The sequence below is a fragment of the Microtus pennsylvanicus genome, chromosome 3 (genome assembly GCF_037038515.1).
Source record: "Microtus pennsylvanicus isolate mMicPen1 chromosome 3, mMicPen1.hap1, whole genome shotgun sequence".
NCBI classification, from domain to species: Eukaryota; Metazoa; Chordata; class Mammalia; order Rodentia; family Cricetidae; genus Microtus; species Microtus pennsylvanicus.
The window spans coordinates 66,451,096-66,739,453 of record NC_134581.1 but is presented as its reverse complement, the minus strand read 5'-3'; the positions used below and the strand labels follow the sequence as shown (position 1 = coordinate 66,739,453).

The window sequence follows — 288,358 nt, the reverse complement described above, 5'->3', positions numbered from 1 at the left end:
TCCTCAAGTGAGCCCCCCAAAAATATTAAACCCAAAGTCCTTCCTAGAGGATGGGAATGGCAGTGCTCAGGAAGCCCCAAGTCATGCCCAGTAAACACCGGGGAAAAGTTACAGCCCAGCGAGGCTGTGCACAGAGTGGCAGATGTTCTGCTGCTACCCCAGGAAACTAAATTACAGAACTGTTTTCTAGAACTTTCCTTGCTGCTGGTTCACAGTTCTTCAGAATATTGAGACATTTACTCAGAGTTTGCTTTTTCTCTTCCTTCTCCTCTCACCCGCCCTCCCCCTTCCATTTTAGAAGACTCCTGGGAGGTTTCATAGCTAGTGAATCATTTCAATGTTTGCAACTGGAACTATGCTGTTGCTTTTAACACTGGAAATAATCAGAAGTTACATGAGATGCACAAGGGAAATACCTCCATGATCTTTTTTTCATGATCTCTAAAGGCCCTAGGTCTTCACTGGTGGAGAAAAAAAAAAAAGAAACATTTTTAGTGTCAAACTTTATGAAAATTTGAAGTAGACTGAGCAATAAAATGCCGAGCACCCACTCTATGGGAGAAGGATAGCACGATATCACCGTCACGTCTACACATGGACACAAACTGCAGGCCCACAGATATGAGTACAGAAGAACATATATGGATGGAGCACCGAAAAAGACTGCAAAGTGTTACTGCTTCAGCGAATGAAAAATCCACTAATTCCAAGGTGGCCAGACTACAGCCTGAACCCTGCAGCAAGGGCGATCTTCCCAAGAGGTAAAGAGTGAGGCACAGTGGCAAGAAGAGGGAGGAACAGATTTAAGAATGCTGGAGGAGTCTGGGCATGTTTGTGTGGCGATAAGCCAGTTGAGGAAGAAATGGAAGAAATGTTTAGAAAAAGCCCCTAATGGGGAGGCTTTAACTGCCAAGTCCAGGCCCTGCCTGTAGCAAGGAAGCTGCTACGGGCCCGTGGGGGGTGAACAAAAGCGGAAGTTCCATGACTCACAGTATTTGGGATGTGTCATGGTGGAGACCTGATGGAGGCTAGGGACAAAAGTGATGCGGAAACTAGCAATGGAGGAGGAAACGGAGGGATCTACTGATGTCACCTGAGGCTCCAAAGGTGTGGGTGGGAACCACCAGCCCAGGCAACCTTCTTTCCTCTTTCCTCTATATGGCGAACTTATACTAAGATGTTCTTGCAGAACTCATGACTAACTGAGAAGTTCTGAAGTTGAACTCAGAGTCACCTCCAGAACCGAGCATTTCTACAGGGAGGAGCTATGTGTGCTGCAAACTTCAAGATGCTCCTTGGGTACCAACTGGCAGCACAATGTGCAGCTGTGGCCCTGCGATCCATAGGTTACCGCATGTCTACTGGCCCCCAGGTTAGCTGCCAGTTCCAGTGGGTGGCCTCAACGTCTCCTCGTGGGAATATCTCAAAAGAGGAGCATCCTCAGATGTGTTCAGCTTCAAAGCTAATCTTACTTCCACTCATATTTTTATATTGTTTTGGTCTTTTCTCTACAGACCCTGTGAACTGAAAACAATAACCTGACGCCAAGTACCTAGAAACTAGGGAAAGGGCAGTGGAAGCAACAAGGGTAACGATGGGCACCCACTGAGTTCCTCCGGGTAGCAGGACCTTCCCCACAAACCAAAGGGATGCATGTGATTACCAGACCTAAGCAAGGTCCACTCTATTGCCCTTGCTGTAACTTAGAAGATTGGCAGGAGGAGATATGAGGAAAGAAACTGAAAGCAGAAGGTAAGGAACCAGGCAGGAAGTAACCCTGGATGCTTTGCACTAAAACGAGCAGATTCAATCCCAGCCCTTGGGAGACAGAGACAGGCAGGTCTCTGCCCGTTCCAGGCCAGCCTGGTCTATGCAGTTAGTTCCAAGCTAACCAGAACTGCACAGTGAGAACCTGTCTCAAAACGAAATGTAATTCCCACCCCACCGCCAGAGGAGGAAGGAGAGATGCTGCTCCTCACCGTCTCCTCAGGAAGGAGAGGGACCTTCTGCACACACATGTAAGTGCTTCCAGCTCCGCTCTGAGCCACAGGCAGCACTGGTGGTCCGTGCGGAACAAGGCAAGAGGACGCTGCTCCCCTGAAGCTGTCTCTAATCCCCACGAGTCAGTCTCACACTCCTGACCCCCCAGTCCTGGTCAGAGGAGCATGCTCTGCAAGTGATCCCTGCCTCGCCTGGAGTCCAGGTGACAAGTCTGAGCCTGTGACAATTTTGAAGCAAGGGTGAGTGAGGGGATGGCGTTAGAGGGCTAAAAGGGGGCAGGCAAAATGTTGGGAGACTGGCAGGTTCTAGTCATGTTGTGCTGCTACAGCTAAACAACTCTCCAAGGCTGGACAAAGCACAGCAAGCAAGGCAAATGCCTGGGGAGAGTACCTAGTGATGCTAGGTCTCAATTTCTTAAGATAATGTGCTGGCTAGTTTTATAGCAACTTGACACAAGCTAGAGTCATAGGAGAGGAGCGAGCCTTGATTAAGAAAATGATTCCAAAGCTGGAGAGATGGCTCAGCGGTTAAGGGCATTGCCTGCTCTTCCAAAGGTCCTGAGTTCAATTCCTGGCAACCACATGGTGGCTCACAACCATCTGTAATGAGGTCTGGTGCCCTCTTCTGACCTGCAGGCATACATACAGACAGAATATTGTATACATTATATATGTGTGTGTGTGTGTGTGTGTGTGTGTGTGTGTGTGTGTGTGTATAATGATTCCATATGACCTGGTTGTAAGGCATTTTTCTTAGTTAGTGATGGCAGGGCAGGACCCAGCTCATCGAAGGTGGTGCCATTACTGGGCTGACAGTACTAGGTTCTGTAAGAAAGCAGGCTGAGCAAGCCAGTGGGGGGTGCAAGCCAGTAAGCAGCACTCCTCCATGGTCCCTGTATCAGCTCCTGTCTCCAGGTTCCTGCCCTGTTTGAGTTCCTGTCCTGACGTCCTTCCAGGATGAAAAGTGATGTGGAAATGTAAGCCGAATGAATCCATCCTTCACCCAAGTTCCTTTGGTCATGGCGCCCACCACAGAAGTAGAAACCCTAAGTAGGACAGAGAACCTGAATGTTTCAGTTTGGGGAGAAAGAATGAGCACGTACTTGAATCATGCTCCAAGTGCACATGCATGGGCGCGCGCGCGTGCGCACACACACACACACACACACACACACACGTGCAGAACTTGAGCCTAGCTTTCCAGCAGGCATCTTCCTGTCTTGTGAATCTCCAAGCAGGTTGCAGGCCCTCCCCCTGACACCAATACAACCAGTGTAAGACGTAGGAAAATACAGGCGTAAGGGTGGAACATAGATTCCAAAATCTTAAAGGCTGCGGAGTGAAGGAAACAGAACCCACACTCAGGAGACCTAGACCGTGGTCTGTAATCTACTGACCAATACCTTGAGAAAAACCAGGTGACCCCTGGGTGTCAGTCTCTTTATCTATCAAGAATGGCAACACTTTCTGCACAGGCCTACTGCGTTGCCCTGAGGGCGGTAGGATAACCAAGCTCAGAGCACTCTTGCTGGCTCATGGCAGTTTACCAGCGGTCACTAAGGCTACAATCGTATTCTCCCTACCTTCAACCTCTGTTCCAGGATCCGGTGTTCTTAAGGTTTCCTCGATGTAGAAAGAGAAAAGTGAGCACAGAAAAAGTAGGGAGAAGTGTCATAAGCTAGAAGCCTTCATGGCCCCCAAGTCCACCCATTGTGATGGTATTAGAAGGTGGCCAGTTTTGTAAGGAATTCAGTCATGCGGGAGGAGCCCTTCTAAATGAGATGAGTGCCCTTGCAAGAAGGTCCGAGAAATTTTTAGTTGTCTGTCCATCTTCCAAAAACATAAGTAGTCCACAATCTGGAGGAGTGTCCTCGCGAGAGCCCGGCCCTACTGGGAACTGACCCCAGACTCCTCATCTCCAAGACCATAATAAGTAAATGACTAAAGGCTAAGCCACCCAGTTTACAATTATTTGCACCATCAATCTGTCCGACTACAACAAGGATATACTTTTTTAAAGAACTGATTCCTGGGGCTCAGGGGCACAGCTACTGCTCTCTCAGAGGACCTGGCTCCGTTCCCCAGCACCCACATGGTTGGGATCACAACTGTTGCAACTTCCAGAGAAGTGGTTCTCGACCTGTGGGTGGCGACCCCATTTGGAGTCACATATCAGAAATTTACATTATGATGGATAAAAAAGCAAAAACTATAGTTATGAAGTGGCCATGAAATGATCTTATGTTGGGGGGGGGGGGTCAGCACAACATGAGGAACTGTATCAAAGGGTTGAAGCATTAGGAGGGTTGAGAACCACTGCTCTAGGGGATCCAATACCTCTTCTCACTTCCACAGGTTCCTCGGGCACACACATTAAATAAGGAACCTTTAAAACAAAAAAGAAGTCTCCTTAGCAAATGACCTCAAAATCCTCTACTCCTCTCAGCTTTAAATTGTTTTTGTATTATTTTATGTGTGTGCTGTGGATATGTGCACACGAGTGCAGGTGCCCTTGGAGGCCAGAGATGTCAGATCCCCCGGAGCTGGAGTTACATGCAGTTGTGAACCCCTCAACATGGTTGCTGAGACCCAAACTCAGGTCTTCTTCAAGAGTAATATGAGCTCTTAACTAATGACCCATACCTCCAACCATCTTACGGTGCTGGGGTTCCCAGCCTACTATACATGCTGAGGCCCTGCTTTGTAGCATGAGGTTGGGTGCCATTCCATAACATGTGGGTCTGCTTGTTGGAGTTTCTGTCCCACCCAGTCCCCCAGCCGTTTAGTCCCAGAGAAAATCATACAGAGATCTCCAATCACTTAAAAAAAATGATTGGCCCATTAGCTCAGCCTTCTTATTAGCTCTTATCACTTATATTAACCCATTATTCTTATCTATGTTAGCCATGTGGCTCAGTACCTTTCTCAGCCAGGCAGGTCACATGCTGCTTCTTAGGTGGTCTGTGCAGGAAAGAGGAAAGGGTTTCCTCCTTCGTAGAATTATCCTGTTCTCATCACTCTGCCTGTCTGGTTGACCCGCCTATACTTCCTGCTTGGCCAATCAGCATTTATTTAAAATATGATTGACAGAATACAATTCTCCCACACCACTTCCCCTTCTTTTTTTGTTTTTTTAAAAAGGAAAATATCCATAGTCCATTTTGGGGGAATGTGGGCATAGTTTTCCAGGCTACTTCCTGCTGGTTGGGGGTGCTGATAATCTTATGGGGACCTAAAGAAAATTTAGAATTATGATCAAGTCCTAACTGGAGTTTCCTGTGAGTCTTGATCTCCTGCCTCAGGCAGCAATCTTGAATCTGTTCTGGATGTAGAAGTCAGACATCCGGGCCATCTGTTCCTACTGGAGATTTCTCAGGTGGTCTTCCTTGATCGAACCTGATTTTTCTTAACTCAGAATGAATCCACAGCCTCTCATTTCCTGTGGAAACAAAAGCAAAATCTCTTCTCCAAAGTAACGTACTTTTTGACTTCAATTTTGAAGTCAAGGTATTTTCAAAATACCTATCTTGGATTAATTCAGCAGCATTTATAAGCAAATATCTTTTATCAGCTGTTGCTCCTTTCTCAGCATTCAAACAATTCAAAGAGAGCATAATAACATACAGTATCAAGATTCTCTGTGTATTTTTCATCTTTGTGTGGCTTTATTTTAACCTCTATTTTATTTTTACTTTTACTTTTTGAGACAGGTTCTCTGTATTATCTTTGTCCTGGAATAACTCTGTAGACCAGGCTGTCCTTGAACTTACAGAGGTCCATCTATCTCTGCCTCCCCAGTGCTGGGATTAAAGGTATGTGCCACCATACCCAACTACTCTCTTTTTTTTTAAAGGACTTTAACCTTTAGCCTACATATATTTTTTTAATTAATTTATTTATTTATTATGTACACAGTGTTTAGCCTCCATGCCTGCAGGCCAGGAGAGGGCACCAGATCTCATTACAGATGGTTGTGAGCCACCATGTGGTTGCTGGGAATTGAACTCAGGACCTCTGGAAGAGCAGTCAGTGCTCTTAGCCTCTTAGCCATCTCTCTAGCCCCAGCCTTCATATATTTTTGACACAGTGTAAACCATTTAGAGGTTTTCTTTGTCTTTGAATCTCTCTTTACTGTATATCTCTTTTTCTGACCACATGAGTCTTTAATTTACCAAGCAATATCGGTAGGACTAAAGTCGTGGCTTTGACAGTGGCCCTCATGTTACAGAATGGTGCCCACATGGATAACTGCATCCACAGAAAGCCTGAGAAAGCTTGGAAAAGAATAGAGGAAAGCATGTTTTTTTGGTAGCAGCAATTTCTCAGGTCTGCTCTGCTTGCTAGAAGCAAGCAAGAGCTCTTATCTAAGAGAGACTTCCTCACTCAGCTTAATTGCAAAACCTTGCAGCTCTTTTAAGAGGTCCTGCCACGAAACACTTAAACAGTGTTGATGAAAAGTTGAACGCATGCTTTTTGGTTTTCAGCTGTAGCAGGAAAAAAGCTGTGCCACTTTAAAATGTCGGCTTCCTGGGCCATCCTGCCAGTGCAAACTCTGACTCTTTGAGGCAGGAAGTGAGCTACCGAGAGCATTTGAGTGTTGCAGCTTGCTTGCTGGCAAGGACCTTGAAATGCCATAGAGTTGTGGCAATAAACAAGGCTCTGGCCAGTACCTCTGCCATGAGGCTGGAATTTCATAAAGCTAAGGAACAGGCTGGATTCAGACATTAAAGCCACGACTTTGAAAATACCTTGACTTGGGGGCTGGAGAGATGGCTCAGTGGTTAAGAGCATTGCCTGTTCTTCCAAAGGTCCTGAGTTCAATTCCCAGCAACCACATGGTGGCTCACAACCATCTGTAATGAGGTCTGGTGCCCTCTTCTGGCCTGCAGGCATATACAGACACAATATTGTATACATAATAAATAAATAAATATTTTTTTAAAAAAAAAGTAAATACCTTGACTTCAAAATTGAAGTCAAAGGTATGTTACTTTGGAGAAAAGATTTTGCTTTTGTTTCCACAGGAAATGAGAGGCTGTGGAGTCATTCTGAGTTGAGAAAAATCAGGTTTGATCAAGGAAGACCACATGAGAAATCTCCAGTAAGAACAGATGGCCCAGATGTCTGAGTTCTGTCAATCACGTTATAAATAAATGCTGATTGACCAGGTAGGAAGTATAGTCTGAGTCAGGACAGAGGGTTTTACTCTGGAAGACCATCCAGGATAGAACTAGAGAAAGAGCCAGTTTTTCTGGCTTCCAATTTTATCTTTTTTTTTTTCAGCACCCAGATTGGGTCCTTAGTCCTTAAGCCAAGCTGTGGGTTGCGATCAGGCCAACCATCTCACATCTAAAGAGCCAGCTGAGGTAGAGTGAGATCACCTCTGTTCCTTCCTCCGGAGGGCAGCATGATTTGAAGCCAGCTCTGAGAATTTTCCATCCTTTTCTAACTTATTTGTCCCCACTAGGGTACTTGAAGAGGTTCCCAAACACCAAAGTTCTGGATTCCCACGCCCTGCTAACGAAACCTCCTTTCCTCTTCTCTCTCTGACACTAGAGAATGTGCTGGGGATTGCGGGAGGTGGGAGAGGTCCCAGGACAGCTCTACAGGCTTGGCAGCCCTGAGGGGCTTTCACTATGCTTCCTCCCTGCCTACCAGCAGAGTCACTCGGTCCCACTCAGCTCTGCAAGAGGCCATCCCCCACTCCGTGAGCCATCCTCCACTCATTTATTTACAATGCCTTCTTTTCAAGGAAAACACAAAGACTGGGTGAGCTCTGAGTCACTATGCCATCCGTCATCTATTTAGAGCAAAAGGAAGTAAAAAGGTGACCGGTTCATTTTGTCTACTCTTCTTTGTTTTAGCCTTTGTGAGTCATTCAGCCCAGGCCAAAGTTTGGAGCAGGAAGAGGTGATGCATACCTGTAATCCTAGCACTTGGGGGAGGCCAGAGGACCTGAGCTCGGGGTCAGCCTCAGTTAGCCACACAGTGAATTGCAGGTCAGCCTAGAGTATGTGAGCTCCAGCCTGGGATACATGAGCTCTCAAAAACAATACTATTCCAGAGTGACTTTGCTTTCCTATTCAGGATTTGTAGCCTTCTACTTTCTTCTGGCTTAGGTAGCTGGAGAGAGAAAATCGGCAAGGTTGATGCTAGGTTTGGATATCACCTTGGCCACACGACCTTAGAATAATTAATTACTCTCTCAAACTTGTTTTCTCATTTTTGTGTTTATGTCTGTTTATTTAGTTTTACTTTTGGAGGGTTGGTTTTTTTGAGACAGGGTTTCACTGTGTAGTCTTGGCTGTCCTGGAACTCATTCCTTAGACCAGGCTCACCTCAAACTCATAGAGATCTGCCTGGCCCTGCCTCCCGAGTGCTTGGATTAAAGGCATGAGTCACCACTGCCCGACTTGTTTTCTCCTTCTTTAAGATGGAATAGTGGTGCCAATCATGATGAGAACACTATGAAGACACATCCTCTGTGAAGTAGCTAACACTGTGGTTGGCACGTCACCCTCCTGCCATTCATACCTAGGATTAGCAGGACAGTGGGCAGGTAATCCTAGGTATTTGGTGACACAGCCCTTGGCTCATAGCTGTATCATTAATAAAATCGAGACAGAAACATGATTTTTGCAAAAGGACTGAGTATCAGAGATTAACATGCTAAATAATTCATCACAGCGTCGGGTCATGGTAGACGGGTCATGCACGGTTATATTTACACATATCTTAGAGGTCTCCAGCAGGGGCCAGTATCTCTAGCAAATGGTCCCAGGGAGGTTGTAAAAATCCATACATCAGAAGCAGTGCTGAAGTATTTAGACTGGGGGACAAAATAAGAGACACCTGGATTTTTAGAACACTGGGTTCTAAGTCATCAGTGGTCAAGCAAAAAACCAGTACCAGATATAGAGCAAGATCCCTAGGCAGGACACGGGACCTGGCAGGAACTTGCCCTTGGAACTGCTACTGCATACACCCAGTCGTATGGTGTGTCTTCCACAGCCTTGTGACCATGTAGTCACCCTGATGGGTCTGATGGCTTCCCTTCTCCATGCAGGCTGCTAGGCAATGTTCTGCAGGAATGAGAGGTCATGAATCTGGACCCTGGAGGAGCCCATTAACTTATTCTTCTCACACTGGAAGTCAGTATCTCCAGGGTACCATCACAGGCTGAGTAGTGACCACAGACTCCTTAAGCTTCCCCCACAGGTGGTTGGGGAAGGACTCTGGACCCAAGCACCCTCAGAGAGCAACGAGATCCATCTTTCCAATCCTACTCTGCAACAAGACTTTTAGGAGCCTCCCTAAAGAAGCTACCTGCTCTCCCAAGACAACATCCCATCTCACACTGTGCTGCTTCAGCTCTGGATGTTAAGGTCTTCTTTGTCTCCTTTATGACTGCTGCTTTCCTCTCTCTGCCCCCCTTCTGTTGGGCAATCGATTCCCCAAAGCCTGCTGATCATATCTGTGCCTCTCTCTCAAAGACCCCGCAGACCCACGAACAACTCATGAACCATTCAGAGCCATCTCCAGCTGCAAACCACCATCACCACAGCAACCCCCACCTAAAAGGGACTCCTTGCATCTTGCCTGCCCCCTCCAACCCACTCTTCGCCCTGGGGCCCATGACCATGATTATACAGCACATTATTCTATAGAGTCATACCAAAATCCACTTTTCCTCTCTTCTATTTTTATTATTACTTAAAAAAACAGTACTGGAGAAAGAACTGAGGCAGGCTATTGTACTTATTAGGGTAGACCTACCCTTCCTAAATTTCCCCATGAGTTTTACCAGAAATAGTAATTGCAGAGTTTGAAAGATCCTCCACCATCTCCTTGAGGCTAGGTGTGAGCCAGTGGCTAAATTCCTGCCAATGAAGTGTAAGGGGAAATAGCACATGAGACATTTAAGAAGTCTACTTTGAGGAAGAGAACACGTCCTTGGCCCTCCTCGCCCTTCTTGATGGTTTAATGAGTGTGAGCTGTCTGAAGGCTCCCTTTCATAATGGATCGGAAGCTGAGATGCGAAGAATATTGCAACGTCAAGGCAGGAAACTGGGATTCTAAAAGCCATGGCTAGGACTTGCTTCTTGAGGGCTTCAATGACAAGAAAAACAACTCTTGTTTAAACTCTTCATCTTCCTGTCACCTATAACCAAGCCGAATTGAGAATGAAGGAAAAAGTGAGCAGGATTCAGACATCCCAAGATGTGGGAGTGCAGGGTTTTTCTGGGGGCGAAGGAAGCATCAAGAGGAGAAGGGAACACTGTGGGCGTGCGGGAGATGGGGCACGTGACCGTGTGTGTGAAACCAGGTTGAACACCAGGCTGGTGAGCTTTGACTTCATCCTGTGGCAGACATTCCGAGCAGAACTTCCTCTCAGACAGGCCTGCCCAAGGTCATTCAGCAATCCTGAATCATCCCACAGTTCTAGGCGGCCTCTGGCAGAACTTGGAACAGAAGTGGGATTGGAAGCTTTGCTCTTTTGACTCAGGCAAAGCATTGGGTTGTGCTGCCAGCTCCCATTCCCACCCTCACACCTCCAGGAGGAGACTGAAGGTCGGCCAGCAAGCAAAGAATCCAGGCCTACCATGAACTCAAAGGACCCCTTCTAGGTCCCTGCTTAGCCACACCTGGGAGGCTTTGTAGCCAGCGACTATTTAACTTGACTGTGAGTTCAGTATGTCAAGTGTCGTGTTGGCTGCTTTATGTTACCTAATACTCTGCTCTGTGAGGCAGAAATAGTAATATCACCCTGCTATATGGGTGAAGAAGTCAGGTCTCCCAGAAATGAAACCATTTACCCAGATCTACCCAGCTGATGGTAGAGTTGAGGCACAAAATCATGTTTGCTGTGTACCCTCTTCATACCCTACCCCAGCAACTTCTCAACCCCTGCCAAAGCACCAGACAGTCTTGTCACTATTCAAACTATCAATTAGGAAAGCATCTGAGATGAACAATTAGAATAGCTTATTATAACAACTTTCCCCATAGACTCCAGGTTCTGGGTGCTTACCTGAGTTGCTGTGCGGAGCAGAACAAAGGCCTCCTGCCAGGTTCCAGCTCTGTGTGCCCCCTACAGTCAAGACCAGCATCGCATCCTGAAATTGTAGGATCCCCACCCTGGCCTAGCATTAGCTAGTCATGGGGCTGGGCTGTCAGAGTCCTCCCAGTCTAGGTTCTAGAGGTCACAAATTCCAACAGGCTGTTCCACGAAATTAGAGACACTCCGTTCTTCATGTCCTGTTGTGGAAGGCAGGGAGGTCCTTGGGCTCACAGATAGGCACTAAGGGGAACCAGGAATGTTAAACACACAGGGTTTTTCCTTCAAAGGAAGGGATATATTACCTGTTATCCACCCTGAAGTCTGGGAGAAGACATGGTTAATGGCCTGGTGGCCTCTGTGCTGTCTGTGTGGGGAGACCACACCCAATCTTCCCCCAGACCCTGATTGTGAGCTTGTCAATCTATAGAAGCTATATTAATGGATGGTGTCCCATGTAGTCAATCTATAGAACCCATTTTTATGGAAGGGGCTGTGTATACTTTACAAAGAGCTCAGGAGTAACCATACCTTAAGCTTCATTTTGCTCATGAGATTGGGTTAATTATCACCAGTAAAGTTTGCACCACGTCATGGTTTGCTCAAATATACCTAAAATATGTAACTCAGGGGCAGAGTCCTGAGGTTTGAACCAACACTGGCTACTTAGTCATCATGAACCAAACTACCTTCCATGTTGGTCACAGAGACCCCAGTCTGTGGCTGTCACCACTAGGACGTATTTGCTATTTATTGTTTGAGCCAAAGGTCTCAGGAAACAAGTAGTCATTGGAAATGAAAATTTTCTTGTTACCACTGTTTGAAAAGTTGAGTTGCATTTTGTTAGGCTTCCAGGGGCAGCTTTCCAATAACGTGGTGCATCCAGTGTTATGAACCACATATTCCCCCAAGGTCATTTTCCTGCCTCATCCTGGAATGGTCACGGGAAAGACCCTGCAGAGCCAAAGGGAGTGGACGGAACCCTCTAGAACAAATGCCCTCTGCGTTCGCTGAGTATCAGCTGTGCACATCGTCCATGTCTGTCTCAGCCACCCTTTCCAGCCACTAAATTCTCCATGTTTCTTTCCAGCCTTACCTTAAGTGTCCAATATCCTCCCCCTGAATAGGGGTAGAATGTGTTCACATTTTATATTATGAACGTATTAGACTTAACCTAAGTTCTATCATATTTTAATTTGTTAATAGAATATTCATCCATTCTCATATAGTCAATATTTCCATTCTCAGAAGCAACTCTTCAAGCACCCAAAGAGCAGATGGGAAACAATAATTTAATTGTGTTTATAACGATGAGATAAGCAGACACTAGCAGATTTTGGTGCCTGCTCTGTCAGATGTGAAAGCGAAATCCCTATGAATGCTCTCAGTGCTCAGTGTGGCCAGAAGAGCTGACCACAGCTTTCCATTAACCATGTAGACAAGCTGCATGCTTCTCGCCCAATTTTTATAGCTTATTGGCTGTCACCATAAATGGCATCCAGTTAAACATCTGGATCTATACGATTGCCAAAGATGTCTTCATCAGCGGCCGCAGTCGCATGAAGCATGTAGGCCCTACATCCTTCAAGATGCAATGCTGCGTGTGGGCACATCCAGCAGGGGTGAGCAGCTGGCACTCATGAAGGGCCTTTGGGACCCTGATTATCACCATCCGTGTATACCCTCTGCTCTTAGGCAGGCCAAGGACAGTGGAAGCCAGCTTGGGCTGTAGACCCGGTTCTGTCCTAAATAGCCATGGGATCTCTATCAAGCAATTCTTAGAGGTCTTTTGCACTGTCTGCACCTCAGATTTTCCATCTGGAAAATGGGAATCATACTAACACCTGGCCTACAGTGGGGATCATATGAGAAAATGGACCTAAAAACACTAAGTCCCTGAAGCATCTGGAATCGCACCCATTATAACCTGGTCGTACAAAGCAGCTTTGTCACAGTGCCTCACCCTTAACAACCATGGAGAAACAACCAAGCAAGCCCTTGAGGGCTAGAAGCCCTGAGCGGAGAGAGCAAACTCTCCCAGTATCGGACACCCCCCCACTCCCCCACGCGCAAATTGCTTCCGTGATCACAGTACATGAGTTTCTCCCCAGACTCTCACAGGCCACTCTGGTGCATAAGGCACCAGCAGCGTGTTCCGTAATTCTGAAGCTGCCAGCTTGGAGGTACTGCCAGCAGTAGGTTCCACAGGTACTGGGTGGGCTCCCAAGACTGCCTCCACTTCCAATGCTGTCGCTGATCTGGGCTTTCAGAATTTCTGGTGAGCTGCTAAAAACTGGGGTTCCTGCATTCACCTCCTCAGGTTCAATTGGCCAGAGAGACTCATGGAAGTCAGGGAAATGCGAGGCGCATGACTCACCGGTGTATCGTAAAGGATGTTTTAAATGATGAATTAGCAGCCAAATGCATACCTAGCTGGAATCGGGATGAATGCCTGTGTTTCAAGCACTTGGGAGGCTGGAGTAGAAGTAGACTTGCCATGAGCTTCAAGCCAACCTTGGCTAAAACAGAGTAGGAACCTGTCTAAAGGAGAGATGAAACAAGGCTACCTAGAGCAAGTTCTAGAAGGGTCTGATCCCAGGGATGGTGTCCTGGCTTGTTTTGTGTCAACTTCAGCTATAATCACCTGGAAGAAGGGAACCTCATGGAGAAAAATGACTCCATAAGACAGGTCTATAGGCAAACCTGTAGAACACTTTCTTAGTGATTGATGGGGGAAGGCCCAATCCACTGTGGGAGGGGCCATCCCTGGACTGGTGACCCTGGGTTCTATTTTGAAAGTAGCCTGAGCAAGCCAGTGAGCAGCACCCCTCCATGGTCTCTGCATCAGCTCCTGCCTCTAGGTGCCTGCACTGTCTGAGTTCTTACCCAACTTCCTTCAGTGACGGCCTATAATGTGGAAGTGGAAGCCAAATAAACCCTTCCCTCCCAAGCTCGCTCTTGGCCATGGCGTTACATCACAGCAGAGCAATCCTGACTAGGACAGATGGGCATGGGTCCCCTAGTTTTTCAACAAGTGAGCTTTGTCCGCCTTCCTGCAAGCTACAGTATCCAGAAGCCTTCAGAGCCACTTTGCTGCGGGTTTTTACAGAGACTCTGTCACATATATGCACCCCTGAAAGCAGGGACACATGGTGTAAACGCCATAGACAAAAGGGTGTGATCGCGTGTGAATATCCAGAGTGGGGCCATGGCAAACCTGCCTAGGTACGTCAGCACTTCTTTCTCAGAGAGTGTGGAGTGTTATGGTCTCCCATGAGACAAACACAGAAGGCTGCTTGAAGGCCAGCTCCAGGACAGGGGCAAGAAAAGATGGGTGTTTTTGAGTTTCTATGAGACCCTGGAAAGGAGAAGTTCTACTTTCTATAACTTGCCTTGGGGAAAAAAGGGACCAGGGCAAAGCGAAGAAAGAGTCTGCCCTTTCTGGCACCCAAATTGGCTTTTGTAAAACAGCAAGGGCTGTGAGAGTTGCGAGCCAGGAATCTGGGTATATGTGGAGCATCATAATATAGTGGTTACTAAAACTCAAGAAACTAGACCGTAAAAGGCTAATCAACCCAACTATAAAATGGGGCACTGAGCTGAACAGAGAATTCTCAACAGAAGAAGTTCAAATGGCCAATCATGCTCAACTTCCTTAGCGATCAGGGAAATGCAAATCAAGAAAACTTTAAGATACCATCTTATACCTGTCAGAATGGCTAAAATCAAAAACACCAATGATAGCCTTTGCTGGAGAGGTTGTGGAGAAAGGGGTACACTCATCCATTGCTGGTGGGAATGCAAACTTGTGCAACCACTTTGGAAAGCAGTGTGGCGGTTTCTCAGGAAATTCGGGATCAACCTACCCCTGGACCCAGCAATACCACTCTTGGGAATATACCCAAGAGATGCCCTATCATACAACAAAAGTATATGCTCTACTATGTTCATAGCAGCATTGTTTGTAATAGCCAGAACCTGGAAGCAACCTAGATGCCCTTCAATGGAAGAATGGATTAAGAAAGTATGGAATATATACATATTAGAGTACTACTCAGCAGTAAAAAACAATGACTTCTTGAATTTTGCATGCAAATTGATGGAAATAGAAAACACTATCCTGAGTGAGGTAAGCCAGACCCAAAAAGAGGAAGATGGGATGTACTCACTCATAATTGGTTTCTAGCCATAAATAAAGGATATTGAGCCTATAACTCTTGATCCTAGAGAAGCTAAATAAGAAGGTGAACCCAAAGAAATACATATAGGCATCCTCCTGGATATTAACCTTCATCAGGCAATGAAAGGAGACAGAGACAGAGACCCACATTGGAGCACCGGACTGAAACCCCAAGGTCCAAATCAGGAGCAGAAGGAGAGAGAGCACGAGCAAGGAACTCAGGGCCACGAGGTGTGCACCCACACACTGAGGCAATGGGGATGTTCTATGGGGAACTCACCAAGGCCAGCTGGACTGGGTCTGAAAAAGCATGGGATAAAACCGGACTTGCTGAATATAGCGGACAATGAGCACTGCTGAAAAGTCAAGAACAATGGCACTGGGTTTTGATCCTACTGCACCTACTGGCTTTGTGGGAGCCTAGTCTGTTTGGATGTTCACCTTACTAGACCTGGAAGGAGGTGGGAGATCCTTGGACTCCCCACAGGGCAGGGAACCCTGACTACTCTTTGGGCTGATGAGGGAGGGGGAGTTGATTGGGGGAGGGGAGGAATGGGAGGTGGTGGTGGGGAGGAGGCAGAAATCTTTAATAAATAAATGAATAGTAATAAAAAAAATGTCCCTACTAATGATATTCACCTCTTCCAGCCCTGTCAGTGGCTGAGCATCATAACAGGGTGGGCCTTATTTTAGAATTAGACACACATAGAGGGGCTATTCCCAACACCTGCCCTCCAGCCCCCAAGGAGAGGATACATCCTGCTTAGGGCTGCAGGCATTTTGATCCTTTCCAAAGATTAATAAATCTATAACTTTCTAAAAAGTGGCCTAGATATTCTTAGTTACCATTAGGCTTATATAATAATTTATTCCTACATAAGTTCTAAAGCTAACAAAGACACAAGACCAAAGAAAACAGTCAATTTAGAGGCCACTGGGACTCTTCGAGGAGAGGGTCTGTCTAGTAGGCCTCATTTTGATGAATGAAATCACACAGCCTGCATGACAAGGGCTCATGCCAACCCAAGCTGGGTTAGACTCAGTTATTTGAATTCTTTCTTGCTAATAAACAACACAGTAGTAAAACTCAGGCCACGTGTACTTTGAAAGTTTGGGGGTTTTTTTTGTTTTGTTTTGTTTTGTTTTGGTGTATTGTTTATCTGAATCCAAGGTAGAGAATTACATGACAATAATATAAGCTCAAACATAAGTATGAGCCGGGCGTTGGTGCCGCATGCCTTTAATCCCAGCCCTTGGGAGGCAGAGGCAGGCAGATCTCTGTGAGTTCGAGGCCAGCCTGGTCTACAAGAGCTAGTTCCAGGACAGGAACCAAAAAAGCTACGGAGAAACCCTGTCTTGAAAATCAAAAAAAAAAAAAACAAAAAAACACATAATTATGGAGTCAAGAAAGCTGGTTATATATTAAACCCCCATTTAAATCCAACTAATGAACACAAGAATTAAATGATAAACACACACATACTCCCAAATTACTGACCAGGAGAGTGAGTGTCAAGTGAAAATACCTTCCAGCTGTCCACTCACATGTTCTGCCAGGTCTAAGGAGTCTAGACGACTCTAATTCTGAAATTGAAATGATGTGTTTTGAAAAGCGCCAAGTTGGAAATAAATAAATAACATTCTTTATGCCACAAAGGACAGAGAACAAAGGGAAGAGAGTTCTGCAAGGTGATTCCTTGTGCGAAAAGTTCAAGGAGACCTGGCGATGTGACCACACTAGACAGGAAATCCACTTGGTTTGCGTCACTAAGTAGGCCATGACTTCGTCTCCTTCCTATTGGCTGGAGTCAGACCTCACCATCTTCTCAAACTAGTTTAAAAATAATAATGGAACACTGGCCTTCAACAAAACAAAAATAAAACACTGCTCACACAAGTCAGAGGTGAACAGTAACAAAAGTCTCGGCTTGTGTTTGGCATCAGTTGAAGTAAAAAAAAAAAACAAAGCTATAGCCTCATTTTTGGTGAAAATTATCAAGAATAAATACAGAAAGAAGACATTTCCTTCTCCTCTCCTCACAAAATGAAATAAAAATGTCAGAGTCTCTCTCTATCATGCGTGCACACACACACATACACACACACACACAGAGGGGGGAATGGGTGATCCAGATGACGTGGGAGGGCACACCTATAATCCCAGCATTTAGGAGGCAGAGGTAGGACAGTGAATCTAAGGTCAGTCTGGGACCATTTTGAGATGGTGAGACTTTGTCTCAAACACAGGAAACAAGGTGGACACACAGAGCAGAGAAAGGGGGGAGGGGAATAGAGGGGAGGGAATAAGAGGACAAGAAGGGTGGGGGGAACTAAGAGAATTCCTGCCCAAACAGCACGTTCCACTTGATAAGGAAGCTGACCACGTAGGGCTTAGGTTCTGAGCTGCTATCTGAGAAGGGCTTCATTGCAGACCTCTCTCATGGATATATAGGTAACTCCTGGACCTCCCGAAGCAGGACTTCCAAGTGGCCAGAAGCAAAATTCTTTAAAAAAAATAAAGGAGCAGCATTCTGGTCAAACAAATAAACAAACAACAAAAAATGTTCCAGGACAAGGCTCAGAGCAGCCACGGCTGTCCTTGAATTCGGCTGGGTCCTGTCACCCGACAAAAGGAGGCACCGAAGATGCCCAGGCAAGAAGTCTGCGATGCCTGTGCTGGTTTCTCGATCAGTCTGCCACAAACATCTCCGCATCATTTTTTTAAACAGCTGTATGTTGCACTTCACTGACTTACAGACTTCAAAGTCTAAAAATATAGGCCAACGATGGCCACCCAGACAGAAAAATCAAGGGTAATGCCTAGTCTTCTGGACCCAGTGGTGGTTCTGTTTCCCCCGTAGCTCCAGTGTACCCAGCTGTTTACTATATACCACTAATCATCCAAGAGTGTCCAATTTTTGGCTTGCATAGCCAATAGAAAGTCTCAATTATCTAACATCTTATTTTAAAAATTACTTCTATCAAGGCCAGCCTGATCTACAAGATTTAATTCCAGGGCAAGGCTCCAAAGCTACAGAGAAACCCTGTCTTAAAAAACCAAAAAGAAAATAAATGCTTCTAGCATTTACAGCTCACCTGCCACTTAGTCCAGCCTAACTCAGAAGTCATGGGGGAATACGCAGCACCACGTGACAGTCTACAACTCCCCTGCCTAAGAGCTCATCAGGCATCAATCAAGTGCCAGGACTAATTAAACTTCTGATTAAAGTCCAAGGTACCACTAGGGGCTCAGCTGGCAAAGCTGCTAGGTGGAAAATAGGAAGCAGATAGGAATGGTGGCACTGGGCTGCGATTCCAGCATTTGGGAAGGAGAGGCTGGAGGATTGGGAGTTTAAGGGCATCCTACAGAGAGGGGTCTGTCTATATGTTTTCACTGATTCTGAGCTCTGAAGAGCCCTGGATGACACTCCCACGCGTGACTGAGCCACATTCTAACACAGGCCTGCTTTCTGATCTTCAACTCTAGAGAACCCTACCATCTCAGCTTTTAGTCCACCCCAAAATAACCTGAGCACCCATGAGAGTATTAATGGGGTACAACTTGGGTCCACCCCAGACACAGCAGGAACAGGGCAATAGCAAGTAGGATGTGGGAGGGGCACCAGCAGACATCCTCTGGGAGTCAGGAACTCCTGCCTCTTGCCAGGATTTCTTTGGACCATTGGCCTGGGCCTCTTGCAAAACAGAAAGGAACTTTTGAGTGAAGCCATTTCTCCAACAATGGTAATAGGAAGATGAACAAGGCCAAGTCCAATGGCTTAGAGGAAATCTTCCAAGGCAAGTAGCTGTGGAGACTCTCCTTCAAATCTACCCAAGACAGAGAGTTTCTTAAGGAAGCCCCAGCTCACCCTAAACAGTAGGAGCACTGGGTGTGAAACTAACTACTCCCGGTCCAGTGGGAAAATCCACAGTCAAGAAAAGTCTCAAAAGAAAGTGTGGCAAGGCTCTTTTTACCTCATCCCATATTCGCTTGTTCAAAACTGTGCTGAATCTCTGCTATATGCCGGGTGTGCTTCAGGCTCTGAAAGGATGAGAGAGACTCATCTTAGCAGGGGGCAGACAGGTAAACTATCCATTTCAAAGGGATGGGTTGTCAGCAGGGCTACAGAGTTGGGGCAGACTGCAGGAATATCCCCTAGAGAGGACAACAGGGGTGAGTTCTGAAGAAGGTTTGCCAGTCAAGAAAAATGAGAACAGAAGACAGGCAGAAGGATGCTCTGCAAGGGCGTGGAGCCAGGAAGGACCAGCATACCCCAGCGGCTGGCAGAACTGTGAAGCACACGTGACGAATGGTGGGAACCGGGCCAGAGACAGCAGGCAGTGGCAATGTCACAAAGAACCCAGTGTGGGACAAACAGAAAGGCTTAGCTTTTACTTTAAAGGACACGGGGCAATGGGAAGCTGCAGAAATACTGTAAGTCACAGAGCAGTGGTATCTAATCTAAGCAATAAACACAATGTGTGTACCAAAGACCAGATACAGCTGTACAAACTAGCAGACCAGAAGCAAGGAGGACACCAGAAAAAAAAAGTTACAGTGATCTGCTTGAGGGATGACCATGACCCAGATTAAGTCATGAGACAGGGAGGAAGGAACATCAAATAGGGAACACACATGCACATACGTGATTGATCAGTGAACTATCAAAAAGGATGTGCTATTACTAATAGAATGATAGCTGGATGGTGGTGCACGTCTTTAATCCCAGCACTCAAGAGGCAGAGGCGGGCGGATCTCTGTGAGTTCAAGGCCAGCCTGGTCTACAAGAATTAGTTCCAGGACAGGCTCCAAAGCTACAGAGAAACCCTGTCTTGAAGAACAAAACAAAAAACCAACCAAACCAAAAAAAAAATAATAGAATGATTAAAAAAAAAAGTAAACAGTACTTTCCACTGTCAACTCTCTCCCTCCCTTCTCCCCATCCAGACAAGAGGAACAGGAGCGTTGAGGGAAAATTTGGACACATCAAGTTTGAGGCCCCTGTAGCCTTCACCAGGAGTCAGGCATCAGTAGCTGACCTTGGGGTAGAGTTCAGACAAGGGCCCTGAAGCCAGACAGTGACTTTCTGAAGCTTGAGAGGCTGAGGGAGTCATTAGGGGACACCTGCAAAGAATGTCCCCTTCCACTGTCAGTAGGTGAGTGAAGGCTGGTAAGCAAAGGAGCCTGGGGAGGGAAAGACGACCGGGGAAATGGGAGAAATAAAAACCACAAGAGAAAGGAGCGTCACAAAGGTCAACATGAAAAGGACTATCAAGAAGAAACTTCTAGCACTCAGAAACTAAGGCAAAATTGTAAGTTCAAGGCTAGCCTGGACTGCATGGAGAGATTCTGTCTCAAAAGGTAGGACCGGGAAATGAGTAAGCAAACTATAAAGAGATCTATGCATGAAGATGCAATAATAGAACTTGCTTTGCAGGCCAACTTTAAAGTCAAGTTTGAAGGATATTCAAGGCAAGAAGGAAGTACTGGAGGGGTCTAAGGTTGCAGAGTGTCTAAGTAATGTCCTTCTGGCTAGAAGGTGTCCACTGTATTTAGCACAGAATCCCTCAGTGACTGGCAGGTGGTCTCAGTGCCTGGCTGGGATTAGAGAGACAAATGAAGATGAGGAAGTTGACACCAGAAGCGGAGCAACCATCAGGATGGATGCGAGCTGCTCACCCATCAGTGTTTAGAAGAATAGGTGGAATAAGGAAACCCTCAAGGTTCATCTTCTATGCTTTCACCAAAATTCTATACCAATTAAGTATGAGGGAAAAAAAGAGTGAGGCAGATGGAAATCCAGGCACCACCTTTACTAGAAGCAAAGCTAAGATTGCAGAAGGTGATATTCAATGGCTGCCAACAATTTTCTAAAATGAGAAGACCCATAGGTCCCTGTCAGCCCTGGACACAGCGTCCCTACACACAGAGATGGCCTTGGAAAGCACAGGAGAACAGACGTGGAAGGAGCTGACCAAGGCAGGCTGACTGACTGGCAAGAGGTAGGGAGAGAAAGACACGTGACATCTTTTTCCTGGTCATTTGGATCTGGTGGGAGGTGTCTAGGGAAAGGATGTCAGGCTATCGGGATTATGGCCTTGAATGGCACACTGGGTTGGGGCTCCTTCCCCACCCTGCCACCACGAGGCAAGCAGCTTTGCTCCGCCGTGCTCACCAGTAGAACTTAACACCTGTAGAAACCGAAAGGCCTTAGGGCAAGAGAGCTGAAATTATGCACCGAAATAAATCTTGACTCCATTTTTTATCTCAGGCATTTCACCACAGTGAAGGGAAACTGTCGGTAGAAGCAGGGCAGACAATGATCAAGAACACAACAGTATTTTAGGGAAATCCTACCTTCCTTGTAGGAATAAAGAATGCAGAATGCTGTGAGTTCAAGGCCAGCCTGGTCTACAGAGCTGGTTCTAGGACAGCCAGTATCACACAGAGAACCCTGTCTTGAAAAAACAAAAGGAAAAAGAACACAGAATGCCTCAATGGACAAACTGCTACGCACCGAGCCAGAAGGATAAAGGGGTCAGCGGAATCTTTGCAAGAGTCATCATACATGTGTGACCATGTGATACGCTACTTGTGGGGTCGAATTGGAGGAAACACGAGGAAGGATGCGGAGGGGACAGACCATTTTGTATGGAAAGGGGGAAAGTACTGGGACTAGTGACCGTTTTGCTGGGTTTTCAATTTGAATGTTAGCAGAAATAGCAGCGCTTCCTGGTAAATTATTATCATTACATAGCCCCATACTCTGCCTCCAGCTTTAGACTTTGCCTGGTTGGCAGTCAACATTATGATTCTCTCTGCTATATTTATCTGGTATCTTTATCCCCCGCCTTTACAAATCTAACTTTTATTTTGATTTTGTTTTTAGAAAAAGGGCCATGCTGTGCCGTCCTGGCTAGCTGGAAAAGTCACTGTCCAGACCAGACTGAACTCCAGCTTACAGAGATCCTCCTGCCTCTGCCTCCCAAGTGCTAACACTACAGACCTGCAGCACCACAGGGCAGCTATTTCTCCTGTGTTGAACTCGTTATCTCTCCTGTCCCTCGAGACTTTTGTGTTTGCTAGTTATATTACTCCACTTTTTTTTTAATGTTTGTCTGAGGTCTCAGCTCTATTTTTCAGTTCTATCAAGCTGCCTCTTTATCACTCATTATAAAACTTATAGAATGTGTTCAGTATGTGAAGAAAAGAAGTCATTGCCCACCCCCTCCCGCGCCTGTGGGAAGCCCCCAGTGCCCCTGTGGCATTTCTCGCTCCAGGCCATTGCTAGCGTTTCCCCAGAAATGGCTCTCTTGTACTTTTAGCACATATCCATCATCATCCATCAGAATCTAACTAACCAGGTCCTTCCTACCCCCGCCCCCCTCCCCCCATCTCTTCATCCTCCATCCTGAATCTTATAAGATGATTTATTGTTTGGCTAGCACTTACCTCAACATTTTCCCCCTCTGGTGGGAAATACGGTAGCTTATCCTTCCTTTTATTTCTTTTTGCTTTATTTAGCTTTTAGAGACTGGATCTCACGTAGCCCAGGACAGCTTCAAATTCCCCACATAGCCAAGGATGGCCTTGAACTCCTTGTCCTCCTGCTTCCGTCTCCCGGGTGCTGGGACTACAGGTCTGTGCCCCCACACCTGCTCTGTGGCTTGTCCTTTGTGAGCTTTCATGTCCTCAAACGTGTTCCTTTCAGCCTGAGAGAGATGGGGTCTTGGTACTGATTCTCGGGATGCAGCAGCCTCCACACAGTTGCGCAGTCTTCTCTGTTCTGAGTGTTATTTCAAAAACCAACACAAAAGTGACGTCCTGTGATCCTTCACCCTCTGATAGCAGTTTGTGTTTTGTCTCTGGAAGACTGAAGGATTTTTTATCTTTATGACTGACTTCAGGAACTGCCAACCTGTGAATCATCTGTCCTGCCCGGCGCATACCAAGACCTTTCAACTGGTGGCCAGGCCTCTCGTTAGCCTGAAGAATTGTTCATTGCCTCTTTTTCTTCCTTCTACAGAGTTTGTTTGCAGGTCTTATCTTTGGGGTCCAGAAAATAAAACAAAACAAAAATTTAGTATTCTGTAAGAAAGTAAGCACCGAACTCACTATTCACAAACCTTTGAAGTCACTATTTTCAGATTCAGTGCTTCTCTTTATTGTCTTGCTCACACACAGAGCGCTGCTGGGCCTGCAGGAAGGGCAGTGATGTTTTCTATTCTCTCATAGCCAGTGCCTGGGGTAGAGACTCACAAGAGTGTACTCTCCTGCTCTCTGTCATCGCTCGGCCTCAGCATCTGCTTCTACGAGGCCACCCTCATCTAACTGGGTTCCTTTGCCAGTATCCAGAGCCTTGGGGGTCAAACCTGGGCTCCAGAAGCCCCATCAAGCTAGGCTCAGCCCCCTGCCCTGTATATCAATTACAGAATAAAAGTAAAAAGTGGGACAAAAGAAGATTTGTTCAATGGGCCACAGAGCTGAAGGAACCCCATGGAAGAGAAGGCAAAAGAAGCTGACGAAAGAGAGAGATGGAGGACAGCAGGGAGAACAAGGCCCCTCTAAAACAGCTGAGTAAAGCTCACAGGACCTCACAGGGACTGAAGTAGCAAACCAATGACACGGGTGTAAATGGGCTTTCTTTGTAGCCTCTGGCTCCAGATAACACCACTGAGACTTATTTTTAATTATGAAAACTTGGCCTTAGTGCAGGCTTGTCTTACTAGTTCTTACAACTTAAATTAACCCATATTTTTATTAATCTGTGTTCTACACAATGACTTTTACCTCTGTCCCATCCTGTGGGTCTGAATCCTTCTGCATCTCCACAGCCTCTTCTGCCCACCTAGAGTCTTCTGTTCCTTCCCCTCTCTGTCCAGAAGTCCCACCTATACCTCCTGCCGAGCTGCTGGTCATGCTGCTTCTTATTGTGCCAATCACAAGCAATGTATTTACCCACAGTACACAAAAATTCCACAACAGTTCCACTTTTTAGTCTGAATAAAAAGGAAAGGTTTTAAACTCTAACACAGTAAAACTATATACAGCAAGAACCGTTATCAGGTAAGAGTTACATTCACAATGTTCAGTCCATTTGTATTTGGCAAATTTGGAGAAAATACTCTATTATCTATCTTATCTTGATAAATTTAAAGTTTTATATTTAAGCTATTTTTATCATAACTTGGATTGCCATCCTAAAACTATCTTTTTACACCTCAAAACATTTTCTTAGATAAACAATTTAAGCTTTTATGCCTTATACACTTTATACCTCTTTGGTGAGTTTATTTTCCAAATTTGGTAACAAGGAAAACTATAACTATCTCATCTTCAACTCCATCAGAGATCTGAAAAGGCTATAATATTACCTGAATAAATAGGAAGTTCAGAGGAACAACTTCCAAAACTATAGAAATTACAGAAACAGTTAGCTGCCTGGACAGTCATCCAAGTTTCCTCTGCAATATTGGGGCATCCATCTTTGACCTACAAAACTAGAGTATCTGACAGACTTTTTTGTGAAGCAAGAAATTTTAAAGTACTGTCCTACTTTGCCATGGCAAAGTTTGCCCATTGCTTTCTTTTGTGTCTTGCTTTTCCAATTAGGACAGCAAACTATCAGCAGTCGAGGCAAGGGCAGTTTTTTGCCCAGTGTTTAACTTTGCAATAATAAAAGCAAACTCCATAAGGAGGTTCTTCAATGCCCATCATCCTTTTATCTTTTTTTTTTTTAAGTAAATTGGTGCTGCCAGGAACAGACATGTCTTACTATCATGAAGTCTTACATTATTGAAACATTTTAAATGCTATATTCTGTGGGTCTTTGAAGTGTCTGAAGACCATCTATCTATTTAAAATATATCTGTGTTTGACCTTGAAAACATATCTAACATGGCCACAAATTTGACTGTTAGATGACTAGCTACTAACCTGTAGTTCTTAATTATCCTAAATAGTTTGTAATAATAACTTTCAAGGATTAGAAACTTATATTACATTTTAAATGAACTGCTAGGTACAATATCTTGTTTAAAAAATGGAAACATATATACACATACATATACATATATATATATAGTATCCTTAAAGTTGTATCAATATATAAAAATTCATACCAGTGTAAAATATTTGAGAGTAGTGGTTGTTCAAAAGTAGACTCAATAATCCACCCTTTTATTCCATCATTTCTATGTTACACATGGGTTTGCACCAGGCCCCTGCATACATACTGTTGCTTTCAGTTAACTATTTTTATGGGACTCCTGAATGTATAAACAAGTGGGCCTCTGATTCTTGTGCCTTCTCTTGGCCCAACTTTGACATGATGGTTTTCATTTTATCTTATTATATTTTATTTTGGTAAAAATAAAATGTTTTTTTTTAAAAAGAAGCCCCTTTCCTACTTATTGTGGATAGAACAGCAATGACCACATTTATGTGCAAACCTCTCTATAGTAATACATGAAGTCTACAGATTATATACCCAGAAGTGGTATAGGTAGACTCTACCTGACACTCCCAGCCACAGCACATAAAGATTTCTTCTTCCCACGTCCATGTTAGGATGCGTGGTCATTTGTATGTCTGGAAATGTCCATTCTGGCTGGAGCAGATGGAACTATAGAGAGGTTTTGATTTGCATTTCCCTGATGCTGTGGGTGCTGAGCAGTCCAGGTGTTTACTAAGCATTTGATTTCCTCTTTTGAGAACATTCTTTTAAGTTCTATAGCCCATTTTCAAACTGGATTGTTTGGGTTCCTAATGTTTAGATTTTTTTCCCAGTTGATTGTTAGTCTGGATACCAATTCCCTGTCAGATGTATAACTGGCAAAGTTTTTATTTCCACATCCTGTGGATACCTTTCCCTAGGTTGGCAGTTTCTCTTACCATACAAAGGCTTTTTTGGACTCATGAGTTCCCATTTGTCAACTGTTGGTCTTATTTCCTATAGCACCAGAGTCCTATTCAGAAAGCTCTTATTGTAGCTATAACCTAACTGCCACACTATGTTTTCCTCTAGAAGTGTTCAGTACTAAGGTTTACACTGAGATCCATTAGGTCTCCATCAACTGATAAATGGACAAGGAAAATGGATCTTAGCTTCAAATCTTTTGTTTCATGTGTTTAATTTGGAGTATATGTGGAATCCAGGAAATTAGAAGTGGGGGCCATGGTAGGGGGTTGTATCAAAGGCTGGGAGAATAATTAAATATAGGTGAAATGAAAGTGGAGAGGGAGATTACTGGGGACAGGGAGATTCAACCAGAAAGTGGGGTGGCATGGTGAAGAAATGAGTTGGTTAACCAAGATGAAGTGAAAAAGCCGTGTGGAAGCCTGTGATTTTGCAACCTAAATAATATATATCAGGAGGAGGAGGAGGAGTGAACACCTGTGTTATGAAAGAACAGGGCAAGAATACTGGAGATTGAAGATTTAAGCAGGAGTCAGGGCAGGGAGATAGGGGAAAGTAGAGGGTAGGGATGAGCTAATCAAAACTAAGGATGAATGAAAGAAAAGCAAACACTTTATGAAACCCCGCTAGCTTGTGAGCTAATTAAAAAAATATAATTTAAGCAAAGGAAGTTGAACAGGGGTATCCTACATGGGTAGACACTGCTTTCCCAGAAGACATGATTCTAAAATGAAATTTTCAGTGCCAGTCAGAGGAGACTCATGATGCTGGAAGACATTGTGCAGATCTCTGGGGAGAAAGAACATCAATGGTCTAACTCAGTACCAGACCCTGCATGCTACATTATCAACCTGGTAGACAAGATGCCTCGAAGAGGAAAGGTACTTGGCACCACTTCTGACAAGTTGAGTTTGGTTCCAGGAACCTACATGTTGAAAGAACCAACTCCTGCAATTGCTGTGCCTTGCACCCCTCCAATAAATGCAAATTAAACACAATTAAAAGAGGCAGACACAAAGTGAAGGCAGGGCTTCTAACCTTAAGGCACAAGTCAGGAGTTGATGCTTTCCAGCAATAGCAGCTTTTATGTAGCTTCATAATTTCAGAATTGAGGGGACTTGGGAACAGGTGTTCACCCTCACAGCTTTCAGACAGCGTCAGGGCATCTCAGTCCATCTCAGGTCAGGGCACCATTGGAGCTGAGCCTTCTCTGGGTAGGGTTTTCCTTCCAAGCTGCAGTCTCCAGGCTCAGCAGGTTCCCTCCTCTAAAGACTTAACCTTGCTGGGAACTCCTGGGTGCTTCCACCCAGACTCTGGAGGGTCTAGCTTGCCCCTCCGGCTTCTGAAGTCAAAGAGGAAAGGCCTTCCCCTTTTACAGGTCTCCAGGGATCTTTCCCCCAGGACCCATATTCATCTTTGAGCTACAGTGATGGCAGCTTCTTCACTTGGTAAATCATGCCCATATATCATCCATCTTTCCACACTCTTCACAAAATGCCAGGCCAGTACCAGAATGTTTCTCTTGTCTGGTTTTACATGCAGCATTCAGTGTTTGACTGGCTTTGAACTTCAAGTTTTGGAGCCAAGCACCACTCTGAGCCCTTTTCCAACTCACCAATCTGACCCCCCAAGACCCTTTCTCTTACTTTCTCTTTGTTGCCTTGAACTCCAGCTTTGGACCTACACTGTTCTTATCTCCAATGAGCAGGGGTGTGTGAATGTTTTTAACAGCTTAACTGTGGACACTTGGGCTTCCTTGAGTGCTGAATTCTTCATCTGTGCAAATGTATAAGTTGTGCCCTCGAGGCTAGGTGCATTGCTCAGTGATAGCACATGATTAGTCTGCACAAGGCCCTAGGTTCCTCCCCAATATCACATTTACTCCAGGACAGGCTCCAAAGCCACAGAGAAACCCTGTCTCAAAAAACCAAAAAAAAAAAAAAAAAAAAAAAAAAAAAAAAAAAAAAAAAAAAAAAAAAAAAACCTTTTAAAGGCCTGCCCACTTCACAAGCCCATTATGGGACTCAAATGACATAAGAAAGACCTTTGAAAATGGAAGCACCCTATCCATGTGAGGCTTTGTTTCAATTTTGTTGTTGTCATCGTTGTTTTAAATTTTATTTCATTTTCTATATATGTATATGCCCGAGTGTATGTCTGTGCATCACTTGTGTGCATGAGCCCACAGAGGTCAGAGGAGAGTGTCAGCTCCCCTGCAACTGGAGTGCCAGGTATCAGTGAGCCTGCAACTCTGAGCACCTTTTCGGGCTAGGCAGGGCTTTGTTTTGTCCTTTCAAAAACAATAGCTCAGGTTTGGGAAGTGGAGAGCTTTGCAGTATTAACTCACACCCATGGATTTAGCAGTTTCAAATTCATGAGTAATCCTCAAACCTCACAGAGCACAAATCTGAAGCTTCTTATTCTGGTTGCTTCTGAACACAACTTTTTTTTTTAATTTATTTGTTTATTAAAGATTTCTGTCTCTTCCCCGCCACCGCCTCCCATTTCCCTCCCCCTCCCCCAATCAAGTCCTCCTCCCTCCTCAACCCAAAGAGCAATCAGGGTTCCCTGCCCTGTGGGAAGTCCAAGGACCACCCACCTCCATTTAGGTCTAGTAAGGTGAGCATCCAAACTGCCTAGGCTCCCACAAAGCCAGTACGTGCATCAGGAGCAGAAGGAGAGAGAGCACGAGCAAGGAACTCAGGACCGCAAGGGGTGCACCCACACACTGAGACAATGGGGATGTTCTATGGGGAACTCACCAAGGCCAGCTGGCCTGGGTCTGAAAAAGCCTGGGATAAAACCCGACTCGCTGAACATAGCGGACAATGAGGACTACTGAGAACTCAAGAACAATAGCACAACTTTTGTTACTCGCCCAAAAGCTGCATGTGCACGTGAGAAAGGGAAAAACTGCTCACTAACCCTGACCTGGGCAGAGTTCAAAGTCCCCAATAGAACTGGCAGCCCTGTGTCCAACACAGATTGGGTGGTTGATACAATAGATACAGGGATGCCCCAGATTCCCCTTCAGGAAAAGTCACACTTCCTGGTTTTGGTGTTGAGGTTAAGACCTACCTGGGCAGCAGGAAGCTTCCTAACCTAAGGTCTCACCCATCTGAGGACAGCCTGCATCTGCCCTGTGATCAAGTGGGACAGGGTTGAGAACCCAGCCAGTCATTCGAGCCTGATGTTCAGGGTCTTACACAATAGTCCAGGCTGGCCTGAAGCTCATTACATAGGCCTGACAAATTTGATGACAGTCATCCTGCATCAGCCTCCTCAGTGTTGGCACTATAGATGTGAACTACCATGCCAGGTATAGGACAAGATATTTTGATGGGCAGTCCACAGCTCCCAGTACCCTGGTGGGTTGGCCAGGTTTTGCAGGGTTTAATCGAGTCAGACTTAAGAGCTTACTAGTTCCCCCACTCTTTGCTTCACAGGTGCTGATCTCAGAGAAGCACCTTGTACCTCGAATTCCATCTCTGCGTTGCTTTTGGAGAACTCAGCCTGTGACAACTGGCTGCAATGAGCTATGTCGGGATTTGGGGGAGAGGCTATGTCTATTGCAAAAAAGGAAAGAGCCAAATAGGTGACCATAGGGAGGTTGAAATGGCCACTGCTATAACCATGGGCAACTTTGCACCTAACAATACACAGGTGACTCAAAGATCTAAGCTACTGAACCGAATGGTAGGTAGAAATCTGTGGGTCCCTGCCCAACTTGGACCCAAATCTTCAAAAGGAAGTAAAATCACCAATTCTTACTCCTAACTCTAGACATACCCTGATTTAATGCTGTCCCCTTGACGTTCCAAAGCTGATTTCTAAGAAAGTGGAAAGGTATGCTACATATTGTGGAAAAACTCCACTAGAAAACAGGGTGTGGTACTTCATGCCCAGAATCCCAGCACTTGGGAGACTGGGGCAGGAGAATTGCAATGCGTTTGAGGCTAAACCTGGGTTATGTAACAAATACCAGACCAGCCAGAGGTATATAGCAGAAAAAATAAGCAGAAAAGGCCAGAAGTGGTGGTACCTGCCTGTGATCCCAACACTGGGAATATGAAGGCAGGAGGATCAAGACCTCAAGACCATGCCCAGCTATGTTGTGAGATCTGGGATACATGCGATCCTGTCTCAAACCATCAATAGCAAGCTAGGCTTACACCAGCTAACAAATACCTAAATATCAGTCACAGGTCTGCTTTTCAGTTATCTTTATACATGCCGATGGCGTTGTTACATTCCAGAATTCAGCACTCCTGGCTCGTTTGGAAGGATGGATAGAGAAGCCAATGTTAACCCTGGGGAAGGGAGGGATCACCCATAGTTTCTCTAGTGCCTGACGACAGCGCTGGTCGTGAAAGGTTACCTTTCAGCATGCAGACCTGCCGTCTACCAACCCCTCCCGCTCTGCTCCCTACCCTTGAAACTCCTGGAGGCCTCCCATTGCTTTTACAATAAGGGCCCCAGTCCAAAAGGCTCCACCCACATAGTCCGGTCTCCATTCAGCTCCTGCCGCTTCCCTCTGGGCTCCCTGCTCTGAATACTATCCAGGCTGCTTCTGTCCTTCATGTCTTTCCTCAGATAAACCATAACTTCTACTACTATGGAGCCCTGAACATGACTGCCCGAAACTCCAGGCCTGCCCTTGTTTGACTGGCAACTGCTTAGGTCTGGAACAGGGTCCACAGCCATATGATTCTACAGAACTCCATCCCTTCCATCATAGCATTCTCTTGTTTATACATCCTTGGAGCCAGTTCCTGGCACACGCCTGGAATCCCAACAGTCAAGATGCTGAGGCAGGAAAACAAGAGTTTGAAAACAACTTTGGTTGCATAATGAAACATACATCTCCGTTTGGAATATTAAAAAAAAATCAAGGGTAGAGACGCATGTCTATAATCTAGCATCTGGAAAAGGCAAGAGAATCAGGAGTTCAAGATCATCCTCAGCAACACAGTGAGTTTGAGTCCAGCCTGGACTTCATGAGATACTGTCTCTAAAATTCGAGTGTTAAACTGAGATTGAGCAAAGGTTACGCATAATGTCAGCTTCCAAAGAGACTCCCCAGTCACTGATGCAGGCGTATGTATGGAGATGGAGAGACAGCAAAGCACCGACATCCCGGCATAGCACTGGTCCTTACCAAAGATCGAAACACCCACGTGTCAGGCTTTATACCCAAAATTGCTGACTTCATACTCAGAGAAACCAGCTATGGGATGAGCTGGAGTCCTCAGTTTGAATTTATTCTCCAGAGCCCTAATGTTAGCTAGGTAGAACTCATTTTAGGGACTACTATTTAACTGCTGGGAGGAAAAAGAATCTGCTCTTTAATGGAAGAAACTGTTCCTCATTATGAAGGCAGCACATCGTCTTCTTGGCTTCTTTGGTCTCGAGTAGAGGGAATTCATGTATCTCTCTGTACCTCTACCGTGTCTTGCCTGCCCTGTGTCAACAAAGAAAGCCAGACTGATAGCTAACTTCTTTAAAAGTTAATAAGTAGAATGTACCAGGCCATCAAGAAGAGCAGCAGGCAGATGACATTGTGTAAATACATCTGCTCTCAAGTAACCTCAGGAGGCTTAGGGATCAACAGATGAAGGGCCCCACAGAACCGACCTCAAAGTCAGAAGAACTCAGACAAAGCCTCCAAGTTTCGAAGTACAAGGCGGTTCAGTTTTAGGACAGTGGGGCAGCTCAGGGCAAAGGTACTGACCACCAGGCCTGATGACCAGCGTTCCATTCCTGGGACCACGTACTGGAAAGAAAAAACCAAGTCTGGCTAGCTGTCCTCTGACTTCCATATGTATGCTTTAACACAAACATACGCGTGCGCATGCACACGATAAATACTATAATAATGATGAGAAATTTAAAAGTGCAATTCTCAGAAAGCGTCAGCACATTCCTACTTAGCCCAAATCTAAGGTGCCAGGCGCGACGGTGCTCCCTACCTTGGCACACTGTAATGCAGCTAGAAGACTATGACACTGTTGTCCCCCAGTCACAGAGCCCACAGCAGCAGCACTGAGCAGAATTGGCCATAGGTCAAGGGTTTTCCAAGCATTTTCTCATTAAATCGCAACAGTTACAGGCTCTTTAAACAGGTTTGGTTAAGATTCCTACAGTCTCCATCCAAAGGTAGTTCCAGGGTTATTTCAGTCAGTTTCCAAAGCCCATGTTCATGATCACTGAACCAGCGAGGCTTGCTGAGGCCAGGGAGAGGAGACACTTGGGGCTAGCTCAGAACACTAGGCTGGAATAGGTCGGTGAAGGGGTAAGGTGTTTGTATAGCATTCTGGTGGTAGGGGGGTCACAGACAAGAGACAGAGGGCAAACAGGAATGAAAACAGGGAAAGGCAATTGGTGACCAACACCATGAGATGCCATATGATTGGGCCTCGTCCCCTGACAGGGGACATTAACATGTCCACTCTTCCTTTTGCCAAGTGCCTGCATGGAAAGACTTAAAATGGGCGCTGAGAAAGTGTCTTAGTTAGGTTTCTATTGTGTGAAGAGACACCATGACCCTGGAGACTCTCATAAAGGAAAACGTTTTATTGGGTGGCTCACTAACCACCGCGATCACCATGGCAGGGAACATGATGGCATGCAGGCAGATATGGTGCTAAAGAAGTAGCTAAAAGGTCTACATTTTGCAGGCAACAGGAAATGGTCTGAGACACTGGCTGGTGGTATTCCAAGCATGGGAGACATCAAAGTCCACCCCATCAGTCACACACTTCTGCTAACAAGGCCACACCCACTACAACAAAGCCACACCTACCAATAGTACCACTCTTATAAGATTGTGAGGGCCGATTACACTCAAACTACCCCAGAAAGTGTCTCACGGGAAGCCTTCCTTTATCCTTCTCCTGCCTCTCTCTCTCTCTGTGTCTCTCTGTCTCTCTGTCTCTCTCTCTCTCTCTGTCTCTCTCTGTCTCTCTCTCTGTCTCTCTCTCTGTCTCTCTCTCTGTCTCTCTCTGTCTCTCTCTCTGTCTCTCTCTCTGTCTCTCTCTCTCTGTCTCTCTCTGTGTCTCTCTCTCTCTCTCTCTCTCTCTCTGTCTCTCTCTCTCCCAGGCACCCCGCCCACTAGTCCTCTTAGGTGGCCATGCCACAGCCCTTTGAGCTCCATGTGCTGAGAGAGTCAGTTTCTTGGCTTAAGGATTCTAATGGTTCCTAATCTCCATTCTGTCTTGATCTGTAGTCCTGACTTAAAAGGAAAAAGAAAATACATTTCAGGAGACCACCACACTTCCAAACATTGGACACCAGCCTGGCACGGAAGCTAAGAGGCCAGCTCCATGGCAGACGAGCAGCTAGTAAGCACCACCAGCCTCACATATGCCTGTTCTCCTTAGAAATGTCGTTCACAAACCTTTCACTCACTCACTCGGTCAGTCGCTCATCCGTTCTGTCTTACTTGATGGGAATGACAAGGTCAAACAAATATGTCGCCTGACCTCGGGAGCCCTACTTTGTGTTGCTGATGGCGCTGGTGACAGGTGGTGTACAATAGCTGTAGTGAATGTTGGGTTAAAGGAATGCTCAAAGTCTCCATGGTGTGCCCAGGGCTCACACTGCTTGCCCCGCTCACTCCTGTATCTTCAGTGCCCATCCCAGAGACTGCCCCACACAGAAAGGGCTCAATACATGGTTGCTGAATTGATTAGAGTCTGAATGCTGAGCCCCAAGACACTTTCTGTAACCCAACCCTAGCACGGATTAGAAAAGAAAGGATACACAACTGATGTGGGAAATCCTTCTGTCTACGTGTTGCTTTTATTGGTTAATGAATAAAGAAACTGCTTTGGCCTGAGATAGGGCAGAGTAGAACTAGGCGGGAAAACTAAACTGAATGCTGGGAGAAAGAAGGGAGAGTCAGGGAGAAGCCATGTAGCCTCCGCCAGAGACAGACGTACCAGAGCCTAAAATAATAGAAATGGGTTAATTTAAAACATAAGAGGTAGCCAGCAATACACTTCAGCTATTGGCCAAGCAGTGTTTTAATTAATACAGTTTTGTGTAATTATTTTGGGGCTGAGCAGCTGGGAAACAAATGAGCAGCCTCCCCCAACACACAACAATTCCTCCAACAGGTTATAGTATGTTCAAGTCGGGAAGTTATTGAAGCATTCCCATCCCCTCCCAGGTATCACTTCCGGGCCCTTCCTGCTTTCTCAATTCCATCTTGTGTAGCTGCTCAATACTCAAGTTGGTCAGAGTCCTATTGAAGCCCAGGTATCTAAAGCTGGACTCAGGGCCGTGGTAAAGATGGAACTTCAGCTGCCTTGTGCTTTTCCAGAAGCTTTGTGCTAGCTCACCCTAAAAATAAGTCTGACCCCACCTGCATATCTCCTGTGGCAGGGAGACTACCAGCAAGAACTGGATTGCAAGGACTGTAGGCACCATTGTTCCCTTGTCCCCCTGCCTCACCTCCTCTATCTGTGCTCCTACTATTCTTCCCTCGGGAGTTCACAACCAGCCTGACCTATGGAGTGGAATCCCCGGTGCCTCAGAAGTAGGGCTCTTGCCTTGCAATTGCAAAACCCTGGCTTTGATCTCCAGTAGTGGGGGGGGGTGTAGTGGGGGTGAGGAAACCACATCACTCCCAGATGTCTGGCATTGGCTGCTGGCTTTAGAACCAGGTCTCCAAAATGTGTTGGGTTTTTTCCTTTTTTCCTCATCACTCTGCTGCCTTCCAGGTTTGGGTCTCCTGGGAGGGTTCTTAGTCCTGAAAGCCATCTTTGGTGTGATCCTTGCTTCCTAAGCGTACCTGGGCTTTTCTGCTTCTGGCAGGTGGCCTTTAACCCTTTGAGCACCAACCATTTACCCTGTCTCTCACTTTTTTGGGAGAAATCTCTTAGGGTCTTCTGTGGCCACATAGTGGCCTTGAGAATTGGTAATGGGCAGCCTGGACCAGGGCCCAAGCAGCAGACCTCCCAAGAACAGTGACACATGCGTTTGGGCATGCTTATGATTTTCTCCAAAGAGGACTGACTGGAAGGAGAAGCGGGTGGAATCTAGAAACTTCTCAGGCTTTAAGAATTCCTGCCCTCCTCCTCAGTCTGACCCTGACTATGCCTGTCTGGGTCCTGGCAATGCCCACGGGCAGGACAGCAAGAGAAAGAGGGGAGGCCTGTTTGTTATTTGCTTGGTCGCCCCTCCTCCGCACTTGTCTCCACAGGCGGCTGCTCACCCCCTTGCTGCCTGCCTGTCCCTCTGGGCTGCTGGGGCGCCACTACTACTGTCCCCAACCCGCTTTGTCAGACGGGTCTAAAGGCAGCTTGACTCAGGGCTCTGCCAACAGCCCACGGCTTGCGCTAGGCTATAAAACCTGCCACTGACAAAGGAGGCCCAGTGCTGCCCTGCGTTGGCCAGCCAAGCGTGCAGGCATGACCCGAGCCGCAGAGCGGGGCCAAGGGGCTACAGGCTGGGGGTTGCGGGGAGCCCTAGTGGCCGTAGCGCTGCTGTCGGCGCTTAATGCCGCGGGCACCGTGTTTGTGCTGTGCCAGTGGCGCGAGCTGAGCGCGGCGCTGCGGGCGCTGGAGGCTGAACGCGGCCGGGAGCAGCGCGAAGACAGCGCCTTACGCGCCTTTCTGGCGGAATTGAGTCGAGCACCGGGCCGGGTCCCAGAGTCACCCCAGGACTCGGCGAGCGCAGCGCGCAACAAGCGCAGCCACAGCGGAGAGCCTGCGCCACACATCCGCGCCGAGAGCCAGGATATGATGATGATGATGACCTACTCCATGGTGCCGGTAGGCAGGGGCTCGTCTCGGTGGCGCCCCCGTCGGTCTGGGCAGCAGGAGGTGATGGGAACTAGGATTCCATGGCCAGGGACAAGGTCCTGGAGAGAATCCCCGGTGTAGATGTGGCTAGGGAGGTCATCCTGGCAAGCTGCTTAACTCTTGAGACCAGTCGCTTCATCTTCTAGGACTGGGCAGGGCGAGTCTTCTCTTTTGACATCTTTTGAGTCTGCAGGTCAATGAAGGGCGTAGGCAGTATTAGCCTTTCCCAACTTTTGACAGAACTGGGTGTGAACTGAAGCAGCTCCCTGTAGCAGAGTCTCAGAAAACAAAGACGTGACTTTTGTTCAACGAGGATTCCTTTGCCTGGCACAACCTAGTGGGTAGGCTTTTAGTATGGCCTGGGCTCATCCCCGTGAAATCGCAACCAAACTGCCACCTAGATGCTGAAAGTCGTTCCTGTCTCTCAAGCTGTCAAATGGGAGAAATTGATGTAGTGGAACATTTATTAGCCTGCGGGTATACAGTGGCATAGCCAGAGTTCTTAACGTGGGGTCTGTGGGCAGCTTTCCACACAAAGCTCAGAAGAGAGGAAAGCCAGAGCTGCTGCCACAGACCTGTACATCCAATGAAGGTTCCAGCATTAGTCCTTTTTTATAAAATCACCTTTCTTCCCTTCCTCCCTCCTTCCTTCCTTCCTTCCTTCCTTCCTTCCTTCCTTCCTTCCTTCCTTCCTTCCTTCCTTCTAAAACAGTTTCAGGTAACCCAGGATGGCCTTCACCTGGCCGTGTAGCCACGGAAGACCTTGGACTTCAGATCTTCCACCACCTAGCTGCCAGGACTGCAGGCATGTGCCATGGGACAGCCCTGGGCCTCTTTGCATTTTCTTAGCTATCCTATTGCATACTCACTTCCTGAGATTTAGGAGACACCATTCTAAGGGAACTACTTAAAGGAAAGGAAACCCAGTGTTTGTTCCAGTTTTTAGGTGTTTTACTCTGGTTGATCCGAATCCAATGTTCTCTAACAGGTGCATCAAGATCCCATCCCCACCCCCCTTCCCGTTTTTCTTTCCTCTCTCCTACAGCAGCTGTGGTCTCACTGCACTTTATAATTAGAGACTTTTCAATTGTCCCTCCACGTCCAGTGAGCCACACTTTGGAATCCTACATATTTGGCGCAAAATCTCCTTAAAACGTCTGCTGTTGGGCAGAAGCTTTCCAATATTGTGCATGAGCCTAAATGCTTTTAAAACTACAGACACTGCACTCTTCAAATACAGAGTCTGAGGAAGGTCAAGCTTTCCATTTCTGGCTTCACTTTTTTTTTTTAACTCACGTAAATATTTAAAAATCTGTGCATAAGCAAAAACTTTAAAAAAATACAACCTCTGTGAGGTGGAGAGGACTAACTAGGGAATTCTGAAGCATTCTCTTGGCTCTCCACTCTGCATTTTAAGAGCTTTAAAAAAAATTCAAAGAGAAATCCACCTGAGCACCAACACTTTATCTCTTTAATCCTGCTTTTAAGGTAGATGGGTTGGATCCAAATCACAGCCTGCTCAATCTCTAGAGAATGAGCTCATTCCCATGTCGGTCAGAGAGCCAGCTTCCAGCACAGGTGCCCTGGCTGTGCAGCCACCTACTGATGTTACAGCCCTAGTGCAGAAACTGCAGCTACGAGCATTTTGAAGGAGGTGCAGCAAGACCAGAAGGCAATGATCTCATTGATGCGTGTCCTCACGCAAGCGTCCAGGTGCCATCCCCCTAAGAACCTGCCACTTTGTCCTGTGTCAGGTCTCAGATCCGGCTGTGGTGCACACCAGCACATCAAAGCCAAGCCTGGCTGCCAGGTTATCCCTGCATCCTTCAGTCCCTACCTTCCCGACTGGCATACCCAACCCCCTACCCTGGACCCTCCAGCCCTGCCCCCAGCTACTCTTCATTGTATGATCCAGCCATTTTAGTTACCTGGCTATTTTGGTCTCCCCTCTACTCTCCTGGCCAGTTTCTTGGCCCAGGCCACCCTTCTTGGTCAGCTGCTCCTTTCCCCTCTTTCTGTGGGCCAGCTCCTCACATGACCCAGCTCAGTCTGGTCATGCCACTCTGGACTCTCCCGACTGTGTCTGCCTCTGGCTATGTATGCTCTCTCTTTTATCCACAATAAACCTCCTCCACCATGCCCTAGCAGCAGCCATGGCCTTCCTTTTTTAAACTTCTTTTTCTCCTTCACCATACACATAAGTATCCAGGTGCCACACTCTAAGAACACCACAACCCTATGGTGCCTATAAGTATCTGGGGGAATGTGGTACAGTGCAGATTCTGATTCAGATAGTCTGAGGATGAGATTCTGCATGGCTAACAAGTGCCCACCGATGCCAGTGCTGCAGGTCTGAAGGCCACATTTTGAGTAAGGCGATCCTAGAACACTGCAGTCAGCAGAGAAACCGGAAAACTTAGAGATGCCAGAGTCCACCCTAAGTATCATTATTCCAAGCAGATCAGTCTGAGGTGTGGCCTGGGATAGAGGGCTTGCTCACCAGCAGACAGAAGATGCTCAGCTGGGGGGGGGGGAGCTCATCCAGTCCCCATGAGGCCTTGCTTTAAGCAAAGGAGCCGATTTCACTGCTGAATCCCTCCTTATCTTTTCTTTAGTAGAACAATAAATTTCTCATCCTCACAAATTTTTTTCTTTACTCTTCTTAGAACAGAAAATGAACGACCTAAGAAACCAATTTATTTTTTTAGAAAGCCATCACTGGGCACCTCAAGTAGAAGCATTAAGAGAGAAATCTAGAGTAAATTGTGGAGGAAGGCTCATCTACCCACCCACCCCCGGGCCTTTTTCTATAGCATCAGATCTGAAATGAGTGTAAGATCCATGGGCCACCTCAGGGCCTCACTCTGAGACTCTACATCAGAGATCTAAGAACAAGAAGCAAGCTCTATGCAGGTTAACGTCAGCATTTCAAAACACCTTCCAGAATGGCCTCTTTATCCAAGATGAACTTCCCTGTGGCTTGTTTCTGTGCTTTCGGCTAAAACAAAAAGTACATCATTTGGCATGGGCGTTCTGACCAGTACATTCTGGATGGTAGTTCTAAATGATTTCATTGGGGGGAAAAAAAGAAACCAGCAATTATTACTGAAGTGCCGGTAATTTGGCACAGACAAGCATGTTAACAAAATTAAAAGCGAGTGAATGTTTTGGAGGAAAAGTGTTGAGTGGAAAAGGAGGCAAAGCTTGGGAGCTCGGATCTGGCCAGAAAAGGGACTAGGAATCTGGAAGCCATGGGAAGAAGGGAAGCTTTAACTTCCTGCAGGGTACACTGCTCTTGTTTCTCTGCCTCACAACCTTTTGTAATCGTCTTCTCTCCTAGTAGAATCGATCTGACTCCCCCTCACCCCCTCTCTCCACATCTCTCTCCACCTGCTCTTCCCTGCCTCCTCTTTCCATTTCTTACCTTTACTGATGCTCTGGTAAATAGAAAAAGTGATTTTCTTGTTAGACAGATGCCCAGACTTTTGAATGCTCTCTGGGGTGTGGGAGTGTGCTTGGTCCCAGGGCTAACAGTTCCTATGGAGATATATTCTCCAGCGTTAGTGCATCACAGGTTTTCTACCCTACTTGAATTATTTTTATAAACGTTCCTTCGGATGCTCTCGATTTGGGGTCAGAAAAGATAGCAGAGCAAAGCTACCGTGGGAATTCCTTCTACCTAAGCCTCTATTCTACCTTCTCCCCTGGACACAGCCAGCACCTCCCACCCTCCCCTTCATGTCTTCTCCTGTTTTTCCTTCCCAGCCCACTGAGTCCCATGTCGACCGGTCCTGATCTTATTCAGGTAAACCCTAGCTGCAGAGAGCGCCTGAGTCAAAGGACTGGTCAGATCCAGAAGGCAGCATTCACAGAACCATTTAAGGTATCAAAGAGAACTCCAGAGCCAGGTTCTCCCAGCATCCCTCAGTCTCTACTTGTTACAGGGTCCTCTTTGATAGCATACCCCACCTTCTACCCTGAACTCTAGCACAGGGGCTGGGTGCCTTTAGCCCAGCTGCTCTTCCCTATATAATCCAGCCATTTTGGCTACAGCAGTCCTTTTATGCCCTTTTACCTTTTGGTCTCTGTCTCCTGGTCCTAGGCTCGTCCATTGCCCCTTCCCCTTTGCCTCCCTCCCCAGTCTGAACTCTTCCAGACTCCCCTGGCTGTGCTCTCCCTCATGTCTACAATAAACCTTTTCCTCCACACACCGGTCATGCCTTCCCTTTCTTTCTGTTTTTCTTTTTTCCATTCATCTGGTGTGAGACCTAACACTTCCTATCCTCTGCCTCTTGCATTCTTCCCCTTCCCTCTTCTTCCATGTTCTCTGAGCCTTGATGAGATCGATATTTATGTCCCCTTTAGGGACACTCAAATATCACTTATTCTCAAGACTTCGAACATTTGGGAGTTTCTTCATCATCCACTGCAGAAAGAAAGTTCTCTGGGGCTAGAGAGATGGCTCAGCGGATAAAGGCACAGACTCTACGTCCAGAGGACCAAGATTCTATTCCCAGCCCCCACAGGGTAGCTCACAACTGTCTGTAACTCTGGGTCCAGGGGATCCAATGACATTTCTGGACTCTATGAGCAGGCACTATATGTACATGATACATAGACATATACACAGAAAAAATGCCTATACATATAAAATAATTTTTTATTTAAAAAAAAAAAGAAACTTATCTGACCAGGACTGAAAGCAGTACTACACTATGGACATGAAACGAAAACTTAGAAGGCAGTTTGACATGTGCAGTTAGCAAAACAAGCAGTAGCGGGTTAATAACCCCCCAGTCATGGGCTTCTGGCCAAGTTTACAATATTAGGCAAGAATCCCCCTTTTCGGAGCAGGTCTCAAATTCAATGAGAAAGAAGTTGGTCATCCCCATGGCACTCCGGTGGGCACATCTGGCCTGGCAGGTGGATACTGAAGCTCGCAGGTCTAGTGCTGGGTAAAACAGCTAACTCACGTCTTCTCCCTCCAGAGTCCAGTACCGTCCAGTGCTGGGAACACTAGCCAACAGATAGGAAGCTGCCAGGTCAGCTCAAAACTGATTTCTCTTGTCCTGTAATCAAAGCATACGAAATCTCCATTGATAAGGTCTTGCCATCTAGTTATGGGGGGGGAGGGAACTAAGAGGAATAACAATGGCTGTGTTGCTCTGGGTGCCTCTGGGGCCTCCTCCACTAATAAATAGAAGATCCCATGACCAACACAGATTTTCATCTAATAACCCATGTCATGGGGAAAGCATCGTCCGCCAGGCATGACACTCCTAATTAAACTTTTTTTTAACTATATTTTTGATTAGCTTATGAAATACTGTGTTTGCATAAGACTTTTTCATACATCCTTAAATTTGGTCACCCCCACCTCAGCCATTTGTCTCCTCTTTCTCTTTTTCTTCTGTCTCTGCTTAAACCATTTACCTCCAGTTTTCTCTCACAAATATCTCTTAAACGTGTAGGAAGAAACCATTCATTTTTTTTAAAGACGTATTTATTTTGTTTAATATGTATGAGTGTCTCATTATATGGGTATCTATTTACCATATGCATGCCTGGTACCCAGAAGGTCAGGAGAGGGCTCTGGATTCCCGAGAACTGGAATTATGGGTGGCTGTATGTTGCCACACGAGTGCTGGGACTCAGATCTGGGTCCTCTGCACAAACAATTGGTGCTCTTAACCTAAGCCAGCTTTCCGAGCCTAGATATTTTAATGTCAAAATGCAAATTGCAACTCCCCTAAAATATAGTTTCATCATTCGCCGTGATTGAATGATGAAAGCTTGACGCCACCCGAGCCCGGGACGCTGAGGGGAAATTGCCAGGCTCTTGCTCCGCTGCTGGAGCGCAGATGGTCTGGCGTGAGGAGACGGCAAATCCAGAAAAACTGAGAAGGTGTCTCCCCCTTTACCGTGTAGTCTCACCCATGGGCGTTTGTCTTGTGAAATAAACTGTCACGCCACGAGTGATGTGTTCTTCATCACTTATTGCAGAATCTGTGGTAACAAAAGGCTGTGAAGATTGTGTTCAATTAGTCCAACTTATGTAAGTCAAGTAACTGATCCTATACCACTGGGAAGCGGGGAGAACAAGAATGAGGATATTCTGTGTGCTTGCACTAATCCCCAGGATACATTCACAGTGAAGAAAATAAGGTGGGGGACAGTATGTATTCTACCTAAGAAGGTAAAATAAATAGAAAAAAAAAACAAAACAAAATCAAAAACAGCTAAAGAGGGGAGACATAATCTTTTCACTATGATTATTATTATTATTATTATTTAGCTCATTGTTTTTGAGGTCTTAACTGAATTACTCTGGGGTTTTTTGTTTGTTTTGTTTTTTCATTTTTTTGAAACAGTTTCTCTATGTAGCCATGACTAACCTAGAACTTTCTTTGTAGACTAGGCTGGCCTCGAATTCACAGAGATCCGCCTGTCTTTGCCTCCAAAGTACTGGGATTAAAGGAGTAGGCCACCACCACCCAGCAAAATTATTCTCTTCTTAATGTGACTTAGAATGATCCTTCTACCACAGGTGACATGGCTGCTAACCCTGAGCCCAGCAGGAGTCCTGACAACCCGGGGTTCTTAGTTCAACAAAAAAACAAAACCTGGTATCAGGCAGTTTGTAGATATCAGAAGTTAATTAGACTCATAGTTCTGAAAGCTGAGCAGTCCAAGAACATGGTACTGGACCCAGAGGACTTTCCTGATGCACATACCATGGCAGGGCACCTCAAGGCCTACACAAGTGTATCAGCTCAGCGCTCTCTCTCTCTCTCTCTCTCTCTCTCTCTCTCTCTCTCTCTCTCTCTCTCTCACACACACACACACACACACACACACACACAATCAATGCAGTCACTGGACATGTCTCCTCATTATTTCATTTAACCCAAACCCCTCCTGAAGACCCTACACTGAAACACAAGTAACATATGGATTGAAGGTTAGGTCTCCAATACGTGATCCTGGGGAGCTCATTCACACGCGTATAGCATATGTCCTCACTGATGATAGCCACACAGGAACCAGAGTCCACCCTTAGTTTTTTTCAGAGGAAGTAAAAGCATCTGACTTTTCATATGAAATATCTCAGCTTTCAAATATTGGCATCAGAGAGGAAAAAAGAAGAAAGAAAGAAATTAGTTGCTTGGCACAATTTTGACTTAACAACATTCACATTGCTTGAGGCCATCTTAGGACATCCAGCCGGGAACGTGTAACAGTCGTGGTTTTGAACAAACTGTTTTATTTAGCTCGGTTGCAGACTTGTTATTTGAGAGCCTGACTCTGAACACTTCGGAGTAACCACTAATATGGTTGCTGTTATGGTTGAGGTAGAAGTGATTTTTGGCATTTTGTTTGGTTTGAGTTGTATTTCTACTTGATCTATTTTTATTTGTGTGTGTGTGTGTGTGTGTGTGTGTGTGTGTGTGTGTGTGTGTAGGTTTTATCTGCAAGTTCCCACAGAGGTCATCAGAAGGTGTCAGACTCCCTGGAGCCTAACTTCTCCTGTATAGCTTTCCTGAAGTTTGCTGACCCCATGCATACTGCCATCCCTGGAGAAGTGCTGGGATTGGTAAACCCAAGCTGCTAAATCAGCATTGTTCCCTGAATGCAAGAACCACTGTGCGGGTGTGGCCACACTCTGGAGGGGGAGCCTGTGGGCTAAGCCAAGCTACTGGCTTCCCAAATCAAGAGCAGCTAAGGTTGAGCCAGAGCCTAACCACTCACTAACTCCAATTGTAAGATCTCTTCCAATTCTGTCCTGTTCAGTTAGAGGGGGTGGCAGATACCTCAGGAGCTGCTGTCCTATGGAATGGACCCTGATAGGAGATTAGTCTCTTACAGACGGGCACAAAAAAAGAGAGTAGCCACAATAGACAGCCATTTGCAGACCTGAGAGGTGGATTTCTGTATTCTTGTGGCATCGGGAGCTCATTCGTGCTTGGAGTTCCAGGGCACACCTGGCACTAAGTGGGTATTCAGATGTCAGAAGTCGTCCTAGGTGGTAATGATGGAGTGAGAACTTGAAATTTCATCTCTGCTAGGATCTTGTCTGGTGGGCGTGGCACTTTGAACACCCCCGGAAATCTGGCTGTGTCTCAGGCAATGCTGGCATGTTGAGGAAAACAGGAGAGAGCTGACCCCTTCGCTCCAGTTTAGACTCTGCTTCACGAGCACCCAAGTTTGCATACACACTAAGAAAACACTTCATGTCGGTACACTTGACTCTTATATATCCACTAACTCCACATCTTCAGATTCAATCCACCACACATTAAAAATAATCAAGGATGTGCTCCCCCCCCCCCGCGCCTCAGTTGCTCTCCAGTTTATTGTGTTTCTGCATGAATGTGTGTGCTTGTGTATGTATTGCATGCACATATTGTGTAAATGCATAAACAAATCTGTGGAAAGCCAGAGGAGGCTGGCAGGTACATTTATTTCTCTGCGACGACCCCACTCCCCGTCCCTTTTAAGACAGGGTCTCTCCCTGAACCAGAAGTTTGATGTTTTGACTAAATGGGCTGACCAGCAAGCCTCAGGGATCTTTTTACCTCCACTACCCCTGCTCCACACCATGCCGGGATTACAGGCACACTGCTATGTCCAGCCGCACCATGCCGGGATTACAGGCACACTGCTATGTCCAGCCGCACCATGCCGGGATTACAGGCACACTGCTATGTCCAGCCACACCATGCCAGGATTACAGGCACACTGCTATGTCCAGCCACACCATGCCGGGATTACAGGCACACTGCTATGTCCAGCCGCACCATGCCGGGATTACAGGCACACTGCTATGTCCAGCCGCACCATGCTGGGATTACAGGCACACCGCTACATCCAGTCTTTGTTTGGTTGGTTGGTTGGTTTTGTTTTTTTGAGACAGGGTTTCTCGGTAGCTGTGGAGTCTGTCCTGGAACTAGCTCTTGTAGACCAGGCTGGCCTCAAACTTAAGAGATCCATCTGCCTCTGCTGGGATTAAAGGCGTGTGCCATCACCGCCCGGTGAGAACAACTTCTTTATTGGGGGTTTTGTGTACCCCAGGATATGGTTGGTTGCCAAGGTGGGAGCCGCTAAAACAAGTCACCAAAAGAATACATTTACATGGTTTTAAAAAAAATTTTTAAGTCTAAGACATATTTTCCTTCTACATTCTTCATGCCCTATTCCCCCTTCCCCCTCCGCCCCACCACCATCAAAAAAGAATTCTTGGCTAAATCTAGCTGACATTCAAGTTTAATTTACATGCATTTTATCGGCGGACCAAAGGTCATGTCGTGTGAAACAAGCTGAAGCTTTTAGGTTGTAATTCTTCCACAAAAAGAGCGATTTCTTTTCAAGCTCATTAGTTGCTTTTATGTAGATCTTTGAGTTTTAACAGCTCTCTCTGTCTTAAATAGATATAATTTGCTTCTAGTTTAACTAAAGTTCAGGACACAATTTTCTTTACTGAAAGGCAGAGTTAAAACAAAAAGACCAGCTGAAGAACATTCAAGATGCAATTTGTGAAGTTTGTTCTGAATGTAATACAGTAACCTCTTCATTTGCCACTCAGAAAGTTTCCTGTGTTTTGTCAAACTGTTGAGAAGTTTGGGAGCTCTTCCTTGGCTCTAGCGAAGAACTGTAGAGGACTAGGAGCTATGGAGAACTGTGCCCCGCGTACAATGTTGAGCCGGGCTACAAAATACATGTGGAGCTTGCTTGCTTGTTGGTCTGTTTTCAGTAACTCAGCAGGTGATGGGTACAGTCTAGAATCTTACTAACGAGAATAAGGAAAAAAAAAATATCTTCTCCCTTTTGAAGACATCGGTATCAAAATCTCTGAACGAGAAAATCTTTGAAAGGAAATCTTAGTCATGTAATGGGGATGGGGACCACCAGGAAGAGAGGCGCTCTGAGGCGTGAAGCTGGTGTCAGAACAATCACTAGCATGTGCGGAACTCTGGATTTAGTCCCTGGTACTGAAGACATCACGGCTGCGATGAAAGGGCAGTTTTATGGACCTGGGCAAGCAAGGAGGGCGATGTTCTTTAAGTAGATACGTTTCTGTCTTATATTGTTTTTCTTAACAGTTCCTTTTTCTTCATTTTACAAAACTGCTCTGAGTAAGAATCTAGGTTGAAATCTGTGAGGGGCGCGTGTGTATGTGTGCACGCACACACACGTGTACGGGGCGGGGATATAGCTTGGTGGCGGAGGACTTGGATTCAGTCCCCAGTACAGCAGTAACAACAACAATAACAACAAAATAAAAAACAAAACGGAGCACAGGAAAACGGTTTTCTTTTGGTCCTCTAGTGAGGTGACCCCCATTGGATGCTCACTTGCGTTTTCCGACGAGAAATCATCTTCAGCTTTCTCCTCCATATGAAATGTGTCCTTTCCCTCCATCTTGCTTAAGAGTTCATTGCCTGTTTTAAGGAATTCATTTATCTATTATGACTCACCTTGGTGTTCTCTTCTTCGTGATTTTTGTATTTGGTGTTTATTAATCGTGTTGGATGTACAAATTTATAGTTTATGTTTATTTTGGAACTTTTTGCTATTTCTACCCAAATTACTTTTTTCTTATTTCCATGCCAGAGAAGGCCCCCGATTAGTGAGCTTCTTGATGTCTCACAGTCAAGGACGCTCTAGGGTTTTTAGGTGTGGGGAGAGATTGTGTTGTTCTAGAACTTGGGCTTGAACCAGGCCTTGCCCACACCGGCAAATGTTCTGCCACTGAGATTTTGAACACATGGAATGCAATTAAAATAACTGCTTTATCTTCTTCCTATATAGCTCCCTTTCACTGTTACTTCCGGTTAGAGAAGTCTTAGTTCAGAGGCAGCGTCTAACAGCTTCCGAGTTTTCCTGCTTCTGAGCACTCAAGCCGGCGTGGTGGCATGGCACCTGGAGGCTGAGACAGGACGATTGCGAATTCAAGACCAGCCTGGGCACTAGACCAAGACCCTGCCATTCATAAAGAAATAATGTACTCAATTTTCATAAAAAACAAAAAAAACATGCTTTTGAGTGTGACTTCCTGAGCCCCAGTAATACCAATATCCCTGCCAGGAAGGAAAACATGGTGTAAGGGGATGAGGAACATGTTCCTTCCCCAGCTGAGCAAGTATTTCCTGAGTTCCTAATAACACGCTGCTTTCCCATCCTGGTCATGGGAACACCATGGATTAGACAAACAATCCCTACCAGTAAGGAACTAAGTAAGCTAAGAGCTCTCTACAGTGACGTCATTAGTTCAGAAGAAGGATTCGTCTGGGCCCTTGAGGATCCCGAGCAGAAAGAATGACAAGAGCAGCTGATTCCCCCCCACCCCCGGGCTTGCAGAAGATGGCGAGGAGAGGCTTCCTTGAGCTGACTAATGTCTAGTGCCTGGGTCCCATGATGTCCTTACAGGGCTAGGATTTGGCACCAGCTGGGACCCAGACCCCAGAGTTGCTCTGTTGAGCCTCAGGCAAGCTCCATCAGATCAAATGAAAATTAATATGAATATGAAATGAGCTTATTATGAATATGAAAAACAGTTGACAAGCTAAGAGATTTTATACCCCAAAAACTACACCAAGTCTCAATTGTACAGCAGTTCTACCATAGTTTTAAAACAGGAAAAAAGTATTCTGACTTTTTTAGTGTCTATCCGTCTATCTTTTTCTATATATCTCTCTATCTCTGTCTCGTGTGTGTGTGTGTGTGTGTGTGTGTGTGTGTGTTTTCCCCCTATGCTGTCCTGGAACTCACCTGGCAATCTTTTAACCTCCACCCCCACATGCTGGGATTACAGGTGTGGACCACCACACACAGCTACGAACTCTCTTTGAAAGCCAGGAGCTCTGTAAGCTGGTGTATCTATAATTGCTTTCAACTGCTTTGTTTAATTTCATCATCTGCTGCTGCCAAGGACAGAGTACTTGGTATTTATGTTTAAAGTTAGGTTGCAGGGGGAGACTTAAGTTTCAGTTAGGCGGCTGCAGGTGCTTGGCCTTGCGTATCTTTAAATTTGTTTTTCTTTTTTTTCTTAATTTTGTTTTGTTTTTAACAAAGGCAAGCTGTGTGTTCCCATTAGAATTGCAAACTTTCTTCACACAGTGGCCATGCGGAGGAGCTTGCCTTTCTTGGCTGCGTCCAGAGTTCTAGGTAGTCTTTCAACATCTGTGGTCTGAGCCTCCAGTAAGAAACCCTGAGTGCACACAGCCTTTTGTCTCCTGCCCCAGAATCTGAGTTAACTGCAGGCTAAGGATTCAAAAGCTGGGAGCTTTTCTAGTAGGGTCATTTACTGCTTATAGCATTTACACAATTAAGGACAGTTATAAAGAGTGTTCATTGTCTAAAAAGCATAGAACTAAATTATGTTTATTGGCTTTTTATTTTGGGAATTGAACGGAATGCAGCATCGTGCAGGCTGTTGGGATTAGGAGCCTGCTCCAGTCTGGTTCTGCACAGTTCTGGGGATGGAAGCCAGGGCTCCCGCACGGTGGGCAAGCACTCCACCAGCTGAGCTAATCTCCAGCCCCTCCACTGGCATTTAAACAATATTCCACTGAGCGAACAGAAGGCATGCATGGGAGGACTTCAGAGATACCCTGATAGGGCCCATTGTTGTGGAGCATGACTTGGGCTATTCTTTGCTTTTCTTACTTAATAGTATCCCAAAGCCCCTTTTCCAGAAAATACATGCCGATCCAACGCATTGTTTTTTAATATAGCAGGTCTCGTATTGATGACCTGTTTTATTAAGGTCGTTTGCCTCGGTTTACTACAAACCCAAGTTGCAATGACGTTCCAATTCAGAAATCCTTGTATGCTTTCCTGCCGGGAGCGCCGCCAAGATAAACCAAAAGCCTGGTAAGGCCACAGGAGCGGCTGGGCGGGTCCCTTCTCCTAGGAGCTAGGGAAAGGCTGACAGAGCCTTCGGTGGGGCCAACCAAAAGTTGTGGTAAGACAGTATGGCACAGAGCAATGAGTGTGGCAGTGGCAGGCAGGGGACGGGGACGGACTGTGGACAGAGCCTGCCTAACACCCCCAGGATAGCGGCTTCAAAGACTGCTTCCATTTCAAACCCCTCAAGTCCCAAATCAAAATCCAAGAAACCCTCCTTGCCAATGTGACTCTTTCATTTGACTATCTACGTTTTGTGACTTTGGATTCTTAATTCTTAAATCTTCATCCAAATTCATAATCATTGCAATGGGAGGGGGAATCACTTCGGAATTTATAACCGCACATTTTTACGAAGAATGTGTCACTTAAAAACAATCTTTTATGGTGCCTAAGTTTATTAAAAGACTATTTCTGAGAAGATTGGGATAATTTCCTATAAAACATGCAAATTGACACTCAGCCTATAAATGAAGCTCACAGGTCAGGAAATGAAAATGCTCTCCCACCGTCTCTAGCTGTGCCTGTCCCAGGCCCTTAATGAACATCAGGAAGAAAGGCTCATTTTCTCTATTGATGCTCCTGTCCTTGCAAACCACGCCTGCCACTCTGATCCCCCAGGCAACAAATGAATCATTGTGAAGTCTTTTTTGGCCCTCTCAATGGGCAATTACATATTTTTTAAAGACAATAAATTTTGTCGCGGTGCAGCTGATTACATTCATTTATGAAAATAACTAAAATAAAGTGAATCCACCTTTTTTCTTTGGTCTGGTCATGTTAAGATAATTATCAAAGCCATCATAGAGTACAGTGGGCCAGGAGGTGAGCCTCATTCTTCCCCTCCCCCAGCAGGCTGTGTGCCCTTGAGTAGACAGTGGCACCATTGGAAACAAACATGGCCCCAGATGCTTCTGTTCAGAGAGCTGTTGGGGGGAAGAGGTACCTGAGACATTTACAAGGTATTGGTTAGTTTCCAGACCTTAACCTATGGTGAAACATGTCATCCACACAGATGCACACACGTACACACATACACACACACACACTATCCACACACACCACACACACACACACACACACACCACACACACACCACCACCACCACCACCACCACCATCCACAGGGGATTCATTCTAGGACCCTTCTTAGATATCAAATTCCTAAGGTACTCAAATTCCTTATATGAAATTGTGTAGTGTTTTAATTTAAGTTATGCACATCTTCTTGTCTGCTTTAAATCACCTTTTGGTTGCTTATAATGCCCAGCATAGAGCAAGTGCTGTGCACAGTTGTGGTGAGATGCTCGGAGAATGACAAAGGAAGTTGGCACATGCTCAGTACAAATGTGATTCTTTTCAGTTTGCAGTTGGTTAATTCTATGGGTGCAGAATCTCAGATAAAGAAGACCCACTACTTGTATGTCTTGTATTGTTCACTTTTTCTACATGTGTGATGTGCATTTGATAGCTCACAAACCTCTATCCTCAGCAGTCAACAGCCGTTGTTGGCACAAAACAATTCAGGATGAATTTTCCTCTGGCTCCCCTAACGACCAAACCCATCCAACACTAGAAACTAAATCACCTTTTCTTCAAGCCAGAACATGATCCTTTTTGTTATTTTGCTTTTCGAGACAGTGTTTCTTTGTGTAACCTTGCCTATCCTAGAACTTACTCTGTAAACCAGGCTGGCCTTAAACTCAAAGAGATCCCTCTACTTCTGCCTCCCAAGTGCTGGGATTAAAGGAGTTTGCCACCACCGCCCAGTTAACGTGATCTTTTTTTTTTCAAGTTTTTTTTAAACTTTCATTTATGTGTATCTGTGTATGTCTGTGTGCATATGCGCACCTGAGTCCAGATGCCTGAAGAGCCAAACAAGGATTTTGGTTGCCCTGGAGCTGGACCGCAGGCAGTTGTAAGCCACTGGACATGGGTGTGGGGAACTGAACTCCAGCCTTTGGAAGAGCAGCAAATGCTCTTAACCACTGAAACTTCTCTCCAATCAAAAACATTATCTTTTTTTTAAAAGTCATTTAAATGAAAGAGCAACGAGAAAAAAAATTAAATGATATATGGAATTTAATGAAGTTTCTTCTACCCTGGTTCTCCAACTCCATTTCTTGAATTTTTTTATTGTTGTTCTGTGTCCAGGCACATTTTAGAAAGACAAAAGGAGCGTGTCTTAAACTCGCCAGCGGAGACTTACACTAAAGCTTTTGTCTGTGCTCCACTCTTTCCGCAAACAAAAGGATGCCTAACAGCATCCAGTCCTTGGCATTGTATCATTTCCCTCCCAGTAGATCAACTGTGGTTTTGGGGAGCAACGCAGAAAATTAGAGATGAGACAGGCAGACACACAGCTCATCCCTTGGGACAGTGACTGTGACACGGTAGGCAGTTGTCCTGTTAGTCCCCAGTGTCCAGTGGTCTGAGGAACACAGACAGCTGGGAGTATTTTCCATGTGCCAGGGACTAAATTGGTTCAGCCCTCAAGATGGGTCCTTTTGTGGGTTACCAGCTTGTTGAAAGGCTAAACACCTCCTCTGTGCTTACTGACCTGGTCACTGAGTACTTGCTCCTGACCACTATGTCCTCATAGCAAGCCTTTTAGATACTGGAGTCTGCTCGTTGCCATGGTGAGGACAGGTTGAAGGGAATCAAGGGGGTTCTCTAGATAAGCACTCATAACAAAGATACACAGGTCTTTTTAAAAAAAATAATTTATTTGTATATTTTGTACATTGGTGTTTTGCCTGCATGTATGTCCGTGTGAGGGAGTCAGATCTCCTGGAACAGGAGTTACAGACAGTTGTGAGCTACCATGTGGGTGCTGTGAATTGACCTGGGTCCTCTGGAAGAGCAGCTCTTAATCCCTGAGCTATCTCTCCAGCCCCTGCACATATATTCTTAGATGCATAAATATATCCTTCTCGGTCTGTATAATGTGACCTGTGTATATGTTTTTAGGGCTGACGATTTGGAGTTGGTGTGCTCTTCCCTGGGGGAGACTATTTCCTCTGCTCTTGGCATTCCTTAGTGAATTGTTTTCCTCACACAATCGCATTTTGGTCTGGAGTTGCTTGGTGGGTTCTTCCAGCTGCTGTCTGCTTGTCTGAATAGGAGACAACACCCAAGCCCACTGCCTACGGCTTGCCATTAATCACCTTCTCTCTTCTCAGATCCGAGTGATGGTGGACCTGTGTAACAGCACCAAGGGCATCTGCCTTACAGGTAGGTCCGTGCTGCTCACCAGAGAGCAATGCTGGGGGCTGCTAGCCAAAGAGCCAGGGGCAGAAAGCACACCTAGGGGCACTTTACTACAAAAATGCATCTTCTTTCTTTCAACAGATGTTTTTAATGGGAATAAAACCAGTTGTAATATGATTATGACAGTATTATTTTCTGGTATTGTCACAGAAATGTGGCCATGGAAAATAACTAAGGCTTGAGTAATCAGAAATGCGTGTGACCCTAAACTAGGGCCGAGGATGTTTTCTTCTTTCCCACTAGTCTTAAAGTGGAAAATAAAGAGGGGGTATGTCTTCCATGATAGAGTTCTCTTCTGTGAGAAGGCATGTGTGTCAGATGTAATTCTCCCTATCCTAGAGGTGCAGCACGGACAGACAGCTCTGGGGGAATTTGCTGGGCAGTCACGAAGTTTTCTGTTTTGAATTCATTATCCTTGTGTCTGTGTATGACGTGGAAGAGGGGCATGTGTGTACCATGACACATGTTGGTGGTCAGAAGACAACTATATAGAGTCGGTTCTCTCCTTCTGCCTTTATGTGGGTCCTAAGACTCAGACAAAGGGCCTCAGACTTGCCGAGCAGTGTGCTCTGTCTGCTGAGCCACTTTCACGCAGCTCTTCTTGTGCTACGTTTCCTGTGCTAGGTGGGCTGAGAGGCTGGCCATCTGCCTTATTCCCGCTCCTCAATAGCTCGGGACACCTGGAAAAGCACTAGCCAGGAGGTGTACCAAATCTTGAGTCAAGGAATGGCTAATGGAAGGATGGATGTATATTTTGCTTTTGGGGTTTTGGGGGTGTGAGAGGGGTGTTGGTTGAGTTTGTTGGTCTTTAAGATAGGATCATGCTTTGTAGACCAGTCTCCTCTCAAACACGTGACAAAGTTCCTTTCCCAGCCTCCCGGGTACTGGGGTTACAGATATATATACATGCCTGGTAATGGTGTGGTGTTTTTTTTTATTGAGCTCTACATTTTTCTATGCTCTCTTCCGTGCCTCTCCCCTCCCCTTCAACCCTCTCCCAAGGTCCCCATGCTCCCAATTTACTTAGGAGATCTTGTCTTTTTCTACTTCCCATGTAGATTAGATCCATGTAAGTTTCTCTTAGTGTCCTCATTGTTGTCTAGGTTCTCTGGGTCTGTGATTTGTGGGCTGGTTTTCTTTGATTTATGTTTAAAAACCACTTGTGAGTGAGTACATGTGATAATTGTCTTTCTGTGTCTGGGTTACCTCACTCAATATGATGTTTGCTAGCTCCATCCATTTGCCTGCAAAATTTAAGATGTCATTTTTTTTTTTGCTGTGTAGTACTCCATTGTGTAAATATACCACATTTTCCTTATCCATTCTTGGTTGAAGGGCATTTAGGTTGTTTCTAGGGTTGGCTATGACAAACAAAGCTGCTATGAACATAGTTGAGCACATGTCCTTGTGGTACAATTGAGCATCCTTTGGTATTGCTGGGTCTTGAGGAAGGTTGTTTCCCAATTTTCTGAGAAATGATGTGGTTTTCCGTATGTGAGCCTGACAGAAGCCGGCCTCTGACCTTACTGGCAGGTCCTGTGACAGCAACGTCAAAGGAGAACCAGGTTCAGAGCAACCATCCTCACTGTTCCCTAAGCCAGGTGACTCCCTGACCTGTCCTAGAGGGCCTGAATCTAGATAGTCTCTTCCCTGCCTCTCCAGGGAAGGGTGACATTCTGAGGAGAAAGGAAATTATGTTTCCATTAAAGCAGCACAAATAGAGTGAGCAAGAGTGCCGGTGGACTCTTCGTGTGACACGAGCTGAGGTTTATTGCTAGGATGCTGAGGTTGCATCCCTGCTTCAGCACCTCGCAGGCAAGGAGGTCCTGTGCAATCAATACCTGGATGTCAGGAACCCGGACAGTTTCTGCAGCATTTGCCTCAGTTTCTCTCCTCACTTGGGAGTTAGTTTGTCAAAAGGATGAATTTGTGGCTTCCATGAGTGAGTAAACAAGGGGGGGTGGGGCTCCATTTCAAGGCTAACTCTTGCTCCCTTGTTCTGGCCTCAGAGAGACAAGCTATAATCTTGTGGCTTCTTGAGAAATGCTAATTGGGTTGCGTAAGTGGCATTTGACCCTCACAGACAATGAAATATCTTCAGAAAGCCCGGCGCTCTGTCCAGACACTCTGAGTGGTGTACGCGTCTCCCTTCGCTCGGTGGGTGCCCCGCTTCAGCGCTCCCGCGTGTCACATAACGAATGCTACAGAAATGCTCAGATGGATTGAGTGACGGGCATAAAAGCCTGTTGAGAGGCGCGGAAAAAGCCTTTTTCTGGTTTTTATAGGGACCTGAGAGCCAGGCTCCCAGTGAATGCGCAGGATGGAGCTATTGAGACCACTTAGAGGGGAGCGACGGGGTGGGAGTGGTGGAAATGGCTCCAGTAGCTAATTCTTTCTCACCTCAGCACACACTTTCCAAAGCCAGCACATTCCTCTTTCGTCGGCTTGAAATTGGATCTCTTTTCACACAGAAGCTCTTCAGCTGGAAACTTAAGTAGAAAAGTGTGAGTTGCTAAGGCAAGTGGGTGCTTCGGGATGGACTATCCTGTCTCCATTGGGGGCAGGGACGGAAGGGGAACAACAGGATCCAGGACTGAACTGGGCAACTTTGGTAGCAGGCAGAGAGCCCTGGTCCACAGACTAGCGTGGATTCTGGGCAGGAGAGTGATCTAGGCAGAACTGGCCGTGGTTCCCAGAGAAAGGCCTAATTTTACAGTAGATTCATCTTGTAAAAAAAAACTTTTTTAAGAAGTATATGAAAGTTAAGGAGCCGTTCCATGAGTGAAAAAGCTGAGCCCAGGGAGCCCGTGCTGGGGAGGGGAGAGTCAGGGCTACAGACACCATCCCCTCCACCCACACACAGATTTCCTCAGGTCTGTGGGGCTGTCAGCCCTCAGTTCCCTCTAAAACAGCAGACCTGGGCCTTACCATCTGAGGTATTTCTGGTGTTTGGGAGGCCTGGTTTCTTCTACATCAGGCTCTGGGAAAAGTGTAGGAACCTCCTCTGTGGTCATGCTACGCTCCTGGCTGCCTCAGGTCAGAACAGGGAGATCGCTGGAGGGGAGTTCAGACCCTCAAGACCAGTTCTCTCCCCTCAATTTGAAATGGCCATTTTGGCTGGGGCCAGGTAGTACAGAAGCCTGAAGTGTTAGCCTTGACCAGTACCCAATCCTGCGTCTACACTTCCTCCTTATTGCCTCCCCTAACCGTAAAGCCCATATGTCTCGCCTCCATTAAGATTCTTGTGTGTCTATTGGTGGAAACCCACCCCTTGAGAAATAACACCAGTATGGCATTGCTGAATCACTATGCAGCTAGAGATATCTGCTTTCTAGTACAGGTTAGGTCATGCTTTGGTTAACAGACAGTAAAACCTCAATGACTTAAAACACACCCCAAGTTTTCACGTCACAAAGCCCAGCGATGCTTGGATGACCGCCTAGTACCCCAGAGTACCATGCTGCTGCTACCTCGACCCTCGTCATCTCAGCGCGTCCCGGAGACTCAAGATGGATGTATCTGGATGGTTCTGAGGTCTTGGGGGCCAAGCTAGATGTGCTTGGTGAATGTCCCACATTCACGGGGACCCTTTTAAGGGTGTGCTGATGGTGACTTAAATCCTTTTCTAGAAAGCTGACACCGTATGGTAGGGGACTATGACCATTCACCAGGAGTGCTTGGTGACCAGAGTGAATCAGGCACCCAGATATTTGATTTTAAGAAGCATGGTAGGCGAGTCTCTGAATTCAAACAGCACAGTAGCCAGGGTGTCAGTGGACGTGGAGAACTCCCGTAGAAACCCTCCGTTAGAAGCCTGAGAAGAATTAACAATCCTAAACGCCTAGCACCAGAACCCCTCGATGAAAGTTCATCCCTGACGTGATTGTCAGGTTCTCCCGGAAGCTGCTGACTCCCATTTGACATGCATGCAGCTTACAGAGTGTCCTCCCGTTATCCTGGGTCTCCTTGGCTCCATTCTGTATAGAAACTGATTGTGGACATCTCCCTAATGTCGGCCGTCAGCCTTTTCCAGTGTGAGTGTGCGAGCACCATCTGCTGGTAAAATCTCAATACTGAGCGACTCAAGTCTTTTCAGCAAGTCACAACATACTTATATACCTAAAAATCAATCTTTTAATCAATCTTTTTTTTTTTAAGACAGCGTCTCTTTGTAACCCTGGCTTTTCTGAAACTTGTTATGTAGACCAGGCTGAACTCGCACTCACAGAGATCCCCCTGCCTCTGTGCTGGGATTAAAAATGTGAGCTACAAAATAAATCCTTTTTTCTACAATATGTTCTGATGATGGTTTCCCATCTCTCTTATCCTCCCAGATCTTCCCCACCTCCCTATCCACACAACTGTAGCTCCACGTCTTCTTTCTCTGTCTCTTTATTTAGAAAACAAACAGGAAAAAAAACAGAATTTAAAAAGCAAACAAAATCACAAAAATACACATATACGCACACACACACACACCAAAACACATAAAAGGACTTAAAACTAAAAACCACGGTATAAATCAAAAAGCCAATAAGATTTTTTAAATGCCTACACAAAGCTTTATGAGACATAAACATCAGCAGCAACAACAATCCCCCCCGCCTTATTCATTTTGACACCTTCTAATCTTGGGCATGGGGCCTACCATTAATGTGCTTGTATAACCAATGGAAGTCCACTGGAGAAAATGAATTTTTCTTTTGTAATGTGTTGTCAGTTGGAGCTAGCTTCTTGGTTATGAGGTAGGAGCCTGGGTCCACTTCACACCCTCAGCACTGGTACCTATGTGGGCCCTATGCATGCTGCCACGGTCTCTGTGAGGCCATGGTGTACAGTCCTGTCGTGTCTGGAAGACACTCTTTGCTTGGACTCATGCAGCCCCTCTTTCCGCCTCCTCTTCCACATAGTTCCCGACATCCCACTAATAACCGAGTTTTCCCAGGTCTTCACTCTCTGCATACCCACAGCTGTGAGTCTCTGTATCTACTGCAGGCGGAAGCTTCTCTGACGAGGACCGAGCAAGACACTGATCTAATATGATGGAAATAGCAGAATGTTTCTAGGAGTCATTTTATGGCTGAGTTTCTTTAGCAGAACCGTGTTTGGTTTTCTCCTAGCGGAGCAACTGTCTTGAGTAGGATGCAGAGTCCTCTGGGTAGATGTGAAAGAGGTATAGCTGGATCTTCAGGTAGACCTCTTCCCAGCTTCCTGAAGAGTCTCCACATCGACTTCCACAGTGGCTGTACAAGTTTGCACTCCTACCAGCAATGACCAGGAGCTCCCCACCTGCATGGGCTGTCATTTGTTTCAGTGATCTTGGCCACTCGACAGGTATCAGATGAAATCTCAAAGTGGTTTTGATTTGCATGACCCTGGTGACTATGGATGCTGAACATTAAATATTTCTCAGCCATTTGTGTCTCATCTTCTGAGTTCTCACCGTCGCCGTGGCTTTCTCCAAACGACAGTGTCCTTTGCCAATGCAGGAGCTTTTTGGTTTCATAAGGTCTCACTTGTTACTTGTTGTTCTTAGTGCCTGTGTTATCGGTGGGTGAACTGATCAGAAAGTCTTTTCCTGTGCCAATGAGTTCAAATCTATCCCCCGCTTTCTCTTCTGTCAGATTCAGTGTATCTGGCCTTATACTGAGGTCCTTGATCCAGTTGGAGATGAGTTTTGGGCAGGGTAATAGATAAGGATCTCTTTGTATTCTTCTAACACACAGTCACCCAATCTGACCTGCGTTATTTATTGAAGACACTGCCCTTTTTTTGTCTTCCAGTGTGTGTTTCTGGCTTCTTTGTAAAATATCAGGTTGCCATAGGCATGTGGATTTATGTCTGGGCCTTCAATTCGATTCTACTGATTGATGTGTCTGTTCTCATGCTAATATCGTGCTATATTATTATAGCTCTGCAGTACAACTTGAAATCCAGAATATGGATCCCTCTACCACGTCTTTGATAATTCAGGATTGTTTTAGCTGTCCTGTTTGGGTTTTTGTGTGTGTTTCCATATGAAGCTGGAAATTTTCCTATCAAATTCTGTGAAGAACTGTGTTGGAATTTTGAAGGGGGTTGCATTGAGTCTGTAGACTGCCTTGGGTAGGATGCCCATTTTTCACTATATTAAACCTATATTAACTATCCATGAGCATGGGAGACATTCCCATCTTCTGATATCTTCTTCAATTCCTTAAAGTTTTTATTTTACAAGTCTTTCACTTCCTCAAAAAAGTTTTGAGGCCGTTGTGAAAGGTATTGTTTCCCTGCAGATCTCTGCGATTTGAAAGCTGTTCTCAGACACCGATTCTGCCAAGAATTCTATGTCCCTGACTCTATTCGTCAATGTTCTAGGATCCGTGTATCTAAGATACTCCCACCTCCTTCCAATTGGACACGAAAACTTCCTTATTCCAAGGAAATGCTTTTTGAATTTCTAGTTTTTTTTCTGCAACCCAGCAGTTCCATTTAGCCACAACTTTGCCCGGCTTTCATCTCAAAGGTCCCTCTGTATTTTCTCCCCACCACGTTTCTCTCAGTCTCTGTCTCTAGCTCAGTTTGCTCAGTTGTGTTCATCCTCCAGCCACAACGAGCACCTCAGACCTACAATGATGTCCCAGCAACACACTCTGCTTAAGGACCCACCTCTCAGAGTCTCTACATCTTATTTTGACACTCAAGTGCTTCTACCTGCCCAGCCTACCCACTGCCTTGTTCAACCACGTCTCTACCCACATAAGCACGGCCAATTTGTTTATTCTTTCTTCTATCCTGAACCTTAGTATCTCCCATTTCTGGACCTTGGCTTCTGTCTGTCCCCTGCATGAAATGTCAGGCCAATGTATGCTAACTCCTCAGTCCCATTGTTCCCTCAGGACCATAGCCCAAAGATTACCTTCTTGGGAGCTTTTCCTAGACTTTAGTGTGCCCAGAAATTTCCCCAGTAACCCAGGGATTATTTCTTTACTGAGTCTTCATATTGCCCTGTAGTTTCAAAGGATCTACCATCCTCATATAGACTATGAATACAGCAGATAGCAGAATTGATATTTCTTAGTGGAGTTTTGTGTGCATGATAAATGTTTAGAAATGCTTGCCTTCTGAATGGTCAAAAGCTCACATCAGGAATCATTTTTGCATGATCTAGAGAAACACAAGGAACTCAGTCCTCTCATGTTCCAGCCTTACCCAAGTGCTCAGTCTATAAGCCGACAATAAGACATGCCTATTTCTGGAAGTAGAGTCATTGCTCGGTGTGTAAATGATTCGTCCAAGCCGCTTAGGGCCTTGGATCATTTCACACTAAAGAAGGTATTTGTCACCTGACCTGAGCGCTCAGACTTTCTCAGGCTATTTCATGCAACAAAATCCAACTCCACAAGGCCAACCTGTGCTTGGGTTACTCCTCGGTGGCCCAGAGGAGACAAAATGGCTGGGGCAGCTCTTGGAAGTTCTGCTCTGAAGTGACAGACCCGCCATGTGCTGGCACCTCCTCTGCGCCAGGGCTGCACAGGGCCATTGTGCTTCTATTGATCCCGAAATAATTAGCTTGACCTCTTCTAAGATAATTGGTGTATGAATCTGTAATGAAATCAGCTCAAAAATTACTCTAGGTCTATTGAAATGGAAGCAAAATGGCTTGATTAGCAAATGAGTCTTCGCTGAGTTGTTTGTAAGGCCCTTTGGGAGCAACACAATAAGCCGTAAATAAACGATGTGGGATTGTTTCTTAGCAGGTACTTACCTTATTTTAAGGAGGGCAGGACTTTGTGGTTCTGGGTTCTTCCTACCTCATGTGACTTGTCATCTAAATTCCTTTTTTTCTGCTGTAGGACCACCTGGCCCACCAGGTAAGTACCCATTTTGTATTTTCTTAGTTCAAGGGCAGCTATGGGTGGCTGGAGCCCCAGGATCCAAGGACCACAGGTGGTAGAGGGGAGGAGTCTGGCAGCATCCTACCCATGTTCCCATCCTTTCCTATGGGCTGTCTCAGTGGCTAGCGGAAATCACATCACCTGCAGTGAAGCTGTTCTTAACTGTTCCTGTTCTTTGCACAGGACCTCCAGGAGTTGGTGGGTTACCAGGACACAACGGATCAGATGGACAGCCTGGTCTCCAGGGACCAAAAGGAGAAAAAGGAGCAAACGGGAAGAGAGGAAAAATGGGTAACTGGGCAGTTCTGCCAACTGATTGCTTTGTGTCTTGTCCCCGTGACTGTGTTCGGGTGGGCAGCACTGGGAAGTACCGGGCACAGAGGTGACAGGGCGCGTCATGCTCTGCAAGAGGCACTGATGCCCTCCCACCCAGAAGCTGTCATGTTGAGATGTCAGGAGTCTTCTTTGTGGACCAAACGTTTATGTCAGAACAGAGAGGACAGCTCCTTGGGGACTGACTTCTCTTTCTGCAGCTGGAGATGTATGAGAGCAGGCCGCATCTCCACCCCCACCCCCACCCGTGCTCACCCCACGTTCCTTCAAGGCTCCCCCTCTGCTCTGCTTCTATCGCCACTTCCTTCCCAGCTGCCCGTTGTGTTTGGTTAACCACCAAGGGACTAATGTCGGCCTTTGTGGAGGATTTCCCTGCCTAGAAAAACAGCTCCCACTGCTTGAGGAGAGAGACAACACTCAGGTCTCTCTCCCAAGGCTGGCTCCTAACGTAGGGTCCTCTCTCAAGGAAGCTTGCAAAGGAATTCTATTGTCCGGAGGCCCTTCCTCTGGGCTGCTGTGTGCAAGCACAGTAAAGGCCTAGCCACACCAGGTCTGTCATGCTCACAGGGAAGCCTGAGCTGCTGTGGGGCCTTAAGGAGGCCTGGTCAGGGTGAGATAGGCTCTGAAGACCTCTCAGGCCCATTGTGGGGGCTGTGGAAACGGACAAGACCTACATGTGGCACGGTGGGAACTCACAGACACTACAGGGCTTTTTTTTTTTTTTAACATTAGATAAGGCAACTAGTAAAAAGGCAGAGAGAGGTGAATCTTAGCCAGAGACTGTACTGGGTCCCCTATGTGCAACTTTTTAGCTCCATAACCCTAGACAGGTCCTGGGCTTCTTTCAAATCAGCTCCTCACCCCAGCACCTCTGTCAAACAGCTCCCACCAGCACCTGTGACAGACAGCACCCCCTCCCAGCACCTGTGACAGACAGCACCCCCTCCCAGCACCTCTGAAAGCTTCCCCCACTCCAGCGTCTCTGGCAGCTCCCCCAACTCCAGCACCTCTGACAGACAGCTCCCTGACTCCAGCACCTCTGGCAGCCCCCCCAGCACCTCTGACAGCTCCCCCTCTCCCGCTCCTCTGGCAGCTCCCCCCTCTCCAGCACCTCTGACAGCTCCCCTCCAGCACCTCTGACTACCCCATCAGCTGTCTAAGTGAGAGCGGTGGAGAGGGGAGGAGAACTGTTGAGCTCCTCTGCCCCTTGGCAAGCTCACCTGCTTGCCTTTCGGCAGCCATGCAGATGACAATGGGCAGACAGCACCCGAGTCTACTCAGACTTAACCCGGCCAGCAATTACCATGGGAATTACAGAGCAGAAGAGTAATTACAACTCCCAGTGCTCGTCGGCACGGAATAGCGATGTGCAACCATTCAGTGTATCCTGGGAAGACATTGAACTTACGGTGAAGGCTAGAAAATTAATATTCCAGGGGCAGGCTTGGGGTGGGGAGTACCATGTTGGAAGTGGATATGGGACAGATAGAGAAGGAGAGCTTTCTGAAAGATCTGGGACAGAGCCCTGAGCATGAGGACACGTGATTAAGTAGCCATGTCCTCATTAAACCACAAGAAGGACAGAAAATCTCGTTCACCTATGGGAAGCATGCTTATGTGGCAGGTGCTAGTCTAGACACTGGTCCAGAAGGGACGGAGCTGCTTAGCCTTTGGAGAGACAAAGGCAGTCCCTTCCTCCCTCTGAATGTTCACTGAAACACACTGACCAGGACACCTGACAGAAGAAAGGCATCAATATATTCACATGCAGGGAGTCGTGGCTCAGTCCCCTCCAGAAACCTGCACACACCCCTTTTCCTATAGGGAAGTATTGTCAGTGATGACTACGGAGAATGATTGGCTCTGAGATGGAAATTAGCCTGCATTGATAATGTTGCTATCTGGGGTTTGAATGAACCCAGTGGACAGCCATGATCTTATAAGGAGAGACTGGTCCTTAATCTTTTCTGAGATAGATAACCTATACCAGCCTCTAGTCAGGTGCGGGAGGACAACAAAGTCTTTTCTGATGCTATCTCGTCTTCATGCAGATGCTAGGGACTTCAGAAACCCTCTCCTTAAGTGTGAGTGGGTGGAGGACTTTGATTCTAAGCCTGAGCTGAAATTCAGTGTTAATTCACTTCTATCAAGTTGCTCATCCTGCAAAAATAGATCATACCAGAGGAGCTCGTTCTCCGAGCTGCAGCACATTCGTGAAGCTGGCATGGGGACTGGGAGAGGTGGGAACCAGTGTGTTCAAGCATAGACTGTTCTAGCTAGAGAAAGATCGAGGCCCTGTGGACAGAGATCACTGACTGGTTGTTCAGTTTTGAGCCAGCTGGGGTTCGAGAGCAAGGGAGACATTGTCTAGGTCACCTGGAAGCAGATCCTGAGACCTTCCTTCTTCAACCTTTCCCAAGTCGGAGGCGGTTTCAGAAGAGAACGGCAGGGCCACAGGGGGTCCAGCTGTGTCTGGAGAGCAGCGAGATACCCCTGAGGGGTCTCAGGGATCGGATCTACCTTTCCAAATATCATGTTGGCCGCTCCCTGGAGAACACTGTACCACCAACTCAGGAGTGAGAGGGGCCGAGGCAGGGATAGAGGAGGATGAAGAAAAAGGGATGGGCTGCAATAATGTTTGAGGGTGACGTTAGCAGTACTGATAAAGTATAGAAAGACTACCGTCAAAGGTAAGACCTCAGTGACCATTCCTCCAGCCCAGCCCTGCCCACCACACTCCCATGATGTCATCCCGTGCTGACTACATCAGTGTGCCAAACCACTGTGACAGCAGAACCCTTGTGGTCCAATCATTGCTCTGTGTGAGGGGGGCGGAGTGGAGCAAGCATTAACACACAAGCCTCTTGTGGATGCTTCGTGTCTAAGCCATAGTAGCTGCAGAGAAAAACCAACATGGTGAAGCAGAGCTTACGACTTTAATCCGAGTGTTTCCAGAAAAGTCAACATCCCTCATAGCTTTCAACCTCAGAAACAAGAACAAAACTGGGCTTGGAGCCTGGAGGCTTGGTGTGGGCCCTGGCTGCACACTGACCAGTTGTGAGCCCTTGAGCAGGCTGCACGATCACTGCATTCCAGTTTTCCTAGTGATCCTGTTAACTTCTCAGTGCTTTGGGGAAGGTGAGTTAGTATATATGAAGTGTTAGGGCCGGCCGGACACATAGCAAATTCTGTCTTAGTATTAGCCAGCATCATTTCTTTTTTTTTTTTCCTTTCCTTTAAGACACGGTCACTGGGCTAGAGAGATGCTCTTCCAGAGGTCCTGAGTTCAATTCCCAGCAACAGCAGGGTGGCTCACAACCATCTGTAATGAGATCTGGCGCCCTCTTCTGGCCATCAGGCATACATGCAGGCAGAACACATAACATAAATAAATCTTTTTTAAAACCCAAAAAGACAAGGTCTCTAGCTCAGACTAGTCACAACCTTCTTAAGTAGTTGAGGATGACCTTGAATTCCTCCTCCATCCCAGGAAATGGAATTGCAGAGATAAGTCACCAAGCATGCTATTGCTGGAGGTTGAACCCGGCCGGGGCTTTGTGCATGCCCAACAAACACCCTACCAACTGAGCTACATTCCTAACAGGCTAGTATTTTAGCTAAAAAAAAAAATCCTCCCTTCATTCTGTCATAACCATGTAATTTATAACTTATTCAAAACCAAGTAACTTATAATTTATAGTATATATTTTATAACATTTAAAAATAATATCTATATTTAAACTATATATACTATTAATATGCTTTTAATTGACATGGATAATTGTAATTATATTATGGAGATGTAGTGTGATATTTCAATACATTGAAACAAGATGTGATAGGCAGATCAGAGCAAATTGTCATACTAATTATAACACACACACACACACACACACACACAGCTTCCTGAAAGCAGAATTGGGGTTTCAAAGGCAGTCTCAGCCACACAGTGAGTTCAAGAACAGCCTGGACTACATGTGACCTGTCTCAAACAGACTACACAATTTCTTTATATTGGAAATATGCCAAGCCATCTCTGTTAGCTGTTTTTAAGAACTCAATGCGCCCCATCAACTATTGGTGCCCTATTTTGTTTCTGTAGGGTAGCCGTTCCTCTGTCCATTTCCCTCTACACAGATGAAACTCCATTTCCTGGCCCCCCACCCTGTCCAGGTTTGGCAAACACTGCTCTACGTCCTGCTCCTTTGGGATCAACCTTTCCTCCATATATAAGTGAGAGCCTGTCGTATTGTCTCTCTGCCTAATTTATTCTCCCTTCTGTGTTGTCCTGACCAACGGGAAGCTGGGTGGATGTTTCCTGCGTGAGGTTGGAAGCCTGTTAGCTTTGGAGTTGGGAATGAGAGACACGACTGTCGGTTATGTATCTGCATCTTCCATGAAGTCTGGAATCCCAGGGCCTCAGAACCGAGTATTTGCTTTCTTTCCATCTGCCTCACGTTTTCTCTCTTTTAAGACTTAGTTATGGTGTCTTCTCTAAAAATCAAATCTCCATTTTAAGAAAACCAAAAATATTGCTCTCCTTTTAATACCCGGCTTGAGATTGGGTTTTGCCCCTCTGCTTTGCCTTAGTTAGTAACAGATGGTACTGCCCAAAATAAATTGTCTTCCCTCACCCCCTGATGTGAAGACAGTGAAACTGACCCCAGCCTGGCGTCATCACAAGCTTCGTGGCACTGTTTCGAGTGGGCGACCCCAGAAGAAAACAGGAGAGCCGTTTCTCCCTCCGGCGTTAGGCAGGGATAATCTGACCCTTCTTCTCCATCAGATTGTAACTCAGAACCAGTGAGGAGTCACGGGACAAGTGATGCCAGGCTGTGGGTCATTCCATGTTACAGCGTCCCTGTGCAGGGTAGGCAGCTCTGACCTAACATGCATCAGGGTAGAAGATGTTGTGCACACAGTGAATGACAGTGAGAAGGCGGGTGAGATCGTGTATCCCTATAACCCCTGCTGGAGAGTGGCAGGGGTAGGCAGGCGGCTCCTTCCCTGGAGCTTGCTGGCCAGCTAACCCAGACTAAACATCAAGCTCCAAGTTCAGTAAAGAGACCGTATCTCAAAAATATGATGGGGCCAATGATATGGCTTAGCAGTAAAGTGCTTTCTGTACACGTCTGATGACCAGAGGTCAACTCCCAGGACCCTCGTGGGGGAGGAAAGAACTGATTGCTACAGTTGTCCTCCGACCTCCACATCTGCACGTCCCACCCCACACACAACCAATCTTCTGTTTTCTTTTTGATTTTTTGAGACAGGGTCTCTCTGCATAGTCATGACTGGCCTGGAGCTCACTATGTAGGCCAGGCTGGCTTCAAATGCACAAGAGAGTTGCCAGCTTCTGCTTTCTCAGTGCTAGGATTGAAGGCGTGGGCCATCATAGCCAGCTTTATTATTATTATTATCACAAACAATATGGTGAAGAGTGATGAAAGATAAATGATATCAATATCTGTCCTTCAAATAATGTGTGTGCACTAACACAAACATACACACACACACACACACACACACACATGGCAAAGACAGATTGCTTGTAGACAAAACATTCACCACTGTCTTTTACCAAAAGCTGAAAAATGGCCATGCACACCTCAGCTAGGAGGCAAAATGCACCGTCAAGCAAAGGCTCTGATAGCTCTAAATACTGCCTCTGTCAAGGCTACATTACAAAATGAACACTTTCCTAGTATCCATATGGCCTTTTTGAGAAAGGAAATGAAAGGCGTGTAAGAGAGGGGTGGGATAAAGGAAGGAAATCAGAGGGCAGTGCAGGTCTCAAGTTAGAATAAAGGGCTGGAAAGCCAAGATGTGAACATCTCACACCATTTCCCTGAGTGCTGCTGAATGTGGGCTGCACGGTCTTTAGGTGTCAGGAGCACTTGGCGCTTCGTGCAGGCGGAACTCTATAGCAACCACCCCGACTTTTGTCTCCTTTACATAATATACCAAACTGCTCATTTAAAATACTAACAAAGGGATGACTTCTCACGCAGAGGGCCCAGATAAGGACTTCTGTCACTTTTCAGCCAGAAGTCCCAGTGTCCCCTGAGCAGAAATGACCCAGAGCCATGAGCTCCCAGTACTGCTGTGAAGATTGACTCCTGATTCATGACTCCCTGCCCAACAATAGTGTTGAGCTTCTGACTGTAGATGCAGAGTAGGCAGAGCACATAGGTACTGGCGAGGGATACCTGTCTTTACCTCCTCCGGCACTGCGTCCCCTCCATGGCAGGTGGAATTCACGTGTTTCATTTAGACAGGATCCCAGGGAGCCAGGTTTGCCTTAGAGTCTCTAGGTAACCAATTAATAGCCTTAACCTCCCAATCTCTGCGTGGCACCAGGCTCAGCTCTAGATTATTCTTACAATTAGCTGGAATCTAGCCAGTAATATTTTCTTCCCTACGTCTTGATTTCATGCTTCTGTAACACTGGAGACTGAATCCAGGACCCTGTGCTAGGCGAGTAATCAACCACTGACCTAACCCAGCCCCTGTGATGCAATCCGAGGTGAAAAATCTCTGTCACTGAAAAGCCCTGAGATGAGTCAACTGTGGTGCACGTGTTTAATTCCAGCTCTCGGAAGGCAGAGGTGGGAAGATCTCTGTGAGTTCAAGGCCAGCCTGATTTACAGAGTGAGTTCCAGGGCAGCCAGGTCTACATAGACCAGGTTTCAAACAAACAGAGCCAAATGAATAGCTGGTAGCACAGACAAGGTTGAGGCTTGGATGGGAACGGATATAAATGAATTCTACAGTGCCTTCCAACCTAAGATTTTTTTGTATTTATTTAGAACAGTGGTTCTCAACTTTCCTAACGCTGAGACCCTTTAATACAGTTCCTCATGTTGTGGTGACCCCACCATAAAAATATTTTCATTGTTACTTCGTAACTATAATTTTTCTACTGTTATGAATCATAATGCAAATATCTGTACTTTCCGATGGTCTTAGGCAATCTCTGTGAAAGGGTCACTTGACACGCCTCCCCCAAGGGGTCATGACCCACAGGTTAATAAACACTGCTTTAGAACAACTATGATGGATTGCAACATGGTTGGCATAGGTAGAATGTTCCAGATAAGGGCTGGAGATGTGACTCAGTTGGTTGAGCACTCATCTAGCAAGGACAAAGCCCTGGGTTAGCCTGAAGCCTCGCATAAACCAGCTGTGATGAGCACACGGGGAATCCCAGAGGGAGGCAGAGGATTGCTGTGTGTCTGAGGCCAGCCTGGGCTATCTAGTGAGATCTAAGAACAAAACAAACAAGCTAGAGGCAAGATACTTGTGTACTTATGACTTCAAGCTACTCTTTTTAAAAGATTCCTTGAAATGTTCAAATTAAGATAGGTTTAATGCCCGCCCCCAATCAGTGAGCCTTGTGTCTCTTTTTCTCTGGAAGATCAAGCTCTCTGCCTCCAGAGGAACATTAGACAAAGAGGAGGCACGTGACTAACTTTGCCTTGTTCTGGATATTAATGTACGTAGCCTTTCAACTGAAACGGTGATGCCAACATTTCTCACAGACTCTTGCAGAATGAGGAAGTTCCTTTTTATTCCTAGTTTGATGAGGATATCTTTGAGACTATGCTGAATACCATCAATGCCTTTTGGCGCCCTTTGAGATAGGCCTTTCCTTGTTTGTCACTACACTGAACTACATTTACTGAACGACTCGAGTTCTGGAGTCTGTGGCATCTGGCTGTTAACTTCAGAACACATTTAGGGTAACTTAGAATGTGCTCATTTAGCTTTGGCTACAAATTAACATTTAGAAAAGTTCCCTGAACGCTGAATTCTAGTGTGTTGACCGGGCATTGGGTGGAGCCTTGAAAACGTCTTAGCCTAGCAGTGGAACTAGACTATTCCCAGGAAAGGCGGCTGTGGACGCACGGGGAAAACAATAACAGAGCAAAACAAGCTTGGATGGGCCAGGTTGATTCCCAGTCGATATTAACCTTCCGGCCTTGACCTTGCTCCCGTCCCACCTTGACCTTACTCCCATCCTGCCTTGACCTTACTCTTCCATGTTTTCTGATCGTCTCTTCTTGTTGTTGCAACCAAAAAGCTGACAGAAGCAACCTAAGGAGCCAAAAGTTTACTCTGGCTGGCAGTTGGAGGTTACATCTACCAAGGCAGGGAAGTAACCGCAAGAGGAGGCAGCTGGTCATCCGTCCTCCCGTGTGAGCTTAGCATCTCTTAACACCACCGTTTCAACTTTGCTAAGCTGTGGTGACGGCCCAGCCCACCACTCATTCTGCCGTAAGAAATAAAGAGCGTAGATAGCAGTGGCTGTGTGTAGTAATATGAACAGCGGGGCTGCGTCCCCAACACCCCAGCCGCCTGCTCGGCTAGCTTTTGCCCCGAAATAACAACACACAAACTGCATTCATTTAAACACTGCTTGGCTCATTTCTACCTAGCCTCTTCTAGGCTAACTCTCGCACCTGGACTAGCCCATTTCTTATCATCTGTATAGCACCGGTCTTACCAGGAAGATTCTAGCCTATGTCCATCCTGGGTTGGAGCTTCATTGCTTGCGTCTGCCTGGGAGCTGGGAGCATGGTGTCTCTCTGAGGCATCTGCTCCCGAGAGGAGAGCTGTCGAGTCTGACCTCACTTCCTCTTCCTCCCAGCGTTTTGTTCTGTTTACTCCTCCCACCTATCTCCTAACCAATGAGAGCCAAGCAGTTTCTTTTATTTTAACCAATGACCTTCCTCCATCAGCTGTGCCGATCCATGGTCCTCCTAATGACACGTTCACCTTCTGTGGGGACGGTGCCTTACTCAAACTGTCACTGCCTCCTCTCTAAAATGCTCTGAAAGTTGTCCCCCAGAGCCACTGGGAAATACCATCCCATAATGAGTGTGGAGCAGCATCGCTGGAAAGGTGGTGAAGGATTTTTGGTTTACAAAACTGCTCCACAAAAGTACAATCTTTACAAAGAGGGAACCAGAACTGTGTGCATGAGTTAGTATGTCATTTTCCCCCACAGGGTTACCTGGAGCCACGGGAAACCCAGGGGAAAAGGGAGAGAAGGGAGATGCTGGTGAACTGGGCTCTCCTGGAAATGAGGGCCCACCCGGGCAGAAAGGTGAAAAGGGAGACAAGGGAGATGTGTCCAACGATGTGCTTCTGACAGGTAGGTTCTCTGACGCCAGGGCACAGAGACCCGCTCTGTCCAACCCAGACACCAGGGCACAGAGACCCGCCCTGTGCAACCCAGACACCAGGGCACAGAGACCAGCCATGTCCAACCCAGACGCCAGGGCACAGAGACCCGCCCTGTGCAACCCAGACACCAGAGCGCAGAGACCCGCCCTGTGCAACCCAGACACCAGGGCACAGAGACCAGCCATGTCCAACCCAGACACTAGAGCGCAGAGACCTGCCCTTGTCAAACCCAGACACCAGGGCACAGAGACCCACCCTGTCAAACCCAGACACCAGGGCACAGAGACCCACCCTGTCCAATCAGTGGACCACTCTGGTAGCTTTGATCTTCTCTGGCCCTCTGCTCTGTAGCACGTTCCAAAATTCTTTCTTTCCTGATTTGTTTGAGATAAGGCCTTCTGTCTCCCAGGCTAGCCTGGAGCTCAAGGTGTAGCAGAGATTGACCTTGTCCTGTGCTCCTGCTCCACCTTCCAAGTGTTGGGACTCCAGTGTACCACGATGCTCAGCACCGGAATACGGTATTCCGTATTTTCAAAGCTGTGTACATTTGTCCATTCGGACAAGTCTGAGTCTGGTACCTAGCATGCGTAATTTACCTCATTACCCTGATCAATAGGGTGTGGAGGGTCCTGCCTGAAATCCCAGCATGGGGAGGCAGAGTAGCAGGGTCACTTCAAGTCTGACTGTGTGGTAAGACCAAAGCCACAATGTGAACAGAGGCAGTCTGACTAACTCGTGGCTGTCCCACTATACTTTGGGGTGCTTCTGCTACCTGACGACTGTCGAGTGTGAGGATTTCAGGTGCCCAGCGACTTGTCTCCTCACTGGCATTCTCATAGGCTCTAAGATTGGATGGTGATTAATCCTTAGGAGATGAGGGTGTAGCTCAGTAATAAAGTGCTTGCCCAGTTTGCAAGAGACCCTGGGTCAAATTCCCCAGCACAAGAAGAATGGGAAGGACGGGAGGAAGGGGAGCAAGGGAAAGGAGAGAGGTGAGGGATACATAGAGGAAGAAGAGGGAGAGGAGAGGAAGAAGAAAAGAGTTCCTTCAGGATTCTAAGCAGTCAGAACTGGGGTCCGCTAGCCCTGCACTAACAGAGGTCAGGTCTGCTGAGAGACACTGCAGCCCGGGACCCTGCCCTCGTTACTTGTGACCTTAAATTAACCACCACTTCCTAGCAAAATTCTCTGGAGAGGATCCCCACACTTCCTCACAGAGAGACTTGACACAGAATCCTGCACAGAATGGACCCCCAGGACCTACTCTGACAGTCGTCCCTAGGAAGGGGCGCACACAGGGGCACTCCGGAGCTGCTCTCTTCTCTTTTTCTAATGGGAAACTGTCTCTGTGGAAAACATTTTATCACTTTCTCCCCCCTCTTCTCTCTAGGTGCCAAAGGTGACCAAGGTCCTCCTGGCCCACCTGGACCCCCAGGGCCTCCAGGCCCACCTGGAAGCAGAAAATCCAAAGGCCCCCGGCAGCCAAATATGTTCAACAGTCAGTGTTCAGGTACCACGCTCTGCCCCCAAGGAGCCCACTCCTTACGCTGATGACACCTCTCTAGACTTTGTGACCAAATTTGGAAAGAGGGAGATTTTGTCCTAAATGAGATCCCTCCCACAATATGCTCACAGGGAAGTCTGAATCCGTGCCTCAGGCACGAGGACTGCGACAGGCCAGCGTCCGTGTCCCAGGCATGAGGACCGTGACAGGCCAGCGTCCATGTCCCGGGCATGAGGACCGTGACAGGCCAGCGTCCGTGTCCCGGGCATGAGGACCGTGACAGGCCAGTGTCCGTGTTCCTGGCACGAGGACCATGACAGGCCAGTGTCCACGCCCCGGGCACGAGGACCATGACAGGCCAGCGCTGAACCTCTCAGCCCTCCCCTCACGGCTCTCCCTGTACTTTTCCATTTCTCCTCCCCTCCCCCCAACTGCAGCAGAATTTTATCTGGTTTGTTTTTTAATTCCTGTTACAACCAAAGAACACAGTGTCACTAGGTCACCTGAGGGCATCTTGAGGGCTCAGCTGTTAACTGTAGCAACAAATTCCCGGGAGAGTGAAACATTGGGAGATAGTGGAACGGTCAGTTCGGCCAAACCTGGCAGAGAATGATTATTGCATTTCCATCAGGATCAGTCCTGTGTGTGCTGGGGGAGGTGAGCCCAGAGCCCCACGGCTACCATGTCTAAGCTACATCTGCGGTCCTCCGCCACCACTTAGCAGCAGATGATGTGGCCAGCCTCAGTGCTATGGACTTAGTTCTTCTGAATCCCTTGACTGTCCTAGGGTTTGTTATCCTTGTATCTGGCTTACAGACAGAAAACAGACACCCAAGGAACTACCTGTACCAGCTCAGTTTAAAAGTTCCCTAGAAACGAAGGGTCATAATAATGGAAACTATTTCAACTGTGGATTTAGAATTTGAGTGGTTACCCAGAATGCCTTGCCTGTCTTAAACCACAAGGGACAACGTGAGCTTCCATTTCTGCAGCAGGTGTGAAGGAGGATCCTCACCTGGGATTCTATCCTTCTCCAGACAACTGCATTGTTTGCAATAGTGTTCTTTCTAGATGTTTCCAGAGAACAAACCCAGCTATCAGAGTGAAACACTGTCGGGTAGCATATGGCTGGGGATTGCTAAAAAGTAAGCAACCGAGAAACATGGCAGAAAGGTTATAATGGATATATTCGGGTCTTATAGATATAAGGCTATATAACCCCATAGCATCTGTTTTGACTGTTGCCATTTTAGGTGAGACGTGTGCCATACCAAATGATGACACCTTGGTGGGGAAAGTCGATGAGAAAGTAAATGAGCGCCATTCTCCACAAACAGGTACACACCCTGGGCATCCTGGGCTCCCTGGGCACCCTGGGCATCCTAGACTCCCTGGGCATCCTGGACACCCTGGGTTCCCTGGGCACCCTGGGCTGAGCTGGGCCTCAGTGCCAGTGTGCTTCACCAGCCTGCACAGGCCCAAGATTCAATTCCCTGCACCACACACAAAACTTGTTTGGAAATTCACAACTGTCTGCCTTTCTTGTCATAACTGTCAGGCAAGTTATAACTTGGTTTTTCCTCTAACAGAATCCATGATCACCTCCATTGGAAACCCAGCCCAAGTACTGAAGGTGAGAGAGACCTTTGGGACTTGGATAAGAGAGTCTGCTAACAAGAGTGATGAGCGTATCTGGGTAACAGAACATTTTTCAGGTACCTCCCTCCAGAGACAGCCCATCCGGTGCTGTGATCCTATCCACTGCCTGTCTTCCTTCAGGTCTGAGGTCCCCACTAGTGCGGGCATAAGGCTCTTTATCTTAGAAAGTACAGCTAAACAGGAAGAACACTTTCCTATTTGGGATGGGTTGGCTACAAGCTTTGTAGTTCAGTCCTAGGGACCTGACGGCTGCCTCATAAGCTATCCAGTTTTAACACGCTAGCCCAAAGGAAATAAACAAAATGACAGGTTTTATCAACCAAATCATAATGAGGAAGTAATATGAGAGACAATTATGTCACACAAGTACTAACACACACACCAAATGACACACACACACACGTGTGTGTGTATGTGTGTGTGTGTGTGTGTATATATATATATATAGTGAAGGTTTGGCTCTGCACTCTGATCTTTAGGCAAGCTTTATTTGTTAGATCACAAGCAAAACATCACCACAAACCATCTGGCTCTAAGACCTGGTGTGTTCAGGGTGATGTAGCCTTAGATAGAAAACACAAATTCTGTGTGCCCCGCCGTTGTTTTGAGTGGGATGCCATCCTGTGAGAGTACTTTTGGCCATGTTTCTCACGTTTGTTGGACAGAGCCCAGGGAAGAGGGAAAAGAGTCATCTCACAGCCTCTTCATGTCTGAACCCTCCCCGTGTCTGAGGTTAGGCCCAGCCATGCTGTCCCAGAGGTTATGATTGAAGTGGTGGTAACAGTGGCCTCATCCCAGAAGGGTCTGAGGGTACACATATTTTACCATCACTAACTGATCAGAGCAACAAACCTTCATCTACCAAGCTGAGAGTTTGGGGCTCAAAGGAAAAGAAAAGTGCAGTAGAGGAGTAGCCATGGTCTTGGTGGGTAGCCAGGGTGGGCGGCAGCAAGCCATCGCTGTCCCAAGTGTGTGTTCCTGGGATAGGTTTGTGCTGCCCAGTTTTATACATAGTATAGAGTAGGGTAGGTGGGAGAGGACACAGGTTCTCTCTTAGCAGCCTGCCTTTTCATGGGCAGGGCCGTGGTTGCTGATGGGTAACAGCCTCCCCACTACCCTCATGCAGGAATCATGGTGAAGGAGTTCAAAGACCTGCAAGCTCTTCTCAACAGCAGTTTCACGCTCATCCACCTCCCGCATTACTTCCATGGCTGCGGGCATGCAGTTTTCAACAACTCTCTCTACTACCACAAAGGGGGCTCCAACACCATAGTGAGGTGAGTCAGCCGGACCGCGGTGCCCTGGCTGTGTCTCGGCACGGTGGGTCGTGCCGTGCCCATTGTGTGTTGTCTTCTGCGGTTGTTTAGATGTTGTGTGTTGTCTTCTGCGGTTGTTTAGATGTTGTATGTTGTCTTCTGCGGTTGTTTAGACGTACCTAGGTGGGTCAATCAGGGTTTGTCCCTCAAGGGAATGGGGGAATATGGCAAAGGAACCCCACGTCCTGGTCCCTGCCTGGGGTCTGCCTTTCTTGCTGATGTGGACCCATGAGAAGATGAGAAGCAGGGAGGAGGAGACATGGAGTGTGGCACCTCATATTCTTTGAGACAGGAGGCAAGCAGAGTAGAGCCCTCCTGGCACAAAGGGCCATTCTCTGACGTGGGGAAGAAGCTCACTTATTTCTCCTTTCTCTTGAGACAAGCTATGCTGTTAAAATTCTTTCCCTGGGAAAGACATAAACAACATCCATCCCTCCGCCTGAAGTCGCAGTGACAAACAGAAGTATGATCCCACCATGGTTCAGTGTGGGGAACCAATGAGCAATGGGTGAGGGGCCACCAGCAGGAACACGGGTGACCTTAAAGCAGCCACGCTGGAAAGTCTACACGCAGCATGGGTGATGGCTGCCTCTTTCCCCCAGTCCTTCCCCACAGGAATACTCCAGCCCCTTCCCAAGACCCCCAAGGCCATATGCAATTAGGGCAGAACTGCACACAACTGGTTGGGAGGAGTGGCCGGATAATCAAGTGAGGAACCCATGATCCCCACCCCCACCCCCACGAGGATACTCAGGTGAGGGACCCGCGCCCTCCCTAACCCCCTTCTATGAGGGAAGGTCAGCAGCCATTGAGCCGTGCTACAAGCAGGCTCAGACAGTTTGGTGTGAAAAACAGCAGACAGCAAATGCCCCTCCTTTCCTCACGCTCCTCTCCCCCTCTCCCATCATCTCCTTCTCCACTCATCTCTGTCACCCTTCTGGAACAAACTCTCCAGTACTGGTAGAAGGGAATTCACCCCCTGCTCTGCTTCTCCATCACTCAGGATGTCTGATTAGCCTGCTAAGCCCCTGCTGCCACATTACCATGGCTACCAGGCCACAGTTGGTGTGGGGGACTTCTGGGGTGGAAAAGTCCCAGAATGAGAAACGAACTCTTTTAAAAATGGGGTTTGGGGGTTTTATCTTTGAGGTATGGGGTCAAACCCAGGGCCTCACACATACTAGAAACGGTCTTTATCAGCGACCTGGAGCCCCTCCCTTCTTTTCCACTTTTATTTTTATTGTGAGGAAGCCTTTTCTTTGGGGGTGAGGGGTTTCTGAGGTTCAGGACCCCTGAGTGGCTGACATTTGTCTAGGGGTGTCCTGGTGAGTGTGTGCTGGCAGGTGATCCTACCTACAGCGGTTGGAACATTAGGCATTTCCTTTGGGTGGTCTGTTTTTGGGTGGTGCTCAGGTAATCTTAGTTTATGGTCCTTCCTGCAACCAGGCACTGCTTCAGGATAAATTACTGAGACTCAGGCCTTCAAAAGAGTCCTAACTCTGGCAAGTGATAATGTTGGAAGTAAAGAACTTCCTTTGGGTGATCTGTTCATATTTAGCTTATCATGGCAGGCTCCTACACCCAGCAGGGGCTGGGGAGAAGTGAGGTAAAAGGCAAGGTGGAGTTAGCTAAAACTAAGACAAAAGGACACTCTGGGCATTTCATTTAGCAATCCTTCCAAGTATTTGAGGTTGTAGTCTTGTACTACCACCAGGCTTGGGTGAGCTGACTGCGCAGGGAACCTATCACGAGCCTAGACTTATATCAAGCCACAAGCCTAGAGCTGAGGGAGGGGCAGGACTGAGTCAAAGCCGGTTTCTGTGGGGCAGACACCTCCCGCACCCACGCAGGCTGGAGAGCTGTACAGAATTCCGGCACTAGGGAGCTGGCCCTGCTGAGCCCTGCCCAAGTGCTTGCTCTTTTCAGGCCTCCTGCCGACTTAATTCAGATTTTTCTAGTCTGTTTCTGTTTGTCGTCGTTTTTTCCCCCTAAATCACAGTCACACACGCCTTTGCCTTCTGCGGTCTGCTGCTCAATAGCGCCCTCTGGTGTTTTCTTTTAACCTAATATCTTACATAGCCTTACTCCCAGATTTAGGTACTGCTTGAATCATAATGGACTTTTTGATAGTGTTCAGGTTTGAAGTCTGAGAAATCAGACCCCAGAAGCTAAGGAACATGGAATTCCATGCTGTGGTTGTATTTGTCAGTCCCTACCAGACAAGAAAATTGCCTTCATAGCCTATGCTGCATTCTCTTCTCAGCTGGTTACTTTTCTATTAAATTCTCTTAAATTCTTAAACACACACACAGCATGGAATATACAGAAAGCATGGGACTTTTAAAACTCAAATTTAGGAGCTAGAGATGTATCTCAGTTGAAAGAGTGTCTGAGGCTCTGGCTTTGATCTCCAGCATTGCAGGTACTACCGGTAATCCTAACATTTGGCAGGTGGGGTGGGCAGGTTAGGTGTTCAAGGTCATCCTCAGCTACATCGTTAATTTGAGGACAGGTCTTAACACCACACTGCTGTCTCACTTTGCTCCTGGTAGCACAGGCTAGTCACTGGCCTTCGCATCCTTGCTGCCCAAAACACTGAAGGACAAGTAGAAGTTGCCTGGAACATTTTGGCAACAGAACACCAGGCCTCGGTCCAGCCCTGCTAACTCGGTCCGGCTTTATAAGGAGCCTAACAAACTGCCTGTGTCCACAGACATGGTGACCCCACTCTAATCCATTCTTTAAAAACATGTTTCAGATTTGAATTTGGCAAAGAGACACCCCAAACGCTGAAGCTTGAAAATGCTTTGTATTTCGATCGAAAATACCTCTTTGCAAATTCCAAGACTTACTTCAACATAGCGGTGGACGAGAAAGGCGTCTGGATTATCTACGCTTCGAGTGTGGATGGCTCAAGCATCCTTGTGGCCCAGCTGGACGAGCAGACATTCTCTGTGTTACAGCACATCAACACCACGTACCCCAAATCCAAGGCCGGCAATGCCTTCATAGCCCGAGGGATCCTCTATGTCACAGACACTAAAGATATGAGGGTCACATTCGCCTTCGATCTGCTGGGAGGAAAACAGATCGATGCAAACTTTGATTTCAGAAGGTCTCCATCTGTCCTTGCGATGTTATCATACAACATGAGGGATCAGCACTTATACTCATGGGAAGACGGCCATCTGATGCTTTATCCTGTGCGGTTTCCATCGGCAGCATCAAGTCAACGATAGGCTGCTGCCTCTGCCTGTTTCTTCCTTACATGCCAAGTGTTTGCTAGGACTTCCTCCAGTCCAAGAAAGCTTGTCTGTAAAGGATATCCAGGCACCCGGAGCTTAGCCCATGCCACAGGCACTTGTGCAATCAGCGAGTCCCCTTTACACCGGGTTGCTTAGATAGCTACAGATAGGAAGTGGAAATGGCTAAGATCTTGTGGTTCAGCAAGCTGACTCTCCTCCTTGGGCCTTCGTTTCCTCATTGGTAATATGAAACATCTGAGTATGTTGATAACAATGTCCTCTACCTGCCCGAAATTCTGGGATTCTTGGCTGATTAGAGGTTAGACTGCCTTCTGGTTGGATCCCCCACCCCTTACATGTAAACAAATTTATCTGTAGCTTGAGGGATGAACTCATTTGACATCTAGAGAAAGCACACTGGCTCCTAAGGCTTCTAAGGCAACTATGTTTTCCATAATTTGTTATTTTTCTCTGAATGTGCACCTGCCACCACAGAATGGTCATTGTTTCTGGCTCCTAAGTATAAATCCAAGGTTAGTAAGAACCATGAGTAGCTGCAGGCTCAGGTCTCTACACGAAACCGCGCCCAGCCCTTCTAAGTGCCAGTCAACTTCTGAACAGTCTGTTGCTGGGGAGCGTAAACAGGGCATCCTCAGCTCACCGCCGCTTCTGAAAGGCTATGGGACTGCTACCAGAGTATTACACACTAAGAGGGCAATAATCTGGTTAGAACCTTGGAAGCAGATGGTTTTTCAGAAGAGAGGCACTGTCTGCAGTTACTCCCTAGAATGAGGGCTGACAATGGGCTCAGAGACCAGAGCCAGCACATCTCCCGTTCCTGTAAGTGGCGTCACATTCCTGCACCCAAGAATCACAGGGCAGCCCCTGACAGCAGGAAAGGACAGCAGCTGTGAAAACCCCCAAACATTATGCAACCCTTTACAGAAAGAAGGGGAAATGCCGACCTTTAATCTAGACAAGAAGTGAACCAGGGTCCTGGAAGGGCTTACTCTCCAAGTCCCAGTCAGATGGAGAAGTGGCATTTTATGTGGCTTGAGTTTTGGCAGAGGGGAAGCTAAGAACAGCTTCAGATGAAGTGAGCCTCCAGCCAGGGAGACATTCACTCCCTAATGGTTCTCAGGGTTTGAAAATGATCTAGTTTAATTGGTTTCTATGAACCCTTAACCAAGCATGTTTTCTGCCAAGCCCGTCAGCCTGACACTGAGTTCCCCAGGCAAGGCCGTGGAGGTCAAGAGGGATCTGGGACTTTCATCACCCCTTGAAGACAGGAAGAGAAACTACAGAAACTGGCCAGGAATGCCTGGCCCGCAATTTGTTCCAGTGTGTGTTCTGAAATATTCTCAGTGGCCCTGTGACCTGGTTTCATCTTTTTAATAGAGGCACTTTCAGACTCGGGGTGTGCACATTTAACTGTTTAAATGTTCCCGACCTCTGAAAACACCCAGGCAGCTGTTGAGTTCTCAAGGTAATGGGTCCCGAAGCTTCTCCATGTCTCCACTTGCTTGCTTCTGCCAGTGGACAGCTTTCAAAGATATTCTCTCCGATTCAGTAAGGAGTTCTCCTGTTTTTTCCAGTGTCTAATGAATGCTATTGTTCCTTCAAATATTCAAATATGTGGTACTGTTTCTGAGTACCGTAGACCTGGATATAAACAAAATTCCCTTACTATTACTTAGTAGTGTTGCTGAGAATAGATACAATACTAATTGTACACATATCACAAGCAAAATAGTTTAGTTATTGAATTAGCTCACATAGTTTTGGTATCTGAACTATCGTAGTCTTTTTTGTTTGTTTATTTTTAACAGGGTCTGTGTACGCCCAGGCTGATCTCAAACTCCTGAGGTCAAGTGATCTTCCTGTGTCAGCCTCCTGAGTGCTGGGACCACAAACAGTGGCTCTTCGTCTCTCTCGATTGTGGGTAAGGAATCATACACTCACTATTAGAGAAGCTCATGCTGAGACTTTTGTTTGTTTCTTTTCAGTATTTTTTTTTCCTATGGTACAGTAGGAATAGAACTAGGAAGGCTGACTGATATTTAGTGACAGTTTGTCTTTACAGAAGAAGAATTATGATTTTAATTTTTCTTGCAAACAGTACTTCATTCTATATCACTCAACACACACAAGCACACCCGCGCACACACCCGCACGCATGCACACATGCACACTCACGTGCAGGCACACATACTCATGTGCACGCACGCACACAGGTGTTTCAGGCTCACTGCTAAAATAGAAAGCACAGCTTTGTGTTTCTAAGTCAAGATCTTTTTTAATCATCCCCACTGCCACTTGTAGCCAGAGTTGTTCTAAAAGCACTTTGCATATCTCTGTATGAAATCAAATAATTCTTGAATTCTTCTCAAATCTAAAGCCGATACCATCCCACTAGAAACCATACCTTCCGGCTCTAAAGGTAGGCCAGACCCTATATACCCCATCATTTTCTTTCAGCTGCTATCAGGTTCAGCTACGGTTGCACAGTTGCCTCTGGCCTCGATGAATCATGAGGCAGAAGGTGATGGGATGGGGGAGCGTTCTAGGCTGAATGTCTCAGATCAGTTCTGGCCTTGGGTTCCTCCAAAGTCTTTTTACTCTCAGAATCAAAAGGTGAAATGTCAAATGCAAAAGCACAATTCTTGAAACGTCAGCTGTCACCTCCCAGTCCTCCTCAGCGTGCTTGACCTTTGTCTGTCCGGTGTGGGGCTACCTGAAGGAGAAGTGAGGGACGAAATTCTTCAGCTCTCATCTGTGCTGTGGCCTTGTTTCTTGCATCATTCCCATCTATAACCACAGATTCCAAATGACCAGCAGATAACAGTTGTAATTAGTAAAATAAAATTATCCTGAGCATAATCACATCTAGAAACAGGTGTATTGCTGTTTTTACCTCTTGGTATATGTATGAAACACAGCTCAGATCCACACTGAGGCAGAATTATGCTGGTGGTTTCTCTGTAGAGACTTTGTTTGCTGGTTCTGCCTGAACACTGGGCAACCATTACTACGGACTATTCCTGCTATAGGAAAACATGGAAAATGGACAATTAGGAACCAAACCTGTTCTCGTACGCTCTCTGTTGCTATGATATACACCTTGACCAAGAGCAACTTGGGGAGGTAAGGGCTTATTTCAGTGTACACTGTAGTCCATCACATAAGGAAGCCAAGGCAAGAGCTAAGAAAGAGGATCATGGAGGATTCCTGTGTAATCCTTGTGTTCAGCCAGCTTTCTCCTCCAACTCAGGGCCACAGGCACAAGTGTGGCACAGACAGTGGGCTGACCTTCTCAATCATCAATCCAAACAGCTCCTCACAGGTGTGACCGTATGCTAATGGGATGGAGGCGCTTCTTTAGTTGGGGTTCCCTCCTCCCAGATGTGTCAAGTTGACAACCAAGATGAGACCCCACAGAACTGGGTACATAGAGATGAAAACACAGATGCCATCAGCAGGGCAAAGTAACAAGATTTGTATGAATTTGGACAAGTTCCAATTCGTTGGAAAAAGACTAAGAGTATAACCTGCTTTGTTGGTTAGTTTTATGTCGGCTTGATACAGTGAGAGTCTTTTGAGAGGAGAGAACTCAATTAAGAAAATGCTGCCATAGATCTGGCTGTAGGTAAGCATGTAAGGCATTCCTTTAGTGATTGATGGGGTAGGGCCTGGCCCATTATGGGTGAGGTCACCCCTGGGCTGGTGGATCTGGGTTCTATAAGAAATAAGGCTGAGAAAAGCCATGGGAACAAGCCAGTAACCAGCATCCTCCAAGGCATGTGCATCAGTTCCTGCCTCCATTTCCCGCCCTGTTTGAGTTCCTGCCCTGACTTCTTCCAATCATAAACAGTGATGTGGAAGTTTAAGCCGAATAAACCCTTTCTCCCTGACTTGCTTTCTGGTCATGGTGTTTCATTGCAGCAATAAGAAACCCTAATTAGGAGTCTTACATTCCTTGATTATTCTATGTGGAATACTCTTAAAACTGTACAATTCTTGAGAAATTATAATTGTTCTGTTCCTAAGGCAGAGGCACAGTGTCACTAATTTCTATGTGTTGGTTGGTTTGACTAAGCAGGTAACATTGTTAGTCCACCAAAAAATAGTCCCTTAGTTATGCTGTGAATTTACACTAAGATTTTGTCGGCAGTTCCAGAAGCTGATGTCTATGGAGCTTCCTGGCGGCACTTCTGGCCCCAGCAGCTCAGTGTGCACTGCTTGTGACCTTTGTAATGGAAATAATACAAAACAGAGAAGCCAAAAAAAAAGAAATAAGGTTCTTGTTTCCTGTAAGTGGGCTATTCCGACTTTGTGTGCAATTCAAATATCTTGTAGCTGCAGGAGGTGGGATTTAAAATAATGATGAGGGGGTGGCTCAGTGATTAAGAGCAATGACTGCAGACCAGGTTCAACTCCCAGCACCCACAGAGCAGCACACAAGTGTCTGCAACTTCAGAACCAGATGATCCGACACCCTCGCACAGATGTACATGCAAGCAAAACACAAATACATAAAAAACAATAATAAACCTTAAAAAATAAAATACTGACGAAATTTATCTTTCAGCGTCACTTCTTTCCTTCCTAATAAGCTCTTATGGTCAACCTTGATGAGTGAGGTTGTTTCAAATTAGTTTTTTTTAAACTTTTTTAAAAAATTGTGTGTGCGTGCATGTGTGTGTGTGTGTGTGTGCGTGCATGCGTGTGTGTGTGTGTGTGCGTGCATGCGTGTGTGTGTGTGTGCGTGCATGCGTGTGTGTGTGTGTGTGTGTGTGTGTGTGTGTGTGTGTGTGTGTAGGCCCCTGCCAAGTCCAGAAGAAAGTCTCCCATCCCCTTGGAGCTGGCGTTGCAGCCAGGTCTGAGCCTAAGGTCCTCTGCAGAGCAGATCAGACTCTTCACTAATAAGTGGTCTCTCCAGCCCTCAAACTTCAGCTCATAAGTATAAGCTGCCCTAGAAGTCTGAATTCTGTGACTAGCACTCTGGTTATGTCAGGAGGCTAAGCTTGTTTGCCAAGGAACTGTGTTCCCAGTCACAGGACAGGGCCATTACAAGACACATACCCAACACCATCATTTTAATGTCCTGCAAAGTAACACACCAGAAGGCGGCTAACACCCCAAGAGCAGCTCAGGTGCTAAAGTAGATGTTTGCTCGACTTTGTTACGGCCTCCACCTCACTCCATCACTGACAAAGGACATCTGGCTCTTGTCATTAGAGAGTGGGCACAGCTAACTTCGAACATGTCTGTGAAAGTCATTCCTTTCTGGGACAGCGTAACACACTGTAGGCTAGCCCAGAATTTACCATATTGCCCAGGCTGGCTTCAAATTCATAGAAGTCCTCCCACCTAGCCTTTTAAGTGACAAGATTACATCATGCCTAGCTAGGATCATGCCCATTCCTTTTTAGACCATATGTAGAGAGCTCCCTTCTCCCCAAGCAAAGAGCATTCCTCACCAAAGACATTTCACCAGGACGCAGTAATGCCAATAACCAATATTTAGGCAGATGGGACCATTGGCTGTAGCCCAGCAGTACCTATGACTCTAAAAGTTACCAGCTCCCAGGGGATACCCTTCTCCCTTCCAAAGTAACCACCGCATGGCAGTCATCACCTATAAGCCAAAGTTTCTTCTAGGCGATCAGAGCCTCATGTGGAAGTTGCTTATATTTCTCTTCTGTGAAACATTCAGATCTTCAACACCGTAGCAGACAGAATCACTGCTTGGATTATACTTCAGTGAACACCTTCTGTAGCAAGTATTAGAGTTTCTGTCAACTCAGCCTTCAGACATTAGCTTCTGCAGGAAGCAGCACAAACCTTATATCAAAGACATGCTTCCCCCTCTACTGAGTGAACAGACCTTACACCAAAGACAAGCCTCCCCCTCCACTAACCGAGTGAACAGACCTTACACCAAAGACAAGCCTCCCCCTCCACTAACCGAATGAACAGACCTTACACCAAAGACAAGCCTCCCCCTCCACTAACCTAATGAACAGACCTTACACCAAAGACATGCCTCCCCCTCCACTAACCGAGTGAACAGACCTTACACCAAAGACAAGCCTCCCCCTCCACTAACCGAATGAACAGACCTTACACCAAAGACAAGCCTCCCCCTCCACTAACCTAATGAACAGACCTTACACCAAAGACATGCCTCCCCACTCCACTCACTGAGTGTAAAGGCCCAGGCATCTCAGCCCTCATTGGAATAGCTCTAAAAGGTCACCCACTGCCAAAGTTCCATGTGTGGGCCATATCATGGAATCTGCATCACTGACATATCCTTGTCCCTTCTGCTCCCTGATGATTTCTGGAGGGCTACCCTCCACTTCAGACACCTTCTCCGCCATCTCAAGTCTGATCTGAGAGCTGCCACATAAAATGCAGAAGACCAAAGTAAAAATTTAATTTCAGATCAAGAAAAACAAATTAGCTAAAGCATGCTCAGAAATTTCACTCACTATAACTGTACTAAAACTCTGTTGATTTAAACCAGGTGTGGTGACTCCTGTCTTTAATCCCAACACTGAGGAGGCAAAGGCAGAGGAAGGTGGGTATCTGTGAGTTCCAGGACAGCCTGCTCTACAAAGTGAGCTCTAGGCCAGCTAAGACTACATAGAAAAACCCTGTCTCAAAATAAATAAATAAATAAGTAAATAAATAAAAACTATGAAAGACTGAGAGGCACCTTAGCACTACTGCACCCCCCTTCCTGGGAACCAGGGACCTGGTAACCAACCACGCGTGCACGAGAGCCTTGAGTACTTTCCATCTCCATTGTAGTCTTTTTTTCTATAGAACCCGGACCCTGGAACTGGGGTGAGACGACCTGTAACCATCATAACATTGATCAAGGTTCCTCCTTGTAACCATAACATTGATCAAGGCTCCTCCTTGTAACCATAACATTGATCAAGGCTCCTCCTTGTAACCATGACATTGATCAACATTGATTAAGTAGAGTTAGCTGACCCTTAAATGAACTAGTCAAAATAGTAGACAAATGATTTTTGGGCTTTCCCTTTGATTTTGTACTCCCCCCTCCCTGATTTTGTGGTTTTTTTTCCTTTAACAGAGCTTGTAATAGACAAAGCGGTCATCCTTCTCCTCTCGAGGCTGGGGGACCTCTGCCGCGGCAGAATAAAAATTCCTCTTGCTATTGCATCAACCAAGTTGTGAGTGTCTCTTGGGGAGACCTCCTCCTTGGTGGGGCTTTAGGGCCCAACAACTGTTTTAAAAAATCTTGATTTAAAAGTAAAATTTAGAAGCTTGATCTTGAAAAAATATTTTAACTGTGAACGCTGTATTTACATCTGTTAAAGCCCACAAACTGGGTGTATTTACATCTGTTAAAGCTCACAAACTGGGTGTATCTACATCTGTTAAAGCCCACAAACTGGGTGTAGTCTCAGAAAGAAGCCATTCTTGGTGGACCGCTCTGGGCTGCCATTGCAACAATGACATGGCCCCATTTGATTGCTAAGTTGGAATAGCATGCCAATGGGACAGGATGCACTGGCTGCTGTTAAAACAGCAGTTGCAGCATCGGGAGAAGCAAGAACTGAGGACGTGAAATCAGGAGGGAGCTACACAGTCAGCTGAAAGGCTGAGCAAGATGACCAGCAGAGAGCTGCGCACAGCTCCAGAACACCAACAAGCTCCCTACGACTAGACCTGGCGTTTGAATATCTAAATTACCCAAAGCCAAAGGTTAGGCATCCAACAAAAGCCTGCTTTAATATATTATTGAATTCAATTTGCAAGCATTTTGAGTTTTGTTTTTCTGAGAAAGGATCTCACGTGGCCCAGACTGATAACCTTGAACTTCTGATCCCCTTGCCTCCACCTCCCAAGTGCTGGATTTGTGAATACGCATCATCGCAACCAGTTTTATGTGACACGGGGGATAAAATCCAGAGCCTTGTTCACGTTAGACAAGCATTTCCAGCTCCTCTCCATTTAATTTTACTAGGTTATATTTATCTATCATTTAGATTTTCCAGGGTTTGGAAACCCGCCTTTAACATATTCTCATTCTCTCTCCTCTTTCTCGCTCTACAATTTTTGTTTCTACATTTTTAAAATACATTTTAATTAAAATACAATTTCATCACTTCCTTTCCTATTCCTACCTTCAGTCCCTCCAACTCCATGTCCTCTTTTTATTATTGTTACACACGTGTGTGTGTGTTTGTGTGTGTGTGTGTGTATGCACACATACAGAAATACAGTTTGCTGAGTCTGTTTTTATTGGTTGTTCAATACAAAGTGGCTGACCACTGTGAATTAAGTAATTACTTCCAGGGCTCATCACCAGAGGAGGCTATTTCTTCCTCTCCCATCACTCATTAGTTGCCTGTAGTTCTTTGTCTAGGGGTAGGATGTTAGCATGTCAGTTGATACCATCATTGCTCCAGTCTTGTTTGTGCAGGCATTTCTGGAAAGACTGATTCGCAGCACACTTCCTATTATCCTGGCTCTTACGATCTTCTGGCCTCCTCTTCTGCCATGCTCTCTGAACCACAGACGCAGAAACTGTTATGTGGATGCATCCCTTAGGGTAGAGCTTCCCATGGTCTGGTGACCTCTGTATTGTGCCCAGTTGGGGTTTTTTGTGATGGTCTCCATTTGTTATAAAGAGAATCTTCTTTGATGAGGTGTGGTGGCAACACCTACCTGTGGGTATAAGAGTAATTAGAATGTAATAAGAAATTATACTGGTCTAACTAAGTGGCAGTGGTAGAAACATGACCTCACCAGTCCCAGAAAGCTGGCTAGGTTTCCACTACCAGGCACGACTCCCCTTCTTGAGTAGACCCTGTGTTCCATTAGACAGCTGTTGCTCACCCCAGTGTGAATGCCACTCACTGCACTTTTACAGATATCTTGCCATGCTGGCCACTGTTGTGGTTCATAGGTGTCACAGGTGGGTAGATCTTAATTCCTTCCCTCCGTCTGCAGCTGCCATGATATTTTCAGGGAAGCTAGTCGTTGGGAGAGAGGCTTTCAGGTTAGGTGCAGCTTGGATCATCCAACTCCTGTGTCCTAAGTAGGTGGTGTCCTAAGGAATCGGGACTTACCTTCAACCTCTGAGAGTAACCGAAAGCAATGGCAATAGTCTATTATTTTGGGAGTCACTTGGACTACTCTGATAAGTCATTCAAAGAAAGTTTCTCATGCCTGGTACTGGGATTGGTTTTTGTAGGAAGCATTTTCAAGTGGCATGTCTCTTTTTTTTTTAAGTTCTCTGTGTGTATACATATATAACCTATATATATATAAAGGTGTGTAAATATACTCTTATAGAGGTATATATGCACCTATATACACCTATATGTATGACTATGTATTATATATACATATATATGTATTGTGTATAATTTTAATGTTCCTTGAGACTTTACCAAACAACCTTGGTGTTACTTGTTTCTCTTCCCTCTTCTGTACTGACCACATGCCCAGTTAGAGACCTCTGCCCATCTTTCCATTTTCCAGTTCGTATCACCAGTATCTACCCTACCATTCCTCTCCCAAGCCCTCCCCCACATCTATGGTTCATTTATACTCTTCCGGTTTCTGTGGCTACTCCATGCTGTATATTCACATCTTAAGATTTGGAGCTCAGGAGAACCAATGGAACCAAATTAAAGACCCGAATATTAATCCACACACCTTCAAACACCTGATTTTTGACAAAAAATAAAAAATTCCAAATGGAAAAAAGAAAGCTTATTTAACAAATGGTGATGGCATGACTAGATATCAACATGAGAATGCAAATAGATCCATATCTATCACCGTGCACAAAACTCAGGTCCAAATGGATCAAAGACCTCAATATATAAAGCCAGCCACACTGAACCTCATAGAAGAGAAAGTGGGAAGTACACTTGAACACATTGGCACAGGAGATCACTTCCTAAATATAACCCCAAAAGCACAGACACTGAGAGAAACAATTACTAATGGGACCTCCTGAAACTGAAAAGTTTCTGTAAAACAAAGGACATGGTCAACAAGACAAAACGGCAGCCTACAGAATGGGAAAAGACCTTCACCAACCCCACATCGGACAGAGGTCTGATCTCCAAAATATACAAAGAACTCAAAAATATTGGTCATCGAAAGAACAAATAATACAATAAAAAATGGAGTACAGATCTAAACAGAGAACTCTCAACAGAGGAATCTAAAATGGCTGAAAGACACTTAAGAAAATGCTCCACATCTTTAGTCACCAGAGAAATGCAAATCAAAGCAACTCTGAGATTCCATCTGACACCTCTAAGAATGGCCAAGATCAAAAACACTGATGACAACTTATGCTGGAGAGGTTGTGGGGTAAAGGGAACTCTCCTGAATTGCTGGTGGGAGTGCAAGCTGGTATGGCCGCTTTGGATGTCAGTGTGGTGATTTCTCAGAAAATTAGGAAACAACTTTTCTCAAGACCCAGTAATACCACTTTTGGGTATATATCCAAAGGATGCTCAATCGTGCCACAAGGACATGTGCTCAACTATGTTCATAGCAGCATTGTTTGTCATAGCCAGAACCTGGGAAAAACCCTATATGCCCTTAGACTGAAGAACGGGTAATGAAAATGTGGTACATTTACACAATGGAGTACTACACAGCAGAAAAAAAAACAACACTTTGAAATTTGCAGGCAAATGAATGGAGCTAGAAAACATCATATTGAGTGAGGCCACCCAGACACAGAAAGACAAATATCTTATGTACTCACTCATAAGTGGTTTTTAAACATAAAACAAAGAAAACCAGCCTACAAATCACAATCCCAGAGAATGTAGACAACAATGAGGACCCTAAGAGAGACATACATGGATGTAATCTACATGGGAAGTAGAAAAAGACAAGATCTCCTGAGTAAATTGGGAGCATGGGGACCACAGGAGAGGGCTGAAGGGGAGGGGAGAGGCAGGGAGGGGAGCAGAGAAAAATGTAGAGCTCAATAAAATCAATAAAGAAAATATCAGAGAAAAAGATTTGGAGCTAGGACCTGGAGATGAGGGGAAACGTGGTGTTTCTCTAGTCTGTTATCTCACTATTTTCTAGGTTCATTCAAGGTTACATTTTTCTTTAGAGCTGAATGGCATTCTGTTGTATATATGTGTCATGTTTTCATTGTCCATGTATTTGCTGAAGGACATTAGGCTGGTTCTGTTTTCTAGCTATTGTGAATACAGTGCCATTGGAAGTTGTTGGGCAAGTTATCCGTGGATTAAGATGTCAAGTACTTTGGGCATATGCCAACAATTGGTACTGCTGGGTCAAAGGACAGATTTATTTTGAGTTCTTCGAGGATTCTCCACACTGATCTTCACAGTGGCTGCTGTGATTTTTGTCGCCACTAACTTAATAAGGGCTCTTCTTTCCCCTTAGCCTTGCCAGAAATTGTCAGTTGTTTGGTTGATTTTGGCCAGTTTGGTTGAGATGAGAAGAAATCTCAAAGTTGTTTTCAATGCTAAAACTGATAAGCATATTGGAGGTATCTCTTAGACATTTTTATTTTTTTTCCTTGGGAATTCTGTTTAGAGCTCTAGCCCGTTTGTTTCCTAGATTCTATTCTTTTAGTTATTTGTATATTCTGGATATTAATCCTCTTGATGTATAGAAAAGATCTCTCTCATTCTGCACATTTCTTCACTTGGTTGTTTCCTTAGCTGGACAGCAGCTTTTTAGTTTCATGAGGGCCTACCTGTCAATTGTTATCCTTACTTCCAATGAAGTAATAAATGAAGTCCAATTTATTAAGCCTTTTCCTACACCTAGATTATTTAGGTATTTTCTTCTAGCAGTTTTGGTGTTTTGGGTTTCAAATTAAGGTCTCTGATTGACATGGGAATAAATTCTGTACAGGGTTTGCAAGTTTAATTTAATATTTCTGTATCTGGACATTCAGTTTTCCAAGCACCACTTATTGAAGATGGTATTTTTTTTCCTGTGCATGTTTGTTGCCTCTCTCTCAAATATCAGAAAGCTGTGCTCATGTTTGGCCCTTCTCTTTCATTCCATTGGTCTGCACGCTTGTTTTGTGCTGACACTATATGGTTTCATTCCTATAGCTCTGATAATGTATCTTGAGGTCTGGAGTGGCAATCTCTTCGGTATTATTCATTTTGTTCAAGATTGCTTTGACTGTGCAGGACCTCTTCTGATTCCGTATAAATTCTAGGATTTTTTTACTTCTATGAAACATGTTGTATTTGATTGAGATTGCATTGAATCTGTAAATTAATTGATCATTTTCACAAGATTATTTCCACTTGCCGAGCGGTGGTGGTGTATATTTTTAATCCCAGCACTGGGGAGGAAGAGAAAGGCGGATCTCTGTGAGTTTGAGGCCAGCCTGGTCTACAAAGTAAGTTCCAGGACAGGCCCCAAAGCTACAGAGAAGAATCCTGTCTCTCCAACCACCCCCTCTCCCCCAAAAAGTTCATCTCTACTCTAGATATCTATTTTCTCGATCTTTTCCATTAAAAGACTGAAGTTTTCATTGCAGAGTTCTTTTGCCTCCTTGGTTAGGCTTACTTCAAGAGATTTCAGTCTTTGATGCTATTGTAAATGGGAGTGTGCTTGTTGGTGGTGTACAGAAAGATTACCAATTTTTTGTTTTGTTTTTGAGACAGGGTTTCTTTCTCTGTAGCTTTGAAGCTTGTCCTGGAACAAGCTCTTGTAGACCAACCTAGCCTCCAACTCACAGAGATCCTCCTGCCTCTGCCTCCCCGGTGCTGGGATTAAAGACATGCACCACCACTGCTCGGCAACTACTATTTTTTTTTTAAATTAACCTTGCACCCTGCCATTTTGCTTAAACTGTTTTGTTTCTAGTTTTCTGTGGGACCTTTTGGGATCACTTTATATATCATCTTCAAAAAGTGTATTTATTGATTTACGTATGCTGAAGCAACATTGCACTTCAGGGATAAAGCCAACTTGATTGTAGTGATCTTGATGGGCCTATATTTTGTTTGCTAATTTCCCCCTCCTTTGTCTTTACCTGGCTTGGGTATTAGAATAAAACTAAAAACAAACTCGGGAGTGATCCTTCTATTATATGTTTTTTTAATAATTTAAGAAGTACTTTAAAAGTCTGGTAGAATTCTGCTGTGAATCCATTTGGGTCTGAGTGGTATTTTTAGACAAAAGACTTTTTATTACTATTTCAATCTCTTCTTCTCTTATGGGTCTGTTTATGTTCTCAATATCAATTTAACTTTAACTTTGGTAGTTTGGATAAACTAAGAAGCTCATCCATTTATTTCAGGTTTTCAATTGAATGAAGTACAAGTTTTTAAAGCTCTTCCTTAAAATATTCTGTGTTTCTTTGGAGTCTGCTGCAATATTTCCTGTTCATTTCTGATTCTGTTGTGTTTTTTTTTTTATTTTCTTTTGGTTAGTTGAACCAAAGGCCTATTGTTTTGCTTCTCAAAGAACCAACTCTGAGACTTATTCTTTGAAACTTTTTGTTTCAATTTTATTAATTTGTATTTTGTTATTATTTGTTGCCATCTATTGGGTTTTGTCTTGGTTTATTCTTTTTTTTCAAATTCTTGAGTTGCATCACTAAATTATTTATTTTAAATGTTAGGTCCTTAGAGCTATAAAACTCCCCTCTTAGAAGTGTGTCCCACAAGTTTTGTTGTATTGTGCTTTTATTTTCATTTGGCTCCAGAATAGTTTTCTTTCTTGACTTTTTGGATCCATTCATCTTTCAGCAAAATTGTTTAATATCCTTATTAGTTTTGTTTGCTGTTGATTTTAAACTTCATTACCAAACAGTTGAACTGCTGACACTCACTCTCTCTCTCTCTCTCTCTCTCTCTCTCTCTCTCTCTCTCTCTCTCTCTCTCTCTCTCTCTCTCTGTGTGTGTGTGTGTGTGTGTTACTGTCTGGGTAGAATATTCTATAGATATGTTAGTTGTTTTTGATGCAAGATGTCACTTAGAGGTTTATTTATTTTTGTCCAGATGACCTATTGGAAAATGTGGGGTGCTGAAATAATGTACTATTACTGGGTTTATGCTAATCTGTGTTAATCAGAGGTTGGTGCACATATGCATAGTGTTGAAATACTTTTTGATTAACTGATCCCTGACTGGAATGAAATTGTCTCTCCTGACTAGTTTACTTTGAAGTATATTTTGTCAAATAATAGGATGGCAATTCCAGCTTGCTTCTTGATTATGTTTGTTTGAAAAATTAACTTTTCCTTCTGTTCCCTTTAAGGTGGGATTTGCCTATCTTTAAAGCTAAACTGAGTTTCTTGTAGACGACAGACATATGGAATTTTGTTTTTCTGATTTTTCTTAATCCATCTTTTCTGGGGGGGGGGGGAGGCAAGGTAGGGTCTCACTATGTAGCTTGAACGCATAAAGATACATCTGCCTCAGTGTCTGAGTGTTAGGGAAATGGGCCACTATGCCCAGCTAGCCTGTGTCTTTTGATCAAAGAGTTGAGGCCATCAATATTTGGAGTTATTATTGAATGTTTTGTGCATAATGCACTCATTCTGTTACTATTTTGCTGGTTTGTGTTCTTGCAATTTGAATTTCATTTAATTGTTTTTTCTTTAAGTTGCTTTGGCTGAGCTTATCCCTCTTTTCAATTCAAAATATTGCTTCCATTACTCTGTTTAGCATTTTTGTTGTTGGGTAGGAACCTTTTAGGCTGTTTGTATCATTTTTCCCTTCAACTATGGCATACAGTTTTGTTAGGTCTGGGCTGGCAGTTGTGGCCTTTTAGAACTTGGAGTTCAGTGTTCCAAACTCTCCTGGCTACCAGTTTCCACTGAGAAATTAGGTGTTATTCTCTGGTGGGTTTTCTTCTATACGTGACTTGTTGTTTTCTTTCGAAGCTTTTAATGTATTTTCCTTATTCTATATATTTCAGTGTTTTAACTATGATGTGCTATAGGATTGATGGAGGAAGGTCATTGGTTAATTAATAAAGAAACTGCTTGGCCTCATAGGTTAGAACATAGGTGGGTGGAGTAAAAAGAACAGAATGCTGGGAGGAAGAGGAAGTGAACTCAGACGCGATGCAGCTCTTCTCCAGGGCAGACACGATGAAGCTCCGACCCAGGATGGACGTAGGCTAGAATCTTCCCAGTAAGCGCACCTTGGGGTGCTACACACATTAATAGAAATGGGTAATCAAGATGTAAGAATGAGCCAGTAAGAAGCTAGAGCTAACGGGCCAAGCAGTGCTTATATGAATACAGTTTGTGTGTCGTTATTTTGGGGCATAAGCTAGCCAGGCGGCCAGGACATGTGGGCATGTCTATAGGGTATTTCCTGATCGTTAATATCAAGTCCTTTGGGCAGGGGCAGTGCCGTCTCCAGGCAGGTAGCTGGACATAAGCCAAAGCAGCATTCTTCTGAGACTTTTGGTTAAAGCTCCTGCCTGGAGTTCCTGCTCTGGCTTCGCTCAATGACAGACTGTAACCTGAATGCTAAAGTAAACCCTTTCCTTTGGTTATGGTATTTATCACTGCTACAGGAAAAAAAAAAAAACTAGAACAAAGATCCAATGGGTTACCCTGGTATTTGTTTTATCAACAAACCTAACTAAAAGAAAGAAAAAACCAAAATCCATAAACATCAAACTGTTTTTAAGTCTATTTTGATAATTTTAAAGTGTAACAAATGGCAGGTTACTATAAAGGACAAGTTCAAATCAAACTGCCGACATCAATTTTTAAAAGGCAAACCTTTGAGAGTCCTGCAGAACACTTCCATTATCTTATTGTGTTATACACAAAGACAGTGCAGCATATACGGGCTGTAGTAGTCTAAAGTGTGGTACTTGATGGTAGGTGAATATTTACCCCCATGTTTTTGTCAAGTCTATGTTTCTGTGTGTTTAACACTCTCTTCCTTCCAAACACAGAAGCACGATTCCCTGCACAGTCCCTTGGCCAGCATTACCATCAATTACACTTCCTTCAATAAACTAAATCTGTCCAGACACGGATCTGTGAAGACAGCAGCCACTCAACTCTCATCTCCATCTCGCTGGAACTGCTTCTTGTATACATGACGTTCCATAGAGTATGTGTGAATGAATAGATAGCTTAAGGGCTTAAAATTTCTCTAATAGTTAATCATTTTATTAAAATTAATTCTTAAAAACAGTGTCAAAGAATGCCAGACCAGTCTACTTAAATAGGCCAAACTAAAACAAAACTGTAACAGATAACATTTTCTTTTACACACATGTATTTCACAGCATGAGTACCACATTGCCATCAGAGAAAGGTGCTTTATACCATTATGTTTTACTATTTACCACATGGGCATTAAACATTCTCATTATAAGATGAGACAATTTGCTGGTAAACACTTAAACACACACAGACACTGGTTTCAATATTGCAACATACTTTTGGTCAAAATGAAGGAAATACATCAAAATATGACATTGGCTAATATTTTACAAGCAAATAATATTTAACTCTGCATAGTTTATACAATAGGCTGTGGCAATAAATAATATCACCAATCTCATCAACTGGCCACAAAAAGCCTAACATTCATTTAATTGATATGAAATGATCTATTGATGTAGTTTCAACATAGTCTTAAATGTGCCTTATTAACTTTAAATACATGAAAAGAAAAGTACTAAACTGGACTAAGAAAGTATGTTTTGCTTAACTACAAATACGCATGTCAAACATATTACATTCCTGACATAAAGGCAAATATTTTAATAGAAAAACTAGCAGTCCAAAAAATGTCAATGAACAAATCATGAGGAAAACATTGCATTTAAATTTGCACTCATTTGCAAGTTACAGTACTAGCTCAGTATAAACACTAACAGGAAAAAATACTCAGCAGGAAAGAATGAGAATGACTGGGCATTGCTCCACAGTTAAGAAGTGCTTCTGGTGGTCGAGAGCGTCTAACACCTCATGACTATCCTTCATTCAACAAAGGAGAGAGCGGGCATGCTTCATCCATGATGAGAACAGGAAGAACAACCTGAATCAGCAAAGTTTTCTTCCTCAATTTGGTATAAAGGCCCTGTTCATTATTTTAACTTACTGTTAGCTAACCTCAAGTGTTTCTGAATCAGGTTTGTTACATGATATAAAGAACAGCTTTCCTTCATACAATACAAGGTTGATTTTTTTATTAAATATGTCAGTGTTATGACAAGGTTCATGCACTCTACCAACATGGGGAGGCAATGCTCAGGTAGAGTAAAGCCCAGCTTGCATCAGATTCAAATTCCACAGATTCTCTGTGTTGTTTTCAGTGTTAACAATGTCCTGGAAAGCAGAATTGCCTAATTCTTGCATTACATTTTTTAACTGAGAGGTATGTAAAAGTAAACTCCCAATCTTTCAAACTACAGAATGTCAAGAATTCTATTAGGGATGTTAAAAGCACTGGGAAGAACCCTAGTTTTCAGTGTGCCATCTGCACCACAGGAGAACAGTCTGTTGTCCTGGCTGATGTCAATCTGCGTGACTCCAGCTCCAATGTTCCGGAATATGGACTGCTTAGCATGTTCATTCTTAAATGAATGAATCAGGCCATGACCTGTCAATCTCCACACCTAGTTTAAAAAGAAAGTAAGTATGGTCAGGCATTAAAATGAGAGACCCAAAGTTAAAAGTATGGCCCTCACTTCTGTTCCATGGCTTAAGTAATTACACCAAAGTCCACTTGCCTGCTGACTGCTGCTTTCCTAACAGTCTACTCCCATAAGTCACAGCCTATCCTTAGACTTACTGCTTCTTCTTCCAAATTTCTCTCCTCACATTCTGTTCCAGTTTTACAGTTCTCACACATATATACACATATCCCTTCATTTGGTATATAAACCAAAAGAAATATGGTAATATATCACGAACCTGAAAACATTCTTTCAGCTATGAATACCGAGGACAGAGGTAGGGAAAAGGAAGAAAATTCTGAGGTACCAAACTAATTTTGCTAAATGTATCCATGAGTTAATTAAACCCGCCGAATTGGGGCTAGTGGCATCCTTGTTAGTGAGTGCTTGCCTTGTGCTTGCCTAGCACCATGGGATTCTGAGCATCATTACAAAACCAAACCAAACCTCAAGCATTCCACTCAAAACAGTCTTTCTTGTTAATATTGTGTGATGTAAGCAATATTCTACCACTGGGTCGTACTCCAGCCCCTTCCAGATTCAGAGGAATAAAAACCTGAGAGTCCAGTGAATTTGATTATTAGCTGGATTTCCAAAGCAGGATGGTTTAGAGTCATACAGAAGTAAATAAGGGCTGGGTGGGGTGGGTGTGGCCTACCAAGGGCATCCGGTATCACAAGGCTTTACAAGGCCTCCATTTCAGAGTACAAGGGCCGTGTTTCCTCTTTCCTAGCAGTCTCGACAACAGAACTAACACCTAACACATTCCCACCTCCCGTGTATACTTACTTTTATATTGCCTTCAGCAGAACCTGTAGTAAAGTATTCCTCACAAGGGTCTAAAGCCAAAGCCTTAATAGCTGAGTCATGTGCCTGGAAGGTGTGCATCAGCTGCCTCTGTCTGATGTCAAAAATGCAGATGTACCCTTTCCTGCCCCCAGAGATCAGGAGCTGTTGTTTGGGGGCATACTGAAGTACTGTGGCACCATGGTCATGACATGTGAAACCTGAAAAGAGAAAACATCAAGAGACTTTCCCAAAACAACTTCTAGCTTTTGGTTCTGATGTTTAAACTCACATTTAAAAACACAGAAGCTAACAGTACACTTTTTTCTTTTTTCTTTTTTTTTTGTGTACACATTGGTTTTATTGTAATAAAGCAACTTGTACACTTCAACATTTAAAATGAGCATCTTTTCCTTCCAGTGAAAACCAAAAAACTAAAAATTAAAAATAAAGTTACAACAGAGAATGTGAACTCCAAATAAACCCCTACAGGTTCTGCCGATTCTCCCATTGAGTGGTAGGGCTCGAGTCATCGTTAGGAGAGAATTTTATTTTAAGTGTCATCTTAAACTGCAAGATGTCTGTTAAACATCACAATTAAACATGCCAAAGGAGAAGCCATGTTGTCACAATGCCCACTTACCCCCCCAGACACCTCAAACCCACCCTTGCTGACCTTCTAACCCCCCCTTTTTTTCTTTTTATTAAACAAGAGAAAGTAGACAGATACATGTTGGTAAATGCTAACTGTCTGTATTCACATAGACACAGTGTAATCTCTGAGCCCAATATACAGAGAAAGGAAAAAAGCTAGAATTCTATGCACTACTCATTTCAAGTGTTCTGATTTATTTAGAAAGTGTCTCCCAAAAGGTTCATGTGTTGAGGATTTGTCCCCAAATACTTGGGAAGGAATGTAATCACTAAGAGATGACAACCATGAGAGCTCTGGCTTCAGCTCTTAATTATACATGGAGAGATACATAATTCGATGGCATTGCTGGGAAACTGAGAGGTGGCAGATACAGGAGACATGTTCCTTTGGACCACAGTCTGCTATGGCCTTTCCTTTTGCTCTGCTTTGTCTCCCGAGTTACGATGAGGTCGGCGTCATCACGTGTTCTCTGCTGTGATCTTGTCTCACAGCACAGGACACATGGGCAGCAGACCGTGAAGAAGCCTCTGGAGCCCTTAACCACAACCAACTCTTCTTTTAGTGGTTTGTCAGATATTCTGCACAGCCACAAAAGGACAAACACAACCACTAACGTACATCCATCTTTTAAGTCCAGAAGTTCCTGGAACCCTGTAAAATGCTAAGCAAGGCTAGAAAACAATTTCTACCCATCATGTCAACATGAAACACGAGCACAAAAACAAGTCCTAAATCCTGTCCTTATACACGGCATGGAGAAGCATCAAATATGGGAACAGCACACTAGCCATCATGAATGTGTGCTGCACGCGTGCGAATCTCAAGTGTTTCTCACAGCTGCAGAAGCAGGGGTGGAGCCCAGGCTCCTCAGCGGTACACCCCTCACCTCATCGCTAGCCAGCAGCATTCACCCTGCATAACGCTGTCCTCATCCAAAGATCCTGTGGCTAAGAACACTCAACCTCACGCACCCGAACACTCCTGGTCACAACTAAGGAGCTGTCCTTGTCCTACAGTCTGATAACTGTCTCCACATGTTTCTGGCTTATGGCACCACTAGATAGTAGCAGGGCTTTTAGGAGATGGAAGGAAGGGAGGTTTGGAGAGTTACTTCCTTAAAGGGGATCCCAATTCTTCTCCCCTCTGCTTCTGGGCAGTCATGAGGAGAGCAACTTCCTCCACTTCATGTTTCCTCCACGAAGTCCTTCTCTGCCACAGACTCATAGGACAAACAAGCAGGAGCTGAACCCGTTAGCCAAAATAACCCCTTCTCTCTACACACAGTCCTCCATATCAGCCTATGAGCACACACTAGGTTCATGAAGTCAGATCAGACCTGGAGAGCATTTCTTCAGAAAGTGTCAAAAATCACACCTTAACTCACCGTGAATGAGGCTGTTTCCAGGTGATATTAGTGTGTCCCAGAGGCATACATTTCTTTAAAGAAATAACAAAGTATATCAGAAAAAATTACTCTAAAACCATCAATAAGGACAAATTTTGTCAAGAAAAATATTTGTACTTATTTGAGATTTCCAACTATAGTGGGGGTGGTTTATCTCTTCTAAGAGCTTATCCTTTCCCAAACTATTGACTTGTGTCAATCTGTTTCACAAGGTCCCTGTCATTGCACCCCCAAGCCCTCTCTTTCTATTACCCTTCTGCAGAAATTAACGGGTACTTCTATATCCTGGGGAAACAATCACTTCGAGGGAACAGGTGCTATTCATAGCATGCAGCTAATGAAAACAGTGTGAGGGGAAATGCAAATAATAATGACGCTAGCATGCCAAATACTTGTTAGTGCTTTATAATGATAGCTTTTTAAAGACTAAATCACTGCAGTATAAAAATGACATACGTTACTATAGACTATATTAGGAGAAATTTTTGTTTTGTTTCCTTCTGGTAAGTAAAACCATTGTAAGATTTGTAAAACATCCTTGGATTAAAAAAATTCCTACTAAAAAAAATCATTACTTTCTAGAAAAGATAATTTTGTGTCTAAAGTTTTCTGTTTCCTTTGTTTCTGCAACCTACCTATTGTCATTGGACTGTCCAGATGTTGCAACTAGACTTGAAGAGGTGATAAAGGCAAAGTCACTTGTGGCCTTACTGTGGCACTGCCAACTCTACAGAGAACAAAATATAACCAATGTTATCTAAAAATCCAGTAGCAACTGAAATAATACAAATACCATCCCACCTATAACATAATAGACTCATGAGTGAGAATATGTATTTTTAAATTTTATTTTTCATTTTTGTTGATTTTGATACAGTACCTTGATACGTATCTCAGGCTGCTTCAAACTCATGATCCTCAGCTTCCCAAGTGCTGTACAACCACACCCAACCCAAACTCTGTCTGGATAGGGAAGAGTGGGGCAGGTCCACACTAGAGGGTGGCCTGAGTACCAGCCTCCTCCAGACTAAACAGCCTAACTCTCTTCCTCAGAATGGAGACACGCACTGTGTGCATAGTCCTCAGAACCTGCAGGCCACACGGCACCAAGAGACCGCATTGCCAACTTTCCCTTCTTTTTAAGACAAGGCACAGCACTTTGAGGAACGTTTAGTGTGCACACTGAGTAATTCAGTATGAATTAGGAGTGACTGCCTCTCCCATTTCTAATTCTCCCATTTTTAAGGGTAGTATTTATGTTTGGAGCCTATGAAGTATGAGAAGTTGTAACAATTTGACCTTACTAACGTTTTTTTTCTAATGGAGGAAGCATTATGTTTGTGATCATGCTCCTAATTCGCAGGTCAAATTACAAGACAGTAAATATAGTTTAAAATTATCTTTCAGCTGGGTGGTGGTAGCACATGCACGCCTTTAATCCCAGCACTCGGGAGGCAGAGGCAGGTGAATCCCTGTGAGTTTGAGGCCAGTCTGGTCTACAAGAACTAGTTCCAGGACAGGTAGGACTGTTACACAGGGAAACCCTGTCTCGAAAAACCAATATATATTTATATATATTTCATATTAGAAAGTGTTAAACTATTTGAGAATTCAGAAAAATTAAAAATAAACCTATGTAAGTCTCTAAAACTTCTAAGCTCTTTTCTTTTTTTGGTTTTTCAACACAGAGTTTCTCTGTGTAGCTCTGGCTGCCCTGGAACTTGCTTTGTAGACCACAGCTACACAGAGAAACTCTTGAGTTCATCTGCCTCTGACTTCTGAGTGCTGGGATCAAAGGTATGAGCTACCACAACTGGCAACTTCTAAACTCTTAATAAAATAGTTTATTTGCAAATTACTTTGATAATATCCAATAATTTAAAAATTAGAAAGAGTTGATAGGCATGCTGATTTACAAGTTATAATCTCTAATCAGGCATGGTAGCTTCTTTACACTTTTAATCCTAGCACTCAGGAGGCAGAATCAGACAGATCTCTTTGAATTTGAGGTCAGGTTGTCAACAGAGCAAGTTCCAAGCCAGTCAATGGCTACATAGAAAGACCCTGTCTCAAAAAACAAATTATATTTTTTGAATTATAAGAAAAGAACTGGGCACTATAGTATGTGAACTAATAGACACAATGATGAATATCTGTAGCATCAGCTGAAATGCTAAAGACTGGAAGGTTGAGGCAGGAGAATCATTTGAGCCTAAGATTTGAAAGTCAGCCTGAGCTGCAGCAAGACCCCACCAGAAACTAAATATATGAACTTACCAAAGACAGCTGATTAGATTAAGAGCTCAAACAATTTTAGTAATAACAACTTTGAATACCTTGATAAACTTAAAAATACTAGTATAAATCACAGTAAACAGTAACCTGAGGAGGCAAACTCTAACTTGTCCAGCTAACCCTAGGCAGTGCAGTCTGAATACAAAATCCACTTCTGCCACCTTTGTGCTCCCTGTGTCCACCCCAGTTTGCCAATCACAAATGCACATTTAAAAGTAGCCCTTCACAAAGTCTACATGTCTAAACCTGCCCTAAAAGATTACTAAGAAGTCCCTGCAATGTGGGACACTGTCTACTAAGCCAAGTATTCCTTTCTTGCTATATCAGATGATGAGTAGAGAAATTTCAGAGAGAGAGCCCAGGTGGAGAATGCAAGGTATTTAAAAATAAACAGGACATTATTCTGCATGAGCGCATCAGACTGAAGACAAAACACTCTCAAGATACTTGCATTTCTGAGAAGACATTATGGCAGTCTGCAGTGCACTAATCCAAGGGATATTCTTATCTCTTACACGCGCACACACACACACACACACACACACACACACACACACACACATATATGGCTAGGGGAAAAACATGATCAAAATACATTGCATGAAAAAGATGTTTTAATAAAAACTTTTTAAAAAAAAATCTAGATACTCTAGAAAGGACCCAGAAGGTTCCGGGCTGTCTAAGTCTCCATTTATTTATCTAATGCCAAAGGTCCCACCCAGGGCTGCAGAGGGTTCGGAGCTACAGAGAGATCAGGGACAGAAGCCTGCATAGCTCTTCCAGATACTCATGTGGTGCCTCACAGCCATCTCTACCTTCAGCTCCAAGGGACCTCATGCCCTCTTCTGAACTCTGGAGGAGCACAGACAGGCATGCAGGCAAAATGCATAAGAACAAAATGAGTTTATCTAATAAAAAAAGTTTAACTCCCACTCAGGACAGTATCCTCTTCCCCTCCTAGGCCACACCACTCTGTGTCATCAGGTGTTTAACACAGTATGGATAAATGTGTGAAGTAACCTTTTAGGGCTAGAGTTCAAGCTGGTTAGAAGGAAAAATTCTAAAGAAAGTTCATGCTCAGAACCTGTCTGAATCTTAATTATGTACTTAATAAAATTCTACAACTAAAATTTAGTTGTCATGAATAAAAACATTATTTTTTTAAAAAAAGAGTTGTTTCCAATAAGGACAAAAGTGTCATTATAAAGGTATTCCGACCTGAACCACATACAGGGAAAATCCTTTAAGGTTGCCCGTTAAGGTAAAAAGCAAAAGTAGTTTGTTGTTGTTTGGAAATTTCTATCCAGATTGAGGCAAGACTGATTGCTCATGCTGGGCAGAACTGTCATTTCCCACAGAACCACTACTGAGACACACTGCTAAGGCAGACACACGTCACCAACACCATGTTCTTTCTCTACACGTACTCTGGAAATGTGAGGGCACTTACCATGTAAGGCTTAGGATTCGATGCAGTTTGGTTAACTTGCCAGATACTCAGAAAACCCTCTCCGTCTGCAACACCACACTGTAAGAACGGCATGAACATCAAACACAGATCCTCAGAATTCCTGCCAAAGGTAAGATCACCTCTAGACAGGAGACTTACTCAGATCCCACTTCACAAACCTCCTCCTACAGCCCACTGGGCTTCCCACAAAGTCTGAGTATCCCGCCTTCCTTGTCACCTTCTAAGTGAGCTCCACACCCTATTTCACTGCCTTTCCCTAAGCCTCCACAACAGAGGGAGGGAGATACTGGGTGTCCCTAAGACTCCAGCAAGCTGGATGATGTCAACGGCACTGGGGACAGAAGTAGTTTTCTTTCACACCATGCTGAAATGAATGACTGATTTGTAGATTTGTATTTCTATTGTAGGAAAAAGGGTTATATAAACAAAATTTAATAAACTGACTACTCAGTTTAACCCCAGGATCCTTAAAATTTTTTGATACAGCTTTAATCAATATTTTATCCTCAGTATTCACAGTTATTTTAGATGTATTCAGCACTAACTCCCAGGAACAAACCTTGTTGCCTTGTGAGTTAAAATACAATCTAGTAACTCTTGCATTGCCAGCTTGACGGAAACAGACAAGTTGCTGAGGTCGTGTCCACTCAAACATGCGTACACTGCCATCCTGGGCACCTGTGAGATCTAAACACAGAAGGGGGGATAAGAAACTGAAGCTTTTCAATAATTCCCTTCTTCAAAACGAGAAAAGACACTTAAAACCCTCCGATGACAAGATACTTACAGTACTGGTGGACAGGGTGTGAAGTCATTCTCTTCACATTATGGAGGTTCCTTTTCATGAGCTTTAAGAGGAAAGATAGGTTTAAGCTGCACGTCCAGAGGGACGAGGAAGGACAAGTGTCAGAGGAAATCCCATGAGAGACTAACTGGGATAAGCCCTGCAGAGGACTCTGAACACCTAACACACATCTGTGTAAACAGAAGCTGTCACTCACTGTACAGCCCTGCGCCGTGAAGACATTATAGACTGCTTCCTCTAGTGACAAAGGGACTCTCATCCAACTGCCCCTTCCCTGAGAACCATCAGATTGGTTTTTCTCTTTCCTTCCTTCCTTCCTTCCTTCCTTCCTTCCTTCCTTCCTTCCTTCCTTCCTTCCTTCCTCCCTCCCTCCCTCCCTCCCTCCCTCCCTTCCTCCCTCCCTCCCTCCCTCCCTCCCTCCCTCCCTCCCTTCCTTCCTATAGGATCTGGCTATGTAACCCAGGCTAGCCTCAAAGTTGCAATCTTTCCACCTCAAACTCCTGAATGTGAGGACTACAAGCATGCACCACTGACCACAGCTGGTATCCATATTCTTCAGAGAAGAACATGAAAGAATAGGGCTCCTTTACTACTGACCAAGAAGAATTAGCCTTCAGTATCTGAGGCAATTTTCAAACATAAATATACATGAACTCCTCTTTGACTTTGCTTTACTATTTTGTGTCTCAGTTTGCTCATCTATAAAATGATACTGGGGGATAATAACATCCATTCTGACCTGTGGTTGATGTATGAAAAAATCATACACTGGGGAAACTCAAAGTAAATCAGTTATTCTCATCTTTAGGACCATTTCTATGTCAAGTAACTTCAATGTACTTCTTAAGGAACCCATACCCAGACACCACATGTGCCTAGAAATAAGACATACCACGGTAGCTCCAGTACTGGTCTGCCCACTGCCTAGCCATGGCAGAGACGGAGGTGGGTGCACCTGGCTTGTAGCATGGGCGGCTGCAGCAGGCTGATATAGGGTTGTGGTGGAACCACGGTAATCAATATCATCTGAACTGTGGAAAACAGTTGCATAAAAGTTTTGCTCTCTCAACACAAATCAAACTACAGAGATTTTATACAATCATATAAGATTCTTTTACAATGTTTTTTTTTTTGAGGATATAGATTTAGTAAGGGTTTTTCCTTTTTATTCTTTATCTTCTTTTCTTATTTTTTTTTTTAAATACAGGGTTTCTCTGTATGACAGCTCTGGCTATCCTGGAACTTGGTTTGTAGACCAACCAGACTGGCCTCAAACTTAAGAGTGTGCCACCATTGCCCAGCACTTCTTTTTTTCAAATAATTTTCTTTTGCAGTTAAGTTATTATTTAAAAAATAGAATAAATATCCATTGATTAAAAACTTAGACACAGAGTTGGGCAATGGTGGCATACAACTTTAATCCCAGCACTCGGGATGCAGAAGCAGGTGAATTTCTGTGAGTTTGAGGCCAGCCTGGTCTACAAAGCAAGCTTCAGGACAGTCAAGGCAATACAGAGAAACTCTGTCTCAAAAAAAAAAAAAAGCAAAACAAACAACTTAGGCACAAATCTTAATCTAGTCAATATTAATACTAGAATTTTCCCCCTTCAAACAAAATTTAAATTCAGTCTAATATATTATCTGTGTGAGCAGCTTTATTGCTACAAAATTAGAACAAGTATTTTAATCCTCTGTGAGGATTTATATGCACAGCAATGGTTGACAGAGCAGGGAGAGACACTTCCTTCAGGGGTATAGCACTGGGGAAGTCCTACAGTCCTATAAACAACCGTAATGAAATCCATGGGGTCACAAACACACCCAACAAAAGACACAAAAAGAGAAGGGAAGCTAGCTGAGAAGATAAAAGAGGATCAGCTGGGAACAGAGAAAGACAAAGAGGCCAGTAGTAATATGATCAATATATTATGTATATATATGAGAATACCATAATGAAACCTATTATGTATAATAAAAACTTTTTTAAAAAGTATTTAACATCGATTTTGAGTAAACATAAATATTAAGTGATTTCTTTCATACAGGTAACCCATATATCAAATTATTTTATTTTCCATTTATTTGCTTGGTTTTTTGTTTGTTTTTTGTTCTTTTTGTATGTGTGGTATGTGTTTCCAGCTGCATGGACCCTTGGAAGTGAAAGGCTGAAGTAAGGTGCCTTCCTCGACTGCTCTCCACCATATTCTTTTGAGACAGGGTCTCTCCCTAAACTGGAGCTCCCTGTTTCTGCTAGGCTGGACGGCCAATGAGCTGCCGGAACCTACCTCTCAACATTTTGCCGGTGCTGGTATTTCAGATACTTGCTACTCAGATTGTAGATGGGTCCTGGAGATCCAGATTCAGGTCCTCATGATTATGCAGCAAACCCTTTAAAGCTCTCTCCATCCTTTATTTGCTTGTTTTTAGACAAGGTCTTGCTTTGTAGCCTAGACTGGCCTTGAACTTTAGATTCTTTTGTACCTGACTCTCCCAAGTGTCAGATACAAACCACCGCGGCCAACTATCCCTGCCTTCCTATCCCAGGAGCAACTGAGCTCAAGACTCTTGAATGCTAAACAGGGGCTCTAAGCTATTGCCCTAACCCCAAATTATACTTTTAAAAAAATATTTATTTATTTATTTATTATGTATACAATATTCTGTCTGCGTGTATACCTGCAGGCCAGAAGAGGGCACCAGACCTCATTACAGATGGTCGTGAGCCACCATGTGGTTGCTGGGAATTGAACTCAAGACCTTTGGAAGAGCAGGCAATGCTCTTACACTCTGAGCCATCTCTCCAGCCCCCCAAATTATACTTTTAAGGAAATAAGAAATATCATTTTAAAGATTCTTAAAGTTTTTCTTAAGGCCTGTGGTCCCACTACTTGGAAAGTAAAAGGTAGAGACCAGGAGTTCAAGGTCTTGCTCAGCTACATGGTAAGCTGTAGGTTAGCCAGGGCAACTGAGACCCTGTCTCAAAAAATCCAAAAACAAAAAAGAAAAAAATCTTAAAATATTAATTTCATCATATAAAAACATGAATGGAAGTTGTTTATGGCACAATATACTATATTAAATGGTTCAATCACTCTAAACCTTGATTAAAGCCTGGTTAAACTAACAAAAGGATGTACATGGAAAGCAGCCCCTAGAGTACCGTCCTATGACACAAAATTCCTGGAGAAATGCAACACAAAAGACAAACATCTAGGAAGCCTAAAATTTAAAAAAAAATAGTGCTGCAAAACTCTTTGGATGACAACTAAAGTTGATGACATTTTTATCTGTAACACTATAGAATTAATGAAACCAACTCATCAATTAGTCTATAAATTTATACATTCTATTTTCTCCTTTCATTACCCAGATGGGCTAAATTTACCAACTACCATGTAACTCCTGACATTGCCTTGGGGTTAAATATCAAAGTGGCAGTTTTAAACCTATTCTGGTTTAAATACTATAAAAAGTTTAATGGGAAAGCTATGAGTAGTTTATAAATTTTGATATAAGTAAAGAACTTCTATTGTCAACTAAAACTATTATGTTTGTTTCTTGCACAACTGAAGAGAGGTAACATCTTTCTCTTCCCAACAATTTAGCAGGCACTGGCTGAAGACAATGGTATTTATAATCAACCATGAGACGCACCTTTTAGATTCTCTATCATATTCTTCTCCAATCCATATATATGATTGACAGGCCAGCAGAGAAGTGACATCAAGTTCCTGAACATCATGTGTTGAAGCCAAAACAATTTCATTACAGTTTGCCTAAAAAGCAAAGAGAGAACAATGATTTGGGCAATTTCACCAAAAGTCACCACATTGTTTATAATGGCTACAATGTTTACCTTATTAATAGAAAACGCCATGATCATGTCAGATTCCTTATGAATGACTTTTGCCTTCCCTCCTGGATAGCCCAGATCAGCTTCGACCTACAAAACATTGCTGAGGGTTAGTTGTTGCTGTGTGACTCTACACAGATATGAAATCCCACAGGATTATAGCTCAGTCAGAAGAAAATGTAGCAGCAGCACAAAGAGAGAGTGGGGGAGCATTAGTGCGCTGGGAATTAGTTTGGGAAATCTGCTCTCATGCTTCTGATGCTCTGTAATCAAACACCCCAATTATGTAGAGTCCCATTGTGAGTGCAGAGTAATGACTACAAAAGATGGCCAAAATTTTTCACAATTTATATATTTTAGTTCTTCCAAAAATGCACAAATATTCTGAAAAAAAAGTGTCTGAGAGAGAGAGAGGAAGAGAGACAGAGACAGAGAGACAAAGACAGAGAGAGAGAGAGAGAGAGAGAGAGAGAGAGAGAGAGAGAGAGAGAGAGAGAGAGAGAGAAGAGGGGTATGGGTGAAGGACAGAGTCATAGAAAGTCAAAGGAGAGACACGAGACACACGAAGGGCTGGGAAATGGAACAGGGAGAACCTAGGAAGATGAGGGAGAAAGAATGAAGACTTGTCAGAAGAGGGGGGGAGGCATCAGGAGAATCAGAGACAAGGGGGAAGTAGAGCAGGAGAGTCAAGAAGAACGTCCAGCTGGGTTTAAAAACAGCTCAAACATGTGACAGAAGTGGAGATGAGAACAAGAAAGAAGAATCTACGGCTGAACAGAGCAGAGCTAGACACAGGGTGTTTCCTGTCCTCCGCTCAAGTTATCTTCCTCAGCTGGGAGGTCGTGGTTAGCACAGAGATTAGAGTTAGCACCAAGAACCTGAAGAAGTGAGTGGCAGACAGCGAGCGCACGGGAGACTACCTTGATATGGCAATCTTCTGCTACGGAGTTGTGTTTGACCTGCTCCACATGTTCTTCTACAGACTACAGAACACCACACCGTCACAAACACAAAACACATGCATAAAACAAACCATAAAGAAAATGAAAAATTTCAAGCTAGAATAGTTATCATAAGAGATGACAAAACTGACTTCAAAAATTAAATTGGATAAAACAAAGTATCAGATAAACAAATTAAAACCACATAATTAGTTAATTCTATCATATACACATGAAAACCTAAAAACTATTTCAAAATAAAAATTTATTATTTGTATACAATTTATATAACTTAAAATTCTCCAAACTATAATCTCTAAAAATAAGACCTACTTCTTTTAATTTTGTGTTATATACATATATATACTGATATATGTGCAGGAGGTCACAGAGAGGCCAGAATTCAATACGCAGTGTCTTCTTCAGGCCTTCTCCACCTTATTTTTTGAAACAGGGCCTCTCATTGAATCTGGAGCTCATCAATTACCAGCCAGCAAACTTCCTGGATCCACCTGTTTCTGCCTCTCAGTTCTGGGAGTACAGCTGTGCTACCACACTTGGACTTCTATATGGGTGCTGGGGAACCTAACCCGTGTCCTTATACTTGCACGGGAAGCAATTTACTGCCTGAGCCATCTTCTCACTTATGACATTACTTTCTGCCCCCTCCATTTATTTTTATATTTTTAAGGTTCTAAAGACTGAACCCATGGCTTCACACTGTTAGAAAAGCACCTTTTGTTTTCACTGTTTCATTTTTACTTTTTAACAACCCTGAGTAATCGCATAACCAGAAGATTATTCTCCTTGTAAATAAATGTTTAAGAGAACAGGATACAGGGGAAAAAAGTATACTTGCTTGAGCCCTGATTGACAAGTAGTAAGGGAGGTACAACTGGAAATATTCCTCTACTGTGGGAACCCCAGAAGACACGATCAGAGTCTGAAACTTCTCCTCAGTGGTCCTGATGAGACAATTTCAGCCTAACAGTCCATTCAGATTCTCTGACCCTCCTGAGAAGGGTTAACTCAGTGAAAGTCAACAACTGAAAAATCAGCTTGCTAAGTCAACTACCTGGTCTGTCATATTTATTAATTTGACAAAAGCTTGATTTGTGAAATATTTTTTCTTAACCAATTTGATGAATAAAGCTACCTTCTTATGCCAAAAATTTCAAATGTTTTAGAATTAGTCAACATATCAGTTCTGTTTTTAAAATTTTTATTTGTTTGTTTGTTTGTATGTATGTATGTATAGTGTGTATATACCACACATGTGTGGGTGACCACAGAGGCCAGAGGCCAGAGACAGTGTCATGTCCCCTTGAGCTGGAGGTAGAGGCAGTTGTGAGCTGCCAGAGTTGGAGCTAGGAACAGAACTCAAGTCCTCTGAAAAAGTAGTGAGTGTTCTTAACTGTTGAACATGTTTACCCTCCCTCTTGCTCTACCATGGAACTTGCACTGTTTCATGGCTATGAGACGGAGATGCTAAGTTTTATAAAAGCTCACTGAAGCTTGATAAGCTTTGGCTACTCCTCAGAATGTCTAAAAATAACAGAGAACAACCCATCCGAAAATACATTTTCAAAATAAGTCAAATATTAAAAATCAGATATGTTAAAAAGAGAGAGACCAAAGAAAAACTACAACAGAAAAAAAATTAATCTCAGAATACCTCACTTTGCTTTCTCTTCTTTGTGAAAATGTATCTAATAAATGTCTCCTGAAGAACTTCCTGTTTGACAAGGAAATGCCAGAGTCGCTTGACTGGCAGTGCAGAAGCATCCCGAGATCTATCAAATGGACAAATGGTTGACAACCAATCAGCTCAGAGAAAACACAGCTTTTGCAGACATTTGCTTCAAATCCTCCAAGGGTGTTCAAAGATTTACTTCCTTCTTAATTTTAGATTTTCCTGAATATAATCGCTTGATTGAGTAGTCAATTTTCCAGTGGCACTGAATAAACTAGGGGAGATAAGTATCAAGTGACTCATTGCTAGTTGGTTTTTGTTTTTTAACTATATTCTAGGCTTTCCAGATAGTAAAAGCACATGGATGAATATAAAAAAACAGATAGTATTTCCAATTGTTTAAGTATATCATCTTGTGAATACTACTGGTAAACATGGCTGGTTCCTTTAAAACAAAGCATACAGACACATAAATTTAATCCAATTTAAATATTATATATTGTGTATATATATGTTAATATATCACATATAAACCTATGAAAATATAATTTTTATATTTTTATGTGTTAGTCAAAAATAATTTTTTGAAGTCATGACGCTCACCAAAAGGGTTGAGGTAGGTAGGTAGGGCATCAAAATAACATTAAAACCTTTGTTTTGCTTTTAATTAATTATTCACAGAAAAGTCAGTAACACTGATTACAATGTAGATTATTATCAAATCTCCCCGAAGAGTAAGAAACACAACAGATAGTAAATGACCTTTTTCCCAACTACAAAAGTAACATATTGCTGGAAATAGTGGCACAAGCCTTAAATTCCAGCACTTGGGAGACAGAGGCAAGCAGATCTCTATGAGTTTGAGGCTAGTCTGGTCTACAAAGTGAGTTCCAGAAGAGTCTATGCTGTTACACAGAGAAATTCTGTCTAAAACAAACAAGAAAATAAAGCAAAAAACAAAAGTAATGCAGCTATAAAACACTGCTGAACCCTGGCTGCAGTTTCATTATAAAAACTATTCTGAAGGCTACTGACATACTCTGTCAAATTGTTTCTTAGAAGAGTTAAACCAAGCTATACTATCATCAGGATTCTAAGAAATTTCTTACTTGAATGGAGTATTCTCAGGCTCCAGCATTGCTTTATTTCGAAGAATAGCTGGCCCAGCTCCCACTGAGAGGTCAGCTGGGTATGTGTTGACATAGTTAGGGGGAGGACCTTCAAAGTGATCCATTTTCTCCTGCAGAGTCTGTTCCCAGTTCTCTAAGTTTTTAATGACAGCAATTCCTAGTGGTGATGTCACAGGGAGCTCTAGAAGATGAGAAAATCAGGTCACTAGACATCTGCAAAATCTGAACTCTTAAAGCCAATCTCCTGAAAATAAGCAGATCTGAACACATAAATCTTGTAAGACTATTATTAGTTTTAATCTTCATGCTTTCAACAAAATGGAAAGCACTAAAACAAGCGAAGAAAAATAAAAATGCCCAGCTTTCCTGGTCTAGATTCTCATTCTTTCAGTCTTCTAGGCAGACTGCAGTTCTTATATCAAATTCAAAACACAGACTGGAGCCTGCAATAGAAGACTGCAAAATAGGAAATGCAATATTTTTAAAATATTAAATGTTCTTCTATACAGATTTTGAATATTAACTTAATAGCAATTTATTATATTTAACAGCACTGACTTTTGTGATGGTTTGAATAGGAATGGCCCCCACAGACACATGTGTTTGAATATTTGGTCCACAGGGAGAGGCACTATTAGGAGGTGTGGCATTGGGAGTAGGTGTGGCTTTCTTGGAAGAAGTATGTAAGCAGGGGGTGGTGGGTTTTGAGGTCTCAGAAGCTCAGTTCACTTTTGCTGCCTGGGATCTAGTTGTAGAAGACTCAATTCCTTCTCCAGCACCATGTCTGCCTGCATGTTGCCATGCTTCTCATCATGATGATAACAGACTGAACCTCTGAAACTGTGAGCCAGTTCCAATGAAATGTTTTCCTTTATCAGAGTTGCTGTGGTCCTGGTGTTTCTTCACAGCAATAGAAACTCTAACTGAGATACCTTTCAAATTCCAAACTCACCAGAAAATTCCAGTCCAGCAATAGGAAAGAAATTCTTTATATTGTGAAGTGCCAGTTTAACCATTGTCAGATGTAGAAGAGCCCAGCTGTTTGGGAAGAGAAAAACAAAACAAAATAAACAAACTACTTATCATCCTAGAAACAGAATCACAGGAAAAGAGCAGTGATGCTCCTATCAACTGTTTGGCCCAATTTCAACTCAGAAAAGCAGTCTCTGACTTTTATTACACAAAAAAATGGCTTATTTATAGTCTTTGAAAAATAAAACTTTAGGCAGGGTGTGGTGGCGCACATCTTTGATTCCAACACTTGGAAGGCAGAGACAAGTGGATCTCTGTGAGTTCAAGTCCACCTTGATCTACAAAGTGGAAGGAAGGGAGGAAACTTTAACAATGTATCACACTTAGAATAAAAGAAAATTACCTAAGTAGAAAAATATTTCTCATACAGTCACAAAAAATTTAGTAGCATATCATTTATTGATGAAGTTCTAAAGTCATGTTATATTTTTTCTCAATTACATGTTAGTTTTATAATTTTCATGGAAACTATCTAAAAACTTAACTGAAAGATAACTCCTAAAATATCACTTATATATATATATATATATATCACTTTCAATATAAATTCATGGTAATTTTATTAATTTATTCAAAAACAAAACTGAAAGCCAGCATGGAGTCAAGTGACTTTAATATAGCACTCAGGAGGCCAAGGCAGATGGAGTTTGAGGCCAGCCTGGTCTACACAGCAAGTTCTAGGTCAGCCAGAAAAACTTAGATAAACTCTGTCTTAATTTTTTATTTTTAATTTTTGGATTATTGTTTGGTTGGTTGTTTTGTAGACCAGGCTGGTCTAGAATTCACAGAGAATTCTCTGCCTACCTCTGCTTGGATTAAAGGTGTGAGTTACCTCATCCAGCTACATGTAGTTATAAATAATATCAAATTTTTCTGCAAAAGAAGGTCAAAAGGGGATAGGAGGCTTGCTTACCTATAGGAATTAGGATCTTGGTGTTCCTGTATTTGTGTGTCTGAAAAAAAGGCATCGTCGTCTTCACCATCACTGTGAACACTTTCATCAGAGTCATAGATGACACCACTGTCAGATAGAGGAAGAAATGGCTGCAACAAAAGGCAAAGCCATTGGTAAATATGCAATTTCACAACATATTAAGTATACAGTAAATGTTTAAAACACTTAAACATTTCTACAGTATTTCAACATACGGTTTAACTCTGATATAAAACTGAATACATTAAATGGTGCCAATCTAAGCAAAACTTTCTTTAACAGGTTCGAGATTTAGAAAAGTCACAATTATAAGGGGGAAAATATCTGAGATTCAACAGAACTGTCTAAAGGAAGATGAGTCTGAGCCTCACTCAATTCTACACAGACAAGAGAATTAAAACCTAAGGAAGAATTCTTCTTTGCTTTTTCTTCTCTTGTGTCTCTTTCCTCCACATACAGGTCAGAGCCCAGGTATGTTTGTAGGACTCTGGTTTTCCTTTGGGCTTTGGGCATTGCAAAATGTCCCCTGCTCTGCATTTCCCTGGCTTTCTACACAGGTCTTATAATGTTAAGCTACCCTATTAACTTATGCCTGCTTCTGGAAGGATAGAATCATTTCCTGTTTGAAGGGCTCCAATTTTACTTCTCTCTGATTCCTCTCTTATCTTACTTCTCCATCACACCTCTAGCAGGTGCCAGTCAAGGACTTCCTTTCCTTCCTACACTGGTAGTTATAAAGATGGAACTACTAATACATTTTTGGCATCCCTCTAGATAGTATCACTGGAGGAGTACCCCATTGCCACATCCTATGACCCACTCATCTCGAAAAAAACTAGATAGATTACATAAGATCCCCACCACAACCAAGACAACGACTAAGACATAGCAGCAAAATGCAATGTATGAATCTTATTTTGGACCCTAACTTTCAAAGTCAACTATATAAAAACATTTAAGATACAAAGAAAAAGTGTACATGATGGATACTTGATGCCATTTAAAATAATGCTAGTGTGATTCTTTTCAAAATATGCTCTTTTTGGTCTGGAGAGGTGGCTCAGTGGTTAAAACTACAAGCTGCTCTCCTAGAGAATCTGGGTTTGATTCCCAGCACCCACATAGTGGCTCACAACTACCTGCAATGTCATTTCCAATAGATTTGACACCTTCTTCTGGTCCCCTTAGACACTACATGTATGTGCTAACAGCCACACATGCAGACAAAACATCTATACACATAATTGTCTTTAAAGGCTGTGTGTGGTGACATATGCCTTTAAAAAAAATCTGCTCTTTGACTGTTGCTGCCTGTCTGTTTTGCAAGGACAGCACAGGCTGATTTCAAACTGGCACCTCCTTGTGCCCACATTCCTAGTACCAGTGCAGGGATTACAGCTATATGCCACCAAATTTAGTTTTAAAGCACTCTTTACCAAAAAACCAGCCCCCCCCCCAAAAAAGCCTCCGGGCGGTGGTGGCACATGCCTTTAATCCAGCACTCAGGAGGCAGAAGCAGGCAGATCTCTTTGAGTTTGAGGCCAGCCTGGTTTACAGGAGCTAGTTCCATGACAGGTTCCAAAGCTGCAGAGAAACCCTGACTCAAAAAGCCATTAAAATAAAATAAAAAATTTATGTATTTATTTTATGTGGGTGCATGCATGTGTGTGGGCACATGTTGACTATGACACACAAGACAAGTCAAAGGACAACTAAAGGTGTTTTCTCCTCCCACCGTGTGGGTACTAAGGCTTGAATTTGGCCACCATTTAGCAGCAAGTGCCTTGTCCCAATAAGCCATCCTGCCACCATCCTCCAGAGCCATTTATCAAGCAGCTTTTAAAAAATTATCATTTGTATGCATACCTGTCATAGTCAGAGGACAGTGTGTGAAGATGGATCTTTCCTTCCTCTCCATGCAAACTCTAGGAAGTTAACTCAGGTATCCTGGCTAGCATAGAAAGCTCCAAAATTCATTGTAAAAATTAAATACTGTCCAAGTATAATTTGAGGATTTATGAGGTGGGGACAGGAGGATTGAGGCAAGCTCAAAGTAGTCTACACAAGGCTACACAGCAAGACCCTGTGTCCGAAAACACTTATGAAAACATTTATGAATGAAATTTCATGAGTTCTACATTTGCTTCTAACCAATCAATGGTAAACAAAGGTAAAATAAAATAATTGTCCAGCAAGTTGACAATTTTTGAAACTAGGTGATAGATAAGGATTTAGAAATTATTTTTTCTTTTGTATATATTTGAAGCTTCCATAACAGAAAATTTTTAATGATAATTTTATGGCTTTCTTTTCTTTCTTTCTTGAGAAAAGGTCTCACTATATATTCCTGACTGGTTGGAACCAGCTATGCGGGCCAGGCTAGTCTCAAATTCAGAGATCCACTTGCCTCGGGAGTGCTAGGATTAAAGGTATGCACCACCACACCTAGCTAGCTATATGTTTTTTAATGTTATAAAAATTGTTTGCCTTATAATGTTAACTTTAAAAAGTGAAACACAAAGCCAGTCTCAAATTTGCTATTTCCTGCTCCTACATTTTGAGTGGAAATACAGACATGCCATTTCCTGGCATATTTTTTTCTTAGTATGTTTTTGCATTTTCTAAATTTTCATAACCTTATATTAGTCACGAGAAAACATCCTAAAATGAAAATAGGTCGGCATATTGCCATTTACAAGTTGTCACTGTTAACAGTAATGATGCAAAAGGCTTTAGAGATGGCAAGGAGAAGTCTTTAATTGAAAAGGTGGGGTCCCAGGGCCTGCATTTCTCAGAGCTGCTACTCTGGGGCATACTTTGCAGACCACTAAATAATCCAAATTTCTAAGATAGCAATGTTTCAAAAGCTATTTCTAAGAGCAACATAGTATACAAAGAAACAGGAGGTTCAATGCTTCAGTAACCCAGGAGGTGGTGGTGCATGCCTTTAATCCCAGCACTCAGAAGGCAGAGGCAGAAGGATTTCTGAGTTCAAGGCCAGCCTGGTATACATAGTGAATTCCAGGACAGTCAGGGCTACACTGTGAGACCCTGTCTCAAAAATAAAAATAAAACAGACAAGCAAACAAAATACTATGAGGTCTTATTGGCATGAACAACAAGGTGACTACAGTGTTAGTTCACACAAAAGAGGAAATCTAGCAAGTGTCATATTTGCATGCACCAATACTGTATGAGACAGGCTAACAGCGTAGGTATCACCATGAGTACGCTGATCTTTATACAAGTCTTCTCCGCTTGGAGAAACAAAGATGTCATGGGACCTCACCACAGCCTGATTAATCCTCGAATTCATGCTGATCAAGATAACTGCTGATAACAGGAGAAGACTACAGAATAAACAAGAATCCCCATCAACTTAAAAAGATGAGTCTGTAATATGTTAATAAACTGACTTCCAGTTTTTATCTAAGACCCACATGACTTTAATTCTTTTCATCTATTGTCATTTGATAAACACTAATTTTTCTAGGACTATTCTCATCTATTGTCATTTGATATTGCTAAATTTTCTCGGACTACTTATTTTGTTTCTGGACTTGAGAGATTAAATTTCTAAACTGAGGTGACTGAACCAAAAGCTCTTCCATCAATCATTTGGATGTGACACATATTCGAGAGTCAATAAAACAGATACATTTAAAGTCTGCACACTTCATACTCCTTACCTTTGCAACAAAGTAATCCCACATACTAAGTTCTGGAGGAATAAATTTTTCTCTGTAAGATGGTCTTTCTGCAGGCACTGGTGGTGGGGTAGCATCTTTTACAGGCCTTCCAGGGACCAGCATTCTCATGTTAAATCTCCTTCGGTGTTTATCTATGTCTTCAGCAGGAACAGGAGGTGCTGAATGAAATTTAAAGGTCAGTATTAGTTTATAGACTTAACCTTTCTTCTGCTCCTCCTCTTGCCATGCAATATTCTAGACTAATTTTAAACTTTCCTGGTTACAATGTTTCAATATTCCATGGCAAGAGTCATGGCAAAGAAGCAGGTGGACATCATCCAATGAAGTTACTTGCTATATAGACTATTGGCTTAAGTAAATCCCTTAAGATGCATTAAGAGGAGCCAGAGATATGGCTTAGCAGTTAAGAGTACTACTCTCACAGAGGCCCCAAATTTGGTTCCCAGACCAATTTCAGGCAGCTCACAACTATACATACGTTTAGCTCCTCGGGATCTGACCACACTTCTGGGCTCTATGGGCACTTGCAGTCAGGTACATGTGTGCGTGCACACACATACACACACACACACACACACACAATTATTTTTAAAGATGCATTAAAGAAATGGCATACTCTGTAAGTATTTACAAGAGTGACTGAGTGAATGACTATGTGTTCAAGAACTGATTCAAGATCTGGGTGTAGTGGAGCACACTTTTAGTCCCAGCACTTGGGAGCCAGAGGCAGGACGATCTCTAAGTTCAAGGCTAGCCTTGCCTAATGAAATTCAGGACAGTCAGAGACACAGTGAGACACCCTGACTCAAAAAACAAACAACAAACAAACAAACAAAACAATGAAAAAACAAAACTGTTTCAAGAACATGTAGAGTATAAGGGTATACAGAGTATCTTTTTAAAATAGCAGAAGCACAAAGGAAAGGAGAAAAAGCAACCAGAATAAATGGTCAAAGGAGACTATGTAAATGAGGGGTAAAGCACTTGTGTAGACAAGAGCTATCAGGAGAGTCATAACAAGGCCAACGTGTAGAATCAGACCAGAGCCAGTCTGTGGACCTGATACGAGGTACTCACCTTATGGGCAGTTCTCACTAAAGCTTCTTAAGCTAGTCCCATGTGAGGAACACTTTGCTTGGTTCATTAAGAGGGAAGTAGAAGATGGTGTGAGAAAGATATGAACGAGTATGGTAAATGGTACACACCAGAGGAAGAATTGTACATAAAGAAATATCATAGTAATTTAAGAACTAATTGGATATGGAAGAGCCACAAACAGAACAAGTCCAAACAGCCATATTTTTTCAAAGCACATCCAGAATATTACCAACTTTAACCTCCTTGTATTATTTTATTTTATTTTGGTTTTTCGAGACAGGGTTTCTCTGTAGCTTTGGAGCCTGTCCTGGAACTCCCTTGGTAGACCAGGCTGGCCTCGAACTCACAGAGATCCGCCTGTCTCTGCCTCCCAAGTGCTGGGATTACAGGAGTGCGCCACCACCGTCCGGCTTCCTTGTATTATTTTATAAATCTATAAACCTAAGGTAAAACAGAGCTGGGCAGTGACGTCATATACTTTCAATCCCAGCACTTGGGAAGCAGAGACCGGGGAATATCTGTGAGTTCAAGGCCATCCTGGTTTATGAGGTGAGCTCCAGGACAGTCAGAGCTACACAAGGAAACCCTGTATTGAAAAACCAAAGAAAAGAAAAAGTATACAACTCAATGGTGTCTCCTCCGTTTATAATGCTGTACAGTGCCCACTTAAATGCAGTTCAAATGCAGTGTCATCACAGGTGGACCCACAGGCCCACAGGTGTCCGCTCTAGACATGTCGCACAGGCAGAGTTAATAACATGTGCTCTGTATGCCTGGTTTCTTTTGACCTAAGTTTCTAGATTCATGTACATTACAGTATATATTAGTAGTTCATTCTGTTTTAGGCTGAGAAACCCTCTACTGGGTGTAAATATCACACTATTCACCTACTTAGTTTTATCCATAATCATGTACTACATATTCTAATGGGCTTCTTTTTTTTAAGATTTGTTTTTTTTAATTTTTATTTTATTTCACATGCATTGGTGTTTTGCTTTCATATATGTCTGTATGAAGGTGTCAGATCCCCTAGAACAGGAATTACAGACAGCTGTGAGCTGCCATGTGGGTGCTGGAAATTGAACCCAGGTCCTCTAGAAGAGCAGCCAGTGCTCTTAACTGCTGATCCATCTCTCTAGCCCCACCAATGAGTTTCATTATGACACTTTTGAACATGTATATAATGGAGTGAGATGAATTCACCCTCCATGACTGTTCTTGACCACCTCCCACTCTGCTAATTCTCCTCTTCTGCTTCATGCCTTTTTTTTTTTGACAAGGGCTCACTTTGTAGCTCTGGCTGGTATGGAGCTCGCTATTAATATCTAAAATGGTCTCAGGAACATAGATACACCTGCCTCTGACTCCCAAGTGATGGGATTAAAGGCATGCATGACCACACCTTTTTGTTTATGTGTGTACAAGCCAATGAGTTTAATTAAGTTGGCTTGCATAGGCATGGGTTATTTATCCACTTATACTTGATGGTAGCCCACAATTATCAAAGCATCCTTCCCAGGACCCCTACTTTTATTCTGCTGCATAGCTGATTCTCCACAAAGTAGCGAGAGTGGAGAAAACCTAAGTCTGTCACTATTTAAAATCCTCCATCACTCTCTCTCTTTCCATAGAGCAGAAACTCAAGTCTATATCATGATTCACTAAACCCTCCTCCACTCTCCCATTGATCAGAACTCTGATGGCTTCTTAGAAAGGAAATTCGGTCTTTCCTTTGCTCACTGTTCCTTCCATCTGCCCAGAGTGTCTGGACATCTAGATGGTGGAATCGTAGACCTCCCTAGGGATCCACTGCAAATGTAACCTGATCAGAAACACATCTCCTCACCACCTCACTAAAGCGGTCCTAACCCCTTCTCACCATTCTCTTCGTACTGCCCCTGTTTGTCTTGATCTTCTCACACTCCAGACTAGAACAGTCTCCAAAAGACAGCACATTTGGGGAATGAGTGGATACTAAGATGAAGGCACTCTCAGAAGTCTGAAACCTGGACGACTTAATGGAACGCATTAACACAAGTAGGAAAGGGAAGCTCAGTGGGCGAACGCTTGCTTAATGGGCACAAAGCACAGCTCCTCAGCACTGACAGGAAGTATCTCATATCTACCATAAACAAACAAAAAATGTGATTTAGGAGAAAAATTTTTAAATTTAAAATGTGCTGCAATTATGTAGGACTAAAGAAGGGTGGAGGCAACAGGAGCTGGTGAGATCACATCCCTCACCACACCTGAACTAAACATGGGCCTTAGGACAGAGGTGAAAATGCGTCATTTAAACTCTTCATGCGACTTGTTCCTTGTCTGCAATATAACATTCCTGTTCTGTAGATGAATTACGGTGCTTTCTACGTTTTAAGGAAAAAACTTCCCTCCCCTTACCCCACGAGCTTAAAAAGTGGGATAAAAATATATTCCTGACCATAATAAAGAAAATACACACACACACACGGTTTTTTGTTTGTTTTTTTCAGTTTTAGTCAAGACAGGGTTTCTCTGTGTAGCCCTGATTGTCCTAAAACTCACTTTGTAGACCAGGTTGGCCTTAAACTCACAAAATCTGCCTGCCTCCACCTCTCTTGGAATTAAAGGCCTGTGCTACCACCGCCCGGCCACACACCTGGAATTTTTAAAACTGTATTTACATGACTATAAATTTAATCTGAGGCCAACTGCAAACAGTGCTGGGGACTTCCATACAGCTTTTATTTTCTTCTTTCTTTCTTTCTTTTTTTTTTTTTTTGAGGGTTTCTCTGTAGCTTTGGAGCCTGTCCTGGAACTAGCTCTTGTAGACCAGGCTGGCCTCAAGCTCACAGAGATCCGCACACCTCTGCCCCCCTAGTGCTGAGATTAAAGGCGTGCGCCTCCACCGCTGGCCCTTCCTCACATCTTTAATGACCTCATTTTCTCTACACTGTCCCTCCCTTACTGTTACCTTTATTGCTGTTTCTTATTCTCTTCAAACATGTACTGGTTTTCCAACAACAAAAATATTACTTCTATAACAAGAAAGGAAAAAAATTCTAGCTTTATTCTAATTTTAGCTATTTATTTTCCTAAAAAAAAAAAACCTACTACATTCTTAAGGTAAATAGCTAAGACATTCAAAATCTTACTGTAACTTTGGAAGTTACTTATATACAAATTTGTATCATATTTATCTTACCTGCAATACTTTCTGATTGTCTCCGAGGCTTCACAACAAGTTTCACGCCCCCTCCAAAAACAGCAGCCCACATTCGATTATTTAATGGGTGGGCTGCAAGCCGAAACAATTCGTTGGAGGAATTTGTGGCAAGTGCATGTATCAGTAAACTTAAGTAAACAGCAACAACAGCTTCACACAACAGAACATTCAATTTTGGCTGGTCTTCATCTTGGGCAGAACTCAAGAGATTAATAAGTGAGCTCACACCTGTAACAGCATAGAATATCATAAAAAAATCAGTACAATGTACAAAAAGAAAAAAGGCACACATATTTGCAGTTTAAATTAAGTACCTATTCTCTATAAAACAGCATTTTTATAAGTATCAAAATAATTAGGAAAAATGAATTATAATCTATTGCATGAAGTAAGAGCCATTTGTAGCCATAAAACAGGTCAGTTTTAGATTACAGAGGAGAAAGGAAAACTCTTCCTTACAGCAGAATTCCAACTTCATAGCTATGGTAGTTTGAATGAAAATGGCCCTGCAGACTCATAAGAAATGGCACTATTAGAAGGTGTGGCCTTTTGGAGGAAGTTTATCACTGGGGGTGGACTCTTAGGGTTCAGAAGTCCATGCCAGGCCCAGTGTTGTGTTCTCTTCCTGTCGCTTGCTATTCTGGGTGTAGAACTCTCAGCTACCTCTCCAGCACCATGTCTGCCTGCATGCCGCCATACTTCCTGTCATCACAATAATGGACTAAACCTCTGACCTGTAAGCCAGCCCCAATGAAATGTTTTCACTTATTATAAGAGTTGCTATGTCATGGTGACTCTTCTGGCATTAAAGCCCTAAGACACTGGTGAAGGAGAATAGGATTAGGAAGTCCCCGTAGAGTCACTCCACAATCTTTCTGGCTTAAACAGCAATCAGCACTGCATGCTAAAACTGCATATTCTGTTATTTCAAGTGTTACTAATTAATTATGAAGGAAGAAAAGCAATAAGTTTATAAAGGAAAACTGACAAAAACACCTTATCAAGCAGTCAAGTTAATAACAAGTAACAACAGCTGACAGCAGATGACACTTGAACAATGAAAAGGGCATATTTTTTCATGATTTCTCTCTCAAAACACCTGAGTCCAGACACAGCAGCGGTACACACTCACTGAGTCCACACACAGCAGCGGTACACACTCACTGAGTCCAGACACAGCAGCGGTACACACTCACTGAGTCCAGACACAGCAGCGGTACACACTCACTGAGTCCAGACACAGCAGCGGTACACACTCACTGAGTCCAGACACAGCAGCGGTACACACTCACTGAGTTCAGACACGGCAGCGGTACACACTCACTGAGTCCAAACACGGCAGCGGTACACACTCACTGAGTCCAGACACGGCAGCGGTACACACTCACTGAGTCCAGACACGGCAGCGGTACACACTCACTGAGTCCAGACACGGCAGCGGTACACACTCACTGAGTCCAGACACGGCAGCGGTACACACTCACTGAGTCCAGACACGGCAGCGGTACACACTCACTGAGTCCAGACACAGCAGCGGTACACACTCACTGAGTCCAGACACAGCAGCGGTACACACTCACTGAGTCCAGACACAGCAGCGGTACACACTCACTGAGTCCAGACACAGCAGCGGTACACACTCACTGAGTCCAGACACAGCAGCGGTACACACTCACTGAGTCCAGACACAGCAGCGGTACACACTCACTGAGTCCAGACACAGCAGCGGTACACACTCACTGAGTACAGACACAGCAGCGGTACACACTCACTGAGTCCAGACACAGCAGCGGTACACACTCATTGAGTCCAGACACAGCAGCAGTACACACTCACTGAGTCCAGACACAGCAGCAGTACACACTCATTGAGTACAGACACAGCAGCGGTACACACTCAGGCAAGAGACCCAACTTAGCTATGATGCCTAGCAAGACTGTACCAAAACCCTCAAAAAGTAACAATGGAACAAAGAAAAAATGGAAGTGGGGGAGGAAGGAAAGGGAGGGCAAGAGGAAGAGAAGAGAGGAGGGCATGGAAAAAGAAGAGACTTCAGTCATCATTCAAGGAGACTAATGGGATTATCATAGCTAAGGTTAGCTTGGCCATGAAAAAGGCTCCAAGGTGGCAACGGTGAAATCTGACAAGGTTTCAAGTAGACAACAATCCGCTATATCTGCTATCAGCATTGAGATGTTAAATTTGCTAACCATCTGCTTATAGCTGAGAAAATCTGTTCTTATATAAAAATACACTGAAATTTTTAAATAGAAAATAGTATTTTGCCTAAAAGCAAACCCCAAATATTTGAGAAAAATACCCTCAGCTACACACACATAGAAAATAAACAAGGAAGCCAGGTATGGTGGTGCATGCCTGCAATTCCAGAAGCAGGAGAACCACTGTAAGTTCAAAGTCAGCTAGAGCTATACAGTAAGACCTTCTCTTTAAAAAAAAGTAAAAGAGATGTTATTTTAGTCACTGTTCTATTGTGTGAAGAGACACCATGACCAAGGCAGCTTATAAAAGAATGCCTTTGATGGGGAGTGTGCTTATAGTCCAGATAGTTAGGCCATGAACATCATGGCAGGGATCATGCAGGTGCTGTGGAGCAGCTGAGAGCTTACATATCTCGTCTAGAAGGTGCAGGCGGAGAGTGTGAGACTGAGCCAAAGCCCACACCCAATGCCAAATCTCCTTCAACAGGATCACACCTCCTAATTCACATACCCAAACAGTTTCACTAACTGGGGACCAAGCATTTGAACAGGTGAGCTTATGGGGGTCATTTTCATTCATGCCACCACGAGAAGGAATGAATGATAAAGCAACCATGTTAAAATGTCAATAGGAGAACTAACTCAAAATGATCGCACAAAAAATTTTTAGACTCCTTGGAACTTTTTGCAAGTCTGAAATTATTTCAAATAAAGAGTTAAAACAGGTCAAGCCTTAGCAGTGCACACCTTTAATACCAGCACTCAGAGGCAAAGGCAGGAGAATCACTCTGAGTTCCTCCTGCCAGCCTGATCTACGGAGCAAGTGCCAGGACAGGCTCCAACGCTACAGAGAAACCTTGTCTGGAAAAACAAAAACAAACAAACAAACAAAAAAAACAGAGTTAAAACAAACCAGTTTCTAAAAACTGTTGCCTGCGTCTGCCGCCGCCTGCGTCTAAACTGTTGCTTAAATTAATTTTGAATACAAGAAGATATGAACAGTGTTGCAGGAGGTCCTCCCACTCCTCCAGCCTATAGCTGAGATACCAGCCCATTGGGGCGTGGTCTGCGACTAGACTCCCTTCTTGGTTGCGCAGAGGGCTGACGGTGATCTATAAATTTTTTCCCCTTTAAATAAATACCACCCTATTAATCATAATTCCAAACTGGTGTGGCATTTTTTATGACTTACGCCTTCAGAACAGAATGGAGAAGGTTCTTGTTTTATTGTGTTTATGTCTTGTGCACAGTGTGTACAGATCAGAAGAGGGCATAGACATCCTGGAGCTGGAGTTACAGACAATTCTGAGCCTCTGACATGAGTGCTGGGATCTGAACTTTAGTCCTCTTAAGTGCTGAGTCATCTCTCCAGCCCAGAGGGAAGGTTTGAAAAAACTATGTGGAGTGTGAAAGAACACTACCCAGAGGAATACAGCATGAAATAGACACCAAAGAATGGTCACTTCTGCTCTGGTATATAAATTACACTCTTAAATAACGGTGTCTTCTCTGAATCTATGACAGCATGTCTGTCACTGATGAGACTCTATCCCTAAATTCCAGGCAATGAAAATGATGTGCTCATGAAGTGTTGAGCTCTTATTATGCTGGTCACTACAGCTATTTAAGTTTAACTTTCTTAGCGTTCTCAAAATACTTACTATGGCACTTAAATGGCTAATCCACAGCAGAAAACATCAACAACAAGCAAAATTTGCCAACTCAAAAGAAAAAAATACCAACTCTTCAGAAACAACAGGAAATTGGTCAATAGTTTAGAAAGAAATTTAGGTCGGGTGCTGGTGGCACATGTCTTTAATCCCAGCACTTGGGAAGCAGAGACAGGTGGATTCTGTGAGTTTGAGGCTAGCCTGGTCTATAGAGTGAGATCCAGGACAGTGAGAGCTACATAGAAAAACCCTATCTTGAAAAAGAAAAAAAAAAGGAGCAGCTTGGGAACATGACACAGTGGGTAAGGCACTAAAGCACAAAGGAAGGACCTGAGTTTCAGTCTCCACAACCTACACAAAGCCAGGGGTGGCAACATGTCTGTAACTGCAGCGCTCCTGCCAGGAGTGGGGGCATGTCTGTAACTGCAGCGCTCCTGCCAGCAGTGGGGGCATGTCTGTAACTGCAGCGCTCCTGGCAGGAGTGGGGGCATGTCTGTAATTGCAGCGCTCCTGGCAGGAGTGGGGGCATGTCTGTAACTGCAGCGCTCCTGGCAGGAGTGGGGGCATGTCTGTAATTGCAGCGCTCCTGCCAGGAGTGGGGGCATGTCTGTAACTGCAGCGCTCCTGGCAGGAGTGGGGGCATGTCTGTAATTGCAGCGCTCCTGCCAGGAGTGGGGGCATGTCTGTAACTGCAGCGCTCCTGCCAGCAGTGGGGGCATGTCTGTAACTGCAGCGCTCCTATAGCAAAATGAGAGAAGGACACAGGAAAACCCCTAAAAGTTTTGGGTTAGTATAATTATATTTTATTTGTGCTTTAATAAATAAAGCTTACCTGAAGATTAGAGTACAAAGCTAGCCACACTTGTCAATCAGACAAGCCAGGCAGTGGTGGCACACACATTTAATCCCAGCAGCCACATAATCCCAGTTAGCCATAGAGGCGGGGCGGTGGTGGTACACGCCTTTAATATTAGAACTAGTGAGGAATATAAGGCAGAATGAAACCAGAACTTGCTCTTTTTTCAGTCTGAACATTTCGTAGAGGTAAGAGTTCACTAGTGGTTGGCTGCTTTGTTTTTTTGATCTTCAGCTTGAACCCCAATATCTGTTATTGGGTTTTTATTATTCTTGCTAAATCTGGCACCCAACTTTGGGGGTACAAATTCACAAAAAAGTCATTTAACTATGGCTTTGCAGCCACCAGCATAGGCTGGAGTTTCACACAGCTGGAGTTAGCACCCTACAGGCTAGGTTTTCCTTTTTTCTTTCCTGGTGGGCTTTCCCTGAACCCCCTTCTCAGGCTGCTGTCAAACTAGGTAGCTGCCTTGAAATTCAATCAGGCTTTTACTATTCTACGCAGAAGCAATAAGCCTCACATCTTCATCATCACTGGCAGCAGATTTGGTGAGAAAATTGGAAGGAATTAGTTCAAAGGGAGAGTTTTTCCCACATTAAAAAATAAAAACAAAAGTATGATAGAGAAAGTTAGATCTCTGTATGATTATTTAATGCATGAATTTAAAAATAGAACAACTGAATGAAGGGATAATCAATTTAACTGGGATTGATATACTATTATCATTTTGATAATCCTTGTTGTTTTGATAATTCTTGGTTTATCTCTTAAAAAGTTTTTTGGCTTGACTGTCAAGATACAGGCCTTAGAAAAACATAATAAAACAGACCATAGATATATTCAGATCCAATCAGAGGAATTTAATGGAGAACCAATTTCAGCATTGCATTATAAGGTTAGAGAGAAACAGCCTAAGGTTTTCTAACAACCAACCTTAATATATCCAGTAAGTTTAGAGGAATTGCCAAATGATAGAGGCTCTGTAAGAGCTGACTGGACTCCTGTGCCAATGTTAGATTTAAGGAGATTGAGTCTCAAATGGCATGCATTCATCTTTTGTGAAGCAAATGTTAAATTCGTGGTCACTCTGTAGTAGAATTATTCCTAAAGACTGGATAGACTTAGTTAAACCTGTTTTAGAGCCTGGTCCATAGTTACAACGGAGTAGTTGGTACAGAGAAGAGGCTAAGACTATTGAACAACAGAGTAAAGCTAGAGATAAAGAAATCTCCCAAGATCAAATTCTTTGAGAAGGAGACTATGTTACTATAGAAAGGTAACTTTTATGATGACCACACCATGGCTTTATACCGCACAAAAGCTTCTAACGCTTGGGACTGCAGAAGTAGGAAAGAAAATTGAGTCATTTACTAAAGTAATACAGGGTCCAAAAGAAGCCTTCACAGATTTCTTACAAAGATTAAATTCAGAAGTAAATAGAATGGTACCAAATTCAGAAGCTAGACAAATAATAATTGAATCTTTGGCTTTTGAAAATTGCTAGTTCTCAATGCAAATGGATAATTAAGCCATTAAGATCAGTACCACTAGAGGAATGGATCCGAGATATAATCAAAATTGAATCCCATGACCATGATGAAGTTTGGATAGGTGTTTTCCAGAGCTTTGAGGAAAAACTGAAATGTCAAGTGTTTCAATTTTGGCAAACATGGTCACCTTAAAAGGGATTGTAAACAGGGCATTCCTAGATTAATGAATATTGTTATTATATCGTTTAACAATGTTTATTGTTATTATAAATCACAATACATAAAGAACACCCTTTCCTTCTGGATTATATGGAAGGTGTGGCAAAGGCAGGCATTGGACTAATGAATGTAGATCAACAAGGAATAGTGAAGGTAATCTTTTGCTGCAGGAACACTCTATGAGGGGCCTCTTGTAGGCCCCTATGTCAGATCTGGTTCAGTTGTTTCCTGTCATCATGGAGAAAACTCCTTCCCAGAGCAATTAAAAATCCCTAATGCCTACTGTAAGAAACCATACTGTTCTGGATAACAGAATAGCTGTAGAAGAGAGAACAAAAAAATTCAAGAGAAACCATAAAGCAAGTATTTTGGAAAACTTCTATAAATGAACAAAGACCAAAATTAAAAATATGAATAAATGACACTGTCATTGATGGTCTGATAGACACAGGTGCGGATGTAACAATAATCTAACCAGAATCTTGGAATTCAAATTGGCCTCTTCAGGAGGTAAATATTTAGATTTTAGGGATTGGAACTTTATCTCAGATAAAACAGAGTACAAGATGGGTCAAATGTACAGGGCCAAAAGGACAATGAGGAAAATTAAAGCTATATATATATGTGGCTAACACGGCAATGAATTTATGGGGATGTGATTTGTTACAGCAATAGAATACTGAGATTAACATGCCCCCAAACTTAGAAACAGACATGAATTAATGTATGTTTCCTGGAAAAATATTAGAAGGTTTTATAAGGAGCAGTCACTGACCATTCAGGTTGTACAAGAACAGGGCACAACAGCTGCTGATCTTCCAGATATACCACATACTCCTACAGGTCAGGCAGTTATAGAAAGATAAAACTGAGCTCTAAAGGATATGTTAAATAAACAGAAAGGGATGATAAAGACCCCCATAAATAAATTACCCCACAATGATGATTCCTCCAGGCCCATGATAACACCACTAAGATGAAAAAACACCACCTAAAGATTGGCTTTGAACTACAAACTGCTCTGAATAATTTTGAGGTCCCTGGCTGAGATGATACAGCCTCACAGACTACTCTAGCCAGGACTTGAGACCAGCTCTATACTTTCCCATTAGGTAGAAACTGGACAACAAATTATACACCTACCTCTCCCCAGACTTGACAATTAGCCCAATTTTTTCTTTTTAGGGTGCCCTAAAGATGCCATTGCCTCCAGACAGCAAGAAGTGAATATAAGAATATGATGCTCATATTCCCAAGAGGTGTGATGGGTGGTTTTTGGTCTTTCATTGGATTATGGATATTTGTCATTGTTTAGGGGGGCAGTTACAATCTGTTATTGGTTACAGTCAGGAGGAAAGTTGAATACAGTTCTTGTTTTAAAAAGAGAGAGAAAAGGGATATGATAGGATTAAAGGGTAGATTATTGAATCTACTCTAAAAAGAAAAAAGGGAGGATAAAGATAAGATAAAAAAGGTAATTATTAAATCTATTTTTAAAAAGCAACTACTAGGTTTAAATATTTTATATTGGATTGGACTTTTGTATATTGTAAGCAAATTTTGTATCTTAATACAAAATTGAGATTAACTTTGTTAAAACATACTGTACATATGTTTCCAATCTTGTTCAAGGTATTGCACCTATACAGCTCATTTAACAACGTAATGCAAATTTCTAGGTCTTGAAAGTTATTATTACCAACTGTTCAGGATAATAAGGAAATGCAGGTTAGTAATTAGTTACCTATTATAATTAAATGTATAGTCATATTAGGTATGTTTTATTTATATATGTATTTATTTTTTTAAAAATCTATCTTTTCTCATTTTACATACCAATCCCAGTTCCCATTCCCTCCCCCTCCTGCTTCCTCCACCTTCCCCCTCACCCTACACCCCATTTATTCCTCAGAGGGTAAGACTTCCCATGGGAAGTCACCAAAGTCTAGTACATTGCTTTGAGGCAGGACCAAGGCCCTCCCCACTATATCTAGGCTGAGCAAGGTACCCTCCAAAGAAAGTGGATTCCAAAAAGTCAGTCCAAGCAGAAGGGATATCCTAGTCTCACTGCCAGTGGCCCCACAATCCGCCCCAGCCACACAATTGTTACCCACATTCAGAGAGCCTAGTTTAGTCCTATTGTAGTTCCCCGCTGTCAGGTCAGAGTCAGTGGGCTCCCACCAAGGTCAAAAAGATATATTTTAAATACACAGATCATTTTCAAACACTTCAGAGATCTACAGAATATGGCATTTAAGGTGTTTTAATAACCTAAGTTCTTCTTCTTCTTTTTAATGACAATGAGACATGTCGTCTGCTCCCGACAGCACCAATCTACTTCAGAGAAGATAATGGGCATCGAAGAAACTCCACATAGATTTTACTTTCTTTGGGGCAAAAGTAAGCCACTGGGCAAGGAAATGCCCTTGTCTTGACTGATGACAGTATGCTGCCCTAACTGGACCAAAGAGAGTACCTGCCAAACCTTGTCAAGACAAGACAGAACAGTCCTTCAAAAATCTTGCTTCATAGAAAAGTCTGTCAAATATTCTAGGCCTTTGGGCTGATGACAGACGTCCCAATGCTGCAGAGGAACTTTGAATGACTGGCTAGGCAGCCATGTTTCTGTTATTTCTCACATTTTTTGGAAGTCGCTTGCTTACACTTCCTGCTTACTTCCTGCTTTCCTTCTTGAGTCTCTCAGGTAATTGAAGACTAGACAGTTATAGTATTCCTTGTTTATGGGACTCAGAAAAGAAATTCATTAAAAAAGTATAAAGTGTATGAGATTAAGAGATATCAAGAGATAGTTTGGAATGGTAATGTAAGATATGGCAGAAAACAAATATGGTACAAGACTTGGACTCACAAAGATAGGATAGATATTGAAGTATTTTCTCTGAATTTGTCAAATGAAAATGGGCTAGACATTGCTGATGTATTTGTTGCTTGTATGTATTATAGATTGTTATTGTACTTATTGTATATAGTTTTTCTCACTTTAGTTATAGCTTTCTTTTATTTTAGATATAAAAAGAAGAAATAAAGTGATATTTGTGTTTTAATAAATAAAGCTTGCCCGAAGATCAGTATGCAAAGATAGGTACTTTAGTCAGGCATACAGGCCAGGCAGTAGTGGCACACACATTTAATCCCAGCAGCCACACAGTTAGCCATAGAGGCCTGGCAGTGGTGGTACCCACATTAGAGAGGAATACATCTGAAGATTTCATAGAGGTAAGAGTTCTCTAGTGGCCTGGCTGCTTTGCTTTTCTGATCTTCAGCTTGAACCTCAGTATCTGTCTCTGGGTTTTTCTTATTTGTGCTATAGTTAGCTATCCTGGGACACAGCATTGAACAACAAAGAGATCCTTTCTCAAAGAAGGCAGATGATCAAGACCAACTTCCAAGGTTGTCTTCTAATCCTTTAACAGAAATACATGCACATATACAAAGTATTTTTTTAATTTCAGGGCCAGTAAGATGCCTCAGTGGTAAAAGGTGCTTACTGTAAGCATGACCAACCTGATCTTGATCCCCAAGATTGACAAGGTGAAAACAGAGAGCAGACTACCACAGTTGGGATCTAACTTTCACGTGTGCCTTAAGTGACCTCTTACACACACACACACACACTAAATAAGTAAATGTAAGTTCTTTTAAGTAAGAAAGGATTTGAAAGGAAAAACCCACTCCCTCCACAACACACCACCCATGAAATTCTCACCAGGCCACTGAGCTGGAGCTGAGTTTGGTGTCGCATGCTCTTCGATACTTTCTGTCCTGAGTCGTCGCCGATCACTTAAAAGAAGTCCTTGATAAGCTATTCCTGTGAACTGATTTCCTTCTGTCTGACTGCTAAAACAAACAGGTACAGTTACTGCACTGGGAGAGGTAGTGAACATGTACTTTACATAAATCTATCTTAGACAATTATGAAAAATCAAAAGCTTTTAACACTGAATTCACTTTTGCAATGAGAACTTAATTTTAGAATGTTCTTTAAATTAGTTAAAATGTTTATTGATAGTCTTCTAAAACAAAACACTCATTTTCACTACCCTGGGCAGACAATTTTAGTGCTTTTCAAACGCTTCTTAATATTTTAAGACACTTTCTACTTGTGCTCAATTTCTAAAGTTGGAGGTCAATGTTAGCTGGAGACAGAGCAGACAATAATTCAGGGTCTGAGTTTATTAATCCTTAGCTCTGCAAAACTGTTTAAGCATAACTGTATATTCAGAAGGTAAGCTAAAAGCCAGCGAATTATCTAAATCTAAGAACAATGCCTCTCAAAACTGATTCCCTTCTCTAAAGAGCTTTGTGGAAATGGAGGAAATAAAAAAACCAAAAGGCAGAGCTGGCTACAAAGAGTAAGTCATAGTCAAGCCTAAAAACATTCACTTCAAAGCAATGTATCTGAAACCTCATTCAGTGCCAGCTTAGCCAGGGACTAATAGGAAACAATTTATCTACAGACATTTGATGACCATGTCAGCTAAACCAAAGTTTTCTTCCTTGCTTATAATTTTTAATCCTTGGAGTCATTTAAGTATGGGCTAATTAGGATAAAAACAGAGTGCAGACCATTTCTGAGGGAGTAACTCCTTATTTTAAAATCAAATGTTCCCATAAAGGGCAGCTACCTTTATAAGAAAAAGTCAAGGCTCATGTAAATAGATTTCTATTAAATTTTTTCATTTATTAGTGTACTTCATTTCAATCTAGGTCATCCTTCCAAGTTGTTCCATTTCTTACAACTCATGCCATTCTAATCATTAAAATGCAATGTATTTTGATAATAGATACAGGCAATTTGATATTTAGAAAAACTAAAATTATTTTTAATTGATATCAATTGGCTAGCATAGCAGTGCAGACCTGTAATCTCAGTTACTTAGGAAGATGAGACATGAGGACCACAAGTTCAGGGTCTGCCTGAGCTACAGAGTGAGTTCCAGCTTGGAAAGCTTGCTGAGGCCCTGTTACTAAAAGCAGAGGTCTGGGAATGTATAACTTAGGGGTGGAACATGTCTGCACACCAGGTACAATGGCCTACAGGTGATCCCCAGTACGGCATAAACAAACAAAACTGATACCATCAATTGACTTCTACACCACACATAAAAGTATAAGTTAAACTAGTAACTTTTAAGCATGTATCTTTTCCAAGTTTTTTTTTTTTAAATTTCAACTGAAAACCAGTTAACCAAGTAAAAGCTGACTGGCTTCAGAGCGTGAACTCTGAGGGACTAGGGATCTCTAGTATAAAACACTGTGATAAGAATCTTCCTTCAAGGAAATCAAAGACAGTTATTAGGATCACTCATATTATTGCTTGTCATAATCTATATTTCTCTTTTGTTACTAGGTGACATCTAAACTAACCAACTAATTATTATTTTCTCTCTGGGTCTATTTTATCCATTAAAGTACACATGTCATTTATACTAGGGAATTATTTTCAGCCCTAAGAAAAAGAATCCTATAAAAGTCTGGAGCAGTTGAATGTTTTGCTCTATTAAAACTATTTGGGGTGGTTTCTTTATTGATTTGTTATTTTTACCTGTAGCTATGACTGTCACATAATGCTTGGTAAATTGATGCAGAAAGTGAAGCTGCTAGTGAATGAAGTGTGTGCACCTAAAACCAAAACAGCCACAGTTACAATTTGCACTAACATTTCTATACAACAGCAACATCTTAAAAGTCAGGAAATACTGAGGAAACTAGAAAATCATAAATAAAACTGGATCCTACTGAAGATAACCCTACTTTTAAACTAACTCATTTATCTTTATAGGCATGCCCAATGACAAAGCTGACCCATTCGGACATATCTTTATCAAATATATACTTGCTGTGAGCCTAACACTTACCAGGCACTGAGCAGACCAGGTCTCATGAGACTAGGTCTTGTCTAAGCCACAACAATTAACTTACATAGTGATATAAAAAGGAAAACTGAAGCCAACTATGCACCGAACTTTCAGACTTTTCGTTTAGGCTTTGTATTATGAAACTATGCAAGATTCAATCTTATCAGTAACAATGGCTGTTCAGTAAGTAAATCAAGCACTATGTGTAATGGCTCATTTTCCAGAAAGCAAATAATTTAGTTAATATTGATAGGAAAGGGAAAGTCATAAAAATGTGTTTTAGAAAGTTTTAAAATTCTATATATAATATTTTTTTAAAATACAGTTTAAACTTCCCTTGAATCAACACTTTCAGACTCATAAATTTCTTAAAATTCAAAGGGACTTCAGAGGTACTTCCATGCCTTTAAAAGCCTTATCCAAGCCTGGTGGAGGTGGCGGCTCTGGCCTTTAATACCCACACTTAGCAGAAAAACCCTGTCTTGAAAAACTGGGACGGGGTGGGGGAACCCTATACAAATTCTAAGGAAAGGAGCATTTTCCAACTTGCTATCTTTTTTTATTTCCTAGTCTAACAAATAATTTAAGCAAACTCTACAAGACTACTAATATGGATTACTTCATACTATAGATTAGAAATCTCCAATAAATTGATATGATTAGACAATTTGGATCCCTCAGAAAAGTATCTCAACAGAGATCAAACATGCCTGTCAAAGGAGAGGGAAGGATAAAAACAGCAGGAACTGACTGTGCATGAGGTGCCAGGAGGAGGATAGAGCAGCATGAACACAGCCATGCAGGCAGTGGAGGCAGCTCCCTCCCCACACCCTGCCAGGCTCTAAGAGATTTACTGGAGTTCATTAGTTCAGCACTCAGAATAGGGTAGAGGGCTAATTTAGGATTCTGATTGTCTCTAACCTATTGTACATATAGCCTCCAATAAACACAATCATCAGGGAACAAGTGACAAGGATATTTTCTCAGGAGCCATTTAATCAAAAGGTTATCTCAGGTACCCCTCTCTCAACCTATACTTTCACATTTTCCTGACATATAAACAAAAAGTTCTATTTCTAGATTATTAGTTCATTTGAACTCACTAGAAGAGAAAACCTAAATAAATATTAAGTAGCAAGAACATTGTCTAGAAAACTAGTTTTGTTATAAAAAGAATTGACCTGTTTGAAAGGAAGACTATAGCCTTTCCAGAAATAAGAATGTATACTTTCAAGGCTGGATGTGGTGGCGCACACATTTAATTCTAGCACTTGGGAAGCAGAGGCAGGTGATCTCTGTGAGTTCAAGGCCAGTCTGGTCTACACAGTGAGCTCTGGGATAGCCAGGGAACAGAGTGAGAGCCCCATCTCAAAAAACGAAACCAAACAACAAAAAAAGAAAGAAAGGAAAAAGAAAACAAAAAAGAATGCATCCTTTTCATTGCATTCACTGGAATCTGGAAGTCACTGGAAGTGAAGAGGCAGCACATAGAAACATTTCAACTATTCTCTCTACACTCAAAAGAGAGCAAATAAAAGACATTCACCTTCCTAGTGTGCACAAATAGTCACAAAGTCCACATTACCTTCACATCTTCAACATTGGGATGAGGTGGTGTTTTCATCTGCACAATGGTATAAAGTATGTCGTGGATGTGATTATTTAAATACAACACAGGGTTAGCTATGACTGTTTTTGTTGATGCAATACTTGCTGAAAGCAGAGGCAAGGTGGTGGGCAGCGGCAGTGGAGACTGGAGCTGCTTTACTGTAGTTTCCTGGAGGTGACAACAGTGGTAAGAACGTGACTAAAGCAGCGTGTCCCTGTCTCTGTTCACTCACTCTACCAGGACTCAGAACACGTCTCTCCCAGATACAGAAGGTATGCAGATGGCAGCATACAGTGTACTTCTGTGCTAGTCACGTTTGTCAACTTGTCACAAGCTAGAGCAAGCTGGGAAGAGGGAACCTCAAGGAATCTCATCTATCACACTGGCCTGTAGGCAAGTCTGTGGGGCATTTTCTTGGTTACTAAGTCCACAATGGGCAGTGCCACCCCTGGGCAAGTAGTCCTACATGGTATAGGAAAGTAGGCTGAGCAAACCAGAAAGCAGCACTCCTCCATGGTTCCCACTTCTGTTCCTGCCTTGAGATCCTGCCCTGGCTTCTCTTGATAATGAACTAAAACCTGCAAAGCAAATAAACCCCATCCTCCCCAGGTTGCTTTAACCAATGTTTATCACGGTAACAGAGAAGTAAACTAGACCAGCCTCTAGTTACTGACACCTTCACCTAAGAAGCTACACTGGAAACAAACACAGGCCTCCTAGGACTACAAAGTCAACAACCTAAGTTTACAGCTTTAACTGGAAGAGCTGCTGAAATCACTTAACTAGCTGAGACTAACATCATGTGATGCCCATACCTGTTGTGACTCTTGCAGCAAAAATTTGAGTTCCATTCTTACTGAGGCCAGACCACCACCCTGGGCCCCATGAAGGCTACAGTAACTAAGAAACACTCTTAGGAGGTCCTGGTTTTTCTGCAACCACAGCTTCCGTCTTTCTGCATGCTCCCGTTTAGCCTGCAATCTTCGTCTTTCTATTTGGTGGCGCTCATAAGAACCAATGTCTGGCTTGTCCACCATTTCTTCCTGATCCAGAAGTTCACTCTGTACTTTAGAGTATGTTTTACTAGAATATTCTTTAATAACTGATTCATGATTGCATATCTCATGCAAGGCAGCAATTTCCTTTTCAAGCCAGTTGTAGAGCTGAAACCTGAGCTTCCCTCCATCTACTTCATAACCTGTAGCCAAAGTTCTTAATTCAGTCATAAGGATCTTCAAACATGCTCGGAACTTCAGTTGTTCGGCAATCACATCAACCTCAGTATCACCCCCAGCACAATCTTCTTCCTGAGGAGTTAATAATGCCCTAGGGTCTGAGGCCTTGGGGTCCTGCCCATCCTTCTCGGCATTTGTACTCCTCATCACTAAGCCACCTGCGTCATCCTCTTCTAAGGCACTATCATGGTCTTCACCCCAGTCGAGCTTAAGAGGCTCCTCATCAACTGTGACAATTGGCTGACTCCAGTCAAACTGGGAGGAAGTCGCTGCTGACCAGGCAACACCAGCACTGCCATTGCCATTACTCAGTGCTTCTGATCCTGATGGCCCATTCTCCACCCTCTCAGAACCAGAGTCAAGCTGATCTTTTTTTGCAGTTAAAGAAGATATTTTAGTTACTTTAGGAATCTTAGAAAGTACTTCAAGGGCTAAAACAGGACATCCAACTTTAAAATGAGCATTAGCGGTAGTAAAAAATAATTTTCTTTCTATGAGGTTAATTTTATCAGTAATGTTTTTCTCAGTTTTGAGACCTAAAGTTGTCAAAGTTCCTTCAGGGGAAGCAAGATTTCTTCGGATAAGTAAAGGATGTGTTCGAAGGTAGTTGTAAAAACTGAACACCACGGGGTTACAAGACTTGATGATGACTGCAGAAAACAGATAAAAATCACAAATTACTATGTTAATCTGAACATCTACTGAAAAATAACAATATAAATTAATATTTCCCCAAATAAAGGACAATAGCTGGGCGGTGGTGGCACACACCTTTAATCCTAGCACTCAGGGAGCAAAGGCAGGCAGATCTCTGGAAGTTCGAGGCCAGCCTGGTCTACAGAGTGAGTTCCAGGACAGGTTCCAAAGCTACAGAGAAACCCCATCTCAAAACACCAGAAAGAAGAAGTAAAAAAAAAATGTAAAGGACAATAAATATTACTATAAATAAATAAATATTAACCCAGCATTCACTCATGTGATCATTAATTCTATGTAACTGAAACATATGTCAGGGTGATGGATAATCACACGATGTCAAAAAGGTCAGGAGGCACACACAGTAACTTTTACCTGAAAAAGGTCAATGGAAGGGAAATACAAACAACTGGTTCCTTAAAAAAAAAAAGTGGGAGGAATGGGGAAAGAAGCCTGAGTTCTCTAAAAATACCTTGGAAAAAATACACATACATATACATATATACATACATACATACATACACACTGGTATCTGAGATAGGCTCATTATGTAGCTGGCTTGGAATATGCTATGTAGATCAGCCTGTCCTGGAACTAACTCTTGTAGACCAGGCTGACTTCAAACTCACAGAGATCCATCTGCCTCTTCCTTCAGAGTGCTGGGATTAAAAGGCATGTGTCACCACCGCACAGCTAAAACTGTCAACATCTTATATAATTTAAAAAGGTAATTTAGATTTTAAGATGTGGTTCACATACACACAAAATACAATACAAAACTAAACAAATGAATTGTATCTCAAGCTGGTAGTATAGTCACATAAAGATAAACTACAAAGTGACTTTCAAATAAGGATTTGGCTATACATATCTAATAAGATATACCATAACAATAATATAAAAAGGTATAGGTTTTCTCACCATTCTGTTGTAGAACACATATTTGTATTATTATGAAACTATTCCATGCATAAAGAATAGTAAATAACTATGTTGATACTGTGAAAATCCAAGCCTTTTACTATAAGACACACATATGAAACATAAGAGGAATCTCATTTATAGATTAGAAGGAAAACATGATCTCTAGGGGAGAAAGAAGTCCTACCTGCATTCATTCTAACAGCCTAGAAGCAAGAGGACTAGACATTATTCCCCACTCACAGAAGCAGAATTCTTTGGTAGAATGAGCATTTTCGGGTCTAAGCTAGAAAATATACAAGGTGAGCCTGAATCATTCTGCCATGCCAGAAAGCAAGGAAATTATTAAAAAAAATAATAATAATACAAAAAGAAGTAAAAAGCTAGTCAAGATCACCAATGTCTAAACATGGGACAGTCTGAACTGATGTGGGAAGGTCATATGTTAATCTGTTTATTTCATTGGTTAATAAAGAAACTGCCTTGGCCCATTTGATAGGCCAGCCCTTAGGTGGGTGGAGTAGACAGAACAGAATGCTGGGAAGAAGGGAAGTGGGTCAGACGCGATAAAGCTCCAACCCAAGATGGATGCAGGCTAGAATCTTCCTGGTAAGTCACCACCTTGTGGTGCTACACACATTAATAGAAATGGGTTAATCAAGATGTGAGAGTTAGCCAAGAAGAGGCTGAAACTAATGGGCCAGGCAGTGTTTAAATGAATACAATTTGTGTGTTGTTATTTTGGGTGTTAAGCTAGCCGTGCGGGAGCCGGGCGGAACGAAAAGCAGGCCTGCCCGCAGCTCCCTTCTACACTGAACACCCATAAAAAAATTGCTAATGACTGAACATAAGCATGTAAAACTTGTGCGTTCAAAATATCTTTAAGAAAATAAAAAGACTAAGTGATCACCTTTGTATAATATTAAAGAGTGGGGAGGTGGGGAGACAGGAGACACCCTAGAAGCTCGCAGGTCAGCTAAGCTGCTCTTCCAATGACACAGGTTCAATTCCCAACAGCCACATGGCAATTCACAACTATCTGCAACTCCAGTTCCAGAGGATTCAACACCTTTTTCTCACATTTACCATTCAAGCATGTGATGCACATATATACAAGCAGGTGCGGGGAACCCAGAACAAAACAAAACCAAAAAAACTACCACTGCCCTTTTTGAAAAAAATATGGTAACTTTATGGTGATTTTTGAAAAATATCTAATTTGAAATAAGAGCAAAGAAAATACAACTGTGAGAACTAAAATATGTGTAAAATGTGTGAGATCATTTTAGTGCTATTCAAATTATGGTTAAATGCAGACTTTATTACAAATATTAAGTTACAATTTTTAATCACATAATTTCTCAAATCTGAGGCATGGTGGTGTACACTTGCAAGCCCAGCAACAGGGGCTATGACAGGAGGGTCGTAAGTTCAAGGATCGCCTGAGCAGCATAGTGAGTCCAGGCTACCCTAAAACACAAGGTTATGAGGAAAAAGACTATACCTCCATAAAACATGTTCAGAAAAAAAAATAAGGTAACCATCTTTTAAAATGTAAGTTAAGTATACATGCTGCAAATTCCACACAGTGTATTCTGACCATTCTCACTTCCCACTCAAGACCTCCTTTTTACTCTCTCCTAACTCCATGTGCTATTTATTTTTCTTAAATAAGCCACAGAGTCTAATTTGTGCTGCACAAATACACAATGGCATGGGACTATGCACTGGAGCACAGCTGATCTGCAGGGGGTCACACCCTCAAAGAAAATAAACTTCCCTTCCCCTAGAAGTCACAATCAGTAGGTCTTCAGCTGGGGGCAGAGCCTCTTCCCTATAAAACTTGTCTTACTCTTGAATAGATACTGAAAAAAAAAAACACAAAAATCTACCTTGTTGCTCATCATCTTCCTTTGGCGTCTGTTCCAGTAATGTATCCAAGGCTCGGGTGTAATCTTTCATTACCCAATAGGCAAGACTACGCAGAAAAGGGTCAGCATGTAGTCTTTTGCAATCGAATCCTGAGCCATCCTTTTGACAACCCAAAATTTTCTGATTCAAGATGGATATATAAGTGGATGAAGTCTCAAATTCAGATTCAAATAAACGGGCAATAACCATGGCTAGCTGAATATCTTCCATTTTTTCAAGACACACCTGCAAATTTAAATATTAAGAAACACTTACCTTAGTGAAACTAATCTAGACATACATTATCCCACTGGTACCACAAAATTGCCCATTTATGTCTCCAGGGTAGGAGGGGCCCTGAGGCTGAGATCATGAGATGTAGCTAGATGGTTGCTTGGTAGAATTTCAAAGCAGGCAGACAGATGAGCAACCACAACAACCTCTAGACTAGAATGATCGAACATGAAATGAGCACAAAACGAAGTATGCCAGTGTTAGTTATCTCAGTCTTAGGCCAATTTAAATAGCATTCACTTTTAAATTAAACACTACTTAAAATGTTTTGATTGATACATCAGTTCCTCTTAATTTCCAATTATATTTTTTATAAAACTTTGAACTACTTGAGAAAGTTTACTAAGGAAAAATTGATCCCTGTCCTATAAGGGACCCCAAGCCTACTTTAACAGCTGAGCCTGAGACTCTTCAACATCTCCTCTGATTATCTTCTAATCTAACATATCCACTTCAGAATTACAGGCATTTATAACTATAAAAATGTTACAAATATGCTGAAGTGTAAAAAAAAATTCTTTTTAAAATTTATGATATGTTCACTATGCTAGAAGTTTTCTATTTATTCTATCAATTGGGTTTTTTAAAATGTTGTTTAAAATGTTGTTTAAATTTTTTGAAAGTTATAAATTAAAAGAAAAAAATCCCATAAAAATTAATGAGACTCAAGGATTATGTTACTATATTATATTATATATTATATTATATTATATTGGATGTAATATGTAGAATATAATATATAGGGGAAATCTTATATAATATATAGAGAATATGTTATAGAATAACATATATAATATATCGTATACTTTTTTTTTTTTTTTAGAGACAGTCTCTCCATAGCACAGGCTGGCTTCAAACTTGCATTTCCAAATACTATGATCATTTTCAATTCTATTTTTACTTCTGTCTGAATCTAAGTAATTCATAAAGGTAATAACTAACCTAAAAGGAAGAGTCATCAGGAAACAGAACTGTTAATGACTTTTTAATCACCTGACAGGATTACGCAACAAAAGATGCAATGTTTCACCTCCTCACACGCACTGACAACACTTACGGCAGGAACTCTGTAGAATAGCACAAACTGCCACATTAGCGCCAAGTACTCAAACAGCAGCTTTTCTGCACAAAATAAGGCAGCCATAACCTATGCACATACTTAAATGGCTCAGAATCACAAGGTGGATGGTAAAAAGACACTCATAAACTACTCTTGACATTTTCTGCAAGTCTTACATTTTATCTTAATGTGTAACACCCACACCTGAAGCTGTAATTCGCCTTAAACTGATCAGCGCCACTGTCTGACTTCAGCAAGCGCTGGTTATTTCACTCTTACAAACGTCTAACAAAACTTACAATCGGCTCGAAGGCCCCACTGCATGATTGCTATTTAACGTTTATACCTCTATGGCATCTTTCAATGAACCAGCTAACAAGAAAAAGGCAGCAGACTGTTCAAAGCGTTGTTTTCCAAGTAATGAAAAAGCATTTTTCAAAGCAGCTTTCCGCCATCTATCTTCATTAAAGTTGTGGCTGAAAAATGTTGTCATTTTCTCATCGTGTTGTGACCTGGGAATGAGGACACAAAACATTAGTGACTATCTCACACTTAAAATATTTTAATTATTTATAGATTGTATGAAGATAGAGAAAAAAGGAAAAAAAAACAGAGGCAGGCTGATCTCTGTGAGTTCAAAGCCAGCCTGGTCTACAAGAGCTAGTTCCAGAACAGGCTCCAAAGCTAGAGAGAAACCCTGTCTCAAAAAAAAAAAAAAAAACCCAACAACAACAACAAAATATCTCATCTTTTAAACTAAACTAAAAGATATTTTCCCCATTCAAGGTAAATAAAAGAACCAGGACATAAAGAAGTGAGCTGACTTGACAGAGTTCCATGAGACCATGTGAAGTGCTGAGGCACATTACCTGAACAGACCCCACACTACCGCTTTCTTCTTCATTGAAAGGTAGAATAAAGCAGCATCTAAGGCATCATTGTTCCTTTGAAAAGAAGCTTTGGCAACCTAAGAGTAAGTAAAATAACATATAACTGCTTGAAAAAGAACCACAGTTAATTACTCCAACAATTAATGCTTCATTTACTCCCTTAGCTCACAACTACAGAAATGAGAATATATGGACCCAATAGCTTATGATGGCATCCTCCTAGAGAAAAGCATCTGTATGCCAGTAATCCTAATAACAACAGCATGGTAGGTAGTATTTATGAGACTGTTTATACTTGGCACCTGGCTGGGCACCTTTCATTAATCTTAGTGAGTATTACCCACTATGAAGTACTACTAGTGTCCTCATTTTATAGGGGAGGGAACTGAGCCAAGAGCTTTAAGTAAATAGCTTAAATTCACATATTAAGGGGAGGAAAGGAAAACCTAGGTAGGAATAAACTAACAACAACAGAAAATTCAATAGATATGATCATCTTTTGAAAACTCTACACATTGTTTTCTTAATGTGCATCTCTGTGGATAAAGAAGCATGCTGCCAAGACTGACAATCTGAGTCTGACTGTTGTTGTTTGAGGGTTCTACTATATATTCCAGGATAGCTTTGAGCTCACTATGTAGCCCAGGGTGGACTCAAATTAGGGCAACCCTCCTGCCTTAGCCTCCTGAGTGGTAGCACTATAAGCATTCACCCTACACATAGCTTATGTTTTTTGAAAGAGGACCTTACCATGAAGCCTAAACTAGCCTGGATGTGCTCTGTAACCCGAGCTGCCTTTCAACTCCAGATCCTTCCCTGAGCTTCTAAAGTACTAGGGTTGCTGGAGCATGTCCAAGTGTTGTGTTTGTTTTCAAATAAGGTACATGTCAAACATAATGTCTAAAAAATTCTATTCCATTAGCTGGGCATGTAGTGGCTGGCACAAGCCTTTAATCCCAACATTCAGGAGGCAGAGGCACGCAGAGTTCTAAGTTCAAAGCCAAATTGGTCTATATAGTGAGATCCAGAACAGCCAGAGATGCAAATACAGTGGAACCCTGCCTCAAAACAAATACTACATATAAGAACAACAATAAAAAAACTGCTGCCTAGACTTTTATAAAGGTCAAGTGTGAAACTCTATGTGCAGCCACACATGTACACACACACATGCAAACACACAACAAATAAATTTGATTCTAGCCTGGTGGTGGTGGCGCAGGCCTTTAATCCCAGCACTCACGAAGGCAGAGGCAGGCGGATCTCTGTGAGTTTGAGGCCAGCCTAGTCTACAGAATGAGTTCCAGGAGAGCCAGAGATAAACAGAGAAACTTTGTCTCAACAAACAAACTTCTAAAAATTATTCTAAGAAACTCTCAAACTGTAAAAACTAGTTCTCTATAGTAGGTTTTCTGGAATTTTAAAAATGGTATTAATGTTTGCTAGTAGAGGCAGGAAGAGAGACTAGGCTACATAACACTCTGTTTCAAAAAAAAACCATGAAGGGTAGAGAAGCAACAGAGAAGGAATAGAAATGTATAAGTATTTTGAAGGGGGGTAAACAGGGATGGGTGCTTTAATTGGGAGGGAGATAAATACAGAAGAAAGAAAGAATAGCGTGTGTGCATATGCATAACAATGATTAAACAAATAGGAAACATGAATTTAAGAGTGAGGGGAGAAGAAAGAAGGGGAAATGACAGTCTTTTAAAATCCAATGAAACAAAGTTACCTTTTCAATGCATCTTCGAAGTGTGTTAACATTCCTCACCCACCAGCCTATTCCCATGGCTCTTAATTCAGACCATTGAGGGTCCCCTCTTTGAATTGCTGGAATCATATTGATTAGTTCTTCCTCTGCTTCAGAATGAAAAGCCCAGGCAAAATGGCAGGTAGACACACCTAAATTGGAAACATGAAACAATAACCTTGTGAACTATATCAATAACAACAAAACAATATTTTGCTTAGTTACATATTTCTTGTTTTCTAAAAAGCATTTTCAAGCAGAAAGACAGAATAAAAGAACTCTCAGGACTTTATATAAGCTTCTGAATTCAAGATCAGTGACAAGACATATAACATCCAAATGACTTAACTTTTATTCCACATAAAATTTCATATTTAAAATAAAACAAAAATATTAAGAGATGATGTGGTATAGTATCACATGCATATAATCCCAGTACTCAGGAGGTAGAGACAGGAAAATCAGAAGTTCAAGATCATCTTCAGTTTGAGCCCATCCTTAGCTACCTGAGAACTTGAAACAAAAGATTAACACTGAAATTCAATCAATGAAAAATAAAGATACTTGAGTAACAAACTATTCACATGTACAGGTACCAAATTTACAAAGAGCAAACACTGGTCAAGCAGAAAGTTTTGGCCTACAAACATTAATATTTCCACTGTCATTTACCTGAGGACGGCATCCTTTGGCACTGAATTCTAAAACTTGCTCTATCCTTTGCTCTAACCAGAGAGTTAAAGGTTACTTAAGCCAAGCTCTAAACATACTTCCAGTTGCATTTAATGTAAAGAATATACACAGGCATGAGGCTCATCTCGCTAATTAAAAGGGAAGAATAAAGAACTAAAAGACCTACCAGAGTTGAGGGAGGAAGAGACAGGTGAGAGAGGAAGAAGTGGGAGGGGAGGTAGGAGCGGAGGGGAGAAGGACCGAACAGATAAATGAATCAGATATTGATTATAGGCTGAGTTTTGACATCAAACACTACTGGTAATGTAAATGAATATTCTTTCTGAAGGACATTTTGCTAATACTAAGGAAGAGTTAAGGAGCTAAGAGTTAAGTCACCCTCTTACTCAGTAACTCAATTGCTAGGAAACTAACAAGAAATATATACCTGTTCCAAAAATGTTAAATTAATAAAATAACATGTGGAAATAATCAGAACACATAGATTAAAATATAAAGAAAAATAACAATATTAAATATAAGTATTTTATGTAAAACTGTAAGATAATTCATTGCAATGATCATTGAATTTTAAAAACCAGAAAATCTAAATGTCTTGAAAATAAGGGTTAAGAAAATGAAGAATATTTTTAATGCATAGCAAAATCTTGGTTTTGCCAAGCATGGTGGAATGCCTGTAATCCCAGCACTTGGGAAGTAGAACAAGAACTGCCACAAGCTCTGGGTCCACAAGAGCATGGTATGCAGTGAGACTTTACTTCCAAAACAATAAAAATAAAAATAAATCTTGTGTGGCTAGAGCAATGGCTCATCGGCTAAGAACATTGACTGCTCTTACAAGCTTGTACAGACAGGAAGGTAGACAAAACACTCATACACAAAAAGACACCAAAAATTAAACATAAATGAAAAAAACTAGCTCTTATTTTCAAAGACTATTTTAGAAGGCAAAGTAGTAAAGACAACAGTCCAGCAAGCTTGGGATTCTAATGACCATATTCCAAACCCCAAATGGGCATACAGTCTAAAGAAATGAGAACCAGACTGGGAGTCTAAATGCTTATAAAGAATCCTGTTTAGGGAAGTCACACTAAAATTCTATTGTTTCTATAGGAGGAGGATGATAAATATCTGTCTCAAATCAGGGGTGTGGCAACATGTTGGACCTAAGCAAATGTACTAGGTCAATATGGGAAATCTTCCTGAAACATTAACTTTCCTTGATAGCAACAAAGAATATATACTTAAATAAAAATTAATAAAGTGTGGCCTGGTGGAACATGCACATAGCCTCATCACCTTGAAGCTCAAGGAGGATCACCAAGAGCTCAAGGCCAACCTGTGACACACAGAGAGATCCTATGAAAAGGAAGGGGGGGACAGAGACACAACAACACAAAGAATAAAATTTATGTTTTTAAAGAGAAGGCATCAGACAACTTCAGAGCTGTCCCATAGAGACACTGCATTATTACAGCCTCGGGCATACATCTCCTACTACAACTTTACCACTACTGTAGGAACAACAGTCACAGAGCAGGGCAGAGCTGCGGGACAGAAACAAGAAATACATGACAATCTCAGGCTACTGTCACATGATTCACCTGCTGCTAAGACACAAACGCACCCACCACCACCTCATTAAATCAAAGGGGTAAAAAGATTCAAACAGCAAGTAGAGTACCTTGATGAAGGAGCTGGACTCGGTATAAAGGAGGCAGTGATGTTAACAGGCATGTGTGCAAGCGCATTGCTAACAAGTATCTCAAACCACACTCATCTAAGGTGTCTCTTCCTGCAATTTTAACAAGAAAATATGTTAAGAAAGAAGAGATTCAACAGGATTGAACAGCCACAGATTCAAAAGGTATGAATTGAACATTAAACTTTGCAATAATCTGCACAAAATATATGTATTTTAATGTACTCCTTTGCAAATAATTTAGTGTTTTTACAAAATCTGTATCTTTATAAGACACAAATATTAAAACTACTAAGTGAAAAATTATTTGGAAAAATAAAGTTACCTATTAGTACAAATAACAGTCGTACCTATACTTACTCATACTAAATGAAAGAAACATTGAAATCTAGTGAAGTGTGTAACTGTGCTTGTGGATCAGATGTAAGCTCTCAGCTTCTGCTCAGCGCCATGCCTTCCTACTGCTTGTCTCTCTGCTACTATGCTCTTCACCATGATGGTCATGGGCTCACTCTCTGAAACTGGAAGCCCCAAAAAACCTTCCCTTCTATAAACCTGCTTTGGTCATGGTGTTTCTTCACTACAATAGAACAGTAACTAAAACAGTAAGTTTACAACTCTTGGCAGACTTTTTTTTTTTTATGAACTGAGATTTTTACTGACAGATTTAACTAAAGTAAAATCTTTGTTACAATAATTTAAGAAACTAACATTTTTCTAGGCTGTTTAACTTGACCAAAAACTACCAAAGATTTGAAATTTTATTCTCTGGGCTAGTAGTGTTAGGTTAGAAAGAGCAACTTGAATCTTTAGCTTGACTCCACAAATTTACTTTACAGTGCAAAAGCACTGACAGAACCTAAGCCAGCAAATGATGGAGTCCCCAGAGGCAAAGGATTTTCCAGAAGAAATCAAAATACGTCATTGTTGAGGTGCAGTTTCAGCTCTGCTTCCTATATGCATTCATCCATTTACACACCGAGCAGTTTTATATCTACTGTATAGTGTCTAAGACCACTACAGGACTGGCAGAGGTAAAGTAATTTAATGCATATAGGGAAATAAATGCTATGGACCGAGAGATGGATGTGCTGAATCAAGAGTGTTCTGTTTAATATAATGGAGCCAAAGAAGAACTTTACAATGGGATGAAATCTGAGCAGATACCTGAGGTTAGGGAATGAGCCATGTATAGATATGGAAGAGCATTCTATGCACAGGAAAGGCAAATGTAAAGGCCCTGAGAAAGGAGCATGCGCCAGTGTTCACGGGCTAAGAAAAAGGCCCAAACAGGAAGTGGAAATGAGCACACTGATCCATGAGAACTGATATGAGAGCATGTGCCAGTGAACTGGACATCAATATGACAGAAGCTGTCTCACCAGAACAAAGAGAAAAGGTCTCTTAGAGTCTTTTGACTGAGATATACAAATTATTTCAACTTTAAGTTCAATTCCCCACCTATGAAATGAAAATACCCATTCCTGCCTTGTCTAGTTCATGAACGTGCACTGTGACCAGAATCATATATACTATTAGCAAGTGAGTGATAAAACTTTTTTTTTTTTTTTTTTTACAATAACATCTTTTTTATTTTTATGTGAGTGATAAAACTTTGTATCAGAGAGTTTAAACTATTTCATGCATTACAAAAAGTATACACTTTTAAAAAGATTTTTCTATGTTCTTTAAAAATTGTTTGTGTGTATGTCTGTATGCCTATGTCTGTGTGTCCGTATGGGTATGGGCACATGAGTGAAAATGCACAAGGAGCTCTAAGGAGCCAGAGTATTCTAGAGCTGGATCACAGGCAGTTCTAAGCTGTTCAGTGTGGGTACTGAGAACCAAACTGGGTCCTCTACAAAAGTGCAAGCACTCGTAATGGCTGTACCGTCTCTCCAGCCCCCAACCCTACTTTCTAACTCCCCAGAGAAAAACAGCTAACAGTATCAATTGTGCAGGGCTTACAGCCGTTCTAGGGATGGTACTGCCCCACTTCCCACAACTGTGTAATACTACTTCTCAACATTTCTAGAAAGTGTGTCACAAGCAAACCTTCTAAGATCTCTGGTTATTTAAATCCACAGAAGGAAAATTGTAGGGCTATAGTGTGAGAACTTAAACCTGTCAACAATATTTATGCTTATGGCAAACATTTTTATCCCCACTCCCAAAGTGATTTAATGCAGGCTTGAAAGCAACATTTTCCACATATGAACCCTAAAACTGCCATATAATGCCTATATGACTGATTATATATGAATCCCTTAAATTTTCTACGGATTATTACCTTCATGTGAGAAAGAGAGAGAATTAGCCACCTATCCACTAGGGGATTATAATTAAATGGGATAAAGTACCTAACACATAGTAATCCCTAAATCCTCTATAATATTTAGTGCATGAACAAATGAATGCATGATCAATAATTTTGTTTCCTTTGCAAATGTCATTGCTTATAATCAAACCTATGGCCTTCAACTAGCTGGACAGGAAAGAATGATATCTAGTTTCAAATGGCAAAATACACATTACATTAAATGTCTGAAATTTTTGCACAAATTTATATAGCTATAAAAAGTCATTTATGGGCTGAAGATTGTTCAGCATTTAAGAGCTCTTAATGTTCCTGCTGAGGACGTGGATTCAGTTTCCAGCACACACAATCAACTGTAACTCCAGTTTCAGGGGATTTGATACAGGCTCTAGGCATGCATACAGGGCATATACACAGATGTAAGAAAAACATTCACCAAATAAAATAAACCATTTTCAAAAACTATCTATGCCTCAAATGGAAAAATAAGCAAGCTGATTTCTGATATCCCTAAAAGCTTCATGATACAAAAAAAGAAAAAAGAAAAAAAGGGATCATTTTTACCACTCAAAGAAAACATCATTAGGAATCAATCTTTTTGAAATACTAAGACAAATGTTTGAATATAAGTACTCATAGAATGCATACAGACTTCACAAATCTGTACGTTACACACACAAGTGACAGCCTGCCTCAATTTTCTTTTTTTACAATCAAGTATAGTTTATAGTAATTATCCATGAGTCTTTTTCCCTACAAGACTTGAAAGAAAAAAAAAACTCAACATGTAAGTCATTACACAGACAGCACAGTATTTTTACTAATAATAAACCTAACATTTATGGTGAGACAATTTACCTGAGTATTTATCCCTGTTTTCATCAAGCTCAGTACTGGTGGTTGCCACAGTATCAGCCAGTGCTACCAGGAACATCTGCTCCAAGCGGGTAAGGCCTGGTAGACTTGAGTGCATTAGATGACTGGAAAGTACTCTAGCATGCTCCTGGCCAAAGTAAGCTGGTCCATATTGTGACAGGTTTATTACTTTTGATTTGTTCTCTCTCTTCTCTGGCTCTAAATCGATATCATCTGTTGTTATCTCCTGGACTTGGAACAGCTCTGAATACTGATCCTCTGCTTGACTTTCAATATGAGCCTCATAGCTCTGTGGCTTTTTGGTACTCTCCTCTGAAATTCTGTAGGACATGTCCTGATCTGCAGCAAGCAATGCATGTAGTGGTAGCGGAGGAATAGAATCTATCTCAGTATAATCCCGAGTGCCATCCTTTCCAACGGTAACTGTATCCTTTGCTGTACTGCCGCTCACACTAATGGTCCGAGACAGATGCCTTTTAGTTCCTTCTCCAGCATCAGGATCCCTAACTATTGCAACTTCACCAGCAATACACTTTACTAAGTGGGAGAGAATGGCTTTAGCTCTTCTAACTTTCCCTAAGTCCATCAGTTCTAACAGCTGAGTGGGATGATACTGTGGGAGAGTCGGAGACAGTGCATGTGCAGCCTCAAATAAGCCACCATCTTGAACTACAGTTGGTGAACAGAAGACATCATCAGTGATAGCTGCTCCTTCAACAATACTTTTTCTTGCCAACATAGTGGATTTAAAGGCAGAATGATCTTGTATCGCTGTCTCTTCAACAGGACTGTCAGCTTCAATGTCTCCGAATTTGACAGAATGCTTCCACTGGGCATACACATGCATTTCACAGTCCATTCCCACCACCAATATCCCATCTCTTACCCAAGAAAGAGATACAGGCAGTGAAGGTGTGCCATCCACAGAGGATACCAAGTCTATAGATCTGAGAAGAACCCATCTTGACCTAACTCCCTGTTTGATACTACCACCTAGTGGTAAAGTAATGACAGCTACTCCATCCTTACTGTTAGCTTGATCAGTAACAATTCCTGAAAGTCTTCCATACATGAAGATATTAGCACCAACCCCCACTGTAAGAATGTGAGAGCCATCTTCCTTTGATACCCAGTCCAAATGTACTAAATGCTTGATATTTGGAATAAGGTATCTATCCTTACTTAAAAAGGCATCTGATTTGCTATACACAAACAGATTACTGTCAACGCTGACCCTTGAATCAAGTACACTCCCAACCTTAACCAAATCATCAAGATGGATCGTTTGTTCTAAAACCCATTCTGATCCTCCTGTAGATTCACATTCAAATATACAGACATGCATAGAAAACTCTTTAGAAATAAAACCGTTGTGGTGGACAGGCTGCTTGTAAGCCACTGCCAGGCGGCCTGTGTATGAGCAGCTAACAGCAACAGGCCTTCCCACAATGCTCACAGTACTGCTATTATCTTCTCCTTCATCATTCATCAGGGGCCATCTCCTCCAGTGATAGGTTTCCTTCCCATCACTTGTATTGCACAGTGAATTAGTTTCCATACAACATTTCCAGAAGCGTACTTTGTTGTCCGAACAAGTTGTAACCACTAAGTAAGGTGCAAGGCACACTGGATAAATTGAAGAGGAACTCAGATGACCTTAACAAAAGGGAAAGAAAAACAGTCATAATCAGAGAACCACAAAATGTAAGATCAGTAGATCTTATCTCTTACTCAGTTTAATTCACCCTCTGTTAAGGTTGAACCAGAACCCTCACATGTCATTCCTGTCTATAATCACTAACGCTTCCCATCTATCTCCAAACATAAGATAATGACTAATATTTTGGGGTCTTAAAACCTGGATACAAGTTCCAATCTATCAATACCTTTGGAAGAATGGAAAAATCATTTAGTCACATAAGTCTGTTCCATATAAATAACAGGGAACAGTAATTACTTGACTTGGGATGTTACTGTCTATGAAACATTTGAAAACATTTCATAAGGCCTCTGTAAATATAATTATTTGTGAGCTTCAATAAACAAATGAGCATATGCCAAACTTTCCAAGTATCTTTAAATATTTACTAGTTAGTTATGTGTATGAGTATGTGTATATGTCCAAGTTTGTATATATGCACATGAGTACAGGTGACCTTGGAGGCCATAAGAAGTTGACAGATCCCTAGAGCTGTATTTACAAGAGGTTATAAGCCGCCTGATGTGGGTGCTTAACTGTAATTTTCTAGAAGAGCAGCAAGTGCTCTTAACCAGACAGCCATATTTAAAAGATTTTAAAAAGATTTTAAAAGATTTTTTACAAACTTTGTATTTGGGAAATATACCTACAACCCCAGCCCTTATACGGCAGAGCAAAAGGATTATAAGTTCAAAAATTTCCTAAAATACATCAATGAGTTTCAGACAGCTTCAGCTACAAAGATTCCATCAAAAACCAACCAAAAATAAATAAAAAGATTTGTCTAGATCTGCATCAAAAACAAAAGCCCATAATAAAATTTTTCTCAAGGTAATCTTTCCACTGTGAATGCAGATATGTCTGAGGGACGGATAAGAACACCCCATACTCAGTATCCACCAGAAATCAAAATAAGATTGAACCTCCATTTTTGTTTGTCAGTATCTGATGGAGGAAGGTCATTGGCTAATAAAGAAACTGCCTTGGCCCATTTGATAGGCCAGACTTTAGGTGGGTGGAGTAAACAGAACAGAATGCTGGGAGGAAGAGGAAGTGAGCTCAGATGCGAGACACCATGCTCCACTCTCCCGGGCAGATGCGATGAAGCTCCAACCCAGGATGGATGTAGGCTAGAATCTTCCCGGTAAGCGCACCTTGGGGTGCTATACACATAAATAGAAATGGGAAATCAAGATGTAAGAATTAGCCAGTAAGAAGCTAGAGCAAATGGGCCAGGCAGTGTTTAAATGAATACAATTTGTGTGTTGTTATTTCGGGGACTAAGCTAGCCAGGTGGCCGGGAGCTGGGTGGCAGAATGCAGCCCACAGCTCCCACAACAAGTATCATTATCCAAGGAACTCTCCAATTAGAATTCCACAAGTGGCAAGTCATTTCAAATGCAGCCTCCAGTCCAATCCTTCAAACTACCTCATCTGCCTTGCTAAAGTCAGTATAATTACAGGCCAGTCACATTCTGCTCTGAAAATAAGATATATCGATGGTGGAGAGGGGACAGATAGAAAGACCAATAATAGATAGATAGGTAGATGATATATCTTTAAAAATAAACTATTTCCAGTATATGAGTGCAGGTGCACATGTGTCAGGGTGTACACGTGGAGGACCCTGCCACCTTCTAGGACCTGAGAGTACACTCAGGTCATTAAGCAGAGAATGCCTCTACTGCACAGCCATTTCAATGTCCTGAAATGCATATTTTAATGTGAGGTATGTTGTCTATATTTTGAAATACTATGATAGCAAAACTTCAGAGAAGAAATACATTTGTCTGTGAACTACTGAAGCTCATTTTGCTATTATATTCATATCTAGATGGCTCAGTACTGAAGATACGTGCCCCCACATCTCATAGCTTAAGTATGATCTCTGAACCTATCATAACTGACTCCTGCACAATATACTCTGACCTACACATGTATTATGTTGTGGCATCCCATCCCTATATTTTAAGGCTTCACTCTGTGATAATCATGTTTTACCTTTATTATGTATGTGTGAACAAGATTTGATAGATACTTTTAAAGAAAAAGGTATTCCCAACACCCAGGAGGCTAAGACAGGAAGAAGCCAAAAGATCAGGGCCAGCATGAGCTACATAATGAGAAAAAAAAAGAAAGGAAGGCGGGGGAGGGGGAAGAAATGCAGCCTCTTATAAATACTTCCACTTCTTCGGAGATAAATTTTAGATTCCTTGTTGCCATGAGAAAATATACTTTTAAACTGTTTGGTTTCTTCTAACCATTACCTACTCCTCCACATGAGCATGGTCAAGAGAGCCAAAAAACTAAATTTATCATTAAAAAATATTATTAACAAAACATGCTTGTAAATGGTTAGATCACTATAAGTGATAACTAAGTCAATGTCATTGTAGCACACATCAGAAGACAAGACTCTGAGCTACCACTGCTCAGTCTCAAGAACACTACCTGCTGAAGGTGTTGCTCTTATTACTTCGACAGCTTCCGGTAGGTCCAGAGGCTGACTGTACACCAGTCTGGAACTCAGAATGAGTTTACTAGCAGTTTGGAGATTGGCAATTGACGATGAGTGAGGCATGGAGCTCACACTCGGGGGCGTTTCTGGAGAAGAGTCCACCTTCTTCTGTCCAGGTACTGAGAGCAGGCTGTCAGATGAGATCCCTTCTGCAGCTTTGGCTGTGCAAACACATTTGAGATGTTTCATCACACTATATATGAGGGAGGATATTTTCTTATTCTCTAAGAAATGCAGCTTCTTGGAAGTACTTCTACTTCTTAGGAGACAATTCTCAGATTCCTTATGGGTTCCTTGAGAAGATATACTTTTAAACTATTTGGTTCTTTTTTTACCATGACTAACTCCTTCACATGGACATGTCAGGGGAAAACCACAACATATGAGGTCTAAAACCTTAACTTACATACATAGCACAGCACTCCTACGCCTTAAATGCACTAACACACAAACTCTCATGTCTAACCCCAGAGACACTAATTATATCAACTTGGGACAGAGCTCAGTAATCTGTACTTTTAATAAGCAACCTAGTAAGCTAGTGAGATTGTTTAGTAGGTAAAGACACTTATTTCATGTTTATAAAACTGGTTAGTAATGTAATTATGAGAAATAATAGGATCTTTTTGATGCTTCTTAGTACTTTGTACTAATTAGTTTAAAGTAGATTCACCTTGACAAGGAAAAGACAAATGTCTGAGATGATGAGGCAGCTACACTGAATCAAAGATGACACATAACATTATGTATTGAGATGTCACACGGCAATCCACAAAAACAGTTAAGTATCATATACAAGTTAAAAACAAAACTATGTAAAATACCCTATTACCCACAGAGTCAGCCTAATATGGCAATCCATGCAATTCTTTAAATTAGCTCTCAAAAAGTAGTATAAAAACAAAACAAAAAACTACCCAATATAGTCTAAAGAGTGAGCTTGTGGCTGGCCTAGGCTATATAATGAGATTGTGCCTCAAAAAACCAACAAACAAAAAGAAAACTGGCCTGGAAATACAGCTCAATGAATTCCTAGCTAAAAGCTACTGAGTGCCAAATAATGCCCCCCAAATTCATTTTTTTTGCTTTATAATTAATCTAAATGTGTATAGTAAGGCATATAGTAAGGCATATAGAAATTATTGTGTTTCTTAATGCTAACTTCAGGTGTTTAATTATATTTTGCCAAACAGCAACTGTTTCTCATAATGCTAAGCTGATACACAGTGTATCACAGAACAATGAGAGTCTACAAAAATGTACCAGCAGAGCTCACTTTTAAGACATGGCATCACAAACAGGCAGTAAATACTCGATAAATGTTAACTAAAAATAACTCAGCCAACCTTTCTTTTTTTTATTTCCAGTGTGCCTAATGTGCCCACAAACTGGTTTCTTTTCAGGGTCAGTCAGTTTCTGAAGCTCAGCATGGTTGTACAGATCTTCTAAACCTAACACTCAGGAGACTAAGTATTTTGGGCTGTGCTTTATCAAAGCTCAGGCTATATCACAAGACCCCACCCCCCACAAACACATCAAAATAGTAATAATAATGTAAAATAAATAAAGCTTGGCAGAGATTCTTACTCTCATCATCAACACAATTTATAGTTCATTGTTTCATCATCAAGAATCAGCCAATCTAAAGAATTTACTATAAAGTATTTTTATTTTGCATCATCCCTGTATAAAACAGTACATAATTACTTACCTAAACACGCTTGTACAGATTTAAGATGAAGGTGCCACATATGGAGAACAGAGTTATTATTACTGTCCTTCTCAATGACTACTAAAAAGAATTTTTCTGAAAACGGTGGTGGGCGATATCCTATTATTCAAAGAGAAAGAGAATAATTAATGTTTTTCTGTAGGATTAGAAAAACATTTTTAAAGATAAAAAAGAACCTCTTGATATATGCACAGAAGTTGAAAAGAAAGCAAAATGTGATTTACTTGAATATGATTTGTCCTTTCAAAAATTCTTGCTGACTTAATTCCCACTGTATTAAGGTACTAAGAAGGTAGAAACATTATCTGACTGTAGTTTTCAGAGTGGGGCCTTTAGAAGGTGGTAGGATTGGATAAGGATGTCAGGATGAAGACACTATGTTGCATAATGTGGCTTTCTAAGAGGCAAAGAGAAGAGGTTTATTCCCTATCTCTTCCTATGTGATATTTTGAGCTGGCCCTAGGACTCTGCTACCATCAGATACAGTCTTTCAACCTTAGACCAAAATCACAGCTAAAATCTCTCTGTTTAAACCGGTTATGGCACTAGACTACTGAAGTACATTAGAAAATGGACTCATACAGGAAGAATTCATTTTAAGGATGGTTTTTAATTTTTAATATAATTTTTGTGTCAAAAGCTACAGAGCTATCAAATCTAATCAGGCTCTATCAAGTGTACACAAAGAGGTCAGTGATATGGCTGATGGGTAAACAAGTTTGTCACACAAGATTGAGTTCAATTCCCAGAACTCACGAAAAGGTAGAGAGAGAGAGAGTGCCTCCACAAAGTCGTACCCTTCCAGATGCACACTAAAAACTCTCTCTCATACATACACAATATTAAATAAAACTTCAATTTAATAAATACATAAAGGCAACACAAAAGGAATCCAAAGATAGGCCATTAATCAGGCATTGAAAATTAAACGTGAGGGTCAGTGAGATGGGTCAGGGGTAAAAGAACTTGCTGCCAAGCCTGAAGATCTGAGTTTAATCATCAGAACCCAAGTTGTCCTCTGACCTCACATGCACACACATACAAAGATAGATAGATAGATAGATAGATAGATAGATAGATAGATAGATAGATAGATAGATAGATAGAAAATTTTTTATCCTGTTATGCTTTTTTACATGAAATTAACATTTTTAAAGATTTGTAAGTAATTTGAGAGAGCAACAGTGGTAAAGGAAGGCACAGAGAACAAATAGGAATTTCACAGATGGGTACATTTTTTCCTGTTCACAGCTGTGTTCCTTGGAAGTGAAAATGAGACCTACATTGAACAATATAAACTTTCTTTTAAAATGAAAACTTTTGGGCAGCAGGGGTGGTGGTGGTGGCTCAGCTGGTAAATGCTTGCCAGGTAAGTGCGAGTACCTGAATTTAGTCCCCAGCCATTCATGTGCACAAGAATATGCAAACCTACTTTGTATATAGATTCAAACAAAACACAAACAAAAATAACAGTATTTTAGCTGGGCGGTGGTGGCGCATGCCTTTAGCCCCAGCACTTGGAAGGCAGAAGCAGGCAGATCTCTGTGAGTTCAAGGCCAGCCTTATTTACAGAGTGAGTTCCAGGATAGCCCGAGTCACACAGAGAAGCCCTGTTTCAAAAAAACAAATAAACAAAAACAACCAGTATTTTAGGCAAATAATAAAAAAACTATTTATTATGATTCTGAAGATTTTTATTTCACTAGTTTGATAATGTAAGCAAAAATATCACCTTGAGAAATGCAGTAGGGGGCTGTAGAGATGGTTAAGAGCTCTGGCTACTAGGCTTGATAGTTTTATGTCAACTTGACACAGGCTGGAGTCATCAGAGAGGAGGGAACCTCAATTGAAATAATGTCTCCATAAGATCCAGCTGTTGGAGTCAGACAGTGGTGATACTCGCCTTTAATCTCAGCACTTGGGAGGCAGAGGCAGGTGGATCTCTGTGAGTTAGAGGCCAACCTAGTCTACAAAGCAAGTTCCAGGATAGCTAGGGCTGTTACACAGAGAAACCCTGTCTTGAAACCAAAAGATCCAGCTGCTGGGTATTTTCTTAATGGTTCCATTCCTGGCCTGGTCGTCCTGGATCCTATAAGAAGGCAGGCTGAGCAAGCCAATAAGCAGGAAACCTCGGTAGCCTCTGCATCAGCTCCTGTCTCCAGGTTCCTGCCCTGCTGGAGTTCCTGTCCTGACTTCTTTTGGCGATGAACTTTCATGTGGAAGTGTAAGTCAAATAAAATCTTTCCTTCCCAACTTGCTTTTGGTCATGATGTTTCATCAAAGTAACAGAAACCCTAGCTGTAACAGCTGCTTTTCCAGAAGAGCCAGGTTCAGTTATCAGCACCCACATGGCAGCTCAACAACAACCCTTAACTCCAGTCCCTGGGGAGCCAATGCTCTCTTCTCACCTACAGAGGCCCTAGGCACACACTTGGTACACAGACATACATACAGGCAAAACACCCGTATACATAAAATAAAGTATTTTTATTTCTTTAAAAAGCTAGAAAAACAAAAATAAGAAGAGGAAGGGATGAGATGAGAAAAATATGCACGTGTAAAGTCTTTAGGAAAACAGTTATACAATTGGTAGAAAAACCAAAGAGAAACTTTATACACAAAAGAGAAAAACTTTAAGAGAAAAACTTTAAGATGCATTAAAGAAAATAATTAAAATTTTTGCCTAATTTGACAGAGGGATAAGAAATACATCAAAGAGGGATAACTGTTTGGAAACCCTTGGTAAACTAAAATGGCACTCACTGCAGAGAATGAATTCTTAGAGCAGTACATGCCTTTTCATTTTAATACAGCAGGACTGCTATAAATACAAAATCCTAATTCCTAAAAGAAATACTTCATGTGAAATTCTGAAGTTGAAACTAAACATTTTGAAACTAAACATTATACTGTTTGTTTTCTAAAGATCTCATAGAAAACCTACTTTCTTTCCAAAACAGGGGGGCACTGGGAACCAAAGGTGGGCTTTCTGGAAGAGCAGCAAATGCTCTTAACCACTGAACCATCTCTCCAGCCCTGACAACCAGGCAGCTTTCACAGATGACTGCTGGACATGCCCAAGCTTGAGTGATCACTTTAGAACCCCACACATGATGAAAACTGGGAGTTTTTAATGATCAAAATAAGCAAACTCACTTTTCCTCCCAGAGGAGATTCCACTGTTTATTTCAGGCAGTTCTGGAATGGCAGTGAGTCAGTCCACTTCATCAGCTAAAAACAAGTCTCCACCTACCCTCAAAATCATACCTTGTGATGGCTGAAAAAATATTTCTGTTTCCTTCTCCTTTTTCTCCATATCTTCTTTATGTGGTTTATATCCAATAATAAAGTCTTCTTGAAACACATGCAGTAGCTGTGTATTTGTGCCACACTACAAAGGAGAAAAGTGAAGCTTTTCATCTTTGAAATTCCTTCTTTCCCATTCCCCCCACCTTCCCCACACTAATATACAAAACACAAATCTCTATATAAAGTCTATTCTTAATTTAACTAGAAAGAAAACAGCAGGGAGAAAGCAAAGATGTTCTTGAACTAAGAAAAAAAATACTTTCAAAGATAGCACAGCCAAATGCAAAACAGTATCAGATATGTGTCTCAAACAAAAACAAACACTGGCCCTAGAAAGCTCACTCAGAGCTTAAGACCCAGACTCAGTTTCCAGAACACATGTCATGTGGTTCTCAACTGTAACTCCAGCTCCAGGAGACCAAACCCCTGGTCTCCTTGGGCACCAACATTCATGTGTGCACCATACCCAAAATCTGATTCACATGCCTACACATAATTAAAAATAGTAAGATTAAATCTTTAAAAAATACTCAAAAAATACAAATGTAGTTAAATGACATAAACCACTTCCAGCCCTGAGAGCTATGCTCACTAGACTAAAAAACCAGCAGATTTTCCAAGTCTACCTGAGAGTTCCACCAACAAACACTAACGCCTGAGAAAAGCTCTCAGAGCACCCCTGTAGACCATTTGGTGGGGATTGTGAGAGAACCTGTTTATAGTAGATGACAACCTTTGCAGAATACATTTCCATGAGAGTGTAGAGGGTCAAGAGAAGGACCTATGAAATGCACCACTGGAGATACATTGCACGGCCATGTTTCCAGACCGCACAGAGAATAAAAGCAATCACAGAGAGCCACCTAGAACTAACTAGTAAACTGAAATTCAAGGAAAAGGTACAGCAAGGGAATACAATGGAAGAGTGCTGAGACCATCGATGACAACCTCACAGAAAGTAGTTTTGATTAGCTTGGCATTGAATGAACACAGAATAATCTTAAAATTTTGGGTAATTTTCATTTCTTACACAGAATGAAATAGGACTATAATATTAGGTTAAGCCATAAAAAGTATAGATCAGAGCATTTTTAACATCTCTCCAAGTAAAAAGTATAAAATCTCTTTATAACATAAGGTCATCTTCCCAAGAAAAAAGGAACAAATGAAGGGTAATCCTTCATGAGTACAAAACTAAAGAACACAGACAGTGGTGCCAATGCACTTGGAGGCTGAGGCAGTGGTGAGTTCCAGTCAGCTGCCACAAAAACAAACAAAACAATCAGGGAAGGAAAGAGGGGAAAAAAGATTAAGTCAGGGAGGAGGGAACTGAGACAAATAGTGATAGATAAGAGAAAATGAGGGGGGGAAGACGGGACGATCAGAGAACACACTGGGACAAACCTACAAGGAGTTTTAGACTCAGATTTACAAACCATTCACTTGCAGTGGCTGGACTTTACCACCTTGTACTACTGAAAATCAGAAGCAGATGGGAAACAAATCTGGTGTATATGTAAAGTCAAGGGAAGACTAGGTGAGAGTGGACCACACCAATATCCCATGGTGCAGAGAGCAAGGGGGCCCCAGTTGGGAAATGCACTCTTCTAGATCTCTCTGGAGCAGAAAAAGGAAATAACGAGTTGAACTTAATGCATAACAGTGCAGCTTGAGAACAGAGAATCACAATTTCCTTGGAGGCCTCATTAGTAACTTGAGTCTGGCAGCCCCATTTCTGCTACTAAAGCTGATGTGATAATTTCTCCATATAAGTAGAAATATCTTAATTTCCCATAAAAATGCAAGCAGTGTGGAAAAATTATAAGTACCTCTATACTTGTCTTATTTTTCATTTTGTTTTAAAGATGTGGTTACTTCCTCAAAGCAATTTTTTAAATGGCTGTGTAATTCTTTCAGTCCAGAAGCATAGCCCAGAAGAAAAAAAATATTATAAAGATAAATGGACTTTTCCCATTGGTCCTCTTCCCCAGGTAGGAGCTAGAGAGGAAACCTGACTACATGAAGGGCAGGGCTGTGAATAGAAACACCAAGCTGGGGCTACTTTCATCTGCATTTTAATGGATCTCATAAAAATGCCCAATCTGAGCCCCAAGCAAGTAAATGCTGTGTATTCCCTACTGAGCTAAAATGGAAGTTAGAAGGAGGGACCACAGCTGGAGACTCTGCACAGCTGCACTGTGTCTTCCCTTAGGACATGCACACTGGGTTACAGTTTCCCTGGTTGAATCAAACTTCCTTCAAATAAGAGAAAAAGACACAGATAAAGTCAATTAGAGGGCAGAAACTCCTAAATCATTAGTAGTTAGTCACACACACACACACACAATCACACAACCACACTTTGAGATTCACGAGACAATGGATATTTTACCAAATGAGAATCATCTTAAAATATATACATAGAAAACACTGTGAAATAAAGAGAATCAAAGAGCACAGAACATCACCAATTTGAAAGCATGTTTTTACTTGGTCAGTTATTGCATCAAGTTCAATAATGCAGCCTGGTCGGGCAGTAGACTGTTGGCTCACAATGTTAAACACTTCTCCAATAAGTTTCTGTAAACAACAAATGAAAATGTCAATCAGCAAAATTGCCACTCTGTCTTTAAGAGACAGCATCACAGGCGCTAAGCCCCCCCCCCCCCCCGTTAATCACTGATGGACAATGACAATATAGCTAGAGAAATACAACTTTCCATTCTCATTTCTGTTTTTAAAATTAAGAAGTTAGAAAAACTGACAATATTTATGTAAGTAATTCAAAACAGCTAGCTATTTCAATGTCGTCATCAAGACAAATGCAGTTAAGGACCTAGCCCAAAGCCTGAGTGTGTGGTGTATGGATGTTTAGTGCCATCTGAAAATACAACTCTCCAAATGAAATATAGGAATCATGATTGACAAATGAGACTGTCTCTTTAGAGGACAATGTTTGAATTAAAACATGAAGCTAAGTTCTGGATTTCTTAAAACTTCCCAAACTTCATACTGGGAGCAGTCTCCTCAAAACCCACACCAAGAAGCCAGCTCTTTTAAATAAAAATCTTTCAATATCTTAACTAAATGTCTAATGTCCATCTCCAATGTCTCTCCCTGCCATAATGAAGTTTAGATCCCAGTTTAGCCTAAGGTCAGTTCTAAGAGGAAACAACATCCACACTGGACTTGTGGGATCTTTCCAGTTTGTATCAGCAGAATTCCAGAAAACATGTATTGGGATAGATTCTAGGGTTAAATCACAAAAGATAAAATAAGTGGTTGAATATGGCTGAACTTATTGATAAGTATGTTCACCCAAAGTCAGGATTTAAAGTCTTAGCTAAAAAACCCATACAAATGGTTTTGACATTCTGCTGGGTTATTTACTGAAATCTGAACTCAGCTATGGCCTACAATCTGTGAGGCTAAAATTCCAGGATTTCTGTAGCACAGCAAAGACTGTTACTCAGAGAGCATCAACAGACCAATAGCAGCAATAAGAAAGTACTTTTTAAAGTGTTCTGTGCATCTACACTTCAACAGTGTCTCCAGATCCATGTGTATACAAAAGTTTAAGAAGTGCTGCTGCTATAAGTTGGGTGTCCTGATTAGATTTTTGACAAGTTGACACAAGCTAGAATTATTTAAAAAGAAGAACCACAACTGAGATAATGGCTCCATCAGATTGGCCTTTACACAAGTCTGTAGGGTATTTTCTTGATTAATGACTGATGTGAAAGGGACCAGCACAATGGGGGCAGTGCCACCCGTAGGCAGATGGTCCTGGGTTATATAAGAAAGGCAGGCTAAGCAAGCCATCAGGAATAAGCCAGTAAGCTTCATTACTCCATGGCTGTGCTTCACTTAATGCCTCCAAATTCCTGTCTTAAGTTCCTGCCCTAACTTCCCTCAGTGGTGAAATGTGACCAAAAACCTGTAGAGTGAAATAAATGCTTGCTTTCTCAAGTAACTTTTGGTCACAAGTAATAGGAACTCTAACTAAGACACAGGGCATAGAGGGGTAAGACTCTAATTCCAACACTCAGGATGCAACCTGGGCTGCATAGTGAGTTCCAGTTCAGAGCTGAGGTATATCTCAATGGTAGAGTGCTTACCAAGCAAGCACAAGACTCTGGGTTTCATTCTCAGCAACACACAGAGAGAGTGAGTGAGTATTGATGGTTCTCAGTCTTGGCTGCACACTGACTCCTCACTGAACCACTGATGGTTAGGTTCCACTCACTGAGACTTATCTGCTTGCCTAGGGGACAATCTGATCATGAGTCATTCTATAAGCTCCTTGAGGATTTCCAACACGTGGCCAAGACTCTCACATGAACAAGTATAAATTTCAGCCAATGGTTTGTCTTCCCTGTGCAAAACTCTCTACCAACACAAGAGGAAAGATGCACATATGCACAGGTTCCAGCACTGAGAGGGGAAGTGGACACAAGCCTCCATCCCTAACTCAGAAGCTATATCCAAACAATAATTGCTCACAAAGGAAAAATTAGTTTTCTCCAATGAAGTTTCGCAGGGTATATAAACCACTTTCAAGGCCAGGCTCCATGCCCAGCAGTCAAGGGAGCAACACAAAACAAAACCAGTAATACTTCTAGAAGGCTTTATCTCAGGGATTTTTTTTAACTTTGCAGGTCTTCTGCACATACATTATGGTTTCCCAGTTTGTTTTAATGGAATTTCTGTGTGAATGTGTGTATCCCTACATCTGTGTTTCTTGTGCTTTTTCTTTGGCTCTTTTCTTTCTGTTGGTTTGTTTGCTCCTATTCTGATTTGTTTGTTCTAATTTTATCTAATTTTACTTTAATATTATTTGTCAGACGCCTGTTTGTGCTGTGGTAAGAGAAACAATCATGTGGATTTGGGTGGGTGGGGAAGTGGGGAAGGTCTGGGAGGAGTTAGGAGAGGGGAAAACATAATCACAATGCATTCTATTTAAAAATCCATTTTCAGTAAAAAATAAATAAATTTTAAAAATAGTCAAAAAAGTGGCAGCTTGTTATAAGCCAGCTATATTCACATAATGAAACCTTTCTTAAATGTTTAGCATAAGCAAGGTGTGGTGACACATGCATATAATTCTGGCACCTGGGGTGGGGTAGAGGCAAGAGCAGCAATGGGTAGGTGACAACTGTCTCAAAAAAATTTTTGTCAGTTTAAAATTTTAAAATCTAAAAGTACTTCAGTTACTTTTAACACCCTCATTTTAACAGTGCAATTAGTCTCCCATGATAAGTCAAGATAATAGGCCCCCTTCCCTCAAGACAGCTACATAATTCCTCTCTGCAGACAAGTTATTACATGGAACTTCCGCAGACCCAAACAACTTCAAAATGCAGGATGTAGATCACTGTAATCTCTAGATCTTCATTGAGGAGGTAGGAGATGCAGATTTTGAGAAGGAGATGTACCAGGGGGGGACAACTCAGACTGACAGACTTGCAAGATGGAGATAAGAGGTCAGGAGCCAAGAAACATAGATGACCTCTAAAAGCTCACAGAGGCCAGGAAAGGGGCTCTATTTGGAGTTTCTATAGGAAAGGGGCCATCCAACACTTGAGTCTCCTCAGCTCTAAAGTGTGAATGATAGTGTTACCTTCTTGTTAGGATTGTTGGAAAGTAGCCGGGCGGTGGTGGCGCACGCCTTTAATCCCAGCACTCGGGAGGCAGAGGCAGGCGGATCTCTGTGAGTTCGAGGCCAGCCTGGTCTACAAGAGCTAGTGCCAGGACAGGCTCCAAAGCTGCAGAGAAACCCTGTCTCGAAAAACCAAAAAAAAAAAAAAAGGATTGTTGGAAAGATTAAATGAGTAACTATATGTGAAACACTCAGAACCAGGGCAGATACACAGTGACCAGTAGATGAGAGCTTGCTGTCACTATTTTTGAAGCTAGCAACATAACTCGCAGGCTCAATTTAGTCCTGTACACCACTGTTCAGACATATATGTCTGTAGAAGAATGGGCAAATCAATAAATTCAAGGAGCTGCCTACATGAAAGTCAACTTAGTTTCAAATACTGTGATGGCCTTTTCTTGCCAGTTATTACATACTAGATGTACCTATTTATGTGGTTCCCAGACATATACCTTGAGGGTTGAAACTATTTCTATTCCTATTCATTTTAATATAGTCCTCAATAGAAATATCCATATTCAGCCTAATTGGCCTCTCTGCTGGTGTAATACACTTCTAGTGCCATATTTCAAGCAGTCAGTTGCATAGCCCCTTAAATACCTACTCTTCTATCTTAAACTGTAGCTCTTTTATTAGTAATTTCTCCTTTGGTTTTTTGAGACAGCGTCTCTTGTGACTCAGGTTGCTCCAGAACTCTCTATGTAACCAAGGATTGCCTGAACATCCCGATCCTCCTCCTCCACTGCCCAAGTGCTGGAATTACAAGCTTGTGCCACCAAACCTAGCTATTAGCAATTTCTCTTCTTCAATTAAATTAAAATTGTCTTAAAGGCAAGCATTGCAACTCTTCTGTGTCCTCTCCACATCAAGAGGTACACAGACACTCAAAAACAGCACTTGCTGTCCAAAGTTGACTCACTTATTTACTTATTTATTTACTGGGGGAGGTTCCAGAGCATAGGGCAGTGCATGAATGGAGAGCAGAGGACGATTTGGGGGAGGTAGGTTCTCTCCTTCCACTCTGCTTTTGAGGCAAGGTCTGTTTTTGCTGTTGTGCTGTACAGGCAAGCTTCTAGCTGATTCTCCTGTCTGCTTCCTATCTCACCACAGAAATGCTAGGATTCCAGATACAAGCCTCCACACGGAATCTGGGGCTCTAGCTCAGGCTGCTGGGCTTACAGGGCTAGTCATTTTACTCACTGAGGTATCTCCTCAGACCAAGATTTGGTATTCAACACCAGAAACATTTTAGAACAGTATTTCATAAAGAGATATGTCCTTATCAGTAAATGGAAAATTCAATGTTCAAATCTAAATATTAAGTAAGACATATGACTTCTAATCTCCTATATAACTACTGGAATGAGGCACTTCTACAATTGAGAGATAATATATTCTAAACCACAGAATATGTTTGAGCAAGTCAGGCTTGGAAATACTCAAATTTTCTAATATAAGCAGTTAGGTAAAGGTGGCTTAAAACCTTTTTTGAGCAAACCAAGACTTAAAATACCCAAACTAGGGCTGGAGAGATGGCTCAACAATTAAGAGCAATGGCTGCCCTTCCAGAGGACCCAAATTTGGTTCCCAGCACCCATATTTGATAGATCACAACTCTCTATAACTTCAGCTCCAGGGGATCTGAGACCCCCTGTGGGCATCTGTTGTACATACATGGCATATACACTGAATCATAAAAGTACCCATAAATACACATTTTAAAAAACTTTGTTTAAAAAAAATCTTTTTAAAAAAAATCAAACTATAAAGAAAATCAATCATTTTAGAAAACTGGTGTAGGAAGTCCTTCTGTCTTTGTGCTGTTTTCATTGGTTAATAAAGAAACTGCTTTGGGCCCTGGATAGGGCAGAACTTAGGTGGGGGGGGGGATTAAATGTATTGCTGGGAGGAGGAGAGCAAAGTCAGAGAGAGACTCCATGGATCCATGGGAGACAGACACTGGGAATTTTACCCAGTAAGCCACTGCCACATGGTGATACACAGATTAATAAAAATGGGTTAAATTAAGATGCAAGAATTAGCCAATAAGAAACTAGAGCTAATGGGCCAAACAGTGATTTAATTAATACAGTTTCTGTGTGGTTATTTCGGGGCTAAGCTAGCAGGGCAGCCAGGACAAACAAGCAGGCCCTCCCTGCAAAAGAAAACTAATGAGATACTTGTTTCTTTATATGTTAAATGTATTGGGGCGCAGCATATCCATATAAGTTCTAATTTATATACCTTAGAAACCAGATAAAGATGTGTGTGTGTGTGTGTCTGTGTGTGTGTGTGTGTGTCATACGTAGACAAAAGCATTCCCATTCTCCAAACACTAATAAACAATGGTTTTTGTTTTCAGTTTGTTTTTGAGACAGGGTTTCTCTGTGTAGCCCTGGCTGTTCTGGAACTCACTCTGTAGACTAGGCTTGGCCTCAAAACTACCTCTGCCTCCTGAGTGCTGGGATTAAAGGCATGCACCACAAACAACGGTTTTAGACAGACTAAAAAATGAGACTTAATAGCTTAGAAAAAGATTTGAAAATTCTTACTGAGGCCTCTGGGTCTGACAGTTCATCTAATAATTTTCTTGCATCTACCACTGCTTGATAGAGTCTCAGATTTTTGCCATCAGATGCAACAAAGCAAGCACTTGCAGAATTGCAGTATGTTCCTGAGGGAAAAAAAACGAAGTGTTTAAGTTATAGTGTATATTTATTTTTATTATTGATTAAAGTATAAGAAACAAGTAATTACACTTTTCTTTCTACGTATAACTATCATCTAGAATCATAATCAAAAGGATACAATTTATGGGTATAAGCTTATTAACAAAATTAAAAAATATGAAAAGAAAACTTTAAAATTATAAAGATAAGCCTATACCAACATTCTGACAACCTATTGAAAACTATCTAGGGCTGGAGAGACGGTTCAGCAGTTAGGAGCACTAGCTATTCTGAAGGGTTGATTCCCACCACCAGCACAGTGGCTCACAACTGTCTGGAACTCCTGTCCCAGGGCTCTATACCCTCTTCTGATTTCTCAGGGCACCATGATACACAGACTTACATGGAGGCAAAACAGTAATACACATAATTTTTTTTAAAAAACTTAACAATGACAAATATAAATCATTTTGTGAATCAGACATGGTGATAATATCAGCACATGGGAGGCAGAAGGATCTCAATGTCTGAGGCCAACATTGTCTATAACACGTTGCAAGCTATGATATTTCAAAATAAAAATAAGAAAAAAGATGTTGCTCATAACAAATAATAATTTAAACTTTATTCATTTTACAATCAAATTAATAAACACTTACCAAGACAATAACTAGGGATAAGAGTCGGAAGCCATGCCACATTAGAGAAGGCTGAGGTATGTAAAGAGTTAATTCGAGCCAATTCTGACACTCCTCCAGTGTATGACAAAGGGCCTATGGGGTCTACACGCCACAGAATAAGTTCACTGTAGATTGCATTCGGGTCATGAAAGGTACGAGTCGCTGCATTTCTAAGAGGCTGTTTCGATGACTCCTTGGTGTGTTTTACAGGATCTATTAATCTATTTACTTGACAGTCTGATTCAGGAGTCAGCAGAGCATTATGATGGGAGGATGTCAGCAACAGGGGTAAGACCGAATGGCAAGCCAAGTCATTGAGGTGGAACCGGTGACCACAGTATCGGAATTTATGGGATACAGTCAGAACCGTAGTAAAAGCTGACTTGTCAGCAAAAGTGACTGCCCACTGATTCAAAGACCCATCTATGTGTTTAGAGACCATCATCACTGTGGGTGCTAAAATGTTCATGTCTGTACCGTGTAATCTGGAGTGTGGCTGTGACCCATGAGAACTATCTACAGACATCGGCTCTTGGTGTGGTGGAGTATGGTGTGAATCTTTTGTAGCTTTTACACAGGCATACATCATGATGTTTTTACTAAGAGAGTTTGCATCCCCAGAGGGAAATGCAACAGGAATCCGAGAGGAAAAAGAAACCTGTTAAACACAAACATATGATTCATTATAAGGAGTTTGCCTTCTCTCAAAAATATTTTCTAAACACACTTTTATTTTCAGAATGCCAAATCCCCATTTCCTAGCAAAAGAATCAAGTTTGACCTCTGTATAGCTGAATTCCTTTCTTCTACTTATGTACTAGATCACTATTCATAGCCCAATACAAGATGAAAAATAAAGTTTCAAATACATTGCTGATAGCTTATGTATCAAAATAACCATATCATGTATTTAAGTTATAATAAAACTAAGAAAGAGAATGCATAAAAACAGTTTAATTTGGCTTATAAAACTGAAGATGAGCACATGCTTTTAATGCCAGCACTTGGAAGGTAAAGAAAGGAAGATCATGAACTGAAGGTCATCCTCAGCTATATAGCTAGTTCAAGACCAGTCTGGCTACATGAAACCCTGTCTCGAGAGAAACAGAGAGACAGAGGCAGAGAGACAGAAACTCGAAACCTCATTTTCAAAGCAGTTTCCTTAGAAATACTAAAAAAGTATTTCTCAGAAAGTATTTGAGTAATTCAAATACTCAGTGATTCAAAAAAAAGAAAAAATTAATTTTCTTTGAGTTAACTAAATGTGTAAAATTCATAGTACTGATCCTCTTTGAAAACAAGAATATGTATTTTCTGTTTTAAAAATTACTAAAGTTTTTAGTAATTCTGAAAAATCTGTGAAGTCTATATAGCATTGTGTTATTTTAAAAATGTATTTTCATCAAGGAAATATACCTGGACTTGTCTAAATATTCCAGGGTTATATTCATCCAAGTACTTCACGTGCCACACTAGAAAGGTTCCATCTACAGGGTGTATGGTGAATAGCATGTCAGGGTTCTTATTCCACTCTGTCAGCAGTGTTTCAATCTTCCGGTCGAGCAGAACTGTAGGCAGTGGTATTGGGATGCTAGGCCCTGGGTGGGCTCTAGGACTTCCCTCTCTTTCTCCATCTTCATGCTCTGACGATCCTGTACCTGCCTCAGATTCTCTATCCAGAGATAATTCTAAATCAGAAAATATATTTGTCAGAATATAAACTAAATAATACTATAAAAATTCATTTATAAACTCAAAATTATAAAGTACCTTTCCAATTTGTGGCTGGGGAAAGTATTTTCTTGTCTGAATTGAAATTACTATATTTATTATTTTTAGATAAATGAAAATTTCATCATATTTTCATTGTTAAAATTAGCAAAACATATTTCTCATAAAACAATATGGCTTCTAAAGTACTACATTAGTCAAGGAAATATAACAAAATATATACACAGAGTTTACCTGGCATGGAAGCACAAGCTTATAACCCAACCTACTCAGGAGGCCTGAGGCAGGAGGAGCTCAAGCTCAGGGCCAGTCTGGTATGTAGGCATGCTGTGTCTCAAAATCAAATGAAACAGGCTAAGGGAGTAGCTCTTGCCTACATGAGGCCCTGGGTTTAAGTCCACATTATAAACAAAACAACAGCTAGAGTCAGGACAAGCATAGTGCCTAATCTGAGAGACAACCAGTACTGAAAACAAGAAAGAAGGGAGAATTCAAACTTAGATACCACAAAAAGTTATTTTTAATGGGGAAAAAAAAAACATAAACAGCCGGGCGGTGGTGGCGCACGCCTTTAATCCCAGCACTCGGGAGGCAGAGACAGGCGGATCTCTGTGAGTTCGAGACTAGCCTGGTCTACAAGAGCTAGTGCCAGGACAGGCTCCAAAACCACAGAGAAACCCTGTCTCGAAAAACCAAAAAAAAAAAAAAAGCCATAAACAAACAACACCAACCATGGTCTAATCTCATATGCAAGCCCCTCTCTCGTTCCTCCTGAGAGCGCTCTTCATCTTCTCTGGCTGCGTCATCACTTTCATGATCTAATTGTTTTTCAGAAAGTTTCCGCAATTGGTGCATAAATATTTCAGTGGATGACGTAAAATGAAATTCCTTGTTATTTAACCAATGAACTACAAATCCTCCATTGACATCATCAATATTAAATGAAGTGCCAACCAAAACATTTGGAATATCTGTGGAAACAAAAAAGATTAAACTTTCAATATGATGCTCCATTTCTTTAAAAACACAGCAACTGCTTATCATGATTAATCATTTGCTTATCCAGAGAAGGGGCCAAACACCACGTCAGCATGATTCCACCAGGACTTGTAACAACTTTAACTGAATTTAATGGTAACTGTAAATATTAAGAACTAATGACATTTTGACATGAAATTAAATTACAGTACTAATTTCAAAACCAAATATAGAAACACAACAACCTTAGTTGAATCCTGGTTTTGAGAAAAGGCGGTGAACTCTAAGACTTGTAAGAACTTCAAGTACTACACTGAACAGATATGGAGAGAGTGGACAACCTTGTCTTATTCCTGATTTCAGTGGGATCACTTTGAGCTTTATGCTGGTGAGGATGTAGGGTAAAGGGAACACTCCTCCATTGCTGAAGAGTGCAAACTTTTATAGCCACTTTGGAAATCAGTATGGCGATTTCTTAGAAAATTAGGAAACAATCAACCTCAAGACCCAGAATACCACTTTTGGGTATAAACCCAAAGAATGCTCAATCACACCATAAGGACATGTGCTCAACTATGTTCATAGCAGCAGTATTTGTAATAGCCAGAACCTGGAAGCAATCTAAATACCCCTCAACCAAAGAATGGATAAAGAAAATGTGGTACGTTTATACAACAGAGTGCTACACAGTGGTAAAAAATAATGACATATTGAAATTTGCAGGCAAATGGATCTAATCCACATAAACATATTGAAGGACAAAAACCATATGATCATCTCTTTAAATTCAGAAAAGGCCTCTGACAAAATCTAATATCCCTTCGTAATAAAAAGTCCTGGAGACATTAGCAATACAAGAAATATAGTTCAACATAATAAAGGCAATATATGACAAGCCCACAGCCCAGCTTAAGTGGAGAGAAATGAAAGGCATTTCCATGAAAATCCGAAACAAGATAGGCATGTCCTCTCTTTCCATACCTAGTCAATACAGCACTTATTAAAGTCTTAGCTAGAGCAATAGGACAACTGAAGGAGATCAAGGGCATACAGGTTGGAAAGGAAGAAGTCAAAAGAATAACTATTTGCAGATGATATGATATTTTATACATGAAAGGCCCTAAAAACTCCACCAGCAAACTCCTAGAGCTGATGCACTGTCAACAAAGTAGCATGATATAAAATTAATAGACAAAATCAGTTGATATCCTATATACAGATGACAGACTAAATCAGGGGAATAATACCTTTCACAATAGCTCCCCCAACTAGAAAAATATGTGAGGATAACTCTAACCAAGCAAGTGAAAGACTTGTATAGTAAGAACTTCTAGACACTGAAAAAGATATCCGAATATGGAAAGATCCCCCATGCTCATGGATCAGTAGGATTAACACAGTAAAAATGGCCATCCTACCAAAAGCAATCTTCAGATTCAATGCAATCCCCATGAAAATTCCACACTTCGGTTCCAGCACTGACCCAGGGCAAATCAGACAGGAGCTCCCATCCCTAAACCAAAAGGCTATCTCCAGTTATGATAAGCATTGAAAAGGAAAATTTAGTTTTCTCCAATGGAGTCTCACTGGGTATATAAACCACACTTAGGGGCAGCCTCAGCAGTAGAAAGCATAAATACAAAAAATGCTCAGTGGAGTTTTTGGACGTTTTTGTCTCATATTGCTTGTATGGGCATTTTTTTTTTTTTACTTTACCTGATCTTCTGCTTATGTATTATGAAATTTGATTTTGAGTTTTTATTGTTTGGAAGTTTTGTTTGTTTTTGTTTTGGGGGGACTTTTTGCTTTTTGTATGTGTGTATGTGTGTATAGGCACATTTGTGGTTTTTTCTTTGTTTTTTATTCTTTATTATTTGCATGTTTGTTTTCTAAAGAGAGAGAGGAAGGCATGAAGTTGGATGAGTAGAGAGGTGGGAAAGACCCTGGAGATGAGAGCAGGGAAACAATGATCAGAAAGTACTGTATCAAAAAATTATTTTTAATTAAAAAAGTCTTAGTAATTATGTAAGTTTAAAAAAAACAGGTAAATTTAACTTTAGTAACATATTTTATTTCTCCCAAAATACTAAATATAAAATTTCAACAAGTAGTCAATCTGAAATAAAATTATTAACAAGAAATTTCACATTTTTTATACTGTTTAGGAAATCCAGTGTGTACAGTACAGCAAGCCTCAATTCTAAACAGTCACATTTCAAGGTCACTGGGCAGCACACATCTGCAGTCACTGTTAAAGATCAGATTATAGGAACTGTATTCACTAAGTAAATCATTATACTCAGAGAATTTAACAGTAAGCATTTAAAGATGAAACCCTTTTGATAACTATGCTACAATTCACAGACCCAGAGACTAAGTAAAAAGAAAAGATGATGGGAGGAGGGGGCAGGGAAAGACACCCAGATCTCCCTAGGAGGGGAAATGGAAAGGATTTCATGAGTGGACAAGGGCAGGTAAGGATGGAAACATGAGTGGGAAGGGGGGCAGGAGGGAGAGAGTGCTAAGGGGGATTGCTAGGTGTGGGGAGTAGTTCTGGGTCAGGTGGAAGCCTGGAGCAGGGGAATCTCCCAGAAGTCTATGGGGAGGACTCCAGCTTAGATTCCTAGTAATAGTGGGTAAGTAGTCTTTATTGGCTATCTCCTGTGACCAGATTGGTGTCTGGGCCAATTGTCAGACAGGCATCATCCAGCAATTGATGGAGGCAGAAGCAGAGACCCACAGACATATATCAGGTGAAGTGCAGGAATTCTGTGGAAGAGGAGGAGAAAGGATGGTAGGAGGCAAGGGGGGGCGTCAAGGACACAGCGGGAAGGCTCACAGAATCAACTCACCTACGTTCATGGGGGCTCACAGAGACTGAATCGACAGCCAGGGGGTCTACATGAGACAGATCTAGGCCCTGTACATTTATATTACAGTTGTGTAGCCTGGTCCTCTTATTCCTAACAGCGGGAACAGGAGCTGTCTCTGACTCTTTAACTGGCTTTTTGGATCCTACTCCTGACACTGGGTCACCTTGCTCAGCCTTAATACACATGGGGAGGTGCCTAGTCTTACTGCAACTTGATATGCCATGTTTTGTTGATTCTCATAAGAAATCTGCCCTTTCCTGGATGGAGAAGGTAGAAGAAGGGATTGGGGGGTGGGAGGGATGGGAGAGAGGGACTGAAAGGGGAGAATGGGGGCCTGGGGCCATACTGTAAACTAAATAGTTTAATAATAATAATAATCCCTTTTACCCTAAAGCAACAGACCTCCAGCTGATAAGTAGAGCTGTATTTATATAAATACAGTTCTATCGGCAATGAAGTAAGAAATTTACAGCCTTTCTATATATATTTTAGACCAAATAAAACATGATGCCCTTAAATAGAAGCTCTCAAATATGCTTCTGCCAACTTAAAACCTGCTTCTATTAATTCTTAGCCTAGATAAGAGGACAGACTAAAAGAAGATACCAGGGCTAAAGAAAAATATCTTTCTACCTAAGCATAGGTAGAAAGCATATAGAAAATAAACTACACTGAGGTATGAACTATTAAATAGAGCGTATGCTAATTACCCAAGCTATCACCATTTGTGTTCCTAGGCTCAAGTAAAGCTCTAATTTCCTTGGAACCCTTTGTAGACAAAGATGTTCAAAAATACTTATGGAAATTACCCAATAAAAAATCACATAGACCTTATCTAGCGGTGGTGGCTCACTTTTAATTCCAGCATTTGGGAGGCAGAGGCAGGTAAATCTTAGTGAGTTCGATGTTAGCCTGATCTACAAAGTGAGACCCAGGACAGCCAGGACTGTTACACAAAGAAACCCAGTCTTGAAAAAAATAAAAGGAAAAAAATCATATAGACCCAACTAAAGAAAGACTACCTTTTGTTATATTCCCACTCCAAGAAGTATTTTAAAGGACAACATAAAATAAAACCAGGTTACAAAATAAACTATGTTTCAATATATTTATCTTATTTCAATATATTTATAAAAAATAACTCTTCTTCTTCGTTACCTGTGGCAGGATTGATGCTTGCTGCAATGTGAAAATGACACAGGGCATTGGCATGGTGAGAAATGTGTCTCTGGACTTCATGGGTTGCAGTCTTGTCAGGCATCAACTCGGTATGAGTTACAAGAACAGAAGATCTCCTTTGTCCTTTCCTTAAATTCTTCAAATGGTGTATTGTCTAGAACAGAAGAGTAATGACCTAACCAATGTGAACCAAAGACTTTCCACTACTCAGAATTTTAAGAGCTGGCCCCCATGGAACTGATGATTTTAAAATATGCTTTCTTAATTACAAGAAAATAATTTTGGATATATGCTCCACAATTCTTAAAAATTTGTAGTGTTTAAGGCAAAAAGTAGTTGCTGAAAAGTACTTACTCGTGCGCATAAACCATGAGTAACGGCTCCTGGTTAACAAAGACTATTTCCGTGGCACGGGAAGGTGGGGGTGCTTAAGAGTACCCTGTACTGAAATGGGACTTACTACTCAGAAGAACACAAAGTCCCTGAATCCCTTTACCAGGAGGGGCAATGCCTGCTAAAACTCACATAGAATTAGATATTGACTTAAACTACAAATGTATTATCCCCACTATAAATAGGAAAACAGGACACAAAGCAGAATGGGAGTCACTTAGAGCAGACAGGAATGCCCTTATTGCAGTGGTAGGCTATGCCCACTACTTGCTAGAGACAGAGTCCAGTGCAATACACTTCAAAGTCAGTGATCTGGCACTGAACTCTCTATCTCCCAAGCCCCTGGCATGTGGGATTTAAATTAAGTTGCAGCTATAAAGTCAAAACTCTTCACAACATACCTACTCACATGTTCCATTTTGGATGTGGGGCCACAATCATTCTTAGCGTAACTTCTTCATCACACAACCCCACTTCTTAGGCTGTAACTTACCCTACCCTCAAAACCACACTTTATAAAACTTCCCATTCTTTTCCTTTGTTCTCATAGTAAGAAAGCAACAGCATGCTGCCGATTCTTTTCTACTAAAATAATGTAGTTGATCCTCCTTCTCAGTTTTCCAACTATTATCCTTTCCTTGCAGAAAACAGTACCATTTCAGGGTATGTTCTCTAGTCTCCCTGCCGCAGAGTTGCTGAATGCTTAGACCTTCTCGCCCAAACTGCCTATCAATTTTTTAAAATAGATACTTGACATTCAATAAAGACATATTACTATTTATTTCTCTCCTAGGAACAAAGTATGTTCCTAAACCTCACATAAACCTCACGGTGAGGAGTTTCATACATGATACTGGAAATACAAAACAGTGTGCTAGCCAAGTTTAACCACTAAAGTGTCGCCTGAGTGCTGACCAACAGAATTTAAGTTAAAATGTACCTACACAACAAAATTCTACATGGTACACTTAAGATTAGGCCTTATCTTCTAAAAAAATATTTAAACATTATTAATAAGATTGTTAAAAGATAGCAAAAGCTTGTCAAATCACTGCCATATGTTTTACTAAAAAGAAATGTATGAAGCATCATAGAGGGCACAAAGACGGTCATCAGATGCTTATGTATAATTTTAAGATAAAACATGCTATATAAATATATACTAGTAAGCACTAGCTAATATTTCAATACTTTCTCCCATTAAATTTCTATATAAAACCAAAACAGAACTATTCTGACTTGCTTTAAATTCATTTAAGTTTTGGCCATTTTTTTTAAAAAGTATGATTAGTTCCCAATCATAAACAATAAACTTAGTTACTAGAGCCTGCCTGTTTCACATAAATTCAGAGTACCATGTTCGCAGCCATTAAACTACATAACACACAAGCATAACTCATAATGAAAGTGATGTGTGTAGCGTGCAGAAAACAAGCTATGAAATATGCCATGCAATATGATCTTAATCATACAAAGAAAATTTATACATATATACATGACTGTAAAAGTTGGATTATAAATTCTATTATTTCCCCCCCCCCCTTTCTTAACATAGTTTTAGATTAAGCCATCTTGGGCTGGAGAGATGGCTCAACAGTTAAAGAGTACTATCTGCTCTTCCAGAGGATCCAGATTCAATTCCCAGCACCCACATGTTGGCTCACAATCATCTGACTCCAGTTTCAGCAGATCTGAGAACTTCCTCTTCTGAATCTCCACAAGGGTACCAGACATTCACATACATTCATGCAGGCAAAACACTCATACACATAAGATATTAAGTAAATAAATATTTAGAATAAGGGTGGCTTTCTTGTACAATAAAAACAGTTGTAAGCATATTTACTATATAAAATGTCTTTGAATGCTATGTATGCTTCATTCATTCCTTTTGCACATTAGTTAATATAATAAGCAATTTCTCATAAAGATTTTGTTCTTTATCTTATTTTTTACTTCTATTCTGTTCCTTTTATATATATATATTCTATTCTGAGACAGAATCTCATGTAGTCCAGCATATTTTCTGTAAGCTGCTTTTTGTTCTTGTTATACAGTTGGGTTTTGTTTTTTATTTTTCAGACAGTCTTACTCTGGCATTAAATTTTCAATCCTGCCTCTGCCTCTCAGGTGGTGGAATTACAGGCACGCAACACAAAATCCAGGTCTACCACATAGAGCTTCTCTGCCTAACATCTTAATAAATATTCATCATTATTCCTAAGGAACAAAAATGAAATAAAAACAAAGCATTTAGAATTAATTTCAATGACTTTTACATATTTTACTAGTTAAAGCTAAGTACTCCTCCAGATTGACATTTGACCTGCAAAATGGAAACATCAGATTTGTTACTTATCTAGACTAGATGCCTAAAATCATCACTAACTATATGGAAACATCACATTTGTTACTTATCTAGACTAGATGCCTAAAATCATCACTAACTATATGGAAACATCACATTTGTTACTTATCTAGACTAGATGCCTAAAATCATCACTAACTATATGGAAACATCAGATTTGTTACTTATCTAGACTAGATGCCTAAAATCATCACTAACTATGTACAGCTTCATAACAGCACACACTGAGTAATCCCACAAGCATAAAGTAAAAATTCACTATTAACTTCACCACATGTTCATGTATACCATACTCAGCAAAACAAATTTTCAAAATGTTTTTATCACTTTACATATTATAATACCTCAAGAGCATGTTGGATTCTGTCTTTGTGTTTTCCAGCATGAGAAAGGTTGCTGGCGACGCTGGAGGTAGTGGTCTCACAAATCTGCTCACCCAAAAGACAGTCTTCTGGTAACAGCGTTTCTGCCCAGAGCCGACACACACCATCATGGCATGATGTCAGTAAGACATTACAGACAGAACCCCTAACAGCAAAGAGAAACATATAACGCTGAGCATCAATGTCATTCATGGACTAAAAGCTGTAATATTGGCTATTCATGTCTACGACTATATTAATATAAAACACTATATGAAAAAAGTAACTTGAAGGGCTTCAAGTTGTTTCCAAAGACACTGTAAGAACTGGGAAATGGCCTTGACAATTGCTGTAGCAATTTCTGCTTGACTATACAAATGCTAAAGAAAACAAGGCTCTAGAGAACATTAGCATCTTCTAAACAAATAGAAGAAAACCTAACTGCTCTAAGTTAGAGAGGGCTCATAATAAAAGTCACTAAATATAGCTATTTAGTTTATGGCAGTAGTTCCATTTCTGACATCCTGACAATTCAAAGTCATAAATAGGCAAACAAATAAGCCCCTTCTTAATGCAACTGTAAGAAGGCTATCATTACAAACTGTCAATCAAAGTTATTAACTTAAAGGTGTAACATCAAATGCCATGAATACATTAAATGCTTATTATAAAAGAACAAAGAAATCCTCTTCCCATCCTTGTTCTGCCCTCCCCCGACTTGTGCACGTGCATGCATGTGTTGTGTGTGTCTGTCTGGATGTCTGTTTCTGTTTGGGCTAGATCCAGGACCTTGGGCACAGCAGGCAAATGCTCTACAAACTAAATTATAGCCTCTTTATAAAAACTACTTATGTAAGTCGGGGCGGTGATGGCGCACGCCTTTAATCCCAGCACTCAGGAGGCAGAGGCAGGCGGATCTCTGTGAGTTTAAGGCCAGCCTGGTCTACAGAGCTAGTTCCAGGACTACTGGGAAACCCATCTCAAAAAAAAAAATTGCTTATGGAGCTGGAAAGATTACTCAGCCGTTAAAGAGTCCTTGCTTCTAGTAAAAGCAGACCAGCATTCAATCCCAGCACCCACATGGCAGTTCACAACCACCCATAACCCTGGTTCCAGGAGTTCCAATGTCTTCTGGCAGGGTGTGGTGTACATACACACATTTAGGCAAACATATATACACATAAAAAATAAATACATTTTGGGACCGAAAAAAAATGTCTTAATGGCAAAGGGCACTTGCAGCAGTACTTCCACAGACCAAGGTTCAGTCCCAACACCCAAATAATGGCTCAAAACTATTTGTAACTCCAATTCGAGGGGATCTGACACGCTCTTTGGCCTCTCCAAGCCATGTGATGTACAGACATGTGTACAGGCAAAATACACACACACATAAAATAAAAAATATTAATAACTAAGTACTTTAAAAAACTACTTACACAGAATCCAACTTAGTCAAAAGTTTAAAAATTATTTCTCAAATGTTTATAATAGATGTAAATAACTTAAAACAAACCTTTTTAAATGTAAATGTAAGCTGTCTTATTAGTTATTGTAACTACCACATATTTGTACAGAGGGCATTAAATAAAACAAAGGTTCAAAATGAGATGCTCCTTTAGCAAGGCTGTGGACTTCAGTCTTTGGCATCTAGAATTCAGGATTCAGTAACTTTTGAATGAATCAAATAAACCTTTCATTTGGACTCAAAAGACAGATGAGTTCCCCATGTTATCTCCATATAATGTGCAGTTTCTGTCATGTATAAACTGCTCTGAGATACTTTTAGCAAATGAATAAGCCCTCCTAAGCAAGCTTCTTAGCAGCCAACTGTGCTCTTCAATTTTTACATACAATATGGAAATTGCCTGTATGTGCTGTTTGCAGTTTATTTAATCTTTTGAATAGCTTTAAGAGATATCATAACAATGAGGGAAATTTTACATAATTAAACTTCCAAACAGATGGTTCCAAAACTGAGGACTCAGCCAACTGCATATTAAAAATATTTTTTGGAAAAAAATGCATCTACACTGAAAACTTACAGGCTTTTTCGTGATATTTTCCTCTACCAATAAAAGTAAAAGAAAAAAGAAATTACAAAGCATCTATGCTATAAGAGTTATTGTAGGGGTAGGGGGAAAAGGAGAAGGGGAGAAAGAAGAGAGAAGGGGAGGGCTGGGGAGAGCTTGGGGGAGTGGGATGGTTAAGATGGAGGAAGGACAGATATGGAAGCAGAGAAGAAGATATCTTAATTAAGGGAGCCATTTTGGGGTTGGCAAGAGGCGTGGCTCCAGAGGGGTTCCCAGGTGTCCACGGGGATGTCCCCAGCGAGGACCCTGGGCAGTGGAGGAGAGGGTGCCTGAACTGGCCTTGTCCCGTAGTCAGACTGATGACTATATTACCATAGAACCTTCGTCCAGCGACATAAGCAGATAGAGACAGAGACCTACATCGGAGCAATGGACTGAGCTCCCAAGGTCCAGTTGAAGAGAAGAAGGAAGGAGAATATGAGCAAGGAAGTCAGGACCACGAGGGGTTGGTCCACCCACTGAGATAGTGTGCCTGATCTAATGGGAGCTCACCAAAGCCAGCTGGACTGGGACTGAGTGAGCATGTGATCAAACTGGACCCTCTGAATGTGGCTGACAATTGGGGCTGACTGAGAAGCCAATGATAATGGCACTGGGATTTGTCTCTACTGCATGTACTGGCTGTTTGGGATCCTAGTCTACTTAGAAGCATACCTTTCTAGGCCTGGATGAAGGGGGGAGGGCCTTGGACTTCCCACAGGGCAGGGTATCCTGCCCTCTCTTAGGACTGGAGGGGGAGGGAGGGAGAGTGAGAGGGGGAGCGGGAGGGAAATGGGAGGAGAGGAGGAAGTGGAAATTTTGAATGGTATTATTTATAAAGCAATTTAAAAAAGAATTATTGTAAATAACCCAGAGAAGTACATGGGAAGATATGTGGAGGTTACATGTAAATAATGTACCATTTTATATAAAGGACTTGAGCATCTGCAGATTTTAAAATATTTGGGAAGTCTCAGAACCAGTGCTTCACAGTTATAAAAAAGTGACTAATTAATCAAAACAATAAATACTTCAGCCACATATGTTCTAGCTCTAGTTAGCACGACACCATCTCAACACACACACAAATACACATGCATGCAATATGGACATTAAGAAAAGTGGGCTATTTATGTCAACAAAACCCTTTGCTAAAAGCTCTGAGAAGGTCCTACGGGTAACCCTAGCATCAGAAAGGCGCAACCTACCCAGTTTATTCACTATATATCATAATCTCACAACCATGCACTTTATTAATGAGTTTGTTCCTTTTCCTCAATGTGTACTTTCCAATTTACTAGCAAAAATATCCTTTTCAGAATCTTCTACCACTAATATTACTACTCACAATAACAGTTAATGTTGCCTGGGCAAACATCATATCTGCCTTACTGCTCTCTGAGATGGTATTATTACTACCCTCATTCAACAGTGAAAAACTGAGAAAGAACTGAAGAAATCTATTCACAAGCTCACAGCAGTAGACCCTGAATCCAGACAGCTTCATTTCAGTCTATACTGTTAATCACTACATACCAGTACAGTGAAGATTGCATTTTCACTATCCTACAAACATAAAAAATACAAGTTAGTGTTTTATGAAACATGTATCCAACCTGGGCATATACTTGCTAGTTTTACGCCATGAGAAACCTGTCACTGCTCGAGGATGTGCCAAGTAAACAAAGGAAAACTGAGTAGATGCCTGTCTCCTTTTCACTTCATGGTGATCCTGAGGTATGATTGAAGACTTCCAGCCAGTCATAGGGTACCATACTTTCAGAAGACAGTCATCCTGCAAAAGACAGAGCCATGTAAAACTAATTTGTACATATACAATTCAAAATGTGGTAGTGTGAGTTCTAAAACAAGAAAATCTTTAAAACACAATATGTAAACAACATATTACAAAACAAAAACTAAAATAATATTCTATTACTTTAAAAAATAAATGGCCAGGGGTGGTCACACATGCCTTTAATCCCAGCACTCGGGAGGCAGATTCAGAGAATCTCTATGAATTCAAGGCCATCCTGGTCTACAAGAGCTAGTTCCAGAACAGGCTCCAAAGCTACAGAGAACCGCTGTTTCAAAAAAACAAAAGAAAAAAGGGAGGGGGACTTATTCCTCATCAGTCTTCCGTGTGTACTGGCATTTTTCAAGCAGAGACCAATGCTAAATTAAGATCTGCAGATGCCTGGAGGGCAGAAACTAGTCCATTGGACATAAGGAAGGATAAAAAAGATGATGAATTATCTATCAGTCACTGACATTCTTTCCTGTTTTAAAGTATCTGCAAGGGTGAAACTCATCTTTTTTTTTTAATTTAATTTATTTATTATGTATACGGCATTCTGCCTGCATGTATCCCTGCAGGCAGAAGAGGGCACCAAATCTCATTACAGATGGTTGTGAGCCACCATGTGGTTGCTGGAAATTGAACTCAGGACCTTTGGAAGAAGAAGCAAAGCTCTTAACTACTGAGCCATCTCTCCAGCCCAAAACTCATCTTAAATACAGATTATTTCCTACTCTAAATTAAAAATCAGCAAATCTTTTCTACAGGGACAAATAGATGACAGTAAACAAGCAAGCTTCATAAATCACATAGGTATATGGCTAAGATTATTCTTTGTAAACACAAAGTGTTTTCTTTATAATATACTTTCTTTACTTAATGTTTTTCTTTACTTTCCTTTTTACAACTCTTTAAAACGCGCACACAAATAAAAGAAAAAATAAAGAAAAAATTAAAGATTAAAGACAAGGGCTGGAGAGTTGGTCCAGCAGTTAAGAGCACTTGTTGCTCTTACAGGGGGCCTGAGTTCAATTCCCAGCACCCACATGGCAGTTCACAACCATCTGTAACTCCAGTTTTAAGGGATCCAATACCTTCTTCTGACCTCTATGGGCACCAGGCATGCAAGGGGTGCAAATATATACATTCAGACAAAAAAACTCATAAAATAAAATAAATCTTGAAGAGAAAAGCTTGGTCTGCATTCCTGGGCCAGCCACAGAAGAAGCAAAATTTGACTGCCTCACTGAAAAAGGTACTGAGCCATGTCACTAACATAGACAAGAATAATGGGCTAATATAAGTTATAAGAGTTAGTAAGAGCAGGGCGGTGGTGGCGCACACCTTTAATCCCAACACTTGGGAGGCAGAGGCAGGTGGATCTCTGTGAGTTCGAGGCCAGCCTGGTCTACAAGACCTAGTTCCAGGACAGGCTTCAAAGCTACAGAGAAACCCTGTCTCAAAAAACCAAAAGAGAGAGAGAGTTAGTAAGAAGCCTGAGCTAATGGGCCAATCAGTTTATAGTTAAAAAATAAAAAATAAATAAAATAAATCTTAAAAACTTTTAAAAAATAACAATGTAAAAGCATCACAAAACAAGCCAAGTGATGGTGGTATACTTTTAACCCCATCACTCATTCAGGAGGCAAAGGCAGGTGAATAACTGTGATTTCGACACCAGTTTGATCTACAGAGCAACAACACAGAGAAACCCTGTCTCAAAAGGAAAAAAAACACAAAAAACAAAAAACAAACTAAACAAACAAAAACCCACCACCAACAACAAAAAAACATAAAACAAGCAGTAAATAAATAAAATTGTAAAAATCATTTCCATTCTTATAGTACTTGCAGGTATGACAACAGCACTTATTTTGTCAAGTGTTTGTGCGTGTGTGCGTGGGTGGGTTTGAGTGTGTGTGTGTGTGTGTTAAATCCACACTGAGTATGCATGTGCATGCACCTATGTACAGACACGTGGAGGCAGAAGAGGACCCCAAAGGACTCAGGTACCTTCCTCTATCCTTCTGTACTTTACCACCTTGAAGCAGGTCTCTCATTAAATGAGAAGCCCACCATTCTGGCTTGTATGGCTGGTCAGCAAGCTCTTGGGACACACCTGTCTCAAGACTAGACTAGCTTGGATTACATACTAAGAGACTGTTAAAAAAGGAAAGATCTAATCAAGTACCTTATGAGTAGAAATGGCTCATGAATAAATAAGATTTTATTTAAGTTCAGATAAAAATTCCAAATACCTTTAAGCCCAAGAAAAATTTAATTCCACATTTATAAGAAATGGATTATAAGCAAAAGTATCCAATAATATTCAAAATCTGGAAAGTAATTGGATGGGAGCCCCATGAGAGATGATCTGAGTCCTGTCAGCATGTGCTGCAGAGGAGTAGGAAGTGCTCTCTTCTCTGGGGCACCCTTGAACCCCATCCTTTCATCGAGCACAGAAACCCAGCTTTACCAACAGAACAGACGGGCAGCAGGGACAAAAACTGCCCAGCCTTCCAAAGTCAATTTCTGTTCTTTTTCTCAAGAGAATCTTAATTAATACTTCATCTTTTCAAAAACCTGAGGAATAATCTTTTTAAATTCTGACACATTTGCTAACTAACCTTCAAAGGATATTTACCAATAAAATAATTTTATCATTCCATAAGAATAATTAACAGTTCTCTGGAGAACTGAAATATGATTAAACAAGAAAAAGTCTCAGCAATCTGCTAAGGCTGTGTACAATAAAAATTCAAAGACAGAGATATTTTGTTTTTGAATATATAACCAAAGTGGAGAACCTTGAGGAGCTTTAGTCTTGTGAATTATTCTTACACAAAGGACAAAAGCATCTTTCAGATTCATTAATGATGAGAATTCAAAAAGATATTCCAATAATGAATCTGATTATCATACACAGGTTTTTAGCAAACCGTACAGTGATAAGTGGGAAAGCCTAGAGGCATGACCATGTCACCCCAGCTACAGGCAAAGATAAGGCTGGAAGATCAGAAGTTCAACCCCAGCTTTAGCAACTAAGACCTTGTCTCAAGACAATTTTTTAAATTTTTTTATTACATCTTATCATTTATTTGTGTGTGTATGTGTTCAAGTGTGCCTGTGAGTGGGCACACATATACACCATAGCAAGCAAGTGGAGAACAAAGAACAACTTATGGAAGTTCGTTTTCTCCTTCATCCACATAGGTCCCAGGAATCAAATTCAAGTTGTCCGTCTTGATGGCAAATGCCCTTACCTGCCGAGCCATCTCTCTGAATCTCAAAAATATCTTTAAATGGGGAAAGGGCTGAGGATGTACTTCAGTGGTAGGATTACCTTGCATGTACAAAGTCCTAGGTTCAGTGCCCAATGCCATAAGTAAAATACAGTGCCAATAACTCTGTCAAAAGACTGTATACCCAACCTGGTATGGTGGCATAGACCCAGGTCTATGTGGAGGTGGAGGGACCAGGAATCAAGGTCATCCTCAGTTACGCATGAGTTTGAGGCCTGTCTGAGCTACGTCAGACCTTGTCTCAAAAAATAAAAACGAATGCTGGGTGGTGGTGGTGCACACCTTTAATCCCAGCTCTCGGGAGGCAGAGGCCGGTGAACATATAAGTACGAGGCCAGCATGGTCTACAGAGCTAGTTCCAGGACAGGCTCCAAAGCTACCAAGAAACTGTCTTGAAAAACCAAAAAAGGTAAAAAAAATAAAAGCGTATCACCAGGAATGGTCATATACAACTTTAATCTCAGCACTCAAGAAGTAGAGGCAAAGAGATATTTGAGAGTTAAAGGCCAACTGGTCTACACAATTAATTAACTTAAAAAAAAAACACCCTACAGGACTCAGAAGCCTACACACACTCAACAAAGTGCTCTGCCACTGAGTGACACCCCAACTCAAATGTACCATTCTTGATTCATCTGCTATACAATTTTAATATTTCAGAAGCAGTAATCATTACATTTGATTATCTCCATACACAGACTTATCAAGAAGCCAACTTTCTGCCAGGTATGGTGTCAAGCACCTTTAATTTCAGCCCTTGGGAGGCTGAGGCAAGTGGATCTCGATGAGTTCTATTCTTAGGACTCACATGACAGAAGTAGATAATCAATTCCAAAAACTTGTCCTCTGCATACACTGGCACACACATGAGCTCCCCAACCAACCCCAATATACACTCAAAAATAAGTAAATTTAAGAAAAATCTGAATTATACTATTTTTCAAATTATTTTTTCTATGATTTTCCTTTATTAACTCATCCTTTTTTCTTTCTTTTTTTTTTTTTTTTTTTTTTTTTTTGGTTTTTCGAGACAGGGTTTCCCTGTGTAACAGTCCTAGCTTTCCTGGAACTAGCTCTTGTAGGCCAAGCTGGCCTCGAACTCACAGGGATTCACCTGCCTCTGCCTCCTGAGTGCTGGGATTAAAGGCGTGCGCCACCACGACCCAGCTTAACTCATCCTTTTGAATTGTTATTTTTAATTCTCTATGAATCTCTATGTCCTATACAGAAAATAATACCTTTTTATTATTCTTAAGCGACTAAACAAGCTTGTCAAACTCTCCAAGATTTTGTTTCTTCAATCTAGTTTCGGCATTTTTCCTCCCAGTGTACTGCTCTGGCTGTATCACTTTTCCTCCCAGTGTACTGCTCTGGAGGTATCACTTTTCCTCCCAGTGTACTGCTCTGGCTGTATCACTTTTCCTCCCAGTGTACTGCTCTGGCTGTATCACTTTTCCTCCCAGTGTACTGCTCTGGCTGTATCACTTTTCCTCCCAGTGTACTGCTCTGGCTGTATCATTTGTTCAGCCGTGACTGCCGTGACTGCTCGTTTCCTCTGACCACCTCCTTGCCACTTAGAGAATTGTTTGGATATTTTGACTATTTGGGAGTGGAGAGAGAAGATGCCCATCTGGCAAAGGGCTTTGGGCAGCCTGAGGATCTGGGGGTGACCTCATCCAAAAGCCAGAAGAAAGCTATCCCTTCAGTCAGGCACCTGCAAAGAAATCAAGTCTGCCTACTGGCTACCGGTGTGAGCCTGGAAGCTGATTCTCCCTAGTTAGGCCTCCAGGTGAGAACCCAGAGCCATTCACACCCCTCATCAGAGCACCCAGCCATCCCACGCCAAGATTCCTAATCCAAAGAGATGAGATAATAATGTGTGGCGGTAGCTGCTGCATGTGTAGTGATTTGTTACACAGTAAAAGAAAGCAAATAAAGACTCTTAATGATAAATATTATGGACAAAATTAAGGCAGACAAAGGGAACGAAGAATATATTGGAAGGTGGGGTACTACTTATAAAGGGTTGCTTAAAGAAACCTTGCTGAGAAAGTGACATCACAAGTAAAAGGGAAAAGCCATGTAAACATCTGGGAATACAAAGCTGAGAGCACAAGTACAGCAACGCTATGTGTGCAGATGTCTAACCTGTGGATGAACAATGAAGCTGGAGTCTGGTCTACAAGGGATGAAATAACAGGAAATGTGACTGTAGGAATGATCACTGGACCTAAATAGTACAGTTGTATGTGGGCCATTATAAAGAAAGCCTCTGGCTTTTCAGAATGAAAAGGAAAGCTTACAAATAATCTGATATCATTATGTATTTTTTTCTTTCTTTCTTTTTCTTAATACCAGGGAGTGTTGAGACAGGGTCTCACTATGTAGCTCAGGATGACCTGATGGAGGCAATCAAGAAGAGCACAAGATTTATCTGGGTGGGCTCACTGTAGCTTTAAAAATCTAGTGAGTAGACTATGAATATATCTTAAAGGAGAGTCACAAGGATAATAACATGGGTGCAGATGAAGGGATCAAGGGAGTTTGGCAGGATAGACAGAAACTTCTCATCAGCATCTAAAAGATAGCATCTGAAAACTAAGAGAACGAGCAAAGTTAGAGGAACGGTCCACAAAATGAACCTAGGTACTCTTGAGAGAGAGGCAAAAGGACTAGAAAACCATCCTCAGCTACACAGGAAATCAACTTGAGATCCATGGGACCTTGTCTCAAAAAAAAATGCCCCTCAAAGTTGCAGAAATAAAATATAAAAACTCTAAAGGCCAATCAGAATTACAGACAGAGGACAGTACTTCTAAGGCAGTGAAGACAATGCACAATACTACAATGTAGATTCATGTGCTATAAACTTATCAGACCCACTGCAAAGACACAGAGTGAGTCCTAAGATAAAGCCCTAACTGTGGGTGCCAACAGCTGCGGTGCAAGTTCATCAACTGAAATAAACGTCCCACTCTGTAGGAGAATGTGGACAGTAGGGGAAGATGTGCATGCTGAGAGGGGCGAATCTGAGATTTTTCTGTACTTTCCTCAGTTTTCTTTTTTTTTTTTTTTTTTTGTTTTTCGAGACAGGGTTTCTCTGTAGTTTTGGAGCCTGTCCTGGAACTAGCTCTTGTAGACCAGGCTGGTCTCAAACTCACAGAGATCTGCCTGTCTCTGCCTCCCGAGTGCTGGGATTAAAGGCGTGCGCCACCACCGCCCGGCTCCTCAGTTTTCTTGTAAATTCAAAGCACTCTTTTAAAAGTAAGGCTTTAAAAAAAGAAGTAACTAATTGTGCTGATTCATGCTTATAGGTTAAGTAAGAATTAACCACAGGATTCAGCAACAGGAAGTCTCTGATGACAATTAGGGAGGTGCTGGTGAGTGAACTCAACTGAAAATGAAGAAAAAAAACCCATGTAGACAATGAGTAAAAAAACACTTTTCTCAGTTCCACGAGGACAGGGAAACACTGAGACTAAGCAGTTCTCTGTTATCCTGCTTACTGAAATGAACTCTAAGCCATTTTCCTGACAGCTACAATAAAATGAGGAAATGTAACATAAAAGAATGCAACAAATCATTGCATCATTAAAAAAATGTTCGGCAGCATAAACAAATGTAACACATCTTAAAATAATATTCCACTATAGTCTAGCCATTCACAAAAAATCATGAAAATTACCAAATGTCAAATACAAATGTAAAATGCCCAACTTCTAGACCAGGGGAGCTTAGCCTGAGGCACTCTTACCCAAAGATCAAACAGACAAAACTCAATGTAATTTGGCTATTGACCTAGCACCTGTACACATCAGGCCTTAGCACTCGGGTATGTCAGTTTCAACTGAAAACATCCATATCTCTATTTCTGAAGTTTCCCTGCAGTTGGCCAAGTGCTAAGAAGCAATACTCTATCCTTGCTAGTCCTCAGTCAATTACTGATGTGTTAAAAAAATATCTATTAAGACATGAATTTGGGTGGGCAAGGAGGTAGAAAGGATCTGGAAAGAGTTAAGGAAGGAGGAAAAATATGATCAAAATATACTGTATGAAAAATTTTAAATAATTTTGAAGAATATGTATACAGAATACAACATACAAAAATAAGGCTGACTCTCAGGGTACCCAGGGACTTAAGTCGGTGAATACACTTAAGGGCACAATGCCATGCTCCGCGAGTATCTACCTCAATGCAATGTATTTTATCTGATCTTTCCCATGTGAGGACTTGCCAACTGTCAAGGTGGCAATCTCTAGAATGACCTGGGAGATGGGCTTCAGGGCATGCCTGTGGAAGAGTAACTGGACTGCATTAAGTGAGGTGCAACACCTGCCTACTGTGGGCAGAAATATTCCCTGGCTAGGATCCCAGAGTACATTAAATGAAGAAAGGGAGCTGAGAAGCAGCATGCATTTGTTCCTCTCTGCTTCTTAACAAAAGGTACAATATGACCTGTCATTGCAAGCTTCTGCCACTGTAATAGCATCACTATGATGGCCTGTAACTCTAACTGCAGCCCAAACTAACCTTCTTCTTCCCTAAAGTTGCTATATCAGAGTAGTTTATCACGGCAGCAGTAAAGAGACTAAGTCGGCTCTCATATTAACTACATATATGTGAATCCTCGTCTCAATGTGTGCTTCTAGAGACACAAAAGAAGTAAAACCCAAGAAGAAGAAAATCACTCCTCCATTTCCACAACTGTTTTTTGAAGGAATGCTTCAAAGGAAAGCAGTGTTAGCAATCCATGTGATTTTGTCTCCAAGATCACAAATATTCTCATATCACATGAGAGCTGCTGTACATCTCAAAACATTTCCACACATTTTACTTAGAAATCCTTAGTGATGGGAAACAGTGCTAACCTGCACATGACTGTAATCTTCCTGTCGACAACGTGGTAGTTTTCTTATTATGTTCTTGCAACTCTTGAGCAACTGCCTCTGTGCCAAGCAGTTACTGAACTACAAAACAGTAAAGCTGGATAGTTTGCAACTTGAGATTAACTCAGCTAGTCATGAGTGAATTCAGTGATCTTAGGAAGCCCAAGCTTTTGCCTTGAAAAGACACAGAACCTTCAATTACACGTAACACAATTAAATGCAAATTGTCAATATTTTAAATGTTATTAAATGCATTTATTTAAAAGCATGTATACTATCACAAATATACTTTAAATATTTTGAAGCTGTGTTTTAATGGCTTATTTCCTTTGTAATGTTAAACATTCTATGTTACAGCTTTAAAAATCACCACACTGTGAAGGTTAAAAAAGGGGTACTTCACTAAATTTCCAAAGGAATTCATTGCAAAAAGTAAAACTTTAAGAAACTCTAACTCCTGAGCATATAACCAAATGCATCTAAGTCAGCATAAAACGGACAGACACCTGCACACCTGTGTTTGCTGCAGCACTGTTCACACTGACCAAGGTCTGGAGGCAGCTTATATGTATGTCAACAGATAAGTGGATAAAGAAAATGTCAAACATATACATAGTGGTGGGCTTGTTTGTTTTGGTTGTTTGTAAATTTTTATTGGGGGGGTACACTGCTTGAGACAGGGTTCTCACTACATAGCCACAGTTTGTCCTGAATTAATGATCCTCCTGCCTCCACCTTAGCTTCCCAAGTGCTAGGAGTATAAAAATGTGCTAACATAACCTGCCATGAAGCAGTTGGTTTTGTTTTAAGATTATTTTAAGTATATATGTGTGCCTGCATAAATTTATGTGCACCACCTGTATGCAGAAGCCCACAGAGGCCAGAAGTAGTCAATGGATGCCCTGATACTGGAGTTGCAAGCAGTTGGAAGCCACCATGTGGGTACTGGGAACCAAATCCAGGTCCTCTACAACAGCAATATATGCTTTTCACCTCTGAGCAGATGCCCCAACACCTATAATAGTCCACCATTAAAAAAATAAATAAAATTGTGTGATTTGCAGGAAATGGATGGAAGTGGAACTCCTTTCATGCTAAAGGCAAGCTGTTATCTGGCATGGTGTGAATGTATCTACTGTATGGCCAGTTGCCCAAGGGAAAGAAATGCCAAGAAGCCCCTAAGGCTCAGAACCTAAAGTGATCCAAGGGCACACTTCTGTCTATGGAATGCTTACAGTCTTTTTCTCTCCATAAATGTACAATTTTCCCCTCTTCATTAAATATCAGATTGGGGGGGGGGTTTCAAGACAGGATTTCTCTGTGTAGTCCTAGATGTCCTAGAACTCACTCTGTAGACCAGGCTGGCCTCAAACTCAGATATTCAGCTGCCTCTGCCTCCTGAGTGCTGAGATTAAAGGAGTGTGCCACCAACGCCCAGCTTGATTTTGGGTATTTATAAAAACAAACACATGGATCAATGGAATCAAATTGAAGACCTGATACTAATTGACACACCTATGAACACCTGATTTTTGACAAAGAAGCCAAAATTGTACAATGGAAAAAAAGGAAGCATCTTCAACCAATGGTGTAACTGGATGGCAACGTGTAGAAGAATGCAAATAGATCTATCTATCCCCATGCAGAAAGCTCAAGTCCAAGTAGATAAAAAACCTCAACATAAATCCAGTTACACTGAATCTCATAGAAGAGAAAGTAGGAAGTAGCTTTGAATGTATTGGTACAGGATATCAATTCCTAAATATAACACCAGTAGCACAGACTCTGAACATCAATCAATAAATGGGACCTCCTAAAACTGAGAACCTTCTGTAAAGCAAAGGATATGGTCAATAAGACAAAACAGCAGCCTACAGAATAGGAAAAGATCTTCACCAACCCCACATCTGGCAGAGGGTTGATCTCCAGAATATATAAAGAACTCAAGAACTAGACGCCAAAATACCAAATTAATAATCCAATTTAAAAATGGGATATAGATCTAAACAGAATTCTCAACAGAAGAAACTCAAATAGCTAAAAGACATTTAAGGAATTGCTCAACATCCTCAGCCATCAGGGAAATATAAATCAAAACAACTCTGAAATACCATCTTATACCTATCAGAATGGCTAAGTCAAAACAAAGAAGACAGCTTGTGATGGATAAGATTTGGAATAAGGGGAAACTCCTCCATTGCTGGTAGGAGTGCAAACTTGTACAGCCACTTTAGAAATCATTATGGTGGTTTCTCAGAAAATTGGGAATTAATCTACTTCAAGACTCGGCAATACTACTCTTGGGCATATACCCAAAAGACGTTCAATCGTGTCACAAGGCCATTTGCTCAACTATGTTCATAGTAGCATTATTTGTAATAGCCAGAACCTAGAAACAACCTAGATGCTCATCAACCAAAGAATGGATAAAGAAAATGTGGTACATTTACACAATGGAGTACTACTTAGCAGGGGGGGGGGGGGAGACGGGACAACGACAATGACTTCTTGAAATTTGCAAGCAAATGGATGGAACTAGAAAAAAAAACATCCTGAGTAAGGTAACCCAGGCCCAGAAAGATAAACAGGGTATGTACTCACTCATAAGTGGTTATGGGATATAAAGCAAAGGATAACCAAGCTACAATTCACAACCCCAGAAAAGCTAGGTAAAAAAGAAGACCCTAAGAGGAACACACATGGAGGGTCCCTGTAGTCAGAGGCTGCTTGTTTGTTTCCCAGATGCCCAGATCCGAAATAATCACACAGAAACTATATTATTACAACATTGCTTGGCCTATTAGCTCAGCTTCTTATTGGCTAGCTCTTATATCTTAAATTAACCCATTTCTATTAATCTGTGTACCACCACATGGTTGTGGCCTAATGGTAAGGTTCCATCTTGTGTAGGGCGTCTGTCTCCTGCAGCAGCTAGATGGCTTCTCTTTGACTCCACCTACTCTCTCCTCTATCTGCTTGGAATACCCGACTTGCCCTATTCTGAGCTGCAAGAGGTCCAAAGCAGCTTCTTTATTAACCAATAGCATTCATAGCAAGCATACAGAGGGGAATCCTACATCAGGTCCCAGGTAGGAAAAATAGTTAAAATCTCCTGGGTAAACTGGGGGGGGGGCGGGAAGGAGGGAGAGGATGGGGAAATGGGAACATGAGGGACCAAGAAGACCGAGTTGGGGGAGGAACAAAGCAGGAGAGCAACAAAGGAGGTGTCTTGATAGAAGGAGCCATTATGCGGTAGGAAGAAACCTGGTGTTAGAAAAATTCTCATGAGTCCACAAGGATGACCCAGTTAATACTCCTAGCAATAGTGGAAAGGATGCCTGAAAGGGCCTTCCCCTTTAATCAGATTAGTGAATAAATTAGTGAATACCCTAATTATCGTCATAGAACCTACATCCAGTAACTGATAGAAGCAGATACAGTGACCCACAGTCAAGCACTGGGCTGAGCTCCTGGAGTTCAGCTGAAGAGAGGAAGGAGGGATCATATGAACAAGGCGGGGGGCGGGGGGGGGGTCAAAGACATGATAAGGAAAACCACAGAGACAGCTCACCTGAGCTAGTGGGAGCTCAGGGACTAGGGATTGACAGCTGGGGAACCTGTGTGGAACCACACTAAGCCCTCTGAATGTGAGTAACAGTTACATGGCTTGATCTGTTGTGGGAGACCCTGGCAGTGGCACCAGAACCTATCCCAGGTGCATGAACTGGCTTTTGGGAGCCCATTCCCGATGGTGGGATATCTTGCTCAGCCTATACGGGAAAGAAGGAAGGAAGGGAGACTTGATCCTGCTCTCAAGTTGGTATGCCAGACTTGTTGACTTCTCAAGGAAGACCTTACCAAATTCTGAGGAGTGGATAGGGAATAGAAAAGGGGATGGGGCAAGAGAAGGGGAGGGAGGGGAAACTGGGGTTGGTATGCAAAATAAGAAGTAATTTTTTTAATTAAAAAATGAGAAAAAACTCTAAAATCAGGAAAATAATGATCAAATTCTAAACTCTAGTATATTTTAAACCTGAGTTTACGTAGCAAGCAACTAAAGGGCACACCCTGGAAGGTTTAAACAGAACTTTAGATTTGGAAGAAGCCACAGAGACTGATTGCTACTTTCTAAGGCAGGTAGATACAATCCCTTCCAGTAGACCTAGATATCCCAATGGGCTTCTAGGGGTTAGAGTTCACTTAAGACCACTCAGTGAATCAAGAGCCTCTGAATTTCCAAATTTTGACACAACCTAAGTTATAACAGCTAACTGCACAAATCTTTCTTAACAAAATCCAAAAGCCAAACTTGGAAACCTAAAAGTCTGATAATATTGGTTTAGGCAAGAACAAAGGAAAAGTTGGTGAGAACATTAATTAGGAACAGCAGCTTTGGAGAACTAACTGGCACTGTCTATGGAGGCTAAAGATTCAAGTAACCTACGACCCAGCCAATTCTACTCCTGTGTACACACAAGAAAAACCCATACTCATGCCTAACACACATGTGCAAGATTCTCATTGCAGCATTACTAACTACATGTCAGAAATGACATGGCAGATGAGTAGAAAAAGAGCAAAAGAATCCATCAGTAACTAGTATACAACAATATGCAGATGAATTAAGGACTTACTTGTAAGATTAAATTTTTTAAGTTTTAAAATAAAATAATGGATTATTCAAACCACAGTCTGTAAGCCACTCTAATAAATCCCCATTATATTATTTTTCAATCAGTTCTGTTCCTCTAGAGAAGCCCAACTAATACACATAGCAACATATTGTCAGGAAAGGAAGGAAGGAAATCAGAATAGAGGAGGGGGAGTGGGAAGAATCAGGCAGTGGCATGTCATTGTGAATGCAGCAGCAGCAAGCCTGCTTTCTCCTTGTCCTTTTATAGACAGGGTCTGGCCTGCAGCTCTGTCTAGTCTCCACCTGCACCTGTCTCAGAACTAAGACATGTGCCACCACCCTGCACACTACTGTTCTCCTCCCACTCTACCTCTCAAGTGCTGGGACTACAGGAGTATGCCATGCAGTGCAGCTCAGTTCTACTTTTTAAACAGAATTACATGGTAGTTTTAAGTAGAAAAACTAATTTTTAAGGTGGACCATACTCCAGTAGATGGCTATACATCCAAGAGTTTATTAGCAGCACAACTGGACTGACAGGACTTGTGGTGGTGTTATTTTCTCAAAACAGTCTCACTACGTAGCCCTGGCTGTCCTGGAACTCACAGAGATCTACCTACTTATGCCTCCCAAGTACTGGGATTAAAGTCAAATGCCACTATGTCCAATTTTGGGCTCACTGGGTTAAAAAAAAAAAAGAACATTAAATTGAGTGAGTATGGAATGGGAGGTGACCCTAGGAGGAGCTAAATATCATCAAAACACCATACATAAAATTCTCAAAAATTAATTAAAAAATTAAATGTAAACTCACAGAGAGAAAGACTCCCAGTAGGCATGGCCTGATGAAACCCACATGTACAAGGAGAACTGATTCTTGTAAGTTGACTTCCATACACCATACTCATTCTCTCTTTGCCCCCATATACAAACACACACATACACACACAAATAATAAATGTAAAAAAACTTTAATATAATTGCACAAAAATAAAAGAGGAATAATAATCGCCATTACTTTCCAAATACGTACTATCTGTAGAGATCATACCAGATCTTTTACAAACATTAGTTTTCCATTTTACAGAGCTGAGAATTGAGCTCAGGACTTCACCAATGGGAACCACTGCTTGCCATCACTGCGCTATATACCCAGCCTCACAGACATTCTTATGCCTCAAGGAAGCTATGCAGAATTGTCTCAATTTATGGAAGACAGAACTGAAAATGAACGTAAGGGTATTTTCAATTGTTTTGTCTGAATATTTATTTTTTTTGGCTTGCTCCCTTACCTTTCCAGCAGTAGCAAAATATTCACCATCAGGAGACCATTCCATCAGATGTATAGACACTGAGGTTCTGAAAGCAAACAAAAGCAGCACGTTCAGAACACAATGCATTCTACGCATAAACAGTCAAATATCAATGTCACAATCATCTTACTAGGAGTGTTTCTGCCCATAACAATACACAGTATTTCACCTTACTAAAAATATAAATAAAACTAATTCAAAGTAACTTTCAAAAACAATTAAGTAATAGATGATATTCCTACATCCACATTAATCAAAATCCTCATTATCACATGTTAAAAAGAGTTTATCACTTTCCCAGAGAAGTATCTCTCTCTATGTAGCCCATGCTAACACTAGTAGGACAGTCATCATTCAACTACAGGAAGCTAGATGCTTTCATATCTTCCCGTCACCACCATATTCCAACTCATTAATGAGCAATCCTATGTGTCAAGTCTGTCAACTCAAGTACTGAACTGTAAATATGAAAATATTTGAAAATATTTTACTTTGGGGGAATAAACTAACGCACAGATTAAAGAATGATACTATAATGTGTTTTGGTTAGAAAAAAGGCTACAGTTTCGATTTCTAAAATACAATACCATCCAAAACTAAAGACCTCTGTAAGAAGGAACATAATTTAGTAAGTATTTTTTTTGCGAAGTAATATTACAACGGACTTAGACACTGACTTGCACTGCCAGACACACTTCCAATCATTTAGAACAGGAGGGATTTTACTGTCAATTTCTTCCTCCTCTTCTAGAATATCACTTCCTGGTGGAGCCCACAACTGAATAGAATCAGTTGCTGTCAACAATCTGTTATCTGAAAATTTAAAAATGTTCTGATGAGTAACCAAGGAGTATCTACAGAAAGAAATGCAAACACAGTTCTGTTAGGTCTGTAAACTATTAAGCAAAAATCTACAATACCATCTATGAAAAACATATGGGGTCAGTTCAAAAGAAATCCCCTAGGAGGAAAGTAAAAACAAACCTAACAAGAGTCACTCTTAGGGAAGACTTGAGAGAAAACAAACACTACAAAGACTTCCCCTAGCAATCAATACTAGAGTAGCCAGAGTGGAACAGCACATCTCAGACACCTTCTACAATGCAGTCTTCTCAAGGTAGGAGACACAACTAAAAATAAATGTTTCTACACAGACTATGAAACAGCCCTTATTGTGAATATGAAAGGAGACAATGGCTACTTATCTTTACAAATTAAAGACAGTAATTTCCTGAAATACACAATAACAAAATAAGATAAAGGATGCTTTCATTCCTGTCTTATTTATGAGTTTTGTACATAAAAGTTAACTAAAAAAAATCACTGATTCTTGAAATATAACAGTAAAAGGCAAAAGCAAAAAAAGAAGGGAGGATTAAGCTCAGTATAAAGCAATACATACCAAGAAGAAAAAGCTGTATTTACTCATCAACAAAAATAGAACATTGGTAATTTTTATCATCAAAGATTATCACATTTTATTTATACATTCAAATCAAATGCTTTATTTTAATAATTTCTGAGTATAGTTGTTAAATACCTTGAGGGTCCCATGCTAAGTTGTATGTCACAGAACTCAAAAAAAACTGCCCAGTTTTAAGCCACTGACACTTGAGTTGCTGAAACACGTAGAGAGAAAGAGAAAAAATGTGTTTTTAAAATATCCCCAAATTCCACTATTTTATCATTTTCTTCAACTAAAAGAAACTTATAAAAATGCAAATATTACACAACTATTTTAGAAATAACTCTCAATATTCCCACTTACAGGTCATGCTGCCATAGAGAGCAGCTTGCACGCCCAATTAAACATGTCCTCTCAAACTACTAACACATTTTCAGAACACGAGACATCCTTCCCTTCACTCCTCCATCTGAAAATCCGTATGCTTTGTGATGATTTGCCTAAACCATCACCCCCGAACTGACAGCCTATCAGCATAGGGAACGCTTGCCTGTTCTGCCATCACAACACTGGTGCTACACAATTACTGCTTATTTGTCTGACTTTCCTACAGACAGCAACACTTGAAGTGAAGGAAGGTCACGATAATCTTCAGGGATTTGCCACTGTTGGCTGATGCTTGTGTTTGTCTCGTTTCTGGCTTTTTTTGATGGGAGGGGGAGAATTTGCTTGTTTTGAACAGGGTCTGGTCTCAAGTAGTCCTGGCAGGCCTGGAACTTGCTATGTAGCAAAGGATGAATTGGAACTTCTGACTCTCCTGCTTCAACCACCCAAGTACTGAGATTAGGGGCAACTACTACCATAACCTGTATATATGGTTGTTGTTAAGAATGGGGCTGGAATGAGCAAGGAAGTCAGGATCGCAAGGGGTGCGCCCACCCACTCAGATGGTGAGGCTGATTTAATGGGAGCTCACCAAGGCCAGCTGGACTGGGACTGATGGAGCATGTGATCAAACCAGACTCTCTGAACATGGCCGACAATGAGGGCTGATGAGAAGCCAAGGACAGTGGCACTGGGTTTTGATCCTACTGCATGTACTGGCTTTGTGGGAGCCTAGCCTGTTCGGATGCTCACCTTCCTGGACCTGGATGGAGCGGGGAGGCCCTTGGATTTCCCACAGGGCAGGGAACCCTGACTGCTCTTTGGACTGGAGAGGGAGGGGGATAGGGAGGGAAATGGGAGGAGGTAGAAATTGTTAATAAATAAATAAATAAATAAAAGAATGGGGTTGGAAAAGGTCTGGGTAAAGAGTCTTTAGTTTTGTATTTTTATCTTTTTGCTTTGTCTTTGGTTTTTTGGTTTTAGTTTTCTTTTTGAGATGGGGTCTAGCCATATAACTTTGCCCTGTCTGTGGTGATCCTCCTGTGTCTGCATCCAAGCTCTAGTCTTCTACCATCAGCACATGCAGTGCCTATTATAAAGATGTTAAAATTCTTTTGATTAGGGCCAGAGATGACTCAGCAGTTATGAGCACCTGATGCTCCCCCAGAGGACCCAAGTCCTGTTCCTAACACTTACTTCAGGAGCCTCACAACCACCTGTAACTTTAGCTACACAAAATCTGACACTCTCTTCTGGCCTCCATGGGCTCCTGTACACACGGCACACATGCACTCACACACAGAGAATAAAAATAAATCTTTTTGAAATTTTTATTAATGCACATAAATGGACTCACTGTCTAAAAAAGAAAACTAGATAAAACTCTCAAGAAAACAAGATACCCTGGGTATCTAGTTCTCTCTTCTACCTTGTTCAGACAGGGTTTCTTTGTTATTTATCACTAAGGATACCAGTCAAGCTGGTCCCAATTCTCCTGTCTCCACCTCACATCTTACAACTGCTTCCAGTTCTGCATGCATTCAGGATATTCAAATTCAGGTCCTCACACCTGCACATGTGAGCCTTCTTCACCAGCACACGTGTAAAATTTATTTATTTATTAAAGATTTCTGTCTCTTCCCCATCACCGCCTCCCATTTCCCTCCCCCTCCCCCAACCAAGTCCCCCTCCCTCGTCAGCCCAAAGAGCAGTCAGGGTTCCCTGACCTGTGGGAAGTCCAAGGACCACCCACCTCCATCCAGGTCTAGTAAGGTAAACAACCAAACAGCCTAGGCTCCCACAAAGCCAGTACATGCAGTAGGATCAAAAACCCATTGCCATTGTTCTTGAGTTCTCAGTAGTCCTCATTGTCCGCTATGTTCAGCGAGTCCAGTTTTATCCTAGGCTTTTTCAGACCCAGTGTAAATTTTTTAAGTGGTTGATAATTCTAACCTTATAGGATTTTTTTTTAGCATTCAACAATATAAAATACAGCATTTAGTATATATGTGAATGGTTCTCAATGTGATGTGCTAGACCACTTAGCTGGTTAGTAAACTTACCTAAGTGCATAACTCCACCAAAGAAATGTTGGGGAGATCTGATACACTAGATACTATTCTAAGTCATCCACAGAACAGCCAGTGCTCTAGCCCTAAAGGGAACGTGACTGGAATAGGGATGAATTCTGATGGAGAATAGTGTGGTGCTGGGAGGAAGAAGGGAGGTTATAATCTATTTGCAGGTTTACGATCTGCAAAAAATATGGCGCCCTTACAGAATTTTAAAATTCTCTGAGAAGGAAGAAGGGCAGGCCATTAGAATCAGAAACTAGCAAGAGACTAGCAATCCAAGCAAAAGGATGAGCAGTTCAGACTAGGGGAGACCTCAGCACAACAAAGGCAATTAGCAACACTGTAGAAACTTAGGTTTCTAAAAGGCCTTTCCTAGCATCACAGCTGCAGCTACCCCCCTCCCCAACTGCTTGTACTGCTTCCTACGGAGCTCTCTACTGCTATTGTAAGTGGATTCTAAGTACCAAGAAAAAAAGTTAACCAAATTCTTAAAATATTCTATCAATTAATACTTACACTATTCCTCTTATGGGAATTTATGCCCAGGGGCTCAAAAATACAAACAGCATTCCCATATGAAGCTGCAACCTAAAGGAGAATGAAAACAAGGGTAGTATTTAGGAAAGGGTGAAATACAGATAACCTTCTTTGCACAGTAATTACAAACTAATTTCATACAATCTAAGTCCAATTTATCTCCATAATTTATTTCTACAAATAAGCCTGGCAGTATACTAGATTTAACAATCTCTGTTATCAAAAAAAAAATCTGTAGCTCTAAGAATTACGAAGTTGTCCTATTCAAAAACCAACTTTTTTTTTTTCAGACAGGGTCTCAGGTAGTCCAGGTTAGCTTCAAACTTGCTATGTAGCTAAGGCTGGCCAGGAACTCCTGATCTTCTGACTCTAATCCTGTTGGGATTACAAAGTCTATCTTAGAAATTAGATTTTCTGTAAGAATTTGGTTTTGGACCAGAGAGATAATAGAGTAATGGTACTTGCCACCAAGCCTGAAAACCTGAGTCCAATCTCCAGAACACACATAGCAGAAGAACACTGACTCCTGCAAGCTGTCTTCTGATCTCTACACACACTAAATTAAAAAATGTAATTTTAAACTTTTAATGTTTTTAATATAGAAATGACTTCAGTGACAAAAATATTTTCAGCGGCACAACTCTTTATGAGCACTGTTTAAAATCCAGTAAAAATATAAAAATCATGAGACGTTTTTAAAAATCATCAAATGATAACAGGCTTTAAGCATATGTCACAAAATGGCTTTAACTGTATCACCAAACAGAAAATACCAATTGAAAAATCACCTTGAGAAAGGGACAGACACAATGAAGAAAATCACTGAACGACCCACAGCACCTGGATAGAGAAGCCGCTGCCAATGTTTGCACTCAAGGTGTGGGAACCAGGGCTGGTCTGCTCTAGGTCACACCTGGTAGGAAGGACTATAAGTTCTCAGTTCCTAAGACACCAGTGCCCATCTTCTTTTACCTTTTCTTTTGTGGTGTTTGAAGACAGGGTTTCTCTGTATATTTCTGGCTGTCCTGGAACTCACTTTGTAGACCAGGCTAGCCTCTAATACAAGAGACCACCTGTCTTTGCCTCCTGAGTGCCGGGATTAAAGGCATGTGCCACCCCTGCCTGGCCAGAGCCCTTTTGTAACAATTCCTGGAAGTAGCTCCCAATTTATCATACTCTTGACAAGGAGATAATTAGCATCAGGAAACAGACCGAAGCCATCCCTCTTCACACCGTCTACCCTGGTCAGTCACAGGCCTATGTGGGTAGGTAGATATGTAGGTAGCTAGCTAGCTAGCTAGCTGGATGGATAGGTAGACAGACAGACAGCAGACAGACAGGTCAGGCTTTTCCCCCTTTTAAAGCTGCTACCTAAATATTTAACATGCCTTCCAAGAAAAAGTTTTCAATCCACAGTAGGTCAGGGAAGCTACTTCAAATGCCTTGTTAACAAGAAGTCAGAAATGTGACACCATCACAGGGGTGAAAAATATAAAAATGTGCCAATTTTGCCATCTTTACCCAGGTAAGGCGCATAGAAACAGCATGTCTGCTCCCCACAGCTATGAATACAATCATCTGCATATTTTAATATTTTTACTTCTGAGATAAAGTCTTATGGTGTTAACCAAGCTGGTTTTAAATTACTAGGTTTAAGCAATCCTCTCATCTCAGCCAGCCTTATTGTATATATTTTTTAAATTATTACTCCCAGCTGGGCAGTGGTGGTGGCACATGCCTTTAATCCAAGCACTCGGTAAGCAGAGGAAGGCCGTTCTCTGTGAGTTTGAGGCCAGCCTGGTCTACAAGAGCTAGTTCCAGTTCCAGGACGGCCTCCAACGCTACAGAGAAACCCTGTCCCGAAAATAATAATAATAATAATTCTTACTCCCACAAAATTTAATTGTGATTATCATGAACACTTAAGTAATTTATTAAAATTGATCTCTGGCAATTATCATAAAACACTAGGCAAGTTTAAAAGTTACCTTGATTGGCCTAGAGAGAAGAGTGACAAAAAAGTAATAAAAGAAAGATGGTGCTGGGTGTTCTCTAAAGATAAGTGGAAATAACACTTCCTGGGAAAAAAACTGCAAAGAAAGTCAAAACAGCAGGAAGCAAACACAAGAGACCAGCAGAAAACAGGTCTTCAAAAGGATTACTACCAAGTAATGTGCACTACATAACTATTAAACCTGATACAAACAACTGACTGAGGCAGGAGAAACTGGATAATAATCATTATTTATTATTTGGCATAAACTTGCATGATTACTATCTATTACCATGGAGACCCTGATTTAACATATCCTCAATAGAATGTTATCCAGTAAAGAACAACTTCTAGAAAACTAAGGATGTTTAAATCACTGTAATTACCTATCATAGTTTTAAAACCTCCTATTTATAATTATATAGTGACATACAACTGTCACATATTATTCTTACTGAATTCATAGAATATATATGCACAAATTCACTAAATATACATTAGTATTTGTTATTTGAAAAATGAGAAAAGAAAAAAGAAAATCTGAGAAAGAAGTTCACAAGATACAGTTTAACTATTTCAAAATAAAGCATCTGTTACAAAGTTTGAATAAATTCTTAAATATTCACTCAACAAACTTTCACTAAATTAACAAACTCAAGCCATCTGTGTGACATATTATAGTAGACACAACTCACTAAACAACTTCTTTTTTTGTTGTTGTTTTGGTTTTTTTCTGAGACAAGGTTTCTCTGTAGCTTTCATGCCTGTCCTGGAACTAGCTCTTGCAGACCAGGCTGGCCTCGAACTCACAGAGATCCGCCTGCCTGCCTCTGCCTCCCGAGTGCTGGGATTAAAGGCGTGCGCCACCACTGCCCTGGCCTCACTAACCTTCTTGATAAGCATTCACTGTGACTGCAGATCCAAGGCCAGGCCTGCTGCTCCAGCTCTTGGCAGACGCTGAAACAGACAGGCTCACTGTGTCCGGGAGTGAAGACCAGCCTACACACCACAGTGAGACTTCATCTCAAAAACAAACAAGGCTGGTATTGGAATCTGGAAGAAATTGATTCCTCCTCTCTTACTGGCTTAAAGGTTAGGAATTTTCAGTTACAGATCACCAAAATAGCTAAGACAGAGAGGCCTGCAATCTGCCAACACAGTGAAGATGCTGGTAGAGCAAAGCCACAACTCATGCAAATACTCTGAGAGAATTAAGTACATTTAATTGACACTTAAGTAATTAAATCTCTTACTCTTCCATGTTGGTTAGAGCACTCCACGCAACTGACTTGGATGTTGCCATGTTTAGCACCAGGGATGATCTGCACACATTCAAAGTCGCTCGCCAGAATAACAATATCACAGCCTGATCCATATGCCTAAAAAGGAAAGTTTATGACACATAAGAGATATAATTTTGAATTATTATTACATAGTTTGATCTTGGATTCTGTTACTAATACAAAGGTATACCTTAGCATTTCTTACAAAACAGTTAATATACAAGTAAAAAGACTAAAATTCATATCAAAATACATAAATCAAGGGCATTCCATGCATTATCATTCAAAAACTGGTTTCAGGAGGCAAAAGTTCTTCCAGTTTTTGTACACTACAGAATCAGTATCTAAAGCTAAAGAATTGCTATTTAGACTTTTTTTTAGCTCACCTCTGAAAGCCATAAAGGAAATAATAAAAATAATAAGTCAGTCGCTGAAAATAGCAATGTATCCTCAGAGTTCAAAGCAGACTTGGGAAAAATCAAAATGGCTATCAGACATGCACTCTGCAGCACAAGCTACCCAACTTACAGATCTGGTAGAGAAATATGAAGATCCAGGCAGTATGCCACACACTAAGACATGACTAGGTAAATTACCTACCAAAACAAAATGGCTAGCTGCCATGACAGAGACCTACATGATAGAGGCAAAAGACAAAGGATAGACTAAATAAAGATACCACACCCTCTTTAATCTTAGAAAAAAATCTAGAATAGTATTTGTTGTTGTTGTTGTTATATAAAGAATCAAGTTCATTCATTTGCCCAAGATTTAAATGGAAAATATCCAAACTCAGGTCCTTATGATTCTTGTACTCTTTCCCCGAGTTATATGTCAAGTAAATACTAACTACTCCAGACAGGAATGTGCTCAAGAGGGACCTCCAAACATGGCTCCTGTCCATAATAGATACAACAGGAATCTGGGATGACTGCAAGGACGGACACAAAGGTATGATCGTTCTGCAGTGAGAAAGAAAGGGAGAGAAAGGGAGCAAAGAGAGAGAGAATTTTCTGGATAACTATGCGTACGGCTGCTTCTATACTGTGTGTCGCTGCTGACAGATGCTATGCAGCACACTCACTGCTCGGACATTAAGGCATTTATCCCTCACTGTTTCCAAGGGATAGCAACACACTCCTTAGCCGGAAGGAAGCTTGTTTTTCTAATTCCGCAATGGTTCTCAAATCTGGCTGCGTTGAAATTACTTAATAAATTTGCTTAAAAATATATCCCAAGCTTATTAAATCAGAAGTTTCATGTCTGAAAGAACATGGGATTATACAGGAGGATCATTACCAGTTCAAAGCCTGCAGGAACATAGGAAGATCCTCTATCAGAAGCATGGGGTGGGGATGCTGAAGAGATAGCTCAGTAGATACAAGGGATTACCTCGTAAGCATGAAGAATTTGATCCCCACACTCACATTTAATAAAACAAAACCAGTGTGTCTGCTTAATGTTGCCTGTCTGCATGGATGTAGAATCATCTGCTGGAGTATGAGCAGCCTCTCGGGACACAGTCCTGAAGAGAACAGACTTACTCTTTCCCCGGAGCCACCCACTGCCAAGGTACTACTACATCATGCTCTAGGATTTTCCAGCCTCTAGAACTATGAATCAAATAAAAACTATTTTGAAATCCAAAAACAAAGTATTCCCTGGATAACAATCAAATAGGCATGGTAGAAGGAACTTGTAATCTCAACATTAGCAGAGATAGGTAACCTAACAATTTTTGGTTCTAAAAATCTAAGTACCAGGAAAAATCAATCAAAAAAATGTGGAGCTGAAAAAGGTAACATTGCCTTGCTGCTGCTAATTTCTAGCTAGCAACACAATGGATGCAGAAAACCTACTGGAAGGGAATCTCCCAAAGCCTTCCCCAACAGCTTACCACTTACTGTGACCTGAGAACAGTACCTTCACTACGTAGACTCACAGCCTGCTTTTGTGAGGAAACTGAGGCCCAGAGAACATCAGTCATTAGCCCAAGTATACAGAGTGAAGGTTTATCTGCCTCACAAGAAGTTCCTGTTCGGGGCTGGAGAGATGGCTCAGAGGTTAAGAGTACTGACTGCTCTTCAGGAGGTCCTTAGTTCAATTCCCAGCAACCACATGGTGGCTCACAACCATCTGTAATGAAATCTGGTGCCCTCTTCTGGCCTGCAGGCATACACGCAGACAGAATGCTGAGAATACTGTACACATAATAAATAAAAGTAAACCTTAAAAAAAAAGTTCCTGTTCCAGGAATGGTGAGACAGCTTGGCTAAGAGCACTGGCTGCTCTTACAGAGGACCTGGGCTCAGTTCCCAGTATCTATATGGCTTCTTAAAATCATCTGTAACTCCAGTTTCAGAGAAATGTGATGCCCTCTTCTGGCCCTGCACACATATGGTACACAGACACGCATACAGGTGAAACACCTATCTACACAAAATTAAAATTTTAAAAAATGTCTTGCTCTAAGCTGGGCGTTGTGGCACATACACGTAATCCCTACACTCAGCCAGGAGGATCAGGAGTTCAAAGTCATCTACAGTCACATACAAAGTTCAAGATTTGAACTATATTTGAGATACTACTTCAAAAGTCAAACCATAAGAAACAAAATTCCTGGTCTTTCCACTGTGTAATCATATGCCTTACTACACAGAGAGAGCATGTCTTACTACACTGCAATGTGCTATCTGTCCTAGAAGGGCCACATTCAGCTGTGTAATTCTAATACTTACCACATCACCTGATTTAAAAAAAGCACACACACACACACCAAAGAAAAAGGAAAAAAACATGTTATGTTCTCACTTATAAGTATATATTACTTGTAAAGTAAAGGATAATCATGCTACAACCCAAACCCAGAGCGGCTAAGTAAAAAGGAGGCTCGATGAGGGACAATGTGAATCTCCCTGGGAAGGGAAAACAGAATAGGTATCCTGGGTGGAATGGGGGCGTGTAATGGTAGGAACAGGAGGATCCAGTAGGGGAAACTGTGGTTGGGATGATATGAGAAAAGAATAAATTTAAAACATTTTAAAAACCAATAGTTGAAATGGCTTCTACAAAGTCTACAGTTACTAAAAAGATGTTAAATTTCAGAAATCAAAAATGATTTTGTTTTTTGGCTCAGTTCTTCATTTTCAGAACCCAGTTTTGTCAGAAGAAGAATTTCTGGTACAGGAGAAAAATGAGCACTCACTAAGCAAATGCTACAGTAACTCCAGGGAGCATGGCCCTGGGCCCCTCTGTGCTAGGTAAATGAAGCAGCTCTGATGTCCTGGATATGCACTGATGCCCCACATGCAAAGGAGAGACAAGTTGTGCAGCCTTGCAAACTGGCTAGGGCTACAAAACAAAATGACCCTCTCTTTTGACTTTAATAGAGTGTTTTTCAACACTTGATAAAAACATTCCATATCACTTATTAAAGGCAAAAAGTACTGTGATATACTAAATTGCCATGATAAGGATACCGTTTCCATCTTTTTTTTTTGGTTTTTCGAGATAGGGTTTCTCTGTGGTTTTGGAACCTGTCCTGGAACTAGCTCTTGTAGACCAGGCTGGTCTCGAACTCACAGAGACTCGCCTGCCTCTCCCTCCCGAGTGCTGGGATTAAAGGCGTGCGCCACCACCGCAGGGCCCGTTTCCTTCTTTAGAGATTTTTAAGGTCACCTGAAACAATGATGAAGCATGTCTGATTATCCCAGCCCCTCTCACTTTATTTTTAGATAATTGCACTGGCAATGTTATTTTCATAAAAAATTAGTATTGTAATTCATTTTTCAACCTCTCACATTTCTTATATATTTCAAATAGTTAAACACAAATGTCAAGTAAATGCCAAATAGGGTGGCTCATGTTTGCCATTCCAGTACTTGACCAACTAAGGCAGGAGGATTACTATAATTTCCAGGCCAGCCAGGGTCAAAGAGTAAGACCCTATCTCAAAACACTAATAACAAAGTTAAATACAAAAACAAAAATGTTTAAAATTCTTTACATGAATCTGACTTTCCCTAAGAAAATACAAAATAAAAATAGAACTGTGTCACTCCCTGGTGGGGACACAGTCTAGGAAACACATCATTAGGTGACTCTATCGGGGTGTTCTGTATTCTGTAAACAAGCAAAGAACTAAAGATCAGAGGACCGTCTGCACTGTCTGGAGGTTGTACAAGTTACCTCCAAAGAACAGTCTTGGGATGCTAATGTTGACTCACAAATATGTCTTGTCTAACAGCCACAAAGACAAAGCACAGAATGACAAAATCTTCCCAAGAGCCAAGTGCAGAGTGCCACGCTCCTTAGTACCAACTAATCAGGGCTGAGGAAGGAAATGACCTTAAACCTACCAGCCTGGCAACATAGGGAGACTCAACCTAAAAGGGGGAGGAGGGAGCTAGAAAAATACCGAAGAAATAGAGAGGAGGAAAAAATAACAATAAGGATGTCTGAAAAAGTCATCAGAAATCATACTATTAAGTAACTACATAAAACAAACCTACAAAGAACATAATTCTGTGTATAAATACATATACATAATTTATATGAGCATTTCCCATATGGGCTGACAATGTTCCCTCCTAGAGCTAATAACCATCTAACAAAAAACTAAATATCAGGCATGAAACACCTTCTTCTGAGTTGTTGGCCAGGGCTGTCCAAGAGATAACCAAAACATACAGCCCACTGTTATTGCCCTTGGTTCTCCCCAAGAGATGGAATGTAAGTCCCTATTGCTAAAAGCACCCACACTTCAGAAACAGGACCCAGAGAGTCCTGAGCTGAAACTAACCTGAATGTCTCCTCTCAAGGACTTGCTTTCATGGTACCAGAAGAAACCAACAGTCCTGCCTAGCTATAAATACCTATAACTCAAAACAATGACCACCATGGCATTCACAACCATAAGGGTGCAATAGTGACATGTACATCTTGGAAGTAATCAACAGCTCTACAATTGGACTTAGGACCTGCTCAACAAGAGAAAAACTACACCTGGTACTGGAACCGAGCTAATGAAGGCCAGTGACGTCATGGATCTTGGAGAACCATTGCTTTCCTAAATCACCATCCCTAACTGCACTCTAAACATTTGTCCTTACACCCACAGGTAAGTGTAGTCCTCACCTCTCATCAAGGAAACATCTCTTTGCAACAGGTAAAGACAATTACAGAAATCCAGACCCAATCAAAATGCAGAGTTATGAATCCCAGTCCTGAAGGATACAGCTACAAAACAACTCCAGAATCTAATAATCCCAGCATCCCAGAAGGGAAACACGATATCATTATAAATTATATTGTTCTAATAAACAATCTAGGTGGAGTGGTGGATAAGATTCAGGACCCTAGGCATTCAGACTAAATCTAACAACAGAAAGAATATTCCAGTACACAGATTCCCAGGAGCTAATCAAGCCTAAGGCTACCTTTGCCTTTTCCTGTGTAATGTCATGCTGGAATCCATGTATCTTTTTTTAACCTTGAACACCTGAGATCATCTTACTTTTATCCTGATATGCCAGCTTGTGAAGAGTTTCTAAATATTAACCCATAATATTACACAATATCAAAATATTACACTTTATAGGCCAGGTATAGAGGCACACACCTGTAACTCTGTCACTAGGGAAGCTGAGGTGGGGAGATCACTGAAAGTTCCCCAGCTTTCTACATAGTGAGTTTCAGGCCAGCCAAAAAAGCTATATACTCCTATAATATCATTGTCCTTAAAAGGAAATTCTTTATTTGGAAAGCTATAAAGTTCGTTTTACAAGTCCATCGTTCCATATTTCTAATTCTAACTTGATTTTTAGCACTGCCAGAAAATAATGTCAAATCTTTGAAAGAGCACCTTTGCTTCGTTCATTTTTGAGAAAATGACTGCCAAATATCTAAATAGCTTTGGTTTATCAGATGGTCTTTCAAATAAAAATGGTGTTCTATGAAACAAACGGCTTTAGCTGAGCTAACTAAAACATTTGTCCATTCATCTATACGACTGTACCTAGGTGCACATCTTATACGCATGTGCATACCCTTTTGTTACACGTTTATAAAAGATGTATTCTGAACCAGCTGACCATGGTGGATACCCTTGATTAGCCTTGATAGTGAGCCCACCTGTTATAGTCTCAGACAGAGGCTTGCTAAGTTCCCCAGGCTTAAGTTCCTTGAACTCACTCTGCAGCCCAGATTGCCCTTATGGTCCTCCTGCCTCAAACCTCCCAAGTAGCTGATATTACAGCTCTGTACAGCCAGAATTTCATTTTTGAACTGTAGCTACTAAATAAGCTACATAAGTTTGTGAACTGAGTATAAACCAAACTTTATATATGCTTTCTTCTTTTGGTTTTGTTGTTTTCATCTTGTTGGGGGGAAGGAACCAGTGCACATGTCTGTTGCCACCTGCTTGCCAAATAACTCTGATTTCCTGGGCTTTTCCTAAAGTCATAGGAGAAAACTATCACTATGATTTAGTATAATTAATTATTATTATGTCTGGGGAAGAACGCAATATTTAGAGGATGTGATGAAAATGCATCTATTTATAGAAGAAAAAGAAGGAGAAACAGGAAGAGGAGAAGAAACAGGAGAAAGAAGTGGAGCAGGAAGAGGAAGAGGTCTGATTTTGCTGTTTCTCTTCCTGATCCTCCTCTTTCCACCACCCCACTCCAGTCCACCCCCATATAAAATATCATTTTTCCTTTAAGTCACCCCATCAAATTATCATATTCAATGAGAGTCAGATTCTATTCAGAAAGCCCTTTTATAACCACTGACCTCTCAGTCAGGAGTCAGTTAACTGTCAGATGTGTAAGATCAGGGACATTAAACCTAAGCACTCATATAAGAGGATCAGAAGTTTAGGCAACTGGTTTTACACGTATACAAACACCAACTCCTAGGATTACAATAGACTATCTCTAAAAGAAAGAAAAAAAATAGCCACACACCATGTAAAGCTGTGTCTATTCTTTAGTAACACAACTTGTATAAGCTGTGCCTGCTCCTTAGTAACAGGCTTATAAGTTGACAGTATGAATTAAAGAGTTCCAGATCAAAACTCTATTGCAAATGGATTCCACAAACTCTAAAATTAAAAATCTAAAATTTATACTAACATATCTAACTTAGAAACTTGCTTTAAAAAAAAAATAACTAGCCATGGGGCTGTAGAGATGGCTTAGCCATTAAAAATTCTGACTGCTCTTCCAGAGGACCTAGATTCAATTCAATTCCCAGCACCCGCATGTCAGCTCACAACATCCAATCCAAAGGATCCAACAACCCTTGTCCCACCTCCTCGCGTATTAAGCATGCACGTGGTGCATATGCATACATACAGGCAAAAACTCATACACACAAAATAATCTTCTAATTAAAAGTGGATGATAATGCTTTGCTTTCTATCATCAATTCAACTGCCCATGCACTACTTGTTTTCCCACTGAGTCCCATGGTTGTTAACAACATTCTGTACTCCTTTTGATGATTAAATACCAAAATTCTGATTTGTTGTACACCAGTGGTTCTCAACCTTCCTAATGCTGCAGCCCTAACCCTAACTGTATTAAAATACAGTTCCTCATGTTGTGGTGAGTCCCAAGTCGTGAAATTATTTTGCGGCTACTTTGCAACTGTAATTTTACTAGTTATGAATTGTAATGTGATTATCTGATATGCAGGATATCTGATAGGTGAGCCCTATGAAAGGGTTGTTCGACCCTCCAAAGGGTTGAAACCCACAGGTTGAGAACCACTGTTATAAATTTTTCCAAGAGTGGTTTGTGGCACACAACTGTAGTCCCAGCATTTGAGAGGCTGAAAGAGGAAAATTGCCAGTTGAACAGTCTGAGCAACACAGCAAGAAGATAAAGACGGGGTAGATGGTGGTGAAATGGTTCAGCAGGGAAAGGCACCCACCACCACATCAATCCCTGGAACCCACATGTTAGAAGGGGATAATCAACTTCTACAAACTGTCCTCTCACCTCTACATGCATGCCATGGTACATGCATGTCCATATACATACATGTGGACACACATTAATAAAATAATTAATGTAGAAGAGGCAGCTGTGAGCCCACTACTTCAAAAATTCTGAATGGGCTTTTTACGAAACCCGAAATTTTAGAGTACCAGACCATGGGGTCTCAAGAGACAAGGCAACACTCAGACTTCAATACTACGTTATAGTGCTGGTCACTTTCACTCTGGCCCCCAGGAATTTCTAAAGGAATTCACTAAATGCGTAGAGAGCACCTTATTTAAGAATATGTTCGTGGATGAAAATGTAAAAATGTTCAGGTGATTTTATCAAGATCATAGAAGTACTTGGACACTCATTGTAAAGGAAGGCATTCAGACCATATCAGAGTTTCTGGAAAGCAGCTCATCTCCCCACCTAAGCAGAAAAGCTAATTAACAATCTACACAGGGCTCGGTGTTGAGGTTAAATTCCAGCATCCAGGAGGCAGAAGCAGGGGAATCTCTTGACTTAGAGGCCAGCTTGATCTACATATCAAAGGCTGGATAGAAAGACTGTCTCAGGTGAGGTGGGGGGGGGGGGATCCACAATCTACACAGGGACTTAGAAGTCACACACACACATACCAACTGACACTAAATATAAGTCCACAGTTTTTGATATTGCCTACCAACTCAAACAAAAAGTTACAGTCCAAAACCAAATGGGCAGTGGTGGCACACACCTTTAATCCCAGCACTTGGGAGGCAGAGGCAGGCAGATCTCTGTGAGTTCGAGGCCAGCCTGGTCTACAAGAGTTAGTTCCAGGACAGGCTCCAAAGCTACAGAAAAACCGTCTCAAAAAAAAAAATGGTCCAGTTTGAAATCCCTTCTAAATCTCTGACTTCTGTCTTCCCCTTCACTCTATGCATAGGTAGTCAGATTTGTGGTGCCACACCTGTTAATAGCCAACCAGTGCAGGAACATTTTTCTGTCCAACTCTCTGATATCCCAGGCAAAAGTAACCTCTCATTCCTCCTGAGTCTCCACAAGAAGTGCAGCAGCAGCAAGTGCCTAATAATGCCATACACCTGGTCAGCTGTGATTAATGGACTTAATTCTGCTATTAGATTTCTATGTTTTCCACTTCTCTGGTTCTCTCCCTTGTGTCAGGGCTATGCCCTTTGGGGGTTTTTAATCTCCACAGAGTCCAGCACATCTATGCATTCAACAAACATGCTAAATGTATAAGCAGGTTGGTCTTTATGGTGTTGCCATAATTCTAAAAGAAAAATGTTACTCTACAGTAGAGTTAAAACATATCTAATCACTAGAAAAAAAGAGCATGTAACACTATCTTCTGATGGAGGAAGGTCATTGGCTAATAAAGGAACTGCCTTGGCCCCTTTTATTGGTTAGAACATAGGTAGGTGGAGTAAACAGAACAGAACACTGGGAGGAAGAGGAAGTGAGCTCAGACTCCACAGCTCTCCTCTTGGGGCATGGCGTCTCTTCAGAGAGAGAGACGCCATGCTCCACTCCGGGCAGACACGCGATAGCTCTGCTCTCTGAGGCATGCGCCATGAAGCTCCGACCCAAGATGGAAGTAGGCTAGAATCTTCCTGGTAAGACCGGTGCTCACAGATTATCAGAGATGGGTTGATCGGGATATGAGAATTAGCCAGTAAGGGCTAGAGCTAAAGGGCCAAGCAGTGTTTAAATGAATACAGTTTGTGTGTTGTTATGTCGGGCATAAGCTAGCAGGCGGCCAGGGTGCTGGGAACGTGGCCCCGCCACTCCTATTACTACAATCTTCTAATTCTTTTCTTGGTTTTTACGTGTAAGGGTGTTTGGGCTGTACATATGTGTGTCTGTGCACCATCTGCATGCCTGGTGATGGCAGAGTATAGAAGAGATGCTCTGGGACTGTAGTTACCGAAAGTTGTGAGCTGCCATATAAGTGCCACGCTTGAACCTCGGGGCTTAACTGCTAAACAATCACTCCAGCCCCTATCTCTAAATTCTTAAAGGAACAGTTTTCATCCAGACCAACCTTTTAGGGGTATATTAATTAATTTTTTTTGGGGGGGGGGGTTTGAGGCAGGGTTTTTCTGTAGCTTTGGAGCCTGTTCTGGCACTTGCTCTGTAGACGAAGATGGCCTCAAACTCACAGATCTGCCTGCCTCTGCCCCACAAGTGCTAGGATTAAAGGCGTTCACTACCACCACCAGGCTTAATTAAATTTTTTAATTGTAGGCCAAGCGTGGTAGTACATGTCTGTACTGTAATTCTAATACTCCAGAGGCAGAGATAAAAGCGTCACAAATTGAAATTCAGTCTAAGCTAAACAGCAAGGCCCTCTCTCAAGAAAACAACAAAAGGCTATTAATGACATTTGTAGATTATATTTTTCGACATTCTAAGGGTATGTGCTTAATAAAGCCCTATGGGTGACAAGAAAAAAAAAATCCTACATGAAGAGAACTTGCTTGATATTCAGACCTTGTATTACTCCATCCTTGGTTTTTGATGTTCTTGCCCTTGGAGAGTCCTAATACTAATCTTCCCAAACTATATATGTTCTTATCTATCTGCATATTTGCACTCAAGTTCATCATGGTTAATCTGCCAATACATTATAAACATATGGAAATGACTAATTCTGCAAACTTGTATTAAGGTGCTATATTCATGTGAGATTAAAATAACATCAACCTCCAAAGCTATAGAGAAAACCTGTCTCAAAAAATAATAAATAAATAAATAACATCAATTGCTCTATACATCTAAAAATACACATTAAACTAAGGACAGATGGCAAAATTTTAAAATTATATTAGTAAGCATCATTATTACAATTATTTAATAATTTAATATTTGGAGGACTTTTTTCAAGAAAGTAATAAATAGTAAATGAGATATATATTAAAAGTCTCGGGGGTTGGAGAGATGGCTCAGAGGTTAAGAACATTGCCTACTCTTCCAAAGGTCCTGAGTTCAATTCCCAACAACCACATGGTGGCTCACAGCCATCTGTAATGGGGTCTGGTGCCCTCTTCTGGCCTGCAGGCATAAAAACAGACAGAATATTGTATACATAATAAATAAATAAATATAAAAAAAGTCTCAAATCTTTCACTTATAGCAATGTAATTGAAGACAACATAAATTAAAAAAGCATAAACATGTTAAGCACTCTTGGACTACTTAGATGTTACACTAAAAAGAACAGACTGATTAAAAAGGTGATGCTTTAAAAACAATATACAAAAATGTTGTTTTTAAATGATATTTACAAAGTCACAACTGAATGATGAAAGAAAAAAGAAAGCTGCTGTCCACTGACAGAACACAAATGAAAACCATCACAGCACACAGTCGCCAATGAAATGGCACACGTCACTCCAACCCACTACAAACTGCACCACCATGCTCATACAGCACAAGCTGGGGCATCACGACATCACCAAGCAGCCAGTTACAGCCCCGCCCAGCCAACCAAGCCCCCCCCCACTATGGTACAGTGAAATACACAGTACACTATTTTCCCATTAATTACAATGTCATAAGTGCTGAAAACCTTCCTAGAACAATTCTATTCTAATTTTTTCAGTTTATAGATTCCAAGTAAATTATCTACTCTATTTTGAAAAGGTCCCCCAAGATATGAGACAACACATCAACTTAGAACCACTAGCTAGCTGCAAAGCAGTCTTTCTTTCTATATCATCCATGTCTGGGGGACAGACAAACAGACTAGACAGACACACACACATGCACACACACAGTTCAGAGCAGGCTCTCTGTTAAGAAGGAAATTTCTGAGAAAAGCCCATCAACATAGTCACAAGACTCATTCCAGCCATGCCTAGCACCCCTTTAGTCACCTGATCCAGAACTGAAAGCTTTTTTATCAGACTCTTAAAAGCTCAACAGAATGCTCTATATAAAGAAACTTCATTTTCTGTCATTTTATTTTTACTATATATAAAGCTATTTGAGGTATGTGTTAGTTGATTCTGGAGTACTTGAGAACATTTTATTATTGTATCTTTAAGCAAATATGTTTTCACAATGCCCAGAAGATCATTTCTAGTTCACAGCAAGATAATTGGAGCATGGCATGCATAATTAAGATACTAAAATGAAAGGTGTACAAAGTAGAACTGTATTTGCACTTGCCAGAGGGTCAAACTAACATTGTCCCAGACAGCCATCCTAAACCAAATAAATTTTTAGTTTTAGTGGGAAGTTTATAAGCAAGGTTCTCCTCATGAACATGTCGTCTACAGGGCTGGAGAGACAGCTCCGTGGTCGAGAGCACGGGACTTGAGTTGTGTCACCAGCAGCCATGCCAGGTGGCTCACAACGCCCTATAACTTCAGCTCCAGGGGATCTGACTCCTCGAGTGTCCAAGGGCACCTGTATAGACCCACAAACACATAATTTAAAACAAGAGAAATAGTTTTTAAGCATAGGCTACAGTAAGATGACTGTCACAGAGACAATGTGAAAAACAGAAAGAGTCAAAGTGAAAGACGACCAGACATCTGCTGATGATTCCTTGATGTGGTTGCTAGGGACCATACATTCTCAAACCAAGAGTGGCATGATGAAACAGCACTCAGTCATGAGAAGACCTGAAACACCGAGATGAGTATAGGAATCCCATTTGGAAGCTTTCATATGAACATAAGGTTCCCCAGCAAGGTGGTGACTACAGACATGCAAAGGGGTAAATCTCAAAGATTTGGTGATAGGCTAAATGAAAGTGGGAGCTGTGGCCACATATGGCAAAACACTGACCGTTCTTACACTGGCCTTTCCAGGAAGAATCTAGCTTAATTCTGCAAACCAGCTCCGCAGGGAACATTACCTGTGTTCTGTTTTGCTTGTTTTAAGGCATGGACTCCTACCTCTACCACCTAAGTACTAGATTCAGGGGTGTGTGCCACCACACCCAGCTAATGCTTCACTTTAGATGGACACAGTAAAGGACCATCACCCCAGACAGAGGTAAAATACCCGTAATCAAAAGTCCAGATTTACTTGCTGGGAAGGAAAGCCATTCTTCTGATCCTAAGGGACTTCCTCCTTCTCTACACACTAAAACACACAAAAGCATTTTTTTTCTCTATTCCCCAAACAATCTCCACATACTTAAAGACCAACCTCCATTCTAGGCTAATATTTTTGGGTTTTTTGACAATTTTCATTGTGGGGGAAGGGCGCACATGAGTACCACGGTGACCATGTAGAGGTCAGAGGGCAACCTGCAATGAGTTTGTTCTCTCCTTCTACCATGTGAGCCACAGAGGGATTAAATTCGGATCTTTAGGTTTGGTAGCAGGCACTTAACCCAGCAAGCCCTCTCACAGAGCCTTATAATGATGTTTTAAGTCACATGTGCACCAAACACACTACCACTCATAGTGACCGAACAGTATATGTCAAACAACCCTGTTTTTTTTAAAGGATTCTGTCAAAGCTAGAACAAAGCTGAGCTGACTACATATAAAAATTAATAAGGAGCAAAAGCGACCTTGTCGGGCTATTTTTAATGAATCAAAAACAGATAGTGTTCCAGAATGCACTGCTACATGATTCTGCAGTTTTGCTGTAATTTTTTTCTGCAGTTTTAAAAACATGCTGCTCTAGACATCAGATTGAATGGTTTCTGTTGTCCAAAAAGCATATTACTAAGCAATATCCAATTTTATTAAGCACAGTGGTTATCAATATGTACTTAATAGAGGTCTCACTAATATAATTCCTTCTAAGAAGGGCCGTATATAAATTTAATTTTAAAAACTCATGTTAATCCATGTCTTATAAAACAATCTCTAGAAGAGCTTGGTTTTTAACAACCTATTCTCAAAAAAAGAACTGCTAAATCCCTTCGAGTTGAGAAACATGTCTATGTTGTGAAGGTAGGTACTAGTTTCGAAAGCGTTATGTTTACATACATCTTTATCACACGCCCAAAAAAAGTCATAAAATGTATACATCAGGTTAACAAAAAAAAAAAAACTACCTTGCAAAGATTAAGGTATTAATCCTAAAAGGATTACCAAAACGGAACCTTGCGCCAGATAAGATAGGCCACTCCTGGAAAGGTGATTTCCTTTCTCTTTCCGGAATAGAGCGAATTTTTCTATTCCCTTGTGCTAAGATGCTGCCTTGGGAGACACAGAGGGCGCGTTTAAAGCCGCAGGCTGGTCGGGGAGCCAGGGCGCAGCGTCGCCTCCACACCCCACCACGTCCCACACTGAGACCGTTCGCTGCCAGCCGGGAGCAGGTGGAAACCGCCCCGGGCTACAGCCGCTACAACTACCTCCCGGCACCGCAGACCCGGGGGCTGCCCCGAATCTTCCAGCTCTGCCAGCGGCGCGCTCACGGGGTGAACGAGGGCGGTGATTCCTCAACCTTCCCCAGCAAGCCCAGAGCCGAGGGGGCGTGGGTGGGCCCGCCGCTCGCAGCCCTACGGAAGGCCCCGGTCCTGCTCACCGTGAAGGGGACGTCCCCGACGCTGCCCACCGAATAGCAGTTGTCTCCAGGGTTGACAGCCCCGGTGAGGACCTGATGCAGATGCATCTCCGGATCCCGGCTGGACCGAGCTCTGGGCCAGAAGAGGACGAGCCCCGCGCCCTGCCGCAGCCGCTTCCTGTGCGTCCACGGGACTCAGCGCCCAACTCGCCTGTCGCCTGACGGACGCCGCCCGGCCATGGGAGGCTCCGGCCACTGCCGCCGCCGCCCGACCGCCGCTCGGCTGCGGAAATGCCCGGATGCTCCCACGGCCTGCCGCACCGGCGCACAGTGCGGGCGCAGGGCCACGGCGCGTGTGAGGCGGGGACGCCGCCGGGGAGCGCGCAAGCCGGGCGCGTGCGGGCCGTCACGCCGAGCGCAAAGGAGAGGCCGGCGCACGCCCGGCGCGGGGACGCGACGCGGAGGGAGAAGGACGCTCACTCGCGGCCGCGCTCTCGGCGCCGCGCGTGCGCGCACCACCGTCTCCAGGGCAACTGCGCGCGCCGCGTCGCGCGGACCCTCCGTGCCAGTTGCGCGCGCAGACGTGCGGGAGTTCCCTCGGAACCTGGGGCACAGGCCTCCGGGGGCGGAGCCTGCGGGCAGCCCTGGTTTGCGGCGTGATTAAGCTTCTCTCGAGGACGGTGCGTGATGGTCAGCGCCTCTGACCTCAGGGGAAGGACACTACCGTCACTGGGAAATCCCATGATCTTAGGGTCCTTCTGTCACTCTTAAAGTACCCGGCATCTTACAGCCTTTGGGGGAAGCTATACTCCCCGACAGCAAATTGTTTTGTTCACACGCTTTCTCACGCGTGATTCCTCTACCTAGATATTTTCCTCCTGTGAGTGATATCATGAAGTCTCAGAATCGCCTGTTTTTCCAGACTGTCTGCTAAACTGAAATCAGATCCTCGCTCCAGGTCAATTCATTGCGAACATTTCAGTTCAGGCTACAAAGAAACGAGGAACAAGGGTTAATGAACAGTTTTAAACCCAGACAAGCACCAGAAGTGTTACGACAGATACAAAAATCGATGAGGCCACAAAAGAGAAAGAGCAATATGTTGACTATGGGGCTGGAAGAAGCCCTTTGAGGAAAAGATCTATCTAGACGCTGGATACGAATTTGACAGGCAACGGGGCATTACAATAGAGGAATTGGCGGAACCTAGAAAGTGAAATGGTTGGGGCAGTTAGAGGCATTAAACTTGTTTAATGATTGAGGCAGGTGGTACTGTATACCAGTTAGGGAAAGGATATGATAGTGAACAAGAAATAAAGGCACCCAGAGCGGGGGTCTTTGAACAGATTTTGTTTTGCATGTTCTGAAGGCTATTCGCTCCTTCTGACCTAAAATTTATAATTGGAGCTGCTTTGGGAAGGTGACTGTGCAGCACATCCAAGCGTCAGCCGAGGGTGGGGGAGAATGGAGGGAGATTTGGCATGGTTGGTTACTGTTCCGTGAAAAACAGCAGAAGTAATCAACTAATTCCCAACGACCTGAGGCTTATCCCTTTTCATTTAGTGACATAAGCACCCACACTAAAATCTCAAAGTCACCCCCACCTACACCCTTCAGGTATTTTTGTTGTTGTTGTTTGCTTTTGTTGCTGAGGCTCAGGATAGGTGCCCCCTCATCAGCAGCCCAGCCCTCTTCCCATTGTTCCACCCTCGCCACTTCTCAGCTAACTACCAGAGTTGCCTCCCATGTGCAGTCTTCAGTATGTTTGTTCTCCAGTCCATCTGGATAAACCTTTTTTCTGTTTGCTTTGTTTGGGAGTGCTGGGAATCAAACCCAGGGCCTGGCACCGGCTAGGTAAGCACTCTGTCACCGAGCTACACCACCAGTCCAGAGAAAGTTACTCTGCTTAAAATCCAGAGTAGCTCCATGCTGGATGAGTTAACATCCACATTACTCAGCTTGTCTGACAATCCCACTCAACCTGGCTCTGCCTAATCTTCCTCAGGTTGTACTATGACCCAGCGATCTCCAGCCCCTCTGAGTTAATGCTCTCACAGAGCAGTCTAGGGCTCGTGGGGTTGTTGTTTCATGCTTCCCTGACTTTGCTCACGCTCTCTGTGCTCTCTGGAATGCCTTCCTCCCCTTGTTGACATGACAAACTATATTATAACTCAAAAATCACTTTGACCACCTCCAAAATACCTTGAGGCTTCCTCCTCTGTGACACTCATAACACACACCCCACAGTAATGGGTCTGATTATGCTATATGCTTGTTTATTAGAGTCCATAGACATTTCAAGTCAAGGTCAGTATTTAATTTTCCCTAGAACTAGAATTGCAATAGTTTATTTACTGACAAAAGAGTTGGAGATGAACAACAGCACCCTGCCAGCGTGGTGGCATTTGCCTATAATTCCCAGCACTACAGGCCAACTAGAATACGTACTCAGATCCTGTCTCAAAAATAAAAAAAAAAATCCTCATACTAAATTTGTCATTTCTTGCTGGGCAGTGGTGGCATACATCTTTAATCCCAGCACTTGGGTGGCAGAGGCAGGCAGATCTCTGTGAGTTCAAGGCCAGGCTGGTCTACAAGAGCTAGTTCCAGAACAGCTGAGGCTGTTACAATGAATCCCATGTTATACATAAATAATCATGAAATATATACTAGCATTGTACAGTGGTCATAGCAACTTCCTCTATTGCAAATACAGGCATAGGGTGTATCTAAAAAACTGTATAAAGCAGTTAAATACAATACATTTCCATACAAGAAAGTTTAATTCCTGTAGATAAAGATTTCCTCCCAGGCAGTAGTGGCATGAGCCTTTAGCCCCAGCACTAAGGGCAGAGGCAGTCAGATCTCTGAGTTCCAAACCAGCCTGATCTATAGAGCAAGTTCCAGGACAGCCAGTGGTACACAGAAAAACTGTTTCAAAAAACAAAACAAATTTCAGTAAATACTGGGGGGAAAAAACAGCGAAGTAACAATTTGAAGCAATTCTAACACTATATTCATAACAAAGAATAATGTTTTATCAAATGTCAACTAATAGAAGAAAAATGGAGCATGTGTTACAGGAGTCAGTGTTTCAGAAGAACGGCTACTTAGCAACAATATCTCTAAGGGACAGGCAGCGTTTTTGCTAGGTGTGGCAGTTCACTCTGGCAATCCCAGCACTCAAGAAGCTGGGGCAAACGGATACCTGTGGCAAAAGGATCACTATCTCCAAACAGCAAACGCTCACAACGAAAAGAACAGTGTTCTAAAGCCTGAAATCCATGCTCCTAGGATAATTCAGCCGGTAAAGAGCTTGACTTGAAAGCCTGCGGGTTTGAGTTCAAACACCAGAATGCAGGTTAAAAAAAAAAAAAAAAGGCAGGTGTGGCGATACATGCTTGTAATTCCAGCACAGGGTGGGGAGTGGGGGGGGGGGAGATGAGCAGATCCCTGAACTCCCTGTCCAGTCAGTGAGAGACCTTGTGAGAAAAAAAACAAGCTAGCAGCCTCCTAAAGAGTCAAGGTGGGGAGCATGGAGCCCATAAGACCAAGATGAAAGCATTCAAGGGGACTGACTCCATATCTGGCAGACGCAGGCAGATCTCTGGGAGGTGGAGGCCAGCCTGGTCTATAAGAGCTAGTTCCAAGGACAGGATCCAAAGCAACAGAGAAACCCTGCCTCAAAAATCAAAACAAAAACAAAACAAAACAAAGAGTCAAGGTGGACTTCTACACACACACACACACACTGGAACCCACTGTTAATAATAGATTCTGGATGAAACTTCTCTGCAATAGGAAACTGAGACAAAACCACCATCAACTAAGTCATCCGAAGACTGACTGAAATATTACTGGCTCCACGTCACGTAAGCATTTCCCAGCTGGTTCCTGTTTTGTAGCATTCCATGACGCTTTGATCCATTCATGCAACTGTGAAGCAGAGCTCTTCCTCCTTCTCGCTGTATCAACTCAAACATCTAAAGCCAGCCTCCACCTTTCCCTTCTCCCCTCAGAGTCCTTAAATGATCCTTCAGTAACTGTGTCTCAGATTGCAGGTACCAAGTTAAGTCTCCTAAAATTGTAGCCAAGCCTCTTCTCGTCCAATCTGACTTCCTGAAACTCAATGAATAGCTTCTTCAATGATCTACTATTTCATTTCTTCCTTCTCCATCTATTCTTCTGCATGGGCCTAAAAACAAAGTTCTTTTCTTCTGATTTGGAAATGTCTGTCTTGCTAGGTAAACTAGGCAGGCCTCGCCCTTACAGAGAGCCCCCTAAGAATGCTGAGATTAAAGCGTCTTTAAGTTAACATAACACATGGCTCAAAAGGTGGCTCAGTGGTTAATAGCACTGGATACTTTTCTAGAGGACTAGGGTTGATTCCCAGCATTCACATGGCAGCTCATAACTGTCTGTAACTTCCAATGACAGCCTCTTCTGGTGCACAGGCATACATGCAAACAAAACACTCATACAAGTAAAATAAATAATTAAAAATAAATGAACAAAACAAGCAAACACCATTGCAACATTGCCTCATGCCCACAAGTTTCATTTGCTTTTGAGGCAGGGTTTCAGGTAGCCCATGCTGGTCTCCAACCCAGTATGTGCCTTGAACTGAACTTGACTCCTCCTGACTCTTTTGCTTGCTTCCCTCTAGTACTGGGATTATAGGCATTTACCACCACCACTACCAGCTCTACAGGTTTCAATAGTAAATACCTTATCACTGAATTTGGTAGCACATTAAATATCAAAGGGACTTAGCTTTCCAGCAGTAATTACAAAACCAACGCCCAAAATGTAATGGCCAAGAACAACAATAAATAGTATCTCAATATCTGTGGGTAAAGAATTCAGTACTAGCTTAGGTGGGAAGTTCAGGTTCAGATGCAGTCAAAATGTCAGCTTAATATGAAATAAAAGAGCTTGATACAAAAAGCCTGCATATGACTTGATTATGTTTCTATAAAATTTTTACAGAAGATAAATTGATATCAAGGTCAAAAGATCAAGGTAGACCCTGTAATGGCTTTTATAGTGTAGCCTAAGAAATCGCAGCAACGGAACTGAGGATAGAACTCATTTAGTAGAATATTAGCCTAGTGAGCAGGAACCTTTGCTTGCTGAGTATCACAAAACCTAAGGTGGTGGCATATGCCTGTGATCGTAGTATGTGAGAAGGACAGGCAGGAGAACTGGGGGTCCTAGAAAAGAACAAAAACAGGTATCTGAGGGACAGGGAGAAGGGCTCAAGAGATAGCTTTGTGGTTAAGAGTACTTGCTGCTCTTCCAGAAGACTCGGATTCAATTCCCAGGATCCACTTTGCGGCTGGGAATTGTCTGTAACTCTAGCTCCAAGGTGTTTGGCATTCTTTTCTAGTCTCCAAAAGCGCTGGGCATACACTTGGTGCACAGACATACAGTGCAGTCAGAGCACCCATACACACAAAAATAAATTTAAACAAAAAAGAAAGAAAATGAGAAAATGCATCACAAGGTGGAAGCGCTTCTGTTTGCTATGCTGTCTCCTTCCATCACCGTGGTGTTGACTTGGTGACTGACTGCACCTGAGACTTAGCCATTTAATTCAAACTTTGAGTCTTTGACCTTTTCTCACACACGGCAATTTTTAAACACCCCTCTTCGAGGCAGTGATGGTTGTTTATTAATTTTACAGGCAAGTAAACAGGATGAGTTTTCGTAGATTAATGTGTTACTAGGTTATAAGAAGATAACTCATCTTTAGAAGACTGTATAAATAGATGGTTTGGGGTTTGTTTATTTATTTGTTTTTGCAAGTTTTTTTTACAGTTATGCCATGAAAAGTAAGCTGGAGATAATGGTGCACACCTTAATTCCAGGACTCAGGCATGAATTTAAAGGCATCAACACATGAATTTATCTTAAAGTAACACAAGCGGGAACTAATCTTTAACATATTTTGACATTTAATTGTTATTATGTAGAAATACTCCTTATCTTTTAATACCTTTGTTCTCTAAACAGGTAGTCCCGCCCCACTGGGACTATATTTGCCTTAAACTCTCAAGTCCCCGACCTGGCCGGTCCCCATCTAATATCTCCCTCATTATCAGGTCACTTGTCTACTTCCTACTCCTCCTGACACAGAGATTTGAATTCAGGTCAGAGGCCACCATCTCTGTAAACCTCTCCCTGGTGACTTAGCCACCTTCATCCTGCACTGCTATGGTTCCTTTCCCTCTCTGTCAGCAGAGAGACCGCCTTCATCATGACAATGGCTAATTGCCTTCTCTTCATCAGGACCCAGTTTGTTTGTTTGGTTGACTGGTTGGTATCCTGCACTCCTATGGTTCCCTTCCCTCTCTGTCAGCAGAGAGACCGCCTTCATCATGACAATGGCTAATTGCCTTCTCTTCATCAGGACCCAGTTTGTTTGTTTGGTTGACTGGTTGGTATCCTGCACTCCTATGGTTCCCTTCCCTCTCTGTCAGCAGAGAGACCGCCTTCATCATGACAATGGCTAATTGCCTTCTCTTCATCAGGAACCAGTTTGTTTGTTTGGTTGACTGGTTGGTTTTGGATTTTGGTTTGGTTTTTTTGAAACAGGGTTTCTCTGTGTAGCCCTGGCTGTCCTGGAACTCACTCTGTAGACCAGGCTGGCCTCAAACTGAGAAAGATCTGCCTGCCTCTGCCTCCCAAATGCTGAGACAGCACTGCCTGGCCAGGGCTCCAGTTTTTATGAGAGAGAGAGAGAGAGAGAGAGAGAGAGAGAGAGAGAGAGAGAGAGAGAAAGAGAGAGAGAGAGAGAGAGGATTTTATGAACCAGAGGCAACAAGAGAGAAAAGAATTATGTTCTCTAGCCTACCTTATTGCTATTTAGGCCTGTGCCTAAGTTATGATAAATGAGCCAAATTACAGCATTTTCTGGAAACTTTTCTTATAAAGCAGTTGTGCTGGCTAGTTTTTATGTCAATTTAATACAGACTAGCATCATTTGGGAAGAGGAAACCTCAAATGAAAAAATTTGCCTACCAGAAAGGCCTATAGACAAATTTGTAGGCAATTTTTTAAAATCAATGATGGATATTGGAGGGTCCAGCCTATAGTGATATTTTATCTATCTTCTAATAAATAAAGCTTGCCTAAAGAACAGAAGGGCAAAGCTAAGCCATTAGAGGTCGGGCAGTGGTGACACACACCTTTAATCCCAGGATTTGGGAGACAGAGGCGGATGGATCTCTGAGAGTTCAAGGCCACCCTAGGCTACACAATAACGCAGAAACAAATCTGATGTGGGATTCCCCTCAGTATGCTGCAATTACCATTAATGAATAAAGAAACTGCTTTGGACCTACAGCAGGGCAGAATTTATCGAGGCAGGGAAAACTAAACCAAATGCTGGGAGGAAGAAGGCAGAGTCAGGGAAGAAGCCGTGGAGCCACTGCCAGAGACAGATGCCCTGAAACTTTGATGGTAGGTCACAACCTCATGGCGATGCACAGATTAATGGAGATGGGTTAAATTAAGATGTAAGAGTTAGCAGATAAGAAGCTAGAGCTAATGGGCCAAACAGTGATTTAAATAATACAATTTCTGTGTGATTACTGCAGGAGTCTGGGGAGCTGGGAAACAAACTAGTGACTTCCCTACTACACAAATCCGGGGCAAGGAGGTGGCTCACACCTTTAGTCCCAGTACTAGGGGGTACACACCTTTAATCTTAGCACTAGAGGGAATATACAATGGGAAAAGAGAGAGGCTCTGTCTACTTAGTCTGCGGTCACACAGCCTTGGTAGGGGTAAGACGACTCTAGTGACTTGGCTGCTTTGCTTTTCCAGCTTTCAGGTTGATTTCTATCTTGGGTTTTTATTATTCATGCTCCTCGTGCCCACTGTGGGCAGTGCCACACCCAGAGCACATGTCCCTGGGGTATATAAGAAAGCAGAGTAAACAAGCCATGAAGAGTAAGCCAGTAAGCAGCACTCCGCCATGGCAGCTGTTTGAGCTCCTACCTTAAGCTCCTGCCCTGCCCGCCTGGACTGCATGCTCTAAACTGGAATAAACCATTTCCTCCCCAAGTTCCTTTTGGTCATGATGTTCTATAACAGTAATAGAAACCCAAACCAAGACAGCAGTTATGGCCCCTTCCATCACTGCTTTCTTCCTTGTTCTATCTATCCTGTTCCTTAAAACATCAATGTGATGATTGGTGCTCCACCTTGGACTATGAGAATGAGGAGCCAACTCTCGGGGACAGAGTAGAAAAGCAAAAGGTTTCAACTGAGTCCCAGGCGACTATGGAAAACTCTCTCCTACCCTGGGCTGCTAAAACTGGATTTTTTTTTACTACAGTTCTTTCTTTATTTGTATGCGTGTGCATGCGTGTGTCATGGAGCAGGTGTGGAGAGGACAACTTTGGGAGCTGGCTCTCTCCTTCCACCATACGGGTCCCAGGGATCAAGCTCTGGTTATCAAGCTGGGCAGCAAGAGTCTTCATCTGCTGAGCCGTCTCCTCAGCCATCCTCACCATCACCACTATGATCATCACGATTATTATCTGATATTATTATTATCAGGTTGACATCCAGTTATGTGCTACAAACATGTAAGAGAATATTACTCAACAAAAATAAGGTATCCATTGTATAATTTTAGCTTCTTTGTCGAAAACCAGATGTCTGTAGGTTTGTGGATTAATATCTGGGTCTTTGATTCTATTCCATTGGTCAATGTCAGGCACTTGGGAGAGGAAGCGGTGGGAAGTGGCTGCTCAGAGGGGCAGGGCTCCTTATGTGGAGCTCCAAGTGCTGTGGAGCTCAGTAGAGGTAATGAATGGACAGGAAGGTGAGTGTGCTCCCTGCTCCTGACCTGTTTGTTTCTGATGAGTTAGTTTTATGTAAATTTCATCTCAATGAAGGGAGGAAAGAAGGAAAAGGAGGGAAGAATATTTGTGACTTTTAGAAACTGTGTGTGTGTGTTTAAAGAAGAAGATCTAGACGTTACATTAGCGTTTTCTATTTCTAATTTACAGTTGTGAGCAAACCTCATTTCAATCCTTTTGCACATTTGTTTCCATTTTTTACAGTACATGTACATATCAGGAAACACGTAAATGCCTGGGTCTGGTGGTGCATGACTTTAATTCCAGGACTGGGAGGCAGAGGCAGGCGGATCTCTGAGTTGGAGGCCAGCCTGGTCTACAGAGTGAGTCCCACCACAGCCAGGGCTACACAGAGAAATCTTTTGAAAAACAAATCAAAACAAACAAAAAACGATTCTATTTTTAAACAAAGAAGCTTTTTGTGAAGAAGTTTAGTTAATAAAATAGAGGACTGACCGTAAGGCTGAGCACACAAAGAAGCTTCCCTCACAGACTGATGACCTCAGTTCATTTCCCCAGGACCCTCTTGGCAGAAACAAAGAACTGGCTTCTTAAAGCTGTCCTTTGGTCTTCACAAGCATGCAATGGCACATACACAGGCATCCTTGCACGTGCATGTACATACATACACGAACATGCACACACATATAGTAAATATAATAAAAAAAATTTTTTTGAAAGAAACTAGGACCTCGGCACTTGGGATGCTGAGGCAGAAGAATTGCAAGTTTAAGGCTAGCCTGAGCTACATTTTTCTTTCTTTTTCTTTCTTTTTTTTTTTTTTTTTTTTTGGTTTTTCGAGACAGGGTTTCTCTGTAGCTTTGGTTCCCGTCCCGGAACTAGCTCTTATAGACCAGGATGGCCTCAAACTCCCAGAGATCCGCCTGCTTCTGCCTTCCGAGTGCTGGTTTTTTTTTTTTGAGACAGGATTTCTCCATGTAGCTTTGGCTGTCCTGGAACTCACTTTGTAGACCAGGCTGGCCTCAAACTCACAGACATTCTCCTGTCTCTGCCTCCTGAGAGCTGAGATTAAAGGCATGTGTCACCATGCCTGGTTCTGAGCTACATTCCTGTGCATATATAAAATGAAATTATACCAAATGTTTTATTCAGTTTACTCATTAGTGAGTGACCAGAAGGATACAAAACTAGTTTAAGTGAGAATTTGGCTTACAGTGATTTGTATTCCCCACCTCACATTGCATTGCTTATGAAAACGAATTATGAGAGTAAGGTAGGGTTAATCAAAACTAAGTAGCTATGGAAGTACCGCAGGAAACCTGCTACTTTGTAAGCTAATTAAACATTAATTTTTAAATGAATTATTTGTATCCCTATTTGTTTTCAAACATCTATGGGCTTTTTTTTTTCATTCCAACAGTGTTTCAAAACTTCCTGATCAACAGCAAATCAATCCAACAGAAACAGACATCCGAAGTTCACTGTGACACCCCGACGGATGGCACATCTGCTCACCGTTTTAGTTTCCTTCCAACTCTTGGGTCATTTTGCCTGATACTTTATGGCTTAGATCTTTGCCTGCCGATCTGCTGGCACATCAGCCCAGAGCTAGATCTTCAGATACAGGTCACTTCATGCCGTCCATGCACCAAACACTTTAGGATATAAATTCCCTTGAAAAACAGAAAGCAAATATCTCCTTCCGGCTTCAAGCCTGAGCTGTACCATGAGTTTGAGCCAATCTGGGCTTCAGAATAAGACTCTATTTAAATGCACACACATTCAATAAAAAAAAACCTATAGCAATGTGTTTGAACTGTGTTTTTAGAAGGTAAGTGTAGAGCTGGAGATAGGGCTTGGTAAGTAAAGTGTTTTCATACAAGATTGAATAGCTGAGTTCAGATCCACAGCATTGATAGAAAAAGTCAGACATGGTAGCGCATGTCTATAATCCCAACACTGGAGACATAGAAACAGAAGGATCCCTGGCACTTGCTTGGTTAGCCAATCTAGCCAAAAGGCAAGTGCCAGTGAGAGACCCTGTCTCAAAAGATAAAAGTGAAGTGGCTCAGCAGGTAGAGGCTCTTGGGACAAGAGCTTGACCTGAGTTTGATACCTGGATCCCACAGACTGCAGGAGAAGACAGACTGTGAGCGTTCTTTTCTGACATCCATATATTGCACACACACTGGGAATAGAAAGTCCTGGAAAGAAGCTGTGTCTGCAGATGCTGCCTGGCTGATGAACTTCAGTGCTGTGGAGAGGCTCGGATTATCTAGTTACAGTTTGTCTAGGGCCAACATTAGCCCCCGAAATAGCCATTCCTGCCTACCCCACGTCAGACCTAACATCCTGTGACTAACAGACAAAACCCTTTTAAAATATATTAATAAACCTTTGCTCCCACCAATCAAAGAGCTAAGACTGCTGTCGGACAGCATTGAGGCCTATAGCTGAGACTATAACCCATATCTCCAATGTTTACACCAGTGCATTTTGAAAGGGTCTTGATCTATGACTTTCTTTATTCTGCTACCATAAAAAGCTCATGAAACTGCTTCTGCATTGGAACATGGAATTTGTAGTAACCTGAAGCTGTGTTCCCAGGTCATGGTCATTCACATTCATCTGTCTCCAGAATAAACTATCTCTCTCCCTTTGAGGTTAACTTGATTTTTACATACATTTACACACACATGCACACACATATACACGTGAAAACACACATGCATAGACATGTATACAAATTCACACGCATGCATATATACATGCACAGATGCACAAATACACAGGGACACGGTGGTCACATACACATACACTCACTTACACACCTCAAAGTTTGTGACCTGGGTATCAGCACTTAGTAAAACAGTCATTCTACACATCCTAATGAGAAATCTCATGACTTTGCTACTGAGGAATTCAGTCTGATCACACACATGAATTTGTTTTTGAGAGATTAAAAACTACAAAAAAAAGGCTATGCTGACAGTAATATATACTAAGATATGTATACTTGTATTAATTCCTTTTTATAGGCATGGGTATGCTGAATTCATATAAAGTTAAGTCATGCTAAAAGTCTATTGAACTAGGAAAAATACAAAAGCTACAAGTAATATACAAGGCGGTAACAGCACTGGGAACTCCAGGGTAATTATGAATTAAATCAAGTATATAGGGTATATTTGGAGATGCCAATACAAATTGTGACCTTGGAGATTGCCTCCACTCGCCCTCCATTCTGTTGAAAAGGTGACCCCAACTGACCCTATTTTCTCTGGTTCCCAAGAAGTCTAGAATGAGCTAATTAGAGCCTGTTCAGAAGGGAACCAACACATAGAGTGGGCTCAGCCAATCAGACTCTCTGAGCAGGGAATGTGAATTGGGAGGCAGAGATCTCAGATTGGAGAATGGTGTATAAAAGACTCCAAAGGACTCGTAAAGATGAGACAGAAATGAGTACAAGGAGCCTGGGTGAGCAGGGGAAAGCAAGGCTGCAGAGATGAGCCGAAAACAAAGGCAAGAACACTAGGAACCAGAGATGGGGCCTGGTGACGCACACTGAAGCCATTCCTCACTTCCAGGGAGCAGAATATATATTAACCTGTCAAGGGCTTTACCTCTGAGCTATATCCTATGTGTTCTTGGCATTTCCATTTCGTTCAATCAATCCCTAACTGGTTTTAAAGTGTTCTTTAGGCAATGAAGGACATGGCACACTCAAAAATGCCAGTCCCCTTAGAGACGCTGAGGATGCTGTGACCTCTGCAGGCATGCAGACTGCTGCTTGGCTCACTCAGTACTTGTTTGATTAACTCGCTAGCAGTTTCTCTCTATGCTCTCTAGGGTGAGCCAGCCCCCCCACTCCCACACACCTCTATTTCAGGCTGCACGAGTGACTTTTTCTATGATTCCAGTGAGGTTGAAGGATCACCTGCCGAGTCCATTTCAAATCCCAGATTCTAGGTCCTCGTCCTAGGGACTGGAACTCTGTAGACAGTGTAAGTATTTCCAATGAAACAAATCTGGTGGAAGGCAACGAATTTATCAGAAAAACTAGGGAAATGTATTGAGTTCAAATCTGACCCATCACTTGCTGATGGCGTGATATTGACAGATTAACCGTGCCACTTCCTAGTATCATAATCTATAAAATGAGAGTGATAAGAGCCCTCGCCACACAGTGTTTGTAAGAATTAAATAGACACACTGCTTGGCACAGAATAGAGGCTCCAAGTGTGTTTCAGGTCCAGCACAAAGTCAGTGCTACTAGGATGCATAATAAGAGAAGGAGGGAAAATACTCAAAAAACCAAATTAGCCCCCCTTACCTCAAAGCAAATGCTGAAAATATGGCTGTCATTTTGATTGTCTTTAACAAGGTCAATTTCTGGTACTGGACCACAGTAGGTGGTAGACGCTAAGTAATTTGGTTTAGGTTTGGGTTGATGTTGTTTGGTTTTGTCTACTTTTGTTTTTATTTTCTTTTCTTTTCTTTTTTTTTGGTTTTTTGAGACAGGATTTCTCTGTAGATATGGAGCCTGTCCTGGAACTAGCTCTTGTAGACCAGGCTGGCCTCGAACTCACAAAGATCCGCCTGCCTCTGCCTCCCGAGTGCTGGGATTAAAGGCGTGCGCCACCACCGCCCGGTTTTCATTTTATCTTTTATTTTTCATGTTTTTCTCCTGGAATTACTGCCATAAATGTCAAGCACTATTCACTGATTATAGTTCATTACTGCTTGATAAACAAATTCATCTGATTTTGTGGTAATTTTTGCAAGGGCCTCCTATCTATCTTTTCTTTCATTCATTCAGACACCTGGCTTGGGCCAGGACTCTGTGAGCAGCCAGGACCACACAGAGTCTCTCCCCTAACTTAGACTCTAGTGACACTATGAGTTTTATGCGTGTCTGTGTCTAAGACCAAAAGAAACACTCAGTAAACATTGTTGGTTGAAACGGCGAGACTTCCTTGTTTTCTTCTTCAGGTTTCTAGACTATTAGTTCCTGGCTCAGGTCAATGTTCAAATACTAACAAATGGGGCATAGAAACCTCAAAGGTCAGTCACCACCTTAAACAAATGATTGACAGATTGTAGCTCTCTGCCTCATACTATGACTTTTAACAAATGCCAGAAACAGAAACGCTAATTAGCAACTTTTAAAAATCAAGTTTAAGGGGCTGAAGAGACAGCTCAGTTGGTAAAATGCATGGGCAAACAAGAGGACCTGGTTTTGATACCCTGAACCCATGTTTTGTTGTTGTTGTTGTTTTTGTTTTGTTCTCTTAAAAAAAAAACCCAGGCATGGCAGACTCCACTTGTAACTTCAGCCCATGGGAGGCAGAGACAGAAGGTACCTGATACTCACTAGCCAACCAGTCTGTTCTATTTGGTGAGCTCCAGGCCCATGAGAAAGACAGATGAGTCCTGAGGAAGGGCACACTGAATCATCCGCTAGCTTCCACAGGCACACATGTGCATCGATACATATGAACATACACACACAGAGTCAAAGCTAAAGGCCTATGTGTTGGGCACAAGCTATTAAATTAATAGATTGTCTTTAAAAGACATTCGCGACACAGTTGTAAAAGATTACTTCTAGAAACCACATGGCTGGAGGTGGAGCAGCTACCAGAAAGAGTTCTCTCATCTGAGACAAACAGGAGAACTCTGACCGTAATGAAGAGCAAACATAAGGAGTAAGGTTAACAACTGTTCTTTCTTTGGAAGAGCAACCCTTTGTTTTTGAATTGTGTTCTTCTGGCTTGCAGAAAGGGAAATGTAACCATGGTAACAGTAGTTATAACCAGGAGTAATAATAATTTTTGTGACATTCTTTCTGGGGAAATTAAACGCTAGCAACTCATCTTTTTTTTCTTTGCTCTTTCTATTAATTTATCAACTTATGTCTTCAACTTATTATATCTCTGAAATGCACAGTTCTGGAGACTTTCAAGGCAGTGACGTTCAAGGCAGTCCGAGTCTTTAATGACCTTGTCTACTCATTTACTAAAGCTCTCTCCAGGTTGACCACGGCCAGGCTGCTGTGTTGACTATTTACAAACCTCCCAAGTAAGATAATCTGTCCAACAACTGATATCTTTCGTTAAAATGTTTTCACATGCTTCGCTTTCCTTAGATTCAAGACTTAGGTGCTGAAGAAGCAAAGATCTTCCTTGAAAACTGGACAGACTCTCTTAGTGTGATTGTCCAAAGGAAAGAACATGGAGTGTAGAGACAAGTTTGCGAGTATGTAGGTGGTGTCTCTGCCAGCCACTCACATGACCTGAAGCAGTGTTCTTCTCTGGTCTTCAGTGTTTTTACCCAAATAATAAGAATAAAACTACAATTCTAAAAATGTACTTATAAAGATTAACAGCAATAATATATGTCCATTTAAGATATACAACACAATAGTTACTTAACAAAATAGCCATTTCTACGTACTTACCAACATAACATTTAGTAATAACTTGGAACCTGTTATTACAACTATTAGCACATACTAATTACAGAAGCTAATGGATTTCACTGTGACATCTCCATACATGCATACGGTATGTGCCTTCTTTTCTGTCCCCTCTTGCCCTCTTTTCTCTCCCCTCTCCATTCCCCGAGTCCCCTTCCCTAACCCTAACAGCTCATCTTCTACTTTCATCTTTTGCTCTTGTTTTCACATTTAGAGAAACACTGTGAACATCTCTTCTGAGCCTGGCTTCTGTTGTAGTCCTTGGCAAGCAAGGCTCTACTGACACACCAAAAGCTGTGCCACTTAGGAATAGAAGAGGGCAGACCACGGGAAGGTACAATATTCATCGTCTTGTCAAACCACCTTCACAAGTAAAAGACGTCATTCACTTAGGAAAAGAAGAGGACAATTCCATGGGAAGGCAGAAGGGTCATCGTGGTCTTGTCAAACCACCTTCACAGGCAGTTTGTCTTCTTAGTAATATGTGGAAGGAAAATCATACTGATGCTTCTAGTTTTGTCATTATAAACGAATGAATAAGGCCAGTTATGGTGGTACATCCCTTTAATCCCAGCACTTACAGTCAGATATTTGTGGATATTTGTGAGTTCAAGGCCAGTCCAATCTATTTAGCAAGTTCCAGGCCAACTAGAGCAACATAGTGAGACCATGTTTCAAGTAAATAAATAAACAGACAGTTTCTGCGGTTTGGGTGTGAATTTTTCCTTCTGAACTCAATCAGCCTGTTGGCAGAGAGCGATCAATCTTTCAGACTATGAAGTATTTTATGAAAGGTCAGAAGGTGTTGCCCTGGGAGACAAGCGCATGTGATTAGCTGAGACTCCTGGTGAGGTGAGGATAATAAGAATGATAATGATAATGGTGTTATTACTATGCACCAGCCACCATAACAAACCAGCCCTGCTTAACCTTGTGGTAAAATTACTTGATACCAATTGCTGAAAGAAATCACTGAGGAGATCCTTGAACTGCTAATTCTTCTGCCTCCAGCTCCCTAGTGCTGAGATTACAAGTGTGCACCATCATGTCTGTCTTCTGATTATCCTTAAAGAATTTTTCTGATTAAAGAGTATCTCTCTAATTTATTAAGAGAGTGAATACATTATATGATTTGAACTTGCCAGTTTGAATCTGGAAAACTATCTTAATTTTCTAAAGTAACTGGTAAGGATACCATAACCTACAAGCTAATAAAATTATGGAAATAATGCTTAGTAGAGAATAGAACACAATTTGTGTCCATCTAAAAGGTATATATTTATTAGGAGCTAACAAGAATTCACTGAAAAAAAAATCAAACTTGCTTAAATCTTTTTCAATAGCATAAAATAATGCCATTGACAACATTTACTTCTCTTTAGTGAGAAATTTGATTTTAAAAAAAATCCTACAAGATTAACACCCCAACAAAAACACACTGCCATGATCCCTACAGTCTGCTCCAAACACCACAGGCCACTTACTAGAGTTAACACTGGTGAACATCTCACCATAGTCTGGCCAACCAGGAGCTCCATCTCATGCTCTTGAGGTTCACAAGAAGCTAATGATTAGAGCAGGTGGTTTTATTTGTCGATAATTCAATCTTGAAATGTATTTACACATACAAAATAGTCCACAGTGTTCATCCTAAAAATTTTTGACACATGCATCTATGACATAATATCAGTTTGAATCGTTCCCCTATGTTCAGACATATTCCCTTTTCTAGTCAGCACCTCCACCTCCCAGACTCAACCCCTGTTCTGATTTGTATCACCATGGATCAGCTTTACCTAATTTTGAATTTCACTGACATGACATTTATGATCATCTCCATATAATTCATCCATATCATTGCATCTATTAGAAGGACTTTTAAAACTGCTAAGTAATACTCCATCGTGTGATTATAGTTCCCTACACATTTGTTGGACACAGGAACAAACCACCATGTTATTAATTTTCCATAAGAAATATGACAGGCTGGTGGCTCAGACTGTGGGCTTAGTCTGGTTTATCTGTTCTCTCCCAGCCATTCAATACACAGAAAGCACAACTCTTCAGAAAGAGTCTGGAATCTGAACAGAAGGGGTTTGTTAGATGATGTAAATATCCAACTCTTAGCCAGGGTGTTCTGTCAAGAAACTTGACATTAGCTAGGTGAGGCTGGCATTTGCCTTGGAGATTGTTTTAACTTTGAGTACAATTACATTTAATAGCCCGTCACTGAGGTATCTTTGACCACGTGTTAATATTAACAATAGACATTTCTCTCTTCCAAGATGCTCTGCATATTGTAGCTTTTGGTTTGGTTAAATTATTTGAGATTTCCCCTTTCCTTCTATTCCCAGGTCATTTTGTTTGTCTGCTCAAGACAGGTCACCGGCAGTCCAGGCTGGCCTCTGATTCACTATGTAGCTGAGGATGGTCATAAAGTCCTGATCCTCCTGCCTCTGCCTCTCAACTGTTGGTATTGCAATTGTGCACTTTCATGCCCAGTAACCCCCAGGTCTTGCTTGAAGGACTTGATATCACTTTAGCCTAAAGGATTACATATGAGATCTAATCCACAAGTCTGGGCTAGCTACTCAGAAGAGAACTCCAGGAGTCAGTCCCCTTTTTGGCTTCAGTACTAAAGGTCTGGGCAAAGATCCAGAGTTATAATTCTAAAATCTATAGATGGTCAAGAAAACTGATGCAGCAGAGAGCCAACCCAAAGTAATTTGGACAGACCGAAGCACAAAAGCAAACCAACACATAAAAATTAAGTAAAACAGTTTACAGATTAATCAAAAAAAATTTGTGGTTTTTTGAGACAGGGTTTCTCTGTAGCTTTGGAGCCTGTCCTGGCACTCGCTCTGTAGACCAGGCTGGCCTCAAACTCACAGAGATATATCTGCCTCTGCCTCCTGATATTGTGATTAAAGGTGTGCACCACAGCCTGCCTTTCAAAATTGCTAAACAATTTAAAAATTAATCAGTTTGGGGACTGAGGATATGGCTCAGTTGCTAGAGTATTTATCTAGCATGCATGAAGTCCTGAGTTCTATCCACAGTACCTAAGAAGCTGGAAATGGTGGTGCATATTGTAATCCCAGCACTCAAGAGGTAAAGGTAGGAGGATCAGAAGTTCAAGGCCATCTTCAACTACACAGCAAATTCTAGACCAGTTTGGGCTCCATGAAACCCTGCCTTAAAAATATATGGTTTTGAAATAATCTGGTTGACTAAAATAGTTATTTATATTTAAATAGAAAAGAAATACTCTAGCCATTTGTTTTATTCTGTACTACTTTAAGTTCCTGGGTATTAGTTTTCAATTCTGGCCACCACAATTTAAGATATAATACTAAAGAAGTTACTACAGCCATTATGTCACTAATTTCTCCATCCCTCAAATACGAGAATACTTACTTTGTACAGTAGTTGTCGTACTGAGGAAGGCTATTTACCCTCCCTCATCGGTATGATAGCACCTCAGAGCACTCACAATCTAGAACTGGACCAAAGTGAGATTGCTAGCATCCACCTGGGGGCAGTGTTTCCTAGTGTTTCCTGAATATCCAGGGCAATCGCAAGAGAACTTTCCATGTGAATCCAATCCTCTTCTAAAGAGATGTCCAGTGTCACATGGAATGGAAAAAGCAGGCTTGTTAGGGGAATACTAGAGTACAGCCACTGGGTAATTCCAGTTGTTTCCTTTGAGGGTTATACTAGTCTTCTCATTAAAATATGATCAGCCTACATGCCTTTCTGATCTTTCATCTTTGCTTTGTGAAACAAGATTTAACTATGTCTAGCCTTGAACTCATCATAATCCTCCTGCCTCAAACTCTCAAGGGCTAGAATTATAGGTATGTTGACACCAAGCCCAGTTCTGATTTTTTTATGTGCTCTGGGCCATTTGTTTGTTTTAGACAAGGTTTCACTAAATAGCCCAGAGGGCTTGGAAATCACTGTGTACACCAGGCTGGCCTTGAACTCAGAAGAGCTCTGCCTGCTAACTTGCCCATAGTGCCTATGTCACAGGACTAAAACTGGTATTTGGACCAACATGCCCACATACCCTTCCATGTGACAATCATCAAAATACCAGTTATCCGTAGGGGTGTATGGGCCTGTTCACCCACACGCTGCGTCAAGCTCAGTCACATTGCAGGTGTAAAGGCTTGTCGGCACATACGCCATTTCCGAGCCTGGTCATATGGGGTGGTATATGTGCATTTTGGCCTACATGTAATTCCTGAGATTGGGTTATATGGTAGGGTATATGGATGTATTTTCCTTATGCCATTTCTGAGCCAGTCATATGTAAAGTTAAATGGGCATTGTTGGGTCACATGTCATTTCCAACCATGATGACATGGGAGCGCTGTGTGAGAACATTAGCCCACACGCCATTTTCTACCAGCTCCTATAGGCGAGCAAATGGACTTCTGGCTCACGTACCAGCTCTTAGGCCAGTCTTCTAGGGGGTATTCGGGTTTGGTGGTCCACAAACCTCTCTGAACCAGGTCACCCTGGCTGGTGTAAACACATGTTGGCTCATAGGCCACTTCTGAGCCTGGGAACATTGGGGAGTGGAGTATATGGGCATGCAGTCCTACATGACATTTCTGAGCCCCTTCATGAAGTGTATGAGAATGTTGACCCAGATGCCAGTTAAGAGCCCAGCTATAGCTTGGGATGTCTGGTCATATCCACCCCCACATGCCATCTCCAAGGCAGGTCACGTGGAGAGGTAGTGAGCACGCTGGCTCCCATGAACATTCTGATTACCTTGGAGGTCTGTATGGGGACATTGACCAACATTCCATTTCCAACCTCATTTGCATTGGATGGTGGACGTGCACGTTGGCCCTCGTGCTGAATTTGAACCTAATCACATGGGGAACGCACGGGCATACTGGCCCACTTTCCATTTCCAAGTCTGGCCAGCCTGGAGGACTGTGTATGTGACTGTGTTGGTTCACAAGACATTTCTAAGGAGTTATACTGGAAGGTGTATGAGCATGTTGGCTCACGTGCCATTTCTAATCCTGGTCATATAGGAAGGGTGTATGGTGATGTTGATCAACATGCTATTTGAGTCTGGTCACTTGTGCAGGTGGGGATGTTTACAGGCATGATCCACACGCCATTTCTAAGTTCAATCACAAGGCATATGGGCATGTTGATAATGGGATACTACGAGGCCTCAAAAATAAGAGTATCGCCTGTCTGTGGACTCTTGTGGAAGGAGTGCAATTACATCATTGCATGTTTTACAAGGCAAGTAGACCACTACACAGATATCTGCCTTTTATGTAAGCAAGAGGAAAAATAAAAACAGGTAATGCATACCAGTAGTCCAAGATGTCTGTACACTGGAGAGGAAGGATCACTTGACTCCAGAAGTGTGGGAAAGCCTGGGCAACTAATGAGACCTTGTCTCCAAAAAAAGGGGGAGGGTGAAGTAGAGGTATTGATGCATGCCTTTAATCCCAGCACTCAGGAAGCTGAGGCAGGCAAGAGAGTTCAAGGCCAGCCTGGTCTACATAGTAAGTTCCAGGATAACCAGGGCTACACAGATCTGTCTCAAAAAGTAGGGAGGGGTTTTGGAATGATGTGTGTGTGTGTGTGCGCGCACGTGCAGGCAGGTGTGTTATATGCATACATTTAGTAACCCAGAAAGGCTATTCAAGAAATGAGTAACAGTGGCAACCTGTGGAAGCAAGGTAGGATCAGGCACTGAGGTCTGATGCTGGTATTTTTCTAAGGCAATGCCTTACTATGTAGCCCAGGCTGGATCCAAGCTCATAATCCTCCCAAATGTTTTAGCTTCCCAAATGCCGGGGATGAAGGCGTGTGCCCTGATGCCTTGCTACTGACAACTTTTCCTTCCTTCTCCTGCTTTCCCCGCTCCCTCCTCTCCTCTTCCTTTCTGCCTAGTCATTTTCTTGTTGCACCTTCAGGAAGGAAAGGGTCGTTTGGGCTCAGCCTTGGAGCTACAGCCGTGGTGGCAGGGAAGGTATGGCAACAGGAGTGTGATACAGCGGATCACACGGCATCCACAGTCGGGAATGCTGGGCCCCCGCTCATTGTCTCTTGTTTATCCTGTCCTGGACCCCAGGCAACGGACTCGTGTTACTCATAGTCATGGTGGTTCTTCCCACCTGGAGTAACTCAACAGAAACTCCCCCAGAGACACTCCCAGAGAGCTGTCTGTCTCTCATGAGCTAATTTGTTTGTTCAGTAATAAAATGTGTAGAACCTTTAAAAAAATATAAGTGGTCAATTATTTGAATAATAATTTAATATGTGCCTACTGCTCCTGCGCCAAGAACTGGTCTGGGCACAGTACAGTGCAGAATGGCAAACCCTTACAACGAGGAGGAACCAGGCCATTCTTTCTCTGTTCCTCAACTCCAAGACACAAAACCATGCACTACTCACAGAATCACCAGGGGCTTGACAACATGCTGCCTGGGCTTCAGGCTAGCACACGACAGACGCCCTTTGGCATTCTACCCAGGAGTGTGGTGGCCAGCAGCGCCCTGCAGTGTGCAGCATCATTATTGCAGGGTCTCAGGAAAGAAGACAGAGCCAGTGCTTGCTTTGGAGCCACCCTTTGGGCTCAGTCAGGTGGCTGGCAAGACTCCCTCTGAAAAGTTTTGCAAAGATTTCCCAGCGTCAGCCAGGCTGAACACCTTTAGAAGAGCCCTTCCCTGGGTCATCTGCGACTCTCTGTCTGGAAGAGCAGGGCCTTGAGAGATGAAGACCCAGGACAGGGAAGTATTGACAAGGACAGGACACCAAATTCTGGGGACCTCCCAATTTGTAATGTCTTGAAGCCAAGGTGTGAATCATGTTGCCAGCATGTGTAGCCATGCCTCCTAGCCACTTAGATCATTCACCCAAACACTACCACGTAGTTTTTGTTTGTTAGTTGTTGTTGTTTACTCTTTGGGGACCTGTCACCCAATTTCAAATAAATACACAGAGACTTATTCTTACTTATAAATGCCCTACCTTAGCTTAGCTTATTTCTAGCCAGTTTTCCTAACTTAAATTAACCAGTTTCTCTTCTTCTACAGTTGCCTCTGGGCTTTCTACTTTTCTTTATTCTATCTTTCTTTCCTTCTTTCTCCGTGGCTGGCTATGTGGCTGCGTGGCTGCATGGCTGTGTGGGTGCATGGCTGTGTGGCTGTGTGGTTGCGTGGCTGTGTAGCTGGGTGGCTGCGTGGCTGCGTGGTTGTGTGGCTGCGTGGCTGTGTGGCTTGTGGCTGCATGGCTGCGTGGCTGTGTGGTTGTGTGGCTGGGTGGCTGTGTGGCGGCGTGGCTGTGTGGCTGCATGGCTGCATGGCTGTGTGGCTGCATGGCTGCATGGCTGTGTGGCTGTGTGCCTGCATGGCTGCGTGGCTGCATGGCTGTGTGGCTGCATGGCTGCATGGCTGTGTGGCTGTGTGCCTGCATGGCTGTGTGGCTGCGTGGCTGTATGGCTGCATGGCTGCGTGGCTGTGTGGCTGCGTGGCTGCATGGCTGTGTGGCTGGGTGTCTGTGTGGCTGCATGGCTGTGTGGCTGTGTGGCTGCGTGGCTGCGTGGCTGTGTGGCTGCGTGGCTGCGTGGCTGTGTGGCTGCGTGGCTATGTGGCTGGCCCCTAGTATCCTCTTCTCCTCCTTGTCTCACTCCTTGCTCGTCTCTCTTCCCTAGATTTCTTTTTTTTTCTTTTATTTATTAAAAATTTCCACCTCCTCCCATTTCCCTCCCACTCCCTCCACTCCTTCTCCCCCTCCAGTCCTACGAGAAGTCAGGGTACCCTGCCTTGTGGGAAGTCCAAAGCCCTCCCCCATCCATCCAGGTCTAGGAAGGTGAGCATCCAAACAGACTAGGCTCCCAAAAAGCCAGTACATGCAGTAGAATAAAAACCCAGTGCCATTATTATTGGCTTCTCTCTTCCCTAGCTTTCTCCTCTTATTTCTTCTCTCTGCCTGCCAGCCCCACCTATCCTGTCTCCTGCCTAGCTATTGACTGTTCAGGTCTTAGATTAGATCAATCAGATATTTTAGGCAGGTAAAGTAACACAGACTTAAACAAATGAAACACAACTCTGCATCATTAAACAACTATTCCACAGCATAAATGAATGTAACACATCTTCAACTAATACTCCACAACACTATCATGTAGATATTTTACCACTCAGGGTGTATTGTTCATGTATGTGCAGATGAATAGGCACATGCATGTAGAAGCCATAGGTCAATATCATGTCTCCCTTTATTATTCTCTACCTTATTTTGTTAAATATTTGTTTATTTTTATTATGTGTGTATGAGTGTTTGCCTGCATGTTTGTATGTGTAGTATGCACATACCTTGCCTAGTACACACAGAGGCCAAAAGAGGATGTTAGACCCCCAGGAGCTAGAGCTTCCAGTGGTTGTGAAGCATCGTGTGGATGCTGGGGACTGAACCTGAGTCCTCTGCAAGAGAAGAAAGTGCTCTTAGTTGCTGAGCCATCCCTCTAGACCCTCCACCTTATTTTTTGAGGCAGGGTCTTTCACTAAGCTGGGAGCTCGCCAACTCCGGAAAACTGGCTGGTGGTGACCGGGGATCCTTCTGACTCTGCCTCCCCTAAGTGAGGCTTGCAAGGTCAAGCCACTACGTCCACTTTTTTACTTGATGGGAGGGATCCAGAACAGTCCTCATGGCTATAAGCACTTGACTACTTGCTCCATTTTTTTATAGATGGGGAAACTGAGGCATGGTGCTATCACAGAACCAGTCAGTGGAAGCTGACATTCTGAGTCATTTAGTCTGATTCCAGAGCATGTTCCCCCTTAAATCAGCCCCCTACACCTCTGAGCCCTAGGGTGGAGAAGGAGGGGAACTACTCCACAACTTTCTCTCTACCCAGGGCCCAGCATCCTCCAGGTGACCACACGTAAGGAACTGAACAATGGGATGCAGGGTTCATCCTGGACAATTGTTTCCTACCCACAATCCTTTACATAGCAAACCGAACTCTCTCCAAACCCAGTATTTGCTCCCCCTCAGACCCATATTTCCTTTGAGGATAAATATAGAGCTCTCCTTATTTGCCTGACATTCGGAATTGTCACCCCTGGTCCAGAGCCATCTGGGATATGTTCCCTTTTGTACAAAAAGGCCTTTGTCTTCTTATGAAAATGATCAGGTTCTGCCCATAAATGTATCCAGCATAAGAGGTGGTGGAGTGAGAATGCCTCATGGAAAAAAGAGGGCAGTGAATTTCTTTGCATTTGAATACTTCCAGGACGTTACTCTAGCAGCAAACCAGCTCCGGGTCGGACCCCAGAATTCTCACTCTTACGGTGCCATGGGCCTCTGGAGAATTGGCTGAACCGAATGTGCCTTGTAAATTTTTTTTAATGAACAAATTTGGACCTACAGGGAACAGAGGGACTAGGTTATGTGGAGTTAGGGTCAGAGTAGAATATTGATGCAGGACCAGCACTGTGCTTTACTTTGTGCTAGAAAGCAAGGTCCGGTTGAATTGGGTTGGATTTCTATAATTCTGATAGGATGAGAAAAATGGACTGTCCACATGCCTGCAGCTGCTGTCATGAGATAGGAAAATATCTGTGGCTTCCGTTGGTGACGAAACAGCAGGTGCTGCTAATGTTAATGGGGTTGCTGCCTGTATCCACCAGGAAGGAGTTGCTGGATCTCAATGAAAAGTTAAGGAAAATAAAGACAGAATCTCCTTTCTCCTTGACTTTACATTCTACAGAATTCTAGTTCTTGCCCACTTGGGCCTGGGACTACAAACCCCACCATCTCTCTGACTCACCTGTGATGGGAAGATCAAGTATCACATTCAAAACTGATGACACATTCCTGGTGGCCCCTTTTGACACTCTCATAGCCAAGACTGGAAATTAATCATTTATAAAATCACTGTTCTGGGTAGCTGACTCTCCAGGAACACTTGCTGTGTAGCCGTGTGCCTGGCCCTGTGCTAAGAGCTGCCCAGGAAAGTTAAGTACTGTTATTTTTGTGTAAAGGAGGAAGAAGAGGCGAAGAGGCAAAGAAAGAGCCCCCAGGTTCAGGCTGTAGGTTGCTTCATGCTCCTGCGGTGCCACTAAACCAAACGCATCCCACACATGCCCAAACACAGTTTTCAGAAGACTTTATTTCAAAACCAGGCATAGTGGTGTGCTCCATTGATGCCAATACTAGGAAAGCAGAGGTAGGTAAATCTTTCTGAGTGTGAGGCCAGCCTGCTCTGTATAGTGAATTCTAGGCTAGTCAGGGATACATAGAGAGACCTGTATTTAAAAAAAAAATATTTTATTCCATATTTTAGTGTGTGTGTGTGCGCGCGCATGTGTGTGTGTGTGTGTGTGCGCGCGCGCATGCATGCATGCGTGCACATGAGTACAGAAACCTAAACAGGCCAGAGACGGATGCTCTAGGTATCTTGAAGTTGGAGTTACAGGCAGTTGTGAGCTGTTTGATACAGGTGCTAGACACGAAACCTAGGTCCCCCAGCAAGGGCTAGTGTGACTCTAACCTCTGAGCCATCTTTCCAGCCCCTTGTTTTGTTTTGAGACAATATTTGACGATATGACTCAGGCTGGTCTCAAACTGGTGTCTTTCTATAGAGCCTAGACTGGCCTCAAATTTGCAATTCTCCTGCTTCTCTGTCTGCCTAGTGCTGAGATTAAAACATTTTATTTTATTTTAGACTGAGATTACTTATAACAAAGTTGTAGTAATAATAGTAGTCTAGGGCTGGAGAAATGGCTCAGTAGTTAAGAGCATTGACTACTCTTCCAGAGGACCCAGGCTCAATTCCCAGCACCTACATCATAGCTCACAACTGTCTGTAACTCCAAGATCTGACAACCTCACACAGATATACATGAAGGCAAAACACCAATGCACATAAAATAAAAACTAATAAATTATTAAAAATAATAGTCTACCCAATGGGACAGACTATTCCATATTTAAGAGTCTTTCATCATCACCATCATTGGCAGCATTCTCATCAAAAAATGGCTAATTCTAATTGCTTATTTACTTCAAAGTCTATTCAAAGGAGTTTAACTCAGTTGAATTTCCAAATAACAAGCTGCTATCTATGGTTTGAATATGACATAATCCCCTAAGGAGTTATGTGTTAGAAGCTTGAACCTCAGAGTTTCTATGCTGGAAGGTGGTGGAACCCTGAAGGAGGCTTAGGAAAAGACAGGTCCTTGGGGAGCACTGTCCTGGGAAGGGATTAATTAATTCCATCTTCATAGAACTCTAGAGAGTTCTAAACAGAGTGGGTAACTATAAAAGCTCTAACTGGTCCTCTCTGGCCATGTGATTGCTCTTTTTCAATTACGTCCCCATGATGGCATCCACCACCCTGTAATATAGCTAAGGAGGCCTCCGTCAGAAACCCAAAGAGATGGAACTATCCAATCTTGGCCTTCTAGCCTCGAAAACTATGTGTTAAATCAATCTTTTTTCTTTAAGAAGGACCCAGCCTCGGGTATTTCACTGTAGCAAGAGAAAATGAGCAAATACACATGTCATCTTACCCTCATTTCAAAGATGAAGACACTGAAGTTAGGCGAGTTATAACATTTGATTAAGTGCCACACAGACATCAAGTCAATCTGAACCATGGAAATGTGGCTATGACATCTTCTCCTTTTCCAGTAAGTGGTTTCTATTGAAGTAGAACACATACTTAGCAAAGAGCATAAACTATGCCCCATGAATTTTCATAGTGAGCACATCATCCAGATCAGAAAGTGGAAACACAACAGCACTCCTGGTCCCTTCCTGGCAGTCATTAAACTCTCCCCCTCCCCCACTGTAACCTCTGCTCTTAATTTCGAGCATCATTGATTAGCTCTGGTCTGCTTTGAATTTATGTAAATGATCTCTTATTCGTTACCATTTGTTCCTACTCATCATAATGACCTCAGAATCTAAACAGTAACCCTTTATGTCCAGTGTATGAGCAAACTGAGACATCTCCAACGGCTCAGCAACCCTCTGGTCCCCCATGCCACTGTGTGACGGGAGGGAGAGTCTAACCTGTGTTCTGGGGAGGCTGAATGCTTCTGCTGATTCAGTGTCCTCCAGCCTCGGTTTCTGCTGTGGAATGACCCTGGAGATTGGGAATATTCATGTGAACAAAGTGTTCTATGGCCCTAAACTGATCCCAAACGCCCTGTCTGTGCCCTCACTTTCACCATGGTTGACAACAGCCTCTCTTCCCCCAGGTGCTTGCCTTCCTCCTTCACGCACCCACTGTCACTCTTGGGTAAGACTGACTGCAACCCTTGTCATGCAGCCCACGTGCTTTGCCTTCCTCTCTCTGCCTCCTACAGGCTGGACACATCCGGCACAGTGTCCACACGCATGCACAAACATTTATTGCCCATCTCCTCCATTAGTAACAAGTGCTTCTCCACGACTGAGGAGAATGACTCAGTAGGCAAAGCGCTTGCTTCACAAAGATGAGGACCTGATTTGGGATCCCTGGCACCCACATAAAGGCTGAACACAGAGGCAGAAAAAGGTGGATCCCAGGGACTTGCTGGCCAGACAGTCTACTCCAAGCAGCAACTCCGGGTCCAGTGAGAATGCAGAGTGACAGAGGAAGGCGTCCAATATCACCCCCTAACTTCCATAAACATATACATGGCTATATTCCTGCACATGCACACACACAACAACAATAACAAAAAATGTTTTCCCAGCTGCAGTGGCCTGATTCCAGATTTATATGGTGAAAAGTAGATACTTGATACAACCTGCAGTGGATGGAAAAATTCATCAGTATGGAACTTCCCTACCAAAACACAAAAAGCCTCTGTGAGGGCAGGATACAATGAATTTAAATCCAGGGCTTTGCTAACAGGGCCAAAGTTGTGAGTGCAGCCAGGGTCTGCTCCTCAGCTGAGGCAAAGACGGAAGGTTGGGAGAAAATAGGACAAAGTCAGCCATTCATCTGCTGACTCAGAGATCATGGAAAGCTTGCCTGACCCTCACCAGGCTGCAACGGTGGCCTCCTGCTCGTGACTCTAGCCAGCCAAAGCTTCACAGAGGAGAACCCGCTGCCAATCCAGAAGCAACAGGACTCCTGTGTGCTCCAGGCACTGGGGAGGGTGTGGGTCAGGCAAATGAGCCGCATCACACCCAGATATAAGGGACGACAGCCATCAGGACTCACTTCCCGTCAGTACTCATCAGGATGGAGGGCGGCCCAGAGCAGCTGCGTCTGCCCAAGGCACTAGGGGAGGAAGGGGATGGGCAGGCCTTGGCTGAAATCCAGGAGTTGGCTCTGAAGTGGTTCATGGAGACTCAGGCCCCCTCTATCCTGCAGAACGGAGCTCTGCCCCCCTGGTTTCATGGATTCATCACCCGCAAGTAAGGCTACCCCTGACAACGCAGCCAGCATGGCCCCACAGTTCCTCAGGGCTGAGAATATCACCTAAAAATTCTGGAACTCTGGGTTCCTGACCTTTTCCTCACTAGGCAAAACCCTGGGGGTGGATGGGACAGATTGAGGAAGCTTCTGAAGGAGGTCTGAAGAGCATTTCCCTAGTGGGGTCCTTGCAGCTATGAGAAGGACTGTGTAGGGGCTGGGCATGTTTGGATGAATTCTGAGTGTCTTGGCAAAAGTTAAAAGACTGTGCCATGCACCAGCATTGGGATCCTATTGTAACTAAGCTAGAAAACTGGCCAGGAAAACTAGACAAATGGTTATCCTGGCCTAGGAGATAGAATGTGGGATTTGACAATATGGTTGATCTAGATTGCCACGCTTCCCAATACTGGGAAAAAAATGAGAAACAAAGCCCACCAGGTCCTGGCCCGGTGCCTAACACAGTACCAGAGACAGCTTTTTGGATCACTTGAGGCTGTGTGCCCGGGGGACCTGCACCTGCTTTAATACTCTGTTGTCACTGTCGTGACACTCTTCATTTGGAAATAATGGACCTTAAATAGTCACTTGGCACTGATCCCTACAAATTATGAAGGTAGTTCTTACCTGGTGAGAACTGGCTAAGGAAATAGATGATCTGTATTCTGCCAAGCCAAAACAAAAAAGCTAGAATTTTCTGCCATGCCTCCAAAACACTTGGCATTGTGTAGGGCATGAAGAGGGTGGGAAATGGTAACCAAGCTTGAGACGCAGCAGCATCTCTCTGCTGCAGAAGCTCTCCTGTAGTGTGCATCCTGCACAATCACACACCTAGTCCCGAGACGGGGATTGCTGCCAATGCAAACGTCTCCAGCTGGGTGGCATCATTCTTACTATAGAGTTATCCAGGTGGAGAGCAAGTAGCTGCAGACAGTGTCTAATGCACCTGCTGGCAAGGCTGCAGTGGGGAGTGGAAAGTGCCTCGGGACTCACATCCAACTCCAGGCTGAGACTTTAGTTTGCTCACGTGAGTCAGGACCAAACACCGATTGTACCTTGAGAGGCCTCAGAGCCAAAGGTCTAAGAAGGTTCTCTATCAAGGGCTGAAAGGCTGCCTCAATCTTGCACCCAAGACCATGACTTGCAAGGATCCTGAGGCAGGTCTAATTCGGGCTACTTGGTTATTGTGGGGGTACAGACCCCAATTAATAGCATGTCCTCTGTCCAGGCAGACAGAGCAGCTACTCAGGGACAAAGCTCTCGGTTCCTTCCTCGTCCGCCTCAGTGACCGGGCCGTTGGCTACATCTTGTCTTACAGGTAAGTATGTGAGAAGCCTTCATTGAAGGGCCAGGCAGCCTCAAGACTCCATAACCCAGAGGCTGCTGATAAACGCTGAGGCCCAGAAGCCCACTGTCTGGTTTTCCCTGGGCCGCGACTCCATGATTCATCCATCCCAGGCTTGGCCAACCCTTTGAGGGCAGCAGCACTGACCATATGCCAAGGATGGTGCTGCAGCCTTCAAAAGGATGAGCGGAGCCAGATAAAACATCTTCCTGGTGGGAACAGATGAATTCTGACCCCAGTAAAGGAGAAACAGCTATTTGCTAGTGGGAAGAGGGCATGGTTGAGTATAAGAAAGCCTTCTAGCCGATGGACTGGCATAAATAGAAGTGCAAGGTTTTGGGAGCCCTAGGTCCCTGGGTGCACCAGGAATCAGGATATCTGGAGACAGCCTTGGATGAGAATTCTGACACAAAGAAGGGATCCAGGGAGACTGCCACTTCACCAGTTTCCTCATAACAGCATAAGGAGGGAGAACTGGAGATAGTCTAGAGGTGCGAAGGCTATGGGGGGACCCATACCATCATTGAATATGAAGACCTTGGCTATGAAACCAAAGAAGAGGAGACATGGGCCTGCTAAAGCCAGAGGTGATGTGAACCCTGGCCTGAACATAGGCTGAGTTGGGAAAAGGCTCCCTCTGGAGACCTGGAGGGAGGCCAGGAGTGCAGGGCAAACTTCCAAGTCTTTAGATTCTGATTCAAATGATGTGCACAGACTCTCCTTGTTCAGATCCTAACCCAAAGGAAGCTTCTTTGCCTCTCTGTGCCTCTGCCAGCTCATATGTAAAACAGGACTATTCTAGTTCCCTATTACAGAACTGCTGGATGTGCTCAGTAAGACGGAGCATTTGAAAATGTCTGGCACCGAGTGCACAAACCATGGAAGGGCCAAGTAAATTTTTTTTCTTTTTGGCTTTTCGAGACTGGATTTCTCCATAGCTTTGGAGCCTGTCCTGGAACTAGCTTTGTAGACCAGGCTGGCCTCGAACACACAGAGGTCCACCTGCCTCTGCCTCCTGAGTGTTGGGATTAAAGGTGTGTGCCACCACCACCTGGCTGGGCTAAGCAAATATTAATCATTGATCAATACTCATTTTTCCCCAGACACTATTTTGGGCACTTTGAAATATAGTAAGTAAGCATTTTTTCAAATCTTTTCATTTTTGTTTTTCCTTTATTCTGTGTTTCTTTGAGCTTCTCTCTTTCTCATGAGACCTTAGGCAGAATGCCACCTTGTAAAAGACAGCGAGAAGAGGTGCTCAGAGAAATATAAATAGTCACAAGGGACAGAAGAGTCCAGAGATGAACCAGCATGCCGACTCACTGACTCACATCAGGAGTGTCACTGTCATTCCTGATTTCCTATAATTGGCACAAGGCACGTGGATATCCAAGTTGTGGGGAGAGGGGAATGTACAAAATGTACAAAAACAGTAATCTTTCTTAAGGGAAATAAGAAAACATTTCAATGAGTAAACCAACTGCCTGTGAAAATGGGATAAACAAAAATTTCTTAGACACGAAAAGTACTCACTATAAAAGACTGATAGATTTGGATATGAGGGCAATCTGGCTGTGACTTCTGTCACCCCACTGGTGGCCAGGATGGAGTCAGCTGACCTGGATGGCTAGACGGTACATCTCTTTCCTCCCTCACCACAACATGTGCCCCGTTCCTGAAGCATGCTTGGTTTAAAGAGGAAGCTTTCCCAGAATAAAGGAGGAAACCCCCCCCAAAAAAAAAGTTCTCAAAAGACTGATAAATTTGATTTCCTTATTATATATATGTGTGTGTGTGTGTTTATACATACATACATACATGTCTTTTGATCCATCTTGTTCCTGTTACTCTTTGGCATATTCTCAGAAGAAATCAGCACATGCATTCATAAAAAGATAAACATAATAGCTATATTTATAAAAACATCAATAAAGAAATATTGCCTAAATACCCAACAGATTATAGGTTTTTCTATCAGATAAGACACTACACATAACTTTTGAAGGGAAGAAGCTAAATCTACTTGGACCTCAGTGAATCCGAAAAATACCTTGCGTTAAGGAAGTGAGATACAAATGAGGACTTTTGCATAATTTTCATTTATTTGAAATTCCATAAAGGAAAAAAAGGAACTTATAGCAATAGGATCAGGAAGGGACCACCTGTGGAGCACTGGCAAGGAGGGGCAAGGCAAGGTTTTAAATCTACATGTGGTTACACGGACATTCTTATGTGTAGAAATTCATCATGTTGCACACCCATGATGTGTGCTCTGTGTTTAAATCATTTTTCCACTTAAAAAAAAAAGGAAAATGAAGACATCGGGATTTTATAGGAGGCAGGGTTCAGTTGTTCCAGAAGATGGGATGGGGTGAAGCACAATGAAATGGTGCATGGTTGGAGCTTGTCTTTACTGGAGACTTTGATATTTTCTTTCTCGTTTTTGTGTTGATAGGTTGTTCATTGTTTTTGCTTTTTCATTAATTTTGAGCTTCTAAAATACTGGATTAGCCAAATATGGTAGCTCATACCTATTGTTCCAGCACTGAAGAAGCTGGGACAGGAAGATGGACGTGTGTTTGAGGCCAGCCTGGACTATATAGCTGTAGGCCTTATAATGAGATCTTCTATAAAATGAGATCTTCTCTCAAAAATAAATGAGTAAATAATTAAAAGATTTGAAGTTAAAATAGCTAGGTAAATAGGGTGGAGGCATGGTTCAGTATTTCAGCACCCCCCCACACACACACACATACAAACAACAGCAACAACAAAGAAATTGCATTAGTAAATCTGATGAGCAAGATTTGGGGTACCCTTGTTTGGGGCTTAATGAGTGTCTCAATCACTCTAATCCCAGTCCTGCCCTCCCCAAGAACAAGCTCAGGTTCTTCCCAGGGCCCCAGACATTTGAAGCCTCCCACCCTGTCCCCAGTTCCCCGAGGAACATCATAGATGCCCATGGGAAGGGCAGCCCTTGGTCAGCTGAGTCTGAACAGAACAGAAACACGCAGGTGCAGAGCTGGCCCACTGGCAGGCAGCAGCCCAACCCAGTCCACATGTAACTGTGTCACAGGGGCAGTGATCGCTGCCGCCACTTCATCATCAACCAGCTCCAAAATCGACGTTACCTTGTCTCTGGAGACACCCTCAGCCACAGAACCCTGGAAGAACTCCTCCGTCATTACCAGGAGGTGCAGCTTGAGCCCTTTGGAGAGACCCTTGCTACTGCTTGTCCACGGGTAGGCACTTTTCTCCCCGGGTGAGGGAGGTAGGATGGGGTGTCCAGGCTTGGGGTGACAATCACACAGGTATATCCTATGAAGGGAACTCAAAGGAGTCATGGGCCCTCATTCAAAAGAGTACCTTTCCCAAGGTCAGGAACCTAGTGGGATATTTCCATCCTTCCCCTGCCATACCTGCAAGCACTTGGAAGCTGCCAGTATGTGACCATAAGCCTGTTATATCCTCACTGCCTCCAGTTAGAGGAAAATGACCTCTATGATGCTGTCAACACGGGCCTCCAGCAGACTAGTCTAGGCCTGGAAAACCCAGCTGCCATGGGATTTCCCATCATGGTTCCTGAGAAGGCCACCAGCCCCCGACTTCCTGCAAAGCCTCAGATCTCCTTCCTGCACACCAAGAAAGGCCTGGATGTGAATCCCTGGACAGTCTCCAAAGAGGAAGGTGCAGAGGTGAGGAGGATCTGTGCCGCACAGACTGATGGCTGCTAGCCCGGATGTGGGAGGTCATACCAGTCAGGTCCTTAGAAACCACCAGAGCAGTATCTTCAGCTATAGAGGGTGAGCATCAGGCCCCTGGTGTAAGAACCACAAACCGGTCTTAGTCCCCAGTGATCCACCAATGCTATGGCCTGTCCTGGTCAGCTGGATGGATTTCAAACCCAGGCTAGACTTTTCTGTTTTCTCACCATGAGGCTTTGTGTGAGTCAGGTACTCCGAGTCTATTTCCCATTCCTTACGTTCTTGGGAGATCTCAACGAGAATGGTCACGAGATACCTGAAAATCACTCAGCAAACTGAAGTGAGGCGTCTGTATGCTAGGATAAGCTCAGACAATGTTCTTAATGCATAGACCACAGTACGCCAAGGATTTGGTTTTGTTGTTGCTGTTTTGTTTGGTTTGTTTGGGTTTTTTTTTTTTTTTGTTTTTTTTTTTCTTGAGACAGGGCTTCTCTGTGTAGCCCTGGCTGTCCTGGAACTCTGTAGACCAGGTTGACCTCGAACTCCCAGAGATCTGCCTGCCTCTGCTTCCCAAGTGCTGGGATAAAAGGTGTGTGCCAATACATCCATGCCAAGGACTTCTTATGCTCGGAATAAAACCTAAAATCCTCAGAGTCTACAAGAGCCTCTCCAGTAACTGGAACCTCCTTCCCTTCCTCACCATGGCCCCATTGGCTTTCTAGATCTTTCTTAAACCCATTAACCATTAAACTTTCTGTATACTCTGCCTGGGTCTCTTCTCACCAGAGAGTGACATTACTTGTACTCATACTGCATTGCATGCCTCCTCAAAAGGTCACTTGACCTATAGAACATGTCACCTTTCCCACCTGACCTGTAGGACATGTCACCTTTCCCACCTGACCTGTAGGACATGTCACCTTTCCCACCTGACCTGTAGGACATGTCACCTTTCCCACCTGACCTATCGGACATGTCACCTTCCCCACCTGACCTGTAGGACATGTCACCTTTCCCACCTGACCTGTAGGACATGTCACCTTCCCCACCTGACCTGTAGGACATGTCACCTTTCCCACCTGACCTGTAGGACATGTCACCTTCCCCACCTGACCTATAGGACATGTCACCTTTCCCACCTGACCTGTAGGACATGTCACCTTTCCCACCTGACCTGTAGGACATGTCACCTTCCCCACCTGACCTGTAGGACATGTCACCTTTCCCACCTGACCTGTAGGACATGTCACCTTCCCCACCTGACCTATAGGACATGTCACCTTTCCCACCTGACCTGTAGGACATGTCACCTTCCCCACCTGACCTATAGAACATGTCACCTTTCCCACCTGACCTATAGGACATGTCATCACCTTTCCCACCTGACCTGTAGGACATGTCACCTTTCCCACCTGACCTGTAGGACATGTCACCTTTCCCACCTGACCTGTAGGACATGTCACCTTCCCACCTGACCTGTAGGACATGTCACCTTTCCCACCTGACCTGTAGGACATGTCATCACCTTTCCCACCTGACCTGTAGGACATGTCACCTTTCCCACCTGACCTGTAGGACATGTCATCACCTTTCCCACCTGACCTGTAGGACATGTCACCTTTCCCACCTGACCTATAGGACATGTCACCTTCCCCACCTGACCTGTAGGACATGTCACCTTTCCCACCTGACCTATAGGACATGTCACCTTCCCACCTGACCTGTAGGACATGTCACCTTTCCCACCTGACCTGTAGGACATGTCATCACCTTTCCCACCTGACCTGTAGGACATGTCACCTTTCCCACCTGACCTGTAGGACATGTCACCACCTTCCCCACCTGACCTGTAGGACATGTCACCTTTCCCACCTGACCTGTAGGACATGTCACCACCTTTCCCACCTGACCTGTAGGACATGTCACCTTTCCCACCTGACCTATAGGACATGTCACCTTTCCCACCTGACCTGTAGGACATGTCACCTTTCCCACCTGACCTGTAGGACATGTCACCACCTTTCCCACCTGACCTGTAGGACATGTCACCTTCCCCACCTGACCTGTAGGACATGTCACCTTTCCCACCTGACCTGTAGGACATGTCACCTTCCCCACCTGACCTGTAGGACATGTCACCTTTCCCACCTGACCTGTAGGACATGTCACCTTCCCCACCTGACCTGTAGGACATGTCACCTTTCCCACCTGACCTGTAGGACATGTCACCTTCCCCACCTGACCTGTAGGACATGTCACCTTTCCCACCTGACCTGTAGGACATGTCACCTTCCCCACCTGACCTGTAGGACATGTCACCTTTCCCACCTGACCTGTAGGACATGTCACCTTCCCCACCTGACCTATAGGACATGTCACCTTTCCCACCTGACCTGTAGGACATGTCACCTTTCCCACCTGACCTGTAGGACATGTCACCTTCCCCACCTGACCTGTAGGACATGTCACCTTCCCCACCTGACCTGTAGGACATGTCACCTTTCCCACCTGACCTGTAGGACATGTCACCTTCCCCACCTGACCTGTAGGACATGTCACCTTCCCCACCTGACCTGTAGGACATGTCACCTTTCCCACCTGACCTATAGGACATGTCACCTTTCCCACCTGACCTATAGGACATGTCACCTTCCCCACCTGACCTGTAGGACATGCCACCTTTCCCACCTGACCTATAGGACATGTCACCTTTCCCACCTGACCTATAGGACATGTCACCTTTCCCACCTGACCTATAGGACATGTCACCTTCCCCACCTGACCTGTAGGACATGCCACCTTTCCCACCTGACCTATAGGACATGTCACCTTTCCCACCTGACCTATAGGACATGTCACCTTTCCCACCTGACCTGTAGGACATGTCACCTTCCCCACCTGACCTGTAGGACATGTCACCTTTCCCACCTGACCTGTAGGACATGTCACCTTCCCCACCTGACCTGTAGGACATGTCACCTTTCCCACCTGACCTGTAGGACATGTCACCTTCCCCACCTGACCTATAGGACATGTCACCTTTCCCACCTGACCTGTAGGACATGTCATCACCTTTCCCACCTGACCTGTAGGACATGTCACCTTTCCCACCTGACCTGTAGGACATGTCACCTTCCCCACCTGACCTATAGGACATGTCACCTTTCCCACCTGACCTGTAGGACATGCCACCTTTCCCACCTGACCTGTAGGACATGTCATCACCTTTCCCACCTGACCTGTAGGACATGTCACCTTCCCCACCTGACCTGTAGGACATGTCATCACCTTTCCCACCTGACCTGTAGGACATGTCACCTTCCCCACCTGACCTGTAGGACATGTCACCTTTCCCACCTGACCTGTAGGACATGCCACCTTTCCCACCTGACCTGTAGGACATGTCATCACCTTTCCCACCTGACCTGTAGGACATGTCACCTTCCCCACCTGACCTGTAGGACATGTCATCACCTTCCCCACCTGACCTGTAGGACATGTCACCTTCCCCACCTGACCTGTAGGACATGTCACCTTTCCCACCTGACCTATAGGACATGTCACCTTTCCCACCTGACCTATAGGACATGTCACCTTCCCCACCTGACCTGTAGGACATGTCACCTTTCCCACCTGACCTGTAGGACATGTCACCTTCCCCACCTGACCTATAGGACATGTCACCTTTCCCACCTGACCTATAGGACATGTCACCTTCCCCACCTGACCTATAGGACATGTCACCTTTCCCACCTGACCTATAGGACATGTCACCTTTCCCACCTGACCTGTAGGACATGTCACCTTCCCCACCTGACCTGTAGGACATGCCACCTTTCCCACCTGACCTATAGGACATGTCACCTTTCCCACCTGACCTGTAGGACATGTCACTTTTCCCACCTGACCTATAGGACATGTCACCTTTCCCACCTGACCTGTAGGACATGTCACCTTTCCCACCTGACCTGTAGGACATGTCATCACCTTTCCCACCTGACCTGTAGGACATGTCACCTTCCCCACCTGACCTGTAGGACATGTCACCTTCCCCACCTGACCTGTAGGACATGTCACTTTTCCCACCTGACCTATAGGACATGTCACCTTTCCCACCTGACCTGTAGGACATGTCACCTTCCCCACCTGACCTGTAGGACATGTCACCTTTCCCACCTGACCTGTAGGACATGTCACCTTTCCCACCTGACCTGTAGGACATGTCCCCTTTCCCACCTGACCTGTAGGACATGTCACCTTTCCCACCTGACCTGTAGGACATGTCACCTTTCCCACCTGACCTGTAGGACATGTCACCTTCCCCACCTGACCTATAGGACATGTCACCTTTCCCACCTGACCTGTAGGACATGTCACCTTCCCCACCTGACCTATAGGACATGTCACCTTTCCAACCTGACCTATAGGACATGTCACCTTTCCCACCTGACCTGTAGGACATGTCACCTTTCCCACCTGACCTGTAGGACATGTCACCTTCCCACCTGACCTGTAGGACATGTCACCTTCCCCACCTGACCTGTAGGACATGTCACCTTTCCCACCTGACCTATCGGACATGTCACCTTTCCCACCTGACCTGTAGGACATGTCACCTTTCCCACCTGACCTATAGGACATGTCACCTTTCCCACCTGACCTGTAGGACATGTCACCTTTCCCACCTGACCTGTAGGACATGTCACCTTTCCCACCTGACCTATAGGACATGTCACCTTTCCCACCTGACCTATAGGACATGTCACCTTCCCCACCTGACCTGTAGGACATGTCACCTTCCCCACCTGACCTGTAGGACATGTCACCACCTTCCCCACCTGACCTGTAGGACATGTCACCTTCCCCACCTGACCTGTAGGACATGTCACCTTCCCCACCTGACCTATAGGACATGTCACCTTTCCCACCTGACCTGTAGGACATGTCACCTTTCCCACCTGACCTGTAGGACATGCCACCTTTCCCACCTGACCTGTAGGACATGTCACCTTTCCCATCTGACCTATAGGACATGTCACCTTTCCCACCTGACCTATAGGACATGTCACCTTTCCCACCTGACCTGTAGGACATGTCACCTTCCCCACCTGACCTGTAGGACATGTCACCACCTTCCCCACCTGACCTGTAGGACATGTCACCTTCCCCACCTGACCTGTAGGACATGTCACCTTTCCCACCTGACCTGTAGGACATGTCACCTTTCCCACCTCACCTATAGGAATGTCACTTTTCCCACCTGTTATTTTCTCTACTCTGTTACCTGCCTTGCTCTCCACAGCACTGATCATGAGCCGACATGGCATTACCTATGTCACATTCATATGTCATATACTACATCAAATCCTTGTACATTCCTAGCACAGCCCCATGGTGCTTGTTTCCGGATGAGAATGTAAACTCATGCTAGCCTCGGGACTTAAGACTGCCTGTCACGTAGCTGGTATTTAGTAAATATTTGTTGAACGGATCCACAAGCGATGGGCTTCGGATACAGCTGCTCTGAAAGGGCACACAGCAGTGAGTGGGTGGGTTCATGGGGCCCTGCACAAATGTACCATGCTAGAGGCAGAAGGACCAGGCAGGATGAGTTTGGGTTGGCTGTTAAGCTAGTTACCTTGGATGCCAAGGCAAAGACTGTACTTAGAATCATAGAACCAGGAAACATAAAGGTTGTGAGCCAACCCTTGCCTATGATAGGCAAACTGAAGCAAAAGAGGGGAGGGGAGACTTCTAAAGACAGCTCAGGGGTGTGAGGTCACAGTACCTATGGAGTGCTTTTTAAGACATTCTCTGTCCCTCTCTCCCAGGCACCCACTAGAGGGCCCCCTATTCCCCAGAGGAGTCCCTCTCTTCTGGATGAGCCTTCTGCAGGCCCCAGCGACATCATATACGCGGACCTGAAGAAGACAAACCGGGCACAGCAAGGCTTGGGCATAGAGGTATCTAGCAGGCACAGGCTAGCTCCAGCTGGCAGCCTGGCTTGTTCCCCAGGCAGGAAGCCCTCAAGGAAACTCTCAGATGAAGACCAGAACAATCCCAATAACCCAGAGCCTGCCCCATGTGGGGTGAAGACAGACCAGAGTGCTACCATGTCTTATGCTTCCTTAGGATTTTCCCTGCCCCCCAATTCTGAGGTCCCAGGATCACGGGCTGCTACTTGGAGACAGGGGTTTCTAAAGCTGAGCCATGAGGCTCAATCCTCCTCTGAGGCTAGTTCTACAGATACCTACCAGCTTGCTGGGACTACAGGCCTACGACAGGAGGGTAAGGACAGACCAGGCCAAGGAAACACTACTTATGAGCAGATTCCAACCTTCTGGCATGGCACTGCCAAGCTCCCATACCCTGAATTCAGCTCCACATACAGCCAGCTATTAGGGCCCATGGACTGTGGCTTTGAGATCTCAGGGCCTTCTCGGATCCCAGAGCCAGGGAACAACTATGAGCAAATCCCAGCCTCCAAGAACAAGGACACTGGACGGGTGACCAAGGTGAGTTCCCTGGGTGGCCAGGTCCTTACAAAATACCCAATGAGCCAGACATGGCGGCACACGTCTTTCATCTCAGCACTAGGGGGTTTTGTGAGTTTGAGGCCAGCCTGGCTTCTATAGTGAACTCAGGGACAGCCAGGAATACATAGAGAGGACCTGAGTGTGCTCCTCATGCATGAACGGGTTGCTGCCGATGCTCACAAGTCCCAGGACTTTTCCACCTGGTGATATAAGGATGTGGGGTGAACGGGGGCTTCTAGCCCACCTAAGAGCTTCCTCTATGGCAGAACACTCCCCGTGTTTCTCAGAGCCCACTGCAGGGCTGTCAGATCCACCGGGAGGAGAAAGAAGACCCGTGGCCCCAGTCATGAATAAGCAGCTCTCTAGCCTGTGGCTTTGCCGTGACAATTTCCCTGATGACTAAGGTTGCCAAATTCACACAAGAAAAAAAATACAAGGCATCTATTAAATTTGAGTTGTACATAAATCAGTAGTTTTGATACGTCTCAAAAAATCATAATGGTTTCTTATTTATCTAGAACTCAGATTTAACTGGGCAGCCTGTATTTTCACTTGGCAACCCTACCCAGGCTTTCTCTTCCTTGTCTGTAAAATGGGCTGACCATTTGGTTATGCCCAGGGCAGCTGCCCAAGGAGCACTGTCCTACATTCTCTATTGACAAGACACTGTCAGAGGTGGCTCTTGGTGAACTGGGTGATTATTTCTGAGGATTCATGATAGACGGGAAGAGAACATGGACAGGGGTGTAAGAACACCAGAGGGAGGTGGCTGCTCCTGCGTCCCCAGGGAGGCAGATGAGCCCACCAACCCCTTCCAATCCCTCAGCTGTCTCTACTCGTGAAGAGTAGAAGTAGAAAGCTCCACTCCTGTGGGCACAGCCTCAAGTCTGGGGGAGCTGGAACTTCCCTCTCCTGGCCTGAACAGGGCACCCCGAGCTTCAAAGCAAAAGGCTTCTGGGGAACCAGCTCCTCCCTCAGGCCAGGGCTGTCTTCCCGCACTAGCTCTGTCCCCACCACTTTCTGAGGTGTTGATCCTCTCAGGCCCAGGCAGTGTACAGTCCTTTAAGGACCTCAGAAGCCAGGTTTACACTTCCCCTGGATGTCCCCGTGTCCTCCTCTAACCCTGGGAGTTCATATATAACCCCTCCCCTCCTCCATCCTGTCCCAGCAAGGCCCCAGCTGAGTAGGAGTGGGCAGGGAGCCCAGGACACACCAAGGAGGGAAGCCGACACTCTGCAGTACCCCCACCCCTTTTCTACATTCCTCCCTTTCCACCAGACAAAGGCAAAACAGTCTTAAATCTGAAGGCTAAGTGGGGTTGGAGGCCCCAGAGAGGCTTGTGGGAGCACTGTAGTCTGGCATCATTTTTCCAGCTTGGACCCTCACCCCAGACCCCAGCTAAGAGCTTCTGAGCCTGGGTCTTCCCATCTCGGCTGGGGAGCCCAGGTTCCAACGTCTCTCCCTTCCTTCCAGCCTGACAAGTTCCGGAGGCTCTTCTTCACGGACAAGAAGCACAAATTCTGAGAGAGTCCTGGCATCCAGTGGGGGTTCCTGGCTACACCTGGATACCCTCAGCTCACCTGAAGGTGTGCCACAACTAGCCACTGTGGAAGCAGGCTCTGGGATGCAGCCTAGGTACCCACCTGGGAAGGCATGGGAGAGACCTTGCCAGAGCCTGTAACTCCTGGATATGTCCTCAATGCTGTCCACCCACACAACGAAGGACACAAGAGTGGGGACTGACTAAAGGAAGGACTGGGTGAATATGCAGAGGCCTGGGCTGATGAACGGCAGAGCCAGCCTCATACTCAGATACTTCACAAGCATGTGGTGGGCCCCTTGCTGAGACAGACATTCTCCCAACTGGCTAAATGACATCATGCTATTACTTCTGAGGACAAAACCAGTTCTTTCTCCATGGTCTTGCCAGGTGACGGGAGAAGGCAGGAGCCACATTCTCTGCACCTGCCCCAGGAGGATTAGAGCAAGAAGGTGCATCCAGCCTCAAAAGTCATGACGCTGACCTGGCAGTGGACTGGGAACTGCTCCCCCAATATTCCTGCCCCACTTTTCCATCTTTATCCCAGCTTCGCTCTGCACGCTCCTAGTTTGTGCTGCAGATGAAGAAACCGAGACCCAGCAACTTACCTGAAGACATGGCCAGTGAGGGCCTGGACAGAGACCCCTCAGTAAGACAGGCTTAAGCCTGGGATGCACTGCTGGGCAACATCTGGAGCCACCAGGGGACACTTGACGCCATGCCTATGGGAGCAGGTCACCCCTGCCTGCCTTCTGCCTCCAGCCAGGCCTGCCCTTTGGATCAACCCAGATTCCTCCATGAAACCCACCATTCGCCTGGTGGTTTTACCTCCAGAGAACACCTGGGGCTTTGCCCAGTCCGAGCTTGGCACAGGCCACTCAGGCCTCTTGCTCCACTGTTCCCTCGGCCAAGCAGGCTCTTCCAGGGATCTTTCCCTGTTTAGTTCCACTCCCCCTTGTCCACGTGTCCCCACTTCTACAGGGTGAGAAACTGGCCTGCTTTTTTTCTCTCTACCCTGCCTCCACTCGCAGGAGGCAGGAACCAAGGCCACAGCCCCCTCTCCCCCAGGGCCTGCTCAGTGTACGTTTGTGGGGAAAGCCATTTCCTGGCAGACACTTGGCTAATACTCTTTTTCTCTGGGCTCTAGCAGTGCCTATCTGTTGGGGGGTGAGGGGAACGCTGAAAGGTTTAAGAGCAGTGGGCTAGCCTGGAACAGTGGGGAACAGATGTAACTACTACTAGGAAAATGGAAACAGTCCTCACCCAACATCCTGAAACCAAAGTTAACCCTTGAAACCGAGGGTGATGCTTCACCCAGGCTGACACCATGGACTGCCTGGAATTGAGCACCGAGCATTCCTAATGCTGACAGACGCAGAAAGTGCAGGACACAAAAGTGTTTTATTCCTAGGCATTCACAAACCTGAGGTCAGCACACCCCAGTGACACCATGTCGTTGGGAAGGGTGGACAGGGTAGTGTTCAGGACACAGGGGCAGAGCCCTTTGGACCCACTGCTTATACAGCTTCACACTGAAGGGATGGGGAGGCAGGGGGGACAGCCCAGCCTTGGCTTTAGTAAAAGATTGCATAGCTTGTTAAACCCCCAGGCTCTGTTTGTTTTGTTTCGTTTGTTTTTTGCACTTAGCCCTGGGTGACTGGGTGTCTGCCCAGCATGTGGACAATCCAGCCCCACCCCTCCTGCTAGGTGAGAAAAGGATTGATCGAGGGGCCGGCTGAGGGGGCCTCTAGGGGGACCTTTGATCTTGTGGGTGAACCACTGGGGCCCTGCGAAGGGTCCTGCTCTTCACAACCTCGTTTCTGTTAAGCTTTTTATTTGGTTTTTTTGTTTGTTTGGTTGGTTTTTGTTTTTGCTTGAGAGGGCCACGGGAATTGTCCATGGGTGAGAACTCCAGAGGCTACAGCTCCTTTGGTGAAGCATTGGAAACCATACCTGCGGAGACAGCAGGTCAGAGAGCAGACATCTCAGCCCCTGCGGCCTTGGGAGTGTCCTCAGATGCGGATGTGGAAAGTGCTGCAGAAGGAAGGGAGAGGGTGAGAGGCTGTGGGCCAGGCAGAGGGCTCCACAAGGAAAGGCTCACCTAACCCTGGCCATCTTCTTAAGGGATGCTACATAGAAGTCATTACAGGAGGCTCAGAAGGGGCAGGTGTCCAGTTTCCAGCCTCCAGAGTCTAGATCCTTCCCAGGCACCACGAAAGGTCATGATATGAATAGTCATGTAAAAGGCAGTTATGCATCTGGGGAGCGGGGCTTCAAACTGCTACTTCAGGCCTGAATACATCATTCCCCATGGGGGTCCCATGAGACCAGGCAGCCAGCTGTGACCCTAATGCCCTAATGTTTTGGCCTATCCAACCCAAGCCCAGGCCCTAAGATAACAGCACCTGAGAAAATCCGGGGCCTTGGCGATCATGTCCTCAAAGTCAGCAAAGCCCAGCTTGCCATCACCATCCAGGTCAGCTTCCTCGATGACTTTGTCACATACAAGCACTACCTCATCCTCATCCAGCTCTGACTTAGTGAGTCGGGCCAGCGTCCGCTCTAAGTCTTCTTTACAGATGAAATTGTCCGTGTTGAAGTCTGTGCAGTTAGGTAGAGTGAACAGAGATGGGGACACTTGATGCTATGCCTATGGGAGCAGGTCACCCCTGCCTGCCCGGGCTGAGTCCCTTCCAGGAACTTCGAGGAAAGGGGTGTCCTGTCCATCATTCCCCCTTCCTCCCAGCTGACACACTGATTTCTCCACCAGCTTCTCAAGTGCCCGAGGTAGCTCTGTGAACTCAGACAGTAGTGGGGCCTTGAAACCAACAGGCTTGCACATAAGACATACGTTAAACACCCACAAGTTAACATAAACAAGTTAACATTTGGGGAACCCAAAACCCCCACAATGAGGGTGCACACAGCCACATCTCAAACAGTTCCAAACCCAAAGCACCCTGAGAACTTCCCACTGAAGTCAAAAACCCTTCCTGGCTCACCCCACAGTGGACTCCTAGAGCCAAGAAAGCCAGGACCCAGAGAGGCCAAGTGCCTGAGTCCATGTCAGAGCTCCGGTCAGGACGGAGCAAGGATTCTGACTAGGTCTATTTGACTCTAAGACCCACACTTTCTAAATGGCACCTCATCACCTCTGGTAGGCTTCCAGATACACGTGACTAATTAGCACATATGTCATGTTGTATGTGGTAAGTATGTATAACTTAATCTGCCAATTAAAAACAAAGACAGAAGTCTAATCAGGAGATGCAGGATTTCCCTAAAGTAGCAGTTCTCAACTTGTGGGCCACGACTCCTTTGGGGGTCATACATCAGATATACTGCATATCAGATATTTACATTGCAATTCATAATGGTAGCAAAATTACAGCTATGAAGTAGCAATGACATAATTTTATGGTTGGGGGTCACCACAACATGAGGAACTGTATAAAAGGGTCACGGCATTAGGGAGGTTGAGAACCACAGCCCTAGAGAGAGGCCACTGCAGGGAAGGCCTTTGCATAGAGTAAAAAGCAGAGCTGGGTCTCCTGGGCAAAGGGTACTACCAGTGTCCCCAGAGCACAGCACAGGGGTTCTGTGGGCCTGAGATGGCAGTGATGAAGACGAGAGTCACTCTTCCTCATTTACTTAAACCATGCCTGAACTCTGCAGATGAAGAAACAGAGTTGGAGAGGACAAGGACCTCCCTGGGTCACAACCCTGACCAGAATAAGACTTAAAACAGAAGCCCTTTAGTGTAACCTGAGCTGCCCAACTCTGTCCCTGCCTGTGGAGGCCTCCACAGTAAGCATGAAGTGGTATTTATCTCTGTTCCTGAAGGGTCTGCAGAAGGTTCCATGGAAAAGCCCGTTATCTGGATAGTGAGCCAGAGAGAATCCTAGGCTAACTGAATAGTAAGACCCTGAGACCTCCATGAGCTCTGCACTTTCTTCTTGTAGGAAGACAACAACCTTTACCAGGGTCAGCACTGTGGGGTCCAAGACTGAGGGACAATGGGTGAGATTTGAGAGTTACATATATGGAGGGTGGACAGGTGGGGTCGGCTTTCTTACATGCAAATGCAATGTGTAGCACCATGTGTCTCAACCAAAGTCCTTTGAAATAATCACAAAAATAACAGGCAGCCCTTGAAAGGACCACTGCTTTGAGATCCACCAGCTTCTCAAAGGTGTGGGAAGGTTTGTCATCTTTTCATCTGATCCAGTAAAAGTTCAAACCCCTCCTTGGGCCTCAGCGATCTGACTCAGTAAGGATTTGACTCAGGCAATGTGGTAGCCTCCAATCAGCTATGGAAGAAGTCTGTGTATCTAGTGCTCCCTAGTGGCCAGGGGGTCCGCAGGGTGGGGAAATGGGGAGACCATACCTCTGGCCTGGGAGGGGGACTCTTGTGGATTTCCCTCCCCAATTGGCTCATCTCAGAAGACCTTCTGTCTGGGCCCCAGATTCAGCCTGACATTTTTAGTTCACAATTAAAATTTTCCCAGTGGTCTTTATAGAACACAACTACCTTCCCTGCTTGAACCCTGCAGTGTCCTAGTCCTGAGCATTAGGCCATCCTACAGCCTAGTTGACTTCTCTATCCTCTCACTGATCCCTCCCACCACATCCCAAACCTTCATTATCTTGTCAAGCCTTTCTGTGCACTCTGTTGGGGTGTCTGTCCTCTTGTCTCCAGGGGATTAATCTCCCCTGGTCCTCCCTGTTCCCCACCCTTATGCCCACCGGGGGTGGAAGAGTCTCTCCCTCTTTCTGAAGACGTGCCTCGGGCATGATTTGTGCCCTTGAGGCAGATGTTCTTCAGAGGGCAGCCACAGCGTACCCAGCAATAACTGGATGGTCCAATGGCTCGTATGATGGTCCCTTCAGCACTTCAGGTCTGCCCTGCTGCCAGCCCCTCCTTACCATAGATCTTGAAGGCATAATTTGCCTTGAGCTCTCGGGGTGCCGACTCACAGAGCACAGAGAACATGTCCACAAAGTCATTGAAGGTGAGATTCCCCTCGCCATCCTCAGAGAAAGCCTCCACGATTCTCTCCTTGAAGGGATTCTCCTGAAGACAAGCAGAGCCATCACTGAGGCAGGGGCTGAGGACCAGTCTGAAAGCAGCCCCTGTGAGAATATACATGTGTAGCCGCTAGAGCAAGGCAATAGTCTCAGCTACTTAACAGGTTGTTGGCCGGGCAGTGGTGGCGCACGCCTTTAATCCCAACACTCGGGAGGCAGAGACAGGCGGATCTTTGTGAGTTCGAGGCCAGCCTGGTCTACAAGAGCTAGTTCCAGGACAGGCTCCGTAGCTACAGAGAAACCCTGTCTCGAAAAAACAAACAAACAAACAAACAAAAACAGGTTGTTGGAGGAGTTGCCAAGTTAGAGTGTGTAACGCATTGATCTAGGACCTGACTCAGCAAGCATGCTCTCATGCTACGCGGGGTCCACACACACAGAGCAAGCTGAGCAGCGCCTACATGCCAACTGTCCCATCTTTCAGAGGCACATACACAGGCTCCTTCCTCCATGAACTGGGTTGTGTCCCCAGCAAAAGAAAACAATCACTCCAGGAAGTCCTCGGATCGGGCTAATTCAGGTCAGACAGGTGAGAGATGGAAGGAAGGCCCCAACGTGTCAGATAATTGGAAGAACACAGGCAGCAAGAGGTGGTGCTGATGCTGCCAGCCACATAGCTCATTTGTTCTCATTCCTAGCACTGCCTCCTCCCAGTGACACCCAATCAACCAGGGCCCCCATTTCTTCCACCACAGCTGCTCAGCCAAGATCAGCCCCAGAGGCCTGGAAATACAGTTCCTACAGCGCCTCACATTCTCCATGACACTCAGCCTGGTCTCCCACTCCCTCAGGGACAGGCAGGGCTTTCCAGGGCCAAGCCTGTGCTTGTCACCTCTCAGGACAGAGTTGGGATGCAGGCCCAAGGGACACCATGTAGTTCTCTTACCCTACCTTAAGTCATCCATCCCAGGCCCGTCAAGTCCCATAGCCCTGTAGAATTAGGCCCAGTGCTGTGGGAGTGTCCTTTCTATATCCCATGTGAAGAAAGCCAGAAACCTTCAATGTGTAGGTGGCCCGAGGACCTGCATGATAGCCTCCCCGGGAGCTAGCCGAGCCTACCCCACATGGCCCAAATCCAAATGAGCATTCTAAAAGGACTTCCAGGAAGCTTGAGTCTGAATTGTGCCACTAGAGATGACCAAGAATCCATGACCAAACAAGAAGAGAGAAAAATGACTTCAAAGAGCAGACCAAGAGCTATCATGTACAGCCTAGGCCACTCCACATAGGGACATGCAGACGGCTGTGGGCCAATGGCTGGACAGTGGGCAGCCACAAATCCACAGTACGCTTACCAAGCCCCCACTGCTTCCATAATTCATGCAAAGTGCAAATTTATGCAAATTTTATATAATTTATGCAAAGTGCATATTGGGAAACTGAGGCACATAGAGCTTCAGCAGTCCACTCGGGGCAACACATTCACAGTGGGTAGAGCCAGGCTTCAGTCTGGATCCAGGCCTCTACTCCCTGCCTGGGCGTGGATTTCCCACGCTCTAACCCCCCAGCAGGAGCCTCTCACATACCCGGAGCTCCGGCATCTGGATGATGAGGCTCATGGGCACATGGACGATGGGACTCTTCCTGTAGTCCATCGGGACGAGGTTGGGGGCCAGCTCATAGAACCGTGCGTGGAGCCTTTGAGAGAAACAGAGGGAAAGCACTAGAGACTGCCAGCCCAGAGCCCCAGTGACCCAGTGCCATCCTGTCTAGGCTTGAAATAACCATCCTCATCCAGGACAAAGTGAGGGGCCAATAGGAAGCTGTCTGCTCTGCCCACAGTGGGCATAGCTTGGAGAACAAGCAGGTCCTGCCCAAATCCCTGTGCTGATGACCCAGCTGTGTCCAAGCCCTACTTGTTTTGTTTCCAACACACATGTAGGTGAACCACCACTATCTCCCCAGCTGGGCAACTGTCTCCCACCTCCCTTTTTCTTGTCTCTCTCCGCCTCTCCCCTCCCTCCCACTCCCCTACCTGACCTGACTTGGTCTCTCTTAAGTCTTCTATGCTGTGCCTGCAAGATGCCTCATCAGATAAAGATGCTTTCTGTCAACATACAGCCTGAGTTTGATCCCTGACACACAGGGTGGAAGGGGAGAACCAACCCCACAAGATGTCCTATGACCTCTACATGCACAATCAATCTCTCTCTCTCTCTCTCTCTCTCTCTCTCTCTCTCTCACACACACACACACACACACACACACACACACACACACACACACACACGAGTGTATAAATAAATGTTCTTTTATAAAAGGAGTTTTTTATATTCCAGGCACTGTGCTGACACAAGTCACTTTAATCTCCTGCTCATCACTGTGCAGACGACATATGACCTCAGTTTGTAGCTAAGCAAAGTGAGCACTGAGAGATTTGTCTGAAGCCACAAACTAGAACTTCGAGGTCAATATTTATAAAACTATCTGGAAGGCCAAAGAGACTATCCTTGATACACAGGCCACAGCAACCTTACCGTGACTCATAATCATCTATAATGAGATCTGGTGCCCTCTTCTGGCCTGCAAGCATACATGCAGGCAGAACACCGTATACATAATAAATAAATAAATCTTAAAAAAAGAAAAGGTCAGGCATGGTGACAAAATATTGGATTTTGTTTTTTAAAACCTTAACATTTTGCTAATTTAAGTTTTTAAATATTCATTTATTCTATCTTTGTGTGTGAGTGTTTTGCCTGCATTTATGTATGTATATCACATACATGCTTAGGGACAGCTGCGAGCCACTATAGGGGCACTGGAAACTGCACTTGGGTCTTCTGTCAAAACAGTAAGCGCTCTTAACCTCTGAGGCAGCTCTCCATCCCTGGCATATACACCTGTAATCCCAATGCTAGAGAGTAGAAGACCAGCAGAGGCCGAGGACTGGCCAGCAAGCCCAGTCCACTTGGTAAGCTCCAGGCCAATAAGAAACTCTGTCTCAAAACAAAGGTGGATGTGTTTGAAGAATAACACCTGAGTTTGTTTTCTGGGCTCCACAAGCATGCACACACAGATGCACTCACACATACATGTGCACCCATGCAGCTGGGCAGTGGTGGCACACACCTTTAATCCTAGCACTCAGGAGGCAGAGGCAGGTGAATCTCTGAATTTGAGGCCAGCCTGTTCTACAGGTGAGTTCCAGGACAGTCAGGGCTACACAGAGAAACCCTGTCTCAAAACAAAGAAACAAATAAACAAAAAACATGTGCACCCATGCACACCCAAGTATACATATGTACACAAACCACCTAGAGTCAAACTGTAGCTATTTCTACACTCTTGTCTGTCTGCCAGACACTACTCAGAAGAGGTGAGTGTGGGATCAGGCTATGGGTACTCCCAAAGGGTGGGGAGCATTTCCCGAGAAGAAAAGCCAGGTTCTTCCCTGGTATACACATCTGTTGTAAAAAACAACAACTAGGGGCTGGAGAGATGACCCTCAGGCCAGAGGATGTATTGCTTCCATGGGATCTGAGTTAGTGTGGCAGTGCGCACATGAGGCAGGTCATGCCCGCCTGTGACGTCAGCTACAGGGGATCTGACACCTCTGGCCTCCTCGGGCATACACACATGGCATGTATTTACACAGACACACACAAATATACACAGTTAAAAAATAAAATAAATCGGGGCTGGAGAGATGGTTTGGCAGTTAAGAGCACTTGTTGCTTTTGCAGAGGACCTGGGGTTCAGTTCTCAGCACCCACATTGTGGCTCACAACCACCTGTGATTCCAGCTCCAGAGATCCAACACCCTCTTTTGATGCCTGCAGGCACCAGGCAGCCATGTGCTACATATACATACACGTAGACAAAGCACTTAATTCACATAAAATAAATCTTTTAAAAACTTAAAAAGTAAAACAATCAAAATGATGATCGAAATTTTTAAGGAACTCCCAAATCACTGTGGGAGGAAAATCACAGAAAGAAAGAAAGAAAGAAAGAAAGAAAGAAAGAAAGAAAGAAAGAAAGAAAGAAAGAAAGAAAAAAGAAAGAAAGAGAGGGAAGGAGAGAGGAAGAAAGTGAAAGATCTACATCTCGGTCACCCCTTCCCCCACTGAATTAAAAAAGATTTGTATATGTGCTATCATAATAGCCAGGACCAGAAATGACAACTATGCCACTCTACCTGCATGGAACCAAATGTAAAAGCCACTGGAGTGACTTCAGGAAGTTAATAGAGCCTCCCACCACTAAAGAGGCTGAAGCAGGAGGAGGATTCTGAGTTCGAGGCCAGCCTGAGCTATACAGGGTGACCCTGTTTCAAAAACCAAGATCCAACTAACCAACCAATAACAAAGACAAACTCCAACCAAACACCCAAAACCAAAATAATAACAATGAGAGAGAGAGAGAGAGAGAGAGAGAGAGAGAGAGAGAGAGAGAGAGAGAAGAAGGAGGAGGAGGAGGAGGAGGAGGAGGAGGAGGAGGAGGAGGAGGAGGAGGAGGAGGAGGAGGAGGAGGAGGAGGAGGAGGAGGAGGAGGAGGGAGGAGGAGAAAGAGGAGGAGGGGAGGGGAGGAGAAAAGAGGAGAGGAGAGGAGAGGAGAGGAGAGGAGAGGAGAGGAGAGGAGAGGAGAGGAGAGGAGAGGAGAGGAGAGGAGAAGGGCAAAAGCCACCCCTTCATCCCAGGACCCAAAAGGAAACACCAGAACAAAACAGTGAAAGTCTGAAACCAGCCAGCCCTACATAGCAAGATCTTTCTTAACTTCTTACCTCCTGCCCTGCCCCCCCCAAAAGAACACAAAGAACAGACATTGGTGCCAGACTCAGAGAAAGAGTGGGACCCAAATATTAATGAGACATAATCTACGATACACAACATTTGAAATCATTGGGAGAAAGACCAATTCTTCTGAAAAGTCAGAAATTGATAGCCCACATGAATGCCTGGCTTCCACATGGGGTTTTAAATACATTAAATTTTTAGAAAAGAAAGGATTAAATTAAATTTTCAAATTTATTTGCCAACATTTACAAATTGAAAGATTTGTACACTGTACATCTGTTTGCTGGTCCTGCTGGGGCTTGGAGCAGCTATTTCCTCAGAAATGATCCAGAGACTGGCCCTCTTCCTTTGCTCACGGTGCAGGTTGGACCCTGCAGGTAGTTAAGTTTCAGACTCCTCATGTATAATAGGAAAAAAAATAAAAAGTAATTAAAATAGATTACAGAAATGTTGAAAAGGTTGAGGAAATAAGGAATACAATAAAGTAATCACTTGGCAGGTGCCTTGGGGTGTCAACTGGACAAGCTTGTCTTTGACTGAGGGAACAAGGACTCCTGTCCACTTGTTCAGGAATGGAGTGTGACTTAGGATATGGAAGATCTAAGCTCTGGCCCACAGGAAGCATGGATGCCAAAGGGGGTGGAGGATGGGTGGAGTAGGCTGCCCGTCACCTCAGAGCTGGCAGGGAAGAGTTGTGTGGAGAGTAACAGGATCCACTGGGATTATTGGTAGAGGGAGCAGTTGAGCCCGATCATGGTTATCTGTGATCCAAACCACTGACAGAGGAACCTCCTACTCAGGTTTCCTCCCTGCCATCTGGTCAGTACTCAGGGTGCAGCTTACCGAGGAAACAGGCAGCTGGGGGTGGAAAAGGAGGAGGCTGCATCCAAGCCCTGGGAGGGGAGGGCAGGTCAGCAGAGGCAGGATCTGGCCAGCCGGGCTCTGCCACTGGCCTGCTGTACACAGCTGGGTGGTCGTTGATCCTTGCCCCCTCCGTGCCTCACTGAGATGTGAGCCATGGAGAGAGACTAACCTGGCAAGGCTATGGGGATCAGTGACATGAGCCTCTGTTGGAGGTGACACCTCAAAACAAGACAGGCAATGGCTCAGGCAGGGTGTCCAGCTTCCTGGCAGGTTCCTTTGCCCATGAGGGGACCTGATGTTTGCTCTTTTCTCTTGTGTGGAGATTAAGAAGCTAAGGTTGTGGGGAGCCAGGAACCTTTGCCCAAGAACCTTTCATTTGACAATGAGCCAGAGACACCCCCAAAGGTCTGTCAGACCAGCTCTAACTCTTGGCCTGGTCTTAAGCTATTCTTCCCTAAGACCCTGCTGAACCCAACAGGATTAGTGCATGGTAGGGGGTAGAAGGGGACGCAGGCTGTGCCTTTGTCTCTGTGTTTTGCCAGCCTGGACCGTCCTCCTGTGGCCAGTCCTCCTTCCCTTACCACACCCCTTACACACTCACTGGTGGCTAACAGGCACCACACCTGAATTCTCTGGGGAAGCCAGCTGCTGAGCCTCATTACAGAGCTTAAGCTGACTTAAGAACATTGTAAGTGCTGGGGTGGAAAGGAATTAGACCAGAATAGAAATAGTGTGAGCCTCGGAATACAAGCGGCTCAGACTCGGCATCCACGCAGCAGGGAGAGATGCTGAGGAGGTTGGAGTACACATAACTGAGGGTTAATACAGTAAGACGGAAAAGAGGACGTGTACCAACAACTCTGGAAGGTCAAAGTCAGCCCCAGAAAGCCTCACGACAGGCTAGTTCCAGGGGTCAGCTGACACACCTTGGATTACTGCCCCTTAATAGTGGTACCAGGACCCCAGAAAGTGAGGTTCTGGGGAACCAAACCTCACTGAAGCCATAGGACCCCAATGTTGTGAATGTGGAAGGACAGCCAGGCCTACGACCAAGTCTGGGGGGCTCTGCACTCCCCCAGCAGGTGAAAATAGGGTATCCTCTGCCCACTCAAGTAACATGACAGAATGGTAGGCTGGAGGAGGAACACTGTCCACACAGAGTGGTCAGTCAGGGTAACGACAAATGACAACACAGCTCTCTGGGGAGGCTACACCAGGCTCTAGCCCCAGCCTGAGCATCGATCTCCAGGGAAACTGATCCTGAGACTTTGCTGGCTTTTAGTGACACCGGATAGCCTAGGTAGAGGGGCCAGCGAGGGCGGCAGGTTTCCTAGCATCCTGTAATGCCTGCTCGCTGGTCTGAGACTGCCAACACCGCTGTCTCTTTTGTCCAGGACCCCCTACTTAACCCACAGGGAGAAGGGCTGTCCTGGAAACCCCTGGTAAGCAGTTCAGGGCTGGTAGGCATGTCTTTGGCTTTTGGACATCCCAGGAATGCCAGCCATTGGGACAGAGGAGTATTAGAGCACCTATCTTAAAAGACGAAGGGGTCCCCTGTGGTAGCAGGCCCCAAAAGGAAAAAAAATTAGCCAGGGACCTGGAGTTAGAAGGCCACTTCTCCAGATCCTGGCTTTGTGACTTGGGTCAAATTTCAAAGTCCTGTATGTAAAGCGGGTGAGCAGGATTCTGTTACAAGGTCCTAGGGAGGTCTGAATGAGACTGTGCCTCAAACACTTTATCTCAGAGTTCAGAATGTAGCTGATGCCCCATTCCCAAGAGAAGGATGCGTGCCCAGGGAGCAGTGAGACCTCCTCAGTCTAAACGGTAGCCCTGATATGTGCCTGAGGCCTACCTGAACTCAGGTCCCACACTCTTCCTCAGCTCCTGCTCAGCCCTCCCCCCCCCCGGGGAGTCCCCAGCCCCACCCCAACCACAGCCCTAGTCCCAGGGATGTAGACAAGAAGCCACACTTACTTGAGGATGTCCTTCTTATTGAAGAAAGTGCAGTCCTGTGGAGGGAGAACACACATAGTGGACCCTTAGAACCTTACAGCTACAGGGTCCCATCCCACAGCCCTGGACCAAGGAAGAAGAGTGCCCACTACTCCATTCTTGTCCCTCCCCAGAGGCGACAGCTAATTCTAGTAGGTCCAGACGATGCCTCTGGAAGCTTTTGATCCACCCTCTGCCCATCCCAACTGGGCCCAGGAAAGAAATACATGGGGGGGGGGGGCGGGTAGGGCTGGGTGGCACATTTGTGGGTGCTCAGCAAAGAGGAACATGGAGTCACAGGTGGCCACAGTAGATCTGAAGGTCAGGGGTTACACTGTGGGAGAGCAGGGAGGTAGCCAGAGACAGTTCTAGAGACCACTCAAGAGTGGATCGACGGGATGCCTTGCACACCACCATAGGCACTGCAAACAGGGCCTCACGTGGGCAGGCAGTATAAAGCAGACAGCCTGGGTCACCATGGGCAGCAGTCCTGGGTTTGGAGGCTGACAGTTCCAGATATATGGTGTCCTCAGGCTGAAGGAACAAGGGACATCACACTGAGGAGGGTTTAGAGAAATGGAGGCCCTGAAGTGTGAGGAGTAGACCCCAGAAGCAGGGGATGGGAAGGTAGCATCTGGACTCTTTAGGGACCTGTCTGTCTGAATGAGAGTCTCACATAATGGTTACGACGCCAGGCCTAGGTGACAGGAAGTGAAAGTGACCCAAAAGGACTTAAAATGCCCACCAATGCCGGGCTTTTTCATTTACCTCCTGCTGGCTGCCTTCTCTGCCTCTGCCCACTGCTGTAGCATGAAGGAAGGCCTCAGACTCAGCAGAGCCCAGAGCCCACAGGGCCTCCTGGGGCCTTATGCTAAGCAGAGCTGCACTGATGAGGGGGCGAATGGACACAGCCCAGGCGTACTGACAGCCAGGCTGGCTCTGGAAGACCTGGCGTGGCTAGACACCAGGCCGCTTGGATTGCACACTGTGGTGGGCCAAAGAGGATGTCCACAGTATGTGAATGACAGCTGGGGTTTTCCTTGCTGCCTATGTACAGGCAAAGAGGTAGGTGGGTGGAATTTCCAGGTTCCTATGAAGCCCAGTGAATCTCTTTCTGTGCCACCTGCTGTCTACTAGGAGACAGACGGAGGATTCCACGTTCCGTGCCCATCTTGGAAACTCGGGGGTTTCCCCTGGAGGGCTCAACTTTGCTTTTGGCAACGGTGCCTCTGTAGGGGTCAGGAAAGGCTCAGGCTGGGAAGCAGCAGCCCCATGCAGACAGAAAACTCCCTGTCGAGCAGGACCAAGACTCAGGCAGGCTGAGGGCTCATGGGCTGGTCCCTTGGCTGTTCTCAGAGACCAGGAGCAGGCAGCACAGACAACCGAGCTGAGTCTTCAGGAACAGATGCCCTATCTAGAGGACGAGCTCCGCCTTCTGAAGGACCAGGGCTCTGCTAACTAACCTGGAAGGGCTTGTCTCAGAACTAGAAGAGAGGAGAGGGAGTCCTGGCCCCCGTCTCTGCTCCTCCTACATATACCCCAAGTCAGAAAGAAAATATACAGACCCTTCAAGAGCACTGCTGGCAGAAGGTATGAAAGTTTCCATGCATCCTGGCTGCCTTAGCACAATTAGATTCACCTTCCTGGCACTGATCTTTAAGAAATGGCACCCTGGCAGTAGCCTCCTGGGAATATGGTAGATGCTTGGGCCAAACTCCTGAGTCAAAATCCGTGGGTGGTAATGTGTACTTTAAAAGCCCTCCCAATGGTAATGATCCTACTAGCAAGAGAATTCTTTACCAGAATAGTGCCACCTGGGAGCAGTTTAAAATACCTGGACCTCGCCACCACTCAGACCAAAGAAACAGGAAGTCCCTGGGTTCTCCCAGGCATCAGTGATCTTCCGAGCCACTCCATCCTTCCAAACAGGCCTGTAATACCAACTACTTAGAAGGCTAAGAAAGGAGGATCACAAGCTCAAGACCTGCCTGGACTACAGAGTAAGTTTAAGACCAGCCTGGGGCAACTTAGTGTCTAAACGTGCTAAAAGTGAAAAGAAGACTAGGGGTGGGGATACAGATCAGTGGTAGAGAGCCAGTATACAGAAAGCCCAGGTCCAATCCCAGAAGACTAGGGGTGGGGATACAGATCAGTGGTAGAGAGCCAGTATACAGAAAGCCCAGGTCCAATCCCAGAAGACTAGGGGTGGGGTATAGCTCAATGGTAGAGAGCCAGTATACAGAAAGCCCAGGTCCAATCCCAGAAGACTAGGGGTGGGGATACAGATCAGTGGTAGAGAGCCAGTATACAGAAAGCCCAGGTCCAATCCCAGAAGACTAGGGGTGGGGTATAGCTCAATGGTAGAGAGCCAGTATACAGAAAGCCAAGGTCCAATCCTCCCAGGGCTCCCATTCATCCCTAGCCACTCAGTGATTCTAAAATATAGCCCAGGCTGAGAACTACTCACAGCCCACACACAGTTACTGGGTACCTTGCATGGCCAATTTCATCTCATCTTTAGCACTACCCTGGGACAATCATCATCTCCCTATTTTACAGATCTGAAAACTGTGTCTTGGGGGCCTGGGCTGGGATAACTGAAGTCTTAGGATTCTGGAAGCACCTAGCAGGCCAGGCTGGGGTCTGCAGTTACTAGTAGAAGCCTGGAAGTCAACTCCATCAAGACTTAATTTTGCCTCCAAAGGTATGTGCCACCTATCCCCCTTTCTCTCCAGCACTTCCAACCCCCTCCTCCTCTCTCTCTACTCAAGAGCTGTCTGGCATCTGCTTCCTATCTACCTGGCCTGCCTACAGTAGTGGTCAGGAGCCAAGACGCTATCTGTCCCACCTGAAGGAGAGGTTGCTCCTCTCTGGCTCTGCCAACCCAGCCTGGGAAGAGTGCTACCAATTACCACATGGCTGGAGGTCAGGCTCCAGAATGACCTTAGTTGACCCCCATAATGACCCTGTGACATAAGCATAGCTGGAATAGGAAGGATTCCCACCATAAAAGGAGAAAACCAACTTCTTCACTCCCATAGCCTCGGCTGTCCAACTACAACTTGAACCCAGGACTTCAGAATCCCTATGTGGAGTTCTTTGCCCTCCTAGAACTGTATGTTGTATCTGTGTTTGTTTATTCTTTCCTTCCTTCCTTCCTCCTTTCCTTCCTCCCTCCCTTCCTTCTTTCCTTCCTTCCTTCCTTCCTCCCTTCCTTCCTCCCTCCCTTCCTTCCTTTCTTCCTTCCTTCCTCCCTAAGCCATGTCTGTGCCTAGACCAGGCTTCATAGGAAGAGAGGAGTGTAGACAGCAACATTACCCAGTAGGAACTATTCAGGGGCCAGAGAAAGGACTGAAGAGGTACATGCATCATAGGCCTGTTGAGTACTCCCAGGTGAATGGACCAGGATGAGGTCAAGGAGCCCTCCCTGAAGATATGAGGCCTACACAGACTGTTGGTGAGGAGTTCACACAATACCAGCAGCTTGACTTGCAGCCCTGTAGACTGCCTGAGGCTAAAGTAAGAAATGAGGTTGGGGACCAGCTGAACCCAAACCAGGCTAGGCTGGGCCCTGCTCCGACTCTGTTCACCATCCCAAGTCACCAGAATTACCTGGAGAGAGGTGGCTATACCTGTGTTTTAGAAAGTTCCCTGCTAGAGCTGGACATAATGTTTCTGTTGGAACATTTATCCAGGTCCACTGAATGGCTTCTTAGGGTTTCCTATGGGGGCCCGGCTAGGACAGAGCCAATTAGACTCTTTGCCCACGATTTTCATAGTGAGGTCTATGCTGTTTCTTGAAAGAAAGATGAAGTGAGGAGGGAAAAGAAAGTGGGGGATGACAGAAGGAGAGAAAGAAGAAAAGAGGGACAAAAGACAAAGACTGTGGCTGGAGTCAAGGACCCAAGGCAGGGGAGGAAGCTCCAGCTAGACCTCGGTCTCCAGGAGACATCAGAGGGCTGGCCAGGGTCTAGTTCCTGAGATGGAGCAGGGGATCTCAAGGTGAGAGGCAAAGCAGGTGGAGTCACAGGGCTTGCTCTTAATTGAAAACACACCCTGAAGGACAGCAAAGAGCTGGAGTGGCCGGAGGCGTGTAGTGGGTTCTGGGGAGGGCAGTGGTCCCTATGTGTGGGGGGGGGACAGGGGGATTGGGGGGTGCCATACAAATAAGGGGGCTAAACTCTGGGAATCAAGGGCATCTGAAGAGCAGAGAGTAGGGCATCTTGCTTGGGAAAGGGAGGATGGTGCGGCTGTGAAGTTCCAGGAAACACAGGGTTACTTGGAAGGGGACTGGAACTCAGGTGCCCCCACCCAGCCCTAGTTGGCTGTCCTAGAGAGCCAGAGGCAAGGAGATGTGGGGCTCTTGTGTTCATGGCTCTCGTTTCTCTGGCAGGGTCTAGCGAAGGATCAGAACTCAACACTGGACAGGGTCTGACTAGTAACCCAATGCCAGGCTGGTCTGAGTGGAGATGCAGGCTCCCCACCATCACCAGGCTACCCTTTTCTGGTTTCAGCTGCTTGCCTGCATCTGCCTCCACCTAGAATGATGTCTCTAGAACTTGCTGGGCAAAATCCTCATTTCCCAAGGCCCTGTGCAAGCTCTGCACGCTTCTGGACCTTCCAGTCAAAGCGAGGGTTCCCTTCCTAGTGTCCTCCCCAGCTCAGTAGGGCTCTTCTTCAATACATAGTCTACCACTTGGGTGGCACTGGAGGTAAGTTCTTCTTTCTAATTTAATATTCATGACAGTTACAGACATCGAAGGTAGGAATGAATACCCATGAGGAAACAGTCCTACCCAATCTGTTTAGAGTAAACAGAGACTTCACAGTGGGGCCTTGAAAGATGGGAGGCACTACTTAGAGACTTGAGAAAGGCATCCCATGCCGAGGAAACTGCCTGAACCTGGCCAGTGGGGAAACTGACCAAGGCAGATGGAGTACAGGGTTCAGGATGTGGACACGTGGCAGGGAGTGGGGGGCGACTACCGCAGACGAGGTGAACTAGACTCTGGACCAGTCAGGGAATGAGCTTTCCTCCTATACCAAAGAAAAGTCTTCACGTGGTTGGGGGCTTTGGGATCACCGCTATGAATACTAGTTCCGAACCTGGCAGAATCTGGGGTAAGAGTGGCTACTGGGAGCACAAAGTAAGTTGAGAGATGCGGCTATGTAGATTCCTTCCTCCAGTTACTTCCATACTAGAGTCATAGAAAAACCCCAACAGATAAACAACACACCCCAACATGTAACTACATTTAGGGCCTCTTGTCCTTCCCCTACTCCAAGACCTTTCTGGAATGGGGGTCATGCCCCGTATGCTGGGAAGAATCGCTTGAATTCAGCCTGAGAGGGTAGGAGAGAAGGTTAATGAGGGAGAGAAGTGGGGTGAGGCGCATTTAACAGAATCCTCTAATTGGAATGCTCTCATTTCCCGGCCTGGGAAACTGAGGCTCATCGCAGGGAAGTCATCCACCCAAGGTGACGCTGCGCGCCGAAGGCAGCGGCACGGTTTGAACCTTAGTGACTCCGCTTTCGCGAGGCCTCGGGGAAGGACTACAGGGGCCGCAACGCGCCTGGCTCACCTGGTAGTTGTCCAGCTGCTCTTCAGTGAAGATGGTCTGCTTGTTCCCCATGGTGGCCGCGGCGTCGTCTCTCGCCCTTTTGAGCGCCGCTTCCCATCGGCGGCTTCTGGAGCCCCGAGCGCGGCGCCCGCGGCCCTTGCCAGCCTGGCGGCGGGCAGCGTCGCCAGCCTAGCCTGGCCCGCTGGGCTCAGTCCCGCAGTTCAGTGGGAGGGACGCGGGGGCTGGGAGGCGAGGCGGGGGCGGGCCTAGGGTTAGGGCGGGGCCAGAGGCGTGGCGGGGGCGGAGGAGCGCCTGGTGGGAAGGAGGCGGGGCCTTAGGCCAGTCTAGACGGAGCAGGGAGGTGACTTCTCCCCAGGGACAGTCTATGCTACTGCAGTGCACTGGGATGACCAAGCGGTGGCCTCGGAGGGCTGCCTGACTCCTGACCACCCAGCACTTCTGACGGCAGGGTCATGCCTGAGAACAGCGTGGGCAGGAAAATCCCATGGAGCAGTGTGATAGAATTGGCACAGTCCTGGGGTCTCTGATGGAGTGTGTGGGCCCAGATGGAGAATGAGAGTGTTATTGAGTTTGGCGAGATCACAACCTACTTCCCAAATCAGGTCCGTCCTCAACAAAACATTCGAAAGAACCAAAATAAAAGTTAAAAGCAGAAAAAGGAAATTTTCTTCAATGTGGTCACATTGGGAAGAGGGACAAAGAGGTCCAGCGAACCCAAGTCTGCCTTCGGAATCCTAAACTAAGATCAAAAACTAGAGGGCTAAGGATGTGCATATCTAAACAGTCCTGGTCAAGGTGTGCCCACTACTGACCCAACATTGTTTTAAAACTCTTTCCGGGAAAAAGAGGTAGGTGGATCATTGTGAGTTTACGTCCAGCCTGGTCTACATAGTGAGTTATAAGCTAGCCAGGTCTATACATTAAGACATTAACTCAAAAAAAAAAAAAAAAACAATATCTAAAAAAGAAAAAAAGAAATCCCTCTCTAAAAGACAAAGCCCTCTCTTGCTGGTGCATTTTCCTTCTCCAAGGATGAGATTTCTGTGGACATCTCCATTTCTTTGGGGTCCATTTTTTTCAACAGTCTGATTGGCAGTCACAAGTGTCTCTTTAGAGCCCCATGATGGTGGCATATGCCTTTAATCCCAGTACTTGGGAGGCAGAGGCAGGCGGTCTCTGTGAGTTCCAGGTCGGCCTGGACTACAAGAGCTAGTTCCAGGACAGGCACCAAAAACTACAGAGAAACCCTGTCTCAAAAAACAAACAAAAAAAAAATGACAAAAACAAGTGCTTCTTTAGAGTATCTTCATTTCTGCCAGTCTGGTTAAAATAGAACCTAGATAGGGCCAGTTTCTGCCACCTATGTTGACCTTGGACAAGCCCTTCTCTCGCCAACCCCTTTGCAGAAGAGCAGGTCTGAGGCCCTGACCACTGAAACCCTCTTGGAGGGCGGGAGTTGTGGCTAAGTGGTAGAGCACTTGCAAAGTGGTCAGGAGACCTTGGGTGACATCCCCAGCAGGAAAAGGTGATGGGGTAATGTAAAGGCTTGAAGTCTGGCAAGCACCTGACCTTTGACCTGAAGTGTGTAAGGCATCTGAGGCCCTCCAGGTTAATCAGAGAGGAAAACAGAGTTTCCTTGTTTTTTTTTGTTGTTGTTGTTTGTTTGTTTGTTTTTTCTACTTGAGAAAATTCAAAAAACTTACTAGATCCGGAGAAGTGTGAAAAAGGCCGTGGTGCTTTCTTGGGATTTTAATTAAATGCATTGTAAGAAAAAAATAAAACCATCTCAGTCTGATCCTGAACACTAATTTGGCATAGAGAAGATTTACGTCAGGCAAACTGTACAACCAACTGGGCATGGAACTCCTTATGAAGAAACAAAGCCTAGAGACAGGTGGCACACGCCTTTAATCCCAGCACTCAGGAGGCAGAAACGCTCTGAGTTGGAGGCCAGCCTGGTCTACAGAGTCAGCTCCAGGACAGCCAGGACTGTTATACAGAGAAACCCTATCTTGAAAAACCTAAAGCGGGGGGGGGGGGGGCGGGGGGTTGATATTTGTGCCAAATATAAAAAAATTGACTGATAAGATACAAGCCTCAGAAAACCTATTAATGAAACTAGGAAAAGCACTCACACAGAGACAGAGGAGTTTAGACCAGAACCTACTGCACCATGGCATGTTGAAACTGAAGAGGAAGAGCCCAAAGTTATTAGAAAACCAACCCTCATTTATCCAGTTACCATACAAGAAAGACCACCAGTTAAGGTCATTATGGAAAAAATACCTGTACAAATTAAGAGGGACAACGCTTCAGCTTATATTTCTAGTAGTGAAACCGTATTTTTTATATATTATAACATAAAGCATATTACAGGATACCACACAATCTTTCAGGACAAGCAGTTTTAGAAAGATCTAATTGTACTTTAAAAGATATGCTTAATAAACAGAAAGGGGTAATAAAGACTCCCAAGAGATAGATTACACAATGCTTTATTAACTTTAAATTTTTTTATCAATAACAATAACTTTATTTTCTAACAGGTAATTTTCCTATTGCTTCGGCATTTTCCTCTCAGAAAACACAAGTTTTAGAACTGGATCACTTGGCCCTTTCTCTTCTTGGCTCCTCCCAGTTCAAAATGCTTGCATCTTTTAATGGCCAGCATCCTCTTGGACCTGCAGTTGGGCTCCACACACTCAAGCCTGAGCAAGATCTTCTTTGTGGTTTGGGCCTTCTTCCGGAAAATTGGCTTTGTCTGCCACCGTAACCACTCTGCTTCCAATTGTAGCGCCGCTCCCCTTGGGTGTACAGGGAATCCTTGCCCTTCTTATACTGGGTCACTTTGTGAGGTTGATGCTTGCCACTTTTCTTACAGAAAGTCCTTTGGGTTTTGGGTACATTGACCATCTTTGCAGAAGAGCGTCTACCCAATGGAAACGAGAGACCCAGCATCCGAAAGAGTCGCCTCCACCGCGCCGGAAGCTTAACTTTAAATTTTTAAATTCTATTGATAAAGAAATGACAGCTGCAGAGAAACATTGGATAGTATTTTTAAAGTGCTGAATTAAATCAACCGGTATACTTTAAAGATGTATTGACCTCAGAATGGAAACCAGGATATGTGTTATGTTGGAGAAGAGGTTTTGCCTTTGTTTCCAAGGGAGAAAAAAAGGTATGGACACCAACAAGATTGATAAAGATTAGATTCAAACAAGAGAGACCTCTTGACTAGGAGAGGCAATAGTTCATCAAACAGCATGGTCATTCAATTTACACTAACTTCTAAGACTAACAAATACCTTTCAGTTGATTAAATATTACTTGGCAAAAAGGGAAACTCCCCAAAGTTAGTGTTTGCCTTTGTCTTTCTAGAAGAATAAAAGTATCCAACTAAGAAATCTGAAGACTATTGGACAAATGAGACATCGAAAGAAAGATGAATCATCAAGAGGAAATGTCCCAAGAAAAAGAATAACTTGGTATAATGGTTAGCACACTTCCAACAGGATAAAATTTCATAAATCTTCTCAAATATTTGTTTTTACTGTTATCTACAGACAAATTAGGCAAATGATCTTTTTGTAGTCCCAATTTAATTAAAAATTAAAGCTGGCATTAGAGGTAGAGTATGTTTTTTTTTCCTTCTCTAAATCCAAGTAATTTGTTTAAAAAAAAATCCAAAATCTCTGTCTCATGTCAGAAGAGTCACCTGGTATGGGACAGAGAAAAAACAAAATAAAGGGACTATTCTATTGCCATTAATCTCATTAGCCTTTGGATTTATTTGGACTCTTTAGAAGTTTCCTAAGGAATAATAACTATCTCAAAATTTATAAGATTATTATATATATGTTTCAACTTTCTGTCGTGATATTAATGATCATATAGAGTACTTACTAACTGACTTTAGAAATAGCTCCATCTATTCCCACACATGATTTCGGGCTTGAGTCTGAAGCAGGTAACTAGGAATTAAGTTTGTGTACCCTGAATGAACTTAAGAAACTGTGGTCCTTTAACTTCTCTGAGATCTGCTACATAAGACATTTAAAAGTTTAAGGTTTCTGCAGTGAACTGTGACCATTCCTAACAGACCTTTGATGTCTCCAAAAGGATGATGTGGCCCCACAATAATTATTCCACCTAGATGGTGTTAATACCACTAATCTGACAAACACCACCCAAGGATCAGCTTTGGACTAAACACTGCTCAGGAAAACTTCAAAATGGTTAGCTAAAATGGTCTAGTCTTGTATACTACTCCAGCCAGGACTTCAGATTAGCCCTGCACTTTCCCATCACACAGAGACTGGACTACAGCTATCTCCCCCAGGACATGATCATTATCTCAATTTTTTAAGGGTCCCCTAAAGATGCCATTGCCCCCAGATAGCAAGAAGTAATTTTAAGAACACAACACCCACATTCCCAAGAGGTAAGGTGGGTGGTTTTTGGTCATTCTGTGGATTACAGATGTTTATCATCTTTTAGTGGGATTGATTGCAAGTTGCTTTTGGTCAGGGAGTAAACTAAGCAAAGGAGATTAGATGCAGGGATCTCATTCTGAAAAGAAAAAGGGAGTATAGGAATGATAGGATAAAAGGGTAGATTATTGAATCTACTTTTAAACTTAAAAAGGAATGACTAGTCGTAAATATTTTACATTGGTATGTATTTTTTGTATTGATAGAAATTTAAGGTTGTCTTTGTTATTCTGTATATGTTTTTCTACTCTTGTTTAAGGTATTTTTGTATATTGATACAAATTTAAGGTTATTTTTGTTATATGTGTTCCTACTCTTCTTTAAGGCATTGTACCTACGCAGCTCATTTATAAATGTAATGCAAATTTCTAGTCCTTGAAAGTTATTGTCACAAAATATTTAGGATAATTAAGAAGTACAAGTTAGTAGTTAGTCATCCAACAATCAAACTGTGACCACGTTAGGTATGTTGTTAAGGTCAAACAGAGATAGGTTTTAGATCGATAAATGGCCTTCAAACACTGCAGAGATCTACAGTACATGGCATTTAAGGTATTTTAATAACATAAGGCTTTTCATGACAGCAAGACAAATCTGCTTCTGGCAGCACCAATTTACCTCAAAAGAGGATGGTGGTCTTTGAAGAACCTCCAAATGGAGTTTGCTTTCTTTGTAGTAAAAGTTAGTCACTGGGCAAAAATCTACCCTTGCCTCAACTGCTGACAATATACTGTCCAAATTGGACAAGCAGGACACACACAAAAAAGCAACTGCCAAACTTTGCAAAGACAAATTTTCTGCTTTACAGAAAAATCTGTCAGATATTCTAGGCCTGTGGATTGAAAATGGATGCCCCAACATTGCCGAGGAAACTTTGATGACTGTCCAGGCAGCCAAATGTCTCTGTCGTTTCTATAGTTTTGGAAGTTGTTTGCTCTACATTTTCTTTTTACTCAGGTAATAGTATATCCTTCTTGGATCTCTGATGGGGTTGAAGATTAGACAGTTATAGTTACAGTTTTCCTTGTTACCAAATTTAAAAAAGAAACTCAGAAAAGAGGTGTAAAGTATACAAGGTTGAGAGACATAAAAGCTTAAATTATTTATCTAAGAAAATGCTTTGAGATCTAAAAAAATAATTTTGTGTTGGAAATACAAGTTAGGATAGAAAGTAAATTAGGTACAAAACTTTGAACTTACCAAGACAAGATAGATAATGGAGTATTTTCTCTGAATTTGCCAAATGCAAATGGACTGTATATTATAAATGTAATTCTTTTGGGTTTTTTTTTTGTGTGTGTGTGTGTGTGTTTGATTTTTGTCTGTAGCCTTGGCTGTCCTGAAACTCACTCTGTGCCAGGCAGGTCTTTTTTTTTTTAACATTTTTTATTTATTTATTATGTATACAATATTCTGTCTGTGTGTATGTCTGCAGGCCAGAAGAGGGCACCAGACCTCATTATGGATGGTTGTGAGCCACCATGTGGTTGCTGGGAATTGAACTCAGAACCTTTGGAAGAGCAGGCAATGCTCTTAACCACTGAGCCATCTCTCCAGCCCGCCAGGCAGGTCTTGAACTCACAGAAATCCATCTGCCTTTGCCTCCACCTCCTGAGTGCTGTGACTAAAGGCAGGCACCACCACCATCCAGAATGAATGTAATTCTTACCTGATAATTGTTCTTATTGTATATAGTAATAGTATATTACTGTGTTAGAGTTAAAACTTTCCCTTTTGGGGGGCTGGAGAGATGGCTCAGTGGTTAAGAGCTTTGCCTGCTCTTCCAAAGGTCTTTAGTTCAATTCCCAGCAACCACATGGTGACTCACAACCATCTGTAATGAGATTTGGTGCCCTCTTCTGTCCTGCAGGGATACATGCAGGCAGAATGCCATATACATAATAAATAAATTAAATTTAAAAAAAAACTTTCCCTTTTTATTTAGACAAAAGTGGGGAAATATGGGATACTTTGATCTTACTCTGACATTCCTGAGACTGCCAATAAAGTTTAACTAAGGTTAAAAGTCAGGGGGTGGAGTTTAATAAATACCAAAAGCTAATAATAAAAATTTTAAAAAAGAACATAAGAATTCATGATGTTTAAAGATAAATATGAAAAAGAAAATGTTGTCAAGTATAGGATTTTCTTTGTGGGAGCCCATAAAAGTAGATCTGTTCCCACCTGAATAAAGGTCAGAGAGTTCAGGCCTAGTCTTGCTCCTGGAAGGTTACTGACAAGCCAGGCCCAGCTGTGAAGGTTACTGACAAAAGGCTTGACTTAAGGTACGACTACTAACAAAGATATATTGTCCTAGCTGTGGTTATGTGGTGTTTTGGGTATTAAGATGGCCCACGGAAGTGGATCCGGTCCACCTTGGCTAAAGATCTACCTTGACTAAAGGTAGACCAGATCCACTTCTGTAGCAGATGGTGCCCGGATGTGTGGCCAGTGGTACAGAGGACAAAATGATGGACGCCACAGATGACTAAGACACCGCAAGTGTAAGTAAAAAGGAAGTGCTCAGATAAATAGTAAAGGTGCGGTGAATAACTCGGGAGTAAAACTGTAATTGCTTGCAGATAGGGGGCAAGGAGATAGCATTCAACTGTCTGTACATTGGCTTGGAGGTATTTTGATAGCCGGAGGAGCTGAGGTGGAGCAGAAACAGAGGCAGAGATGTTTAGAATCTGCAAATAGTTTAAACTTAGGTTTGCTCCTGGACTTGCGAAGGGAAAGCAGTGCGGCCCCTCCCAGCAGTCCAGGCCCGTGGCTGCTGCGAAGGTGGCCGCCCACACACTGCAGCCAACTCACAGAGTCAGCAGGGAATGGCCAAAGGCTACACCGCCCTGAATTCAAGGAGCCTGAAAGGGTAGACCAATAGCTTTTAGCAGAGGAGAGGGATGCAGGAATTCTCCTAAATTTCTGATTACAAGATTTAAGATAGGAAAGTAGGAGTAATAAAAACAGCATGGCTCTACCTGCCTGCGTTCCCAGCTAGCTTAGCTTGTGGACACGGTGGTCTCAGAGCCATTGCAGTGGTGGGCACCTGGGACCCAAGCTACAGCTAAAATATGCCGCCTGTCCTGGTCCGTGGAGCGTAACCTGCAGACACTCCCCCCCCCTTATCATTCATAAAGAGGTGGGACCCGAAGCTGGTGCCATGAAGGGCAGTGGTCCCACAAGGGGCAGTGATGGGCCAGGCCTTGGCAGGTCCCCTTGGCGAGTGGGAGACCGCAGTGGGTGAGAGACAGACCGATATGCCATGCAGAGAGAGCTGGGGTATAAAGTTTATTTAGTGGGTTATGGAAGGGAAAAGGAAAGGGAAAAGGGGAAGGGGAGGAGGGAGAAGGGAGAGAGGCAGACAGAGACAGAGCAGGAGAGAGGACTGGAGAGGAGGTGGGAGATCCGCTGGCATAGGCTGAAGGGGGGAGGTTGGGAGTAGGAGGAGCTTGTCTCTAGAAAGGATGGGTACCCAGGAGACAGACCAGACCAGCAGATTACAACACCCCCAGACACAGCAGACAATGAGGGACCAGCGCCTCCTCCAGGTCCCAGGTCCCCAGTGGAACACAGCTGCAAAGAGTTCTGTAAAGCTCTGCCGTGCCCCGACGAAGGTCTGTGAAAAGGCAAATGAGAAACCATTACCTGTTAGCTAGTGAGATTTGGAACTCGGGTTAGAAAGATAGCTTACAAACTTTGATTTTCAGAAATTGCAAAATAGCTGGATGGAATCTAGGCGATATTCTGGTAGGGAACCTAATGTGATCAATGTTCCTTATACTAAAATACAGGCATTCCTTATAATCCTCAAGGACAAGGAATTGTGGAACGTGTCCACGGCTCCTTAAAAACACAACTTCAAAAGATAAAAATGGAGGGGGGGTTATAACCTCAGTTGTCACATAATGCCTTAAACCACTTTTACTCTAAACTTCTTGAATGTGGATACCCATGAGCAGTCTGCCATGGATAGAGTTTGGCATGACGGCACCAGAGTGATCTTTGCTAACGCAAAATGGAAAAACCCTTGCACTGGATTATGGAAAGGACCTAGCTCTGTTTTCATATGGATTGAAGGCATGTTTGTATTTTTTCACAGGAGGAGAATGAGGCATGATGTTTTCCGGAATGACTGGTCCCGTGTATGCAGCAGAAGGATGCCAGCCCTGATGACATCGTAGCCGCTGGTGACAGCACAGAATAGTCGGAGTGAGACTGCGGAGCCTGCGTTCCTGACCCTCTTATGTCACCATGCTGTAGACTGAGGAAGGAAGGAAGATCGTGGTGATGGCTGGTGATTCCCAGCTCCTTGGTGGATCTACTGCATACACTTCCAGACCTTAGTGAGTCCTGTTTACTTTGGAGCCGGCCCAAGAGCGCTGACTGGATGTTTGCCAGTTCATCCATACTACATCTTGAGGCACAGAACTTATCTTTGTTATTATGGTGTTCAATCAGCTGTTGAAATAAAGGACCTAAGAACCGAGACCTCAGAAAATTTCCCTTCTGAGGAAAAGAGATTTGTTAAAGCAATGGAACACCATTATGGAGACAAAGAGTGACTGAAGCCCCTCTTCAGAGATGAGGAGGAATGCCATGGAGGTTTTTGCTGCTGCTCAGAGACTGGGACACTTTGAACTTACTATTGAAAGTTAAAAACAGCAATACAATTAGACTACAGAAAAGGAAAAAGACTCAGCTCACATGTCACGGTAATGTTTTCTTGTTTTTTGACTAGAATGGATTTAACATTTCTAACTCACATGCCTCTACTCTGGAACATATGAACTTGTCGAGATTGGACCCTGACATTTTATATCTGTTTTCAGCTCTCAGAAGCTGAGGCGGGAGGATTCAGTTCAGTTCAGTTCAAGATAACCTGGGTTACCTAGCAATTTCCAGGTCAATCTGAGTAATATAAAGAGCTCTTATCTCAAAAAACAAAAATAAAACAAAATCAAAATAACCCCCAAAATCAAGTAAGTAGTGGCACACACTTATAATCCTAGTACTCAGAAAGCAGAGGCAGGAGGATTGCCGGAAGGCCAAAATGATCCTGGTTTACATAGCAAAACCCTGCATCAAAGAACAAAAGCAGGGCCAGAGAGACAGCTGAGCAGATGAAGCTTGCTGACAAGCCTGAGGACCTGAGCTGCTTCCCTGAGCTCCTCATGACAGAAGAGAGAACATGCTCTGCCAAGTTACTCCCTGCACTCTACGTACCCATCTCGGCCCACACGCCCCATCCTACACCTATGTTCGTGAATGCTCAGATACATGAAATAACGTGATGTGGAAAAAAATAGTGTTAAAAAGGAAAAGAAAAATCAGTTCTGAAGCAGCCGAGAAGACTCTAGCCAGGGCAGTGGTGGCACAGGCCTTTAATCCCAGCACTCGGGAGGCAGAGGCAGGTGAATGAATCCCTATGAGTTCGAGGCCAGCCTGGTCTACAAGAGCTAGTTCTAGGACAGCTAACTAGGACTCTTACACAGGGAAACCCTATTTTTTAAAAAATATTTATTTATTTATTTATTTGTTATGTATACAATATTCTGTCTGTGTGTGTGCCTGCAGGACAGAAGAGGGCACCAGACCCCATTACAGATGGTTGTGAGCCACCATGTGGTTGCTGGGAATTGAACTCAGGACCTTTGGAAGAGCAGGCAATGCTCTTAACCACTGAGCCATCTCTCCAGCCCCGGGAAACCCTATTTTGAAAAACTAACAAAAGAAGAAGAAGAAGAAGAAGAAGAAGAAGAAGAAGAAGAAGAAGAAGAAGAAGAAGAAGAAGAAGAAGAAGAAGAAGAAAAGAAGACAGACTTTAAAGAGAAAGACCCTTCCTCCCCTGCTTGGGGACTTCCTTCTATTGTTCTGAAACTCCAGATAGTTTACAAAAACCCTTCACATTCCCTGAGCATCAAGATGGAACTCAGGACAGGGAGGGGCTTCAAGATGAGCCTTGTTTCTTAGATTCTGAGATCTAAATCACTAAGGAAGTAGTACTCCAGAGTATCTGATTTAGTCAGGCTGGGTGGCTGAAGTTGTGGGCATCTGCCAAGTTCCTAGTGGCCGCTTGACCACACCTAGACCTGTGCTCGCTCAGGCTGCAGCCTGTTAGGAGAGCGGTCCAGACTCCTCAGGTGGCACTCATACTTTGTGTGTTTTTCCATAACTAGCTGGGGCTTTATTCTATCAACCCCCAGGGATCACAGCAGAGGTCACCTGAACAGACAGGCCCCACTGCAGGAATTCCAAGTTCCTGGAAGCATTGCAATCAGTAACCTCGGGATGGGCAGCTAGTTAGTAAGCAGCCCACGGAACTATGGAGCAGTCTTCAGAGGCCGCCATCCTCTTCCACTCGGTGTAGACACATGCAGCCAGGGCCTTAACTGTGGGAAAGGAGTAGGGTCTGTCCTCTAAGGTTCAGGGAACCAGAATCTGGGAAGCAGACAGGTGCCTTTAAGACCTTCTGCCTGTCCCTTTCTCAGATGTTAGAGCTGGAGAAATACAAGCCCTTACCAAACTAGACTTATTATTACAAATGCTTTTCCTGTCTTAGATTGCCTAGGAACTGCCGTGCCAGCGCAGCCTGCATGCCGAGACTGGAAGGGGGTGGGGGTGCCGGGATTGAGACAGGGAGGCTTCTTTTCAAGAGGAAGAACAGCAACCTTTATTTTGCCCTGAGCTAAAACCTTTTACACCTTTATGCAGCTGGACCGCTTCTGCGGCACCAGACAGAAAGAACACAAATATCCTTGTCAATTACAGAGTACAAGGAAGTTCTGCTGTTAGTCAGGGGGAGTGAGGGCAGCCTGATCACAAGGAGGAACAAAGCAGACTTCTGTGTGTTCAGATCCTGTTCTGGGACACTCTTGTGTAAATGCTGACATGCTGATCATTTGAATACCACACATTCTAGGTCGAAAAGCCAGATCCTCAGCAACCCCTCACAGGAGGTGCAGGAAGCCAACCTGAGTTGGCAGCTCCCTTTTAAGATCCCTGTTAATTGCTCTTTCCATTGCCTTAATTGAAGCCTTCTCTTTTGAGCTGAGACACTGTGAGGAAGGCCAAGGGATACATATCATGGATGACAGACTGCAAGCTAGAGGCAAAATGACTGGCCTAATGCCACCCAGCTGGCAAGCGGGGAATCAAGGCTCTGATTTCATTCTTTATGCCGTACGCCCTATCCATTCCAGATGTTCAGGACAGGCCCTGAGG

The 288,358-nt window shown here is 43.3% G+C and overlaps 4 protein-coding genes and 1 pseudogene across 7 annotated transcripts; 2 read left to right on the top strand and 3 right to left on the bottom strand.

Annotated features, from left to right (window-relative positions):
• Positions 1–35,570: 35,570 nt before the first annotated feature.
• On the top strand, positions 35,571–81,788 carry Gldn (gliomedin). The gene is made up of 10 exons (XM_075965895.1): positions 35,571–35,933; positions 52,051–52,102; positions 59,974–59,991; positions 60,199–60,306; positions 69,359–69,505; positions 70,928–71,047; positions 72,295–72,378; positions 72,631–72,756; positions 73,827–73,977; positions 76,775–81,788. The coding sequence occupies exons 1-10, from the start codon at positions 35,571–35,573 to the stop codon at positions 77,253–77,255; spliced, it is 1,650 nt and encodes a 549-aa protein (XP_075822010.1). The 3' UTR covers positions 77,256–81,788.
• An 11,616-nt stretch (positions 81,789–93,404) lies between these two features.
• Dmxl2 (Dmx like 2) lies at positions 93,405–216,825 on the bottom strand. Of its 4 annotated transcripts, none has more exons than XM_075965877.1 (44): positions 216,562–216,825; positions 202,046–202,171; positions 198,779–198,850; positions 195,939–196,017; positions 195,076–195,211; positions 194,378–194,444; positions 180,082–180,260; positions 176,376–176,559; positions 173,250–173,424; positions 168,972–169,211; positions 167,926–168,197; positions 166,489–167,167; positions 165,713–165,834; positions 159,992–160,081; positions 157,460–157,583; positions 154,172–154,291; positions 152,394–152,621; positions 148,226–149,899; positions 145,033–145,143; positions 142,638–142,807; positions 140,885–140,982; positions 140,362–140,527; positions 138,643–138,907; positions 134,714–135,783; positions 133,875–134,066; positions 131,977–132,053; positions 130,138–130,268; positions 119,936–120,184; positions 115,633–115,811; positions 111,923–112,053; positions 110,930–111,015; positions 109,957–110,158; positions 108,830–108,947; positions 107,134–107,196; positions 106,217–106,303; positions 106,015–106,136; positions 103,253–103,391; positions 102,343–102,403; positions 102,115–102,242; positions 101,535–101,612; positions 98,425–98,516; positions 97,769–97,821; positions 95,733–95,950; positions 93,405–94,883 (listed from the first exon to the last, which is right to left on the bottom strand). In XM_075965877.1, exons 1-44 carry the CDS (start codon positions 216,646–216,648, stop codon positions 94,674–94,676), a joined length of 9,150 nt encoding a protein of 3,049 aa, XP_075821992.1. In that variant the 5' UTR covers positions 216,649–216,825; the 3' UTR covers positions 93,405–94,673. The 4 variants fall into 4 exon arrangements, with proteins under 4 accessions (XP_075821992.1, XP_075821994.1, XP_075821995.1 ...); XM_075965879.1 differs by having other exon boundaries at positions 130,138–130,265; XM_075965880.1 differs by lacking the exon at positions 107,134–107,196.
• Positions 216,826–245,080: 28,255 nt separating this feature from the next.
• On the top strand, positions 245,081–259,985 carry Sh2d7 (SH2 domain containing 7). The gene is made up of 6 exons (XM_075965875.1): positions 245,081–245,256; positions 246,483–246,572; positions 249,676–249,841; positions 250,082–250,294; positions 256,135–256,818; positions 258,313–259,985. Exons 1-6 carry the CDS (start codon positions 245,081–245,083, stop codon positions 258,361–258,363), a joined length of 1,380 nt encoding a protein of 459 aa, XP_075821990.1. The 3' UTR covers positions 258,364–259,985.
• Positions 259,762–276,849, bottom strand: Cib2 (calcium and integrin binding family member 2). The gene is made up of 6 exons (XM_075965876.1): positions 276,645–276,849; positions 271,045–271,079; positions 264,994–265,105; positions 263,306–263,453; positions 260,785–260,980; positions 259,762–260,413 (listed from the first exon to the last, which is right to left on the bottom strand). Exons 1-6 carry the CDS (start codon positions 276,693–276,695, stop codon positions 260,392–260,394), a joined length of 564 nt encoding a protein of 187 aa, XP_075821991.1. The 5' UTR covers positions 276,696–276,849; the 3' UTR covers positions 259,762–260,391.
• A 2,364-nt stretch (positions 276,850–279,213) lies between these two features.
• Positions 279,214–279,557, bottom strand: LOC142847049 (large ribosomal subunit protein eL42-like; annotated as a pseudogene).
• Positions 279,558–288,358: the final 8,801 nt, after the last annotated feature.

Bases quoted from the DNA above. Each gene is read 5' to 3' on its own strand.
- Sh2d7 (XM_075965875.1), top strand. From the start codon at position 245,081: ATGGAGGGCGGCCCAGAGCAGCTGCGTCTGCCCAAGGCACTAGGGGAG. The intron at 249,842-250,081 runs GTAGGCACTTTT...CACTGCCTCCAG, and splicing joins TTGCTACTGCTTGTCCACGG to TTAGAGGAAAATGACCTCTA. The intron at 250,295-256,134 runs GTGAGGAGGATC...CCTCTCTCCCAG, and splicing joins CCAAAGAGGAAGGTGCAGAG to GCACCCACTAGAGGGCCCCC.
- Dmxl2 (XM_075965877.1), bottom strand. From the start codon at position 216,648: ATGCATCTGCATCAGGTCCTCACCGGGGCTGTCAACCCTGGAGACAAC. The intron at 173,425-176,375 runs GTATTATAATAT...CTTCTGTTCTAG, and splicing joins GAATCCAACATGCTCTTGAG to ACAATACACCATTTGAAGAA. The intron at 140,983-142,637 runs GTAACTTTGTTT...ACTTACTCTTAG, and splicing joins TTCGAAGATGCATTGAAAAG to GTTGCCAAAGCTTCTTTTCA.
- Gldn (XM_075965895.1), top strand. From the start codon at position 35,571: ATGACCCGAGCCGCAGAGCGGGGCCAAGGGGCTACAGGCTGGGGGTTG. The intron at 35,934-52,050 runs GTAGGCAGGGGC...CTCTCTTCTCAG, and splicing joins TGACCTACTCCATGGTGCCG to ATCCGAGTGATGGTGGACCT. The intron at 71,048-72,294 runs GTACCACGCTCT...TTGCCATTTTAG, and splicing joins GTTCAACAGTCAGTGTTCAG to GTGAGACGTGTGCCATACCA.
- Cib2 (XM_075965876.1), bottom strand. From the start codon at position 276,695: ATGGGGAACAAGCAGACCATCTTCACTGAAGAGCAGCTGGACAACTAC. The intron at 265,106-271,044 runs GTAAGTGTGGCT...TTTCTCTCAAAG, and splicing joins AATAAGAAGGACATCCTCAA to GCTCCACGCACGGTTCTATG. The intron at 260,981-263,305 runs GTAAGGAGGGGC...CTAACTGCACAG, and splicing joins TTATGCCTTCAAGATCTATG to ACTTCAACACGGACAATTTC.